Genomic DNA, 288,358 nt, shown 5'->3' with positions numbered 1-288,358 from the left:
TAAATATCTTTTTTTTTTTTTTTCATTTTCTACTAAAACAAAACTTCTTATTTTTGCTCACCCCGTCTCTTTCACTCTTACTTCATCATCTTTTCACTTCAAATGATTCCGTTCTTGCACAAATTTACAAGATTTACTGGCGAGTTATTTTCATGCATGCTTCTTCAATTTTTCCTTCTCTGTAAATTGTTTATCGTATAATATTTATCTAGGTTGTCCTTAGGTTAACGTAGGATGTCAACCGATTATTCAATTGTCTTGTTATAGACGTATATTCGAAATTTTTTTTAATTCTGCCTCATGTAAACTACGATTGTAATCTAATTACTTTGATTGGCTCCATCGCTGTCAACGCTGGCCCCCAACCGATCAATGCCGAACCCATCTAAATGCGTCGCTTGATCTTGAGTTGTCCAGTGGTGGTTTGGTTGGTGTCTCTGCGATTTTACGCTCGCAGCTTACATTTATACGCACTCGCAAGTCACAAACGTACTAAAATTAACACACGCGATAAAAATGAACGATTCTTGGAGACTAGGTTCCCGTCACAATATTTTTCACTCGTTCTCGCATCTATTTCTTAACCTTTTTATCTAAACTTTTTGTTGCGCACGCTTGGGTTCGCTGGGATTTAGTATGCTTCGATCGTCGATTCGTCACTTTTACGACTCTGGAGAGATTTTGTATCTGACCAGCCGCATCTTATCGCGGAGAACCATCGACGTACGATTTGCGTATTTCCCCAATCAACGAACGATTGTTTTGTATACCAGATTTGGACAAATACGCCTTTCATGCTTGCTTGCGATGCATTTGCCATCCATAACACTATTATTTAAAATACATCTTTAGTTTAGAAACCACTAAAATTAAGTAGTAAGCCAATCAGCACGGTTGGTAAAACTAACGATTCTCCGAGCAACAGCCGCCACCAACACAATGGCTTCACAGAGCACAAAACTTGGCGTCGTTAATCGACTATACTTTCAATTAGCCGGCTGTGGCTGTTTGCCGAACGCTCGCGCGCACGGCCCGGTGCATTAAATAAATGATTCGCGCAGTGACCGCCACAGTCGTTATGAACAGCAGCGGCTGTTGTTTACCCTTCTTCTCTCTCTCCCTCTCTCCCTCCCTCTCTCTCTCTCTCTCTCTCTCTCGCGCGCGCGCGCTCTTTCTCTGTTGTAATAACGGGCGCAGCAAATGTTGCGTTGCCTTAATTTAGAGTACATCTTGCAAGCGACTGTTTACAGGTACTTTTTTTTGCAAGGTAGTTGTGTAATAAATATTGTGTTATTGAGCTGTATTAAAAAGAAAATTAAATTTATACATTTTTTTCAAAGTTACATAATCAAACGTTTTCCTCGACAAATTTTGTACAATTTATATTAGTTGAATGAAAATACTCATGAGCGCAAAGCTTCTACGCTTCAGAAAGCAACAGAACACAGATTGTATAAATGAAACGACGAATAGTAAAATGAAAAAACTTCGATTGAATCTGCGTTTTAGTCGAATATCGAGAGCCTATTATACTAAATTGGATTGATTGGGCCGCGATTCGTTTCTGTTTCGAGGAATTTCAGTATTCAGAGCTAAAGCTGGTAATTCTACATATTGAGAAAAATCAATTTTAATTGAAATAATTTGCACGTAATAGAACTGTGTTTTATTAATACTCGTTTAATGGCAATACATTTGCAGTAAAGTGGTTGGAACGTATATTGAATTACCTTGACTATTAGTGGTAACGTAATTGCAAATATTCGTGTAACGCATTCCATTCGGATTTAATAGATACACTGTAGCTTTATTAATCTGAATAATCTAATGCGTAGGCGCAGTAAATTACAAGTTAATTTAATCTTTGCATTACAAGCGTTGTAACACATTTGTTAGCATGTACTTTGGTTCTCGAAATCTCGATCGACTTGGCGTGATCTTTCTTTTGTTTATCAAAAAAACTGGAAACAGACGATGCGAAAAGAAAAATAGATAGAAAAGAAAGCTGAAAGCTATGAGAACAAGAGATATGGATATGTAAAGCAACAGATTTCTTTTCTAGGATACGTGCGAATACGAAAGCACTTGACTTATAAGCTTTCAGGATTTTTCATAGCGGGCAGCGTTCGCCTGCGGGAAGATTAGCGCGTGGGACGTAGAGATTGATTTTCAACGATTTGTCTAGCTTTGAATACGCATTAAAAGAAAAAGTTTGAATTTATTTCGAAAAACCCCTAGTCCTCCTTATCATTAAACACATTCTCTTCTGGCTCGCTCGCCGTGGCTGGTATGAAGATAAATATTAGCCGGTGAGTCAGGATTTGATTTATCGTGTTGCCGCCAACGCCGCAACGCCGCAACGCCGCGCAACCCAATTTTCAGGTTGCTGGGTTATAGCACAAAAGAGAAAACATTTGGATAGCGTTACGAGAAAGATACGAGATTAATTAACGGCATTGAGGCAACACGCTTATACACTCGAGTGCTTGCACACGCATTAAACCAAGAGTTTTCGCGTGAATACAACGTACAACGTTGCAATGCACACGCAGATATGCCGCGGAGGCCGGTAGTGGCAAGCAAATTCGTAAACTCGGGGTAGAGAAATGTCTATTCTCTCTCGTGGTAGCAATGTTGCTTGGATTGCGCGCGCGCACGTGTGCGTACGTGCATGGAAAGTTGGGCTTTCGGAAACCAAATACAACTAGCATACTCAGTTGACTACGAGCAGGCATACCTTTGTTGTCAATTTCCACAGAGATTGGATTTGATTACTGGTATTGCTGTTTTTCTTTGCATCTCTCAATGCGATTGGAGCTCGACCAAACGCCTTACGCAACTACCTGTAAGCGCGCACACAGCAAAACAATAAAAGCAGTCGGAGTCATTGAAATCCGAAGAGAACGTCAGAGAGGTGAGGATACATCCTACAGGAGTAATGAACGCGATGTGGCTGCTACAAGGCCAGCAACCGAAAGCAGCAGTATTAAACGCTGCCACGAGCTGCTTGCTTATGCATGTGTAGCGCCGTTTACCTTCCTCTAGACAGACGTGCAAGCTTGTAATTCTGTTTTAAGCGGCGCGGCTCTCGCTTATTAGCTTATCAAGCTCACACTGGGCCTCTGCCTTTTTGCCTAAGCAGATCTTCATTTCGTCCACTGGAATCGAACACGGCGATTGACGAACGAAGAAAGAACTTGGAACTCGTTGATTATGCGAGCATTGTATTTCAATAAAAAGACTCGATTCGACAGAGACGATTAAGCTTCGGGTTCGGCTTCGGTTTCAGTTTCGGGAGACACGAATCGCTTAATCTGAAATGTCAATCTATTACGAAGGTGTGTCGACGCATACATTTTCTGGTTATACCTCCTGAACTCTAACGTGGCATTAATGGACAATTAGAATCTACGGTTACGACAATTTGCACCTTTCTCTTTAAATACGTCTGAAAGCGAAAAGCCTTCCTAATGGGATATCGATATATTCACAAGTAGAAGCCAGTTATCCCCGCTGTTTTATCATCTATAAATACGTCAGCTAACAAAATTCGCTACTATCGAGGAAAACGCTTACCTTCTCTCAACCTCTCGGGTAATCGAGAACGCTCGAGATCTCTTTTTTTCTCTTCTGGAATGGAAGGTGCAATCGATATACCTGGGTCACTCACGCGTAAGCTGCATTTATCTAACAAGAGACCACCAGACGACCGTGGTAGACCGATTAACATGAAATATTTCAAATGTAAGTATGAAAACAAGTACTTTTTAATTTTCTTAGCTTACATATGTTTTTGGAGACGTACGGGGGCCGAATATCCAATATATCTTTAGATCAAGCCCGCTTTTGATCGTAAGTAACTGTCTACCGCAATTCTAGAGGCAGTTCAGATCAAATTATTCTGTTTAAAAGAAATTTTGTCATTTTTAATCTTGTTGGCGAAATCCCACAGAAATAAATTTCTATGTCAGTAAATTGGCTTAACATTTGATGAAATTTTCTTTGAGCGTACTTTACTACTGAGCTTTGTGGTGCTTTCTTTTATTAACGTATTTAGCGGTAATTTAGGAGATGCTATCCATCATACAATCTAATAAAAGAAAATGGAATACGCTCATAATTCTTCTATACCAACCAACCATCGGCTAGTCATAAAAAATTTCTATCCAGATATGATCCTACCACCCTTAATTCTCATATATCTATGAAAAAGACCGTTTCAATCACATTAATGTTTTTTCCTCTCTACTCTTTCAAGTTTATTTGAATTACCTTGATTGATTCTTTCTTTACAAGATTTCGTTAAACGTTAAAGTAATGCGCTTGCAATATGATGTTAGTTGAAAACAGAAGCTTCATTCGCGAGTAGTTGGACGAAATATGGCTTTGTTTGACCTGGGAATTAAAGCGAAACAAACAATACGAAACGCAGTAGGGTAACTCCGGTGGTATTGAATCGAAACACCTGCTAGCTGTATTCTACAATCTCACCACAACAGTAAATACCCTAGCGTACAGTTTTTTCCAACCCTATTTTTTTTCTCTCGTTATAAATGACGAGTTGTCGTAAATTGCATTGATTTTTTTCACATACTCCGACACACCTGCTCAGCTAAAAAGCTAGCTTTCTTTTTCAATGGAATTTAGCTCGTTTAATGAAATCTCCAGATTCACGTGAACGATATTACGGAAAAAACATTTTTTCTGTTGATTAAAAAATGAAGCTACTCAACACAACGAGACGTATTGACCCGAGGAAAAAATATTTCAAATTCCAAGTAGCAGTCGGTTTTATTAGCTACGGCGGCTTGGGAAAGAAGGAAGATTTCCAGCATCGGCAATTCCCGCAAGAAATACACGAGAGACTCTTTTTCGAACAAGTTGTTCAGTAGCAATAGCAGATTCGTTCACGCGAATAGAGAAATTGCCTCGCAGGCATCTTTCTCCAAGTTAATCTTTTTCTCCACGGGTGCCAAATAATTGTAACTTGGAAAAAATAGAGGCAGATCACAAATATTAAACCCTCGAGGTAGAAAACATGTGCATCCATGAATGTCCTTAGTTCTGAATTATGGTGTCATTAAAAAATAAAGTTATGTGTATAAAATTCAATAAACAATAAAGTTCGTTTACAAGTTTGTTACTTGAGGAAAACGTTAAAATTGGCGAGGGATATAGTATATAAATCGACGCGGGAGTGAAAATTAATTGGTATCCTGTCGTCGGTAAGCTATGCAAGCTTGACTTTATGGTGGTGCAATAAACGCCAGCAGCCGATCTCCTGCAGCGTGTGGCTGATCGAGATTTACGAACTCTAGACGGCTAATATTGAACCTAACTTTGCAACGGTCGAAATAACCAAGTTATAGGTATGTATTAAGGTAGTATTCATTTCTCCAAAATTTCTTGTTCGTACAACGTTACAATTTTACTTTACTTAAAGAACTCATGTCCACTTCTCTAACGCACAGGCCGATTTCCAATACTTCTTTTCTTACTGAGGTGATAACATTAGCGGCGAGCGGACGAGAAGAAGAAAAATCGGGATTGTCAGAAAAAGGACGTGTATACACGTCCGCGTTAGCTCGGAACGGAAATTGATTAGGGTCGTTGGCTCTCGCTTGCCAGAGTGCGCTCAACTTCGTTCTTGGATTAAAGCTCACGCGTGACCGTATCGTGTTTTTAATGAAATAATGCATCAAGTTTCTTCTCTTGGGTAATCAAAGTCCACTGTGTCTTCAAACCGCTAACTTTTCACATTATTTTTCAGTAGTCACAACTAACTTGTATTAACTATACTAAAAACTCAGTTCTGCCTCTTCATCTAAATGTAAATGATTTGAGAACTTATACTCTAAAGTGGTTAGCTCCAATTCTGAATGTATTACCGTGGTGTGTTGCATTGGCTGATATATGCTGGCCAGATGATGAAGTGGTTCAATCAAAGTAACTCTCCAACAGTGTGATCTTGTAGCTATTTCTTAGTACATATCATCCCGGGCTGTACCCACTCCTCAAAATTTATGTAATAAATTTATGTATCTTTAATCCAATAAGACTTCTTTCATATACTTGTGGCTAAGATATAAAACCTTTAATTGCACGTCACTAAATTCACAATTTTAACAGATCAAAATAAACAGAGTAGACGTACAAGTGTCGAAATAGAATATAGCTAATAACCGAAAAATATGCATATGAATTCTACAATTGACTCAAACTAAATTACGACTTTGCGTATTTATACTAGCAGTAGCATTGAAAAATTGCTCGAATCAAATAACAGTGCGCTGCAAAATGTTGACAGAATCGGTGTACTTTATTGGCACGTGATTTTCAAATGCCCCCTACGTAGTTGTAGTTCAAACGTCAATCTGTCTGTCCCAGCTACGAGTTGTATACGAATAAAAGTCAAGCAGGAATGTGCTTTTTTTTCTAATTGATCGAGTTCACAAAATGCAGTAATACCTAGCTTATTGGATGAAATATACTTCAATAAGATTCCATGAACAGAGAGATAATTATGGATTATTTATAATTAGCTGCGGATCACTTTAATGAGGTACATTGAATTTCAACGACGTGACGTATCGAATACAAATAATAAATAGTTAATTACAGAATAACACATAAAGTTTAATTTGACAAGATTTTGTCCGTTTCATTAATATAAAATAATTAACTTGAAAACCATTATAGCTAACATTTGCCGTTGAAAATTCTTCAAAGCAAATGAAATATCAGGTACGAGGCAGCTAATGGCCAGGTATTATACATTTTTAAATCTGCTCATTTAGATACCTGATAATTCGCAATTACAGCTAAAAAGAGCAAGAGTGAATTTGAAATCCCTCAGAAACGCGCTCAACCACCACCACCACATACTTAAATCTCTGGTATTTACGAATTCTCTCAGCTAGACAAATTAATGATATAAGCATATACCCGAGATAGACAGAGAGAGAGAGAGAGAGAGAGAGAGAGAGAGAGAGAGAGAGAGAGAGAGAGAGAGAGAGAGAGAGAGAGAGACCGAATAATTTTCGGCTTAACTAGTTTAATGGCAACGAGCACTGGACAGCTTGCCAAATTAATACCCAGCTAATCGCAATCAATGTCCCACACGCACGCTTTCGAGATTTCTCTCGCTCTCAGTTTGGCGCTCATGCCAACATACTCGACTGTCCAACGTTTGCCGCATCGCCGATTTCGGGCTATCTCTCCCTCTCAATTTAGGGTATTAAAGCTTTTGGCCGATGATAAACGTGTTGCTGCTGTTACCGCGTCGCGCCAGCCAGTTTATTGCGGTTCAACTGCCTCCCATTATATTGTAGTACATACAACGCTACGTTATGTCCACGTTCGATTTTCTACGATGTGTATTGATTTGATATAATTTATGATTATCAAATTATGTTTTAGTCATTGCTGCTGATATCAATTTTCAGAATTATATGTCAAATTTACTAATGGTTTCTAAAATCTGAGTTAGAGTCGTTAGGATTGAATAGAAAAATAACAAAGGGCTAAATGTGGCAAAAATACTAAGCTCCATGTGGTGTTTCTCTTTTCTGTTCTCGCGGCCGGATGTAACAAATTGTCACTATGATGCTTTTTTTTCCTCTGCTGTTGGATTTTCTAGTATAATTTTCAACGAATATTAAAACTTTAAATAACACAATAGAAGTTTTAACGCAGTAAAAATCATCACATTCAAAATTTGCATATTAACTTACCTCGCGCATAGATTTTAGTGAAAAAATACAATTTTTGTTAGACAACAAGGCAAATATATTCATTTATAGAGAATGCTACTGTTTAGAATTAAAAAATTGAAAGTACTTTTTACTAAAATATAAAATGCATAAACCATAGACACCTGATGTATAATTCAACTGTTCCTTCACTGCATGTGCCATAAAATACCAGTAAAGAAAAAAATAACGAGTCTTTAGACAGAGTGAAGCTTGTGTTTTTATGATCATTTATTTATTTTTTTTTTAAAGGGAAAGAGTAACATACACACAGATAGCATTTGTAGTTTTTTTATAGCATCTGCTTTCAAACAAAAGATAAGCACTACCGCTTTTTGTCTTATATCTTTTTCTCTAAAATGAAACCTTAGCAGATTTTGAGGTTTAGATAAATATAAGAACACATAGCGGATTCAATTATTGATTGAATTTTATAGGCTTCGCGTGTTCAAGGACATAATAAGAAAATGAGACTGCAGGAAAATATTCTGTCAATGATGGAATTGAGTAAACGACTCATTTTTCTGTTATTAAGGAAAGCAAGACGTGATTACACAATTTACGCTGCAAATTCTGTTGCATTTATCCTAATCAGACGTCGACAGAGCACTCTTATATGTAAACATTAAGAATAAATTAAATAAAAATGCTCGTCATTTACTTTTTTTCCTCTGCAGTACCATTGATCTAAAAGAATACAGTGACAAAACATTCTGCTTTAATATTATTTATTTTAAAGCTTTCTAATGTTTAATGTAAGTTAACAACGTTCAAGGAAAACTTATAACGGAATCTTCAGTGGACTTTTTCTGTTTTATACGAGTACCTAGAATTTTCTAAAGCCGGTATATTCTCGTAAAATGTTTAGGTCATGTAAACAGGTAAGAGGAAGTACGATGAGCGATATTACTTAAACTTAATGGCAAGTTTACGTGTCACTTGATTTTTGGATTACTCTTTGAAACGTGTATTTATAACTTTGAAATCTTCCTTGCGGTAATTGGTCGAGTTCGCACGTTCATGAAAAAATAAATTCAATGTATCAAATAGCAATAAATTAATATAGTTAATTACGGTGTTAAACGCAAAACATAATCGAAATGACTATTCAATATTTTTATTTGAAAGATCGACTTCGGCGTTACTTGAAAAGATACTTTTTTCAATCGAATATACATGTTATTTTAAGTACCAAGAAATTATTCGAAAGCTACGTAAATTATATCATGTGACAACTTGCATTTCTTTTTCATTTTTACGTCGTTTTTTTTTGCGTTCTTTTATGTAGTGATTCGCTTAGTGAAGCAGGTGGCAAAGACTTTAATGTAAATACAGAACCTAGGATATTACACATTCTTTCCTATTTTTTCACTTGATTTCTTCGCGGCATATCTATTCTAGTACATAACAAAATCAAATATTCAATACGTCTAACGCCTTCCGCTTCTCTTATTTCATTATTCCGATTTCGTTCTTCCTTCGTTCTTACTTTGTTTGCTATTACCACCTGAAGCTGTAAACTGATATTACGTGTTTTATTGGACTTTATTTCTTGTAATCAAATTTGTTTTGATAATCTATCTGTTATCAACTATTATTGCAACCTACGTTTCAACCTATGTGTTATTGAAGAAAGGTAAGAGAAGTTTGACATCTATTGAATAAATATTGCAAGTATTGATACGTAAAGGTGTACTTGCAAACGTACAAAATATAAAACCACAAACTAGGATGTATTGTGTCATGGTGACAAGGCGTAAACTCCCTTAGTTGCTATGCAGCCCGCGCAGTAGCGTAGGGGAGTTAATCGATCGGATAGGAAACCGATCGCGCCGTCAACTGCAAACAAGCTTTGAAGAAGACGACGACGATGACGACGACAACGACGACCGTGGTGCGCAAGGAGGAGCACTTTGGAGAAACGCGCGCGCGCTTTCACTTAGAAAGGCAGTGGAGTGGACAAGCGATAAGGGTGCCTTTTCTCTCTTGATTCTCACCTCCGATATTTAGAGCGCAAAAGTATATCGCTGCGGGCACCCGCTGTGCTGACACTCAGTTTTTTTTTTGCTTTTGCATCGGAAGTCTTCGCTCGACCGGTTTTACTGTTCTCTCCAAGAAAAACTCAATTAAGCTTCTTTTGTCTCTGATTGACGAACTACTCGCGGTATCAAGTGCAACTCTCTCTCTCTCTCTCTCTCTCTCTCTCAACCTCGCAGCTTTAAGAAGTGACCTCTTATTGATCGTGAAACCTACTATGCGATAACGTTGAAATAATACCTTCCGAGTTTAATCAAGTAATTGTTCTCGAAATCTATTTCATCTTTCGACTTTGAAAAATTGTAAAAAGTAAATTTATAAGACTAACGTAGCAATTGTATGGCACATTCGAAATATAAAAATAAATTGTCATCGTTAACTAACTTTAGTAAAATATTTACTTTAGTAAAATATCGCTGTGTCGCAAATGCATACATACACCTAAATCAAAGCTATATCGATCAATTGTGTTTGATCTAGAAGTTATATAACCACAAGTTTTCGTCATTTTTTATCAACCATTTCCTCTAGCGATCGTTCGGATTGCAATGTAACACGCGCGTGGGTTTATATCTCGACTAATGCCTCCTGATTTTGAGTCGGAAGAGGGGGACGTATAAATCTGTGAGCGTGCATTCATCGTCAAAGAGGGAGAAGAACAAATCCGGAAATCCATCCAGAATGGAAAATGGAATTCAACGTCGAGAATAAAGAGAGAGAAGAGAAGAAGAGTCAACGGGCGCATTTAAAAGTTAAATCCAGCATTTATTAAATAAATAGTGAACTTCGACGTATTTTTTTATCTTTCTTTCTATGCGACGGAGTATCTTGTACTGCATTTACATGTTCTATGTTTCTATCAATATTTATCGTTAAATATTCCTGTTGAAGGAAATGTTATAGTAACTTGTAGATGTTGAACATAAAATATATGTTATTGATGTTTAAATAAAAATTTGAATACTACTGTCTTAAGAAATTTATTTTGAAAGGCGATTAGTTGTGCATTGAAAATGATCTTTTTATTACAGGATTTTCATCAAAAGTCATTTCGTTTGAAAAAGAATCTACTACTTTTCCTATGCTTTCCTTAATGGAATTTAATCCAGAACTTGTATTTTATATTTGTATTCCAACAAATCAAAAAGCTTCACTTGTTGCCTTATGAATCATTTATTTTTTATTTATAATTTCGTGCGTTCTTCTTATCGATAAAAACTATAAGAATTTTTTTTTTATATAAAGTGTTACAACGAAAATAATTGAAAAAATAATAATAACACTGTTCGAAAATTTTCGAAAAAACCGCTTTCATTAAGCACAGCGTGTGATATACCTACCGGACAATTGGTATACCTTGTGTAATTCCGCAAGCACTCTAGCTCTCTCTCTCTCTCTCTCTTGCTCAGTACTAAAGCTGCTGAGCAAAGTTGATCAAAGTACACGCGACGTGAAAGTTGCGGCTATTGCCGTTGCCCTCGAGCCAAGTTTCTCGCAACCGTTAGATAGACTAACTTTGATAAGATACCCCAACCTTCACTCTTGTTGCGATTGATTATCTTTCTTCGGGGCAAATGTGCCGTTGATCTCCTCTATATTTTTCGCTGCAGTATTTTTCATGTAAGTTTTAAATTTAGGATCTTGAAGTAAATTCCATCGTAAATTGTAAACTAAATTATTTTGTATCGTTTAAAAGAAATTAAAAAAGGATCTATATTAATTTATCTTTTAAAAAGTCTTGTCTATTAAGTTATTCTATGTTGAAGGTAATAGAAGACGTTCAATTAATTATTGAATGTCGAATGAGGTGCTAATTAGGTATCTTAGGGCAAGTTGCAAAGATAACACCAATACACGAGGTAAGAATAAAGAGAAAATATGTATTCTTATCATGTGTCTGCTCCACTGCCTTCCTGAATAAATACTCGAAAGCTTTTCCTTTTTAGTGTCCTTTTCCCGATAGAAAGCGTATACTATACAATGTATATTTTCTCGTTGGAATGAAGTTATGAAGAATCCCAGATTTATTTATCTCTGCTACAATGTATTTATCAGTTGTCAAAGGCTTTTTATGGATCCCACATTTAGTTACTTAAAATTATAAATTAATTTCCCTTATAATATATCGATGTTATTTTCTAGCTCTAAAAAGACTATTCAGAATTTCTTAACAATCCACATTCTACATAGGTGTTCGCACCTAATTGAGTAGCGCATATATAGAAAAAAATGCAATCATGGGTTACGTATACGCACATACGTCTAATGGTAACGTCGAAAGGCCGAGTCAAGTGGAATAAAGTGCTCGAAAATTTCACCAATATCACGTACTATATATTCTTTCCAGCGTAGAAAGACAGAGAGAGAGAGAGAGAGAGAGAGAGAGAGAGAGAGAGAGAGAGAGAGAGAGAGAAATATATACATGTATATCCGGGCTAATATCATTCAAATGGGCGAAATATATGGCAGCCGAGCCTCGGATATTGGAGAATCGATCACGCGAGCTAGGTGAGAGGAGCACTCGGATGCGCTCTAATTGCCGATGATCCGGTTTTCGTCATGAATACATGAGAAAATTAAATTTTTTTTTATTTCACTTTTTTGTTCTTCATTGAAAGTTAATTACTAAATTTCACTTCTATATCCATTTATTACGTGTTTTTGTTGATTATTAAGTTCTTTACTCTTCGAAAAAACTATCGTGTGCATGGATTTTTTCCAAAAAATTAAGAATCATGATTGTCAAAATGATCGGTTAATAATAGAACAGATAAATTGGTGATAGTTACGCGTGCCAATTTGTCAATGCCATTGCCTAATGCACCTTAATAGGATAGTAACGTCAAGCAGTTGATTAGCGAGAAGCTCAAAGGTCAAACAGGTACTATCACGCTCAGGAATGAAGACACGATTAATCCATGTCAATTAATTAAAGGGAATCGTTTGATTTGAGACACGTGACAAAGATTCAAGCAAATCTGTAAGTACTATACAATAGGAAAGATAGAATTTAAAATATGTCCCTTGAAATGGAAGAATTATTATTGTATCGTATGTATACCAATACACACGTAAAATTTAATCACTAATTGAAAAGTCTCGATGCTCACGGTTTTATATAAATATAAAGTAACGAATAGCAGCCGAACAAAGGCAAAATAAAAATGAAAAAAGCAAGGTTTTTTCACGGACAACGTGAAAAATCAAGAAAGTATCTTATTCTCCACGTCGTCGTAGAAAGCTTGTTCCTCGCGGAATTCGTAATACTGCTCCGGCAATATTAGGTTAACTTTGAGACTGTAGATGCACGAACACAGAATGTTTTCCTTACTTCGTAATATTGTGAAGCGAAACAATAAACTTAGCCTCTCTGTCTGCTTCCACGCACGTGTCAAATCGCAGCGTGAGACGTGTAATAGAATTGAAAAAAATACTTATATATCTATACGATGCGTACATGGTGTGATTAATGTGCAATGGCGTTTTCTTCATTTCGATAATCAACGTATTTGGTATATTCTATTAACCAAAAATACATACTAGTACGTAAGTTTACTTTAGTTTTTTGGAAGTCGATTACTAGTGAGAAGCACGTTTTTTTTCAGATGTACGTGAAATTTTGGCTTGGACTAATCAATGAAAACATGTATACAAATACAAACAGGTAAAATTTAGCGTCAAGTAAATTTTTCGGCCGCTTACACACAAACTGATTATTCTATAATCGCAATTAATTATGAAAAATTCACGGAAATCTATTGCATAGTATAGCATTACTAAAATGAGATTTTCGCGCAGGTTTCAGCGAGATAAAATACTGCAGTGAACTTCGTTGATAATAAAGTCATGCAAGTACAAAAAATAAAACGCCTTTCCGCATACGCTTTTTTTATCGTCTGTCTTGAGTACTTGACGACTCCCTTGAGAAGAATCCTTTTCTTGAACCACATCATAAATTTCCGTTAATAATGAAAAAAGTAGAAAATAATTAATTGATAGCTAAACCCTAGGCTTTATACGCTATGAAAAAAAAGTAAAATATGTGACTCTGTACCAGTATATTCTGGCAAATATGGTAGAAAATTTAATAAGAGAAAACCGTAAGTTAGACGAAAAGTCATTATCTGAGTCTTTCACATGAGTTTGATAAACTTGAACGATGGTTAAGAAAAAAAGCAGGGTATTTGGTATTTTTACGTGAAATCAACTAGGATTTTTTAATAAACTTTATCTTGAGAGAAACACATACGCGAAACTCATATCAGCTAGTAATTGTTAATAAACGCAGAGCGAAGATCGCGCCGTTTCCGAAACTATGGTAGGAGCCAAAAGCGCAGTTACACCGCAGGACAAGTGTCTTTCACCGGGCAAACATTGATACGTGTACATACACTTGGACACCGTTGGGGATAACGGGAGGGGTAGAAAGGCTTGTAAATACGCCAGACGTGGAGTGCAAACATTCCGTGAGCGCGCGGAGCTCTATTTGCCGTCGCGTAGACGCAACCTTTGCCCTCTTATTTCTTCGCATGACCAATGTGCTGTTCATGTATACGTAATTACTTTTTTCATGATGTTTTGCTCATTCCGCTCTTTCCGAACTTCCACGATTACTTTTTTTTTGGTTTCGATAGAATACCGGGTGTTTATTTTCATTGTCAAGTAAAAATCTATAGAATATTCATTATTCGTTGAATTAGCTCCGAACAATGGAAATTTTTCCCGGCTCGCGTTGTTCGCGCGTAATCAATAATGGAAATGTATTGTTTTTCGATTATGAGTTTCATACAGAGCAGCTTATTAAAAATTCACTTGATCAGCGTATAAATAAATTATAAAGGCAAAACATTGTGATATTTGTTGAAATCGGTCGCATATACCCCTTGCTAAAATCAACAATAGCACGGTATGATTAGGAAAGAATTAGTGATATTTGTATGGCGAGTACTAAAGGGAAAGCTCGCGTCGGGCTATAAACAAAGCGAGGAAGCGACGCAAAATACACTGCGACTTGCGAAATTATTCAAGCCAGCACTAAAGCGAGCTAATGCATTATCTATATTTATTAGTACCTCTGTGTGCTATGTGCAGGCAGCGGGAAAGAAAGGGGGCGCGCGCGCGCGCGCGCGAGAAAAGTTAAGATTAGCGCGTGAGAGAGCGAACACCACACCCTTTGCGGATCTTTTTTTAATGAAGCACTTTGACGCAAGAAGCTGCTGCCTTTCCTTGAATTCGCACACACTCTCTCCGCATTCTTTCTATATAGATCGAATGCATGTGCTTGTGTGCTCTTACGAGTTTCACTGGTTGATTGTTTTATTTAACACTGGATTTACGGTATTTGGCCTGCTTGAACGTTAACTGCGCCAAGTTTCTGGGGCCGGAATAGTTTGAATAAGCAAATAAATGTGTGCACTAAAGTGCACGATGCTCTATACTCGAGTTGATTTTACTTTATACAGGATGACGGTCGTTTATGTTGCTGCAGTTCAAATAGTGCAAAATTACGATAACATTGAAGTTATCATGAAAATTTCTCCAATTCCTTTACCACGGAAATAAGATAACTAAAACTGATTACACTTTAGCAGCAGTGCTCCTTCTCGCCAAGTTGGACGAGCAACTAAAGAAGCATTTAATGTTCAAGTACCTCGTGAAATTACTCTATTACACTAATTGCATCGTCAAACTACATCTGTTTCGACCAATTCAAATCACCCATAAACAGACATCGCAGTTCAAAGTTCCAACGTCCAAACGCAAGAGAAGCCTAAAGCGGCAAAAGCCGCAGAGCCAGAGAGAGAGAGAGAGAGAGAGAGAGAGAGAGAGAGAGAGAGAGAGAGAGAGAGAGATGGAGGCCGCGATAAGCCAGTAGGCTGTCGCATTTATCTGTTGTGCAATATGCACCCCCAGAGACTCTCTGTAGCAATGCGTCGGGGATCACCGCACGTTCGCTTGTTACCTAATTATTCGAATAACCATCTGTATGCGATGACGTTGCTATGCACGCAGTTTCGAGTGTTATCAGCTTCGACTGCACTTTCCGGCTTCTTTGGTTCGTAAACACTCATTTGTTCGTTCATTTATATCTCGCTTTGTGACGACTTTCATTAAACGTTAAAATGAACATTATTTCATTAACATTAAATGTTTTCTTGAAAATTGAAAATATTATTTTATAAGGAGAATTTTTATATAGAAAAAAAATATATATATAGAAAATTAAAAATATATGTATATACATTTTTCTACCTGCTGATTGGCGAGAGAATCAATTTTCAATTGCTGGAAAAAATCAATTTTCAATAGCATTTCATGATTATTTTTGTTACTATGTAAAAATACCGCTATAAATTATTTTGCAACGACATTTACTCGACAATCTTTCTGCGCTTATTATGTGAATCGAATGAAATAAATACCTTCTCGCACAGCCTTAGAAAATAGTGACAGTTACAAAAATATAATTAAAATAATTGCCGAGACACTTATGTTGATTCGTAATGTCTAGATTATAATAGTTATACGGTTGGAATTGCAGGATAAACGCAGAGTTGTTACGCAAACAAATAATTTCCAAACTTCGGTATCCTATTTCCACTTTACAGTAAAATAAAATCCTCGTACATTCATCGTTTAGGTGTAGCTTTCATCAGTTTTGTTATTGTAATACATAGCAGTTATTGTTTCAGTTATGGGGTCGTGATACATCTATCCATTGAAAACAATCTGTTTTGAAATCCACGCTCGCAGTTCATATGCAAATATCTACTATTTCGTATATATAATTCTAACTTTTCCATTTTATTGAAAATACTTGGTAGAAAAATGAAAAATCTTATAAGAAAACTATCCAACTACTCGACTTAATTATTAATTATCATCTATAATTGAGTTTAATTCAACAACTCAGAAATTGTCGTGGTGTCAACGAACTCTTCTCATTTCTCAATACTCGAAGAAAAAGTCCCGCGTTGAACTACAGAGCAGCAGCTGCGGGTCCAAAGCATATTAATTAATCCCCACTAATTATCAGAATAATCGTTGGCTTAATTGGCCTCTGCAGACTTCTGGCTTCGCCAGTCTTTTATATCGCTCTCGCACAGCTGCATTGAGTGCACGACGACGGCGGACGACGGTAGAAAAAGGAAAGAAAAACATGGATACGAGACAAAAGCAGCACTGAGAGTACGTAATTTATTTACGCAGTCATCGGAGTGGCAGTTGTCGTCGTGAGGGACAACGTCCAAAGAGGGAATGAAAAAGTACGCGAACACGCGGGCAGCCAGGCCTATTGCATTGTGCTTGTTCACTACCGCGACGCCGAATTATTCAGAAATGAAAAGGAAAAGAAACGTACTTTATTGTACTCTCTCGATGTGAGGGCTTTAATTGTGTACCGCTTTTGGGACTCTTTGGCGGCAGATTCGGCTCTACGAAATTTTGCAAAGTGAACTATTAGTAATTTTGTTCACCCTCTTCTGGCAATTCAATGCAGGTTCTATGCTTTGTAATAAGCACACATGCGTATATATATTATTATTATATATGAATTAGCTTGCAGTGCACTTGACTACTAGCTTTTTTACGCAGGTAAAACTAGATTTTTCTAGTTGAGCGACGCTCAATAGCATTTTTTAGTTTTTGCTAAAAGAGTCCGAAGAGAGACTCGAATGATCAAGAAATATAAAAGCGATAAACATGAATGCAAACAGTTACGTAATCCCTATTTGAGTATCTTGGCACATCTGGCTAATAGACCGCGGCAACATCCCGGTGCAGTTAAGTTTCTCGCCTCTTGCCTAGCTTGCACGTCGACATTTACATCTGGGATTAAATATTATTTAGAATCATGCCCCAAATTTTACATTGTGGTCATGTTAAATACGTTACAAGCTCGCCTGCGCACGCTTAAATCTGCACCAATTACGCGTGAAAAAAGAAAGAGGCAAGTGGCGTGCGACTTGCCGACAAACATGTATCTTGCGCGTGCAAAGAAGAAGAACCCAAGAAAGTTGCGCTCTGAATATTCAATCTACTCTAGATAAGCAAAAAGGAGAGGGAGAGAGAGAGAGAGGCCACCCTTCGTCTGAAGCGCACATTTTATGAATGATTGAGCGAGTCGCTGGCGCACTCAGCGGGTGTATTTTCTGCGCCTCGCATCGTTCACTAATAAAAGCATCTCTTGCACACACATACGTGCAACGGGCGCAGAGCGTATATAACTTACGAGTGTATAGTGCGCTGTGAAACCCTGCGCGCGCTTTAAGCTTCGTTTAGAGCAAATAAAAAAAAAGGGCGGCAGGAGAGATGAAGTGCATTGATAAAAAATTCAAGCTGCGTACAGTTTTAAAAATGAGTTTTGCAAGGATTTCACTATTATCCCATAAGTATTTAACTATACTCTAAGTTATGTTTTTTCGTTTCGGTACTCGGTCAGTGCCGTACGCTTTTCCAAAAATGTTCTGCACTTTCTTTGCTACAAGATACGTACAGTTGTTTTTGTGTTTTTTTTTTCTGAATATAAAGAAAATACAGTAGGAAGATGCCATAAATCAGAAAAGGGAGAAAGAAGCTTCTCTTTCTTCTCTGATGCGCCCGTCAAACTTGTGCGTGCTCGTGCTGCTGTAGCTGCTACTTCTGACGTCATTTTATTGTCTGCAAGTGAGAAACGCGCGAGCGGATACGATCGTGTTGGGAATAAAAGTTTTTTGTCTTCTTCGTGAAATTGTAAAGTGATTTTCGAACAAAAGTTGAGATTTCTCAGAATCAAATTTTCGACGTTCGTGTGAATCACTAATAGACTGTTATTACTCTTTCTTTTTCTGTAGGGAAAAAGATGATACTTCCTGCAAAAAATTACGTCTCATATTTCACAGCTCCTACTATAAAAGTGTAGCTTTCACGTTTTACGTTTCGCTTCAAGTACAATTTTATTGTGATGCACTGTTACTACCAACTCTCTCTTTCTCTCTCTCTCTCTCTCTCTCTCTCTCTCTCTGTTATAGCGCGAACGTGCATATTTACTTGTATTATTCTATTTATTTTTTACGCGCTTATAACCTATTGTCTTGGTGGCTAATGCTTTTTGACAAATGATCTTCCTCTTTGTATTTAAAGCGAACATGCACATGCATTCATTATTGGAATAATTGTTTAGAGAGTAAATGCGTCGTTGAGTAAATTTGATTGATACTTTAATTGGGGTTTACACAATATTAAGGCATAATACGACGTCACCGAATACAACGTATGTAGCAGCACATAATGGATAAGGTAGCTCGTAGACTGCGCACGATTCAGGAAATTCCGATTAAACCTGATTATAGTAACGCGTACAATAGAATTTCAATTAAAGAACTTTGAATGAAAAGGCGTTCCTTGAATAAACTGCTGTCTTTCGCGCAGACAACTATAAAAAATAAAAAATAAATAAAATGGTACGTTTAGCTTGATGGATCCTTTGAGTTACGCTAAATATCCATCAAAGTAAGTTCTTTATAAGACTGATGAAGAAGCACAACAAAGAGAGCATCGTTGAATATTTACTGTGCTAAAGACAAAGTGAGTTTCGCTAAAGGACGAAATAATAAGTTCACTCGTGAGCAGTTGCGTGATACTTAAAATTCTAGCTAATGAGAGCGCGTACTCAAACTCTTAGACGGCAATAATGCACCGAAGATAATTAGCCTGCAGTCTCTACCGCTGCAGGGTCGATGAACTTGTGTGAACTTGCGCCTAAAAATTTTTAAACCTTCTGATAGTGCCTTTCGCTGTGCTTTTTGACAAGCTTTTAACTTCATTTTCTTTTTCGTGTTAGTTTCTTTCCTCTCTGCATTTACTAAATATAGCAGTAGTAGCAAACCAGAGCTTTTCAATACTTTGTTCATTTTACTAAATATTGAATCACTCTGTTAAAAACGTTCTAGCAGCTCAATTGCACTCGTACCATTCAATCCACCTCGTATTTTCTCGCTAGATCTGAAAAGCTCTCGATCTTCCAATATATAGCCTCGGCGAAAGACGTGTTAACAGCTAATGCCTGCTCTGAATATCGTAATAACTCGCAAGATGCAGAGAAAAAAGCCCTTATCTCCTGTCTGCTCCACTGAATTTCCAAGTGAGAGCGCATGTTCTTCTGGAGGCTTGTGTGCAAGCGACGAGGTCCTGATCGATTAGTTCTGCGTGTCAAGTTTGTCGCTCATGGAAAATTATCGTCAACATTTTCAAAACTATTCGCTGGTATAAAGACTTATTTACACTGAAAACATTAATAATGCAATGTTCTTTCTTCGTTAAGTTATAACTTGACCGATCTTTGCTAATAAATTGATAATTTGCGTTAAAAATACTTAAATCATTGACGCGTACAATATAACTAATCTCTGCGATTGATATAACTCGAAGCATTCACGCTTTCCGCTATAAGTTCAAGTCGTGCTTGAGGCGCGTGGTTGTGAAGCTATAAAGCTATAAAGAGAGAAAGAGAGCCCTTTCAAAGAAAAGAGCAGCAAACGAACGCATTGGGTAGGAATCTGGTTTCAATATATATCAGGATAAATCTGTGACGCGAAATCGAGCTGGAAGATACGAGCGAATGCGTAATATCCAGGGCTTCACCGGGAATTCGCGTTCCTAAGCGCTAAAGTGGAGTAGGATTTGACGCTGCTGCCTCGAGAAAAGGTCTGTCTGCTACTGCTGCTGCAGTAGCACAGACATCGATCTCTGCTGTTGCTGCTCTCTCTCTCTCTCTCTCTCTCTCTCTCTCTCTCTCTCTCTCTCTCTCTCTCTCTCTCTCTCTCTCTTTCTCTTTCTCTTCCCTTTACTATTTTGTACTTTACCCAGAGAAAAGACGTGGCTACCGAGAGTGCCGGCAGCGTGTCAAAGATTATGAAATTCCGCAGGTTGCAAATCGAATTCGAGCGATCGCCTTTCTCCTGTATAGTCTCTGGTTTTCTTGTTTTGCGATTCTTTTCTCTTTTATCTTTTTCTTTTTAACTTCTTAGAGAATGGCAATCTCCAATTTCGATTGCTGTCCGAAGGCATTAGCGTGCGCTCACTTTGCCATTGTCTTTTCAGATTTGATTTATGCGCGTGAGCTTTCATTCCATTAATATTTATCTTTCACCAACAAAAGTTTCGAAAAAATAATATGTTGCGTCATGAGTAATTTTTTCCGATTCGACATTTCTTTTTGTTACTTCAGGCAATACGAAAGCTTATACAACAGTAAATCACAAAGCCAATTCCAATTCTTAAGGTCGCTTCACGAACAATACAGTTGCTGACTCGAAACAGTAAAAAGAAATAAAAAATCAAGACATCCATTCGCCTTCTTTCTTTATTTGGAGATCCGAAGTCATTGGCCAATCGGCGACTCTCAAGCGTATAGGTTGCTTTGTTATCTTGAGATAAAGAGAACAGAAGGCATGAATTTCACAATAAATAAATTGCTTAATAAATCAGATTTATTGAAAAGTTTTTAAGTTCTAAAAATAAATTCTTTTCCACAGTTGAATATCTATAACAGTAAGCACTACGTATAAAGCACACGCAGGATAAACTCTCGCCAGGCATCTATTTATTGGCGAATTCTTTATTCATAAAAATGCGGCCAAAGATTTTTCCCGCCCTCGCATAACATTAACAGCTGAAAATATTCCGCAAGCTAGCTCCCGACACAGCTGATCTGAATTATTCAATATTTTACGGTGCCAAGTGGATTTTTACGATCGAATTTTTTCTTTCCTTCAGTAGCCTGCTGCATTTTATCACTTTTCTATTATACTTATAAAATTTTGCTCAAAGCAAACGGAAAAGTTCATCTTTACTGTACAAAATCGCAATCACGTTAATATCAAGTAAATATTACTTCCACAACATATCGATAAAAGTCTCTTCAAAACGATTTCAATTTTCCAAACATCCGCTGACTCCATCCGATATATGACGATTAAAATCAATTATCAGGCAAAGCATCGCAGTTACGTGTATACGCACAAAGACAGATAAATTCGTTAAGCACCCCATTAATTCCTCAAGCTCAGATTTGATTCGCCAGCGAGCTTATTGGCACGCGCTCGCGCACTCACGTTCGTCTGTTCGTCTAATTGCGTGAGGCACTCTGTATTTAATTATCAGTTGCGCGCCGATGCAGCTTCACTTGACTTTGAAACCGCCACGGCTGACGTGCCCGGCAATAGAAACAAACATTTACCCTTGCATTCATGATGAAGCTTAGAATCAGCTAATTTTACTTTAGACGCCAACAATTAATTCAGCAAGTGAGTTAAGTGCAGTTGTTTGCTAAAAAATTGCTAATGCAGATTAACTGAACATTCCTAGAACTTATTTACAAAATGTTACTCTGAAAAGTCTGTGTGAAATTCACAGAGGTTCTTCGAATCACTTGCTAGTAGAAGCCACATAAGCCTGACTGTCGTACAACTTTAAGTATTAATGGATTTCTACGATTGCATTCACAAATGCAATGAGCTCTAACAAGAAGTTACTCTCGCGATCAATTTACTAGATATTATTTTAGCAGTATTGCAGAATTTTATTATATTCATCAGGTGATTTTACGTATGTTTACAAGGAGTCAATCCTATCTTAAAATAAAAGAATCGTTGCAGACATGCTGCGATGTGATTGGTTCATTAGAAAAAAGACCGCGAAATTTTGAATGTCGTATACTTTGAAATAATTGCATTATAAATCTAGAAGTATATGACTTATATTTCAGCAATAAATTCGCTTTATGAATAATCAAAATAGACAATAATCTGCAAAAATCTGGAAGTATTCCATTAATAAATTTTTTTAAGAAAATATAAGGTTATATTTTGAAATTGAAAATCATAAAGTTTGAAATTTGAAATCAATATAAATGAATTATTTTATAACAATTTGTGATATTAAAATTAATATTGTCTTAGAATTTGATTGAAAATAGACAAAATAAATAGAATCAAATGAAGTAAAATATATTTTTATCTTTTGTACACTGGAAATTTAGCAGATAGCGGACAACGGAAAATAATAATCAGAATATTGAACCCGTTAAAATTAAAAAATTCTCAATATGTTTTCAACGAGGTAACAAAGAAATACAGAATAATAAAGGTATTACTCATACTAATATAAGAATGAGACCGTAACACTACTGTTAAATATGTAAAGTTTAGGATATCGTATAATAGTATAATTATATAGTACATTTTATCAATTATAGGTTTAATTAATCATTTAAATAACTTTTCTGATACATCTTGAAAGGAGTAAAAGTTCATCGATTATTGTGAAAAAATTGGTGCCAATTTTATTTTTATTTTTATTCGTCAATGAATATTTATGGATATTATGTTTAAAACATCGTGACCTGTATAGTTAATTATTCAATTCCATCGGTAAAGGCTTGTGAAGCCTCAACTACAGCCTAATCAATAATCATTATACGTCCTGCGTAGTCCTCATTAATTCAAACGAATGAAACAGACTATTAATTCTCATGTTAACTCACCCAGTAGATAATTTATGACATATATGAAAGACTCAACATCACGTTCGATTAATTTTGATCGCCTCGAGATCACCCTTCGATCTACATAATTAGATTGAATAAATAGGTAAGAATTTTACTTCATAGGCATTGCATCGATGAAATTGCTGGCATTACTAGTATTGCTCGATTCTAGTTTTATTGATTTGATACTTTTCCTGGCTTATCTACTTCTGTTAATCGTCGGTTATGCTGTAACACTATGTATTTTTAATTATAATAAAGAACCATAGCTATAAAAAATAACTATAATATGCATCAAAGCTTTATTCAATCATAATATTTCATAATATCTCAGTTAACGCCAATAATACAGTCCTTAAATCCTAAGTACATAGCTAGCCAGCCGCGAAATTTGCCACACAATAGATGTCTGCCTCCCTCTCTGAGATCGCCAGGTTAGCACAGCTAATAATTTACAGGAGAGACAGCAGTAGCGTCGCGTCGAGGATCTTCGCGCGAGAAGGAAAGTCAGTGGAGCGTGCAATCGGTGACATATTATTCGGTGGTGGTGGTGGTGGTGGTGATGGTGCCATTCCTCGAGCGATATAGAGCTATTGGGAATTCACTTCAGCAACTTCGTCTCTCTCTCTCTCTCGTAGCCTGGAATTTACTGCCAAAAACGCGGTGTCACCATTAGAGAGATATGAGCGATGGATTTGGAAGCCGGTGGCTTTTGTTATGGGAAATGCGCGCCACTCTAAATTGAGGCTGAAAACAATCGCGGTGGTAAAGGTCATTGCCTGGTCATTTATCATCTATGGCGACTGAAATGTTGCGATCAAGTTTGTCTCGCAAATAAAGAAACTAAACTTGTAACTTTTGATGTGATAGCACTGTGATAAATTACAGGATCAGACGAGGATAAACTCAAGCGTGATTGGAATTCAGGCTTACGTATAATCAATCTGATCGATTTATCTCTCGTGCGTGCTTAAAATCGTGTCCATCTATTTTTTTCACGAAAACAAGTATAATATTCGAGATAGGGGAATTCAATTGCCGTATTATTTTCCAACTCTTTTCGATATTTTTCTTTATTATCAAGCATCAAACGATGCATTGGCCTGCACAGCTATCTGTATATATAGAAGCACTTTTCACCGAAGAACTTAAATGAAATAGGTTGGTGGTGAATATATCGATATCCCATTAGGAAGGTTTCGCCACCAAGGCTGCGCAAGCGATGTTTAAAGAGGAGCTGATGGAGAAAAGGGCAGAGAGAGGGTGAGTGCTTTTCGAGGCTGCCATTAATGCTGCGACAGGATTCAACCAAACCTTCTACCATCGTATAACCGCTAAATTTATGCGATGACATACTCGCGCCAGCGCACATCGAGAGAGGGAGGGAGTTCAGATTTACATTTCGAATTTATACTCATGAGTGGAGATTCTTAATTGCCGCGCGAGCTACGAAAGCGTCGATTGCGAAATCTTTGTGTAAATGGTGCATATTGGCGAACCGAATAGTTCGGTAATAATTATTAATTAAAAAAGATATTTGTTTTCATTGCCTCAATCATCCACAGTGTTTAATGTTGTTACAAAAACTCCCCCGTTATCTTGTTAGCTACAACTTGTCAGCTAAATTTGCTGCTTCTGTTCAGATTGTTTGAATGGTTTAACGAACCAAGTGGCACTTAATACAGACGGTTACCAATGTAACACGTTTAGAGTCGCTACGTCTCGCGTACAGTTCATTAGTACTATTGATAGGTCAACTCATTTTTGAAAATCGACTAGAAATAAAAATATGTTCACGTAGATTTACTATTTTAAGGAAAGACTATCAAGATTCTAAAATTAGAAAGAAATCATTGTACGCGTGTGTTAGATAAATTCTCAAAGATTGATAGACACGCTACTAACATACCGTTAACGAAATTTAAGTGACCTGGAAACTTTTCAGACGACTCAGTCTATGGCACATTAAGTTAAGCATCTCTTCTTTCCAATCGTATGCGCATAAAAAGAGGAAGTGAAACTGTTACACTCAAGTTCCTGAACATATAGAACTTCCGAAAGAAAAAATGAGGCCAGCGTCATGACCACTTTGGATAGGCTAATAGGCCGAAACGATAAACGCATATTTGTTAAGATTTTTGATATCCTTTTCTGTCTAAAGGTGATATAAATCGACTATTCTTGCAACAAATGATATTGGTAATACAAAATTAATTAACTTTGGAAAAAAGAAGGAAAATTTATAATCTTTCTGGTATTTGACGACATTTGAGAGGTTATATATAAAAGTAAAACTGAAGAGATGTGCGTGTTTCATTAAATTTAATTGAAAAGATCTTTATAAAAGAACGCCGGAATTTATCATTTTCCGAGTATTTTAAAACGTATTTCAATAAGATTCTTTGTTAATGATTTTTCAATGCAAATATTTAGACTTTCAAAACGTTTGCGATCAAGATTAAATGTTGAAAAAAAAACTTGTGAAATATCACTCTAAATTTAAATTTTCAGCAACATACAAAAAATATAGTCCAATAAAATAGAACAGTACCAGGAAAAGTGTAGTTTACGTTTAAGAATTCTCTGTCGGTGCTTGTTTTACAGCTTTCCGCGCGCGAGCGAGGCAGCCAAATAAAAATCGGAGGGAAAAAGTTCGAGAAACAAAAAGAAAAAAGAAGTGAGCTATGTAAGCGTACACCTATGCAAAAGTATGTGTGTGAGAGAGAGAAAGAGAGAAAGAGAGAGACAGGCGGTAAGGCGGTGAAGAGCTCGGGGCTATTTCCAAATCGGATCACGTCAGAGGTAGTAAAACGGCGAGTACTGTAGCCAAGAAAGACGAGGAGAGCTGCTGCTGCGTCGTCGGAAAAGTTCGCGCGCAAGATCCAGCATTAACCTAATCGAGTGACCGGTTTCGATGGAGATTTCTTTCTTTCCTTTTTTTCTTTCTTCGTATAGATCGGAGACGATTACCAATGCAAGCTTCGTGAACGAAAAGTAGCTATCGTTATCTCGCTTTTATAGTTCTATTCACGAACGTTTCAGGCTCGTGAATACTTTACGATCATTAAAAAACTCGAACTCACTTTTTTTACAATTTCTCCTTTTATTATTTTCTTATGTTCGTGTGTATTTGTGAGTTCAAATATTTTTAAATTTCTCTCCAGGAAAGACTTGAATGTAAGTAAACGTTCATACCGATCATGTTTTGGCATCTCTTGGGACAAAAAAATAACTAAATTACGCTGAATACGATTTTGCGGGCTAACCAAAAGTAATGATTTTTCAACAAACAGTACGAAGAAAACATATCTAGTTAAAAATATACGAGTTTTTGAAAATCAAGTAGCACTGTTCAACTGAAACCATGCGATAATCAGTAAAGAAAATGAGCGTTGCGGTAATAAATGTAATTGAAGTGAAATAGGTTCGAGTTCGAAAGATACAACTAAAAGGTGGTTTTTCGATTAATGGTAAGCGAGCTGCACTGTTCTTTCAGTTTCTCTTCGATCACGAGCGCATTTGACAAGCGTCAGGACAAATCAGACAAGAATGAGTTGATCGCTAAATTGTCTTTTTATTCACAATCGAAACACAACGAGAACTAATGTAGGGCTAAATTAAACAAATTTTAATCCTCGAACGTATCATCTAATCACATCTAGCTGTAAATATCACCACGTATGTAGACACACATTCACAGATGAAACCAATAGCAAATATACTCTGGTGGAAAGCCATGGGGAGTGATGTCGCAATGTCGCACTTATCTGCCATGTAGTCATGCACGCCTCGGCGACAGCTATCGTTATATCCGTTCGTTAGGCTCACTCGCCATTTGCTCTTTACTATCTGCTGCGAGCCTTCGGCATCGCCAGACCTGAGATATACTTGTAGCACTCGTGGGAATTGCGTACGATGTTTTGATTTTACACCGACTATTCGGAATATTTTTCATTTTCGTGCAGTGAATACATATTTTTTTCATAATAATTATAAATAATGAAAATAGCTATATAGTGAGTAGCACAGTTATTTATAACTGATATGTTGGTGGAAGTTTCATATTTTTTATATAATAGCAAGTTATATTTATTCTATTAAAATCAAATAAAATATTCGAAAAATGCGTGGATTTTTAAATATTTTAAAATTAAAAAAAAAAATCGGAATTGTTGGAAAAATAGCCTTTTAAGAGTGTCGCCCGCATCATGAACACACTGTTTTCGCAGCCAATAAATCTCTTCGTGTGGCTATCGACTAGCACGAAAAAAGTAACGGATAGCAGAATTCGCTATGTACATAGTAGTGGAATTTCGCTAACCACGTATATAAAAACTCAGAAACTGCTTTCCCCTTTTTTAAGTCCGCTGCATTCATACCATATCAGAGTTTGAAAAACGATGCGTCAAAAAAATCTGATGATGATATTTTTTTTCCACGTCAAATCGCTTGTTGCACTTCATCTGTCTTCATATAGAGCGCATGTGCAGGTTTAATATTGTATTTCAATGAACTGAATCGTCAGATATCTATCTGAGTATATCACTAAGAGACACAATAGGTGTAAGCTGCGTCTGTCTGTCTCTGCAAGCTTTCCTTCGCCAATAAAGTTAACCTAGTTTTCTGTGACAATTGAATCAAAGAACTTTCTCTCTCGCTCTATCAGTTTTGTTGGACGCTTCGGATAGAGCAACTAATTTAACAGAGATGGATTATGCGAATTTTCAATTAGATCAGTCGGTTGCGTACTTCTAACCACTTTTTTTATCAACGTTTGCTTTAACTCTCAGACAGTCGTGTTTTTGAGCGTTGCATTTTACTTTTAACCCAATAGATCAGCAAAATAAAAGAAAACAAGAAGTATGACTACTAGAAAGAGTATGAAATATAGCATAGACAGGGTTAACTAAGAACTTCACTCAACTCATGTTAATTATTTAATAACATTTTTAACATACACGAGTCACAGTAAACTCTCTGATTGACAGTCATATTAGTACGTTATCTACTTCATATATACAACTTATTATTCCAACAGGTATTAATTTATTATTTAGTAATATATTTTTTTATTCCTATAATAGAATACAATATGCACACTATGTACATAGAATTATAACGATATAGCACTGAAAATGAAATTTTCGGGGAGTATTGGTATTTTGTTTTTATTGTATATTTCAACTCTTTGATTAGTTGTTTGTAGTAAAATACAAGTAAATATAAAGTATCACATCGTTTTGCCGAACAAGTAAGTGATGTAAAATATGTTGTACATTTCGAAACAGTTGTATTGATAAGAAACATCTTGAATGAAAATATGGAACAGGAACAGCCGACGAATTATTATATCTATTTACAAACATAAAGCTAGCAGTACGGCTGCAAAAACAACCAAGCAAATGCATTGACGATCCGCTTCGGAAGCAAACAGTCCAAGCCAGTCCTGAGCGAGCCTCTGGTTATTTGCAGCAAGACCAACGCGTTTCTCAGTCTTGAACTCGGGCGCCGCGGGAACTCCAGGAATAATGGCTTTACATTGGACATCGAATTTGCCCATGGGAAAGAGATTGCGACTGATAAACAACTTGTGTGAGACACGCGTTGATACCAATGGTGTACCTTCGATCGGGTAGAGCTTCGAGATGCTTAAAGAGCGCGAAGGAACCTATAAGTGCATAAAAATCCGAAGATATTATAATGTATTGATCAACTTGGCGATGAGATAGCGTGCCGAAGAAGCGACTTACAAAGTGAATAAAATGTAAAACGACAGATTAAAAATTGAATGCGTACTTCCAAACAATTTCTCTGGCCAAAATGAAATCATTAAGCTCAGAGAGACTCGTACAAGTAAAATATCCATGAAGCTTTGCCGCGTCAGCTTTAAGCACGAATAGAGTAAGCGACACTGTGGCACGCGATAATTACGAATTTATCGACGCCCAGTTGCAGCGCAGTCTGCTCTGCCCCTTAAAACTCACGAGCGACTGACGGTCTCTGTCAATTTTGCCTGCTCACTCGGCCTCGTTGAAATTACATGGCGAGCGAACTGGCAGCAGCAGCCCTTGGATCACCACGGGACGCCGGCCGTCCATCGCTTTAATTGAATTTCCAACGCGTTAGAAAATTATTAGCCTCGCGTTATACGACGCGTTAACTTTGCACCGGCGGAGAGATAATTACACGGTAACGACTCGCTCGCTTTCGTTGTTATGTTAGCGTCGCCTATAGCTTTGAATGAAAATTAAATCTGTAAATAAGCGGCATTGACAGCGTCTGCTGACCGATTATACGAACGAGTAATGAAAGCGTACCTTAGCTCCGTTGAGTCTGAGACTGATCTCGGCCGCGGGCAAACTTGGCGCCGACATGCAGACAATTTCGACTTGATCACCAAGTAGCTGGTAGGGCGCAAGTCCCTCGAGTACAGGATTGCTTTTGGGTAGAATAGCCGAGCTGACATTAGCCACGGCGTAGTCCGCGTAGAAAGGACTTTCGAGCGACACCTCGCATGCGTACGTACCCTCGTAAGCCTTCATATCTGCAAGCATAATAATCCCCATTTGCAAGCTCGCGCGAATATCGATTCGGTCAACTTTGGCCCTATTAGTCGCGCGCAAAGACGTTTATCTTTGGGAACTTTGGAGAGTTTACCAAGAGATAAGCGGCGTAATTGAGCCATTTCTCTTGGACGACTCTCCAAATTTATTCGCTTATCCTAGCTAACGTCATACTTTGTCAAGAAACAAGAACAAAGCGTACTCTTGCGATAATCCTGCTGACTGACGAGTGTCAATTGTTGGCCGTTGCTTTTGGCGATGTCCACGGCAAAGTCGTCGGGATGCGAGGAAAAAGCCGTGCCTTTGGGCGTCAGACTGGGCATATACCTGAAGAGCATCTTGTCGTACTTGTACCAGTTGACCGAGTAGAGCTCGTTGCCACGCAAGTCGTAATCACAGCGCAGCACTAAAGTCTCGCTGCGGGGATCTACCACTGCTGGCGCCTCGAGCTTTCGCACTATTTTTTGCTGCTGCTGCTCTGACCTCTCCGTCGTTGCGTGCACTGAAACATAAATCAACTTATTTCTTTTTGTCCTTGAAATTAAATTCCATTTAGTTAGATCAATTCTAAAGAAAATACCTGTTGCCGAAGTTGACTCTCGCGGAACAGTCAAACGACATTATTTCTCAAGCAACGGCGCGCGCCGCTTCAGTAAGTTGAAACGCGCGAGTTTGCCGAAACTCAATTCAAGATCCAACAACACGACGCGACGGCAAGTGAGGTTCGACACTTGGGTGCAGCTTGTTATTGCTGCAAATAGCAGTGTACCAGCAAGGTAAACAGTAGCAGCAGCAGCAGCAGCAGCAGCAGCAGCGCCAGCAACAACGCGCCCGAAACTACTAGCTCATAATGTTGGCGCACGTGGTTAGCCTACCAGCAGCGAATCATTTATTCAGAGCCGTACGAATGTATGGGCTTTGCAAATTGCAATAGTCGCGCCGCCGTACTAATTGAAACTATTCGATCAACGGTCGCGCGCGCGGACGAGCTTCTACAGTGATTACCACTCGACCGTTGCGGTTTTCTTGCAGCATTTTCAATAGGTTCATTGCATACCACAAAGACTGCTGATTTTCAAGCTTCGACACTAATATGGTACCGTGAGCCTCAGTCATTTAACGATCACAAGACAGTTCCATCAAACCGGTGATTAGTCGTTAAAATAAATTATTGGCGTTTCAATGTAAAACTCCAGTTATTCATAGTGTGACCTTGTAAACTCGTTTATTTAACTTCCCTGCGAACATTATTCCTAGATGAATGGACTGTCGTCGCGAAATCTGTTTGCACCCTTGCTACCAAAAGAATCTTAATCAATTGGCTAATTATCCGTATAATTGCACCCTATAGACTAGTTTGTCTCTTCCATTTTTGACACTTATACTTAGTATTACAGTTGAAAGAAAGGCACCGCTGAGAGGACTTCGTTTATTCATATCGTACGGGATACGGTATACTCAAAAGGATAATGAAAAAATATGTGTTCACGAGGGGATTTCTCTGTATTCTATTGTTACGTTTTAAGCCTTTGCTTCTACAAATCATGCAGAAAGAAAAGCACTTTTCGTCATTTAGAATATCTGAGCATCCTGTGTTTGATGAACACATCGGATTTGATGAAACGTCTTTTAATGTCTCTGCAGAGATCGATATCCCCAAAGACACGAGGATAAACGCAGCATTCAATGAAATGCACGGGCTTCGGAATTTTCAAAGGTTACTGTGTGCGGAAGTCAGAGAGAGCGAGAAAATTTTGTTTCCCGGCTCGCTTCCTCCCCCCCGACCGTTAATGCATTGAAATACTAACGGAGGGAAATCCGATTGCTATTCAACGCTGATCGTTTTCATTGCGCGCGGCTTTGTGCTGTTTTAATGGGGCACGGTTATACACTCGTTCATTTTCTCTTTCTTTTATCTCTTCTGTCATGCGAATTGTTATCTGTTACAACTGTTTGATTGGTATTCCTGCACAAAATATAGCAACGTTCTTTCGTTAATTAATCTCTAATTTCCGTGATATTACAATATTTTAAATATATTTCTATGATGAATTTTATGATATAACAGTGCGGTACTTCATGTTTATTTCAATTTTAAACTTACGTGAAATATGAAAATAGAAAAAATTGATGTCACGAGGTAATCATTCGCATGCTCGAGCCGCAAAATCGAATCGCTACGACGAGGGTCGGCCATTCGGCCGGAAGGATGTATAACTCGCTTCTCCGGTCACGAAATTGAATTTGCATCCTCGCAAGCGTAACTGTCCTATCAAATTTTATGATACAGAGGTCACTCTCATGTTCATATTTCAATTTCATTCACATTTTCTTTAAAATGATTATAGTTAAAAAAAACTTTGCATAATTCATGAATTTTACAAAAATATATAAGTATTCATGTGTACTGAACTTTTTCCTTTAGATTAACTAGCTATTATGAAAATACTAAGAAAATCCTTTAAAAAATACATACTCAGCTAACATTATTAAACGAACAGAACATAACCTGAACTTTTGGAATAAATTAAAATTCAAAGTATTTATCAGAATACGTTTGGTCGTACACATACCATATCCTCGTACAGAAATCGAAACAAAAATCCTAAATTTATTTTAAAAAATGACTACAATATCATAAGAAATATATCAGAGTCTGTGTAATGGATTACTGATAAGATATTTTATCATATATCGTATACGTCATTGAGATTAAGTAAGATTATCCGATACTAATGAACAATCCTTATCTATCTTATTTCATTTATCAAGAATGATCCCATTCTGTCATCAGTATGGCGCATGTTGATCTCACCTACACGTGTAGAATTTCTACCAATTTAAATTTATATATGTTTATTATGAAAATATCTGGTCGTTGTAATTTGTTATGATAACAGTTTTAGTTTATTAGTATTTAGTCAAAAGTGTAAAATTAGATTTTGAATGTTTCCAGTAGTACGTAATAATTAACATGTCAAGTGAGTATGTTGTTTGCCTTTTTCGGACAATACATCTGTAATTATTAAAAATTCTTTGACTTTTGAAAAATCATGAAGCATTAACTATAAGTTGTTATAAAAATTCAAGCAGCTTGTATTGTGCAGCGATAGTTTTAAAACAAATACATATAGTGTTTTTTAACATGACAACATTTTGAGTATGTTCACTTTCGAGAACTTTCTCACGCAATAGATGAAAAAATGTAATCCAGAACTTAAGTAATTAGAAACATAGTATCATGAGTTAGGTTTATAAATGAAAAAAACAACAATCTACTTCATCAATTTCAATCAAAAAGTATTTGTTATTTAGATAAAGTTTATTGCATCAGCCAGCAAGCTTCTGACATATCAAAATTTATTTGTTTTATTAAAACATTGACTGCTAAATTTTTTATTTATGTATCGGAATATTTACTTTTGACAATTTAACAGGTACTGCAAGTCATTCTATCTATCAAAATATCGAGCTCCAACGAACTAATGGAATTCCAGAAGATATGCCACCATCTTATAGTGAAGCTATGGCTTCAGCACATAGTTGGAAGGTTCCTGTACAACAATCGCTGAAATCTATATCAGAAAATCCAAATAACGCAATACATATATCAGTGATTGAGACACCTCCGTCTCTTTTAACTATAGTAACACCATCACCAATGCAAGTCAATTCTGATCATTCCTACGACAATGTCAATTTTTCGAATGATCCATCAGAAACGATCACGAATCAATCGAGTATTTCAACGAATGATTTAGATGCAAAAAGATATGCCGATGAACGAGTTAATAGCCTAGAACAGAATAATACCAATAGTAATAATAATAATGACGACTGTTGCAAAAACCCACAAGACTTATTTCTGGGTTGTTTATGCTGTATAGACTTTTGCAGATGTCTTTTGATTTGTTTCGAGTGTGCAATGATTTCACAATGCTAAGAAGTTTCATAACAAGATTGATATAAAGTAATATATTTTTTAGATATTTGTACTTCGAAATTACATGTTACTGAGAATAGTTTATAAAAAAAATTGTCGCTCATAAAAAGTATGCATTTCTCTTTTTTTATAATAATATTTATCTATCGCGTGATAATAAGCAAAGAAAATGCTATCTATAAGCTAGTATAACAACAACTATTTTCAGAACAACTACTACGAATTGTTTGCTCTTTTTTATATGAGCGGACAATTAAGCATCTGATTCATCGATATTTGTGTGTATCATAAAAATGTTAAATGATCAATTGTTAAGCTTACTTTTACTCGTCACATCTTGTAGTTAAAATGTATAGATAATGAAAATGAGAATTATGAAAGTGTCGAGCTCTAACAAACTTAGCACAGAGGCTTTTCTACCTCAGTTCAATAAGCCATGACCTCAGCACATGGACTGAAAATTTTTTTTATACCTGCCACAATCACCGGATTCTAAATTAGAAAACCTATGTATCGCACCACGCATGTCAGTTATTGAAACAGATGTGTCTTTTTAACAGTAGTATTACCGCACAACATATCAATACCAATAGTTATAATAATAAATGCTACAGTCAAGAAGCTTCTGTTTTGAATTTTTTGGTCTATATATACGTTTATCATTGTCTTCCGCTTTGAACGTTATGTGTGAAAAGGGCACCATGCTTCCGAGCTCGATAAGATGATAAAGAAATTCATTGCTACTTTTATTTTTCAATAATATTTTAATTGAAGCTACTTTTAATTTGCATTTAATGGCAATACAATTTAGACATCGAAACATCGATTGCGCGGTAATAAGGTCTTAAAATTTTAATTTGTTACAAATATACGAATAATTAAGATATTGAGTAATTTAAAATACACATAAATTGTTTCGTTATTTTTTTGAAAAAACATTCTAACCGCACAAGCTAATGCCAATTTACAGCCTTCTAATAGACTATAATTGAAAACGTTTCCCCTAAATCCGTCGGCATAAATTTTTAGCATTGTTATCTTTTCAAATGGTGCCACCTCTTATCGAGCATCTAAAAAACTTTTGAAAGCAATCGTAAATCGTCAGTTTCCTTCAATCTGAATATATTTTTGGCGACTGTTAACTTTTAACTCGGACCTGTGCCTAGTATTCCCAGTAGATCAGAAATATCCAACGTCCGACACTAGCAGTAGCAGCAGTTCGATAAAGAATGTCATCAGGAACGGCGCACTGCTGACACAAACACACACACACAAACACACACACACGCCGCCGCGCACGCACGCTAAAGCATCTAGGAAAGTATCCGAGAGTTGCACTCTTTTTCTTTCTCGAGCAGAAGTAGAAAGTCTTTGCAAGCGGCCAGGAGGGTAAAAAAACTAGGTTGCAGTAAGAACAAAGCGAGAATTACCTGTCGTCAGCTCGGTGGCAAGGAGAAGAGAAAGAAGTAGTAAGAGTCGCAGTATGCTCGGCCACCTGTCGAGGAGGCACGTTTCCCCCTCGTAGCGCCCTTTCATCGTCGTCGGCGACTTTTCAACTCTCCTCCCTCCCTTTTACAATAATCGTCGTGTTCTCACTTTCACCTCGTCTTTTTTGCCGTCCTCGACTTTTTCAAGCGCCGAGCACTGTACACTCAACTCGACCCACGTCGTCATTCTTCGGATCCCGTTGTGGAAACTCGATTCGAACGCGTTTTTACGAGTCTGTGAGATCAGTCGTAGACTGGTGAGTGGTAGCTCGACAACGCGAGAAGAGACCAGCCGGCGAGGTACTGTCCGTTTACCAGCCCTGTGAAGTTGTGATTCGAGCGAGTGCACGAGGCCAGACCGGCGCTTGCGCATTTTCAGCCACGTGCCTCACGTATACGGACACCCCTCCCCCTTCCTATAGCTGGAATAGTGTAACGTAAGATTTTTGCCCCCCCCCCCCCTCACTCCATCTCTCTCTTTCTACCGTGTAAAACTATTTCGCGCACGTGACAGATACAAGATTTAATTTCACTAACCCGAGATTGCAGCGTGCGGGAGTATATAGCTTTTCAGGATTATAAGGATTTTCCGGGACAACGAGTTCAATGAGAACAATGAAAATATGCTGCTGCTGTTGTGGGTAATGAATACGCAAGAGTGAGGGTGAAAAAACGAGGTAGAAAAGCCATTGCACACGGAGTGAGCGCAAACTTCGAGCGAATTTTTCCTGACCGTGCTCTCTCTCTCTCTCTCTCTCTATTTTGTTGAAAAAAGAGGGACAGCAGCTAGCTCTCGAAAGTTTTTCCTCTCTCTAATTATACGCAAGCTCTTGTTAGAAACTTTACAAGGCAAACTAGCGATGTAGCTAAAGCCGAACCAAAATGAAAAATCTATTGGATGCAACCGAGCGAGCCTCTCGTCCTGGCTACGCACTAGGCTATTGTCCAGTTTTTCCGACGGTTGCGCACGTGTGCGCTCGGACGTTAAGTCAATTAATTCAGCCGCCGCCCGGAGGGGCTCTGTGGTTCTAACTTTTCTTACGCGTAATTATTATACTTGGCTGAATTTTGTTAATGGCTCGCTCACGCGCAGCGCTACTGTTTTCTTACTTTCTTTGTTTCTCCTTCGCTCTAGATATTCTCTTTGCGCGAGCCGCCGAGGTACTTGATATTCGGGTTAAGTTGTTTTCCGCGGGTCGCTAATTATTATTATTATGCCTCGGAGGCAAAACCTACGCGTAGGATATGTTTGAATGCACTGCAGATAAAACATTAAAAGCCAAAATTCACCGAGCTAATTTTGCTTTATAAAGTGCACTCTCTTAATTATCGTAACGGTAGATAAGAAGATAAAAACTTTTCTTGAGTAGGCAAGGCTGAACAGCGTCAAGGAATAATGCGATCAAATATTTCCTTTATAATTTTAATTATTTATCATAAAAACCCGGAAGAAATTTCAGTATCAAGTTTCCAATGATCTATATTAACACGTCGAGTCAAGATAAGATAAGACTTCATGCAAAGTCAACTCTTCCTTAAGCATATTTTCTATCATTCTCAGCTAATTTGCATATTCTCACGTAGCTTCCTCTTCATAAGCTTTATCTACAATCTATTCTTTGCATTCCTTCATGCGGCTTACGAGAGCTCGTACACCTGAATTCGATGCGTGCAGAGAGCGACAAGCTGCAAGCTTTGCAGTGGAACCTTGTCGTTATTAATTAATGGACTGGTATTAGCTCACCCGAGACTCAATACTATTTCTTTTTCGCTTGTTGTGGTCGTCGTTATATTTCGCTGGAAAATTATTTCACTCATTAGGTATAATAGTTTTACGTAAAAACTATTTTATTTGTGATAGCTTTATCCACGATTATTATGTAGAGCGAATTAGTAATATTAGTGATATAAAATTTCATCAACGAAATAAACGTATTTTCGCGTACATACAGGGAACTTGGAAATCTGTTAATGCGTGCAGTACGGACAAAGAAGTGAATTCGGAACGTGTACGACAATTTGTTACGGATAATATATTCAGAAAGCTGCAGCTGCCTACTCGTAAAGAATACGAGCACGTTTGATTTGCACGAAGCCTTTTCGCAATACGACATCCATCGTGTATCTGCAACCTAATCGTTGAACTGTTACAAATGTTCTCTAATTGACAGTGATATAGCTTCGAAAATTGCACCAAGTTTCCGGGAAAGTCGTCGACTATAAAGACCATTTAATCAATTGACAATAGCGCATGCAGAGAGTTAACAAAGCCATTTCACGCATGTATAGACGTAAATACGCATCCACACGTAGCTAGGCGCTCAACCTGCAACCTGCGGAGTGTGTATATGGTAGTTAGCCGTCATCGTAGATTATTGAATTACAGATTAAGCTGGCTAATTAACGAACAGTACAGACAGTGAGCACAGTTGAGCTACATATATTCGGATTAGCAACCGCTTGACGAATAACCGCGGATTGTATTGATCCGTATACATATATTTTGTAGGTTAATAATGTGACTCTAGACAGTGGTCGAGCAGGAGTATATTATTCGCCATTTAATGAGATATCCTAGAGCGGCATTTAATAAGCGCTTGTCATTAATAACCTTAGTGTTACGCTTAATGTTGTATAACGCTCAAAGGCCGAGCGTTGGCTTTGCGTTAAATGGATCAGTGTGTATATAATTATTGTCGCAATGGGCTTTCCAGCTTTACATGGATTATTATGAATAGCAATTAACCTTGCGATATTTCATTCGTAACTTTGTTCATGCGTGAAAGCCATCGCAAATTCAAATAAATTCACAAACTTAACTCACCTGATTAATTTCAATATAGAAGGCAGTAGTCCAAAACACAATCACTAAATTTTCATTCAAGCGCGTGCACAAAACTTAGCTTTGGTAAAGCTCGACATAATTCAACATCAAAATCCAAGTTAAACGCCTGGCGCTAAAGTTTATTCATGCGGATTTGCAACACAAACTTGGAAAACCAAATAAACACTACATCATACGTTTACTTCGCACAATAAGTGTGAGTTTGCCCCCCCCCCTCTCTCTCACACACACGCATGTTCTCCATTTCCTTCCAGCCCACTTATACCCATTTTTTCCTGACTCTTTTTCCTTTCTCGTAGTCTCAGCTCCCAGGGGAAATTTAAAAACGCCCAGCCGCATACTGATCGGCGCTGACACTCACTTTAGGCTTGGGCTCGCGATCGCCAAGCAGTAGTAAAGAGAAGAGAAAAAAAGAAGGAACCAAGTGCCCGCTGGTATCAAAATGCAAAAGGGATCGCTTTATCCGCGGTCTGAATAAAATATCCGGCTGTCGCTCAAGCCGAACGTTTTCTGAAACATTAATCGTTCGCCTCGTGCGCCAGTACTCCACCCGTAAATTGTAACGAACGCCAGCGCCGCTGCTTGCATTAAAATTAATGATTGCGAATTTCATCGGTAAGCTATCCGGCAGATAGACCGGCAACAATAATGCAGAATCGTAGCTCGCTTCCCTTGTTAGGAAATTCCGTCGTTTGGTACGGGCTGAACTTTGACGTGGCACTTGAACGATCGAAAGCTCTTTGGATTCATCGTCGCTTATTAACGCTAATTGGCTGCGACACTAGGCCTCTAATACGCGGATCGTGCTTCTTTTAACGAACCAATAAAAAATCAGCTGTTCATTAATTGCGGTCAATGCCAATATCCTGCAATTATTCAAGTCAGCACTTGTTTCTGAACGTCCGGCTCAGAAGCAGTAGTAGTGCGACTCTAATCAAGCGCCCAACAATGCCAAGCGTGTGCGCGACCGCAAACAAGGAGCCACGCGCGAACAATATATATCCCTTGCTCGGCCATATGTGGTGAAAATTAAACAGACACCGCTGTATGTTGAACTGTAGCTGTGTGTTTGTAGAAACAGTAAGCTCAAACGGCTACGATAAGAAATCAAACGAGCAGTTAGGCCGCATTAAAAATGCACATGTAATCCCCCTCTCTGACGAGAGACTGGCTGAGATCGTGCTTGAAAAATTAATGTGGAGCCGCAGTTTGCAATTGGAAATTCTCGTCGGCGTAAAATTTGACGAAACTCAAAGTTATACCGGGCGAGGATAGTGTTTTTTAATTGACTCCCGTGCTCGTGCTACCGAAGTAGCTCGGCCTCTCTCAGAGTGCATTGTTATCAACAGCTTACCAAAACTTGGCGACATGGCGAGGGCGGCGATGTAAGAGGAAACGTCAAGCGACAAGATGTAGTACTGAATATTTAATCGCTGAGCTGCTACGAGGATCCTTGTTTGCTCACACCTTCTCTCGGGCGTCTTATGAATGACTGAGCGTTCGCGAGCGTGCGAGTACTCGGCTTACCGCTAATAAAAGCTGATGTGCGATCTCGTGCGCTATCGACTTTGTCTCGAGAGCATTTCAGGCAAGAAATTGACAAGAAACAGCAACGGACACGTGAACAAATGCGCGCAGATCAATGCGAAAATACGTTTGTCCGATGGTAACAGGCCGAATGTTTAGCCGTTTGCTATCAAATTTATATGTAGATGGTCCGCCTATCGGTTATACGTGTCATCATGACAGAATATATTTCTTGTTCATCTCGTCCGAACAAATTACAGGAGCAATTTCATTAGACTTGTATATAGCTGTTTTCACGTCCGTCCCTCGGTCCGCTTTCTATCTTTCTGGCAGCGAACCAACTTACCAAACGCGTCACTTTCTCTAATTGCGAGGCTCATCTTTATTTTCCCTCTGGCTTTTTATTCCAGACTGCAAGCTCAATATTTCACGATTTATCTTTGCAAGGCCTTTCGCGTAAGCTACGCGCGTGCGCGAAAAATAAGACGACATAAATCAGGAGACAGCGAAAGGAAGCTTCTCACCCTCGTGCACGCACCAAGCGCTGAACACTTGCTCATCTTCAGCTGGAAAGTTCGCGTGCGTGATGCGCGATGTTGCCTAACGCTTTTCATTGTCAGCAATGCGCGCAACACGACTGTGAAGAAGCAAGCGATGCGTCCATCGCGAGAATCCGCAACAAGGACTTTAACGTCTTTTACTTTCTCAGAGAGTCAATCGGAACCTGCATAGTAATTAGTTTAAAAGCGTTCCATATTTTCTGCAATGAATATTTGAAAATAGATTTGAGTGTTTTTGCAACGGAAGATAGAGCAGGAATTGAAAAAGTACGGATTACGTAGGAGAAGCACTGGTAGACCAAACAGCAAACAGCAATGAAAAAATATTGCACTACTGGACATCAACTGGCTTAAAATTTTACGTTATAACGTTTGCATAGCCCCTAAATTTTGAGCATGAAATTTAATCTTGTAACATCGCAAAAACCAATGAATCAATCATCAGCTCGATCTACATTGCGTAATTTATGACTTCGTTTAACACTTGTCGTTTTTAATACGAAATACAAAGCTTTACAATCCACGGCTTTCCAATCCTTCCGAGTTACTGTATTTTAGCCTTGCAACTAATCTGTAAACACACAAAGCTCGGTCTTAACTAAGCCCTTGCGCGCGAACAAGAAAGCAAGGTGAGTGATTGAATAGTACTACGCTTGGGCATCTTCACGTCGCGTGTTTGGAATCCGTAAAGTCAGAGCGAGAGAAAGCCTGCTTCCCCTGCTAGATTTCTACGCTGTATCGCTATACATTTGGGAGGGAACCATTTCAGGCGAGCATTTGTGCAAGTCAAGTTAGCTTCGGAGAAACTCAAGTGTCTTGTTAACCATCGACGATCTTGCGATGAATTACAAGCTATATATTATCGAAAAGTAATATTTCCTATGTGAATCCTATATTGTATTTTTCGTTTGCACTCTCGGGGTAAATTCGAGTTGACTGCATCGCGTGATAAAAAAAAAGAAAGCAGTTTCGAAAACTTCGAAGCAAATGATAAAAACTTTGATGAAAAGAACTGTTATGACGCAGTTCGACTTCTAAACTCGCTAATTTTCTGAGAAGGGAGTGTACCGAAGTTGCTATTTGGCAAATAGAGGCGAGCAAAGCACTCTTCTGCACTTTTTTCTTCATTTAGCAAAGGCAGCAGCTGATGGTCTCGCACGAGCGGCCGTTTAGCTAAGTGGTTTGCGTGAGAAAGTGGCTACGTACGTCGTAAACATTCAGCAGACACGCGACTCTCGCTTCTAATGCACCTCTAAGACTTTTTCATTCTTCTCGCTATATAGCTTTAGCTTCTGAAACGAAGGGCAACAAGACTCTTCTCTACCACTGTCTCAAAGTACGTTCCTATGATGAACCCAGCTAATTTTTACTGCTTCGGTATGAGCTTTCCTAGTAGCTCAACTTTTGTGTGGTACAAGTTCTCTGCAACGTGATTCTCATGTAGTACTTTGGAACATAGTTCCTTTCTGGGAAAATATTTTTTAGTAACACTGCTAAAAATTTCATTTCAAATTGCATGATCATTCAATTTTAAATAGCATTATTATTTTCTATGGAAAAGTAATATGATAGAAATTTAGTAAAATGCTCTTACCGACAACGAAAATGACTGCGAGATACCTATGAAAAAAAATTGTCAGTCGCATCTCTACGCGTGAGAGCTACCAAGCAACGGGTCGAGCAACTATCAAATGAATTAAGGACAAGTTAGCTTTTAATTTAGCAAGCAGCATATTTTGCTTACCAAGAGTAAACTCACTTGTAAGATTCTTTTTCCAAGTCGAGAAAGGTTTCGCGTCGGCGAACAGAGCAGAGAGCGGACTGACCCAGAAGATAAACTTGACCGGCGCCCACTCAAGAGGGGGCACTTTTCTTCGGAGCCTGTAATTTCCGGGCAACTCTCGGATCTTCTTTATTTCCCGTCACGTTCGCTAGACCCTCCTCATTCATAGATGGTGAATCGATGGCTTTCAGCAATTGAACGCATTACTGATAGCTATCCAGAGACAGATCCATCCTAGCTTTCTTCGCTGTCGGCAAACCGCATTGTATATTTAAAGACCCCATGGTATTTATCACCGAGAATAGGAAGAAAGCAAATTCGATAGCGAACAGATCTATAGAAGCAAATTTAAACTGGATTACGCTGTAATTTGGAAATCGACACGAAATATTTGAACGGCTTCAGATCTCCTGAAAATCTAGATGTTTTGGTAGCTCAGCACAAATAGTCAGATGCCACGGACAATTGGAAATCCTTATTAAGTCAGAGAGTTAAACTTGACCAAAGTGCGCAAGCCACGGACGTGAAAGTTACGACTACTGCTCCGGTAAGAGAGGCAAGTTTCCGTTCACCATGAAATAGACTAACTTTGATAAGATATCCGTTTACTTTCACGACGCTCGATTATCTTTCTTCGCGACAAATGCACTAGCTTTCATCAAACTACATCGCTCTCTCGGTTCGTTAGTGTTATCATCGCACACGTCATCATAAAAGTTAATCTGCATAAAGGGCGAAAAAACACAGCACACCCTAAGATTGCTGGTACACGGTATACAGAGACGATAAGCTCAAGACCGTTCGACCGTAAACTTTAGGAGAGTAGGAGAGGGCAAGGCTTGGCTTGATTGATAATCAGCAACCTCGAGCATAATATGCGCGCACCGTAAAGCATCAGCCGAAGGGGGCTCCGATGAGTTTGCGATTAAACGCGATTATAATTAAGGATAATGGAGTTTCGGGGCAACCGCCGCTTGGGTTTCGGAATGGTCTTTGCATGAAAGGAAATGTGCAGCGTATACGCGTGTGCATGCGCTACTGTAGAGTCAATGTTACGGGCAAGACATTGGATTCGCCGCCAAGAATCTTCAAGTTTCCCTAGCACTCCCACTGAAGCGGAAACTCAGCCCCGCGAAGACCTCGACGATGTTTGCGCTTGGTGCAATCTTCGTGCCTTCAATTATCATCTGATGTCGAAGAGTGAGTTGGATTGTTGATGAGTCCTTGAAGTCATTGTTAACAGATTAACCGATTATCTAACAAGCATTTGCGAAGTAACGATTGGCCTCGATCAATTATTATATATATACAATACGTGCATCGAAAATTAATGCACGCAAAAAGTTTTATCGATTCCTTTCTAATTGCCTTCATAGCCAAGCATAGCGCTGCGCCAAATGCCGCGGCGCAGTAAAGCGCAAGAGATTTCCAGCTTACGATAAAAAGCTCAGCGTTCGGCTTTCATGCCTCGTGTTTATTTTATCCACGGCCCATTTAACTTTCAAATGTCCCTCTATCTCTTCTCTCTGCTTCTCGTGATTCGTCTCTTCGCCTGCTGCACGTCGACTCGCAATTTTCTCTTCTATTTTCTATTCTGCAAACCACTTGGATGGATTTTCGGAATCGTTTTCCGTTTCCTTTACCCGCGATAAATGCAGCCTCACGGCTTTCCCCGGGCGAATCAGATGGCATTAGCCATGAATCATCAATTCGCGCGCTCGCTTGAAATTTTCTTTTTCCAACTCAACTTTGCAATGCGACGCTTCACTCGTAGGGCTAACACTGGAGATCGCTAACAAATGAAAAGCCGAGCGAAAGTTTATCCAAGTATGAGAAGAAAATTGGCTTTTTTCTTATAACGCCGCATAATTAATTGCGTTTAATGAAAAAAGGCATGCAAGTCTTTTTATTAGTCAAAGACGCTCGCCGACTCACAATACGCATCAAATCCAAAGCTATGACTTTACTCGGGCATAGTAGTGAAAGCCGTAAGAAAGAAGGAAAGGAGAGGAGCATTCCGTCGAATGAGATCACGTAATAAAACTTAGTATTGGAATTATTGAACTACAACATGAGAACGCGTGCGAAGAGCTATTACAGTTAAGAATCCAAACCAGGACGACGATCTTTAAGGCACTATTTCATTCTCATCAAGCGCGTGCTCTCTTGCGCACCATCGTGCGTGCGACGTATATATGTTCGCAATCAAGTAATAAGAGGGAAGGGAAAGCTCGCAATAACCCTAAATAATAGCGATAAAAGGGATAATACGTTGCTTGCGGCTGTGTGTTGCGGTGGAAGAAAGTGTCGCCTGAGAGTGAAGCGACGATGACTCTTTTATTGACGTGACACGCTGCCAACCAACTATGCTAGCTACACCAGCTATCTGTACACATCCTCCCTTGGGAGGCATTTTGTTTCTCTCTCTCTCCCTTGAGCTCTTACCAAACTCTCATTGTTCGACGACGACGATAGCAAGAGTCGACAAATCTTGATGTTAATTTTCTACTGAGTCAATCGTGGGGTGACCGATGACAGAATGTCAGAGGTCTCTTTGTAAGAGATGCAGCAGTCGTGTAACTGGAAAGTTTTTGTAAGCAGGAAAATAAAGGCATGTAGGTATAGCTACATTGACTTTCACCCCCATAAATATTGGTTTTAAAGGCACGGCGCTTAGATTCGATAGAGAATGTCCTAAGAAGCGCATCCTTATCTTCTGTACGCTTCGATGCTCCTTTCGCCAGAGGAACACGAGGAATGGCTGCTTTTGTTCATTTCGTCGTGTTGCTTTAATTTTCAGTCATCCCTTCGGCTACTAAATTATATCGAACCTCGTATTTGTACCACTTGAGAGCTCTAAATGCCTTCGTTACATAATTCATGAAAGTAGTCCTATTACGAGAACGAAGAGGAAAACTAACATGAGACTACTTTAGTGTATTATAGCTGGTACACAGAGATGTGAGAGGTAATTTTCGTCGAAAACAAACACATCATAGTAAAAATCGTTGAAGCTTATAGCTTGAAAATTCATCTTGCAGCTGAAAAGTTATCCCGTAAATTCGATGCTCGCGCCCAGGCCACTTGCGCGCAGCTATAAAGCGAAGAAAAGAGCTACGGGGGTAGGAAGACGAGCCGAAGGCGCTCGATTTATCGAAAATCCGGTTTCGATATATAAAGGATATATCCCGGCGAAATCGAGCGGAAAGATATGCGCGAATACGTAAGGCTCGAGGCCACGCGCTGCGCTTTGCGAAGAAGAGCTTTTGTCTCCCGATATGCAACTGCACTCTAATGTCTCAGAGAAAATCGTGGTTAGATGTTAAAGTATTGTTGATTATAAGCATAAGTTGATTATGCCTCTTACAAATAAAATTTTACAGCGATCAAATACATGAACGTGAGAAAAGAGATTTCATATAGTCGCTCTTACTACTCAGAAATTATTATTCTTATTATATTTTAGATTAGCCTTTCTGCGTAATTTTTATCTCGTGTTAAACATTCAGATAAATACCCAACCATGTACTCGTACAATGAATCTTGTGTTTTATGTCTTGTATAAAGAAATTTTAGAATTCATCATCTTCTAAGCTTGCAACAAACTGTCCTCTTTGATTGCTGCGCGATTAGCTATTTCCAGCTTGTAACAGATGTATCGATCAAATATACTTATATATTAAAATATAGACAAAAAATGTGGCACTTCCTACTTAGTTTTCGTAGACGCTTTGTCATCGCAACACAAAAAAACAATTTCCTCCTGCTGCTGCCGCGTTGACTTTATTTTTTCTCGTCACGTGCACGATACAATAAACGCCCATTTTTGACATTCCCTCCATGAGCTTAAGAGTTGCTTTTATAGTAAATTTACTGGTTTCATATACGTGTGACCTTTGTGCCGTTGCTTGAGGAGTGATTCACCGTTACAGTTAATAAAACGCATGTAGCCGATATTGTGGCACAAACAAAACATGCTTGGACTACGAAATATAATAATAATGCAGTATAATCTTCAGACGACTTAAAACTTGATTTTATTGAACAGGATGAGGGATTTCAGATGGGAATTAACGAAAATCATTCCCTGCAATATCTTTATTAACAAAAAAAATTATCCAAGATAACAGCTCCCACTTCGGTTCAACATTTCAACTAATATAGAAAACTCGTACTCTCGATGTACTCTCGACATAAAATTTGATACTCAGCGACAAAATTCGTTGTCGCACGAGGAGAAGAATAAAAGCCTCGGTCGCGCTCTAATATAGATATATACCTTGACTCATTGTTGAAACGGTTCCCGGGAGGACAATTTCTCGGACTACCACAGCATCATTGGAGTCGTTTCTTACACGCGCGGATAAGAGAAAAGGGAAAAAACTTCGTCGTCCTATGCTATGTGTGTGTGTGTGTGTGGGGGGGGGGGGGGGGGGGGGGGCACCTAACCGTTGCTCAAGCGACAACGCCCGTCGCAGCGTTACGGCTGAGTGTATTCGGAAAGGGCCGTACGCGGGGTGTGGATGCCGATAACGCCCGAAAAATGTCCACCGGCGTTTGCGCGCGCCGAAAGTGTGAATTTTGCGGGTGCTGATCGCTAGACACTTTTACGACGAAGAAAGACTGCAATTTCTCGCCTCGTTTAATCTTTATGATGGTAGTCTTTTTCTAAGAAAATTTTAAATTCGTATACCTTTTTATATAGTTCATCGAAACATTTTTATTAGATAATGAGCTCCATACAGAGTGACTTGAATAAAAATTTACAATTAGTGGATTTTTGATTTCAACTTTCATTTCTTTATTACTATTAAGCAAAAAAGTTACAAAGAGTGCTTAGCGTATAAACTAAATTATTCTCCGTAAGCATTTAGCTCGTTGGAATATTTTGTTACATCTCTCTCTCTCTCTCTCTCTCTCTATCTTTCTCTTCTACTCAGTCCAACTGCACTAGGCTTTACTGATTTAATTATCAGCTCTACGTCGATGCGCCCTGCGACTGCACTTCCAACACGTAAATTTAAGCTTTGTAAATGCAAATGTCATATTCGTTGTCCCGTGAATCTTTTGTAAATAAATATTTCAGGACATTTCTTATAGTTCGAAATGAGGGATCGTATGAATGATAAATCGAGGTGTATAGTTATCGAAATTTCCTATTTATTTGTAAAGTTATGAAACTCTGAACATTAAACGCAATTACTAAATACCTAACACGCACGCTAAACGCGACACAAAACTGTAGATTTAAGCCCAATAGTACAAGGGTCGATTGGGAGACTATAGAGTTTTAGGCACGCGTACGACCGGAAAGACGCAACTTATCCGATTCGACAGCCCGGAACGTTCTGCCGAACACGTCGCACGAACCGATCTGTCCGTCCTCTTCTCTCGCTTTCCATATCCCCTCTTCCTGGGCCCAAGGGCCGGGGGCGTGGCTTTTCGTGATTTGCCGTTAACAGCGTAGGATCGTTCTCTCGTTTCAATCTACAATTCGTCAGTTGTCCTCGGTAACGCTGAGAAACACCCCATGCAGAAAATGTAACCCTTTTTGAAAACTTTGTTTTCATATTAATTCGAACACGCAAATTTCAGTAGTGATCTCGCTCTTTATTAGACTTCAGATGCAGCTCCTGTGACCTTCGATGGCGAGCAATTTTATCTGTGCTGATCGAGGGATACTCCTTCTCGATTTGATAAAAGTTACGCCCGAGGAATTTTCCTTCTCAACGTGCACTATCAGAATAGTGATTGGACTAATCGGACTCCGCGCATATGCTTCTAGTTGAACGCTCGCAAATATATCATAACAAGTTTTATCCGCTGAATTGCTCTCTTTTCGGCCATTCCGGTCACACAACTAGTGACACGGTCTTTCACTTTCACGATTTATCGCTCTTCTGTTAACGGTCGTTCACTCATATTACAGTTTTCTTACACGTTATATTTACGCTCTCGTTCACTGCATATGGCGAGTAATCGCTCGTTTTGCTCGCGATCATTCGTGGAACATAAGTGCGTGGCTAATTCTTGTTGAACGATACTAATGTGCCTAACAATAAAGTGAGTCTTCACTATTTATTGCCGTCGCACACTTGGTCAGGCGCTTGGATTATGTTTGAACCTTTTCTTTTTTGAGTATAAAACGACGAATTTGAGAGCGCCAAGCAATCATCTCCAGATGTGCAACGTTTAATTTCATGTTTTTCCAATTCTCTTGCGCGACGTGCCATTGCCTATTGTAAGCCAACACGATCATTTGAGAAGAAACGTTGCTCCTTAACATTCTCGAATGCAAGGATTAGATATTTTAACAATATCACATTAAGTTTCTAGTTGATCATGGATGAAAAAAAGTCTCTTTTGTGGCTTTAAATCATGTAATTTTTCAATGTTGCATGTTATCATGCTTTAGTAATTCAAATGAGTATGGCAAATAGATGTGACGCGAAGTAGCGTTCCAGTGAACTTGATTTTGTAATTTCTTCGTTTTGTTGAATGAACAAAACATTGATCTTTAAAAAAAGGAGTTTAAAATTATTATAACAGCGTCTTCTGTTTAAGAGAGGCAAATAAACACTTTAGTAGCAATTAAATTTCTTTTATTCTAGGGGAATGTAAGAAAAAATATAATATCCGTTGTATTTTAATGAGACGTAGTAATGTGGACGTCTGAATGAAGCATAATAAAGCTCAAGAATAAGTTTTTTGTTTTTATTCTGTTCTACGTAAACCTTTGTTGATGGTAACATTCTGGTTAGTAACTTTTTTTTAGGTTCACTGAATGATGCATTTTACAGTAACTTATAATGTAAATTTTCATATTCATGAGTACAAAAGTAGAGAACTAATGTAAATCCTGATAAAATAAAAAGCTTTGTGGAAAAATCATATTATCTCGAATATGTCGATTATTTGATGTAAACAATATCGCAAAGTAATTTTTTTTTATAATCCATATTTTTATAAATAATTAATGATCCTACAATTACCGGTATCGTTACCTATGATAATGTGGTTACTTCTATCTTCTGTCATTTACATTCAGCAAGCAAATCGTTATATTGTCCAAGACTGAACACGTTAGAGTTTTCAAAAGTAAAGGGTAGGAAGATTGCGCGCCGTATATATAGCAGCTCGCTAACGAGTGCTAATAGGTTTCCGTTATTTTAGAAGTAGCGCAAAAATCCTAGACTCTGCAATGCAAAAAGCCTTCGCGCTGCCGCGAGTTTTAACTCCATCAAACGAGAAGCAAAACGACGTCGCTCTGAATGCTATATACATCGCTGAAAGAGAGGGCTTGGCAAGGCAATTTTACGAGGAAACTTTTGGATGGCTATTTATTGCGTTTGAGAAAGTTATTTTATTTGGTTTTGAAAACCGCACGAAGAGGAAACTACGGTGAGCTATTGCAATCAAAATTGCAATTATTACGCGACCCTTCCCGACACGGGCTAAAAATTACTCGTATTCTTCGTTCTGTTAGAGTTGGATTGGCATTAATACATCAAGCGACAGAGAATAATAGCTTATTTTCGAGACTACACGAGCAATCGAAAACTGTGAATGATGAACATTGGAACTAGAGAAGTGGTGGATGCACTATATAGATAGGTCCTGGTGAAATCATTCTCATAATTGGCTTCGGAGGGTTGCTGAATAGCGTACGTCCCCCTTGCTGTCCCACTCTCTTTCTCTCTCTTCCCCGATATCCAAGCGGGTGTTTCGAGCCCCCTCCGACATTCGTCAATTTGCGTGAGCAATGTTTTTCTTGTACAGCGCTCCTCGAAACTAATGCGATAATTATACTGTCTACGCTTGCGTTTAATCCAAGTGGACGAGACTCGTACGTATGTCTTCGGTGGACGTAGTTCTATACAGCAGAAAATTGCATAAAACACTGTTGGAACCTGAATTGGCGAGATTCGTTTCGTTAATCCTTGAGCCGTGCGCGTTTGCACGAGCGGTGGATAGCTCGCTAATTAGCCAACTCGTGCGAAAGACGCTCCCTTCGTGCGCCAAGTCAATCCATAATGATTATACAGTGGGTGCCTCGCTAATGCGTGCTCTCGCTCGCTGGCTCGCCCACGCGTGTCAAATATCAGTCAATAGGTGCTGACGATGCCCCGCGAGAAATCGCGTTTGCACGCTGGATCAATCGCAGCGGTCGCGTGCGCGCGCACGAAAATAGTTTCACTGTACCATTGTGTATCCGTCGCGCGAAAGGTAGTTATATTCAGTATTTAATCACGGAGAAACCATCGCGTTGGAACGCGCGTGCACGAAGAGAAGGTAAAATTAGCACGGCAGGCTAGGTTAGCGATAGCATTCTGTAGGGCTTGCTGTGCAAGGAGCATCTCAATCGTATAAAAGCAGCGCTAGCCGAGAGACACGAGTGCGAGCGCAGACAGTGTGGATTGCAAGGCGTGCGCGGAGATGGAAAGCCGAAACAATACGCGAGCCTCAAGCGGGAGAAATCTACTTGGCGAATGCTTCGTGCCTCGTGCCTCGCACCTCGCGCCTCACCAACGGCGCTCTCTTGTTCTCGTGCAACTGTTTACACTTGTCTGGGCTTTGCTTACCTCGAGCAGCTTACCTGATCGCATTGCATTTGTCTTGATTTGACACGCAGCGTTTGATACGAAAGTTTGTTGCATTTAGGTTGATCTGCTGCAGTGTCACGCGTAAAACAGAGGCTTAATTCAATAAGGTGGCAGCCAAGGAAGGATGTGTGTTTTCGCTTGCTCGCGCGTCGCTCTCTCAAACGGAAATTGATTAGGGTCGCGCGCGAGCTCGAGTAACGGAGTACTTTGGTGCCTTAACTTCTTTTTCAGGATTAAGGCTCGCGCGTCACTGTGTTGTTTTCAATTAAGCATCTCGCGCGTTTCTCTTCAAACTGCGCGCTGAGAAAAAGTCAAGTCTAATTTTGATTCAAGCGATGTATCTCACTGCTCCTGGACGAACAAGGCAATTCAATGTTCAATCGGTCTCTTTCGAACTAATTAAAAAATTAGATGGACTTTCGAATGACAAAGAAGGATTTGCAAGCAAGAGAATAATTTTCCAGAGTCCTAGTGAGTCATTTGATAATTTGGAATTTTGGCAGCTATCGACTGCCTCACTTAACTTTCGTAAATTTCGATCAGAGTGCTAGGTTAAAGATCGGCTTCCCTGTTGTTTATAGCTCCGATCGTAAAGTTGCGCTGCCTCCCAATCCTATTAATTTCAATTTTACGTACAATTTTCACATCAGCATTTTACTATGCGATACTGAAGTGATTGGATATTCAAGTTAAAGCTTCAAAACGGAATGACATTCGATACGCAAATATTCCACTGAACAATCAATTAAAAATTCATTTAAAAATTATCAACAATACTCTGTGCGTAAAACTGCACTGTTTATGATGTATTGTATATTATATAAAAATATAATAATATTTTTTAACTGTGAAAATTGGAAACATTTATCAGGCAAACAATCATTATGTCAGATTAGAATTTGCACATTTTTCACATTGCATCTAACTTTGTAGTCTCGGAATGCATTTGAAAGTTGCAATCTGACGAAATGCTTTACTATGATTTTTTATTGTTTCGTACCATTTATAGAGATTTTTTTAGTGGGTAGAGTATTCGTACGAAATCCAATTGAAAAAAGATAAGCTTTCGGTGAAATAAAAAGAATACAATAAAATTTCATGGATGAATCTGTTCAAGATGAGAGATCCAGAGACAGTAAAATATCATTTTCATTTCTTAAAGGATATTGTAACACTCCATTCTCTTTCAGTCAGAACAAAGGCTGATAAATGAAAGTACCATAAAACGTAAAATATACGTCCATATAGCGTTCAAGGTTTTCATGAAGCTCATTGAAATATTTCAAGCAGTGCGGATTCAAGAGCACGCCAGGGTTATAAATATCGATTCTCTCGTCTGCCGCAAGCGTCGAATTTTCGGGCAAGTTGTCGATACATCGCAATGTTATTTTTATAATTCATAGATCCACTACCATTCATTACCATAGAATCAATTCACATGATTGCCGCGAGATTAGGCTGTTTATTCCAAAAAAAGTATAAAGCGAATGTATAAATCCAATTGCGAGCCCAATTGCGAACCCAATTGACTCGGTGCTACTTATAAATTTAACAACGATCTCTGATCCTGGATTTTTTGAAATTCATTTTCCATTAACTTTGACAGAAGGAGATATTGAAAAGCTCGAGAATTGTTGCATCGTCAGTTATCCGACGCGGCGCGCACTATCCTGCCAGCAGCGATCGCGCGCGACTGCTCGGATCGCGGCGCCACTTTATGCATCATACCTTGAGCGCGGGCGGGGGAATAAGGCGATTCGCACCCAGGCTAGCGTGAAATCGACTTGATCGATTTCTCCCTCACACACACGTATATACGTGCGTTTAGGCTTACGTTCCTTGAAAATTGGACGCCTCGAATATACATATACGTTAAGTGGCACTTCCTCTGTCGAATTCGCTGCCAAGTTGCTTTCGCGTACGTCATGCTCGGCAGTGATAGATCAGTCGGGCGGCGAATGACTTTTGAACGTTCGCGAAGGTTTCAGATTGGGAGAGAGAAACCTTTTCGATGCCATCTGAAATACGATAATGCAAAAGTATTTTTTCCTCCTGATCAAATGTTGAAATATAAGTCTTGTAAATAGGCTTCTTAGAAAAATGACAAGATACTGTAATTAAGCTATGATTTCTGCAAGGAAGCCCACTAAAGGAATCCTAGTGCTAGACGATTTCGATTGCGAAGAAAAGATTCCCTAGGGCTATTACTTTTTCTGGGAGGTAATTTACAGGAAATAATGAAGTGGCTTGGCAGAGGAGTAGTACCTAGGGCTTCTTCGTTCGTTCAAAAGTCCCATAAATTTAACGCGCGCGCGCGAGTAAGTGCGCTGCAGTGGCAGCGGCAGAGAGAGAGAGAGAGAGAGAGAGAGAGAGAGAGCAAAGTAGCTACCCCAAAAAGTCAAAGAGAAGGGGAGGATTTTCAACCGCCGAGTGAATATCATCCGCTACACAGCACGTTTTCTGTATGGGTGTGTGCACGTGTGCACGTGTATGATACATTTGTCTGCCAAGCATTCGATCGCCATCAGAGGTCAACGTTCTCACGCTTTATACATATGAAACTAGCAACTGAATGCAAGAGCACTCGTGCATTAATTACACAGGTAAACCGCCAAGTGCACTCTCCGATGAATCAGTAAACGAAACAGCGAAACGGTACACGCAGGCCATGCATGCGCCTCACACGTACTGTATATGCACGCGTGAGCTCCCCTTAGTTTTGGGAGCCTTGACTCTCGCGACAGAGAGCGCGATATACACAGTGAATAAGTACAAGTCGCTGAGGCGAGAACGAAGTTGGTGCGCCTCCAAAGCGGATTTGTCACGGCAGGTGAGAGTTTGCGTGCGGCTGTCCCGTGTTTACTCGCACATACGCGCGAACCAACAGTCTGTGTATATGCGCGCGTACCATTGCGCGAAGAGCTAGGTTAATTAACGCTTGACGACACTGTGCAAATCAGCTCTCGGAGATGTCTTAATACTGCCGTTATACTGCATAGTCGAACGTTTAATTGTTCAGTCGCGTGATTTTACAGTTTGACTGCGCTCTCGGATCCAATTACGGCTGCGCGGCTTTTGTTGAATTGGCCTTTGTCGCTCGAGCGGCCAACTGATGTTGCAGCCTTTCACCGAAAGATCAGCCATCCGGAAGAGAAGAAAAATGGCGCCATTAAAATGAACATAGACGCAACCGAGCAGAGCAAAAAAGCGAATAAACATAGGCGTTAGGCTAGATTTCTTGACGCATCGCCCCCGTGCATCACGCTCGCTCATGCTCATCTCCCCCCATGAAACTCCATCGCAGCTGTTTAAGTATAACACGTGGCCGCGCTGTGATAAACGAAGCGCGTCGTAAATCAGAGAGGATACATTCGGATTTCATCAGCCGTTATCGTGCGCCCAAGTCCAAGTGACTGCTTCTCTCTCTCTCTCTCTCACTCTCTCTCTATTCCGCACTCTCAGACGATACGACGCCCAGAGACGTGTAAATACGCCAAAGCAAACAGTAATGCACCAGTTGGCATTTGGCCGTTGCCGATCTACGAGTGTGTGTTTGCGTGCAAGACACATCGACCCTAAATGAAGCTAAGGGCTGCGCTTTTTTCTGTCTCCCTTAATTCCGTTTACGTATGTGTTTAGGATTGGCGATCTACGATGTTTGGGATACGATTGATTGCAAAGTGCGTTGAACTTGCGCCTAGGACGAATTGGATTTGGCAACGGATCACAGAGGGGAAGCATATCAAAATGCGATCAAACTCTTGAAATTCCATGTTTTATTGAAAACATATTGCTTTTTCGATCGAATGAACACAAGCTGGACTTGATTATTATAGCGAAGCGCTTTAACAAAATTCGTAATTATTTCAGTCTATTTCGGCGACAAGAGTCCATTAATTATCACGCAGCCATCAAATTGATTACCCAACGCCAAAATTACCATTAAATAGCTTTGGTATTCTCTGCCTGTCTATCGCTCTGTGTATGCTCTGTTCATTCGTCCAGGCGAAATTTCGAATGAGAGAGAGCCATGAACAGCTGGCTAAATCAATCCAATTTAGCGTAGTTGGCCTCAAATTCCATCGGTGCTCTCGAATGAAATTAAACTTTTATCTTGCTTCGCTCGACTTTTCATTTATACTATTCTCTTCTTCTTCCTTCAATTCCCATTCAATTGATCACGTTGCCCAATGCAATTTGTCAAAAAAAAAAAAAAAAACGAGAAGAAGTCGGAACGAGATTGATATAGTATAATCTATTCGTTCGTTTTTTGTGCTTTGATGAATGCCGATACTGTATAGAAATGCAATAACCAAAAAATTAGCTTAAAACATCACATGTCAAAGTCTATATCCTTAGTGCACGTGCAAGCTCAATCCAGCATGTCAATCAAATCCTCCGCGAAAGAGACGATCAATCGCGACGTTCCGCGTTTATCTCGGGAGGTATATGTGGTACGGCACTCGCACGCCATCAGGCTAATCCACGCCTGTTTCCCTCCTTTATCTACATACGCAAATTTTATAGTATTCTAATTATAATTGAAATAACAGAATTGCTTGTACTTATAGAAAATAATGATTGCAATGAACGTTAATTAATTCCATTGAAATCGATAATAATAATAATAACCTTTTGAAACAAAATTGAAATCAACCGTAAGGTTATTATGTATTTGTAAAGTTATTGAAATCACAATAATGTAGTGTAAATTAGTTAATAATGAATATACAAAGAAAATGAAATAATGCGATACACGGAATGAATAAGCAATTAAACGAAAAATTAGAATAATTACAGGTTCATTTGCCGAACCATTAAATTTAAAAGTGATCAATCAAGCAAACGTCATTATCGTGAAAAGAAGCAGTAATGTCAAACTCGTATACATATGCCCAATTCAAATATCAAATAACACTTCAACTCGCATGCCTCGATCACCTGTTACACCTCCACTTCCTCCTTCTCGTTCGCAGCATCAATGCATAACGATCGTCGTCGCAATGAATACAAGTAGCAATACAACACCTCTTGTACGCGATTAGTCCGCAATGGATTACCTTCAGCAACCGTAGCGATGACACTGCTGCGCGACAACCAGTGGTACGCTCGCGTATATTATCGATTTCGTATCAGTTTCGACGACGACGTCTCTCACGGGAGAGATGCCGGTAAAAGCTTCTCTTCCGCCGTTCAATGTTTCATGCCGCGTAGCGGGGTCTCCGAGAAATACTATTGACAGCCACCCAGGCGTGATTAAAGAAATTCTATGCGAGCCAGAGCCGCGTGAACAGTCTGATGTCGTGGTTACAGCCATGTGCTACGGATCTTCAAGATCATGTGAAATGTGTCGCGCGCGTTATTCTGTTTTTTTTTTTATGATGTGTGCCTACAAGAGATGGACAATGTCAAAATAATGGACTATATACATATATTTTTTTTTTCAAGTGTATTTCGCTTGGAAATTATATATGTTCATTAAGCAAAACATCGTCGTCATACAGGTCAAGCGAATTTCCGCTGCATTTCGTTAGCGTAGTACGCCTTTGAAATGACCGAGCCGCATAAAACCTATACCTACGCAATCGTCTATACTCTCGTACGAAAGCCGTGTGCAGTGCACTACTTGCAAAGGTATTAAAAAGTATGGGGCAAACACGCAACGATAAGGTATTCATCGTCAATTGAATGCAAGCTCTCCTGAAACTCACTTTCCACTATCCAATTTCCCGTAGCCCGCACTTGTCCAAATTATACGGCGGCACTCAAATCGCGCCCTCACACACGCCATGCAGCCAGCAATCCATCGCTCTAATTGAATCTCTTTCGCTTAGAAATTATTTCCACCCCGCTCTCCCCCACACACAACGTAAATCTCACGAGGCTGAAATTACATAGGTAATGAACCTACGACAATACGAACGTACGGAAAATTTATATGATTGAAGAGTGTTATTTAACCAAAAAAGAGAGTTCGTTTTACAATGCAAGTGAATGGGATTTTTTTTAATTTGCAGAATAAATACTTTACAATTTTCATTTTCATGTAGTGCTCTAGATCAACTTTAGTATTTAAAAAGAAACATGGGTGTCAATTTTTGTAATTTTTACTTCATAATAAAATATAAAACCATAACCTGTCAACTTGCGAAAATACAATCGGAATTGATCAGAAGTAATAAATTGTTATTAAAATATTTTCATTCTGTTAAAAACACTTTTATTTGTAAATTTTTAAACTACAATGAAATTAAAAGCCTGAGCGCGCAAAAAATATTTTGGAAGACAATAAACTAGTGATCAAACTATAGAAAAGAACAGCAGTAATTGAATTAACGATAGAAAACAAAAACCCTAGTCATATTTTGCAAGCACGTGCACAATTGAAAAGTCGGCCAATGTAAATGATCGCAGTTCATAAGGGCACCACGTGTTCGCGGCGCATCGTTTATTCAGCAGTGCCGCTGTGAGTTCTGCAAACAGTTATGGCTTGTTAATTCGCGAGGATTCGTTTAATATTCTTAGTCTCAGTAATTGCCAGCTGCTGCTACGTACCATAGCAGCGTGCGTTTTCGGAAGTTCGATTCAATTGAGCATTCGACGAATTAATAACTAGGGACTGCCGATCTACCAGTTGTTCTCGGGAACGTTTGTGATAGAAAAATATGACACGAGGCCTGATGAACGGCAATGATTTCGCTGTTTGGTTCGTAACGGAAATGAATGATTAATGACGACAAGTCGAGAGAGCACTTGCATATTGAACTACAATGGGAAGCAGAATAAAGAATAAAATTAATCGTTCTAAAGTTAAATCCGAAAGGAAAAGAAGGTAGTGCGAGAGAAAGAAAGATTTCTCCTCGGGTCGTCATTTTTAATCCTTATAAAGCGCGCACGATGTTTCTCGGACGCTTTTATAAGACAGCTGTTAACGAGGAAAGTTGGCAACGGGAGGAGGCATTAGCTCTGTGCCTTAATTCAGAAAGACGCCTTCATAAAAGCCAATTAAGCCAATTGTCCTGCATCTCTCTTGCTTAGTCGCGCGCTACTGCATCTATATAAATGGAATGCGTATATAGCCCGTCACGCCAAGAGAATGCTGAATATTGTGCGCTCGCGCCATATATACGGGATTCCGCGCGCGCGAACGACGCACCAAGATAAACGAGCCACTTGTTAAACGAGCAGATGCGCTCTCTCGTCAATCCATCCCGCCCTTGTTTTCGCATCTTTTGCCAGACATTTCAGAATTTCGGAGAATTTTCAGGAAGTCAATTGCCATTTTTAATTTATTCGTCAATTTTCTACAACGAGCACGTATGACAGCTTTACATAATTTTTGTGTTTACGCTTTCATCACTTCGATCCAAAATCCTTCTCCTATTTTAAGATCATATTTAATAAGAAAAACCATATTGTCGAACTTTATTTTACTTCTATTCTAGATAAGTACGAGAACGACTAATAATTGAGAAATCACTTCAAGAGATCAGAGTAACTGTAACAACATTTTAATCTTCACAAGGATTTTATAGCGTTCAAAATCAGTATTCAAGTGATGTAGGGTACGTACATAATGTAAAGTGTAAATAAAGCGGATATCAATTACTAATTTGTACGCTGTACCTATAATACCTATTTTATCTCAACTACAATTCAATTATACAATTTTAATCGATTCACCCATACTCAGTAATAATATAATTAGTAATTCTTCAAACTTTTATGTTTTTTATTTTATATGAATTCACCAATTTTTTTTGCTAGATAGTGAAATTACAGAGGCACACGTATACGTATATACCTCTGTAAGTTTTACTTACAGGCAAGATGGTGGTACATAACAAATAAAAACGAAAAGAGAAAAAAACTAAAGCACATAAGTTGTTGTTGCACAATCGCAATTTATTTCATCAATCTATCTTTATGTAAAATGCTTATTTCCAATAGTTTAGTTATATTGCCTTATACTCAGTTTTTTATCAAGTTTCTTTGCCTTTTTTTTGTTCATGTTTAGATTTTTTATAGCATTGTTGAATTTTTTATATATTTTAGAAGCGGCATATCTGTGACTTATTAAAGTAAAAGTTTTGTTTACGCTTAGCATAATGATTCTGTGTCGGTCATGCTTTTGAATTTCTTATACTTCGTAACTAGGCTGTTATTGTTGTTTATTAGCGCTTCTAGTATGAAGTGCTTTTTAGTAGATAGTGGTAGATATGAGCGTTTTGATTTTCTGAGTAAACTTTTTATTAATTTTTTTTCTAAGAAATACTATATATCCTATATAAAAAAGTAATAAAAAAGTGATAGCCTGTCGAGTCAAGTCATCTTACTCGTGATCTCATTGGCTGAATATGTTCATGTGGGTCACTGACGATTCTATTTATTTGAAAAAGAAAATATAAACTATAATATAAGCTTAATGTGTTGCATTTTATTTATATTGCTAAATATTCAAAAATTTGTGACGTTATTAAATTGAAAATTTATTGTTAAATCGGTAAATATCAACGTAATTGATTTATATAAACCAATTAATATTAACGTAGTGTTTCGAAGTATACAATTGTTTTATGTTTGTAGTGCATTTAAAAATTTTTTTTTTCGCTTGTAATAATTTTGATTCGATTCAAACATGAATGCTTGATGACACTAGTAATACCATAGATGGCAATGCTATGAAACAGCTCATAGTGAATTGTTGTTGGAGATGGATTGTTTTTCACTGTTATTACATTTTACTTAGTTACCTTGCCATAAGTGAGTGAGTTGTTAAGAAATTCGTATTTGGCACCACTTAACTCGTTTTATTAAGTATTTCTCTCAGTAGGCTATTCTTTTTTTGTACTTCAACATTTAATTATCTAAGTAAGTACATTTCTGTTTTCATCTCAGTAAAATCATTCTTTTCGTCACCAATGGTTGTTAAATATAGCCTTTTTATCTTATTATTTGCTACATTCTGAACTATACTCGTACTATTAAGTATTTCTTGTTTTGCTTTCTCGTTTTCAAATAACTTGTTTTAGCTTTTTTGTTTAAAATATTTGAATCGTATGTAATTTAAATTAATATCATTATGATTTGAACATATTGTCGAAGCTTCACTCAATAATATTATAGACTTTAATTTCTTGAAGTCAGATTTATGATATACTTTTTCACATATTACCTTGACTGCCAGAAATAGACTGCAAATCACTTGTACCTTTTACTTTCACTGCCATTACATCAAAGCCATGTTTTTGAATAAACTTTTTTTATATATTTGTTGAAAGAATTGGTTACAAATAAAAGAAAACTATAAGACTTTAAAGTAACATGACATGACGTTTACTTAATTCTAACATAATGCGAGGTAAACTTTACAGTAATGACATGATGTCGAAAATAAATAAAATCTCCATGACTTATTAAAAAACGTTCGGATATTTTTAAATAATCAATAACTCATCTCTAAGAATGAACGAGAAAGGAACTTTGAGTATTCCGTCAATTATTCTGCGAACTGCAAATTCCAAAGATGGATAGAAAATCTGATCACCGATTTAAGTATATATTGAGGCATTTGTTGTTGGAAAAAATTTACAATATAGAATGTGATGTAAAGCATGTGGAAACATCGTAACAAAAAAGAAAAACTAAAACTATAACCAAAACGTTGTTTTTTTTCGTATCAATCTAGCTTGAGCACTCATCCATAGTAATCTGAAAATAAAAATCCCTGTTATTCTTGTCAATTGGCCAAAGTATAAAGCATCGACGACACACAAGTAAAAGAAAAGAGGAATATAAAAAGACAGAAGAGGACGTGGCACACATCTCGAATGTAATCATTCGCATATTTCAGCCGTAAAATCGAATCGACATCTAAGTTCGAAAAAGATCCGTCGTTTGGCTTGAAAAATATATACATACTAGTCTGTCTACACGTAATCTTCAACGGAATCGAGTTTCATCCTCGCGTATGAAATTTCACGATGCCGTTTGGGATAAATTTAAAAAATACTAATCTCGTTGTAACGAGTCATTTAACGAATGAATAAGACATCGGTATTGAATCGTGCTCGGGAAATAACCATAAACGTGTGTACGATCAAAAGCTCCGAAAACGTTAAGATAAGTGTACGCCTCGTCGTCGTCATATAGTTTACATTCGCTATCGACTCTCGACACTCCACTCGCTCGACGCGAGACCCTCCTCGCAAATGAAATTCCAATATCATATATAACGTAGCAAAGCCTCGAGGTGCATATTTGCTTCCGAACAATCAACCTTTGGAAGGTGCCTAAGTCGGCGCCGCTCGCGCGGATATTGACTTTGCGATAATTGCTCAGACGCAGCCACATTTGTGGCTTAAGATAACCACCCCAGAAAGATGAATCGTTCACACATTTTAATTCTCGCTTCAATTAAGAAAATGTAGAGACTGTCAATAAAAAAAAAAAAAAAAAAAAAAAAACAAAAAAAAACAAAAAAAAAAAAAATTAATAGCCAATGACTGTCGCAGTTACAGAACACATCGAAATAAAGTAGATATCGTGTAAGAGCCACGAAGCTGTCCAATTAATAATTTTGAAAGAAACATCCGCGGACAATCGTGTATGTAAGGTGCAGGTTTTCATTTGCCATTGTTCGCGGCCTCGTAAAATCGCTCTTCTCGCCCTCTCTCTTTCTCTCTCACTCTCGCTGCCCCTCCTTTGAGCAAGCGCTGCACAATCTTGATAAGCCCGCGAGCACTTATTTTTACGTCCGCCCTCTTATCCCTCTCAAGTGCTATTGTTTCTCCTGCCTGAGAGATGCACGTATACGCTGTTTACCATTTAATTGGCCCTTTCGCGTTCTCCTTTTTTCTCTTCTGCTTCATCCTCTTGCTTTTACGAACCGTGAGCACAGTTAGTGTTTGGATGCACCCTTCGATTTCCAAGCGATTTATGCCTATAGCCGATTTCGATTTCTTCCTTTGTTTGATATAGCTCAACGATAGACATTTGATTTTCTTGGGAAAAGCCCTTTTTGCAACTGCTTATAAATAAAGCAAGGTAAAATACGAGCTTGTAATTAATAGATCGGAAGATGAATTTCAAGCTTTGCTCGTTTGCAATAATTAGAATAAATGAGAATTGCCTGGAAAAGTGTCAGGTGGCGCAACTTTTTTTTTCTCCCACTTGCCGTCTGCTGTATCATGAGATTGGAGCACAGCTTACAAATAACAAATACGAGGAAAAACTGAAATACAGTCCATACTTTTATTTTCTTTTCTGTTTTAAAATCAAAGTGTCTAACTCCAAAATATATCTTTACAAAAGAATTGGCAAAATAGCTGCGGGAAATGCAGTGCCGCTTAAGGATTAATCGACAGGTTGACAAAGAAAAGAAAAATAGAGACCACTTGTCAAGGTCGATGTCGCGAATACAATACCGTCTAGACCCCTTCAATACACAGAGGCTTTATGTTATGAATTTTGGGTTCCGTATATATGCCCGTGCGCGGGAATTCTAAAGCTCAATCAAAACACGACATTCAAAGGACATCGAGTGCACGCCTCGTCGTTAACAATGCCTTTATTGCGCTGCAACGCAATATGTCGATTGTTAAGTTGAATCGTATATTATTGTTTTTAATTCTGGACCTATAATAACCTGACGAAAATATTGCACAATTATTAGAAAAATGAAAGATATGATTTTAACAGTGAGTGCAGATAACGCAATCAAAGTTCTATTCAATCAAGTTCTATATACGCCGTTGAATGCGCAGTACTCGAATGAATTTGTTAGGCTGGACAGTGTGCGCAGTAACGGTACGCGATCGACAGCTGAAACTGGCTCGACAGCTCTATGCACGTTGAAGGAGAGGGGGAGGGGATATATGTACCAGAACTCGAACGAGAAAACAAACTCACTTGAGCGTATAAGCATGTATGCCGATACTCAAAGAGACAAGTGTACGCCATACGCAAGTACACGCTCGTTTATTTACGTCTATTGTTTTTCAACATTCGCAATCCATTATAATTCCACCGTACTTTTTGCAAACTTTACTTAGGAAAAAAGAGAGAGTAGTTTTCAATCATCATAGCTGTTACTTAGCAACTGTAAATACGTTAGCTTAGAAATAATTGATTATTTTAAACATTGCTATTTTTTGAAAATCAGCGTTCTCGGCACAGGTAACCATTGGATTATAGTAGCCCTCTGCAACAGAAAAAGTCTCGGGACCGTAGTCGTTCTCTTAGTAAAAGTCATGTTTTAAAAGCGCAGCGTTAGAAACGATCGGCCAGTGCTATTATTCTTTTCTTGGCCGTCAAAGCTAACGGACGTCCTAGTCTTTAAAGATTATTATTTTATATATATAAAAGAAGCTGTAAATTTTTATTTTCTAGTTTTCAGCAAATTTCGTTGAATATTCATTCAGCTAAAATTTATGATACGAGTTGGTTGTTTTTTTCTGGACCAATTTATATGAGGTTGACGGAAGAGAAACGAAAAAGCAAAAAAATATAGGCGCCCTTATAATGACGCAGCCAAAGAGAGAAGATTGACGAGCAAAAACTTCGTAATAAAAGCTTTAGCATCAAAGCTCTGGCAAGAGAGTCGTTGCGCATGAGCCATATGAATGTCAGACTGACGGAGTACGAGATAATTGTGGATTTTTATGTACGAGCGAAAGAAAAACAAAACGTTGGAGCGGCCAGTTCGCGACGAGTCAGAACCGAAATTTATTGTACCACCTGTATCCACACTGAATTTTTTTTGTCTGCACTGTACACTTATCGGACGAGATAATCGCTTGGCTTGCAAAAGAGGATTAGACGAATGGCAAAGCAGGATAATTGAAGATTGAATATAAAAAAATCAACTGTAAGCAATGCAATGTGGCTATCAATGATACGATATAGTGATAAATTATGGAAAGGAAGGATTTTGAAAAAATTCTAACTAATGACTTTTGACAGAAGATAAATAGTCAAATATAATGCCATAGTGCATGTCTATATTTTTTCTCTGTTTGCATTTAAAATTATTCAACATTATTTTGAATTAATATTATATTTTGTATAGCATCTTTATGATTTATCTTTTTCATAATCCACGAAATGGTATAGAGCTGCACTCAAGACACATATATATTTTACAGTAATAGTCAGATATTGATGCGTTTTCGTCTTTTAAAATCTTTATGAATAGTTCCTCGCTTTTCGGATTGCTTCGATTTTTTCATTATTTTTGGTTAAAAATGGAGCAACTTGGATTATATTTGCAAATGGCGCACGGTTATGCATTTTGGAAATCTAGATGATTTTTGTTCGAACATCACTATGTTTAAAATTATGTTTTTTAAATAGATTCGTGCGTAAAAAGCACATCGTATTGGAAATAAAATACTCGCAGATATTTATAAAAGATATGAAGATGAGCATTCGAAGCGGAATAAAACCCCATCAAGTGGCATGAAAATCTCTTGTTTGATATTCCCAACAATAAGCAACCGTTAAGTTTTTTGCTGCATTGGAAGCTGTTGTGCATTAATGCTCGGCTTATTCTTTTCAATTACGCGGCGATTTTAGAAAGCTTCCATCTAGTGAAAAACCGCAGTCTACCAGATGATAAAATTCTGTAAAGAATTTTCGCAGTCGCACAACTCGCGACAAACGCAGCTGACTATTTAATAATTGTCAAATATCCTTTTTTTTCCAGCGCATAAAACTCTTCGTTCTTGAAAATGAAATTGATAAGTAAAATATAATTTCGAAGCGTATGTGCACAATTGGGAGAAATCGAATGTATGTGACACACAGTAGCGCGAAATGCGATGCATAGTATTAAAAAGACACGGGACGCGATATTCGAACACGTAAGCCCTTTGCAAGCCGAAATATAGGCAGGTATAGAGCCTCTCTCGCCTAGCAGCAGCTACCCCCACAGCCAAATGGATGGAAAAGCGCTGTACTTGAATTGAATTGGCCACGCGCCGTTTGCATAATCCGCGACCTATTCGAACGTGAGCCGCGAGCCCGTTTTTCTTTGTGTCCCGTTCTCTACTCGCACTCTTCTTCTTTCGTCGTTTTGGCTTTTCGTTTATCCTTTACCAGCCTCGTTTTTCGGAATATATTTATTATTTTTTTGTTTTTGTTCGCGTGCCTTGCACTCCGTATACTATTGTAGTTCTCTTTAGTCTTAGCAAGGAGCCTTCGAACATGTGCGTAACACATGTTGGAAGGAAACACCAGCTTCTCTCAATCTCAATCCCTTTCTTTCTATCGGTATGCCGTCATTGTAAATGCCCAATCTTGTTGACTTCGTGCCGAATGTGAAACCGAACTAGTCGCCGGATCAGGTAGGTCAATACGTATGTTGGGAAAGCCAGCGGTCGATCGCCGGCTCGTCTCGCTGCATCGCTTAAAGAAAAACAACTGAGCTAGTGCACTGGATGAGTAGTCAGTCTCTCTCTGGGCGCCAATTCACACGTGTGACCTTTTATTCCGTGCTTTTATTCTGTTTATATGTAACCGTATTGACTCCTCTTTTTGGGAGTACACAGGAAAAAAGGGCTAGTGTCGGATTTGCCTGCTGCATTAGTCGAGGACCCATCGTCTCCTCGAAGGTTTTACATCGTTACATGAGTCACAGTTGTCACCGGCACTATTTTCCCTCTCAATTACTATTATGCGAGCGTCGCCCGCAAAGATTCGAGGTATGAGAGCTCTTCGCAAGCGCGTCGAATTGGCTATTCGGTTCCCGTTATTGTACAGGCAGTGCGAGCCTACCTAGTTTTCTTTTATTAGTTAATTATAAGTTTCCAATGTTTGTCAACTTTATCGCCTTTTCTCCCTCCCCCTAAAGGCTTAGTTCTCATCCGTTAGAAATAAGTTAATCATTTTGTCTTTTGTTTTATGGATTAATAATTATTTATACGCCCACGTACTCTCCTAATCACCTCACAATTCGTAAGTTCAAATCATATGATTTGGTTATAGCGATTAATCTTTAACAACTAACAAATAAAACAGTTTTTTTTCGTCATTACGTGTCATTTACTACAACTACACTCTTGCTGTGGATATGGTTAATGCTTGTTTTCTTCGAATTTCATCATTCATCATTTGGACTAGACCAACAGCTCTTACACGATGGAAAATCCTATAAAGTACATTGGATACGGTACAACATGATTGTAGAATGGAAACAAACAGGAAAAGGCAATAAATATAAGTATAGGATTTTAAAATAATTTTCCGAATAAAAAAGTGATAAATGTGAACTTATAAGTCAGGAATATAACGAATCGAGTTCTTCCATCCCTTCAATCATTTCTATATATCTCAGAAGAATGACAATAACAGGTGTAATTAATTTTCTACGCGCTCTTGGTAAAGTCTATAAATTAGGCTTTTTTGTTGTCTTGAAAACTTCGCCGAGTGACTATAAATCAATTAATTTGGGTTTGAGCGTGGTTGACAAACTTTGCCTGAAAGTTCTTTCAGATTAATTATGACACTTGACTTGGTCCTGATTCCCTCAGTCTATGATTTACCTTTTCTACTTGTTTACAAGTTCCAATTAAGATAATCGCAAGAGATAATTTTATTAAATGTTTCTTCCGTGAAAAGTTACATTCGCGCAAAGATTTACAGGTGTTTGATACACAAATGTTCCGTGCAAGCTTGCTGATTTTTATCATAATCTTTTATTCTTGGACCGCAAACAGAAGATCGCACTTTTTATTGCAGAAAGAATTATCCCTTTGACTTGGCAGTTTGATGTAGAGGCAAACTGAAAAGTGCCGTACAGTTGCTGATGAACTGCCGTACGTGGAGTAGGTCATGTGTTTTTCAGTTGACGCTTTGCAACGTAAAACTTTCCAAACATCATTCATTAATTTTCTCTCGTCTGGCTAATTTATTTAATAATCGACAGCTTCAGGATCACAATGTTCATTTAAGCTCATTATATAATTTCAGTCTGACCAGCAAAACTAGAAGACAATTAGCACTGTCGAGTGATACGGCATTTTAGTACCCGAATCATCGTTTTCAGTCAATCAATGTTCAATCGCTCGATGTCCAGGTGGCATTGGGCAATTAATCGCGAAACCACATTAGATAGCATAGCTGACGGATAACTGGATTCAGCAGCAGCAGCGGCGGCAGCAGCTGGTAGACGGCTTTTTTGTAGGTTAATAACGCTGCCGCGAGTGTCCCATTATTCTGTGCCGAGTCTCTCCTAATGGGAGTCCCTTTATTTTGTAATCGTCGTTGCTGCGTTAAGTTATCGCTCCATTCGCCGCTACCACAGCAGAGCTCTAATAATGTTGGCGAGCTACTATATGCCAGGCCTGCTGCCGCCTCTTACTTTACCTATTACACTTTTCGTACGTTATTAACCCTATTGTCTTCGTTTATCTCCGAATCTATGCTCCATCGAACAATACTCCGAAAACCTTACAATATCATTTGTCCGCGGCCTCGTGAACCTACAGAATTTCAAAGATATTGTTCCGCTAACCAAATACATTCTTCGGATTTCTTCTTGACACTAGATCCTTCGCTCGTGTTATCCTCGAGCTTTTTCCTCAAGGGGAATTCCAAAAAGCCGCCGTGGCGTTAAGCAGTCTTCCGGCCAGCGCTGAATAATCCGAAGAAGAAAGAATTTAACAACATGCAAATAGAATTCATTTTATTCGAACGTAGCATAAATAAAAAATTCTCGATCGCTCGACGCCGTTCGTTCCTGCAAATTACGTACGCCAAGCCGTTACGCGGTATTAAAATTAATGACTGCTGCTGGTCGCTATCTTGCAGCTTACCTTACGCCGAGACAACAGGTCTGCTGCAGAGATAAGAGAGAGGACGACGAGAGATGCTACGAACAATAATGCAAACAGACACGCGATAATCCGCGAGGATCCCTCGTTAGCAGCTTTTGCTCTGTATCTGACTGCGACCTCGTTTGTGTTTCAATCCTTCTCTCTTAGTTTCACTGAAACTCTTGCCTGTAAGTATTTGCGTGCAACCGCATCAGTAGTATTGGGATACGTACTACGTTTAAAAATTTAAGGTATGCGCCTACCTTTCTTCGACGGTACGTCCCGGAAATGTAGCATTTTCACTACTAACCCAGAAAAAGAGTTGCGAATTTCATGTTCAATACAGATATCAGCTGATACACCCACATCCTTCGATGAAATTTGCTTTTTTCCAGCGCAAGCTTTATGAAGCGGCATCATCCACGTGACTCTCTCGTCGGGTAAAAATGGCGTATATCTATGTAGAGCCTCAAGCTAAGAGGAAAGTCGCTCAGCAAGCTCCTCGTTCTGAATATTTAATCTACGTAAGAAGGCTGAAAAGCGGATCCACCTCCTCTACATTCCCCTTAAAACGCGCGTTTTATGAATGATTGAACGTAGTCGCGCGCACTCAGCGTACATCACATTCCTCGTTTATAAAAGCTAAGAAATAATTTACCCACTCTACCTCCCAAGAGAGATGCTCAGCTATTAGAAATGCCGAGTTGGCCAATGCCAATCACGTGGAAGGTAGCACCTCCAATACACGACCCGCATAGCAATTTCTCGCCCCCCCCCCCTCCTCTCTATCTCTCTCCTGGAGAAGAGGACGCCCTTAAAGCTTCTTGCACGATCGTTTGTCAACCTCCCTCATGACGACTTGTTACATTGACATGCTTTGGAGAGGTATCACGGCGATACTGTCGTGCTATTCGATACAATCTAGTGGTAAACACTACTGAATTACAATGATCCTGATTGTACATGCCATGTTGTCTTCAACAGTTCTTGTGCGCGATTAACGGATCTTTTACATTTTGACTCTTTTTGTCGCAATGAGCGCGTCATCGCAAAATCAATATACTATAATTCATCCCAAGTCCTGTTTTTTGTCATACATCAAAGGAGACAATATACATCGAAATGAGAGGTCTTTGTTCACCTTTACTCGTTGAATTCTTCAAATGTATCTGTGAGTGCAAGATTTTTTATTGTCTGCAGGTTACGTATGCGCGAGCTGCTGGTAATGTACATGCTATCTACGTGAGAAGACTCGTAAGAAGACACTTTATTCCTTGTTTATCGCGGAGAAAAAGTTTTCTCCTTTTCATTCGCGATGAAATATCGAATGTTGTCGTCTGATCAATCACAGATATTTCTGCTGCTTCATATTCTTTCTTTGCGTATATCCTTCAGCAAATACCCTACAACTTTGACGCTCAAGCAAACATACAACAGCAGCGGCAGCAGCAAAGCCTAACTAGAAGCGCTTCCTGAGGTAACGAGTGATTGAATCGTATTACAAGGAAGGAATATCCTCTTCGCGTGCCTCGAATCCATAACGTGGCAGCGGCTGCTAGTCGACTATTACTTCGAAACCCTCTGCTATACTCTCGCGCGTACGTACTTACATAGAGCCGTCGTGATTGCGGGGTATGCATTTGACGAGGGCCACTTTCCGTACTGTTACGCTAATACGTCCAAATTCTCGTAGGGTGCTAGGTAGTGCATGATCACTCTGGGTGTGGTTTGTCTAGACGATATTGACAGCTGAAATGTTTTATGGGTTTTTGATGAGGGCATTCGCGAGGTTGACCATTTATTAGAAGAGTCATTTTAAAGTGATTATTTTTTGTTTTATCTACGCGTGCAAAAATGCTTTCTATTTTTTGCAATATAAGCCAATAAAAGCCAATTTGCAGCATTCTTTTTAAAGGCTTATATAATCATTCTCCAAATGCTCGTAAACTAAAGCTCACCGCCATAAAGGCCAATGACTTTTAAAACTCAACCACCAAGATGCTCGTCGAGAACAATTCACTTCAATTCCCATCTCATTCTCGCTCTGTACATTAGAACTAGTCGTGGAAACAAGACAAGACAGCCACAACAGCTCTTATTCCGTAGATCGAGCTATACATTGCGCGCGGTAGCATATTTTCTTCCTTTTTTCTTCTTCTTTGTCGGCAGCTGATGGCTTCAAAGCGAGTCGTTTAGCTAAGTGCTTGCGTGAAAGAGTAGCTACTTACGTCGTAAACATTCGGCAACCACGCGACTCGTTTCTAATACGTTGCTACCACCTGCCTCGTGTCTATATATATACACACCATATAGAAGCATTATAGGCTGAATTTTCCTTTTTTTCAAGTATTCGCCTGTGTATTTAGAAATCTTAATTTGACAATGAAAGCTCAGCACGCGCAAAAACTTTAGCTTCAATGATTCGTTTGATAGCTTATTTTTCTTTGAAAAAACGTCTGTAACGCTAAGCACAAGGAATCGAAAATTCAAAGAGTGCGCGAAACCTTCTACTAAAGAATTTAAAGAGAGAAGGAGGGATCTTTTCTTCCTCGATTTCTCAAGTGTAAATCGGATATCTCCTGTCCAATTTTGCGCCAGCGACTCTACGCGATTCTACGATTCGTTCGCTGTATGCCGACTCGACTTTTTTTCTTGTCCGAGTTGAAAATTTTATCGGCAAGCGCGGCAACGCATCGTTCTCTCATATACCTAGAATTTATATACTTTCAGAAAATATTTCCCATGGCGATAAACTAGGTTTATACCTTGGCCCGTGTGTGCAATGCCAATTACTATCGGTAAAATTTACTAAGTCTGCTTGCACGCCCAGACTCTTCCGTGATAAATTGCCGCGCACTGCCCACTAGAGTAATTTCTCGTGCCTTTGACCAGTCCTGCGATGAATACTATTTTCTACTGTTAGTAACTCAGCTAACTACTTTTATAGATACAGTTAAAACTTTTGGGCGTAATAAGTTTCTTCATTTCTTTCTGTTAGCTTTTTAATGGAAAGATTATGTCTGACTTATCGCATACCTCATCTACTGACAAATAAAATTAATTTCCTGTGCGTATATTTTTATTGAAAAATGACTTATAAGAATATCTTGTAGTAAATCCAACAATACCATCACCTTCTTATATATTCCATTAGGCAACTGTATCTTTCGGTCGTCGGGACACATAAAATGAGTCGACAAAGTTTCGCTTTCTCACCAGCGGAAGAACAGAGCAGTAGCAGGCAGTGTCGACGAAAGGAAAAGACTATAACTCGCGCATGGGGAGACGGGATGCACTTTTCTTCAGAGCCTGTAATTTCCGGTCAACTCGCGGATCCTTCTCATTTCCTATTTCACTGTACATGCTATATATTTTTTTCTCGGTTGACCTGCATTTGAACTCGAATGCGTAACGGATTATTTCGTTAGAGCGAAAATTCACCATGAGGTTATGCTTAGCTGAATATTGAGTTAAAAATCCATTAAAAAATAAGTTCGTCGTGTAATAAACCATATTGATTCTCAATAAAAGCCTCAGCGAGTAGCTGCCAGCAATTCCATTCTAAATAATTTGGTTCTTATTCGTCGGTTAGGAAAAGGAATTCATAGGTCGTTATACGTTCTCGAGAGAGCCTCTTATCGGACACTACTATCTCGGACAATATGTATCCTGGACAATCGCAAAATCTCTCTTGTGTACAAACGTAGTTTCTGATCGGCCAACTTTGGTGAGCTAAAAGTGCACGCGACGACGACGACGCCGAAATTGCAAAGTTTCTTATACCCCAGTCCCCGACGACGCCGAAAGATGGTCTAACTTTGATAAGATACCCGTTTACTTTTGTCGCGATTGATTATCTTTCTTCGTTGCCGCGACTCTCTATTTATATGCGTGCCCCCCTCCCCCTCTACCTCTCTATTTTTCTTTCTCGCGATTCTTTAAAAATGGCTGTTCTGATTGGATCTGTCGTTCTGTTCTTATTCGCTTTGGTTCTATTTTTAAAACGTTTTCTCACGAATAATTGATTGCATGTGTAAACTTGAACAAAGGCACTGTTAATCCCCTCCAAATTTCTACTTTACGATCACTTGAAATCCATTTTCAAACGGAAAGTCATTAAATTTTTGTAAATTTCAGCAATGAACTCGATAGATACCTAAAAATGATTACGTTATCCCCGAAAATCAGAGCACGCATATTGGGTCGAGAACTCTCTTGTTTATGCGACGAGTAAACGTGATTACGATCAAGGATAATAGGGTTGCTGCTTGGAAAGTTACAGTGGAAAGCGCAGCCGAGGGTAGACAGAATCCGACCAAAGGTGAAAACTGCGTAGCCCTATCCACATATATACGCAATCAGATAGGGCATATATAGTTCCCGTAAGTTGCTGCACGGAAACGTAATTTACCATAGTTTTTACAAAGCTAATTCGATTTGTAAAATATTTGTACAGATTTAGTGAAATTTTAGGTTCTTTTCATTTTGAGTAAAAAATATAGTACCATCGAATTTCCAGTGAATTTTGAAATTCTTGATATGTCGTTGTTAAATTTCACTCGGCTAGAAAATATACTCATAATGATGCACAATGTTTACCATTCGCCGCAATCAATTGAAATTTGTTTTTCCGCTATTTTTTCCATGTGTAAATACTCTATGTGCCGCACCTATACATATGTACCCCAATTGAACGACGTTCTGGTTTTGTAACAAATAAATCCAGGTAGAATTCCCAAATAAATGAATGTGCTGCAGTTATCTTTTCATTTTCCAGTCAAATGCAAGGTCAAACACGGTTTTACTAAACACACTTTCAAAATGCCAAGTTCCCGATTCATGATTTTCTGACTAGCAAATAAATCGAACGCATAAAGAAACTAAAACTCATATGTGATAAAATGAAGAGTCGCTGGCTTGAGAGGTAGCCAAATTTTTGCCGTCTACTTTCGAAGAGTCTGGTGCGGCAGCCTTCTTAAGTTCCGAATATCTTGAGTTCATTTTAAATGCATAAGCCACGATACTGTCATGCATATAAATGAAAAATTTTATGAAGTAACAAGACAGGATTTTTCGCGTAGGGGAGGATCTTCGAAATCGTCGAAACATTTCACTTGTATCTACGTATTTTCATGCTACTACTTTTTTCACTGATAAATCAAGACTGTCTCCATGAAAATGTAAAATTAGAGTAGATGAGTGTTTTTAAAGGATACTACGGAGATTTGCCGTTAGAAATTAATTCTTATAATATAATATTCTTATTACTTTAAAACGTTGATCAATTAAAATAAATTTTCTACAACTAATTTTTCAAGTTTGCAAACTAAGTATAAAATAATTAATAATTAAAAAAAAACTCATATTCACGCACAAAGCTCTCTAACAAAGTCACTTATAAATAAAGTTGAGCTTCATAGAAGCATTGGCATAAAAAACTAGTTACATCGACACAACTTGCTGAAAGACGCGAAATAATAACTTGCTGGTAACTCGCACGCGAAAAATAAATGTCCACAAACAAACGAAATCGATGCCCTTGCGTACTCAAGCCCGTCGACGCGATCATGCACTCGTTATAATTATCACGAGTGTCTGCGAGAGAACACTGAGGGTTGCTTCGGTTAACGAACTCGTATAAGCAGCAGCCCTCTTTTATAACCTCGCTAAGAATGTCAACAATGCCACCAATGCCATCATTTCCGTAACGGAAAAACTCCTATATCTTCGTCACCTTCTTTCCACCCCACACCACCAATCTATATTGTAGTAATAAGAGGGAAAACCGCAATAATCGTAAATAACGGTGATAAAAAACGACCAACCACTCGACAGACATGCAGTGTAGAGGGAAGAATACGTCATTGCGATAGACCGTACGATGATGCTTATTTTATTGACGTCGTGCCTTCGCTATTTCTTGTCTGTCTTGAAGACATTAGTTTTATTCTTGATAAGTTATACTTATCCAATAGTAAAAGCCGAAATAATATTTAAAGTCGCTAAATAGTTCAAGAAGTAACGGATTCACTGTTGAAAATATTCAGTGCAAAAGATCAACACAAATCAATATACTGTCGAAATATCAAAGTTCCTGCCGGAGAAAGTAAACTTTCTCGACTCTCTGATCGTTGCAATTGAATTTTCCTCGCGAACTTTATGAAATACAAATTCTAACTTTCGAAAATATGAATAGATCACTTTTTTCCGCATTGATAAGTTATTCAACTTCAACTTCAAAAGTAAAGAAATATTTACAGTTTGGCTGAAAAAAGAATTCGTTCAAATATTTGACCTTAATTTTCAATCGGCGAAGCTCACGGTGAAAAGAGTTTCTGACCACAGCTCGATGTTTCTACTTAACATTGGTCTTTGATGATAACTTCAATGTAACCTCAGAAATAAATGTTCGTGAATTCAGGATGGATGTAATATTGATAGCTCGTAAAGTCGATACAAAAATTGATATAGACAAAGTCCCAAGCAAACTTTTTCAAAGCACACTCGGATCGTCTGAAATTGGTAAGCAGATAAGGACCGTAAAAGCGTAATATAGCAGATGAGCATAGTAGACCCGCAGCCAGGTAATTTCGCGCTTAAAATATTGGAATAAATTGCTCGCACATCAGGATGAAAAAGAGCGCATCGAGGCGAGAATGGAGAGAACGGAAAAAAAAGCTTACGCGCCCTTATCGCGTGTCCGCTTGACTGCTCTTCCAACTCTTCGCGCTTGTTTGCAGTCTGCGCTTGATCGATTAGCTGTAAACTAACCTTCTCTCCTTCTTACGGACTTTAACTTTACGCGTAACCTCTTCCATTCTCGCTCTATTTTTAAACGACGATGGTGTATTTAACTTCCGCGATGGCACAGAAGAGAAAAAGGAGGAAGGCGATCGACTGTAAAAATTAACTAAACGTCATCGGGTTAGTATCCTCGCTCTTTGGCTGTCGACACATCATCGTCCGAAATTACGCTCTACGAAAAGAGCTTGGCAAATGCAGAGTAAGAGGACAAGAGAGAGATAGGCGAAAGTTCGAAACTGCTTAGTAAGAGAGAAACTTAGTGCGGCGGCCCGACAGCAGCTATTCCTGCATAAATTAATGCCAAAACTTGCCGTCAACGTTTCGTCGTGTCCCGCCTGTGGCAGCGATATCTGATCGATGGCGTTTGCTCTACTTACGAACCATCAAAAACTTTCATCTTTAATTTAATTCCGTGCTTGCTTCTCCTTCTTTAAACATACATGCATACAATATACGAAGTGCCATCGTCTCTGTGACTTTTAGCATGCAGGTGAGGAGACATCGATCCTTTTCTTGTTCGTACCCACACGCACACACGCACGCACGCACACACATACCAGATGGAAAGGTTTTATGTTTCGGAAGAAGCCTCCGGCGTGTCAAGGATAATAAAATTCTTGCTGAGTACGCGACGGAGCTACTCCGTCTTCACGAGCACAGCTTCTGTATACATCGCCGCTGGCGTTACATTTCTTGCTTCTTGCGATCTCTACATACGATTGTGATTTGCATTTGAGACAATCAATCCTTGCGAATGTGTATGTTTTGTGCTTTAGCTTGCCTAGGTTCATTATTTTATTTTTTGCATTAAGAGAGCGGCTTGATTTTTAATTACCGCCGACGCCTTTGATTGCTGCGTTGAGAGCTCAGTCATATTGTTTTTTTTTGTTTTAACGAGTAAGCGGGCAAAAGTCAATCTTGTAATGAGATTCATTCCATAAATTAGTGCTTTCAAGATTCAATAATTTAATAATCATTTGCGTAACACTACAAAATATCATATTACACTCGAGCTTTTGCGTTGAATTTAGACCAAGCATCGCAGACGTACTATATCCAGATACTCGCATTGTTTATTATCATTGAATTTTATGTTACCCTATATTTTTTCCAATCCAATATTTTAGAAGCTTGGTCCATTATCATTGCACGCTCAAATAACGAAGACGGTAAAGATGAAAGTTTGAAAATAACATAATTATGTTCATAAAAAAATCAAGCTTTCTTGATTATTCGCTCTTGATCAGATTTTTCAATATATCAGTAAAAGATTATTTGAACTTCATTCGAGCATATTTTCTTTGCCAATGAATAAAATATATTATTCAAATTATATTGAAAAATTAAATTGTTAGTGATATTTTTCAATGCTATATGTAAAATATTTCATATAATATAAAAATACATCATTGTATAAAAAATTCCATAATAAAGAAAATTATCCGATGCTAATTACCAATGACGCATGAAAGCTGCGTAAGTAGCTTGCTATTCTTCTTTTTTCTGTATAATAAATAGTGGTACATTAACGATAAATGTGAAAAGCAGTCAGCTAATGACTCTTAGATAAAACAATTGAATAAATACAAAAATTCACTTATAAAAAAAACTTGAATCCGTGCCACAAAAAACCACGTATACATCCCTATATCATACGTTCAACGTGAGTAAGTCGGAGAAAAAAACACTGACTTCGAACGTGAAAGATTATGAGAAAAAAGCAAACGGCTATCCTTCATTTGCGAGGAAATTAAAAGAGAAAAAAGATCGAAGAGAAAAAAGTTGACTGATATATCCACGCGTGCGTTTACATCATCGCTTTTCTTTAGGCAAAACCTACGAAGCACTCGAACAATTAGGTTAACATCGGCCACGCACGCACAACTGTAAATACATTCTTTGGTTCTATATACGCAGCAGTATATCGATGCTTCCCATATATATGTACACGGGCCATACGAGAGAGAGAGAGAGAGAGAGAGAGAATGATAATGGAACGGCATTAAAGTGGAAGGACAGTTCTCGCTTGCGAGCAATGCACGATTGCTCTCATGAGGACTATATGCCCGTCGAAAAATATATACTAGAAAGAGGGCGTGTGCGTGCGTATTGTGGCTTCGAGAGAATGCATCCGTAATGGGTTCTATACATTCGTATATGTATTATGTGAGGATTATCGTAAAGATAAATACCGCGAAAGGTGTTTCTCGTTCATTTTCACGATTTCAAATATAAAATTGAGACAACCGTTATATAATTTTGTAAAATTAATCGAGTAAATTTGTGATTTGTTCGTATGAGTAAGAGGAAAATTTAGTATATGTTCATCTCTCCATCTTTTTCCTCAAGAGAAGTCATTGACGAAACGGCTCTCAAGAGCGCTATTATCCCTGAAACTCACACACATACACACATATGGTCTATAGCGTCATTGTCGTCTTTTCTCATTCGCGCGAGCGACCGTGGATATGTGGATACGAGGGAAGGTTCGCAACTATCGTTCACGTAACGCGCGAATGCCACATAACAAATAGAAGCTGTCGGATCTCGAAGAAAATATCTATGGAAAAGCATTAGCTCTCCTTTTTTCGGGAATGCTGATGGAAAAGTAGAGTGAAATAATATAAGAATAATGTGATTTGAGAAACAAATTTATTCTAGTTGTAGAGAACAAAATGTTAAGTACACGGAGAGTATACTGAAACTTCGTTAGCTAGAGAATTTGATTCGGTACAAGAGCTGCTACATCAAGCTTTGAACATTTAATCATCAGCAGGACGTTCTCTGAAGCTAACTTCAAACGTCCTCGACTCCGAGAGAGAGAGAGAGAGAGAGAGAGAGAGAGAGAGAGAGAGAGAGAGAGAGAGAGAGAGAAGAAAGAGAGCTCGAAGCTTTACTCAATGGAAAGGAACATTTTTGCGTGCATTTGTAATGTGCTACCTCACAGTCCAAGCAAGTCATTTCAACTTATTTCTCATGCTTTTTGTGATTTTTCGGCTAGCGATGTGCGTTAAACGAATGAAAAAGTAACGTTTACGTTATTTCTATTCTCACACAGAGTTCAACTTCGCTGAGTGAAAATTTTTAGAAATGAGCTAGATAATTTGATTACATTAAAAATAACGTGTTAACACAGATAAAATTATCAGCAATAACATTAGCGAGCGTACCAACAACTTTATTATGCAATTTCAAAAGCAAGCCACGCAAGACAATTAAACTTTATACTGCAGATTTCATTTTGAAAAAAAATAGCCGTGCAATGGAGGTCAGAATGTTCCAGTTCATTCATCACCTGCGTGCCGTTGGATTTATTTTGTCTTTCGCGCCATTTATAATCCGTTTTGCAAACTTCCTCTTCTGCTACAGCCTATTCAGTACCGTTGATTTACACGTCTTCAATACGGAAAGAAAGAGGTGGTATTTCCCCAGCAAGTATAACTTGAATGGCGTTAAGTACCTTTTTAATTTACCGATGCAGCTGCGCTGCGCGAGGCAGATGAATGCACATCACTGCGCTCTTTTTTGATCCTTTTTACTTGATAAACACGATTTTTCCAGTTACATCGCACTGCCGCAGCAACTTCGTTCTTTAAAGAACTTTTGTAAAACACTTCTAGTCTTTCGTTGAATAGCCTACCGAAGTTAATTTTAAATTATCGGCCACTTTTCTGCCTGAAAGATTCTAAATAAAAGCCTGCTTGAGCCTTCAATATGTACGCCTTGTACGCTGTGTAAACGAATTTTGTTCGAATAAAAAGCGTGAAAGATATTGCTCTCGTTTCCGAAATATTGACAAAGCATCCATACGGTGATGGCGTCAACACACTGTTGAATGCGAGCTCTACCTGCAGTGAAACTTAAGCATCTCAATCAAACGAGAGAACAGCTTGAGATCGCATGAATTTCACAGGCGCACCGAGAAGCACCGAGAGAGCATTGTCGCGATTTAGAGGCTGAATCAGAGAAGCATGCTCACGCATGCGATCTACCACTCTGCCTATCCTCTCTGTCATTTCATCCTTAGTTCTGTTTACGTGGGAATTTTAGTGCGTGCTTCAGCGTTTCATCAAACTCATATGCGTACGTCCACGTAGCCATTGGCATTTATGTCTCAACTTTAATATAATGCCGTTCAAATCATAAAACTAGATATCATTCAAATTGACGCTGAAAGTTTTGGAATTACTTGAAATTTGTATGAATTCTTTGCTGAACTATTCAATTGTAAACGATTTCAAACCCTCGAATAGTTTTATATTACAACTAAGCTACTACTGTTTCAATAGTCGAATGGCATTCGCTATTATTGCATCTTGTTCATATTATTTCAAACGACTGTCTACCAATTCACTGACCTGTCTGCATTCATTGTTTCTCCTTTATCCCTGGTCTAATGGCATCAAAGTATAGGTGACTCGCAATAGGCAGCAGTATCTAGATTTAGTGCTTTGCCTGTATATCGAAATGCCATTTAGGGCAGAGCCTTTCAAGGTCACGTGTTTAATAAAGAGAGGGCCGAGAATGGATCCGAAAACATTACTAGCAAAATACTTTCTAAGGATGCAACTCGGTGTCTAGTACAGCGAAAGGCATTGTCAATTTCGACTGTGATTTTAAACTACTTGAAAATACGGGTTAATCTTCTTCTTGTAGCACAACTTTTATAACAAGCAAGTTTCATTTGTTTGCTCACTAACGAATTTTAATGTTTCTTATTTCGAGATTGAATTAAAAGATGCATTAGAACGTTTGCAAGATTGACTGTTTTTTTTTTAGATACCGTTTTCTGATATTGCAGAGTAGCACTCAAGTGCTTCTGAGTTTTCTTTTCTCCTTCAAAGGAAAAAGTCTGACCTATCGACAAGCCAACTATCGGGAGCTCGATTAGCTCGCTAAACGAACTTCGGTTATCGATTGAAGAGAGTAGTCACGCAAACTTTTATGGCTCCAAAGAAAATCTTGTAGGAGGATTTTAAAGAGTTGCTTGAGCACGTAGCAGCCATTCTACCAGGAGGACTCTTGTTATCTTGCCTTTTTCTAATACGATCTGAAGATTCTTATGATATTAAAACAAGCAATTTTTTAATAAATAAATAATAACTACAGCAGCTAATAAGTATTTAATGCTTATAAAAATAATATAAACCAATTGATTATAATCTGAAAATAGAACTGGATATGAATGGGTGAAAAGTCAAACACAAAAAAATATATTTTGATTTATTTATTCATTACCTGTAACACCTTGATAATAACGCAGGTCATCGTTGATTCTCGTTTATTTTGTTTTTTTATTTTTGCTTTATATTCATTACAAACATTCTTCTACATATAAACACAAGCGTACAACGTCAACCATAATTAGCATCTCATGACTAAAGATTTAGTCCATTTGGTCAAATGTATTATGTACATTATTTACAAAAAGTTACAAGATTCACGGAGCAAGTCGTGTGCTTTTATACAAATGAAAATAAATGAGATTGACAAAACCTTTTCGAGGTATTAGTATGACTGGCAGCGCTATTTTATTTTTATGTAATTAATGAAAAAATCGAAACCTTAGAATGTGTCATGAATTTCAATCTGAATGTTAAATTATGCCATGAATAAAAAAATACAAAATGTATCTCAATTATACATGAATTGAATAAAAATAAAATTGTGCGTCAGTGAAAAATCAAGTCTTGAGATTATATTTCTCTTATACAATTATTTCAAATTTCTTCACCATTCCACTCACAATCCATAGGCAATAATCTCAATTAACAAAACAACCATACTAACTTTCAATTGGCCGGAACTATTGAAAAACAATCTGTCTTGTGCCAACCTCTGATTACTTGCGGCGAGTGTAGCACGTTGTTCGGTCTTATACTCGGGTGCCGCGTAAATACCGGGTAACGTGGCTTTACAAGTAACAGTAAGAGTACCATCAGGGAAGTGTTTGCGATCAAGACTCATCGATAAAGAGGCCTGCGATGGTGCAACTGCTGACTCGCCGATTGGATATAATTTTTTGTTATACGTTACGTGTATTGATTCAACCTGGAATGCACACGTTAAAACAACATTTACAGGGAGATTGAAATTATTGAAATTATTTCAAAAAATCTTGAGAATAATTAAAAAATTGCAGAATAAAATTCTATTTGTCACACGTAACACATGCGAAAAGTATGAGCTGCTGCGTACTTACCTTGTGCCTGTTTAGATAAAAAGTTATTTCAGCAGGTGGAAGACTCGGAGCGGTGGTGCAAACAGCGTTGAGATATTCTCCTACGTGATAGTGAGAGTTGAGTCCCTCGAGCACAGGATCGCTCTGCGGCAGAATAGCCGAGCTCACATTAGCCACGGCGAAAGCCGCGTGGAAAGTTTGCTCCATTGCCACCTCGCATGTGTACGTACCCTCGTATGCTTTCATATCTGACAAGAGAGAAAGTAATTCAGGTCAAATTGATAAACCAACCAATTCGGAAATATTTTAAGCTTCAATCCATCGTATGGGCGTTTAAAATTTTTTGAGATGGAACACGTAAAAACGTACTTTTGCGAATGTCTTTATGACCACGAAGGGTTAGTCTCTTGCTGTAGCTATCGTCGATGTCGACGGACACGTCATCGGGATCTTGTTGAAAGGCGGTACCCTTGGGTTTCATGCTGGGCATATACCTGAATAACGTCTTATCGTATTTGTACCAGTTGACCGAATAGAGCTCCTTGCCACGCAAGTCGTATTCGCAGCTTAGCACGAGCTTTTCGCTGCGTGGATCTATGATTGCCGGTGCCACGAGTTTTTTTACAATTTGCTGCTGCTGCTGCTGCTGCTGCTGCTGCTGCTGCTGCTGCTGCTGCTGCTGCTGCTGCTGCTGGTGTTGATCATTTTGTAGCTTATCCGATCTTGCGTTTACTGTAACATGAAAATATTTCAAGATTTTATTTTTAAAATCGTTCTTTATAAGTTTTCTGGAAATATTCCATCTATTCTTTCTCGCTATTGATTTTTTTCTCGCTTTCTTTTTACAAGTGACCCTCTTTCTACAACAACTATTGCAGTTTTCACTTTGGAAGCTATCCCGTTAATGTACGCATCTGCTTTTTCAGGGTTTCGCTACGCAAACAGTAAACACAGCGATTGAAAAATGGAATGGATTACCTGAAATTACATATCTATGCTTGCTGTCGATATGAAAGTTGTACAAATATCCACTCGTAAAGCAAAAACGCATATCAATGTATAACCGTACGTAAACGATTGCCACGTGCAAACTCATCCATCAAATATTATTCCTGCGGGCGATTGTCGTGCAAGTCCCGGAAACTCGCTGCGCTGCATGCCTATATATGTATACGTAACGCAACGTGTTATTACAGCGGAAGCAAACAACCGGCTGCTGCTGTAACGACGCGACGCTGCACGTGCTACACGCTACTACCGCGTTGCGAATCATTTATTTAGCGTGTAGCAGGCTGAGCGCGCGCGTGGAACGGCAAACAACGCGCCGTGGCCGGCTAATTGAGAGTATACCCATTCGATTAACGACCAACCCCCTTACCTCCACTTGGCCTGCGTCGTGGCAATTATCAGCTCGCCGCATGTGTGTATATGGCTGTGGACTGAATTTTCAAAGCTTCTGTTTGACTTTTTCGTGGCAAGGCGGTTTTTTTGTTTTTTTCTCATTGTCACGGTGATTGTGTTGTAAATCAGTCTATGAATGATCTAGTAAAAGAATTTGTCTCGATTGTTCATCGAAGTATTTTTCAATCATTTCACAACATTAAAAATCATAAAAAAGCTCAATGATGCTTAATTATGGCTCTTTCTAAGATACGCCTTTTCCAAAAAATTACTATTATTGTATACTTTTTATCAGCATCTTCAATTCTGAGAATTAGTAAACCACTAACAGAATTTAAAGCCAAAAAAACGACGTCAAGCGTCTTTAATGGTGACAAGGCGCCATCCTGACATCCAATTGAAGTTAATTGTACGAAATATTCGTCTCTTCTTTGCTTAGCGAATATATAGACACAACGAAACGCATATTGCTGTAGCGTCGCCGTTGCTCAGACAATTATGACAGTTGAGCAAAAGCAACAGCAGCAACGCCGAATGCCGCGTGAAAGTGTGAGGCTGCATACGCTCGTGACAAACGAGCCACTTGTTCGATGTGCGCGCAGCTGTCAATTTGGTACTGCATTGTATTTCAGTGTGCCATGAAGTATGTAAGAGCTTGCTCAGAAAGCGCTTTGATATAATGTATCAATCGATATAAAGTGAGCCCGCTGTTATATAGAAATGTAGTGAATTGTTTATTTTCGATCAGGAAGGCTCCAAGTGCTAAAGCCATTTTTTACGATAATTGGTGGGCACAATTCCACTGAGTCATCGCGAGCGTACAGTAAGACAAATGCGTCCTGGACAGGAACGTTACTTCAGCTTAAGAGCTTAAAAAATTGCTTCCGGTTTAATTGCGCGCTGCCAGCATGGATTTCTCGAGAAAAGCCATTAAACTGAGCTTAGCACCTATGCTATAAGTACGACTTAATAGTAAGCTTCTCGTTTGCATTACGCGTCTATAAGATTGGTATTGATTGTTCAATTATTGAAGCGATAGAGTCGAAACTGATTAAAAACGTCTTTTTGCCTTTATATAACTAGATGTAGTCAATCAATCAGTCATTATGAGAATGAAAAGAGCGAGAGGAGGGGGGGGGTGACTCCAATGCGGACCTGCCTCGTCAGTCGTTGGAGAAAACAAATTTATTTGGCCAGTCTTTTCCAAACATACAATTGTCATATAAGGCATATTCGCATCCACTTTACTTTCATTAACGCGTCATAAATAAAACTCTCCATTTTACATGCCATCTTGATAAGCACAAAGATACTTATTATTTACGTCCGCTTTTTTACTCTCTCCTTTGCGTCATTCGCTCACACTTCCCGTTGTTTCTCTCTGGCTGTATTGACCTATTATTTAATTTTCCTTTATATTCCTTTTTTACGAGCGGAATGATACTTGTCATATGTATTATAGCTCAACAGACCAGTGTACTATTAAATTGATTCCGTTTTTCTTGTCTAACGTTGTAAGAGTTTAACTAGCATGTTTCTAATTTTCGATTCAGTTGTACTTTACATACTATATCTGTGTTTGATGAAGCACACACTGTAGCTACCTAATAATTATAAGGAAAAAAGTTATAGAAAAATACGGCAGATTTACAACACTTAATTGCATCTCCCATAAACGATTCATGTTCCCCACAATGATTATAACCACACGGTATAATGAAAGTATCCGATTTGTAGCTTATATACGCATATGACACGTTTCTATTTATCAACCGAAACTAAAATTTTAGTATATATCTTATTAATTGAGGCGCATGGTTACAGACTTAGCCCACAGGCACTTACTAGACCGTTGCTGCTTTGATTGACAGCTGTAACGCAAGGATCATTCATGCGACTGAAGAGCTCTCTGAATGCGCAGATTGTACGTGCAAGGACAAGTGGTTGCGCGCGACTAAAGGTATGTTTGTACATACTCAAAAGAACAAGTGCACGGCCTACACTTGAGTGCTTTGAGTTGCGAAATGCGGCTTTCTTTCTTGTTCGTTAATCAATAAACAATCCAAAGCTTGTCTTTCTATTCGATGTGAAAGGAAAAAAAAATTGAAGCTTTATTTGATATCTTTAGTTTTATGTAAAACACCAGGAAGAAATACGGGATGATTGTGAATTACAAAGGATATCGAAAGGAGAAAAGAAGAAAGATATCAAAACAGCTTAGCAGATGAGGAAACCGAAATTTATCGAGCTGTCCGATTTGCATATTCAACTTCCCTGCGACTTCTTCCGTTATCCTTGCACAGACAGCACTTGGCAAAGAGGATTAATTGTATTTCAAATGGAGCCACAGATAAAACGAAATTGGAAAATAAATCGACGAAAAAGTGTCATTGCTGGAGCGAAACAAGCAATGTATTAGTGTAACGTATATTGTCGATGGATTTAAAGTGAGATTCATCCGCTGACCTTGCAGCCAAGGGTATCACTACTTGTTTTTAATATGTCGTTATGGCAACCAAGATTGATATGGTTTTTTCAAATTTTACGGATTTCTCTATAACCTGAATCTACATTTTCATACCATGTGATACATCATATGAGTTCACTTCAAAGTTATAAGAGCTATCATTGAAATTGTTGAAGATTAACGAATAACCAATCTACTCGTATAAAATAATAAAGTGTCTATTTGCTAGCAAAAAAGAGAAAAAAAATAATAATAATAACAGAGAAGAAAACACAGTGGTGCATGAAACTCATACTCGTGAAATTTATTTTGGAATCCTAAAAAACAGAAAAATATACTGGAACAATAAACATCCGCACAAGTCCTCGTAGCGAATGAAATTCCCTCGAGCATCACTCGGCGCACGAAAATTTTTGCCGGCTCAGTTTTATTTTCTTCCAGCAACATATACCTATAAGCAGCGACTTTGTTGCGTTGAGCAGCGGAAACTTGCAGTCGTATCAACGCTCAAATGAATATTTTCCATTTGTCGTGATACCGTGACGAGCGTACAATGAATTTTCACAAATAGTTTAGAATGTAAACGCATACAACCGTGTAACGTTTATGCCGATTGACGTTACTAAATGAACTTTTGACGAAAAAACAACATTCTTCACGAAGAACATGCAACACGGCAACACTACGAATTTTCACCTCGAAAAATAAAAGTTTTGGTTTGGTACGCGACAAGTGTGCGATACAACATACGGCACTTATTTATCTGCGCGCATCGCTGTCGGCGAGGATAACAAACAAAAAGGCAATTTTTATTCCGTATATGCCTAGCGAGCCCAAGCGCAAACTATCGAGTGTGATGAAACTGCAAACACTGTCAACGTATATGCTTTCTAACAGATGGATGTATGGACCTTGACTCTTATCTCTGTTAGTTATAATTCACTGTATCTGCAAGCTACTGTATACTGTTTCATCGATCTCTTGTTGCGCCAATTGTAAAAACTGACATTGGTTTCCGACAATCACAACAGAAATGATAAATTTCATTTGATAAAAATGGAATTTGAGCTGGTACTACTGTCTGGTTGCTTACGATCGAATTAACGAAGCTCGGAAAAAAATAAAAAGGAAATGTTAAAGTCCCGCGAACGCGAATGCGAAACTCTAATGGATCGGCTGTGTATAAGCGCGAGAGAGAAGGCGAAGGGCCGGGGAGGCTGCGCTCTTGCATTTAGTCCACTGGGCAAAAGAGCGGGTTATTTGCGGTGCACTTGAATCGAATTGGCCACCATTTGCATAATTCACGGCCTACCTGTGCGTGTACGTCTGTTTGACTATACCATCTCACTCCTTTATATCTCTCGCAGTACGGACTCTCTTTTATCCATCGTTCCTCGCTCTTTCTTTCATCTTTTTTTCTTCTGCCTGCAATTATCCTTTTGTTCTCTACTACCGACATCTATGCGTTATTCATACATTTTGCCCGCGAGTTGTGCTTTGTTCGTTAAAGTACCTCTCGTTTGGCTGCCTAACTTCGACATTTGGCTGATTGAAGTTTCGGCACAGGACTTTCAAATGGGATAACTTTCGTTTCACGCGTTCAAATGAGAAATTTCTTTCAAGACGATCAACTCGTGATATTTACTCGAACGCATAAAACTTGAGTATAATGTGGTTAATAGGAGAATAAAAAGCGGTCTAATAAATATTTAATTCTTCGCGCGCGCTTTCGCCAGTTTTTCAAGTAAATGTTCATCGGCATTTTACAGATATGTATAAGCTTCCATTGGTACAGTGCGCTTTATAAAAAAAGCCTCTTACTGGCGATAAGGGCAACAGTTTGACGAGTAACATTTTATAAATGAAAATGTCGCTCACGCTATGCTACCTACAACTTATTCAGCATGAAATGCTTTACTTTTTGATCGATTTCCAGCTTTCTCATAGAGGAATTATTACTCGACCTCCTCGATAAAGTAGGTTTATTTTATACTTCATTAAATTCACAAAAAAATTTAAGTAAAAATCTGTTATTTAATATTATTGAGATGTTATTACATTGATTCATTCCTTTTATAGTTAAAAAGTAATTTTACATATAGTCAATTGAAATAACAATAGTTTTAATTGAAAACGAAATGTCATTAAAGCATAAAGTTACAATAACAGATCATAAAGATGTTTAAAATTTGATCCACTGAATATAACTTTTTTATAAAGTGAACTCGATTAAAGAATAAAGAACATAGAAAAAGGTTCACCTGTCGTCAGCGCAGCGACGAGTAGTAAGAGTCGCATTACGGTCGGCCAGCTGTCCGCTGGAAAAACTTCACTTCTACTCGTTTTTAAATTCTCCATCATTCTCAACAATACTTCTTAGTATATTTCTTTCTGTCACTCAATATTTTGTTCGCGAGATTGTCATTTTCAAAAGTTGGGTTCCCATTGATGATGGGCACAGATCACGCTTACTTTTTAGCACCACATTTCGAGATTAATTTTCATCCAAAGTCAGAACTTCGATGCAATATAACGATGTAAGATGTAACCAATAGTGCGTTCGACTCGCACGCTGCCGCGAGACTGACCGCTGAGTAACTTTGACGGCGTCCTTGCCACTCCTACTCGCGCATGCTCTGACGAATCTTTATTCCACGTGCTATGCTTTCTGATCTATAACGTCTACTGTTTACGTTCGATCTGTATAAAAGAATTTATTAGAGTCATGTGCAATTTATTGAAATACTTAATACTGCGTTATAGGAAAAAACTTACTTTCGTACGCTTTTTTATTGCCAACTGTTTTTTCTTGTTCTCAGACAAATGTTTGTTAAAATTGTTATAAAAGACCAAATAATAAATTCATCGTAAAATTTGTAATGTTGTAATTTAACAAGCTTCAGTTCATGGAAATTTATACCACGTCGAGAAAAAAATATGAATCACATTAGCGAATATTCATATCTTACACGATTGTATATGTAGCCGGACTTTGGGCTCAAGGCCATAAACCAATTAATCCAGTCCAGTTTGCTAACTTTGCCGCACATTCTCGCATCCGTGATTATCATACTTGTTAGGGTCTCGTTAATACCATGTCGATAAAAGAGAGGATCGCGTCTTATCCATTTCTACCTTAAGTTTTCTTGGAAGTCACTTAATTATCGGATGAGCATTGTCTTTAATAATTTGAAGTTGAATTTTGGATGATATTCGCTTGAATGTAACGTAAGCGTTATAAGGATAGAATTAGTTGAATAGAGAATTGCATGTAGCAGCTGAGTATCGATTAATAAATAAAATACTCACACTTATTATCGTAATTAAACAAGAAAATCTCATTAAAAGTTCTCTTACCAAGTGCGCCTGCATTATTGCAAGCTTCTCTCTATTGTTTAGCTATCTCTATCTGCGCGTGCTTTTGTATTTCACTTTATCTTGCTTTGCACGCGTACAACTACAATATTGAATCTTTCGAAGTAATCCAACAGTTACATTTTTTAATTTTTGTAAAATCACTGAACTTTGTACAGCAAATTTTTACCAAATTAGCCCATTATTTTTATATATAGCAACTGAAACAGAGGAAGATAAAAAAATGTTGTAAAGTTCATCTGCGTAAAGTGTAACTTCAGATAAATGACATGACATCACTTTATCATTACCGTCAGTATGCTGCTCGATAATTTGAAAATTGACACAAAATGAATCACGCAAGAAAGGCTTCAACGATGCTGACACTGTCGTATAGTTATATATATTTGCGGAAAGGACCGCTATGCTGGCGTCTGCCGCGATAAGGCTGCGATTTAAACGCGATTATAATTGCGGCTTGATGAAGTTTTGGTTAAGGTAGTTGTCGCGAAGCGTCTTTGCCAACGACAGACAAGCCGCAATCCAAGCCGAAAGCTACTTCCAGGCACACACGTGGGCGCGCGCGCGCGCGTGTGCATGTGTGTACGTTTGTGGGAGACAAGTTCTTGTGTACTTTGATTCAATTTTCGAACGCACATGTGAAAGTTTCGATATTTCAATGAAAGTGTATAGGCATAAAGTAGAGTTAGTGACTCGATTAAGGTTTATTAAAGCATATTGGAACAGTTTTTAGAATATTAAGAATATTTGAGTTGCACTGACTGGAAGCAAGAATGAGGTAAATTAAAAGCATTAAGAGCAGCATGATAAAGTGACTAAAATAACAATTCTTTATTATTATAATAATAAAATAAAAACAGCTAATAAAGTCATCATTACTACTTTTAGAAGGTTTATTAAATAATACATTTAGGTATTTTACATTGAGCATGAGCTTGATAAAAGTTTACACATTAATTTATAGTACATGAGCATACTGTGGCATCTATACACAAGTCATAGAGTCGAAATTCTAATTGCAGAACTCACTAGAAAATACTCATTATAATAATCAGTTTGCACATCACTTAATTATTATTATACATCTACTTTTAAACTTTTAAGTAAAGTTACTTTTCCATAATTCAAGTTTCAGAACAGTGCAAACAATTTTATAAATCCAACATTGAAATAACTAAGAAAAATTCTACTTATTTGTTTTAAACTTCTATACAATTACATATAGCATCTGCTATGAATTGTTTACTTATATTAATATAAATATAGCTTGGAAAATTAAAATAGAAAACATATTTTATAGTATTTTTGAAGTATAATAGAGTCATCTGTGAAACGATAGCCAAAAGAGTACATAAATGCATCCTAACTATGCTATGCAAAATATAGCACGGTCAGGATTATATTTATTAATTCTCAGGCTCTCTGATTAAGTTTAAGTCTGGAGGAGATTGTATCAGAAGTTGAAGGCCTTATTGAAATAAAAAGTCCCTAGGATGGTCAAAAATAACAACTTCACAATGAAACAAATGAAATTTATTTTGAAATAGCTACATCAAGAGAATTGGTTTACAAATGCAAGCATAAATTTTATAGACAGGTGCAGCTAGCCGTGGCAATTATGAATTTAAAAGTGTCATTTTGTAGTTTATATTTCAGTCAATGATACAACATGCGTAACAGAAGTTTTACTAGATGAAAAATTCATATAGAGTATATTGTCACATCTCCACTCTTTGTGATTTAAAATACTGTTACCTCATTTCGTAGCATAGCATAAAAATACTAGTACACATATACACTGACAATTTGTATTCTTTTCATTACATTTATTTCAACTTTTATAGTTTTTATGTAGCATGATTCTTTTTTTTATTCAATTATTGAACTGTGACATTGACATTTAATGTAACGTCTTATCATAGATACTAAAAGTGGATATTTTTGCAGACTAAACTTTTAATCTTTGAATAATCCGTTTTACGTGTAATCGTGTTGCAGCACTATCAGCTGTTTCATGACTTTCATCATATATCAATCTTCTATTTAAAAAAAGGTGGTCTAATGAATTTTATTTCAACTATTGAAAATCCTTCAAATTAAAAATCCTTTGTCGACCGTGAAATTGTCTCTGTTAGGAACTGTTGTGTTAGTAAACATTTTATGTGAATAATAAACAAGAGAACTGGAAAATGGAGCGTGAGCTTTCTATGACGAGCACCAACTAACTATAAAACAAATTCTGTTCTATCAAAAGCCTCGCGTTGCATAGCAATTATAGCATGCTCACTCAATTGAAACATCTTTTTTTCTTTTTAACTCTATATCTGATTAATTGAAAATTTATTAATCTAAAGTATGACCATCACAAGCAGAACTATTATAAGAAATAAACCCAAAGGGGCACCAGATGCAGATCATTATTTTATTAGTGTTCAATTCCTTATAATAAGAGTAAGTGCAAATCTTGTATTCTAAGCAACTTAATCTTTCGATTTTAACTTCAGTACAATCAAAACCTCCAACTCTACTGTTGTACTTTTCAAAGCACTTAGGCACGTTGTACAAGATCGTTTTCTTTGTCGACCATCTAAATCTTTATTTGCATGGAAAAACATTGGTTCTTTCTTCCAAGCACTCTCATTTTTTCCAACTTGAATTTTACATTCTCAACTTCCATTTAATTAAAACTTTGAAGTGTACGAGTGAAATGAAAAAACTTGTTTGATTGCAATAATTTTTTACTAACGTTCCACTGTAACTGACACGGAGATGTAACGAATAGCTCGTTGCTTTCAAATTCCATTTGCTGTACATAATTATAAAAATGGTAACTAACAATCAAACCAACACTTCTGTTTATTCCGATTTTAAGCTCTTCCAATTTGGGTCAAAGAATCTCTATGGATTTACTAACAATGACTCTACTGCAATCATCTCAATACGGCAAATACCTTTTTTCTATTTTCTCACTCCTTCAAACTATCATAAGAAAATAAAAAGATAATTGAAAATTATAATTATGAAAATGTTGAACAAGAAGGACAATTTCATTTCGTAGGATGAAGTTAGAAGTCTGTATTTTCTAAAATTCAGTTAAATCTACAACTAGGAAAAATTGTAAGTCTTTTGATATTTATCATTAAAGCGATGCGTTTCATCAATTATTAGATATTTTTAGGGTTTTCTAAAAGCTTAACAACTTGAAAATTCAAATTTATTTGGAATTTTTTTATCTTTCTTTGATCCTTTTACAATTCGTTTTACAAGAAACCTAATATTATTTCTATTACTTAATTGGAATAAAAATTGATAGATAAAGGGGTATTTACAACAACGTAACATTGAAAACGTCAAGAATCTAAATCTCACATATCACAAAAGAGCATGAGATAGATAGGTAGGTAGGTAGAGAGAGAGAGAGAGAGAGAGAGAGAGAGAGAGAGAGAGAGAGAGAGAGAGAGAGAGAGAGCAGCCGATCTCTCACTGAAAGGCGAAGAAGACAAAAGGTTTCTCTCTGGTGCTCTTTTGAGAACTCTCAATTGAATTCCTTTTTTTCTCTCTCACTCTCGAGCTCAGCGATGGCGCTGCTTCTGACTTTGCTAGATGTAGGAAAGAATATAAAAGAGTAGGCGTCAGCAGCGGGAGCCCGCAGCTAATTTTCGCTCTAAATATCGGAATAAATTGCGAGGAGGTGGGTGGAAGACGGAAGAAAATCTTTCTCGGCAGTTAAAAAAAGAAGAAAAAACGAGCCCTGGTGCCCTTATCATCCCTATTCGCTCCACTGGTCTTCCAAGTAAAAGCGATTCTACATACTAGTCATCACGGCTTGTTTGCATTCGACGCGCGGATGCGATCGCTTATAGTCGCGCTTGCGTGTTTGATCGATTTTCAGCCTTTATACCGAATATCACCGTGAGTATAAAGCAGTAATGAGCGCTGGATAAAAGAATTTATTTACTTGTCTTTGTTGACATTCAGATGCGTTTTTAGAGTTATTAGCGAAATGAAAAAATGTTTATAATACTGCAAAAGCAATATTTTAAAAGTTGCATGAACTTTATTTCCCCATCTTCTTGACTACTAGGTACAGTAGCAGCACTCATCTCGTAAATCGAGTGTACGTTTAGCTCGCGCACAAGAAAGAAAAGCCTTGATGTATCGAGAGAGAAAGAAAATGCAGTCTCGCTCACTGGTTACGTGTAAGAATATACCGGTAGGTAAATCGAGCGAAAAGAGACGAGCGAATGTGTAATATACGTGCGCCCGATGAAGGAAAAAATGAAGGAACAATCGACGAGCACATGGGAGGTGAGAGAAACTTTTGTTCGACGCGACAGCAAAGAAAAGCAAAGATCACCCTCAGACGTCTTTAGAGCAGTGTCTCGCCGACTGCTTTTTTTTCTTCTCCGAGTAGATACGCTACTTTTCCTCTGTCAAACACTTTGAAAAATCTAGCTTAATGCTACTGATGCTTTTTACAGCAATTTTTTCTTTTATATCTCCGATGCTATTTCCCGTTGTTACTAAATTGTTCAGCGTTTTATACATTGTTACATTTTCTGTGACCAAAATAAAAATCACAGAACAAATATCGAAAACACGAAACTATTTCATCGACTGTCAAAAAACATTTCAAGCGGAAATATTTCATATCGAGAGCTCGTATTAATATTGCCGTAGCTACACTCGAAATCCTTTGTTGAGCTATGCATTGAAGCTCTATCGCCTAATAGAAACGTATCCCAGTGTACGTACGAGCGACAGAGATAGAGCTACTTGCCATATCGCACAGAGTATCGAGCATTTGCATCGATTTTTTTTTATCAAAGTCTCTCTACCTCTCGCTGACTTTTCCGAGCGAACGATATAACCATTCCACAGGAGAATGTTTGTCCCCTGGGATAAGGTGAACCTCACAGCACTGTTCCCATACACGCACATACACTCCCACCTCCCTCTTTTTTATATGTAAAAATAGGTTACGGGAATTCTGTGGAAAGGAAGCTTTTTCATACTGAAAGCTTTCCGAAAAAGTTGTTTCACATCAAAACTCGTGCGCGCGTTGCATGGTTTTTCTAAAAATTGTTTGATTGATTGAATTTCACCTGCCCTGCGAGTGTGTGTTAAACCATCGAGTCAATTATTGCATTCGCATGTAAAAGTTTTTTTTACAACAAACAGGATTAAATCAAATCTTCAGATAAATCAATTCGACTTCTGAGGCAACAACAAGATTGAATAGAGGAAAATAAGAGAGCGAACAAAAGTATACAGATTGGAATAAAAAGACAAATCGATTTTCTAGTAGGTTCAGTCAACCAATTTTACTAGTAGTCACCGAAGTTAATTGAAACTCACCAAGGAGAGAGCAGCGTTCACGCGTCGATTCATCATCGCTTGTACACTCCCTTGACAATTCTCTCCGATCAACTTTGCCTTTTCCGCGCGCGCGCGCGAGAAAATTATTCGTCTCTCTCTCTCTCTCTCTCTCTCTCTCTCTCTCTCTCTCTCTCTCTCTCTCTCTCTCTCTCTCACTGTTAATTTCTTTTCTCATTTTAATTGGAATGCAGATACGAACTCCAAGAGTCGTGTTTAAAATTACACCCGCCATGTACTCCTTTAAACTTTGCGTTTGTTTGAAGCTTGGATTAGTGACCGTAGCTGGACATCTAGTGACCCTCTGTAAGAGATGTTAATTTGTTTCCGCAAAAATTACTTTTACTAGACGACTTTGCTTGTATACCACGTATCTACTTGAAACTCTCCGATTTGCCTTTAATTTAGATGATGTATGCGGTTTTTTAACCGCGATAATTAGGTATTTCTGAGCGAACTAAATAAATGAGGAAACATCAATACAACAAATATAGAGAAATGCTAATATTTTTCTACATCAAATAAATAAATTCGATGATACACATATTTATATGAAAAGATTCGCATATACGAGAGGAAAACATAGGCTAAGAAGACGTCGCATGAGGTCGAATTAATATAGCTATTGGGTGAAAGGTCGAGTGGGAAATAATGGAAAATATAGCGTGAAATATTGGCACGGGCGTACTATTTCATTTCAACGAGCTTGCGCCGCGTTCATTTGCGCCGACTAATATCTTTTGACGTCGGCAAGCATTCCTCTCTCTCTCGCTCGCTTCTCGTCTATTGGCAAATCGATCACGTGAATTAGGGACTCCTTTCGCGTACGCTCTAATTACCTGTGATCCGATTTTACTGGCTTGTGTCTATGTGTACGTCTGTGCGCGGGCGCGGATGTGTATGCGTGCGCAAGAAATTGACCTTTCTCTTCTTTTTTTCATCCGTGTCTCTTTTTCGGCTTCTCAAGTTTACCTCGTTTCCGGAGGTACTCCAGTCTCAACGAGCTCTACAAATTGTATTTTTTCTTCGAGTATTCAGCTTATAAAGGCATTTTGGAGTTTCTTTTTTATTCATTTGTAGAATCGAAACGTGCTTGTACTGGATATACAAATTCAAGCAGAAAGCGAATAAGCACGAATTAAAGTACGGCAGAGTAAAATTTAATTGACTGATTAGATTATAAATTTGATCGGATAAGTTGAGGAGAAACATGCAGAGGGGCTATTGAATTTGCCAAGGCGATCGATTAATACGCCTTTAGGGCTTGGCATCGTTGCGGAACTTTGAACAGATAAATTTAGCACAACTCGGTAATAATTATCCAAAGTTAACTTACCACATTTTGCTAATAAAATAACAACGCATACTTTTTAGAATGTTTCGCATCTGCGAGTGGGAGATCGGTATCATACTTTTTCTCTATAAAACTCTATAAAAGAGTGACGAGGTAATTTTATTTCCAATTTTAACGGGCAATAAAAAAGGCTACGCGAATTAATTGAAAGCTTAACACGGATGGGTTATTCCATTAATAATTATCACTTCTCAAAGATGACTAAATGCATGGGAAATATAGAACTTTCAATTTATCCGTCACAATGAATACAATTTAATTCAGTGAAAACTGCTTTCTTTGAAACTCGGATGAAAGTTATAGCAAGAACGTCTTTGTCGCATCACAGTGTACATTAACCGGGACTTCGAAGACTTATAGTCCATTTTATATTGAAATTGAAGCGTAATTTTCGTCTTATTAATAGTATTATAATAAATATTAATAGAAAAATCAAGAAATTATGGAGTAATTCGGCAAATGTTTTTCTTTTCCAGCGAGGAAATTAAAATAAAAAATGAAACATGTTGATCTAAATGAAAATATCTCAAAACGTTTTATATTATTTCAATTGTACGAAAATTTAGTATGTTTTTAAAATAATCAAGCGATTGAAATAATTACTATTTTCAAATAAATATTATCGTAAATAATCATGGCAAGTTGGCAATCGTGCACATAATTATTATGCATATAAACTGTTGTGCACTGTAATATTTGTGAAAATTGATATATACTATTGATATATATATATATATACTGTGCCATATTTCCGTTGCACTATAGTTCATGTGCATAATAATTATGTACATGATTGTCAGCTTGCCACAACTATCAACTATATTTGTTATAAACAATTAAGATATGACGGAAGAACGAAAATAATTCAAAATAAATAATAAATCTCTTACAACTGAGTTATCTCTGTTTTATGGACTACATCTCATACAACAATCATATCTTTCTTATACGAGACGGGGGTCCTGCATACATTTTATCGGAAATTGAGTTTATTGTTATTACAAGCATGACAAAAGCATACCCACTGCACAATCACAACAATCACGAATAATTCTCGGTCTCGTTTTAAAACGAAAAAATGCCGAAATATTTTCGTAATGACGTCAATTGTCTTTTTTAACTACTCCAGTTAAAATAAACACACTCACACATGCGCTTACACGTACGTGAGAATTTGATGAAGCAGATTTCTCTTTCGAACATTTCAAGCGCTCAACTACATAAAGTAAAAAGAGCTGTTGAGAAAAAAAGTGAGTGAGTGAGAGGAGAGAAAATCAAGCAGTTCATATGTCGCGTGTAAATAGAAGAGAAAACTTTATATCCCGTGCGCACACCTCATCATATCCCGACTCTTTGAAAAAATAAAAAATCTCACTCGCTCCCGGCAATTGGGTTTATATATCCAGCATCGTGCGTACGTGCGGGTTGATAGGGTGATATTAAAGTGGAAAGACAGCTCTGCACAAAAGATACACACACTCACACGCGCGCGCTCACATATAAGTACTTTCACGAAATAAACCAAGTCTTGTATTTTCTAGAAAAATAGTTTTGTTTGAATAAAAAAGAGGAAGCTTCTGTTTCTTAAGATTGAACGAATACTACTGATATAAGATTGGATGAAAATGGAAGAAACATATTTCATGGGTTTTTCAATGCGCCGTTTCGTTTCACACTATTGTAAATTTCCGTCTAATTAATTCTAATTTGAAAAGTGATTTATAAAAATACTGCGTGATTTTTACATTTATATTTTTTCCGCAAACTCCGCGCAAAGCGATGACTTTGCGCATGCGTGATGAGCCTTACATGGCGCATCGCACGTACACGACGCACTTTACTTTAAGACAGTCAATGCGGTTCTATGTCGCTTACTGGGGGCGTAACATCAAATGCACTATTACTAACTAATTCTTACTAACCTATATTGATAAATCAAAACTTCACCGTGAAATTTTCATTAAATATTCAAATTTATTTTCCAATAGTTGAACGAATCTTATGACTATATACACTTATTCTGAATACCCTCATTTTTATTTTATAGAAATCAAACTTTCAATCCGCGATTAACTCTGGGCTCGACACGCGTTTTAATATTGCACGAAAGGGATTGACGCTTGACTGCAATATACATATATTCTCACTTTTTCGCTGCAAACTCGTCTTTGAAATAAAAGTGTACTGCATCTTTGTCAGCGTCTTGACATACAACAGACTATGTGATCCTACGAGAAAAATCGACTGATTATAGAGAAAACGTGTATCTTCTATTTTTTTATTGATTACATGTATATATTTTTTTTTCGACAGTCTAAAAATTCTTCCAGAGTGAAAAACTATTGCGACAATAATTTCGTAAAATTGCATTAATTATGTAGTATTTGATTTGAAAATGAAGTAGTAAGCATTTACTTTAAACTATTGTCTGATTATTTATTTATAAATTATAGATAATTACAGAAAAATATTTCAAACAAATACGTTTATTTTATTTAATTATATTATAAAGTAATTATTATATTTTTTTCAATGAAGGTATCCAGAATCTACGATAACACTTTAGGTTTATCGTAAAAGAAAGCTAGAGGCCAGTCGTGATCAACGTCATCAATCATTCCAGAAGGACGAATAAGGACTCTGCAGTACTAGTTGACATTCTAAATGTTGGACTGGATACTTCGCCTTTTCAATCAGTTTTTCGTCTTTTATATTTACTTCCATATTTTATTATATAGATACTGCATGTAGCAGCTGAAAAGACAAATGCATATATTGCATCAGAGCTGCTTCGTACATTCAATGATAAGGATATAATTATATTTATCTTGCGCAAATGTTTTTCATACGTCTTACTTTTTTCGTTTATTTTAGTTTCGTCCACTTCTACTTTATCGAGAACTTGATTAGGGTTTGCCAAATACACAAGGGAGCTGTGATCTTAGAAAATTACTGAACGTTCCGCGAGATTCATATTGGCTCATAGCCAAAGCTATAAATTTATGCAAAAATACGCAATTCCGAAAATTCTCTTTGTCAAAGATAGAGATTCTTGGAAAGAATGGTTTGACCTTATACGTATATACGAAGCACCACCTTTTCTTTCGAGTCATCGACAGAACGACTCTCCGGAGTGCTATTCCCGAACCGCCACCATAATTGCCGTCTTTTCTCATTCGTCGGATAAGAGAAAAGACTCGTAAGCTTGATTTGCCGAAGAAATTTCTATTGAGATGTATCTTACTCATAAAAATAGCGTTAAAGTTTATCATCGTTTAATAGATTTTGCGAAATCATCGTGTGTAGCTTTCAAAACGTATTCAAGCATATCGTGCAGTCTTTATTTTCAGAGATCGCTAAGTATCTCATCGTGCGTAAAGAGTTTTCAGCGCAAAAACAGCACCAACAACGTTAGTCTAGTACCCGCACCGACAAAAGCTCTCCCTCCTCTCTTGTCTGTTCAGACACCAAACCACGTCATTAGACAGCAACGAAAAGGCAACAGCAGCAGCGTTCATTCCCATGATAAAAGAAACGTCGCGCTCAAAGGCTAGGCGAGTCCTATGTGTGTCAAATGTCTCTTGCCTCAGGCAGCAGCAGCAGCAGCAACAGCACTAGCGTATCACACAGAAAAAAATGGAACCAAGTGCGCGCACGCGAGAGAGATAGAGAGAGAGGCATGTACGAACACCTCGTTAGTTCTTCTCGCATATATACGTAGGATTTGATTCGGTCCGACACTAACATCGCAAGCTCACTCTCTCACTCCCTCGAAATTTCATCAGCTCGACGACTCTAATGCAAAGCTCAACTCGCGAGCGCGCTTTGAAAGCTCGATGGAAATCAACGTTTGTGTGTGAATTTGTAATGCAGAGTTCGACGAAACTACCAGTGCTGCTATTTATTAAGGATGCTCTTTGCGCGAATGACATGTGGTTGCGACACGCTGAAACTATAAGTATATACGCTCACGCATAGTATGACTGCTAGTACGAGGAGATATATGTATGCATTTGTAAAATATACGTAGCTCTGGTGTGTTTTTGAATCTAGGTCGACAGTTGATTGCATCACGCCGATTCGTTAACTCTATAGAGTTCTTTTTTGTTTTTGGAAGCTGACAAAATCGATAGCCCCTTCGACGAAAAAAATATCGATTCGTGGGTTCCTGCATTAGTATTGAAATTTGTGAAACCAATTACTGTTTGCACTAAACCTAAAATAAGTTATCAATAAAGTACGCGAGGAGGAGGATTCCCCATTCTCTTCTGACGCCAAGAGTATTGCCAGAGAGTGAAAAGGAGTGTGGACATCAAAGAAAACCGTAACAGGGCAACGAAAGAGCACGAGGTGCACGAGATGACGATTCGTTACGCAGTTACCGTCGTGCGCATCAAGAAACTGGAGACGCCCGAAGGCAAACAACACTTTTCCGCAATCATTCGTCCCTTTGTATATAAAAATCTGTCTCGATATAAAATCTGCTACTTCAGTGTGCTTTCGTTATCATTTTTTCCATACAAGTTCAAAACCTATTTTAAATAGTAATCAAGTGATTAGTTTACGTGTTTGCAGCTTCAATTTTCATTTTCTATTAGTAAACATCGATTATTATTATGCCAAAGCAACTCTTCACGGCGGAATTTTGCTTCTGAAGCACTCATAGGATTTTTTAACGGAGTAACTCGAAAGTTCTCTGCTAGTATCGCGGTTTAATGAAATGGCTTTACTATTTTCACGGCTAACTTAAAACTGAGACTTTCCATTTTTACATAATCGTGATGAATTAATCACTTCTTCCTGACGAATATTCCACTTACAAGAAATGTTGGTAAATAATAAATTTGATTTCAAGCAAATTATTTATTTGAAAAAAATTGTTTCAAATAATTAACAAAGAATACGGGTATTTAAGTTTATATAACGTTTACGTCGTAATGCTTATGCGTTAACGCGTTTTGTCGTATTTACAAACACATCGGACAAATACGACACGCTTCTCGCCAAAAAGCTGCGTTATGTAATGTTATAATGAAAGCAGAATATCAATGGCATACGAAATACATGCGGATAATTGCAAGTTTGCATTAACGTATAATAATAATGCGTTGGTCTCTGGAAAATGGAAGAGTCAATATGTTACGAAGCTCGATGAACTAGGATTTTCGATAGAAATGAGATAATTATAGAAATCTAAAGAACGACAAAGATTTGATAGACTTTAGTTTTCTTTATTAATCTCAGTTCTCTCTGTTAAACAAAAATGTGCTTAATACTTTGTTGGTTTTTTTTTTATTATTTATTATTATTTAATTTTTTGTTATTCTTAACTAAGTTATTATGAAAAAATTTGTCGAAGCAAATTACACAAACCTTACAGTAAAAAAGAACCTGTCCAAATGTGTCTAACTATACAGTCCTTCATCTTCAGTTAAGCAGAACCTCTTTCAAAAACAAACTGAAAAGTTCTCTCTCTCTCTCTTTGTTTCTCTGGGCATTAAACGCTTGAAAGAATGGAAATCAATTACGCAACTTGGCGCGCTCTTATTAGTGCACGCGTATTATGTTTTTCTCCCTCCTCCCTTTTTCAGCAGATAACTCGGGATAGCGACAGCAGCGATAATATTACAAAAGATAGGAAAGTTGGCCTGCGGGCGAGTTGCTAACAAGTACTAGCAGGAGCCTCTCATAATTCTTGACCGTAAAGCCTCCGTTGTTAACGGCAGTAGTAGCGCAACTCTTAATTCTATTAGCCGTACGATGCTGTCCCCAAGAGAAAGAGAGAGAGAGAGAGAGAGAGAGAGAGAGAGAGAGAGAGAGAGGACATCGAAACTCCGACAACGTGAAATGCTAAATCGAGAACGTAATCTAAGCCTTGTTATATTCGCGAATGCTGTCGCAGAGGGAAAAAGCTTCTTTTCTAACAAGTGTTTATTCGATTTGACTTTTGTCTCGAAAATTATTCTAAGTACTCAAAATTGTTTGAAAAGTGTAAGAAGTTGTTTTTTTTGTTATATCATACTCTCATTCCACTAGGTTTGATGATTGATTGAGCACAACAATTCGTCGTTTACTATCCAACATGACAAACGAGATGACTAAAACTTTAACAACGCAGCTCTGCAAAATAAAAGCAAGCAGCTACGGAGCGCTCCCGATCAATTTCAATATCCCTTTTAAAAGCATCAAAAAAAGAGAAAGAGAATCGCGAGAACTTTTTATCGGTCGTTCGGATTGCGGAACAGGCGAATGGAAAAAGCACATGCCAATAATGAACGCGGGAAATCTGTCGATCACGCGCGAGAGCCGCGTTTCGTCGTTATTTGAACTTGACACGCATTGGTTTTTTTCAATTCCGTAGCTAGCGCATCGTTTACGTTCTTTTATTTGCGCGTGTCTGATGAAGTCACGTGTGCGCGTTTATTTGTAGAAGCGGAATGTAACTAATTCCGCGATGGAATATGAAACTGGTTAAACGCAACACGTTCGCCGTTTGTGCGTGATTTACGAAATGTAATGCACGGTGTTCGTCTGTAATTCACCGAAGACACTGTGCGAATCTATGCTTTGACAATGAACAAAAGAACGAGCTGGCCAGATGAGGATTTCAAGTCCAGTGCGATGAGCATATCAACCGAAAGCACTGGAATAGAGTCGTAGCGAGAGATCTAGAAGGGCGCATCGTAATTCATTCAGGACAATTGCACGCGAAGATCCTCGAAGCCACGTGTACAGTGTGTACAGTCAAGGTGAACGCGCGCCAGCTATTATTTGAGCTATCCTTCAAGTGCAATGAAGCCGTTGACTTAAAAGAGGGAGAGCCAAGGCGACTTTGTCACCTCCACTGCTAGGCTCGCACAAATTGATCGTTACTGCTTGCGACTTGTGGCAATTTATCAAAAGCCTGACGAATTATTATTTTCATATAAACTCGGCTGAGTTTGGCTAACGTTTTAATAATGGAGAATGGCAGCGCCTGTACTGCTGTAAACTTGGCCGCTTTGAAATTTAGCCCTAGACTTTGTTCGATATTAGCGAGTGTAGTTCGTAAATCTCGATCAGCGCCGCCGTTGGAGACTAGCCGCGCGCCAGAGAGCATTTATTGCACGACCTTAAACTCGTACGCGCCTTGCGGCTAGAGAGAGACCCCTATCAGTTTCAATTTCGTATATTCTCTGCGCCTTAACTTTATGTTGTTACAAAGTCCAGTTCCCTCCTTCGCTACTCTACTTCCGATTAAAGAATTACCTCTAAGACTTTCGCCAACAAAGTTTACTCAACTTCCAATTTTTTGGTTATTATATTTTTTTCGGAAATTCGTACTATAGTTATTAGATCGTCAAAGCGCAAAAGCAGAACATATAATTTCTGTATTGCTTCGCCTTTCTCTTATTGTTTTTTTTTTCAGTTAAGTAACTGACTATTCGCACGAAAGTTACAAAAGCTTAAAGGTTTTTTTAGCTTTTTACGAATTATTAAAAGTCGATATTCTCACCTTATTATTGCCGCTACAATTAGTCTAATCGAATCTCAAAATTGCTACAGTCCTCTGAAATTACAAAGACATAGCATCTTCTGCTCTTCATTGATGAATTGAAATGTTGAAAGAATAACGAAGAATAAACAACGACAAAAACTTTGAGATTCAGATAATCTTTGCAAGATTCTAGTTTTTAAGAATAGTTTCGTTCGTATGTCCCTTTTTACCGAATTCGTTGTTTATTTTCAACTTGAATATTATATATATAGAGTTATTTTTTCAGCATTTGTATTATCGAGCAACTTTACTAAGATTGTGAGTAAACTCGTTAATTATATTGGTGCTCGATATTATAAAAAATATGATAAAGACAAAAAGAAAATTAACTATATAAAGATTGAGAACAATGGTATCATTGAATAGTTTCACTAAATTTTAAATAAGATTTTAAATTTCTGATATGAATAATAGAATTTAGATCACTTTCCAGTTTTTACTAAAGACGTATGTTACTGCATAAATTAGTTATAAGTCAAAAAGGAATCGTAACATTATTGAAAATGATCAGAAGACTTTGTATTGCAAATTAAAAAATGATAAATTTGTGTATAAAGTGTTTGAAGATGCCAAGTTCACTGAAATATTTACGGTAAAAGGCGAAATTGTAGGTTTTTTATTCAAGAACCCGTAAGTTTCTTGTCATTTCAGTCGACATCAATTTTGAAAGGCTATGAAATTACGAATTCACTTTTAAACTAATCAAGATTAGCAGTAGCGTGCACTCTGGAACACAAGAAGAAATGCCTCGAAGCTCTGAACCATAAAACATAAATATAGCTACGCAAGATTTCATGAAGCTCGTTTAGGATATTTCAAGGACATGAATTTGGAGAGAAGCAAACGACTTTCGATATAAGTATCGAAAGTCGGTTTTTCACCCCCTTCTTCATCGCTGATATCGAATTGAATATTTCAGCCGAAACTATCAATATATAGCTACGATTTTGGATAATACCCGTGCGCATAAATATGAACAGCGAATTCGAAGTCTTAGATATTAGCTACAGGAATATGCGAAGAAATTCAGTCGATATTATAAATATTTGAACTTTATTAAAAAAACTGCACATGTTAGATTAACATGGATTTGTTTTAAGTCATTACTCGAGATAAATACCTAATCGCAATCTATACGAATAAGGAAAAAGCAAGCAGCATCTGGCAACAAGGCAGTTTCGAAATCAACACCTTTGCAGTATATGTGATCTCTCTCGTGAATCTACTATATACGAATGAAAGCGCGACGCAAGTCAGAAAAAAGAAGATCGAAAGAAATCCCAGACGTGTGCTACTCCGTAGAAATTGCTGATGCCTGGAAATAGCCCACAGTTCTCTCGTAAAACGTAATTTTATCGGTATCTAGTTATTGCCTATCGTTCGCGAGATCCTTTCTTTGCTCTTCATTCGGTACATGTTTAAAAAGCAAGTGAGTTATGATTTGTTTCATACAACGTATCTCAACGCTCGAGTAGCTCGGGCAGCTTGAAATTTCAAATCAACAATTATTATCGCTCTTCCATTATTTGATGATACATCAAGAACGACGACAAAAGCTTGTCTCGGCGATTCTTGCTCCCTCATTTTTCTTTTGTACTGAAATTTGTTCATGTGGAAGTGTAAATGCTTCTTGGAGGTATCTCATTTTCCATTTTGTCGAGACTAAACAAATAAAAAAGTATGTGAAGCGTGTTAAACGGACTGTAAATCGATTCTTTATAACCATCCTACGACCTCACTTACGAGTACCTACTAGTTTGAGAAAAGGTAACTTTAACTTGACTAGTTTTTCAGTGATTGACATGCCGTGAAATAGTTTAGTGTATATAACCGAGTGCCAAAATATTCTTGTCATAGACGAACGAACAAAGTAATACTTTTATTGAAAATTCACAACTGAATAAACCATGCCATGAAAATAGAAAAAGGACTTTTAAAAGATGAAAAATGTATTGAAACTGATAGAAAATCAACAAAAAACAATTATGAAACGTAATGGGACCATGATAAAATCAGTGCACAGCTGCGCTTCATTCAATTAACGACGCTTCGTCATTTTAGCCCAAAATGAGCACATACACGAGTTTGTATTTTTTTATTACAGTTGCTGCCGCCACGCGTAAACAGGCAAAATCTCTGCATAACATTTTCGATTCGATAGCATGGTAGCGCGAAATACGCGTTATTTGTTTTGCTTTCATTTGCCGTTCGCTGTATGCTGTTGCTAAAGACCCGACTGTGTTCGAAAGAATAAATGAATGGAAAGAAAGGGAGAAAAACAACGAACACTTGCATTGTTTGTTTTGCTTTTGGATTTGATCAAGCTGCCTTTATTGGGTGGAATTTAATTGCGTGTGCGAGCTGTTGTTTCGTGGCTTTGTAGTTATATATATAAATAGTAGAATATATACGAAATACGTGACATTTCAAAAGTTAGAACAAATGTACATTCATATTTATGATCGATATAATACCTTTTTGCATCGATTCGAAGCTTTTCTTATAATAATGAATAGTATTTTTATTTGCATTATTATCAACTCAAAAAAATTAATATTAAAAACGAAACAACGTATGAATGTGGACATTATCTACGAAACAACTTTGATATTGTCATATAAACTCCAAAGGGAATTTAATAAAAGAGACTCGTAAATTCTTTGGAAAAGGAAAGGACCTTCTCCCGTTTGCCTTGGCTAAGCTTTAAAAACTTTATTTAAAAACGTTCTAATGCTATTAATTCTTACCGTTGTAATAACAGTTAGCAAAACGTGACCTATCACTTTGTTTGGATAAATATAAAAATAATCTTTGCTTTGACATAATAAAAAAATTTTAATGTTCAAAATATTTTTTTCTAAAATTCATACTCCAGCAATATATTAAAATCGCGTGAATCTATCTAGGAAAACTATCGAATTTTCTTATAATCATTCTCCTTTCGTTCTTTCATTATCTTGAATGTAAATTACATCAGCAGTCTTTCCGGAAGGTTTTCTCAAACAAGTGAATTTTTCCTCTTATAATTAGAATGAAAGAGAGAGAGAGAGAGAGAGAGAGAGAGAGAGAGCGAGAGAGAGAGAGAATGAGAGACTGTCAAATCGAGAGGGGAAGGGTACAAGTTAATTAAACGTTCCTCTCTTTTTCGTTCACCGTGTGGCTTGACGCTGTGTCGTTAAACTGCTTGTAAAGCACTTCGCTTTTCGACACAGAGCCAGTGACGAAACTTTTCAAGATAACCTGCTCACGTCCCAATTATTCGAGTGCTAACGAACAGAAAAGTCTTCAAAAAGTTTGGATCCTCTCGATGCACCCCTTTTTATTTGTTCTCCCCTCCTTTTTTAAAATAAGAATAGTAGGCTGTGTAATCTCGAGCTTGCGCCTTGTGTAGCCAAACTGATTAAGGTTTGTTTGCAAAGAATAATAATTTGCGTATAAATCAGCAACAAAAAGTAAGACATTTATGGAGCGTGTCAAACAAAAGTGAAGGCTTATTTAATTCGGAAATATATCGGAGGATGCGAAACGAAAGCCGTCGAGTTTAACATGCATATACCTATGCAGCAGTGGAAAAAAGGTTCGAAGCAATTTCCAAATCGGATCGCGTCAGCGCACATAGCTACCAAGAAAAGATACAAGAGATACGACAGTGCTTGTCGACGTCAAGACCTGTTTACGACAGAAACGTTTCGTTCCTTCGCGTTCGAAAAAACATGTCGCGAGGAAAACAAGCGCTAACTAAACCCACGATTTACAATCGCCTGAACCGATAGAATATACGATGCAGCGTCGCCTCTCCAGTTATCAACACGTGGTGCACGGTAGCAGCAGCATCGTATAAAAATTCTTTTCTCTTGAGCGTCAAGCGCGGGGTGCACCCGTCATCTCCGAACCGCACCGATTGTTAACGTGAGTGATTGGGTGTGTACGCCGTGACAGTGCCGTGCAAGCGACCTGGACTGAGCCCTGTGCGGCTATAGGGGATGTAGTGCATTTAGATGTTGATATTTACAATGGCTCGATCAAGGTGCCGAGGTCGACTTCTGTGCGCTCTTTCACGCCCGCAACGGCAACAGCGTGCCAGCAAGTAAGAGAACTGCTTGCGTGCGATCGTTTTACGTATATCTGACCATTCTTGTGGTCACTACAGCGAATATATTGTCAATGTCGATATAATTAATCACTGTACATAGGCTCAGAGCGCTAGAATTGAGCGATACAATAATAAATAACCAAAAAAATACAGTTAATAAATACATCTTCATCCCTGTTTTATCGCGAACTCTTATTGAGATTTACTTGATTTCCAAGTGAGAACAAAAACGAGCGGGACGAATAGATACACCTGAGCACTAATTGTACATCAACGTAGTAACGCCGATATACGAAAGCCGATTACAGTGTAAAGTCGTCACGTCCCTTACACAGAGGACTCTTATATTGCAGTGTCCTTTGTGAATGGCCAATGAGAATTCATTCATCGACTCTCTGTGTGTGTCGACTTACCGGAATTGCCCGACTCTTTGAGAAGCTCACTGATGCATAATTCTAATTCCGGCACAGCGAAGCTGCCTTCGCTCTCTGCATAGTCAAATTTTATGCGTGCATTTCCTTAAGGGACTAAATTTAGAAAAATGGTAATTTCAGAAAAAAAAGTTTCAAGTACAGATGCCAAAAGTAGAAAGAAAAAACAAGGCCAAAGTGGTTATGGATGATTAATCTTAGCTTGTTACTACTATTGATTGTTTCACTCGATTAGTTCTCTAAATGATTTTTCAAGATTGCCGATGAAAAAAAAAAGAGCCATTTTGTAAATTTTTACAACCGGCCGTATGTGCATGCCAAGCTTGTCATTCACGAAAAAAAGAAGAAACTTTTTTGTTATCTCGACCGACTGGGTATTAAAAAAAGATGAGAACGCCGATAAAAGTATCGTTAAAAAGGAAATGAAGTGTAAAACTGTCGAGAGGGAGGCTGTGCTTGCTGAGATAAAGCCTTCTGCCAAAGTAGTTTTTCAATTAGCCCACAGCTGCATTGTTCTTTCACGTTTCTTCTTTGATTCAGCTAACGAGTATCTAGCAAGTTTCCTTTCAAACCGCTACTCACCACCGCGGGATTTGTTTGATCGCCAAATTGCCTTTTCTTCTTTTCTAAGGTCAAGCCACTTGCGAAAAGATCCGACAGTAGCACGAAAATTAAACTTTCTGCAGCCTTTGGTTTCTTTTTTCCTTCTTTCTCAATGCAATATAGAGTGATCTCTGAAGATTGCTAATCGCCATTCCTATTCATTACTTTTCTTTGCGGATCGAACGGGAAGTGAAAAACAGTGGTTATATTGGAAAATATGTGTTTTTTATAAAGTTTATTGGTTTGATACTTTTTTGCATTATAAAAAATTACGTATACGTCATGTTTCTAAAAGTTTGATCGTTGTCACGTACATATAAAAAAAAAGAGAGAGAGAGATAGAGTAGAAATCACAAACTTACGTCAACGTCATTAACGAATCACAGACATAAATACATCGCTTATGAAATGCTAAAATAAAACGCGTCTAAATGCATACGTTGCTTACAAATATCTATGTATAATTAAAAAATACTTATATGTGACGGAATCGCTGCAATAAAAAGTGCGTTCTAATAATAAGTTAGTTTAAAAAAAAAACATTTGTTCTTTGGCTCGTAATTCGAATGTGGCTTTTGCACTATTAAGACCAGTTAGGTGATGTTGGTTTACTGATTGCTGGCACTTGACTTGTTGGCGACTGACCACTATTGATAAAAAATAAAATAATTTTCTTAATCACTGCACAAAATATAATAAAAAAGTACTGCAACATTCTGCATATCTACCTCCAAGCAATTAATGGTGCCAATCGTTCAGTAAATCGTTGATAATTTCGCTCCAATTCTCTCTGGTAATCTCGTTGATCAGAACCAATCAAATTTTTGTTCTTACGAAGCGCATCTAGGCATTTTTTGGAAAAATCTTTGAAGCAAAGGCGTAGCTTATGCTGTAGTTTGTTAGGCTGAATATTTTGTTCTCTCAGTCCAGCTAAGAATACATTTGCAACTTCTGTCGGACCTTGATTCACAGTAGTACCTATACAACCTTGTAGCACCATTTGTAGCATTTTTGCGTCGGGTGGCTCTTGATTTGTCGCCGCTGCTAATTCAGCAGTTTTCTTTTGTATATCTTCAATAGCTACCTCGATAGGACTCAATAAAATTTGTTTCCTATTGACCACTCGAATTCTTGTTTTCAAGTAAGGAAAATGCGTTGCCACGGTCAATATAGTTTTTCGCTTGCATTGCTCGCGTAATTCTCCATGAGCTTTACCTCCAGGCGTGAACGGCGTTGCGTATAAAAACCGTCCTATGAAAAATAAAAAAAAAAGGAAAACGAAAAATATCAATATACTTATCAGACAACGTTTAAAATAAAAAATAACATTTTAACTCACGAATGTTGAAGTTTCTGTGAAATACTGTCGGTCGATGTCTTAATTCATGAGCCTCAAAATAAGGTTCTACATAAGTTATCTGGACGTATGCTTTGTCTGCTTCCAGTTTGCCTGCATCGACTGGATTAGAATCTTTAATAATAACTATACTATCGCTGCCAAATCTTTCAGCATAGAAATTTTCAAGTCTTGAAAAAATTTCTGGCAATTTCGTCAGAGTAGGCTCCTTATAAATAAATTCCTCACCATTCAAATCGCCAAATCTTACACCATAGAACCCTACTCTAAAGTAAGTACCAAATACGCGTTTTCCAGAGAGCTGCTCAATTCTAGTATAAGCTTCATGTAATTTTCTGAAAGTAAAAAATAATTTGAAATTACATGATTTACGTCAAGAATACTTGTATTATTTATAAAGTTTTACTTGCCCATGAATATTAGCCAGCTTCTTGTAATCATGGGCTGTTTCAGCAATTGGTAGTAGAACTCTGTATACCTCGGGTATAGCTTCATACATACCTGCAGCAAGAAATGAACTTGCCGCATGTTCAAGCAAACCAGCTAATCCGCTCTCTGAAAAATCGGGACCCAAACAAAGACCCTCTTCTCTTCTCGCTAGAACATCATCGCCGACAGCACTCTCTTCTAAAGCATTCGGCGTTACTGGACTCAAAGCTACAGCACCGATCGGCCGGCCACCACCGCCAGGTTCTAGCAAGTATAAGTACTCAGCAACAAGAGCTGCACTGTGTATCAAACACATTGCTGCTTCCGTGTGATTTTTGCGCTCCATGTGTTGTTGAGCCATGTTTGCTAACCACGTTAACCTGAGATCTGGCGAGCCTTGATAACCTTTCGCAATTCTGTAAATAAAATTAAATATTAACATTGAGATGCCGATACAAAATAAAATGTAGTATGAAAAAATCAAGTATTTTTACCTGTACATCAAATCCAACAACATTTCAGGGTCTTCCTGAAATTCTTTCATTTTCACTGTGTCCGAGAGTATCATGTGCAAATTAAATAACAAATCTTTAACTTGTTCTGGAAAACTAGTATCAGCCATCTCTGTATCCTTTTCAGCGTACACTAAAACAGTCTTGAGAGCTCGACGAAGTGCACCCTCGTTTGGTGCTCTTCCTCGACCAACTAACGCTGACAGCGAAGTGGTTACTTGCATTTTTACCCTCGCAAAATTCTACAAATAAAATAATCATTCATATAATTCCTCATTAAACTCAATCAGTTTTTCCGTGTAAAGCTCACTCACATTGCCGATTTCAAAGTTCTGTCGCATTAATAAATAAAGACTAGCAGCAGCATGACTCCGAACAGCACTAAGTGGCGAGCTACACCTGGTTAATAAAGTCAAGCACAAATCACCGCATCTTTCGCTTTCTTCCTCATCAAATAACGCACTGTGATACTTCAAGACTAGAGCTCTTTGTGTATTGAACATGTGCTGTAGAACTAGAGTACTTTGGTTTCTTGCTAATGCTCTTAATAATACTTTCAATACTCCACCTACTACGATGCCTAAAGAAAAAATATGAAAATATGTAACCAACCAAAAATTTAGATCGTTCGATCAATTTTAACAAAGTGCAAACCTCCTCCACCCTCAGCTTGAACAGTAGTCTCCAATGTGTCCAAAACAATAAGTGAAGCTTCCGCTGCTAAAGCACCTTCAATATGAGCATCTTGCTCAACAGCTCTACCCTCAGGCTGCTCGCTAAGCCTTCAACCACACAAAAATAGCTCCGTAAGCATTATTTCACTCACACAAACTTAACACCAAACAACGTACCTATAAGCCATTTGATCCTTCCGCCATCGAAGTTTATCTCCGCTTGCTCTCTCCTTTCTCCGCAACATCATCTCACTTCTGGCACTACCTTGACCTAAGATAACGTCCTCCAGTCTGGACCTGATATCACCAGTGGCCGTCACCTGCGATGGCAGCCTCTTCAATGCCTTTTTGCCCTTATACTCGAACGCAGCTGTACTTATATTTAAGACCTGCAGGATGCTTAGGACTCTCCTCGAGCTGAGTTCTGATATCCACTGTGCTAATGCTGATTTTTCTAGCGACTTCATGACCCACAAAGCGCACATAAGTAAGTGTCTGGTTGCCTCAGAGCTCAGAGAAACTCGGCAGTGTGAGCCAGCCGCTTCGACAGATGCACCACCAGCTATCGCCAACGCAACCGTGTGAGTAATAGAGCCAGTCTCATCGGTGTACACACTTTTATCCTTAGAATCCCAATGATACAACTGCGGCAACGCATCCATGAGTATATTCAACAACGGCAGGTACAATGCAGCAACCCGAGCTTTTGCCGTGGGATCAGCGTAGCGAGGATCAGCGTCGTGCAAGGACATGAGGTAACGAATCGTACCGATGGCCTTGTTCTGTAGCATTGGATTTGGTATCTCTAATGTGTTTGATAAATCGAGAAGTACCAGACCCACAAGGAAATGTTGCTGACGAAACTCTTGACTGAGCTCGGAAAACCTTGCACGTTCGCCAGGTACAAGAGTTGAGATGAGACTGCCTGAGCTACCGGTTGATGGACTTGGTGATACTGGTGCTGAACCTGAGGTGTAGCCTGTGCCAAATGGTAGATTCAATGCGACGTAGTGCTCATTTGAACAAACTGTGCGAATCAAGTCGAGTTTCAAAGCGAACAGTGCTGCTGAGTCGGGGACCTGTGTTGTTTTTATAAGAGGGATCGTATGAGTATGAGCTACAACAGATTTGTGGTTTGGTGAAATCTTACAAGCTACGGTGAGGGCTTGACTTTCTAATCAAAAATTTAGGGAATCAGTACTGTTCGAGAAGACGATTCTTTACAGTGCTGTTTCGAGCTTGAACAATTGAATTGCATCAGTAAATTACGTGCATTTTAAAGAAGTTATGAAATAAATAATCACCTACCTGCATCGACGCATCAGAAAGTGAACAGCAACTAGTTCTAAGCTGCGATAAAACGAAACCTCTATCCATAATCGCCAATAAATCTGACATAAAATTACCGAGACTTGACGTTAGATTCGAAGCGATTTGTCGATCCTTGCCGCTACGATTAATAATTTCATTGGTAAGAGCAGTTATTAGAGTTGATAAATCATCGCAGAATTGAGGTGAAAAGCGTGATTTGCGTGGCGAATCAAGCAGATTAAACTCGGCCAAAGTGATGACCATCGAACGAACGATTAGTTCCAAATAGAACCAGGAATGGCACATTGCTAATTCACGAGCTTGACCTGTTGAAACTACCCAGTGTAAAGCTAATTCTTCATGAAGTAATCTGCGGGTTGATGGAATGCTAAAAATATATTTATAATTTAAACGCGCAAGCAAAAAAAAAAAGAAAACAAATAAATAGAATGCCTGCTCATCTTACTATTGATTATTAACATGAACTGACTCCGTTCTCATCGAAGCAGTACGATCGAGGCCTCTGGTGACGATTTCCATCTCCAAGTCCTCAATTGGAAGATCAGGATTACTTTGAGTTCTCATCATACCCGGACACTGATTCATTCTCGGCAAAGAACACTGATAAGCTGAATAAGTAGTGAGCAATGGGTGTCTCCCGTGAGCATCAACTTGTCCATCCTGCAGATAAGTTATATTTCTCACAAGTAAACCAATTGCTTCGAACACCGTAGCTGCAATATTCAAAGGTTGCGAGGGAAGAGTCGGTGGTCGAATTAGCAGCGAAATTAATTGATCGAATATCTGCGGCAGCGAGCGTATCAACGCAGCCTGTGAGGTACGTGCGAGTTCGAGCAAAGCAGATTTCATCTCGGACTCCATTCCAGCTTCGCCAATACGGGGTGGTACTTGGCTTAATTCCAGTGCACTGCATAGAGTTAAGAACCGGTCAATATACTTGTCCTGAGGATGTACACTTGACATGGGCTCAAGAATCACTGTAAACACTCCTTTGTGTGCATCGACCCATCGTGTGCCTGGGAGTAACACGTCCGGAGCAATATAGGAGTAGTTTGCTGGTGGAGGATCTAACATCGCTGGTAAACAGAATTCGCCTGATTGTAGATGCCCATCTCTTAGTAATGGAAGCCACTATAATAACGTTTATCATTACGTCTTCTAATTTTTAGATTCTGTGTATAAATAATTTAATTAAAAGTGAAACATACCGTGTAAGCTACTGGTGTTTCAACATTCGGTTGCTCAACCTTCTTTTGACAACTAATATGATAGAAAGTAAAGAGTAAGTGGTGCCTGGCACTCAAATCTGCTGGTAATCTGACTTTAACCTCGTCGTAAAAGTTTGGATTTTTGTTGTGATATGATACTGACGTAAAGTACTCGTGCGTCATCTCTGGACACGAAGATCTACCAAAAATTGCAGTTAATGCTTCATCTTCTTGTTCACCACCCATCAACTGAATGCGCACTGCAATGTTACGTGCTGAACCGGTTCTAGAGTTAAAATTCACTTCCTAAGATAAATAATAAATAGAAAAATCATTATTCATTGTGTAAGCAATATCATTTTTTTAAAGGTTAAAATAAATAATACGTGATGTCATTACTTTTGGATAAATGTATAGGTGATTGCGATAAGTTAAATCAGGAGAAATGATATCACTAGGAAATTCTAAAAGCTCTTTGACAGGTCGACCTAACTCATCGGGATACGGTGTCAATCTTCGCAAGTCAGGGTCTAAACATCGTAGTAATTCTTCGGGGCGTGGGCTTAAATCTAATTTCAAAATTCCAGGTATGCATTTTAGTCTTTTGAGATTCGACCCCGGTCGTCTTAATTCCACTAAAAGTTTATACAAATCTTCATCGCGAAGCCTTTCACTTTCTTGTTTGAAAAAGCTCGACACAGTCAGCGTTATCGGTCTAAAAAAATGTACGATATTTGTAGAAACAATTATTAAAATACATTTTGATGTTTATATTTGATAAATTACCTAAAGCTATCCAAGCAATTGGCAAAGTCATCCGGTGACCAACTTCGTCTTTTATCAGAGGTACGTCGTTCTAAAGATCCTCTTCGACTTGGAGGATCAACTTTTTTTCGCCATTGTTCCAAACCAGACGATTTTCTATCCAAGGAACCAGCATTTCCACCACTATCAGTATCTCCATTTCCTCCAATAACTCCTGATAGATGAATTGCAGTCCACGCGAGAGGCATACGATAACGGCCGAGTCGTTCGCAAGCTGCAGTGGCTGCTGCTCTTACCTGAAAAAGTTGTTAGTAAAGTACTGACAGGCAATGCTACATAAAATTTTAATTTAGATTTAACGTTTTACATACTTTATCTTTATTTTTGTCATCTCTCAAATATGGCTCTGCACACTCGGAAATATCCCCTTGCAATACTTTTTCTAATCGAACAACAAGGAACAGATCGGGACTTGGCTTGCTTATGCTTACAACGCAACTTCTTGACAGAGTGCTTGGATCACTATAAGCTATATGCCCGACAAGCATTCTTTTTAATGCCTCTGAATTCATATCCACATAGAAATTTTCCGAAACCTAAATGAATAATTATATTTAATATTGCTCTGCTTAGGATACTATGCAGATCTTTATAAAACCAACCTTCTTTTTTTCTTTTGCATCATATAGAGCCATACAAGCAAATATAGGTTCCACTTCCAACTCTAATTTCAATTGTAAACATTTTATATGAATTTTATGAGAAAATGGCTCTGATGGTTCTGATGCTAACATAATCTCTTGCCACTCATCGTCAGAGGGTGTCGGCAAGGAATACAACGGAAATAATGCTTCCTTAAAGATTTAAATATATTGTAATATTGCAGCGTTTAATACTTTCGTTTAATTAATTAAAAACAATAACTTACTTGTCGATCCTCTGAACGTTTCTGTTCATTTACTTGATCTATGGTTTCAGGGCAAACTCTATCTAAAAGATTAGGAAGCAAAGGATCATGTTGGGAATGTCGAAGATCTAAACTTGCCCAAGAACCTCGAGGAGTTTCTTGCTGGGAATTGGACTGAGATAAATCTGTTTCATCTTCATTTGGAGAATGACAACCATTTACTTGTTCTTGATCCACCTATGGAGATGTTTATAAATTATAAGCCATTGTACATGTGTGTTTAGTAAAACAAACCTCAAAATCCTGCCTAGGAGTTTCTTGTACCAATTGATCTCGGGCCATAGGTAAGGCTCTACTTCTGTGTTTTCTATGAATCATCACCCAATCAGATGTAAAACTTTCAATACATCTCTTAACATATGGTGAAACTAAATCACTAAAACAATAATATCCATGATTATTTATAAATTAATAAATTATAATTATAAAAATAATTGTATATGTAAAGCTGTATTAACAGTGACTCTGCTGGAACTACAGGCTCTTCTGTACGGATCTTTCTTTTTATAACACGTAACTCAACATCATTCGGAGGATAATCTAATATTGCTTTCAAGGGATCTCTGTCTAAAACTGCTTGATGTTGTGCTAAAAATTCCTCATAGTCCAGAGGTTCCACAACTTCACAAAGTGACATCTAAATTAATAGAAAGGATTGATTGAGTCAAAGAGAAATCAGTTAAAACTAGTTACATTCTATACTTACAATAGTATTTTTACACTTACCGTTGATGAGAAAGCAGAAAAATTGCTACCACTTTTTGACAGCTCCCTTGAATATGATGCTGATGTAGCTATTTGGCGACGAACATCGGCTGCATGTTGCTTGCTCAATTTATGAGCAAAAGCACGCTGTACCGAAGACATTTTTGTTGCTTCGGTCACAGCTTACATAAATTATTATACATGGACCTAAAATATCAATAAGTTACTTATTAAAATAAATACACAAGTTTAGGTATTATAACCTTTAAAAAATCACTTTTCTAAAATGAAAGTAATGATATATATTTCGTAATTTATACACTTTTTACGAGAAATATCATTGTTGTAAACTTTTATCCGAGAGCTTAAAAAAATACAACTCGAAATTGAAATTCTCCAATCCACGAAATTATAAATTCAATTTTAACGAAAAGAGAAATTGTATAACACTTTTCATTTTCAGTTACTAGTACTAGTATCACGTATTAGTAGTTTAATATTTTTATTTATCACTTACTAAACTTAACAAGAAACGAAACATCTATTTAATACTGTGATTAAAATGTAAATAGAATTAGGTTTAAAAATAAACTGTAATCATTAATTCACTGGCAGCGTACACATTGCACCCTTCTACAGCAGCATACTATATTCTGTTATGAGTAAGCGTGAGTAGGAGGAGTCAGGACACTGAGATGTCGCGGGATTTTGGAGCGTGTGTAACATGCGGCATAGACGTTTTACGCTTAGGTAGTAAACACACTCATATTCCAAGTTTGAAAAAAATTAAAATCATTAGATATCGGTTTTCTATAGTCAACTTATAATAAATGAAGTATGAATTAATTGAAATACGTCAGGCTACAAAGATTTTTTATAAGTTTATTTTTACAAAACATATTTACATTGATTATCTTTCAATCAATCTTATTAATATTATGTTTATCTAATTTTTTTTTGTTTATTGTTTGTCTTTTTATTATCATGCAGATATTCATAATAATAAATAAGGTATGAGTAGCTAACTCCAAGTGCACAGTAAATAGATGTTAATGCTAATGGTAAAAATGGTAATTTATCACCGAAAATTATCTTATGAATTACAATGTCATACAATGTAATCAGAGGAAGAGCTGCTATATAAGATAATTCATAGTCAGGTAAAATTGTTGATTTAAATTGTTCTTGCAGTAGAGATGCAAGCATAATCAAATACGTGAACCACAAAACAAATTTTAATCCTGATAGTTCTATTGGATACAATAGAGGAAAAAGTGATGTATGGCCTGCTGAGCTTAGTAGAGTAAATACCCTACTATCTTTTGCATCAGTTGCAGCAAGAATACTGTCAATCAATTATATAAAATTATTGTTTATTTATTCTATACAACACTTTCTGTTGACAATTGAATTAATTTCTTACCATAATGGTATGATAGCAGTAAGAATAGCTTTTTCATGTACATGCCAACCAAACAGAAATGAACTCAGTCCACACAAAACAATACATCTTACGAATTTTTTTGACAAATACTTATTTTTAGAAAAAATTAAATTCCATAAAGCTGGCTGTAAATAAAATATTTCATTAAAATAAGAACAGCAAGAATTTTAATGAGAAAAATAAGGTAATTTCTTACAATCATGGATATAAACGTGATGAGAAACGTGGTGAATGGTGTTGGTGTTGGGAGAATTGTGAAAGAATCCTCTTGCACCAAACCACCAGTCATTGAACCTATTTTAATGTTATCTAACCATCCTAATTTTTTCCATATCACAATCAATAATTTGTCAACACCTGCATATAGACTCCATGCATTAGCAGCCCAATATGAATGCAGCAATCCCCTTTTGAAAGGAAATAATCTAGACAAAACCTATTGATGTTAAACTTATTGTGTCATATTTAGTTATTTCTATATAAAGACCATGGTAAAAATTATGTTGAAATATACCTGTGGTAATTGACTCATAAATGGCCCAAAAGACAGGAATGTTATGAAAATCACAATTATACTTAATTTTACTAGTCTAAACACAAAATATCTATTTTTGAAACAATAGCTTTTTAAGAGCCAAACACCAAATGCTGGTGCAACATACAAATAGAGATGTTTCAAATTCAACAATATTGTAAAAAATATAGCTCCAAGTAAAACTTCATTCTGTAAAATATTGTTGTAATAATATAATGATAGACTTTATATATAGCAATTAAAAACAAATTACCTCTGTGTTTATTTTAGCTGCTTTTGCTATCGATATAAGTAATATGCCGAGAAGAAACCCATTGTACTGAAAGTGTATGTGATCAATAACAAGCAATCCTATATTACACAGAGAAAACAATGCCAGCATTAAAAAGCTTTGATTAGTTTTACAAAAAGTGTAACCTGCTCTAAAATAAACAGTTTGTAAGATTTACATAAATTAAAATTTATATTAATTTTAGGTGTTGTGTTCTTACTCTCTTACACCGAAAACATAAACTATATCCATAAAAATGACAGTTGAACGTTGAAATAACTTTGTTTTGTGAGAGGCATAGTTAAAATTGTCAATTTTCAACATGTTTGGATCAACATAATAAGCTACTGTGCTCAACGCATACTCGAACCAAGCAAAGAATGGTGGGTAGTCTAATGTCCATTGTGATTTATTATTTGTATACCATTCGGTTACCGCTAAACTGTGAGTGATTGCTAGCCAATTTCTATGAACTTCAAAATCTGTAGAATGGCTAAAATTGAATAAAGAATGCAATTTTTATAAAATACGAGGAACTAAAATTATTAACGTTGTACCTACTATGTTGGGATTAAAAGAGCTTTGATGCACGTGATTAGAATGAAAATCATAATTAAAACTTTATCACAATATATTTTATCTATTCCTACAGGTGTAGTTTTATGAATATCACATTTCTTTAATAGATTTGGCATTTTGAACATTAAAAAAAAATATTTTTTAGGTTAGAAAACTGGTTAGTTTAACTACGCGGTCATAAAATGCTGCTTCATCCACCAGACCACCACACGATAATACCAGATAATAAGTTCTGTGTGTATAACATTAATTCACGATCGCGGCGACAGAGCCGGCACTTAGCACTGCAAACGCGTTAGAAGATTAACATGTAATTAGTATTCAACTTCGATAAATATTACTGCATATAATTAAAAAGTTTTCTGAACCTATATTTATTTATTTATCAAAGTTTATAAAAAGTAAATGCTAAAATTGGAATTGTTAAATATATCTTACTCACATATAATACATAAATATCGGTATAAAAATATTTCAGGCACTTTCAGATGTACATATATACTGTCATTCAATAAATTCAAAAATTGGCATGTACACTCCATTTTAAGAAAACGACTTTTATATAAAATTATTCCTTAAATAAATGGTTTACTTTATAAACCATGGCACTTTCTGTAACAATAATACATTTCAATATCTTATAAGCTTTAAAATACGACTAAGGTACACAAATATATTTAAATAAAAAATTATTATTTGTTAAATGTCATACACACATAAATAACGGCATGTATTATAATTGTCAGAAGTATAATTTAGAAAAAATTTCTTTTTTACACATATTTTGCACCGAAATTATACAAGACGGCTACTATACTATAACGTTACAAAACAGTACAAAATATTTTTTACATTTATAGCACTCCACTTGTTTTATATATGTACAACAATACTATATACCTAGACCAGCAGAGCTCTGATAACTCAATAAATACGATCAGTTTTAGCACATCCATATGAATTTGTAATGGACGATTTGTCTTTATCATAACCTAGGCATAAGTCTTAATTTTTTTTAAATATACACAGACGCTATTTTTCGAAATGAATACAAATCCAAACAGTTAAAAAAATCTTATCGATAGGTATCCTTTGTTAATTAACTAGTCGTCGATATTCTTATTCCTTCGAGCACTTTCACGCGTTCCTCCAGCTCTTTTATTTTTTTCGCTCGGTTCCTACAGAGGTCTTTCATCATAATCTTTTCTTTTTCCAATTTTTGAAGCTTCAAGTGGTCCTGAAGATTTAAAGTTATGATTAATAATAATTATAAATCGCTACAAATATAATTTTTACACTATTTAAACGTACTTCGACCATTCCGCTACCGACTCCAGTCAAAGAAAATTTATGCTCTGGATTAGCTTGAACAGATTGGTCCCTCTTGTTTAGTTTTTTATGTCTACATACGTGGCATTCACGAGAACTGTCTTGCATTAAAGCCCTTTGTAATTTTTTATTTTCTAGCTTCAATTCAGCATACTAAAATAATGAAAAAAATACATATGATTAACTGAATCCCCTACGGTGATTGAAGCTACTCAATATTTTGACTTACTTTGGAGTTGGCAGCTAGAAGATTTTCTTTCAATTCATTGCATTTCATTTGGTAAGGAAAGTTTTCAGCTTGCAGTTGAAGTTCGAGCTGAGTTATTTTACTGTTACGTGACACCAGATCAATTGACATCTCTCGAATGCGATTCCTTAAATCACTACAAGTTTTGCATTCCTCGATTATTGTTGTTATATTCGGTGGAGTTGGCGTAGAGGAAGGTGATTCGATGTCAGTAATATCTCTCTCATTATCGAGGTCGAGATTTCTGTTTTGATTGTAAACGTCACTTCTTCTGCGGCGCCTTCTACCCCTTTGAGTATTCGGACTATTGCTCTTTGAACTGTTACGGCTTGAGTTTTTGGCTTCAAGTTCTCCGATAACACTATTAAGATCTTCGATTCTGCATATTAGTTTTTCTTTTTCTAAATTCAATCGAACAACTTCATTTTGCAATTTCGTATAATTAAGTTCTGTTACTCTTAGATCGATTTTCAATTTTTCGTTTTCATCTTCTAGTATTATCACTTTTTCAATACTTCCACTAGAAGATCCTGTTATCAACCGATCTCGGAGCTCTGCAATCTCATTTTCTTGTTTTTGAATGAGGTCTGACATTTCTTCTGCTTCCTCATCAAGTTCCTTGTTTTTATTTTCAAGCTGTCAAAAATATTAATATTATCAATTTAATTTTCTTATAAATTACATTTTCATAAAAATAAAAAAATTTACCTGTAATTGTTCCTTCTGACACTTTTCAAGTTCTAGTAGTAACCTATCTCTTTCAAGCACTAACGCTTTGTATGCCTCGTCTTTTTGAACAGCTATGTTGCGTTTGATATACTCACACTCGTCCACAAGAATTGAAATCCTTTGTTCAAGTATAACTTTCTCCCTTTTAATAGTTTCCAGCTCAATATTAAGCGTAGTTTTTTCCTTTCTGTAATTGGTTAAATCGATGTTATATTCTGTTAACTTTTGATCTTTGTCAGCAAGCAACATATTCTTTTCTTGAATATCGTGCTTGAGACTATTGATCTCGCGTAAAAGCAATTCATATTTTTCACGAAGTTCTTGCAAGTGCTCATTGTTGTACTTTTCTCTTAAAGAATCCAAAGACATTCGAGTGGTATTGAGTTCTTGCTCAAGTAGTCCAATTTGTGCTTGCGCCTCTGTTAACTCCAGTTGAACTTGAGACTTTGATTCTTGCAGTTCTTTAATGCGATTATAAGAACCTTCAAGATGGTTTTTGAGTGATCTATTTTCATCTTGAAGTTCTTGCATTTCGTTTTCTACTCGAACTTTACTTGTGCTGTTCCTTACCTATTAACAAGATAAATTGAGCATATAATTGTTGAAAATTGAATGAAAATAGTTCAATTACCTTCCGTTGAAGATTAGCATTATTTCTCTCAAGTTCAGCACAGCGATCCTTGAATTCCTCGATGGTTGTGCATAAGGCTGTATTCTTGTTTTTCAATTCTGCAAGCTGCTTACTCAGTCCAGCCGACTTGATCTCTTCGTCAGATAATTTGTCTTGCAACATATCCAGTTGTTTCTTATTTTCTAATTTCATATTATGAATATCCTCCTTGTATTTTTCTATGGCGGCTTTACGATCAGCTATCTGAGTATGCAAACTTTCGAATTCCGGCTTCATTGTTTCAACTTTGGTTTTATACTCCGTTAACAAGTCGCATTTAATTTTCATGAGGTTTGTTATTTCTTCAATATTTTTATTTTTTTCTAAAACTTCAGCTTGAACGATCTGGTTTGCTTCTTCCATGTTTTGTATTGTTTGCTCTAACTTCATAATTTTTCTCATTGTTTCTGACACTTCCTGATTTTTTATATTGATAGTATTCTTGAAATGTTCAATTTCAAGATCCTGACCTTCTACAGTACTTCGAAGATCTTCGTTTACAGATTTGTAAGACTCGAGTTGGATAATGTGTTCTTTTACAGCACGTTCATATTTTTCTTTTTCGTGTCTCAATCTATCTTCCAATTCTTGTTCTTTAGTTCTTGCCAATTTTTCTTTCTCTAGAGCAGCAGTGATAACGTTATCTCGATCGCTATTAGATTTGGATTTTTTATCCAACTCAATCTGCAGGGAATTAATTTCAGACTCTAAACTGATAATATTATTATGCAACTGTTGATTCTCGTACTGTGCTTCCTTTAAATTCTCTTCTAATCGACGTACTTCATCTTCGAAACGCCTATTCTTACGTTCTTGTTCCGTCAAATCTACCTGAAGTTTTTCGAGATCAGTTTCCAATGTTTTAGCCCAATTATTGGCTTTGTTAGCAGCATCATCACTTTGTTGATATTCTTCTTTTAATTTTTTAACATTTTTTTCGTGATCTTCATATAATTTTTTAACAATCTCTCCTTCTTTGGTCATAATAGTAGTCAAAAATATAAGGAACATGTCAGTAACTGATTTATTTGACAATTCTTTTAATTCATCAAAAGACAAATTAACCAAGCTCTTCATTTCTTTAAGCATTCGTACTTTTGCCGTATCTATTTCTTCCTTAAGCTTCTCTTCCAAATAATTGTTGCTATTCTTCTTTATTTGTTGTATCGAGTCTTCAAGTTTTTGTAACTCATTTTTTAACTCAATATTTTCTTTTTTATAAGCGTTTGCACGTGCATTACATTCTTCCAGTTCCCCTTTGAATCTTTCTTCGGCTTTGCTGAGGATACTTTCAAGCTCTGATTTCTCTTTCAACAGACTTTCTAACTGAACTTCAATCTCTAATTTATAAGCTTGAAACTCTTTTTCCGATGCACTCGCAGTTTCGACTTTTTTGTATAAAATTGACAAATCTTCTTCCAGAAGCTTCACCTTCTCTTCGTACTGTATCGAATTTCCCTTTAGAGTTTCGTTTTCTTTCTTCAATTCTTCGTTTAACAACTTAAGCGATTCTATTTCTTCTTCAAATTTAACGTGTTCTTGTCTTACTTTGTTGACTATGTCATCAGTATTAGCATTGGATTTTTTAAGTTCTCGCAAATCTTTGGTAACATCGTCCAATTTATTATGCAATGCTTGAACTCTTGAAATTTTACGAGACGGTGTATTTAATTTTGAGCGTCTAGTATCTGATTTCTCACAGAGTAATGAATTACTGTCCAATTGCAAATTTTCCAACTCTTTACATTTCTCTTTGTATTGATTCGACAATTCGTTATGGTTTTCTTTAACTTCCTCAAGTTCATTTTGTAAGTTTTTAACTTTACCTTCTAAAACAGTAACATTCATTCCATCGTAAATACTACTGTTATGTGTCGAATCCAAGTAATTCATGCTCGCCTCAAAGTCTTCTTTAGCTTTGGCTTTCAATACTTCCACATCAGCACTCTTCTGCTCGAATTTTTTCTGGACATCAATAAGCTTTGTGCTAAGTTCTTTTACTTGAAGTTTCAACTCTCTTCGACTTTCATTAAGTTCTTTCAAATGAATGCATTGAGAGCAAGCAGTCAATTTCAGTTCACCAAGTTTCTTATTAAGAGAGGTTAAATGATCTACTTGTTCCTGAAGTAATTTGACTTTTTTATTGAGATTATCCACGTTTAGAATATTGCTATTTGCTTCAGAAGAGGATAAATCTAGCGGCGCTAAGGGTACGTTCGTAGTTTTATCGTGAGATGAGCTTGTAGATTGATTTAGCTCATTGCTAATATCTAACATGAGATTTGATGACAAATTAGCATTTTCTCGGACTAATTGAGCTTGTTTAGATTTCACCTCAATTAACTCATTTATCAATCGCATGTTTTCTTGTTTCAAAAATTCAAAATCACTATTATTAGAATACTCGCTTGACTGTTGAACTTTGTAAAATTCTAATTGTTGGTTCAAAATTTCTACAGTTTCTTTCAATTTATCACATTCCTCGATATGATCTGTTAAATCACTGGATAAGTCAATATTTTCTTTTTCTAAAGACTGTAATTTTTCGATTAATTCGTCACACTTGTCTTTGTATATGCACTCATGATCATAGAGTTGTACTTTACTTTCTTTTACTTTTTCAAGCTCTTCAATTTTATCCATTAAATTAGTTGACAAAGCAATGTTTTCTTCGTTTAATTTTCTGATTTCTTCTTGGTACTCTCCGATCTTCTGTTTCATTACATCATCACTAATGACAGGCGAAATGGCTCGAACATTATCAAACTGTTCAGTGAGCAATGCCAACTCACTTTTCAGTGATGTCTTTTCTTCTGACACCGAGCTGAGGCGTGTTGACAATGCATCAATTTCTCTTTGGAAATTGCTGACAACTTGATTACGACTTTCTCTTTCTTCGGATAATTGCTTTGACATGTCCATGTTTTCATTGGTCAATATATCGATTGTTTGTTGTAGTTGTCCAAGAGTTTGCTTAAAATCGCTTAAAACTCTTTGAATTTCCTCAGTTTCGTGAATCTTTTTCTGAAGATCTAAGCGTAATCTTGCATTATCTTTTTCTAAAACAACTTTGAATTTATTGAGCTCCTCCAAAGTGAGCGACTCATTATCAAGTTTGTACAACGAAACCGAAGTAGCAGATATAGATAAATCTTCACATTTACTCATGTTTTTATTGCATTCTGACATTACTGAAATATTGGACGCTTTCTCAGATATAGATATATGATTTGTCTAAAATGAAATTCATAATTATTCAGAATATTATTTCCACAAAAAGCAATAAATAATTTCAATATAAAGAAAAAAGTAATCGTATTCTTACCATAGTAGCGTCTATATTAGTAGATATATTAGAGACATCTTTGCTTTCGTCAAATCCAATACCTGTAAAATTTTGAGCAAAAGACTGTCCAACTTCCATGTTATCAAAATAGGTCTGATTAGCAAATATACTACTTGATTCTAATTCATTTTTATTAATTTGTGCTTTAGCAAAATCATTTACTTTTGAGCTGTCGCGAACTAATTCTGTTTCTTCTACGGTAACACAAGATGGTTTGACAAAGTTATCTGCATCCAACAAATTAGCTTCAACTTCTTTTGTTGTATCTGTTTTACTCATGTTAGATTTTATATTTGGACTTGTTGTAGAATCTGCTACACTCATATTACACTTACTAAGAGTTCCGGAAACGTTCAATGCATTTATTGACGAATTAATTTTTCTATTGGCTTCAAATAATTTTGCAAGATGTTTTAATTCTTCATTTTCAGATTTTAATTTCTCAACAAGATTCTTCAAATTGGCTGTATTTTCTTCGAAATCATGTTTTAAAGTCTTAGCTAAACCAGCATCAACCTTTTCTTTTAATTCGTTTCGTTCTAGTAAAACCGTTTCAAGTTTTTGTTCAAGTTCCGATACTTTACTGTTAAATGATTGTTGCATATCTACCATTTCTTCTGTTTTTCTATCTATGCATTTTTGTAACTCAGAATTCAAAGACTCCAGTTCTCGCAGGTCTGTGATCTTTGAATTCAATTCTTTCTCAAAGAACGAAATTGTTTCTTCTGACTTTGAGTTTGTATTTGCAACAAAACTTGTCAAATCATTAATCTGTTGCTTCAATATCTCAATTTCATCTTGATAATTCTTTATTTTGTTATTGGACATTTCTAACTCTTCAGCTATTTTCTCGTTATCATAATAAAGATCTTTTTCAGTTTGAATTTCTTGATTTTCTGTTTGCTTTGGTGCATTGATAGAATAACGACATTGTCGTAATTTTTTCAATTCTTTCTCTAACTCTTCTTGAACTTGTTGCCGTTTCGTTATTTCAAATGTTTTTTCATAGACTATTGCTAATAACTTTGAAACTTCATCATCTTTATCTTCATCTACATGCATCATTTGGTCATCAGCAATTTCAAAATTTTGTGTCGAATGAGGTTTAGCTAAAATCATTTGAGCACTCGTTGCTCTCAGTCGCTCAATCTCCGTCTCCAACTCTTGCTCAATTTGTTTGCAATGACTGATTTCGTGATCTTTCTCTTCTATCAGTGTTGAAAGCCTTGAAATTTCATCAGCTTGATTTGAAAAAATATCGAAGAATTCATTAAACTGACTATCTGTTTGACTTTCTGTAGAAGATTGCTCGATTTCTTTTGTATTTAAACTTTGCATTAATTTTTCAATTTTCTCTTTCATATGTTGTTCAAGTTGTTTGTATTGCTTAATTTCAATTGTTTTATGATGAATCAAATCCTGTTGATTTAATATTTTCTTATCTTTTTCTTCTAGTAATTTTATTTCTTTATCATACACGCTTTCTGTTTGGAACTCTATGAATGCTGGCTTTATTTGTATAATTTTATCTAAATGATCTTGCAATTGTTGAATTTCTTTTTCGGATTTTTCCTGTTCATGTTTGTATTTTTCAATATCTGTATTTTGTGATTGAACAATTTCAGTCATCTCAAGAACTCTATTGTCAATAATTTCATTCATAATAATTTCTGTCATATTCTCAGATGATTGAGTTTTTTTTAGTTGTTCTTTCAATTGTTCTATTTCTATTAGCAGTTCTTCTTCAGATTGCTTGTAATTTTCAATTTCAGAAGACTTTAGTTGAATGATTTCTAACAATTTTGATATTTCACTATCTTTATTTTTATGTAAATCGAATGGATCATTAGCAGTCTGAATATTTTCATTTTTGTTCTTTTCTTGTTCATCACTATCTTTCAAACAATGTTGTAATTTTTCTATTAGCATATTTGCTTTTACTTCAGATTGTTTGCAACATGTAATTTCAAGAGACTGCTCTTTAATTATATCTTCTAATCTACAAATTTGACTACCTTTGTCAGAATCAATCTTGATGTTATTATCTTCTTGGTCCAAGTTGAAATGGAATGTTTGAGTTGAATATTGTTGATCAGTTTTTGCATCTAGTACTGCAATTTCTAATTGTTTTATTTCTTTCCTCAACTGTTCATGAACCTGCTTGCAATTTATAATTTCAACGTCTTTCTCCTTAACCAACTTTGATAGTTTCAGAATGTCAGAATGTTCATTTTGATTAACTACAATATTGTTACTATTTTCAGGTTGCAATTCTTCCACTGTTTGACATTCTTGAGATGTTTTATCAATCTTTGTGAAAGCATCCAAACATTTTTGCAGGTCTTCAATTTTATGTTTCATTTCCATTTCTATCTGTTGATGATGAGTTATACAAAGAGTTTTTTCTTGAATTATTGCATCCAGTTGAGACATTTGATTTTCTACTTGACTATCAGACTCAGGAAATTTTTCAGTTTGGCATTCTGTAGATTGTAAATCAATATTAACTACTTTATTTAGAGACTCTTGTAAACATTCATTTTCTATTTTTATTTCTTTTTCAAATTTACGTAGTTTTGTAATTTCGTTCGTTTTCTCTTCAATCATTTCATTTAACCGTGCTATTTCAGCATCTCTATCAAAATGAGCATCAGTAGTTATATTTAGTTTGAAAGAAACATCAGTTCCTTTTTCTGTTACTATTTCAAGTGCACTTTCATTTGTAGATTTGTTCATTTCATCCACTACTCTTTCTAACTTAACCATCTTTTCTTTCAAATTAGCTAGCTCTGTATCTTTCTGTAACAAGTTTGCCATAAGACAATCAGTATCATTAGCGAGATTTTTAATACGCATATTAGCTTCCTTCAACTTATTTGATTCATCAGCTAACTTATTTTGTAATTCATTATTTTCAGTAGCTAATAATTCATTTTGTGACTTAATTTGTTCTAATTCTTGAAGACATTCATTGTATTCAAAGCTTAATTTCTTTTCTAAAGATGTTAACTGTTGTTCATTTTTCAGAGAGGTAAGCAAATTTAAAAGATATTTAAGTTCACTGAGAATATCAATTTCACCTTTTTCTTCACTAAATATCTTCGGTTTCCATAATTCTAGAATATTTGGAACTTTGGTACTTAGATGGTAGATACAACTTAGTGACAATGTTGCCTGTTCTTCTAGCTCTGTCTGGTATATACTATATTTTTCAAGCCTTTTATGGAGTGTCTCAATTTGATTTTCCAAAAATATTTTTTCTGCTGGTGATTCAAAATTTGACTCTTCAGCAAATGCTTGTTTTTCTAAAATACAAAACTCACGAAGAGCTTCATATTCCGCCATAGTATAACTAAGTTTTTCTCTTAATACAGATTTTGGAGTACCAGGAGATGATTCTAGTTTTGTATCAGCTGAAACATGATAAATGTTTACAACTTAATTAATGAAAAATATTTGAAATGTATTGATTAATATAGCAGTACCTTGATTGAACTTTCCATCTGTTATTGACATATCACTCCAATAACTTCCACTGCTGAGTCTATGAATTTCAACATCATCTTGAAATTTCACTCGATTTCCTAATCTTTGTGCAATTTTGTTAACATTATTTACAGAATCTGTGATACTGTTAGTTTCTTCCTCGCGTTCTTTGGCAACTTTTATTAATTCCAGTTCAAAATCAGTAAATTCTGTTTCAAATGACTCTTCATTAAAGTTGACTGTTTGAATAATACTTTTTCTTTTATTGTAATTGTTGGCTTTTTCTATAGACTTTGATTTAGATTCAGGACTGACAGTAACAACTTCTTCAATAGTAGGCAAACTTTTTGGTAACAAACTAAATCGAGAACTTAGTCCTCTGTCTCCAGCCCATGTACGTCTTCGCTTTGACTTAGGAATTTTTGAAACAACATCATCTTTTGTAGCACTATTTGCAGAAATGAGACCATTTTTCAGTAACTCGATTCGTTCTTCTAATAACTGATTTAATCTATCTTTTTCTTGAAGTTTGGATTCCATTTCTTGCACTTCTGCTACAAAATTTCCAGTTTTTATTTTATCAAGTTCCTCTGTTAATTTAGCAAGTTGTTTTTTATATCGTTTCAAAAGTGCTGCATCTGACATGACTTCATTTAATTGTGGTTTGTTCTTTACACTTTTGGCTCTCGAAGCAAACCACAAAGTGCATTGAGTTTCCTCAAAAGCTGCTGGTGTTACAGCACAAATAATTGTTGTCATAGCATTACCTCCTAAAGATGCTTGTAATAATCTTGTCAGCTTACTGTCTCTAAAATTTACATACTTTGTATATTCCGCTGATTCACTGAGTTGTTTTATAACAAGGCCTAAGGTAGAGAGTGACATGTTAATATGAGTTCCTTCTTTAAATCTTTCTCCTGTCGCATTTGTTTGACTTATTCGCTCTGAACCTGCAAGGTCTACTAAATTCAACTGTGAAACTTGAATGGCTCCATCAGAATCACTACTCATATCTCTACTTTCAATTGTTATTCTATAAATATGTAAGTACAAAATTAAAATATATAATTGGCAACAGCAAGTGACCTATTTCAAGAAGACAAATAATGTAAATTACCTGAATATTGTATGACTCCTACTACTTCTCTCGTTCATATCAGTTTCACCAATTCTACGGTTCTTGTCACCTTTTTTCATAACTGCCATAATAGCATCTGGACTACTGGCAATTTCCTCCTTACACTTGAGCACTTGTACAAGACCATTGTTATCTTCTCGAAGCTTAAGATCTACTGTGTTTGTATCCAGCAGGTCATTAACTTTTTCATTATATATTTCTAAGTAAGATACTCTTAAAAGGAACTCTCTGCCACACGTTTCAGCAATGGAATCAAACATGTGTTCTACAGCCATAGGAATCACTCCAGGTTCAGTTTCAGTACCTAACATTGTGTAAGTCTTTCCAGAACTTGTTTGACCATATGCAAATACAGTACCATTGAAACCTTTGACTGCAGCATCAACAATTGGCTTAACAACAGTTTCAAATACATCGTTATTTGTTTTGTCAGGGTCAAATATGTGATCTAAACATGAAAAAAAAACATTAAGACGTCACTGAATGATCAGGTGAAATGTGATGACTTTGAAACCACAGTAACAATTTTAATATTAAACAATTAAGGCTTACCAAACTGAAACCCCTTTTCACCGCGCTTTTTCTCGGGATCTGTAGGAACCAATACGTTATCAACTACGGTCCATTGGATTTGAAGATTTTCGTCCTTTTCCCTTTTGATCAAAGGTCGAACCTTTATCGCCACTTGGATACTATCCGACATATTGGCAACGTTTACACTCGATAATCACAATTTGCAGGGACAATCACATAATTTTAACGCGAAAAATATTGATTAAACCTAACCGTTAAACAAAGGATATCGGGATATTCTGTGTCGTAGTGCCAGACGTACGCCGGATTTTTCAACCCTCGAGTACTTTTCCGTTATGATTTGAATTCTCATAGGGGATTGGTCAATTTGCTGACGTTGCATTTGTTTGAATTGTGACAGCGTTGGTAATTTTTCAGTTTGCTTAAGTACTGTTTAAGCCAAGCAATCACATGAAAGACATTTACAATAGCTGAAATATCTTTTTTCTTGTGTAAGTTAATTAAGGATCGCTAAATATTTATTAGTAATTACTGACATTACTTTCTGCATTTTGATAACATTTAACTTTCGTTCCTGCTATATATACTATAGCGTGACAGTGGCGACAGCTATTTATTGCTACCGCCTAAATTTGAAAATTTAATATTTTCTGTACGTAACAGTTTCGTAGAAATACTTTTACTTAACTTTTTAAATATTAAAATTTTTGTATTTGTTTTACTTTGTTTTAATATATATTTTTTTAAATAAACATATACGATCCAGAGTACGTACATAGTAAATAATTTAGTTAATATTAAATAATAAATCAGCAGACGTTAAATTTGACTTAAGACTTATTGAGTAAATCAAAATTAAATTGGTTGAATAATTTATTTTTTCTTAGACTTATTACTTGCTACAGGTTGTTCAGCTGATTTGGGACTAACTTTATTCCTATGTTTCTTACTCTCCATATGTTGACCAAATGTTATTTCAGAGTTCAAAGACATGTTGCAAGGTGCACAATAATACTGTCCTGTAACAAAAATTTTAAAAAATAAAAATGAAGATTAATTCTTTTACTGGTCGAGAACAACTTTTTTAACCAATTTAAACGACACCAGACATATATACACTTATTGCATAAATATATGCATAATAAAATAGGAGTGTTATTAAAAGTTAAAGAATTAATACTTATTCTAGGTTATATTTATAAAAGAAATAACGCGAAAAATATGTTTGAAGTAAATATATCGATCATAGGCACACAAATGAAAAATTTTGTGATTGTAATGAATATATCCTTATAACTTATAGATTCGCTAGAAGATTATTATATTATTTGAGAATGCACTAACGTACCTGATGGTGTTCTATAAATGGAATAATCTATATTATTTGAAGAGGCTAATCCTGTTTCTGGTATTGCAAACAACAATTAGAAAATTTTTATTATAATTTATTGATTAATGTTTTTCATTTAACCGTAAAAATTTGTTTACCTTCATCTGTAAGTGGTAAACCAAGTTGTTTCATCATTTTTATATGTTTTGCTCCTCGTTTGTGAGTATCTAATTGATCCTGACGATTGGCAGAAATTCCACAAATTTCACAGCGAAGGGGGGTTGGAATGGGGATTGGAACTTGACAATACTGAGGAACAGGTGGAATGACTATCGGTACTGGCAAAGGTTCAGATACTACTGGCAGAACTTCAGATTGAGGTTGAAATGCTGTACCTATTCCAAAACGACCAGTTGGATCCTCTGGAATTTTTGACTGAACTTTCTTTGCTGCTATTCTGAAAATAAATGAAATTAGCTTTTAAATTACAAATTTCTTTAATATTACATTAATTGTGATGATAAATTAATATAAATATTGTTTAAAACTTTTAATACTATGAGGACATAAAAATTCTCTTAATTAAGAACTATATATTAATCACTAATATTGAATGTATACTTTGTAACACTAAATAGAATGATTGAAAATACTTTTTAATTGTTTATTGTAAATAAATATGCTTCCATATTTATTAAATTAAATAACTTCCTTTTAATACATACTTTTGGTCAAGTGCTCCAAAAGCAGCTTTCAAATGCTTTTTACCAGAATAATGCTGACTTGCATCTGTTTGAGAAGTAAACCAAATCTTGCAAATCTAAAATTAAAACAATCATTATAAGTTTTAAGAAAACTTTTGTTCCATAAAAGCAATTAATTTAAAATTTTGTTAAATTACTTCACAATAGGTGGTCCAGTCATTAGACGCTGTTGTACTTGATACTTGAGTTTCTTCAAGTTTCATTTTCTTTGCACTTTGATTAAGATACATAGAGACTTTTTTCTGGTGTGGTTTACCTTGATAATGTAGTCTTGCTTGTACTGTTGAATTCATCTAAAAATAATAAAAGTATGTAAATAATGAAGGAAGTAGAGTTATCTATAGGATAAAAATATAAACTCACTACTGCATTGCATAAATCACATTTTAATGGTTTCATTAATGCGGACAATTCTTTTTGAGCATTAGCAACTTTTTCTAAATCAATCGTTAAATTTCAAAATTTAATAATTAAAAATGTAAAAGCAATGTCAAAAATAATATATAGATATTTTACCTGCATCAACTTTAGCATCGATAACTTCAACTTTTCTCTTAAAATATTTAACTTTTGGTTTACCGACTGGATCTTTCTCTTGAGCAGCTTGCAATGCTGCTTTATATGCAGATTCATACCACTGTGTATAGACTTCAGTATTATCAGCTTCCGCTGGTATCCACCATGGTTGATTAGTATTAAATGGGGATGGTATTGTTTGATTAGCCTGAGAATCTTTTTTTCGATTAGATTGATGGCTCTCTTTTGAGATACTTTCTGATGGATTAACAGAAATTCTTGGAGGTGGAGGTGGTAGTATTTGTTCTAAGCCTGTATAAAAAGTAAAATATTGCTTTTATTGACCTTGATATTCAAATACAGAAATCTTGTTTATTATAATTTTATTCACCAGGTATATCAGGATTTTTTATTTTATCTAATACTTTAGATTGATGTTTTTTCATTTTCTTATTGACCGTCTGTATATCAATTAAACAAAATTACGATTTTTTTATAATAGTATAATTTTTTTAAAAATAGTAGCAAAAAATTGCTGATAGATATATTTTTATCTCGACTGCTCGTTGTGTTTATGTTCTATCAATTCAAGGCTCGTAACTGTGACTGCAAAACAAAAATGTTACCGATATATATATATATCTTCAACATTTAAACGGAATGATTTCAAACTGAATTATTGAATTACTTAAATGTTAATTTTAAAAAACTTATATTTAATTATTATTACTTCAGTTAAGTTACACCAGAAGTACACTATGTGTAATGTGTTACAAGAGGTTATTCGAATGCACGGATCCAAGTTATATATAGCTATATATGTTAGCTACTGAATATAGATATTAGTGACATATCAAAGATTAAAATTAGTTATGCAGACGGCAAACTAGCTGTATAATACTTAATACCGTAACTGCACACTAATTTCACATTTCCCGGTTCCAACATAACTTTCGTTAAAATTGGTATACTTTCTTTTTTGTAATACAAAATACAAATATCATTATTACGGGCTAACAAGCCAGATCTTAATTTTTCAAAATTGATTTACAGCACTTCGTTTATTGATGGTAAATTATTGCTACCTATGGTAGTCGCGCTATATAAAATTAATTAATAATTGTAGCTACAAATAATCTAATACTAAGATGAATATGATTAAATTATCATTTATGGATTTACTACATAATTTAAAATCATACGTTTTCCGATTAAATGAAGTATTAAATGTTTTTGTCGATAGAAACGTGATAATATTCTGTCAGAAGAAGAAATTAGTTTTACCTATTAGTTTTTAAATTAGTTTTTATGTTATTATAAATATTTATTTATTCATTAATTAATTGCTGCAACCTCATACTGGCAACTAATTTATTAAGTTCATGTTATTTTAAAAAATAATTTAAAAAATGTTATCATATATACAGTAATACAGTACAGTAATACTAGCATATTCGTTTCATATATTTGGTAAGCTTAATATTTGGTGTACCGCCATGGGCAAGAGCGATATAGGCGAGAATTGACACTGCTTACTGCTGTGTGAGTGATTTCCTAAAAAGAAACACGACTTGCGGCGCCCCCATCCCCCTTCGCGCAGTGCTGCTGCCATGCGTGTCTCTCTCTCTTTCTCTCTCTCTCTCTCGCCCTCTCTCTCTCTCTCTCTCTCTCTCTCGCATACACATCTTTAGGTATACGGTGTATGTGCATATATGTGCTCCGACGGTGTAGACGACCTTTTCGGGCCGTGTCTCTCGAAATAGGAAAAATAAAAAGGAAAGACGACGGCGGCGGCGACAGCGGAAGGAAGCGAGGAAAATAGAGAAGTAGTGTGCAGTCACGGTAAGTTTCTTCACTTGGATGTAACAACGTCGTATATATTGTATTTCTAAAAGGCGAAGAAGTAGAGAGTCAGAGGAAAAATTCATAGGCGTATGTGTAGTGTGATAGATTATGTTATTGACTCGTAGCAGCATGAGTAGCAATCTGCATCATTGAAGTGTGTAATTTTTGTTCGTGTTCGCGCGCCTCCTTATTTCGTCGATTAAACGTCACAGGCCTTTTAATTGAGTCAACACCCGCTCTGTTGCTAGCTAGCACATACGCTTACTTCCGTTCTGAACGACCATCAATTATGGCTTTGTAATTGACAATGTTAATTCTTTTTTGAGGGATTATGGGTATTCCTTTTTCCTTTCCTATCCTATAAGTGTTGGAGCAACAATAAGTGATTATTGTCTTGTTTTATTAAAGTGTACTCAAAGTTTATTTATTTCAGATATTCTTTTATGATTCAAAATTTAAAGTAAATTGATTTTACATAGACTCTCAAAAGATTTAAATGAGGTTTAAAAGTCTTTTTGCTGTCGTTGTAACATAACCAAGTGTATTAATTTCCAGAAACAGCACCATGAGTTCAGGTAGACCAATAAAATGTGTCGTTGTTGGAGATGGCACAGTTGGAAAAACCTGTATGCTGATCTCATATACAACTGACAGTTTTCCAGGAGAATACGTACCTACAGTGTGAGTACTTTTTATAAATGCTTACAAATTTACTTGCTAAAATCATAAATGTCAAATCATGATAAATGTCTATTAATAGTTTTGTAAAGTAGGCCATTTAAATACTCACAGGAAGCAATTAATTCAACTCTTTTTGCTTATCTTTCTACCTTTATAAATAAGCTAGAAAAGTCTCATAAATCTTTCATAATGGCTTTAGTACCTTTCATATAATTAATGCTACTTTGAAGTTTATTTACTGAATTAAATATGTAGCAGAGTACTTGTTTGTATATTTTATCTGTCATGTTATATTTGTAGGATTTAGTTATGAAAGCTTTTAATTCTTATCACATTTATAAGATATATTCTTTATTCTAGTTTTGATAATTATTCAGCACCAATGGTAGTAGATGGAATTCCAGTAAGTCTAGGACTGTGGGATACAGCAGGTCAAGAAGATTATGATAGACTCAGACCACTTTCATATCCACAAACAGATGTATTTCTCATTTGTTTTTCTGTGACAAGTCCATCATCATTTGAAAATGTCACCAGCAAATGGTACCCTGAAATCAAACATCATTGTCCAGATGCACCAATGATACTTGTGGGGACAAAAATTGATTTACGAGATGATCGTGAAACACTGACTGCATTGGCCGAACAAGGACTTAGTGCCATCAAACGAGAACAAGGCCAGAAGTTAGCTAATAAGGTTATTTTGCAATATTTTCAAATATATAGTTTTATACTTTATATCAGTTTCGTAATTAGAATTCACTTATTTATGCAGATAAGGGCAGTAAAATATATGGAATGTTCTGCATTGACACAACGTGGCTTGAAGCAGGTCTTCGATGAAGCTGTTCGCGCAGTACTTCGACCTGAACCACAGAAACGCCGACAACGAAGGTGCGATTTGTTGTAAACTCAATGATTTAAGGCTGATAAACAGGTTAGGAAAAAGAACTATCAAAAAGCCAGATAATTTTAACGAACATTTACAAACTTTAAGTTAACTACAGAGGAGGGCACTAACTTTTGAAAACTAATAACTTTCTATTAATTTTACTGTTAAAATAATAATTTACAATTAAATCTTTACTACTTTAATTATTAGAAATTTTTTAGTAATAGGATATCGCTAATGGTACCAAACACATCAAATTTGTCTATGGCAATCGATCCACTATACAATATTTTAATGCTTTCAAATTTTTTTACAATTATTAATAATTTATTATAGTAAACTCTTTAAATATGTCAATATTACAATTTTCGTGCTCTGCGAAAAGTTCTCAGTTTTCACATTAAAAAATAAGGATTTGTTCTTATTTTTCTATTTATGAAACACAAGGTAGAAATAATAAATTTTATTTGAAAATCATGATTGGTCAGTGCTCTGACTATTACGCTTACTAAGGAATTTTCTTATATTGCAACCAATACTGCCATATATGTTCATACGTAATAAAATCTTAAAAAATATGCCATAAACAAAACTTAAATAAAAAGCTAACTTCTAGTTCTTCTGTATTCTAATTTTTGGAAATCGAAGGTTTAATGTTTTATCGATGAAACAAACCTAGATAATATTTTATCAGATAAATCTCTTAACACTATTTTAAATGTTTTAAGCACTGACGCATTACTAATTAAAAAATAATCCAAGTATTACATTAAAAAGAGATGTTGAAAATTATTTTTTGTATGAAGACAAAAGCATTAAGTATGATAAAATGTGAAAGTAAAAAAATAAACAAATTCGTTATTTGAATACATTGTCAATTGACAATTGATGGACGATGTCACATGGGTGTTAGTGTACAGTCCTTTACCTCATTACATTAAAAATCACTTATAATCAAAAGGAAGATGCAAAAAATATATGTATATGATCTATTGTTACTGTTACAATAAACAAATAAGACATCAAATTCAGTCTTAAAATTAAATTAAAATCTGGCAAATTTGAATATTCATAACTGTACTACTTATTTTCTAAATGAGAAAAAAAGTAATTATTTCCAAAATATATAAATGAATGTTAAGCTTAAATTACTTACTAATGTCTAAAAAACACTAAAAATACAGAATAATTTTAAGAATGAATTGTCCATGTCATAAATCAAGTAGTCCAATACAAATTTTTAATATAAAGCAGGGAATGACTAACCCATAAAACCTTCAAAATAAATTTAATACTGTATCAAAAATTAAAAAAATCAATCAGTAATATATTTAACCGCGTAATATTAAAGATAATTAAAACCTAATAAAAATGGAAAAGATTGAATAGTATAATTTTTTGGAAATGACTAGGATGATGCTGAACGAATATTCCTCAATTTTGTATTAAGGAGGTTTATGAAAGAAAAAAGAATTGGGTGAAAAGTGTGCCATACGCTTTCCAATCACGAATAATTACAAAAAATGAAATAACCATTAGCGTGCTATTAGCATTACATGTGCTAGTGCTACGTTAATTTGAGTGTATAATTACGAATAGGTTGTGGAAAAGCATAGAATTTCAAGCAGACAAACAAGAGGAAAATTTGCGTCAAATAAAATAATGTCTTGATAACGATAAATAGAGTAACTAACGCTAGTTAGATGTATATAATGTAGTATAGAAACCAAAAAGCAGAGAAACCCTTTATATATTTGACATCAAAAATACCTATTCATTTATATTTTCATTTATATCTGTGCGGCATTTAACAAAGCTGTTTAGCTTTGCATTAACTATATAATTAAAGAATAGCACAACTTATATAAAGCGACTGATTTTTCTTGAAACTTTTTGATACCTTTTACCCGAGAAAAGAAAAAAACTTTTTTAACAATGATGAAAAAAATTGTAAAGCGAGCAGCTACTTAGTTTGTAAGCATAGTTCTTAAGTATTCAGCCATTGGCTCCAATTAAATTGATTATCATTATAGGTTTAATTTTTGCGACATATCTGTAACAGTTTGAAGTAATTACAGCAATTGTCGATCAGCCTTTGTAATTGAAAAAGTAATTATTGGCACAGTATGTGAAAATGCTAGAGTTAACTGAAAAAAAATCACTTGTGCAAGAAATTTGGATTCCTCATAATTATTGTTATAAACGAGTAAAAATATCCATAAATAGCTAAGAAATCTCGAAAAATAACCCTAATTATCATCATGTATTTAATCGTTTATGATAGAGCAAAAAAATTACTTAATATGGAGTTGCTGTAAACCAAAGTTCTTTTATAATCTTTATTACGTTTATTTTATCCTTTGTATAATGCGCTGCCACAGATTATTCCATGTATAAAACTGTCGATTGTAAGATAATCTAGTCACCAAAAAAATCTATTTCTGATCATTTTTTACACGTACTGGTTTTTGCGCAAACAAGACGATTATGTAAAAGAGAACGTCGGTGATATTCTAGAAAAGGTTGATGAAGATAAATTGATATTCAAATTTCAGTTTTAACGGCTATAAACTCATGTTTGTTATAAAAAAGAGAACGTACATTTTTTAATGTGTCACAAAGTAACTCAAATAACAATCAGAGAATACTCTAATTTATCGACGTTTTCTGTAAATAAAAGAAAATGAATCGAAAAATTAATTACTTTTAAGTATAATATCTGTAAATTTCTAAGTCTATTTATTAAGACTAATGAAAAATTTTAAATTCAACGAAACTAATCGTAAGTTTACTTCGTCATTGGCGGCCTATATTATGACTTATTGTGTGCAAACTAAATTTTTAATAAAAAAAAGTTTTTTTTCGGCTAATTTTGAGTATGTATTATATGTCTTTATATTTTTAAGCGATTGTCAATATCTGACTATTTTTTTATGACTTTAATTGAGGCATATAACTCTGAATTGATATTTCCATTGTTTTTGGTAAAATGAAGTGAATAAGTTAATAATTTGTTCAACTATTTAATGCATGTAAATTCGAACAATATTTATACTTATAACAAATGTATGTATATTGCTTTGTATGATTTTTGATACAATGTAAACAATTCATTTCTATGTCTATTCACAAAAACAGAAAAAATGTTTTACTTAAAAAAGATTAATTTTTTACGATGAAACGACAGTGCGATTAATCGTGTTTGTGAAGTACATGTTTATTACATAAAACTTAAGAAGCATTTATTTTTTATTTCAAGTGTACTTTCGAAGAAATTTCATTTAAATAAACACTGAACGGATATAACTGTACACAAAAAATGTTTGATTCTTATTATCCCTACTCTTGGCATGTTCTTCCATTTTAAAAATCTTATCTTTTTATTGAGATTAAATTTTGTTCTTATAAGTGAATATTAAATAATAGAGAACAAATAACGTAGGATATTTCATATTTTTCTTCGACATCGGTTGATATGCCAATCAAATTTATACCTATACCTTCATGTCTATTTCTTTTGGTTACCGTTTGTGCTTCCGGCGCGCCTGAGCCCCCACCATTATTATTTCATCTAGGCATTTCGAAAATTCGGAACACGTTTCTTTCTTACCAACGTCGTGGTAGTCACTTCCAACATTTATATTAGGGTGCAGTTCTCTAAAATCTACTAGCAGATATCGTCGACGGATTTATTCAGATCAAGCATTTACATCTAACATCATAAGATGTAAGTACATTTTCATTAAAAATTGAGAATTTAAATTTTCTGAAAAGAAGTAGAAAGAGAGGAAAAGTGAAAGTCGCGCTATATGATGCCGGTTTTCGTTTCCTCTGTTTTTGCCGCGCACACTCGCCGCTGACCTCCGCATAAGCTTCTCTCTCGTAGTTTAAAGCAAAAAAACAACACACAGCACCCATATATATATATACATATATGTGGCCGATACGAATAAAAATTGCACGTAGGTTGAAAGAAAAAGTGCAGTTATCGAGAGGAAGTCTTGGAAGGAGGAAACTTAATAATAATTCACCGGGACTTGTGCGCAGCCTCTATATCAACGGCGGCGCTGTCCGTGATAAGTGGTGGCAGAAGCAATGGCCGCCTGAACCGTGAGGAGCAGAGCTGTCGCAGTAGTTGCTGACTATCCGTAGACAGTGTGCGATAGTGAGAGGAAGTCGCTTTTAAAGCTTTCGTCTTTTTTAAAACCGTCAAGGAGTCGCCCCTGGAGAGAACGAAACGTTGGCCAGGTAAATTATTGAATATCATAAGTATTATTCTATCCATATCCACTTGTTATCGTTGGATATTCTAATCTTTCGTGGGTGGTTGATGAGAATGGATTTTTTATGTGTGGGACAAGACAAGAGGAATAGAGACGAGAGTGAGAAAGCGCGCGCGAAAGGGGGTAATAACCTCTGTGCCACGTGCACGAGGTTAGGTGCTTTGTTCATCCGTTTGGCTAACACGTCTGCGGAATCCGTTATTTTTTTCATTGGCGTTCCCTTGTTTCTCTCGCTCGACTTTTTCGCGTGCGTCACGAGTCAATTTGCGAGGTTGCCGTTTTTCGCACATACGCGAAAGTGAGGAGTGAGAGAGATAGAGCGCGCACTCCACGGCGGAAAGTGAAACGACGTCGGCGCGCAATCGACGACACATATATGTATCGTATCTTGCTCTACTACGAGTACTTGTTTGGCTAATAAGGTCGCACGTGCTGCTACTACTGCTGCTGTTGCTGCTGCTGCTGCTGCTGCTGCTGCTGCTGCTGCTGCTGCTGCTACTGCTGCTGCTGCTGCTGCTGGGCTTTCTACGCGATCGAGAACATCGACCACCACTGCAGTGTGTGCTCATGCTCACCTCTACGTTGCCCCGCGTGAGGATTTGGTTTCTTTGCTGTGGGCATTGTTGCTGACAGCTGACACGCTAGATGTACGGTGAATGGATTTTTCCTCTGTCGTATGTTTTTCTTTGCTTGGATTCTTGTTCAATGAACAAGAAGTTCTCGAATGTGACAGGGTGAATCAAGTGACTTGGTTTAATTGATTCATGTGAATAGCGCATTTAGCATATTCTATTTCAATGCCATTCATTCTTAATTGCACAGTCAGTGTTCAAGTATGAATGTCTATTGATTGAAACTATACATGAATAATCTAAAATAAAGGGTATTTTTATAACAGGACCAGGCCAAGTCTGAATGGACAGCCAAGACAATTCTTTAGAAGTGGGAGGTGTTTCTATGATCTCTGACTTTTCTGAACCTGCAGAGATTCTTGAAGTCACTGAATCCACTGGTCTCAGCCCTCTGACCTCTTCCCTTGATCATAATCTCACCTTCCATGAAGATAGCCCTTCTTCCAACGAGAGCAAAATGGGCATTGAAAACACATGGTATGTACTATTATGCAGGCAAATATACTGGTTCAAATGACAATAGAACTTATTATTAGTATAATAACTTATTTGTTATATTATAGGACTGAAGCAAATACTTCTGCCTCAGATTATGCTGTACCATTGCAAGCTTCATTTCCAGAATTAGTTTCAGATCCATTAAACGATAATAGGAATGGTGTTGAACATGGGCCTTTCCTTCCCTCGAGTGAAGCTGAACTAAATGATTTTTTTTCTGATACTGGAGATCCTCCTGATGATTCAGTAATTGGTAAGTATTTCATTCTCACAAAGTATCACAGATTAATCGTACAAACCTACATTAATTGACTAATTTGTTTTAGAAGTAAATGCACCAGCTGGTGTGTGTGGTCTACGGAACTTAGGTAATACTTGCTTCATGGCAGCTGGACTACAATGCCTGACTGCTACACCACCAGTGCTGTGTCATTTTCTTGAATTGCAACAACGCAGCGAGAAAGTACCGCCACCTGGCTCATTAATGGCAAATTTCAGTGCATTATTGAGCAAAATGTGGTCAGGCAAGTATAATGTACTACAGCCCACTGAATTTAAAGAGACTCTTGGAGTATATCACTCACAATTTAAAGATTATCGACAGGTAATTTATTAGAAAATCAAACTAATTTTTATTTGAAGTTTTCGTAAAATTAATGTTTTACTTCGACTTTGAAGCACGATTGTCAAGAATTTTTGGCATTGCTGCTAGACTCCTTACATGAACAAATGAATTTATCAAAGACAAATAAGCCATGCCATATACCTACCGCTACAGCGACAACTGCCAGTGCTACAAATTCAAATCAAAATGGAGACAAAGAACCTTGTTTGGGGGCTACATTTAATACTGCCACTTGTGATCCTGATTTCATGGACTTTTTTGATGAGCATATTTCACTAGACAACCCGAATAGTCCTAATGTTACCATGGCTGGTTCACCTAGAGGTAATTATTTTAAACGCGCACAGCATATACACAATATTATTATTAACTGATTATAATTATAATTAATGCTTAAATGTTATAATATTTTAATTCTAGAATCCTGTTTGGATGATCTGGATAGTACGGCAAATTCTCCTCACAATTCTCCATTGAACGAAGACGAGGAGACTCTGGACTCGGACGAGATTGTCGATCCAAAGTCTAGTTTCAACCACAATGATATGAAAGAACTCCGTCAACTACGGCTAAACAAATTCAACGACATCGCAAAGGATGCCAAAACAAGTAATGCCAACTTCTTAGTATCGCCGCAAGAGTGTAATAATGAAATACATTACGACTCGCAAAAGTTCCCTAAGGAAAATAGCCGAAGAATTACCCTTGAGAACGCCAATCTTACGGAGAGTCACGATTTTGACAATAAAAACGTCAGCGGCAAGCGGTTAAAAGAAGTCAATTGCCAGCGGACCAAATGCAGTCCAGAATGTGTTTCAAGCGGATCTGAAACGGAGTATGACAGCGGATTGGAAAAGTGTAATGTTAAGCGAATGCGATTAGAGGACCAAGAGAAGAATCATAAGAAAGATGTGCTTGATGCTGATGCATTGCAATGTGCGAGGCTTCTGCAAAATCATGAAAACGGTGCTGTAGCGACGCAAGACGATGTCGAGGCTGAAAAACACTGGTCTAAGCATTTACGAGCAAACCGAAGCGTTATTGTCGATACCTTTCAAGGCCAGTTCAAGAGCACGGTGAGTCGATAAAAAAGTAAAAATTTTGATTCAATATGTAAATCTTCTATACTTATGGAGACATACGTCGGTATGTAGCTGTTAAGATCGGTCTACATCGTAAACAGTCTCCGAGAGAAAGTACAATTATTTTCCTGTCTATTTTTATTATATTAAAAATAGATTTCAATCAATTGTTACATACGTTATAAAAAACATACTCGGTATTTTATGATTTTTCAAATTTGACAAATTTTAATAAATTTATTTGTATTCCAGGTGGTATGCTCACATTGTAAGCATGTATCGGTAACATACGAGCCATTTATGTACCTGTCTGTACCGCTACCTTATGCGATGGAAAGGCAGTTGACCGTTACTTACATTCCCGCCAACGGCGAATCACCTATCAGATGCGTTGTCTCGCTCAATAAACAGTCTAGGGTTAGTAAGCTTAAGGAGGAATTACTGAAGACTCTCGAAAAAAATGACGTATCTACGTCCAGTATTGCTGTGGCTGAGGTTTTGGAAAATCATATCGCAAAAATATTGGTAATTAAGTTTGTGTATTATATTTCAAATTTTTATAACGAATGGAGGGTTAAGAAGGTAGCATGCTGGTTAGGACTAAGCTGCTGTCGATACTGTCCTCCAATATTAATATGCTTTGGTAGAACATTTTAGTGACATCGAGTATGGTCACTAAGCTACATTCTGAAGTACAATCATTGCTAAAAATATTTTGAGCTATTGATAAATGTAACGAATAAACAGAGCATAACGTTTCTATAAATTTCACAGGAAGACAACCTAATGCTGAAGTTCGTGAATGACTCGACACGATTAATCTATGCATTCGAGCTGAAAGATCCTCCCGAGCCATGGGTCGAGTCCGACACTGCTATCCCAAGTACAAGCAGTAGTAGTGGTTGTAGCAGTAGTAATAGTACTGACCAGCCAATCGAGAATAGTCCAAGTAGTACGAGCTTGTCTGTGGGTTCGGCTCCAGATGAACCTTGCACAATCTGCCTAGAGGAGAACGATGGTGATCTTAAGAGACACAGTGAGAACAATTGTAAGCTTCTCATGTGCGATCCTTGCATCGAGGTATGATTTAAATTTTTTTACTTTGAATGGAGCTTATTCACTTGTTTACTATGTAAATACAAGTTCAACGCTTTTAACTCGAAACGCACACGCTTTGTAGACTAGAAGTTATCACGTAGCTTTGTTTTTCTTTTGATCTATACATGGGACAGGAGTTAATAAATTATGAATTAAAAGAAAAACAAGTCAATTCTCAATGATGAATTCGGCAGTGTCAATCTTGCAGAAGGGGTGTACCACGACAGGCGACTTTTGTTTGTCGGTCAATTTTATTCACCTCGGGAAGGTCTGAGAAAAGGTCATTGAACGCTCTAGCCGGGCGATGTCGTAATGGCATGTACGAGAACCAGAAACAGCCCGAGCCTGCCCAATTGCCTGGGACGCTTGTTTATCCTCTTTTTTTGTTCTTACCAAAAAGAGGCGAGCTGAGGTGGTACTCGGCTTGGGATGGAAACTCGTATGACCCGCTCTTTAAGTACAATCTGCGAGCCGCATCAATCCTTTGATCGGAACTCAATTCAGACTAGTCTGATGCTGCCGTTACAACTGAGAGATTAATTATGACTGTTTTCTAAAATGAATATTCTTTCTTCGTTAAGCATTTTCAATGTTTTTGTAAATAATCTTGAATTCAAAATGTATCAGCAATTGCTTATCCGTGTTACGCTTTTCATTAAAATTTGTTAAATTTTGTTTTAATTTCCTTACATGGGTAAAGAAATAATTGTAAAAATTTAAACTAAATTACGAGGCCTAAAGAAACTACCTGTTTAACTTTCCTTTAATCTACTTACGCATCATTATTAACGCAGCAAACGCCTATTGGAGGGTAACAGTGTTAAGTTTAATTTCATTCATAGTTTATTTCACAAATTGTTATGTACTTCCTCTCTTAATTATTCGTTCACCTTTCTCGTTTACGAAGTAAAAGCGTCGATCAGTTGTTTATTAAATTATATATTAATTTATATCATACATGATTTTCTTGAAAAGAAATAGACAAGTAGTATGCTATTGTGCGTACTAAAAGTATCACAGGTAATACAAAAGCTTAGAAAAAGCCAAGAAAAAAATTCCGTACTCGTTTGTGAAATAAGCTAAAGCGCGAAAACTGAGCGAGCAGTGCGTATTACCCAACAGAACTACTTCAAGAGCGACAAGAGACCGAACAAGTGTCCAGTGTGCTCAGCTGAGATGACCTCTAGCTCCTTCGTCAGAATCGACCAGTCCCAACGTGCTCGTCCCGCTATCCGAATACTCAATGTGCCGTTGGTAATGCGACACGACACCGTCGAGGCAACCAACAATCGTAAAAGTACCAAGCTTTTTGGACATCCACGGCTATTCAAACTACCCTCGAGGATCGATGCCAAAGATCTATGGACACTTGCTAAAACGGTTGTGCCAGAAGATGATACTTTTACACTTCATCTCGTAGATGGGCAGGTTAGTAAAACGTCTGATGTATAAATTTTGTTATTATTGAACCATAATCAAAATTTTTTTGTGAATATTGGTAGGGTCGTCACTGCTCCCGATGTATATTTGGATCGCATTGTACTGGTTGCAAGGTTGTTGAGAGTGGTATGGTTAATTTACAAAACATCGATACTCTGGCCATACGGTACACCGAAAACGTTCCTACAACCCAACAGGTCATAGATCACGTAAGTGTCAGTCAACTAAGGAAGCACCATCAGCTTTCTCTTTACGACTGTTTACAAGCATTTAGCCAAAGGTAATTCGTACTTTTATTAATGTCCGACAAACGTGCGTATTTTAAGGAATTTTTTCCATATTAATTATTTATTTTTTCTACAGCGAAATCCTAGATGAACACAATCCATGGTATTGTCCTAAATGTCGAAATAATCAATGTGCTACTAAAACGTTAACCGTTCATCGGTACCCCAAGTTCCTTATTGTCTATCTTAAAAGGTAATGAACTTAATTAATTTTTTATTTCTAATGAAAATCGCCGAAAATTTTACATTGTTTACTAAGTTGCATATTGTTGTAGGTTCGTTTTCTATGAGTGCGTGAGTACGAAACTGGACGATAAAGTGACCTTTCCCTTGGTAGGGTTAAGTTGCGGAAAGCACCTATACGACTTATATGCGTGCGTTTGTCATTTTGGTGGTAAGAGATTTGTATATTTAGCACATCCATTCTAAGGGTTATTTTTTCTCTATCCCGCTTAAAGTTCTTATGTATAATTAAATTTTGTTCTTGTAACAGGAGTATCTGCTGGACACTACACGGCCTACGCGAAAAATCCACAAACAGATGTTTGGCATTACTACAACGATGACATCACGAGTAAACAAAAACCGCATGAGGAAGACTTTAGTAATGCTTACATTTTGTTTTACAGTCGGCAAGGGTCCAACGTGAAACAGTGCAATATTTAAGGTCTTATAACTAAGGATACTAAGAAAAGTCGTACATGACTGAAAATCATTATCGCAAAAGACTTTTAAAGATCTCAAATGAGGTCTGTAATTACGTAAAAGACAAAACATAACTGAAAATATCTTTCAAATTCGTTGGCTGTGTATGTGATGTAGCGAAATTCGGACGATGATTCGCTCAATGATACTTGCTTTTTTTTCTTCATTTTAAAGTCTTCGTTCATAATACTTGCGTTGGTAAGAGATAAACTTATTAAAGCTTTCCGTAATAAGTGCTCAGAAAGAACGATCATAAGAAATGGCACTTACAGTTCCGGATAAAATGTAGAGATAAACATGTACTAAAAATTATTAGATCATTTGAATGGCGAAGTAAACGAGTGTTCCAGGAATATGTGTAAACATTTTTTATGTAATACAAATAGCGGAACATTGCGCATTGTTCCTCTCTCGGCAATTTTAATTTATTTAATTACTTTTCATTCAATTAATTAACCGATGATGGGATATTTTTGAAACCTGTGCGTTTAACAAAAGAAGAAATTGTATTTTATACAAAAGACTGCTTAATTTGATATAAAACTACTAATTGGTAGTACGTGATTGCGATGCTGCTGATCATTTACAGTATCATATATATATATATATATACGCAGTATGAGTATCCTGGAAGTGGTTAATTGAAATTTACCGGTACATAAAATATTTTAATCGTAAAAAGCAAAAGAATTAGGTAAAATCTTTAGAAAATTTTTTTAATGAAATTGATGAAATATTTCATACGCGTTCCTCGAATAAATATTGTTAATTTGTCTGATTTATTATTTTTTTTTAATTAGTCGAATAATTTTTTGATAATTTTTATTAAGACCGAGGAATAGTGTAATGGAAACAAAAGAAAAGCCGTTTTGACGTGAAAATGTTTAAACGGATTTGTACAATAGACAAAAATTTTGGTCATTTCTAATGGACGTAATTTATTAGAAAAATATAAATAAAAAGATCATCGTTGAACTCTGCGTTTTACATTACGTTCATATCTAAGCCTTCACTCCCTTCCTTCCCAATTTTAATTTAAATACTTTTGATGAAACAAAATCTACTCACTGATAAGATTATAGTTGAATTACCTTGAGACATTGATATGAAGTTAATTATTTCTCTTCATCAGCGTCCTATCTGGGTTTAAGTCTAGATGATTTTTTCAGGAACAGAAGTCTAATGATTTATTTATAGAAATGTTTACATTAATTTATGTCGGTAAATGTGAGTTTGAATAAATAATTCATTTTATCATTATGAGTATTTATTTACATTTTGGTGGTACTATAATATTAGAGTAACAACTTACACAAATGAATAAGGAATACACAAATACTGATAAAAACTTATTGTTCTTCGCACAAGTGATCCTTTCATTCTCAAACACTGACTTAGAGGACCATGAGAAGTAACAAAATCAATAAAACGTGACTAGATAAATTTCAATTTTTTCACAGACAAAGCTACAAATCCCACTGATGTAGATTGTAATTTCTCCTTTGTTAAGCAAACTTTTCGTGAATTCATCGTATTTCTACGTGGTTTACAATTATGCGTATAAGACTTTCTTTTATAAATATATAACTTTAATATCTGTCTCAAGCTATAGTTATACAATATCAATCATGACAGCAATGTGATTTATTTTATCTAAATCAGCGAAGTCTTCTTTCCTATAGAGACGAAACCAATCATGTCGCTCTATTTGAACACTTTTTTTGTCTACTTAAATCTTTAAAATAAAAAATTCAAAGGTCGTGAATGAAATTCCTTCGCTAGTTTTATAAACCGATGGAAAATCTCTAATAATAGGATTCGTACTCTCGATTATTATTATTATTCGAGCGAGACTCCACTTGTTCAGCCTTGTTTTTTTTTTATTATTTTTGTTATTATTTTGTCCTCTTTAAAAAATTTTACAAGTAATCGATTATTACATATCCCGATATGGACTGTAACGTTAACAAAATAACTCTTCGCTTCTGTACACTCTGCTAATGCTAGCTGGTTTTTAAGTTTTTTTTTTAATCTCTCTTCGCTTTGTATTATCAAATCATTATCGGTGCTTATACTAAGACATTCTTTTTTTATGCTATCGTCTCTTGCGACTTGATCTGCGAGATTCAGAGACTTTGACTTCAATGCGGTTTTTTGTTGAGAATTAGGGTATGACATACCAACATTTATTTTTATTTTAGTTTATTGTACAGTAAACTTTATTCAAAAATATTCATTCTAGCAAAGAAAATCTTTTTAGGCAATTTCGAAAAATTTTAAACAATCTTTAGTTTTAAGAGTGAGAAAAATCACTTGAAGTATGTTGGTATGTAATGCCCTTGCCTTCATTCTTCTCCATCTCTCTCGTTATACTTTTTTCTTTCGCCATATTATTAACAATGCTTTAATAAATTTTTTTTTCTAAAAGCGAATACAAAACTTACGTATGTCTATGTCTATTTGCAAGGAAACATGCAGTAGCACGTATTATAAATAATTTGTTTATTATGTTCAACTTTCTTCTTTACAACCAATCTTAAAAATATAACTACATTTGTTTTGAACAATTTTGGAAAGAGTGAAAGCGAGAGAGTCAGAGGGTGAAAAATAGAGAGAGACGAAGTAAAATCTATAATGTTTAAAATTACATTGTTTTTCGTCATATTTTAAACAGGCAATTTTTCATAAAAATGCTTTTACTTAACATTTTCATAGATCTATAAATGTACTCGTAATAATACTACGTTATCACTAATTATTGTGTATGATGGATTTTATCGAGTATTCTTTATGAAAAATGATATCTTGAAGTCATGTGAATTTAGGTGTGCAAATTTTCTTTTGTTTTTTCTAATTTTGTTTATATTTATTATATTTGTTGTCGATACGTCCATGTGTTTCTTCGCACAAACATAGAAGCGCAGAAGCATTTGTTTTTATACAGACAAAAATGATAAATATTTCCTTATGATTAATCTGTTTTTCAATGAAATATATCAAAAATTGTAATTGTGTTCTTAACAATTTAATTACTCTTATACAATATAAATGTCTTTGGTCAGGTTGTTTCGTGATACCCATGGTCATCAACTTAATCCGGAATTAATATTACGAGTTAATTATATTTTGTATAAATACTTGGGATATTCACATTTCGACGTATAGGTTTAAAAATAATTCTTACACTGATCAACATTGTAAATGGTTATTGGCATACAACGAAAGAAAAATGTATTCGTTAGTGCGCGCGCGCGCGTGTGTGTGTGTGTGTGTGTGTGTGCGTGTGTGTGAGTGTGTGCGTGCGTGCGTGCGGCGTGTCTGTGTGTAAACTGTAATTAATCGTGAAAAAAAAATTTAAACACTACTAATTATAGTATGTATGTCTATAAAGGCGTATATAAATCATTCTTCTAACCTACGATAATTTTCATCTTTGAACTTTAAATTGTTTGGGTGGAGTATCGGTTACACTTAAGCGATTGGGCGGCTTTTCAATAACGACAAGCACAACTCTGAAAGTCTAAAAATGTTTCATTTTAAAAACACTTATCCTTTTTTATACATTATTCAGAATCAACGGAGTGCCGTTTATTTGATCGATGATGGAAAATCAATGATATTGTCAAGAAACCAATATCGAGAAAAGGAAAAGGAAGCATTGAAAATGTTAAACTTTCAGAGAAGCATCATCGTTGATTGACCAATCAATACATTTAATGCGTAGAAACGCTGAACCACACGATCATACTAGGATGTACAAGTCCACCGATTTCACAGTTGACTGTCCGGGTCTCGCCATTGAGTACGAACAGCGCTTCGCTCGATGGGCTCACCATGTACCGTCCGAATACGCCACTTTGAACGATCGGCCTATTTGGCTTGCCCCACTTAGCTACGCTCAATGGCATCGCTTTACCTACTCCTGTTATCATCTCCACTTTGCCTGTATCCCAATCATCAATTATTCATCAATCGATCAAAAATTCGTGCTATATTACAGAGTTTAAATCAATTATTTTCACCTGATGATAAATTGAGGAAAAGTATATCCTCTTTATTGTCCATAGATGACGCGTAAAGATCGTAGCCGTGTGTAGTTTGGGATGGATAGAAGGTAATATCGCTAACATTCAATGTCGTTTTCACATCGAAAATGAAATTCAAGCCAGTAGCTGTAACATTTTAATTATAATTAAAATGTTGATAAAGAAAAATGAAATTTGGAGAAAAATGGAAAACTTACGTAGTATTTCTTCGACGATGAGAACGACGCCGTTCTGACGGCGGTCGAGGGTGACGAGATGTCGTGAGTCAGGCGATACTGATGGCTTGCCGAGAAGCTCGGGCTTATGAGACAGCACCGTATCTGTCACGTAGTCTAACAGCAATTGGCCCGTCGGTTTACCTGTTATTGGCTCCTCACATTGTAATATCACGAAACCGTCTGTAAATATTTTAATCAACGTAAATTAATTGATGATAATTAAGTTTTGCAATTGAATAGTAATATTAATAACTGGAATTACTTCGACCTACATCTAACAGGTTTAAGGTGCTACTTATTTGGAACTTTACGGATTTCCCTTGAACATTTTCAAGTTACACTTCATTTTATGCAAGGCTTCAAAATAGTTCAGCACTTTCAAAAGGTTTTTGAAAAGCTTCCGAAATCATACAAGGCTTTTTCGAAGCTTTTACGAATCTTCAGTTTGAACGAGGTTTCGCTAACTTTAAAGATTTTTATCCGCCTTTTCGATATCAAATGAGATTTTTAAAGGAAAGTTTGTAATCAGACATGACTATTCGATTGTAATTATACAGGTAAAACAATTTATTTGATGTGCACGATATAACACTGGCAGTTACTTTTTTTAAGTTAATAAGTTGTTTCCTTGTTTGTTGTTTTTCAAAATAAAAAATAAGAAAAGAAATGGTACGGTTACTCTTCCTAAGTTTCATTATTCATTAGCAATTGGCAACAAAAAATTGTTGAAATGTTAGTTTTTTTGAAAATTGCATCTCGCTCACTTATCGTAATAATAACTCGATCGGATTGATAAAAAAAGCATAAAATTAACTGTAAGGCAGTTCTCATATTGGCATTAAATTTTAAATGATTGTTTGAAAATTTGTTGAAAAAGAAACTGTCGGCGAAATTCCAAACTCGTATACAGCAATTTCGCCGTAGTCCGTAACACATGAAAACTCGGTTACACATCTGCAGCAACAGCACCGGCGGCACGGCGGCAAAGTTGTAACTTGCTTGGACTCTTGTCTCGTGCCTCTTCCTTTTGTGCACAAGGGAGAGTCTATGCACGCGCGTGATTGCTCTTGCATACCCGCATACATATATCTATAGAATTTCCTTCTTGGCAAATCTCCGACACTCGACTATATGCATCGCATGCGAGGGATTTATAATACAAGCAAAATGGAAAATGTTGTTGAAATATTTCCAGACCAAACAATTGCTCCACGATGAGGTTACATATCTCAATGAGTCTAAACAGCACAGTAAAAAGCTTACAAAGAGCCGGATAGACAATGTGCGCTGGTACGCAGTTGTAAGGTGCGAGGTCGGCGCTCCTTGTGTACCTCATGTTCGCCAGGTCAAGCTTGTACATGCCGCGCTGATTCGTATGCGTCACGTAGCCATATTTGAACGCGTGGCCGATGTCCTGCAGACAGAGAACACAAAGAAGAGAGTATTGGCTGACGGACTCAATTGGATCACGCCAATCGCGCAATTAATTCGATGCTTTCCGCGATATCGCCGTAACCATTTCTTCTTTTTACAATAAAGCGAGCAGAACGTTGAGAACGCAAACGACATGAAAACACGCAAGAGCACGCGTATTCTGTCGCGTATCAGCCGTCGCGAGCAAGCAGCACAAGTCCAATCGATTTGTCAATAGTGCAAAAAATGGCTCGTAGCGTTTTATCACTGACACGAGCGGCCACGTCGAGCGTTTTTTTTATTTGCGCATATACAATAATACCTGACGCTCCGGGATGTAGAGCCCGCGTACAAGATCGAATTGGCCGTCAATCGGCTCCGGATGGACGGTTCTGTGCTTCTTCTTTTGCGCCGCGTCGCGGATCACTTGTATCGTTTTGACCCCCATGTCGCTCTCACTACGCCAGTTCAGTAGCCATACTTGATCCAACGCTGGCACGTATTGTAATTCCACCGGGTATTTGTCGGTCGTTACCACCTTTGGGATAACAGAACAAACTAGGTTGCTTTTTGATTCCGAAAGAAAAACGTAGCAAGAGAGTGTTTCTGCGGGCACTCACGTCAACCACGACCATCTGGACTTTGCTGATGATGAGAATGCGATCCTTCTCGGGCTGCGAGACGTAGACGTAGCGATTGGCCACGTTTATCGCGCGACCCCACGTACAAGCCACTCCTTTCTCAGCGCACACGTATTCCTGCGATCATTAGAAATCGGAAAATGCCTCGCGCGGAGACGAACAGAAAAACAGTTGCTAGAAGCTCGAAATTGCATAATGCTGCGACAGAGACAGGCAACATAACCGAAAGCTAGATTGCTAAGATGCAGAGCTAGCACCGTACCTGAGTGCCGGGTATAATGTCCGTGGACTTAATTTGATGATACAGTCGGCAAGCTGACGGCTCGTACACTGATATGCCCCACTCGTGAAAAGAGAAGAATCGACGCTCTTCGCTCGGTGCAGCTGTGGGTTGGTGATAAACGCTTTACAATTATTAACAATCTCCTTGTCTTTTTTGCACTCGCCGACTTTTCACGCGTAGCAAAGATTAAACGACCGGCCAAGCTTTTCTTTCCTTTTCTTAATCCATGTCGCGTGAGTCGTCTCGATTAGCGTTAATGTACCCTCGTAAATTTCCTTGTCGTGCTTGGACAAACTTACTTTCGCGCCATTTTTCAAGTTCCACTTTTTTCTCACAATTATTACCGTCGCCTTTTTTCCGCATATCATCGCGTCGAGCGCGCCAAGGTTTTTCACAAAACATTATGAACCTGGCCTTTGCGGTATACCTCGGCATATCGACAATAATGGGGACTAAAAGTTTAAAAAAAAGCATAGGACGGAAACAAAAAAAAAAGGGGAAAAAAGCCAGCGGAAGGGCGACCCGAGCGAATCCGATTCAACGCCGGCCAGATGAAATTAATCAATTAAAATGCGAAGCAGTGCACTCAATGACCAGGCGAGATATATATCAACAGAAAAAGAAAGGGAGGATAATAGCAGTCGATATATATTTGCGGCTCGGCCGGCTTTTGTTTTTAATTGCATTCGCTCCGCCTCGATCTGACAGTGTGATAAGCAAGTTTATTATATATTGATATCGCTTGGCAACTCGCGCGGATTCAAAAACATTCCAATCGATTTTTGCTATAATTGCATTGAATAAAGATACTTACTCGGCGTCGGTTGCTCCTGAACGACAAGGCTACTAATATCCCTAGTGACACCGCCAACGCTCGTAGCTTGACACATGTACGCCCCAGTGTCGGCGTAATTGATACCTCTCACTGCCAACCTCGTGCCATTGCCAACAACCTCGTACTTCTCCGCAGCTTCGCGCAATGCCTCGTCGTTCTTCAACCACTCCACTCGTGGCAATGGCTCGCCTACAACGTGGCAGCGCATTGTCGTTTCTTCCCCTGGGCGTTTGGATTGTAGACGCGGTGTTACGCGTACTTCGGGGGTCGCTGCATAAATCATAAGATTATTTTTTAATTGCATTTTTCAACGAATGGTTGGCTTGCCGAATTGCGATTAACAAAATTCTTCCTATAATTCTTAATTGTCGCTGCATTTTCATTGTGCCTTATCGGGAATAACGATTAATCGTGTATTTTTAAATTTCGAACCAAAACGTAATTAAAAAAAAGAGTAGAAGTCAGTAGGGAGGCAATGCAAATGATAAAGAGGGGAGAGCCAAAGATTAAAGAAAGACGATTAAACGAATAGCTATATACTGACTGTGTACGGTGAGAACATGAGTTTGAACGACGTCCTTGTTGCTAAGTGCATGGCAAGTGTAATTACCAGCATGTGCGAGCTGTACTCTCGTTAGATAGAGGCTACCATCGTTGAAAATTCGTATCTGCAAGGAAAAAGAATGTTTTTGCGTCGATCGCCACGTAGTGAGCGAGCTAACACAAGTGAATTAGACGGATGGCAAGATAAATAGTTTCGTACCTCAGGTTCAGATAGTGACTCCAAGTCGGCGTTATAACGTCGCCAGACTAACGGTGGCGGCGGGGTGCCAGTCACGTCGCACTTTATCTCCACGTTGTCGCCCACGCGTGCTGGTATGTGATTGATCTCCAAGTTCTTGTCCAGCGATACTACCGACACACCTGCACATATACACGCACAGCCTTTATTGCCTATCATAATAAAATCACATTTGCTTCGTAACCTCGCTTTTCATTTTGCTTTCAATTATTGGGGCCCATTGCCTACTCGTCGTGACATTTTGCATCGCTGCTAATTGAAATACTTTTCATCAAGACAGGCTCAGATGCTACGTAATTCCCGTTTTATTTGCTAAGAAGACATCTTGATTCGATAGTAAGCTTTCGGCTGCTTCCAAGGAAAAAGTTCGATTTTAAACCGTACGGAATAAATAGGAAGTCTACGTTCTGTGCCGCTCTTGAAAGGACGAACTCGTCGTAGAAATGCGATCCAAAAGCTTCCAGCGATTGAAGTGTACCAAACAAACTCTTCAAAGGGAGAGGCACACAAGCCAACGAACGATTCGCCAGTGAACGTCAAAGGCGCAAGAGCGCGAGGATGAAAATGCGCTAAAGTCATGTCACTGAGCAGCAGAATTGCGTACTGTACAGCGCATTGCTTTTTCAAAAACTTTTCTTTTCTTTTTTTTTTTCATTCAAATTAAATTCACACAAAGTTTCTTTCCTTCGAAGTTAGTTGAACGAACTATTATCGTTGCAGGCATACATCGAAGTTGCATACAAAATGGAAATCAAGCGAAAGCGAACGAGTCATCTACAGAACTTTCATAATTGAAAGTCATTAAGCAAGGACTTTCGCTAGTTCAGTTTGTAGAGTGGTGAACTCTAGTGGACCGGCATTGTCGAGAATTCAGAAATCTATCTAAGTCATCAGTTCAAATTCAGCTCTAAGGATTTTTTCTCTTTTACCTCTATATATACATATATGCATATTACTTTTCTAATCTTTCTCATTAAAAAAGTATACAATCTGACAGTGTATTTAAAAGAAAAAAAAAGAAGAAATTTATTGATACAAGCAGCCAGGCACACAATAAGCTTTGAAATAACATTACTATATAGTTTGCTGAACGCCATGTAGAATTCATTGATGTTGAGTTTGCCATCGTGGTCAGCATCGTCGTAACCAATCAAGTGCCCAAGACTGCATCCTTTGCTAAGTTGTTCAAGTTCTTCGTGTTCGGCAACTTGTTCCAATTCTTCTTTCTCAAGATCGCCATTGCCGTTCTGATCATAATGTGAGAACATTATACTAACCAAATACTCTTTGCTGTGGTTGTCTTGAGCCATGAGACGTGCGTGATTATACAGCAATAAATTATCCTGAACGAAAAGAAATCCATGTCAATCGTAAAGTATATCGATGAAAGACGAAGATTAACACACGCCTACCTTCATGATTTCGTACTCCTGCGCGGAGCAATCTTCCGAAGTGTAATTCTCCTCTACGAGATTTTCCTTACTGTCGTGAATGCTGATGTCGTGATCGGTTCGCTGTGGCGTTGTGCTACCAAGTGGCAGGACTTTCGGTGTTTTCTGATTCTCATCTGAAATGGAATAAGAAGCATCTCGACAATCAATGCGTCATACGGCATTAAAGCAGAAAATATAATCGTTTACTCATGTTAATGCATACGCATTGCGACAACACTCTAAAACTATCCGGAATGTAATGCACAGAGGCAATACAGCAGCAGAGGGACATATAGGTGTATGTAGACATTAATTCGGATGCCTCGCCTCACGCTTCGACTTGCTAATTATCCGCTACAATGGTGTGTAATTAACGGGAGGCTTGAGACCGAGGGACATACGTATTTTGCCATCGAAAGACAAACATGTGACACCGTCATCGAGATTCGATCTCGCTTCAACAAAGACGTTGTAGCTTTGTGGACTGACACGAATAGCTGCTTGCCAATGCTTTGTTATGCGCGATATGTTGAGAAAATTTTTGCTCTTTAATCTGATTAACAGTATAATTGGATCACAGCCGACTCAGTGAAAATAAGATTAGAATGTTGTTTTGTTAGAATGAAAAGTTTGGCGAAATCAACGTATTTTGGTGCGAAATTATTATCCCAAAATTATTCACTCGCTAGCTTGGATAAGCAAGAACCTTCGATAGCTTGGTTATTAAAGCGCTCGAGCTGTGGATGGTCATTGGAAGGCGTTAATTGAAATTGAATTGACCACGCGGTAATCGCGAGGATCCATAGGTCGCTGGTTCGAATTCGGCTCGAAGGACTACTTTTTGCTTACCCTTCCTTATGAATATTTGATATGTGTGTCACAAGCTCAATAATACGCGGCTATTTTCGGAACAATTCCCGACGTAAATCAAACGGTGAATTTGCATTTCGTAACACGTGGAATACTATTTTCCAGCAGAAGTTTTTTTTATTTGAGCAATTTAAACCCAAAAGGAGAGTTATTTTGCTAAGAAAAAAATCATACATATAAGTAAGAATACAAATAATTCACAGTGGTCTGAACTATATGTATATGTAGATTACAATAATCGAGAAACTTACATTAGCAATACTGACTGAAAAATGGAAGGAACGTGTTCAGGAATTTAGGATTTAAAATAAATTTAGATTTGATATGCATGTCGCAAGCTCGATATTCTTTCTGCTGGAAAATAGTTTTTCTTTGCTCATCAAACTTGGGGCATTGCCATAAAATGCGGCCAAGATCTTGTATCACGTAATTACAATGACAAACAGTGTCTTTACATACACCGATTTTGAAGAGAGAGCACTTGAGATTGTAATGATCAGACATTGCAAGGGAGTTTAAATTTCGTGACTATTGCGAACATCACTTCTGCAAAATGATTTTGAAAACAGTAAAAGGTAATCATAGCTTAGTATCAGGAGCAAGAGCGATCGCAGATTTAGCTTTGTAATTTCCGGAAATTTCGGAGTGCGCTGGAATCTAGAGAAGTGCAATGCTATTGTTATTCGAAGCAAAATTCTGAAAGTAGTGAAAGTTCTGTCTAATTCAAGAATAAAACAATTGGTTTTATACTAAAAGCAATGTTTGAAGGGACAACCCGACAACAGCGCACTCAAAGAATCAGTGAAAACAATTGCATTTCGATTAGTATATTTAGTTGCTAGCTTTACTGCTTTGATAATCGCAATGAAACTGAAATTTTACCGGAAGTTTTGCTGCCATCCGTCAAATTCGCATAAGCATTATTAGTGATAAGACGGTTGTGGATTCAAGTAATGGGATAGGCTGTTTTATTCAGCGTGCGACCGAATTCTGTGTCAATATTCATTCTATTGAGATACTAAAAGAGTCTTGAGATCATACTCGTAAATACCATATTTGCTACTGGTATACACTAGATGGTTAATAAAATTAGAGTTTTTTATGCATTTAATAAGCAAAGCCCTGCCAACAAGAAATAATGCATCAGCTTGTTGAGCTTTTTTCGAGTGTTACACAAACGAAGTCAATTGTCGAACGAAAAAAAACGGCTACTCGAACGAATAAAAAAAAGCTCTCGAGTGTAAAAGCCCGTGAGATAGGTGTTAATGGAGGTGCAATGCAATTAAAACTTGGCCATTAGCGTGTCAAAGCAGCCGATAATTGACGCGAAACGCGCATATCGAATTAACGCGTGCTGCTCGCTGCAAATCGCGTTAATTAGCCCCTCTTTGCGTGTCAGAGCTTATATTTTCGGGCTAGGCTGCACTTAGGCACGCAAAACTACGATAAGGCACGTCTTTAAACCTGATGCGTTGCAAAGGCTCTCTATGCGCAAACTGGATTAGATACATTCGCCTGAGTAGTGATAGTCATATGTCTATAAGTTCTAGCAATTTCTTGATTTGCTCCACGTGTAATCTATTTAAAATATTGCTGATGTATGTTGGAACATTAACGACATTTCATTCGCACAAGATATTTTTTCAACGATCTACGTGAGTAAATTTCGATCGTCATATTTACCTTTCATGTATACTATGAAATTAATTATCGAACCAATAGATGAATTGCATGGACGAAAATCACATTGTGATATTTGCGTAATCTATTTCATTGGTTCAATTTATATAGATATTCGAATTTTGAATACCAACTTCTCCGTAAGATTGACTAAAAACAAGTATATTCACGTGAGATGAAAAAATATTGGCTTAACAACAGTTTCCCATAAAATCCTCTCGAGAAAATCCTCGCCGTCCATTCATTTATAACCTGTCGATCTGAGGAGCGAAAACGAAACTCTATCGGTATCAGAAAAGCATTAAAACTCAGGAGGGTGAAGCGCATTACGCATTTCAGCGATGCACTCTTCATTGAGCTGTGCGCGCGCAAGAGAGATAAAAGTAGTCTGCCAGAGAAAAACTTTCGGAATAACACCGCGCGCATCCCTCTTTCCATTTACCATTCGTGACAGACGGCGAATTGATATGTACTCTCTTTCGCTCTTCTATACCTTGCTGGCAAAACTTTTTCATCTATACTTATTGATACTACGCCGCGCGACACACACACATACACACACACACACACACACACACACACGCGCGCGCGCGCGCGCGCGCGCACGCATACCTACTCGCTCTTTATTATTATTTCTTCTACATTGTTTCTCTCTTTATTGAATGGTTGTCCTGATGCGTTGAGAGTGAAAATTTTAAGTTGCGGCTATCCATCTTTCGAATGAAATCGAGATTTGACCTTTCCGACGTGAAAATTTCGCTTCGACAATGCCGGTAGCTTGACATTCAGGTGTACTATTACTGGAATCACCTAGTTTCCGTTTGTTACATGTTCGGAGGAAATCTCAAGCAAGTATTTTAACAAGCTCTTTACCGGCAATACAAGTACATCAGATTGACTCAACGTGGTAGAAATTAAGTATCGACGCAGCTACGTCTATAGATTTCATGTAGCCATGATAATCACAGATCGCGTATTGGACGGAAAATATTTTACTTGAGATATCAATGCTTGTTCATTATACGTTTTATTTAAGTATATATTTGCCAAAAATTATCATTTTTTAACTGATTTTCTTATCGCGAATGAGAATTATTATCACTCAATTCTCATGTTTATTTCAATGTGATAATAAAAAGTAATACAGTTGGCTTTCAAACGTGAGAATGTACGTGCTACAAACCTTCCTCTTTACTTTTAAAATTACTTTAAAACTATTAGAAACCTTCGATAGCTCAGTTGGTAGAGCGGTGGACTGTAGTTGGTTGATAAGTGAAAACGGAAATCCATAGGTCGCTGGTTCAAATCCGGCTCGAAGGAATTTTTTTGCAGAACCTTATTCCACAAACAACAATACTATTTTTTGTATTTATAATACAAAAATACTTTATAAGTCATACTTAATAGATTCCCTTTAATTTTTAATTATTTTGTTTCTGTAAATGGTTCCGTTTCCAATGTCAAGTATTTTTCCAGTGGTAAACAATCAAATTTTTCATGCTAGATACTGGTGTGTTTGAAGTAAAAAAATGCGGAATTACTTCTTTTTAAAGTAAACTTTTGATAATTATGTAGTTAAAAATATTCCATGTAATCGAATATGTAAGTAAATAATAAAAAAAAATTCCTTCGAGCCGGATTTGAACCAGCGACCTATGGATTTCTGATTATCAACAATGCCAACTACAGTCCACCGCTCTACCAACTGAGCTATCGAAGGAGACGACCGTCAAAGCTCACGTGGTCTTACTTACGTGATACGCACTTACTTATGCTTGCACCTATAACTAGGCAACCAGTCAAGTTTCCCGTGAGATGCTGTGTGAGAGCAAGTTATCGGACATGCCCGAATGGTCGCGTTTTTCTTCACTTTTTTCAGCGATTTTGCATTTTATCGCTTACAAAGTTTCGTAATGCAATAGTTATTTTCGGTATAGACAGAGGTTGATAACTGCAGTTTTGTTAACGTTCTAGTCACAGATATACCTCGTGATTTATTTATTTATTTTGATATATTTACTTTGTTATTATTAATAAAATCTTTGATATTTATAAATTACTTTTACATCGTAAATAGATGAAAGAATTATGATTGCAATATACCAATTTACATTTTAGTTTAAAAACTGTTATCCAATATAAGTATATCCTACATAATGCGTATAATAACTACATCAGAAACTTTGAGCTACTGCAGTTAATGACCTACATTTTGAAGACGATACGTATCAACTAAATTCGTGGTCCAAACTTATTTGTTTAACAGCCTTCGATAGCTCAGTTGGTAGAGCGGTGGACTGTAGTTGGTCTTGAAAAATCAGAAATCCATAGGTCGCTGGTTCAAATCCGGCTCGAAGGATTTTTTTAGTTTTGTTTTGCTTTCAGTTTCAATCAATTGACTATTTGTTTTAGTTATTCTTTTTATTTTCATTTTTTGCATGAGCAATTGTTACATTTTTATAATTTGTCTACTATGGAACTGTAACTGGCCTATCTCCAGCTGTGTTTATTTTTTTGCACACATTGAAAGAAGAGAGTTATTGACTTGAATGACCGTCAAGTATATTAAGTAACGAATTCATAACTTTAAACATTCATAATTCGTTCAATCAAACGTCATTTTTCAATAGCCTTCGATAGCTCAGTATGTAAAGCGGTGGAATGTAGTTGATTTAAAAAAATCAGAAACCCATAGGTCGCTAGATCAAATCCGACAGGAAGGAAATTTTTGCTTTTCGTTCAAACGAATTGGCAGCGAAATTAATTTTTGTAATTCTAAAATATGAACAGTGAACATTGCATTTGCGATATCATATCAAAAACTCATAAGAAGAATCAAAATAAAGACTGAAAATGTTCTTTTACTTTCATTGCATGCATTTTAATCCTTCATCGCAGTAGATATTAAAAAATTGTGTAGCAGGTAAAGCTAGGTTGGTTGTTTTTACCTGCATATAAAAATGATAACAAAATTATATATCAAATGCTAATATAAAGTTTCGATATCATTATTATCAGGATTCCAATAACACGTGTACTTCCAAAAATAATCATTACCTTTGTTTTTAAGATATTAGAGATTCTCATTACCAACCGAACGACTTTCAAGATGCACAAGAATTCGACCAATAAGTTGAGCCAAATAAAAAACATTTTTCAATCAACTGCCTTCGATAGCTCAGTTGGTAGAGCGGTGGACTGTAGTCGGTCTTGAAAAATCAGAAATCCATAGGTCGCTGGTTCAAATCCGGCTCGAAGGAATATCTTTTGCATTTTGAATTGTAAGAGAATGTTATTCATTTAGCTTATTTGCATTTTGCCATATACCACCAGATCATTCTTTCTCCAGACCATACCAATATCTCAAAACAATTTCGCAATTAACATTTATTTCGACGATTCCTAATTGAAGTTACCTATAGTTCGCATAACAACATCGTACTCACATAAACAATAGCAATGAAAAAAGAAATACAAATATGAAAGAACGCTCTAACAATGCTCACCTCGATGAAGACATCTCATGAGCCGACTAGCGGTGAGCGGGCTGCCTAAGTTACAGGCGGCACGATGAAGTTCGCAGTGATTTGCGTATACCTTGCCATCACTCCCGCAAACGGGACGATGACGACGAGCGCAGCGACGTGCACAAACGCACACACCCTGGCTGCCGTCGTCCGACACCTGACATTCGCGTCCAGCACCGCAATATTTGCCTATGCATGGGTCTGAAAAATAATTTGCGTTCGGTCATTTGTGGGTTTTAAAAATAATTTGCGTTCGGTCATTTGTGGGTTTTAAAAAATAATTTTAGGTGTAAAAAGTAGATCCATTCGATGAATCCAACTGATTGTTTTTAATTCAATCTTTATCAAATCCATAAGCAAATGAACTTATCATAACGATTGGATTCATCACCCCTTTGACTCGTTCAAAGCGATAAAATAAATTGCCATTCCAACCTCAATCAGTGCGCGCAAAAAGAGTCACGCGAAAGTAAAAGATTCTGTGGTTCTTTAAACGCGCGCGCTTTTGTGGTTAATTGCACGACGAGCAAAAACTACATGGACGTTTGACGAGAAAAACGTGTGGAAAGGGAAAAAATGAATAAGAAATAAAAGAAAAAGAATCGAGAGGGAGAGTATAGCGCATCGCTCGCGACCGCCTGTTCTCTCTGCGTCACCATCATTCGCGATGGCGCAACCACTTGTTGCACGCCTCCGCATAGCGTTAGAAAAGGAATGCGCTGTCGCGAGCTCACTCATTATTGTTTGACTTTCGTCTGCGCGTGTATCCATCATTTTTCGGTTTTCAAACGTGAGCTTACTTAAAAATCTGTACGAGTTTATATTTTGATGGGTAGTTATACTGCTTCAGAACAGATTGAGGCTGAGAACTCATGGAAATAACACCACTTCTTTATTACTATATTGTTTATTTTCTCTGACGACGTATGTCTTGATGCATGCATTATTTTTCTATTCATTCAATTATCCATCCCATTGTCGGTCACATATTTAAATACTCTCGTTATTTTCCCCTCATATTAACATTAAAAAAATCAATCTAAAGTCTTCAGTCAAGATATTGACACTGATAACTACTTCAATTTTATCTCAAAAACGTACTTCTTGGAATTCTTGAACGTTCAACCAAAATAGATACGTCGAAAAATTTTCGATTAAACCACTGGAACAACCATAGCCAGTCACTCAGGTGGCTTTTCAAGAGCCAAAGGAGAAAAAAGACGCGTGATATTATCACAGATGCTCTGAAAACTTTAAAATGCATCTGCGTCGCAAATAGAAAAATTGATTATCAGAGTTTATGAGCACGAAAACTCGCGTTCGAGGAAATGGTAGTTGAAGGCAGAAGTACTCGAGTTCGATCTCTATGCTAATTCAGCAACTAAGTTAGACATTGAATTCGCATTTGTATAGGAATGAACGCCTTTATATGTGCTATATATAGGGGCGGGGGGGGGGGGGGGTATCCTACATCGCTTTGCTCACCAACCTCCATATTGCAACCTTAAGCATTGTTATTGCAACACATGTAACAATTATTCATTTATATTCACACTTTCAGTGAAATTCAGTGCTTAATTGAAATCTTCATGAAGTTTATCCTTCCTAAAACAATTAATTTTAACATAACACTCTGTCGTTTGCTAAAAACTTAACAATTATATGCACAATAATTTTTCATTGATGTCACATATTTATCTTTCATTTAATAAATAAAATAAAATCAAATCACTTATATATAGATAACATATTTGTCTAACATTTCGAAAGAAACTGTTTATTATTCTTTTATTCTTATAGTATATTAACAGGCTTTAAGTTAGAGGCAAAAAGGGCAAAAAATAGACATCAAAAGATCATAAGAAATAAATGAAAACTAATCTAAAGTGTGAAAAAAGGGGTTTAAGTTAGTTTTCATTTATTTCTTATGATCTTTTGATGTCTATTTTCTGCCCTTTTTGCCTGTAACTTAAAGCAGAGAGGGAGCTGTTATCGATGGCAAAAACTATCTGTGTTATATTGTTAATTGAATTGCGTTAAGGGCCTCCGAGGAGATATTTAAGTTGCGTAGTTAAAGTTTTATTGGCAAGTTCATCGACTGTGAATATTTTGTTAGGCGTTTCGTGCTAAACTATTATTTGCCGTCCAATGTGAATTTATGACATGCATATTCACATATTGTATCTCGTGTATCAACGCGAAATGATCACATTTGGCAGTAGGTGAGTTTGGAATTGTAACTGTGGGAAATGTACTGAAAATTGAAAACTTACTTCGGCCAAAATAATCATCCTCGATGCTTATGGGAGTTGGTGGAACTGCAGCAGCATCCTGGCTGTTTTGCGGCAAGTTAGTCGTATCCGGTGTACTCGGACTCAGGTATCGGTGTGCCGTTATGTAATGATGACGCTTATGCTGGAAAAAAAGAAAAATTTTTCATTATTCTATTACTCGAAACATTTTTTTTTGCGAGCTGTATAAGGCCAGGGTATTAGGGATTGCAATGAATAAATATGAAACAGAATAAATCAATAACCAAAATTATTATTCCTAACTAATACACTTGGAAGTAAAACCCTAACGCTTAGACAAAGAACTCGGTAAAGCATGTGCCGTGTCGTCTGTTGTCACACAGCCGGGTTTCCACTCGGACTGACGCTGAGGACCGTTGGAGGCCCTTTCTCGTTTTTCGGGAATACATCCCCTTTCGCACTCTCAGACGCTTTACACTACCTCGCTCGTTAGTTTTCCGCCTAACGCTCTTTCACTCAAGAACGACTCGACTCTCTCGTACTCTTTACTTAATCGCACACACATACATACAACAACAATCCTACAATTTTATTCTGTGATCATAAAATGAAAATCTGTATAGCTCTTATCAAAATTGTCACACTTTATCAAGTTTTTGTGGCATCTTGCATAATTTTCTTGGCTCGAGCTATTAGGTCGTTAGAGCGCCGTAGTTACGATGAAAGTTTCGTAAGCAATTGAGCCATTTCAGTTCGAAAACTCCGCTTCAAACGCAGTTAATGAAAACCCTTAAGGATTTTATGTGGTGATTAATCTGAGTTTTCTACTCAAATTGAAGGACTAACGTGGACAGCAAACAGATGGAATATCCTGAAAAAACTATTGAAAAATAGCTCGGCATAGATGATTCATCGTTACAATCCACATTCTCCCGCTACGGTATAAATAAACGTGTCTCTTTATTGGTTTTTCGCTCATTATTACTTAGCTCTGGTAAAAGTTAATAAAGCCTTCCTCTTGCTCGTATAACCACCAGGGCGAGTTTTCCAGTAAGGGTTTTGGTAGAGGAGCTTTCATTTTCCGTTAGCGCGTGGGTTTAGTAAAAAAAATTCGCGCCGGCGCAAATACACGCGAGCGTGAACTGTCAACGGTAGAGGAAGAAGGATCAAGCGAAATCCTCCCATCCGCTTTTCATACTGCGCTAAGGATATAAAATAGCTAGTTTAAAAGAAAGTATGCAAACAAAGCTCGTTAAATATGACTTGCTATGGGCGCTGCATTCAAATCAGATTCCAGTACAGATGCACACGATGCCGAAGTAGTACGCTTGTTAATTTTTGACGAAATAGTTTTTTCTGTTCTAGTCGCTCGTTAACTACGGCTTCAATCGGTTCAAGTTCAAATCAGAGCAATGCAAAGATCATCGTCAATTATAAACTCTAAGCTCTCGAAAAGCTCGTTATTCTTCTGCACTTCTCTATATAAGTATAGTTATGGTCAGTTTATTGTGCCGAATCAAAAGGGACACTGCGCCACAAGCACCATAGTAATTGGACCGTTTATGTCCTGCGTTAAGCTTCAGTTATCTTCTTGATGTTATCTTCCTGCACTGCATTATCAAGTTTCAATAGCCTCGCACGGAATTGCAATCTTAATTTTTAACGAGGACGTGGTCGTTTGAAATTTGTTTTTCGAAGGCACATTCAAGTTAACAATTCTTTGCTGTTTCTTTGAATTCATTTATCGTGGAAGGAAAGGAGTGAAAAAAGAAGAGATAAGAGAAACTACGGAAGAAAAAATAAGTTCTCGAGTAAATTTTCCTGGCAGAGTCTCTTGGAATTTCTTCAAGGGGGGATGACCCGAGAGAGACAGAGAGAGAGAGAGAGAGAGAGAGAGAGAGAGAGAGAGAGAGAGAGAGAGAGAGACTCGAGTCACCGAGAGGCTGAGGCGCTAATTATCGACTGGAGAGGAGGCTAACTTTCACGCGCACACAAGGCTTTCAGAAAGTCTCTTTTCTAGCCTCTGCAAAACTCCGCCGAGGATACAGTCTTTGAAGCTTTAGTTTGCGATTTGCACGCTGCAACTCTCGTTTTTCCTATTTTCCAAAGCTTACGGGCTACTTGATTAAGGCAAAGTTTTTCAATGTTCGTCAAAGGCTTGAGTTAATCAATAAACTATTCGCTACTAGGCGATTTCAACGATTGGTTATCGGAAGAAGTTCGACTTACCAAGCGAGTCTCGGTGGAGTCTTTTCCAGAGAGCAAATCGAAAAATCCAAACTGTTTTTTTGTGGCAATCGATATTTAGCCGACAAACACCAAGTCCATTCCATATTTGGCGCATGAACTCGAAGCACAAAAGCCCAACAGCACATTCTGGTTAAGCAGCGTGGTAGACTTCTTCACGGAGCTCGCCTTCCAATAAATCTCCCTTCTCTCCGATAAAGGTATAAATAGGCTGTAGCAGCAGCCTCTCACAACAAATTCAAGGTACGAATTAATGGCCGACGCCACGCCTGATCGGATCACTAAGGGAAAATGTGTGGAGAGAGCGAGAAGCAGGAAATTGGCCTGAGATACGGACACATAATGTAGCCGTAGGTGTGCGAGCCGCTACTCTACGTATATACGTATGTGTGGCCGGCCGATCAATTTGCGAAACTCCATTCACTGTGGCGTGCGCTTCTCTGTTCTTTCTTGTTGCTGCTGTGCGAATAGCTTGGTATCCACGATAGATGGGCTATACGCTCGCTTCACTCGCCTGCACGCGTTAAGGCGCAAATGTGTTCGATGCTATGTAGTCGAGTGAATTGCTATTTGCCAGTGAATATCTCACTCTGGCGCGCAGTTCAAATACAACGATCCGTGGGAAACAAGTGATTGCAGTTATCATTTTTCACTCGAACGTTCGACGTGCTTCGTCGTGCTACTCATCGAATGCGTAGCACAATGCGCTGACCGCGCTGTCTGCGCATAGAATGAAACGCTGCTTCACCGAAATGAAGCGCAAGCCAAAGACGAACACATGGATGACTAACATGGCGCTTCATTTCCGGCCGAATGGCTTTTGGCCAACGCGCGCGGATATTTGGGTCGACTGCTATCATGGGCTCTTTATTAAGAGAAGAGCGAGTGCTGGAGGCTGGAGGTTGTCTACTATTGCTTGCTTAATTTATGTCCTGGGATATGTAACTCGGCAACGACGGCGCCACTCCCACGGCAACTACAGTTTAAAATCAAGTAGCTGTTCATAGTTGTCGTGTCGCGCTCAACTTCAATACAATCAGATAGAGATGGATTTTAATGCGAAATATGTGGTGCTTGTACTAACCGCAAGATCTCGGTTGCGGCGAAGATGCGAAAACACGAGAAAAACTTAACGTGACCTCGAGTTCACAGATAAGAGTCCGGATCATTGGTAGCGGAGCAGGCGCACTGATAATAGGGCGTTTCTCGCCTTGGCCGCCCTAACCGCACCCGCGCGCTCCCATCTCCTCGCTAAGCCCTGCCTACATCTTTAATGGTTCTCTTTTCTCTTTTCACGATTGCAACGATTCATCGGTCTTTTCCTCTCAAACGTTCATTTTCTCAAAGACTACTAATCACTAGCGCGCTGCGCTCGCTAAACACTTATCAATTTCTATAAACTTTATAAATCATTCTCGCGCCAAATTCATCATTACCTCGTATGAACAAACCAATTATATGCCATAAACTCGATCTTCAATACAGGATTTACTTCTCATCGTTCTCCTTTTTAGTAAAGAACTTTAGCCAAATCAACCAAAGGACCAAAGCTCGACAACGGAATTTTCTTAGAAACCTCAACTTTATCTTCGAAAGTTTGATTCTTGTATAAATAGTCGTCATCGCCAACACGAAACATCGCAAAGTCCGCCTGCAGAAATTTACGCTGCATCAGACCAACCGGGTGTAATAATCCCCGAGCTTATTGCGAAGAATGGAGTGTGCCTTTAGAGAAAATCTTCATTTTTGTCGAAGTAAAATTACGCCGTTCTTCTTTTCCCAAAGCTCGAAACTGTAGATGCTTGTGCTTCTTGGGAAATTGTGCGCGTTTTCCCCTTGGGCTCTCGCTTTTATTTCAGTCGGACGAACGAGAAAAAAATCGCCACGCCGCTGGGAGAATTCGTTAAAGCGAAAGAGAGACCAGGTGCTGTTCGCGAAAACTACGTTAACCTCGAATATCAAGTTAGCTTCTATCCGGTATAACTACATTCGGAATGCAATTTAATTGTTAGAAGGTATAAAAACCATTTTTTTTTCATGTGGATTTCATTATTTTATACCGAAAAAAATGAATGTTACAGTAAGACAGATGTAAGTTTGTTAGTAACACGCAGAGAGCAACGTCAGCTATGCGCCGCTATGACCATCAAAAAAAGTGAGAAAGAAATGAACAAAAGATGTTGCAGTAAGGATCACGTATAGATATAACGACGTGCAGCGCGCTGTTCCAGAGCGCGCACGAGGACTTTATATCTTATTCGCCGGCAAGACTTATCGTGACTCTTTAGCTCCGTTTTATTTTATTTATTCCCTTTCTTTTTTCTTGCTCTTTCGCAATTCTTTGCCTCTGAGTTTTCTACTATTTCTTTATCTTTCTAACAGCGTTTCTGGCCAAGATTTTTTTATCAAAATTTTTTCAGAGCATAAACGCTTTTTTTTAGATTAACATGCTAAAATATAATATTTTGTCACGGGACTTATATAAAATATAAAATTGTACATGCTTATAAATAAAATTTTCTCAATTTCGGCGAAAGAGAAAATTCAGAATTTTACTCTTACTTCATGCTTTATAGATAGCAGAATTTCTATATAGAACATTCACTGCAGCAGAAGCTCAGTGGAATGCTCAACTTCGAAAAACTTGGTTAATTTTGAAGTCGAAGGAAGTCAGTTTTGACTCAAAATGTAACTTTTTATAGGCCAGTTATATAACTTTCAGAGGAAACGTCTCAGTGGCATGTTCTTCTCAAGGGCCGTCTTGTTATTTTTCTTATTTTTAATCGTTCAATTTTCAAGTTAAATTATACTCTAGAGTGTACAAAATTAATTATAAAGGAACTTTCTAAATAAATAGATTAAATTACACAAATTCATATCGATCAAAATAAATAAATTAAATTAAAAAAAAGCACGGGTAAATGAACTACAGAAATGCATGTGACGAGCGGAGATTTGTATGATTATAATTCCGATGTAGAGTCTTCGGTTGCGCAGCCATCACACGAAAGAAACATAGATTGAAATAAACGTTCAAACTGTCAATGCAAAACACTGTTGACACAATGAATGGTTTTAGGTTTTGTACATCCATCATTTGATTTTTAGCTGATTGCGTGACTATTTTTCAGCCAAACAGATCACAAATAAACTGGTAGGTTCTCTTTTCTATAAGGAATTAATTATTATTTTTATTATTATAAAAGGATCAAGACAAGATTCCATGACTGTACAGATGACAATGCAAAATTTTATTTTACAGCTAATAATTCGTTGTGCTTATCGTTAACGCATAATATTATTTCATTTGCTGATTGTCATTTTCTAGTCGTTTACGTTGTCTATAATTTTTTCATTGCTTGTTGTCTTATTTTGATTTTACATGTTATCTGTTTTTGCTTGAGTTTTATAGCAATTGATGATTGATGATAAAAAAACGATTGATGCACTGCTCGATATTCTGACTATTGTTAATTACAGGTTGAATCACTGAATCGTCCGAAATATCTTTGATATGTAGGTTTTACTGGATAATCGGTCATTTCTATATATTGATTTATTTTATTTTTTAACACCACTCAATGTTCACTGTCAATTGTATATGTTCTTGAAACGATTTATTAACGGCATATTTCCATTCTTGCAGATTATTGTCCGTATTCATAAATTAAATTTACTGCTGAAATGTAAATCTCACACTCCTAGATATACAAAACAAATGTTTCAAAGTATACGAAAATTTGAATTTTCACGCTCTTTTCTTCAATGTAAACACTAAAACACTGCCCGCCGCAGCCCCGTGCACACATATACATCTCGTTAGGTAAGTAAGGTACATTATCGATTGTAAGTATAATCAATCACTGCAATACTGAGATATCCATGGATTTCTTCAACTTCTTTGGCATGTAAATGATCTAACTGAGGTTTGTTCATTTCCCTAACGTGCTATTCCTGAATGTATAAGACTGTGAAGAAAAAGAGATAATTGCGGATAGAGAATTTGCATTCTTTCAACTTTTTTCATGCAGCTGTGCAACGCCTACTAAGGAATAACGTCATAGATTCATATTATTTTCTTGATGAATACAGCAACTAATCTTTTAATTTTATCATCAATCGATACTTACATTTATGCTGGTACTCAAAGCTCTCGTACGAGAAAGAGCTGAAAGCTTGCCGTACCAGCAGCTGCAGAAATCGACGAGGGAAAAGCATCTCTGGGCCAATGCTATTGCCTCTTTTTATTTTTTTGTTTTTTTTTTGCTTTCTTAGTCGTCGTGAATTCTCGGGTGACATGATTAAAAAAGGCTCCAGCGCACTGCGACCTCGGCTTATATTGCTTCCAAGTGTTTTGCAGATGCGCAGCTCTTTCCATTGTGTCGTTTCGTTTCTCAGCAGGAAATAAAAAAACAAAAGGAAGCACACTGGAATCAAAGCTTTTGCAAACCGCTCAGGTTAATTTTACTCTTGTCGCGTGGAATTAATACTTATTAAAAAGGGCGTACTAACGTAATTAATTGATGATAAATCAATTTTGCAAGAAGATGAAAGTCAAGACATGTTAATTTATGGATCTTTCGTAGTTTGAAGAGTAATATTACAAGAACGATTAGTACAGTATAAATTATCTCAAGATAAAAGACACCTATTCTTTGCATGAAAAAGAAAAAACCTTACTCTTCTTTTATTTGGACTTTTGTGTAACAATGAAAGAGATCAAAGCAACATTTATTTTGAAAATGAAGAAGAGAAAACAATGTTGGTAGTCCAAATTACTCCTCAACGAATTTATAGAAATTCTATGTCGTCGCGCCAGTTTAGCGACGCACAAAAAAGGAACAATGAATATCAAGCTAAAATATTTGCCCGTTTTTCACTTCCATTCACGTGGATTAAAAAAAATTTTCTCGGGATAAAAGGCATCGCTTCAACGCTGATACTCACGCCGTAGCACGGCGAGCACGTTACGAAAGATTGAACAGGATGTCGCTACCCGCCTAAAAGGATTTCCTTGTAAAATGGGATTTTTCGAAAGCGACCTTTTTGATCGAGCGATTTCTCGAAAAAAGAAATGCAACGCGAAAATGGGAAAAACACCTGAACACACTCGATTTTCATTCGAGACGCTCAGGATGAGAAAAAAAAAAAACATATTGTAATACTATAGCAATATAGGCGAAAGTGAGCCTTCACGCTTCTCGTAGATTTCTGTGCTGTTAATTACCAAAATTAAATTCGCTGAGCTGCCGGAAAGAAAATATACGGGAAGGACTGAGTGCGTCTCTCTCGGTTAATACCTTCGCCTGGGTGCGCTGCTCTATCTTTCAGCTGCAGCTTCGTGATAAACCTTACACTTTATATTTATTCTCTGACTGTTCCAAGAGATTCGTGAGCTGACCTACTCACTGATAATTCACAAGCATGATGCACATATCCACTGATAGACTAATTGCCAATTAGCGTGATAATTCATGAAAAGAGCAATTGAAGCAAAAAGCTTACTGAGCATAAAACAATAATTGCGACGTATAGGCTTTTCGTCAGGTAAAAGAAACAATGGAGACACGCAAGTGCTACCAAATGTCGCTTTTGTCAAAGTATCGCGTTGACAGACAAACACGATGAAAAGAGGGAGCCTCCGTATATACTTGCATCAACGCAATCAAAAGAATTATTGTTTTATTTTCCGCGAGACTAGCGAAGCGGCAATTACGTGTAATCAACTGATCGGGTTCATCGTTTTTTTATCTGCGTAGCCAATCGATGCGCTTATTACCGGCAAAGGGCAAAACGAGAGAGGTTTTTTAAAGCGACGACACGAATTTACAGGCTGAATACTTGTCGACGAATTCGTTTATGCCAACTTTAATTTCATCGAGTGCTCGAATCGATAATTGCAGAAGAGACTGATGGAACGAATGTTATCTTCTTGATTGGTGAGTTTTTTTATTTATTTATTTCTTATTTGTAGGTTTTGCTGAGTGATTGAAAATTTATTCGAGGTATCGCCTACTTGAAACGAAGCTTCCGCGGTTAAAAAGAACCGAATATTTCTTAGCATTTTTTGAAATGAAAATATATCCCTCGATAGATGGCTAATTCTGCTTATTTAAATTGCATGTCCACTCTCACGTTGCTTCATCTAATCCACGGTATTGCGTGAATTCAATCGGTCGACGGTACCGCTAGCATCAATTAGAGCAAATTCTCGATATATTCTCCTTTTTACGAAAAGTGTCTCTTGAAAAGGCTGACAATAAAGCACGATTCTAACTGCAGAATTATTTTGATTATTTTGGCTGGCGGTGTCGTGCATATTCGAGATAATCTAGACAGGATATTCAATGGCAAAAGAGACATTGAATAATAATTTTAGTGAGGCTTTTTGCACAAACGCAAACCGCAGCGTATATGTAGCAATTGTGCCTGATTGGCGCGAGGATGGCCGTTGAGTTTCTTGATACTGTGGGCGGTGGCTATAAAGAGAGCTGTTCTTCCTCCTAGTAAACCGTGACGATTGAAGCGGCCTTGAGGCCCCATGTGGTCGGCACATTTCTCTGTTCGAGAACGACTCGGGCCGCGCCACTTTGTCAAACTGCTCGATTCTTTACAGGCCAGTGGCGTATACTATAACGTCTTTATGGCGCAAGGGGATGCCTCTGCGGGGCGCGTAGTGTCGCTGCTCACCAGTTTTTCGTTGGAAAGAATTTTCTAGGAATTATAATTGTGACGAATAGACTTTGGCCGGTGAAAAAGTCGAGGTTGAAGAATAAAAATTAAAATAAAAGCGCGCAACACAAGGCAGGCATTATGCGCGGGAGTTGAAGAGAAGGAGAGGCGAGGAGTGTGTCTTTCCACCAGTGAGAGTGTACGCTACTGCGCGATGCTCCTGTGGGACGCGCCAACAGAGAGCTCCAGTCAGATTTATCAAAGCTTCTTTCTCAGTCGTCTAGCTGCTCTTGTGCCGCGCAGACATCGGACCAAAAATCCAATAGCTGCGCCAGTGCGCGTACGCTGTCGCTGTGCTGCCCAAAACATCCCCGACTCGTTTTTGGCTGTGCTTATTTTTTCGCTCGCCAATGGCCAATGTCAGTAGAGGAATATTGTGAATATTGTGAATATTGTGCATATTGTGAGAATTGTTCGTTAGTGGAAAGACCTTTTCTAGTGCGAATTTTGATACGAAATCTGTGCGTATGATTTTTCATTGCTTAAATACAGCCTAGGATTCTCAAGAAAGATGTACTTCCGCCTACTTCTCGTCTCCGCGTTGCTGCTGGTAGCTGGTACGCGAGCAGGCCCAACAATGACGACCTCATCGGGCACTGCAGAATTGTCAACAGTGTTTCCAGCCACCGATGTGAATCTGTGCCCATGCAACGCCAATAATACCCAGCAATTGCCGCAACAGCAGCAACCACTAAACAAGATGCCTAATACGCTGATTCACGGCATGACATGCCTGTGCCACGCTGGTCCAGCTCACGGAAGTGTCGCGCGCGACGACTACAAGTACAGTCCGGGGATAGGGGCACACAAGCTGCACACCCGAGCCGCGAGCTGGAACGAGGCCAGAAAAATGTGTAACGAAGAGGGTGGACACTTAGCAATTGTCAATTCTCTCAGTGAATCACACGTCAGTTCATAATACAGACAATCAATAACGACTTTGTTTTTTCCCAATTACATTTCAAATTGCGATGAACAAGGCATGATCTATTTTTTATATAGACAAGAATATGCTTGCCCAATAATAATTACTAATAATTTCGTATTGGCGTGACAAGTGAAGCGTGTTAATTATAATGCTTTCATTATTGCCAATCGGTGTATGCGTATACACTCACATTTTTCACCTAATTAGTTATATTTTATCCACGAGAATTTCAATCCAATAACGGATCACTGATTTATAAATGATAACCTGAATAATTATCGATATTCATCGTGAAAATTGTTTTCGTTTCGTTACTCCGAAAGAACATGCCTGACTACAGGCGTATAATTAAATTTACGTACGTTTGATCGAGTTCAAAAACTAATGTTTTCATCGTTCACAGGTATTGATGGATCTTTTCGCAAAAGCAGGCCCTACTAAAGGTGCCTCGTATGATGGACTCGCTTTCATTGGTATCCACGATCTTTACAAGGAAGGCGAATGGGTGACAATTCTTGGAGAGTCGCTTTACAAGACCGGCTACACTCAATGGTCGGACAAGTGGGGTGGTCAACCTGATAACGGTGCTGGAGTGCAAAATTGCGGGGTGTTTTTGCGAGAGGGTGGACTCGATGATGTCAATTGCGATGTGTCTTTCCCGTTTTTCTGCGAATTGCCTATGACTTATATCATTCATTGATCAACATGATTTTTCATAACATACTCTTTAGCTGTCTACTCGGTCGTTTGTTTTAATAACCAGTTCTATACAAATACATTTCATTTCCGATGTACAATAAAATTCAATGTAAAAATCTGTTTAAATAAATAATTATTTTTTCTTGAATCGTAAATAAATTCCATCGCGTCTAATCGTATAATAATTTGGTATAGAAGCTTGTGCCGATGTAGATGTAAATAAAAAAGTGCAAGTGCTTGCGCTTAGCATAGAGCTTTTAATATCGTATATGCTCATGTTTAAACATTTAATGGGTACTTTTTAAGCACAACGTACTTATTATTATAAATAGGTGTAGTCTTTTGAGAGAAATTTCTTTGAAAAATTCACTGTGCTTCATAGTACACAAATGCAACTGCCTCAGACATACAATTTTTTAATCGAAAGCATACACCGTAGATACAGAAAACATTACGAATAATGATTGATCGATAGGACAGTGACGTCAGCAAAATCTCCGAGAAAACGAACGAGGTGCACCCGGAACAGTGTGCTGCTGCAGCTCTCTCAACCTCACTAGTGGTGGGGACCGGGACCTTTCTGGACCTCTCCAAAATTGTTTTTGGCACCTTTCCAACGCCCTCTCTCCAGAGTAATGGGTCACCGTCCTCGCACATGTCCCAAAGACAGGAGCTTCCTCCTCCACCCACTTGTGCATATTCCCCTACCCTACACGCACACGAGTGCACCCGTGTGTTGCGGTAGTTTCTTGCCGTCGCGTAATGCTCATGATGCGCTCGTACAATTCGGCCCTATATTTCTTTCACTCATCGTCGAACGCATATTTTGATCCCGAGGTCGGAGAGGCTTCTTTGTGTCTTTTACGCATGCGCGCGTCTACCGGTTTTCCCATGCGCACTTTCCCCGATTTTACTTATTTTTTGTCACTCCGTGCACAAAGTGCGACATTTCCGCATGCTTGGCCAAAAGCGTACACTCAAAATTGAACCTCACAATACATTCTGGCAAAGGGTTTCTCGTATTGTGAATTCTCGACTCTGGCTCTGCTCGCACGTAAACGCCACACGAGACAACATATTGTATTGTACCATATTGTAACTTCCGCACTTGGGAATGCACAGCTTATCCGAACACAGTGAATTTATAGGATTTCCTTATTTGCTTACGCACATCTGTTAGGGACTCCAAATCTGACAATCATACTCGTATAAGCCGACATTACAGCTGAAATCTTACAATTGGAGTGCAATACATGGACTCCGCGTATGTGCATTTCTGGTTAGATGCACATGGTTGGAGTTCATTATTATTTAAGTTTTCTGTTCAAATCTATGTTTAAGGTGATTTTGCTCGCTTTGCGCAATTGGTTTACGATGTTTCGTTTTCATAAACAACCTGCGATTGAACTACCAATCTGAGGTTACGCGTCATCATTTCATGTCATCTTCACATTTAAATAAACTTATATTATAGTTTATAATCTGAGTTCTATTTTCAATTAACATAACAAACCAAATAGAAAAGTAGTTCCAGTAAAATGAAGGAGCAATAATTAGCGAACTATAAGTTTATACACCTTCGCTTCGTAATTACACATTCGTACTTAATCATTTGGAAATATTTCAGATACTTAAATTGTTCGATAATAATAATAATAATACGCATGGAAAGCAAAATACCAGCAGTTCAAGTTTTAGCTACTACTACTGGTGAAGAGATGATGTGCCAGTGTCACCTTACTTCTGTCTCCTATCCAAATTTCAAAGATCATACATTTTCCTCAGACAAATAAATTGTATCAATTTATAAATTGAATAACTATTAATCACAAGATATCGATGCGAATGGCAGAGACTAAAAAAATTGTAAAGACTAAAACAAATCAAATGACTTGAAAAGCTATTCGATATAAGTGTTGTGGGATATCAAATTTATAAATATTTTTTCCCTTGATTTTATCAAAGAAAATTTCATATGATAATTCTTCTATAAACAGATGTTTATTTACCCGTGAAAATAATAATCACGTGAATGATTCTTATAAAGAAATAACATAAAGAAACCTACCATACTTCGGAGAGACTGATGTCGATGAACTGTTCGGATACTTAATATTTGCTATTAAAAATAAAAATATTACGGTTCTAAGATTGGCTTTGGTCCGATTTCTAACCTATGCAGTAATAATGACGTAGGTAAATATCACTTCATATTTTTTTATAATCTTTCTTTTTCGATAAATAGAACAACACTTTCCTCATCGCGTCCCGATCTTCGACTTGGATTCATTGAAAAAATGAATTTCAATCTTTTAGTATAAAGCTACAGGATATTCCCCAGAGTAGTCAGCTATATTGTAAGTGGAGGTTGGAGAAACGCAATATAAGCAAAACGACATTGTCCTTCGCAGCTTGAGACGACCGATCGAAGTGCTACTACCTACTACCTCAAGCAAACCGGTATTGGAGGCTAGTGTACCTCGAAACTTGAAACAAGAATATCCTCTCTCGTGTTACTGTGTGAATTTTTTTTGTATTTCAAATTTGTGTGAAGAGTTGAAACTAGAGTTGGTGATAAGAGTCGTTTAGTACGTTGAAAAAACATTACAATATGTGTATAAAATTATAATACGATTTTCGAGTTTCTGCTGAGTGTTTTCTATTTCTGTGTACTTTACTTTTCTTTGCTCTGTATTTTTTGGACGATCTGGTGCTATCTAAATTAATATTGGCTGCAAATTAAAGTATAAAACTCAATAGATAATGGTTGGTGTCGAGGATTCAAATAACGCGCCATAAAAGCTATGATAAACTTTTCTGGTTTTAATTTCGATATAAATACGAAACATTGAAAAATGTTTTGCCAAAAAACTCCTGCTCAACAGTAAAATCAATAGCTGTCTAAAGTATTAGTCATTCCAAAAGTTTATAGCTTACGAATGTTATTCTAATTCTTAAGTAAACAAATCACTCTTTCCTCATCGATCGTCCAATAACTGAATCACTGATACAGTAAATTTCGGCGTAATTTATGTATCTGCCAAATTATCTTTTCAGTGCTAATCATCCGGCTTATTATGTATCTCCTAATCTTCATTGTATCGAGTACGATATCTACACTAGAAATAACTGCGGCGACTATATCACCAGCCAATGCACTCACTATTAATCTATGCAGTGCGAATCAAACAATAGTGACTCATGTATTCGCTGAGAACAGAGGCGAGTCGGGTACCAGTTGTACCTGCCAAGCGGTACCATCTCGTGAACCGGTTGTTCGCGAGGACTACGTGCACACTCCTGGAATTGGCTCGCACAAGATACATACTGATGCCAAAAATTGGAACGATGCCAGGAAGATTTGCAACGATGAGAATGCCCATCTGGCTATTATCAATTCTGCGGCTGAGGAGGCTGTGAGTATACTTCACATTTTTTGCATTTTTATCTCAAAATAATCGTTATTGCTCGTTCACTTGTTTGGTAACGTTATATTTTGCTCATGAATCAATTCTTTTCATTTCAGATCCTCGTCGACATGTTAAAAAAAGCTGAGAAAAAAATCAAATTAGGTTTAAACGTGGAACAAGCACTGCTTGGCATTCACGATTTGTACAAAGAAGGCGAATGGGTAACTTTGTTCGGGGAATCGCTTCTATCCACTGGATTTTCAAAGTGGAATCCAACTTACTGGGGTGGACAGCCGGATAACTTTGAAAATCGTCAGAATTGCGGCGCGATCATTAACATAGGTGGCATGGATGACGTCGACTGCCGTGATAAGTTTGCCTTTTTCTGCGAGATGCCTTTCCTGTGCTAGCTGCAACCATTTACTCATTTTACTTTATTTACTCATTTTACTATATTCCTATAAGTTGTAGTTGTCAAACAAAGTCAGATTTTGCAAAACAACACGTATCTATTATTTTTTTTTATCCTACAGATATACAAATGATTAATCTCAAGATGACATTATCCTATTGGCGGTGAATTCCGAAAAGAAAAGATGAGATGCTTACAGCCTTGCCATAGATATGCCACAAATACTTATTGCAGAAACCATTATTGTGTACGACTTGGTCTTGCTACTCAGAAGCAATTATCGCTCGAAGTTATCTCACTCACTCTCTCTCTCTCTCTCTCGCCCTCGTCTCACACTCGAGTCGCAACCGTAAAGCTTCGTATTTCTCGTGTCGTTCGAAGCATCATAGTTCACACGTATACGTGCTCTGCTCTCTTGCTGCCACTGATTAGATTAATGTCTCGAGCGTAGCGTGGAGGAGTTGGTGCAAACTCGATACATCCCGCGAGCGGTTATCAATATCGAGGCAAGCTGACCATCACGGATAACAAATCTCCTCGTTGCAGTGTCATCCGCTGTGGTCGACGACGACATGTCTTCGTACGTCTTCATAGCTTCACTCCTCTTGGCCAACATCCTCCGTGGTATCACGGCTGAAAATCAAATTACCATCGAAATGGGTGACGATGCAACGACGGATTTGCAGTCGTACCTCAGTGATTTACACGTTGCCGTGTCGTCGGTGCAATACACTGCCAATATGAGCGCGAAGATGTTGATTGATTTGACGGACAAGCTGAAACGCGACCAGGTGAAGTGTCGATGCGATAGGGAGGAGAAGCCAAGAAGTGTTGGTGGTAGCAGCTCGTCGATTTGGAGACTGGATTACAGGCGCACTTCGGCCGCTGCCGCGCACAAGCTGCACACTCGGCCGCTCAAGTGGAACGACGCAAGAAAGTCGTGCAAACGCGAGAATGCTGAACTTGCTACTGCCGAGAGCACAGACGAGGCAGAGGTATGTGTATACGAGTACAAACGAAAGGACGTTTGCAGACCGAGTTCAACTCTATTGTAGGCGGTTATAGCAACGATTCACAGTAAATTGCTCAGTCGACACATTATATTCTAGATACTGGCGAAAGTATTGGACGAAGCAAGAAGCTGGAGTCAGGAAGTCAATATGACGAAGTCAGCATTCACGGGCGTGCACAGTCAGTTTGAAGCGAACGACTGGGTGAGCGTGACCGGTAAACCAGTGCCAGCCTCGTGGTCAGTTCTATCGAACGGTTCACTCCACAGATGCGCTGTATTGACTGTTCATTCCAATTTAAACGCGACTGACTGCAATCAGCCTCGACCTTATTTGTGCGAAATACGATTGCTTCCGTAATTTATTGCGACATTTGTTCATAGATTGCCGAAGCAAGACGCATCGTACATTGAAATCAATTTGCGGAGTGATTGGCAGTGGAAGAATTACCACGTCCTGTTTTTACGAATGTAAAGTAGAATATTGTAAGGAGAAATAAAAAAATAATAGATTCGCGGAGCATTCTATCTGCGAAAAGAACTTGATACAATCCGAAAATACATTTGAAATGCTTATAACATCGATATGGAAATGCCGCAAGGAAAGGGAAAAGAAGAAGTTGCTCTCGCAATCCACTCGTAATAATATTCGACCCTCTAAATCGTCAAACGTCATGCTCAAGCCTGTCAGCCGAGCGAAATTCCATTTGGACACGATCACCCTCTTACGTACAGGCGAGAAATATTCAAGCGCGTTGCGAACGCTTTCGCGCAAAGTGTGCGACAGTCTCGACTACTGCTCTCGCGACCCCTCGTGTGCCGAATACTCGTACAGACATGTGCGCGTTATGCCAAGAGGGACTATGCAAATTTCAGCAAAAACCTCGACATTGGACAAGGGTGGAGGAAGACCAATTTAAATGCATCAGTATTCATCCGACGACGCGCGATGGCCTGTGCTGCCACTACTGCCGGACCTGTCAATACCATCTGTAATATTTGTCCGTCCGTCCGTCCGCGCGCAGGCTTCCTCGGCCAAATTGGAATATTTATGCTACGATTTCATGCGCAATGCGGAGAACAAGGAGCGACAAGTGCAAGACTGCCTCATGCGGAATTAGGCTTTGACTCGCTTTTTGCTTTCTCGTTTCCGTAAAACAGGATCGAGGCTCAACGTGTTCATATTTGAAAAAGACTGTTGATTTTTTTTTCACGTACTAAGACCATTAGTTTAAAAGACGAAATCGAAAAATACCGACTACAAGTCTTCCATAAAGCTGAAATCTCTTGCAATACCAAATACATGTTATTCAGTACCTATTCGTAGAACTGTTACGTTACTTTCGACACTTTTATCGCGTCATTTCAGAAATTTTTATTCATAAATTTTAAGTTTTTCCAAGCTTTTTTCGAACTTGTAATTGAAAGGAAGAATAACCATTTGTTCGTTCTTTCATAAATTAATAAATCGTGCATTCGTTCAAACTCACTTTATTTTTATTAAGCTGTATTTCGTTTATAGTCAGAAAAAAAAATTTTTTTAAGCAATACGCATTTATAAAATAAATTCGACTCTTATTTCGTTTATTAGAAAAATTATGAAAAAAATAATGATGATTAATTCACGATCTACATAATTTTAAACTAAAATAAACGCAAAGCTAATTTTATGGCACCATTAAAGATCTTGATGGCAGTAGAGCAGGCAGGATTCGCGACAGCGCAAACAAAGAACGAGATTGTTTTATGTGTAGCCGATAAGCCGAGCGCAATATACTTTCTCCGACTTACTCCGTCTCGGCGTGACCGAGCAACAGTCAGCATGCGTGCTACGATTTCAAACTGCATAATTATTTTTAGTTCTGATCTTTCAAGCAATAATAATGATAGTCTTATCCTTTTAATGACTAGTTGATTCACCAGAAACATTTATTTCAAGTCGCTATCTACGAATATAGGATTTTCCCGGATATTATCAGTTTTTATTACGAAGGGGCAGTGGCATTTTACTATAGACGTAGGGCAATATTATTCTTTAGGGCTTTCAAACGATCAGTCGGGTCGTTACGACGAGCAAACGACAGGATTCTCCTATTAAAGCATGGATTTTTTTCGGAATTGGAATTTTAGTCAGATACGAATCTGATCAATACATTGAGTTAGATGCTCGTCGTAAAAAATGTTTGGTAAGCAGACGAGTTGCTGGAATTTAAGATTTTTTATTAAAAGCGGTTTTTATAGTACTTAACTGAATAATTTTCACGTCATCAGCGCGTTAAAGCACAAGAAAGTCCGTTGTATAAATCTGCTGAAGTATTTTTCGCAATACACCGTGTATCTAATTTTCATTATTATATGACTGTGATGTTTGCGCTGGAAATGACTTCAGCGAAACCAGCAGCCAACGCACTCACCTTTCATCTATGCAATGGAAACCAAACAATCGACACGCAGATACTATTGATGGAAAGCAATGAATCAGGCAGCAGCTGTACGTGTCAAGTGGCACCAAAATGCGATCAGATGCTTCGCGATGACTACGTGCACACTCCTGGAATTGGCTTACACAAGACACATACTGATGCCAAAAAATGGAACGATGCCAGGAAGTTTTGCAACGATAAGAATGCGCATCTGACTATTATCAATTCCATAGCTGAGGAGGCTGTCAATTAATTAATTTTGCCTTTTTTTTTAATTTTACAATTAATTTTTATATATATCAATTATTTTTCAGATTTTCTTTGAAATGCTAAAGCAAGCCGAGAAGAAAATAAAACATGCCTTGATCACTGAAGAAGTTTATCTAGGTATTCGTAACTTGTTCATGGAAGACGAATGAATTACTTTGGACGGTGAATCACTCTACACGACATGATATTTCAACTCTAATACAACATATTAGGATGGGCAGCCAGATAATTTCAATCGGAATCGAAATTGTGGTGCAGTAATTAGAATGGGCAGCATTGATCATATCGATCACATGCTAGTTGCATTAACATTTCGTCTACATCATTGCCCTTCTATGTAAGTTACACTTATTAAGCAAATTTTCCAAAAGTCAATTTTGGAATTAAAATAAACCACGAAAATTAAAAAGTAAACTAATTATATTCGGGAAAGGAGAAATAAAATTCGAAATAGATTCACTCGACAAAGTTTTCCACTATTAAATTCAATGTTTAAAAGTCAAAAAATAAACTAGAAGAACAAAGTGTGAACGAGGAAAACGTAGCTGCGGCTGAAAAAATGTTGACAGAACAGAAGAAAAAGGAAATAAGGAAAAAAAAAGGGACGCAGACGTATAAGCTCTGGTGGCAGAGTCTATGTGATTTACTACAGCCAGATTGGTCTGGGAGAGTAAAATTGAAATTATGAATATTTAAGAAGCTCATTGTTCCCAGAGAAGAGCACTGACGGCGAAAAAAATACGCGGTACAGTTTGGAGATCTCGTGAACTTTTCTGTGAAATGAGTTGCGAGAGAAAAAAAAGATTGTATTTTCGCCTGAAAATTTTTGTAGGAGCTTGTTTGAGTTGTCAACCATTACCTTTTACAGCAGCGATTGAAATTTGCATTTTCCATTTTTGTGAATAATAAATCTGCCTGGACACAGATGCTAATATAAAAAAAGAAAGTGACGGAATAATTTACGTTCGTGGAAAGGGAGGCTTGAAATTATTCAATCGATCAGTCGCCAGATTAAACTCGCACGCGAGATACGAGCAGCCACAGTACAAATCGCATTATAATCCAGTGAATAATTTCAACAATTTAACATTGAAATAGCAGACGCCAGACGAGAAGCGAACAGCAAAGGTGTAATTGCTCGTGGTGAACTTTTGTCCACGCTCACGTGCGCAATATGAAAAGTTGGATAGTCACTCGTAAGTTTTCCTTTTCTCCCTCATGAATATCTCTCTGTTTTGTCTGAATTTACATTTTAAATTCTGCCGAGATATCAAAACGTCGCCCGAGCTTAGTTCGCTTGTAATTTGGAATTTGGGATCCAGCGCCACCTCAACGCTCTGAATTTTAAACTTGTACCCAGGCCAAGCGATTAGTGCGATTCGAGGTTTCTTTCTCTCTCTCTCTCTCTCTCTCTCTCTCTCTCTCTCTCTCTCTCTCTCTCTCTCTCTCTCTCTCTGTCAGATTAACGTCATTAAAGACATGCAATATACTCTCTCTCTTTCTCTGTAGCGATGAAATGCAGCGTTTGATACATACAAATTTCATAGATTACGTTTTCTTTACTGGATAAGAAATAAAAATTTCAAAATTAAATTCAGCTTTCATTTAAATGAAAATTTTCTAATTAAAGTCATATAAAAAAAATGCAAAACTAAAACCACTACCTATTTCAATTCTGCCCTTCACGACTTTTATCTTTACGTCCTCCTATTACAGTCTACAATCGTAACACAACAAGTCAATAAATTCGATATAGCATAGTTTCACTGGCCTAACCAGCCAATGAAACTGTGAATTGGATCATCTCTCTCTCTCTCTCTCTCTCTCTCTCTCTCTCTACATGCCATCATCATTGTTAGACGTGCAGGTAGAGCTTAGTATACGTTTCGCTCGTTCAGGCAATATCAGCATCGACATGCAATTTCACCGATGATGAAGACGCTTGACACGACTGTAACAAATGTGCTTTGATTACACTGCATGGGCAATTGTGTGTATCAACGACATCTATTAACTGATGACTCTTGGTCTCATACAAAGTTTACGGTGTATAGGATTATAGTCGAGGGATATACATCTTTTAGAAATTCAAAATTTGTTATGTGATCGAAACATTATTGATTATTACGTAGGAAGTCGTTGTCGATATTCATAGTTGAGTTTGAGTTACTAAAGTGATGTTGATTTTGACGCAAGGCAAAAGATGCTATAATTGATATAAAGTAAAAAAAGTGTGATAAATATGCTGTGCAGAGCTCAATTTTTGCAATATAATATCTACAAAAAACCAAAGCATGCAAGGTCTCGCGTCATTCACCAGCCGACAGAAGAAATCATATGCAACAACGGCATCCCACCTTTCTCGCTACTACACATATATATTCAAATCTGATATAGAAACGGTGGCATTGTATCAAAACGATTTTCCCGGCGGCAACTCGCTTAAAATGCAAATGCTAGCGCGGCGGCAAGAGGAGCGAAAGCGCTCCTTGCTGCTACAGTAGCGCGCGCGAAAAATCAAATGGACTTTGATCGCGCTTGCGCCATTCTCAAGAGAACCATTGAATTTTACCTGGATCCCGTACGAAAATCTTCGTCTGTAATCCTTCATATTATTTTCGATCTAATATTGGCACGTACGATTTTGATTTTGCAAGAGATAACTTGAAATAATGGACTGACTAAAACTACTCTTATTATTGATTTACTCTTGGCTAAGTTCTCTGCGAGTAAGAGAAAAGCCGAAAACTTTAGGAATTCCGTTAACGTTTGTGTGGGCAATTCAGCGCTCTGCAATTGAGAAGGGTCCGCGGCGCGACTACTACTTTTGCGGACACGAGGCGTCTTGGGAACGTCTCGCGCGTTTGCGCTTCGTGGATCTTTATTCGATTTCTCCTAAAAGTGGCCGAGCCCAGCGTTTGATGAGGATTTAACGCAGAGGTCATTTCGTTTGTCTTGCTTTGAAGCCAACTCACGCGGGAGAAACGATTTGATGATCACACGTTATACTCGTATTGTGGCTGAAACTAGAGAATAAAGTTTTTTTCATATATTTTCTTGTCAGAAATCCTAGGTTACGTGGCGATTTCCGAAAGTTTCATTCGTAAAACCACGATTTTAAGGAATACTAACTTTAATATTTATAAAACATCCTTCGTTCTCTTCCAATTAAATATTCGATAAGTACATGAGCTTTCAATGTCGTCTCGTTAGCTTCTTATAACTGCATTATTTTTTCCAAAATAATGAGGTTTCAGTCAACTACAAGTTCTCGCGAGTTGCGCTGCAATCTCCTGCACACGACGCTAAAATCTAATCATCCAGCGTGCTAATTAATATCCGAGCTCGATCGAGCGCGAGATACCGCAATTTCCTCGTCGACGTTTCGCAAGAGAGGATAAGCTGTCACTCATACCACTGTACCGCTAATCGAAAAGAAAACGCCAAGATGTTTAGTCGCAGATTAGTATCTAAATATTGAACTCGCTGTGTGGCGAATCTAAATGAAACGTCGATGCAGTCTAATTTTTCGACTCCCCCGTGTATCTTTCCCATGGTAGGTCCGAATTTTTTTTGAATTTTTTTTCTTTCGAACAAAGGGAGGATGGTCACGATCAAAGTTGAGTGGAGCTCGTTATAGTCGTCCAATGGGAATAATTAAAGTAATTGTGTGCTGACTCTGCCTTTATCGCAACTCCTGCGAAATTGAACGGACGCACTTTCTGCAATGTGTAAGACATCGAATTTTCAACGAGAGAAAAGTAAATATAGGAGAGGGAGAGAGGGGAGAAGTCAAATTCTTAAAATTCAATTGGCAATATGGAATTGAAAAGTAAATTTGAAAGACTAATACCCCTGTCAGACGCTACAAGCTTGACGTCGCAAAGAACGTTCGCTTCTCTTTTCATTTTTCTTCTCTGTACCTAAGATTTTTTTCGTTACACTAACTTTGAAGAAAAAAATTCATCCTTAGGTATCTTGAAACACTGGAATTACGAAATTCAACGAGCGAAGTACTTTTTTTCTCATTGAAAAGGCCAGACCACAAAAAAGCAATTTAATAGCATTTGAAATTGAAATTGAATGATCCAATGTTTGTTCGCATCGGCAAGTCCGAAAATAAAAGATGACTGACTGAAAAAATTTAATTAAAGTATTGAACTGCTTTTCATTCTTCTTTTGCGACCTAGATGTTTAATTATATTAAGCGATCAGGCGAATGCAACTCTCATTTCAAACGAATAAACCGCTGAAAGTTTTTTTCAAACTCGAGATAATCAACTCCGGGGTGAACAGGAGGGACCGAAGTCAAGCGAACAGAGGGAGTAACTGATGCATTAAACGCTCGATTGAGCATTTAATGCATCGCTAATGAGCAGCGCGTCTAGACTGCAATTGGAGTAAAGGTTTGCCAATGTCAAAAGCACGAACCAAATTGTCGAAAGTTTTTCGGTGTATCTAGGTCAGTTGGCTTATTCAGAGAATCGACGACCGTTTTTTCAATGGCACTTTAATGTATTCGTGTGAGGGCAGCAAAGAATCAAGTTAAATCGTCGGAGTCTTAATTACATTTTATCGAAAGTTTGGTGGAGCTCAAGAGTTTGCTCAACTAACTTTCTCGCCATTTCGCGCGCCATCCAAGAAAGCTTTATTGCATATTGCACTCGACGTTATTGAATTTAATAAAAGAATGGCTTTTGGCCAGTGATTTCGTAATTGCTGGATGATTTATGGTTACTTCGAAGTTCAAGTAATTTCCTATTGCTGTGTACCTGAGAAATTTGATAAAAATTGAGAAAAGCAAGTCAAAAATGGAATAAAACTTTGGTATTTCCCGGTAAGCATAAAACTTCCATTTTCGTACCTAAACCAAACCAAGTTTTTTCAAACAAACTGAAGATTGGATTACAAAACGATCGTTTAAACTGATTTTTACATATTTATGCCCTGTATAATCTGAAAATCGAACAGATCGTCGTAATTTTCAGTAAAATACAAACGAACAATATATCTCAGACTCTAATTAAGCGATTAATCACCATTTACTCCGACACTTCCAGCATTAATTCTTCATTAATCTTCGTCAACTGCTCATCGTCGTCGCTGTAGTTCGGCAATCTTTTTTCAAACTGTTAATTGCGTCACAGAAATTACTCACCTTGTAACGAGGGGAGGAGAAATCACCAGTTGCTACGCAGCTCGCCACTAGTAACGCCAAGACGACGATTACGCTCCGGACGGTGACACCGCTAGACGACATCTGCAAACAAATTTCGAGGCTGGTTAAAACTTTCATGCATTTTAGTGCAGCAACTAATGTGCCTAGTAAAATTTTCAATTTTTAAGGATTTTCTTGTGGATGCGGGAAGATCGAGAGTCGAGGAAGAAGTATTATCAAATGATATTTTCAGAAACAAAAGATTGTAAACGATGGAGTTTTATTAAAACTCGTTCATTTTCCAACTACTTCAAACTATTTTTATCAGGAAGTAATCAATGATCTTATTATTTTACTTGTTGTCGATTCATTTACAATATCCGAATAACTTATAACTATTAGTGTTATGAATTATTTGAATCACATATAAACTAAACTAAAAATGAATTAAAACAACTTGCATACTTGAATAATGAAGAGATAATCAAATCTACATGTAATACAAAAAAATTGGGTAATTTAATATTAGGAAATTTAACCTTACTGCTCGGACTCACTCACTGCAAATTGAATTCAATTAGTCTTTCAACGATTCTTTCCACAAGTTCAAGAATGATCCCATTGTAAAAGAAAACTTATGTGTACAGACGATACGACCAGATTAAATATTAATTAGCGATTTCCAAGCTCGTCGGCGGCCTAAATATTCCAACAGAACGTGTCAGCAGTCGCGGCGCACGCACGCCGAGACATATTTCGAATTCCAGGTAGCGCTATATTCCTACGACTGCACTCCCGCGCGGAATGTAAAATCAGTCGCGTGCGTGCACACACACACACAGATACTGCTCCTGCCGCTAATTTTCAAATTCCACATTAACATTCCCTAAGTTGAGAATTACGTAGGGACTCGTGCTAGCGCGCAAGTTTTGCCGAAGTAATTCAATAACCCTCGTAGGCGAGCTATTACTTTAGCTCCTTGCTCGCTGCTGTTGCCTGCTAGGGGTCTAGTACGATTTGGTTTTTACCTCGTGGGTTCGTATATAAGCCAACGTATTTTCGAGGTCGTTTTGTCGTTCGAGTTAATTTTCACGGCTGTCTGAGCGAATCGCACGTGAAATATAACTTTAGTGCTTCTATTTGTTGACTACCTCGAGGTTCACGTTTATTTGCAAGAAGCTTTGAAGAAACGATTAATCTTCGTGTTTAGATTTCGAGCTTTGTTCTTTCAATTTCCGACAATAGCGATTATAAACTGCAGTAGCGAAACCATTGTATTTACATGGGAAATTGTTAGCATCTCAAGACATGGAAAACAATGAGATTGAGCGAAAATCATAGTCGTCGATATTATATTCACCAATAGGTTCTCATTTCCGCCTACTATTGGTCTTCTGTGAAACGTCAACGTAGCTACGTTCAAATCCTCTAATCCGCATAATCGAGCGCGTTCGATCTCACCGTCGCTGTCGCATGGTGCTTCGTTGCCGAATTAATTCGCCGCATAAGCGCTCGAGCGACTCCGATAAGCCTTGATAATATCAAGTAAATGCTGCACTGGTTAAATACCAAATGGCAAATTTGCTCGTTATTTTGCGTAATTTTTCACACAAGCGCCGCAATATTCTTAAATTACCGCACCGGATTTGCGCGTACGCTACAATTTATCGAGGACAATAAACAGAATTAATGCATTGTAATAGGACGCAAAGAGAAGAAGAACGCAAGATAACTGGCTACGCGTAGAAAAAACTTCATCCGTTTATCCTCCACGAAAAAGCTTATGTCGACAAGAAAAGAAAAGAAAACATTACGTACATCTTAAATAGCACTTAATACTGGTCGAAAGATTAGGTAGGAAGACAAAAGACAAGTCCAGCGAGAGTCGAATCGTATTAAGAATCCAATCGGTGAAAAGTCTAGCTACACCTATACTTAGCCAAGCAGTCTTTCGGGACTGACGTTCTTCATCTTCTCGCCAATTATATGTAGAAATTCCGTTGGAGATTATTGTTGACTCACAGTCGCGCTCAAACATTCCATCAAGAAAAACCAATATAAGCACTTTCACCTCATTCGTATCCTTGATAAATTGTCCAAGCACATGAATAGAAACTCAATCGATCGAAGCTAACATTATTTTGAAAAATAACCTACAATGCCCGGACGGCTCGTCAATTTCTATGGATTTTCAGCGCTAAAAATCGATTTTTTTTTTCACTTTTATATCCATTCTCATCAGGTAAACACAGGTAAATGATTGTTGAATATTGTCACTTGATAAGGTCCCACTTCATGATTTATTCATTGCAGGAAGGACTTGTCTCAAGAACTTATAAAAGCATATTCAATCGAAGAGGTTATCGGGCAATCGTGACATACGAGACACGGTGCACAATATAAAAAAAATTATGTGCAGCGTAAAGAGATTAGTGTTGAGCTATTCACTTTCACTCTTTCTTTTCGTTGGTTCATATTTTTTCTTCGTATCTTTTTATAATATTTCTTGGTCACTATGGATTACATAATTACGCCATTGGCCGTAAGACTATCTTTACACTGACTAATCACAAATAAAAACTTGCTTGAAAATAATTTTCATAGCTCACATTTTTTCAGACTTGCATCTGATTAACCAATAAACGCGCTTCTGAAGCCGTGTAATTTAGCAGCGCGTACAATTTAGTGGGAGCTGCGACAAGTCATCTCTAAGCGGCATCTCTAAGGGGCGTTTCTGACTCTTCCGCTCTCGGAATTCTCGCAACACCGCTTGCGAGCCTCGAACTTTTTGCGTGTATACAGTGTGCCTGTATGTAGTACGCCTCGTTCTTGTGAAAAGTATTTCCAACGGTTTATGGCTTAAGGCTCTTATTATATTGAAATTGTTGTGTATTGTTGGACTAGCATGTTTATTGGACGCGTATGCATGTGTATTTTCGTTTATTTGTTTTTTCTTTACCTCCGAGGAAAAATATCGAGCTCTCGCAAGCAGATGTAATTGAGTGCAGTATGCGAGAGAGTACGTCACGTTTGAAAATTTGATTTTTCACGTCGTCTGTCGAGATGACGTGTTAGCGAGGTATAGGCAAATACAGAGCGCCCTTTTCAAGAAACGTCGAAACGAAGATGAAAACTTGGAATCGGGTTTCGCTTTTGATTTATTGATAATTGAATAAAGTTGTCGGCACAAGTGAAATTCTATTCATTATTGTCTTGCAGTTGTTAATAAGTAACAGTAAGCCGTGATAGGTAGCCCCTGTTAGTAGCAATATCGGTAGGCTCGCTGAGATATGCATGAGCAAACCACGTGCTCAGGTTCTTCTTTCATCCATATGATATAATAAATTGAGTCGCCAACAGCGTTCACATTCTATCAAGTAGTCTCCTTAATCCGTGGCTTTTTCAGTGCACCAATTGCCTCTGGAAGATAAACAAGGAAATATTCAAGGCCCTGCGTGCAGCTTCGATAGTACACTGGAAACACGATAGAGGCAGCGCTCTTACGCTGTCGGTAAATCTTGAACTCGATCTTGAAGCAGCGCTGTGCCGCAGACAGTTTGCTCGTCTTGTATTTACAATGGTTTATCCTCGACGCCACTGTTGCCTTTGCCATTCTGATTTGCTTCACGTCCGAATAAAGATTTCGGCTATCGCTATAGACAGATATTCTTAGCGTTTGTTTACCAAAGTGACTTCGAAGCCTACAAGAGAGAGCGAATGTGCTTTTCCAAGTTTGTCCAGTCTGAACATTTCATTGTTTAATATATAGTTTAATGCTATCTTGCTGCTGGCTGCTATGCGAATATAAATTTGCTAATATCATGAAAACTTTTAATGGCCAACAATGAACTTTGAATGGATCAATGATGACGTTATTTCATAAACATGTTCTGATAAACGCACACAAAGCGAACGAGCTTTTCGTCCAAGAATTCATCTAGAATGCAGATTCGATGATTGCTCTCTTTTATTATTCAATTCATTACGCATGCACGTACGCACGTATGTGTGTCTGCCTATCTTATTAGTTAGTCGAAGCTGGTTAGTCGAAGTCGATCGGTGGAGGCAGTGCGAAAAGAAAATAACTTTTGACATTTCGTTAACCAATTTGTTAACGAATCGGTTAACGGAGCGTCAAAAATTATTTTCTTTGCGCAATCGCTTCCACTGATCCAACACAGCTTCAACTAAGATAAAACTATGAGAGACGTGAACAGTGATCAAAGATATTTTAATAACGTCAGACTTGTTTTAATTACGCCAGTCGACTGGATCAAAATCTGCACTTACGTGAAGAAGGAAATTTTTATCGCGTGCAAACATTTTCAATTTCATCAGCATCCCAGCTAAATGCAATAAAAAATTCATATTCGCTATGGGTGATAACAAGCTACTCTCGGGGAGGGTATGAAAAAAAGTTAGGTTGTTTTTCTCATCTAAAAATGTATGCACAGGTTACGTTCGTATACGCGTAGGTTGTCGATGACCTCGTTGTCGTTGAGTATCAAGTCTCTGCGTGTGGGTATGTGCGTGTGTGTATTACTGTAGCACTTGTTCTTCCTCGCAAAATTTGGAGTTTGTGGGTTTAATACTCCGAAGCAGATCATAAACTTTCCAAACATATATAATATAATACACGGGCCGTGCAATTCCAGCCATGAAAATCACATAATAGGTCGTTGCGCTTACATCGTCACGTATAAAAATTGGATTGCTCGCACTGTACTAGTATTCCAAAATAAAAGCCAAACGAGTGTAGTACGTGAAGTTTTTTTGTTCCACGGGAAGTTAGTGTTTTTCCTCTCCGGACGTGCAGCAGCTAGTTAAGTACACGGCCGATGGCTTTTCGAACGTTAATAAAGAGAAAGACAGTTTATTTGGATAATACTACGCGCTAGTTTGAATTGACCTTACTGAGTATGTTTAAAAGCGTTTCATTGGTAAAGAATCGACGTGGTTGCTTATCTTTATCTTTTTCTCTGCCCAATTTGTTAATATTTGAATATGACCTAGCTGAGTATGAGAAAAAAAGAATTTGAGCAAAGATGCATCTGTTACCGAGACTGTCTGCGCAACTGTTTGTAATGAAAGCACAGGCATACTCTTCCATCAACACACGAGAAGCACGTGCTGTTGAAGTCGAGCTTGGCGTTTCTCTGGTTTCATTTGCATCCCGTGAACACGACTTCTTGCCAGACGTATGTGTATATATAGGGCAAGAAAATTGGTAGTAACATGTTGTGCATGGACCTATAAGTACAATACAATTAGAAACTGTAAAGGATCTTTTTGAGAAAGGCATAAGCGATTAATTGAAAATAGTAAAGTTGTTATGAAACTTCTCTTAGAGAGAGAGAGAGAGAGAGAGAGAGAGAGAGAGAGAGAGAGAGAGAGAGAGAGAGAGAGAGAGAGAGAGAGAGAGAGAGAGAGAGAGAGATACAAAAAGTTTTCGTATTTATACACGAATTGATGAACGACTCGACAAAAATTCAACAGAACCTCTATCGAACTGCTTTAGTTCTTTCTGTCCAGTTCTGAGAATATGAAAGTAGCTCGACAAGAAGATAATGACAAAAAGTAATTGGTCAAATCAAATGTAGGTTCGAAAGGCACACACAAGTTAACAAGCGAGAGCTAACAGGGAAGGAGAGAGAGCTCAGTGGAAATGCAATTAGAGACGCACTGAATTATTCCGGGGAGGTACCACCATTCCGTGCCATTCTAAGATTCTCTCTTCGCTTCAGGGGCCCGCTTGCTCGTAAATCGCGCAACTTTCAGCAGCACAGAGGGCGGACAGCTGGCCACGTAAGTCATTTCTCGTTCGCTCGATTCTCCACATGCGCTATACGTATATATGTACGGCCTTACATAGTCGAATGGACCAAAATCTTTTATACAAAGGACAAAGTTTGCGAGCAAAGGACAATGTATTCTGTCCAAAGAAGCAAAAAATAATGTAACAAGAAACAAAAAACAAAGGAAAAAGAGGAAACAACACAAGATCAGCAGGAGAAAAAGTCGTGGCGGGAGGATAAGAACACGCGGTCGACTTTCTCGTCACGTTTATACGGAGGCTGGGTCCACGTAAGTAGCGAGGTCTAAGACTAGTCAGCCTCTGTGCGCTACGCTACGTTCTGCTAGCGCACATTTTATACGGACATAGAGAGAATCTACCCGCCCTACTCAAAGTTCATCCAAGCGGATTAGGCTAAACTGTTCGGATTAGAGGCAGTCGACCAAGTTCCTTTACTTCTCTTATGTGGCCGTAGAGTCAGAACTTGAAGAGAGCAGGTGTCGCTGCATAAAGTGTTGTGCTTCTCGATCAAAGTCAACGTACGTACAGCTATTAAAAACCATTTATGTAAACACTTACGTGAGAGCTGTGATGTATCGTATTGTTTAGCCTCATACATCATAAAACGCTTTTCGAGCTTGTTACGATGTGGCAATAATTTTTTCTCTTTTGCGATCGACTTTATGGGGCTTGCACGCGAGAGATTTTTCTCTTTCAATGCATACTCTCCCCCCCCCCCCCCCAACTTTCATCTCAGACTTTATCACTGTGTGCGCGTGTGTCGAGTTGTTTATTGATTCGTGTCTACATGTTTCACTTCTATACTTACTTTTTGGCGAGTGCAAACGAATGTCTCTCCAGCTTGTTTTATGTGCTTGTTTACGATCAATCGCTGCAGTTCTTGCATACATGCAGTTTAAGATAAACAACGTAAAGAATCAAGGGTATTTGTGCATACAATCACGACTTTACTATCTTATTCATGCACGATATGTGCCATCAAGTTCCAGAGTAAATAAATGTTTGTTCCATATTCTGTCATGAGAAAAGATCACGAAGGTAACATCGACGGAATCATTCAATTTCGTAAGGATGCGCTCTCGAAAACAATCTGAGTCGAATGAGATCTCGGCGTCTCTCGGTGAGTAAGAAAGAAATATAGAGAGAGACAAACAGACAGAGAGAGAACATTTTTACGAGAGTCCGAGCGCGAGTAAACGAATGAAAACGGGCAGCATACGATTTACAAGCTCTTAAAGCGTATTGGCCCGTGAATCAGCCTTATCGCTGTCTCTCTCTCTCTCTCTCGCACTTCCAAGCAAACACTATACGTATGAGAAGTATACGTCTGTATAGTCCGACCAAAAATTGTTAAAAAAAGCTTGCGACTTTAGCTGGAGAAACGAATTAAGAAAAAGGAAGTGAGTTTTCAGTTTGTCCATAAGTACTGTATATATGGATAAAAGGTATTGCGAGGAAAGAAGTTGGCGAAATGAGTGTCTTTTACAATGGCCGTAGATATTTTGGGCTATTTAGTTAACAGCAGGATATATACCAGCTGCGAGCGAAGTACAACGCGCAGCCAAGTAAAAAAGAGAACCGGTACTGCCCCCATTTCTTTTATCCTTTCTAAGGAGAGCGAAACTGCCCTCTTGCCGGCCGTATTCACTAGCTGCTGCTTGAAGCCTTCCGAACTTTAAAGCGCACTTCCAGAGGCTTTTATTTCACTTCGAATCAAGTCTTGGATCATCTCTCTTTCTTTCTCTCGTGGCTTCTTACTACCGATATCTATACGAGCGTCTTCCAAGTTAATTGGCTCAACTGCCGTTTTACGATTGTCGTCTTTTGCTTCCTTGAAGATACGGTTTTGTTCTGGTTTTCAAGTGATTCCAGTTACAATACATCGTTTTGTCGCTGGATGTGCCATTTGGTTTTTAATTATTTTGGAGGATGTGTATATAAGTCCAAATATAATTGTAAGAGGAAACATTGAGAAAGTTTGTTCCTTGACGAGGCACGCTTATGATTAGCGGAGAGGAAAAAATATGACAAACTTGATGCAATCATAAAAGTCAGGCACGCAGTAAGCCAAAGTTTGGTGGTCATATTCCCAGAAACAAACAAATAAAACGTAAGCTAGGTAAAGCCCAATCAAGCAGCGGCGCGACTTCTAGAAAAACAAAGAAAGACTAAAGTAAGATCGTAAACCTGAGAAGCGACAAAAAAGTACATGGCATCTGGAAGTGTACTATCAAGCAAAGTGAGTCACACACTGTCAAGTGTATACACGAAGGATAGGAAAGTGAACTGGGTCACCAAAGGCTATGCATAGGTAAATAGCATGAAATTGTCTACACCAGTCCAGCAGCTACTATCTCCAAAAGACGATATACGTTCGCCGGTAGCTTCATGCGATATGTCATGCGTACCTCTATAACATAGATGGGGAGAGGTACATTTTGACAGCTTTTGCCTCTCACCGATCCTCTTAGGAATTCACGCCACGTACGCTTTTATGAGACGCGCCGATGGAAATCCGCACGGCGTGAAATGAAAAAGTGCCGTGGGACCACGGCACAGAGGGAGAGAGAGAGAGAGAGATCTTGATTTTAAATCGGCTTTTACCGTAAAAAAGCACCCTTTCCGGTCCTTTCTAACGATCGTTTTACAAGCAGACAAGGGTGCAAATGTCTTCTTTTTTTGGAATTGACTTGTTTTTTACGACTTTGTTTGATAGACGCTCTTTTTCCATTACGAATAACAAAACCCTCTAGTCGTTTTTAAAATCGAAGTCGTTCCTGAAATCCTCGCAAAAACTTAAATATAACAGTGCTAAAATTGAAAGTGACAAATCTGTATTATCAAATATAGAAACGTCGGCAGTCTGAATATATGATTCTTTTCCGCGAAAGTTAGCGTTAAACTTATTAGCTTGGCATACTTCGATCCAACTTGGGAACTAGGTTGAAAAAGTATAATCAATGTTTCATGCAGAATATATTTAACGTCGACTGTTATTTTAACACGTGCTACTGTGGTGCGCTAAAATAGTTTTTTTCATTTGACAGACAAGAAGACAGTTCTGGACGAATCACTCGAATCGTTTATAATATGAATCCATGTTTTAATGGTAAATTGTCTTTATGAAAGAAAACTCACTTGACTTCGCCGAAGCATGTATTGATTTATTAATCATAAAAGATATACGGTGAGCAAGATATAAATGATAAATGAAATTTCTTGCAGAATCAAGGCACGAAAATAAATTTCAATTAACATTAGTCTGATTATAGAATTTCCATGACGTGATTAATACTCTCCAACGAACCGCGACGTATCAATTAATCAATCGAACCTCTCCCATTTTTTTTATAATATCGAGCGCGCAAACTATTCCAAGCGGAATGCGCACTGATTTTTCATTAGCGTTCAGGCAGGAGTTGAATGGCTTGGAAGCAGCCAAAACCATAATGTACGCGAGAGATTCCTAATAGCGGCGAGAGCGGCGAGAGAACCGAGTAATAACTGATAACACATTAATGCCTCAAAGCTAGTGGTCTTGAAATGGCTTGCTCGAGAACTAGAGCATACTGCTTGCTTCTTCGCCTGTGTATGCTACGTGATCATATACCACGGTCGATCCTATGAGCCGTAACTTGCTTGCTTGATTTCATGGCGACCTATGTCGCTTGGATATGCATTGTATCAAATTATACTAACCGCTCAAAAAATGCCGTATCCAATTTAATGATCGCTGGATGGTTTGTTCTACTCGTGTCGCTGACACGAGAATACGCGGGCTACTTTGAACGTTTACTCGTACATAATTGATGTGTTTGGTCACTAGTCAGGCCACCTTTTGTCTGTCGCTCGTTTGCGAAAATCGCCAACGATGACGTATCAATATCATTAGAGCACTTCGATCAATTTGTACGCGAGCCCAATCTCGATTATTCGTTTGTTTGTGAAACAGGACACAGCTAGCGTACGGGTTTGATTTATGTCATTTCGCATAAACGAACAGCAGCGTGTTGCCATTAATTGGATTATTTTTGCGATTCTTAATCAGATGCGCGTCAACGCGTCGACCAGCCAGTCAACAATTTAACCGGGTGCTTCATTGTATTTTTTTCGCTTTCGAAAGAAATGGCTGACTAAACATTACGAAGGATTTCGCGATCTCTGATTGACGTTATTATTTTAGTCTTTTAAGTGCTGCCAAAATGTATAACTTGTCATGAGAACTGTCTAAGCTGATTTAATCACACGTAATCGTCAGAAGTTAGTGAGTGAACTCCGCACATAGACCTTCCACGTGCTTGACCAATCTCCGAGACCGTACCTGTCCGTGATATAAGGTGAAATACCGAATTTCCGAGGGAAAATTCAAGGTAACTAATTTCTCAGTTGCACAACCAGTGCCATGTTGGGAGATCATAAGTTCTCGAAAACTGTAGTACAATTATTGAGAGATTGAGCTTCGAAAATTTGGGAATTTCCGAAAGCCGTAATAGGTGAGTTCGAAACTCAGCGACTCTGGTGCAGTCCTAAGAGCCACGGGGCTGCGAGGTCAAGACGATAACACATACGTCGTACAGACACTAATCAACATTTAGAAGTAAGAACTGATCGATCCGAGTCTTTAAAAAGGCATGTTAGTCTTCAAGTCCAAAGGGTGACGTGTTTTTAACATTGTCCTTTTCATTTAATTATCATTTACACTTAGCAGTACAATAACAACAAACTCAAATTCTTATATTTTTCATTATTATCGTATTCTCATCGATTACCAGTGAATCATACTCGTATCTTAAATAAATCATTTTTTACCTATTCATATTGATTACTTGTTAAGTATTATTTATAACCATTTCGAATTTGGACAATTTCCAATAGTCAATGCTAAGAATGCATAAATCTAATGAAGTTTTGTGCGAAAAGAACGGCAAAAAACCAACGCAACAATAAGAATGTATGTGGCCCATATCGCTGGCGAGGTCGCGCGCGTGATTTCACATATGGTGCAATCATTGGTGCAACCTTTTTGTAGGCACGCGCATATGTGCCATCGCGCATTGTTTTCACTTCATTGACAGTCACAGGAGCGTCATAAATATATTGCGCTCGCAACGCAATTTTTCGCATGTAACTTTTGAAATTTTCCGCTTAATGCCTTGATTGTTCTTTTCCTCTCATTTTTTACTCCTATCGCGAAAAGGCTTATGATTTTTTAGAATGGAAACATTGGTTTGGCGTTCAACTGTTTTTGTTGTTTATCAGAATAGTGATTGATAGCAATTATTCAATACGACTGGATAATTGGCGATGACGTAACACACCTACTGCTGAACAAATTATTGCTCCTAATTCTTAGCTGTAATCAAACAGTGAAATGCATATGATCAATCGGTATTTGATAACTATAAGAAAGAAAAGGCAACACTTTGGAAAATATTTCGCGTATTCGCACTGCAAATTCATTAATAAGTATTTTCAACTCAGGAAAGCGTAAGCCAACGTTCACCCCTTTGCAAATTTTTCCATACTTGCAAATATCGCAAAAAAATACCCCAATAAAAAAAGGAATTCGATAGCGACAAGCTGTGACAGCTTCGTCCGCGGGGATGAACTGCTAGCAAGGCAACTCGAGCGTGGCCTAAAAGTAATTAAACTCAGAGGCAGACAGAGAGAGAGAGAGAGAGAGAGAGAGAGAGAGGGGGCGTACGAGATCAAGCAATTTTACAAAGCGGAGAATTTCCGTGGGATTGAACTACGTAACGAATATGCGCGCCTAACTGCCTACCGTACGCATTGAATAGTTTTTGCAGATTTCTCCAAGCCCCTGAACGCCAATATTTCCAATAATTATCTGTGACAGTTTGAGTTTCCTTGGTATGCTGTATGTATCAACTTGGGAAAATCATAATCCCCGGTGACCTACACTTATAGTCGACTAAGTTAGGACTTAACAGGTACTAGACAGTTGTGCACTTGTTTAATATTTTTACTCGAGATATGTGCTGTAGTGTACTCAATTGATAAAAAATCGGAAAGATGTTTTGTTTGCTAAAAGGTGTTGTAAAAAAGCGGGCATACGGAAATACTGTGAGGACTGTTAGTAGTCTCGGATAAACAAAAGCCCAAAAAATTTAATAAGAACGCGTCGAAGAAAGAAATGATGAAATCAAGTTGCAGCAGGCATGTTTATACTCGGGGGAACATCTATTCGCATTTATATTGCCACGCAGCTGAAATCTGCATAAAACGTCTAAGAATTTTTTTCTAAAGCTTTCGTTCGCGCAAGCGCATCCCTTTCGTCCGATCTTTATTATTTTCGAATTTGCATAGTGTTGTTCCACTGCCTGCGCGCGAGCTTTTAATTGTCAAATATAAGCTAATTTATTCGTGCCCCTTGTGTGACGCAACTGTAATCCCATTTTCTCCCGGGCTCCCTCTTGCTTTTTTTCGACTTAACGTTTTTTTGTTTTAATCAGATTTAGATTAGTGGCCCTGTTATTGGTTTTTGTTTAGTCTGCCTGTTACTGACGACGTTGCAGCGTCGGCTTTTTCGGAAACTAGAACAGTCTTGCGTAAATCTGGGTGTGTGTATGTGTGATAAATTTCTATTTTATTGGAACTTTTATAGTTAGCGATATGCGAAGCTTAAAAATGTACTTGAGCAAATGACCAGCAATATGAAATGCGAGGATCATTGTCAGTAAAGACTTTTGGCGCTTACCGTGAGAAGCAAATTTCCGTATCATTGAAGCTTGACTGTAGCAGGAAGTAAGAGGAAAGGAAGCTCATCTATCACCTTCTTAAAAAGAGATGGAGAGGGAGAGAACAAGACGCACTCGTGACGCGTGAAAGGAGCTTCCCCCTTGTTAATCGAATGAAGCTCGATCGGCTGCTCTGATTGGCCTCTCTCTCTCTCTCTCTCTCTCTCTCTCGCGCGCGCGCGCGCGCGTCTGCACAAGCTGAAGCTTGTCTGCCTGTTCTACTGCCTGGCAGTGATTGGCTCCTAGTAACTCCCACCGACGCACCACCGACGTGCCAAGGGTTACCCAAAGACGTGACGGTCCGACGGTTCTCGGTATATAATTAGCTGCCAGAGAAGCTTGCCTACTTGGTTATGGGATTGGCTCAGATTTTTTAACCAGCTTGTCGAAGATGATGCTACTGTCAGCCGATTTTCACCCCTACACTAGCACTTTCCGATGGTTCTTCTTTTTTACGACCAAGTCAGGATTCAAAGGATTTCTAACTTTTATTGGAGAATTAACTACCAAAAGTATTATACTCGTACAACATTGTAAAAGAAGTCAACGGCAAGTAATTCAAATAAATATTAAAATTACCCCGTAGATCACTTTTTTAGGAAACAATTGACATTGTCATGGAAATCTGTAGGGTGAAAGTAAGCGAATATCTACACCTTCAATATTTCTTAAGTTTTCAAATAGCATCATTCTCAGGAAAAAACTTGAAGTAGCTTTTTTAACGACACATTTTCCCGAATTTTTTTGTATTTATTAAACTCACTGTCAGCTCGAAAATAAAAATTATAGCACCTGTAGTTATACAAAATTATTAAAAGACTCGATGAATTTATCAGATTTTCTTTTCAATGTACCTTGAGGTCTCTTCAAAAGAATAGATATCTAAATCATGGATAAGTGACGGACTTACTATCTTTATCCGTCAATCTTGACTTTTGGCTAATAAATTTGAGGGTTTTCGAGAAGCATTATGTGGCTGGACAAACCGAAACTGATATTATGTGGGTAATGAGGTTGGTGTTTATCCATATAAAAAAAAAGTCTGGCCAAAGTCTGGCCATACTCTGTCACAGAAGTTTGGCAAAAAGTCTAGGTTTGGCCATTATGCCAGACTTTTTTTTCAATTTTAAAAAGTCTGGGAAATTTTTCTAAAACTTTTTGTTAGACTTTTTTTGATCCTCCCAAAAAAAAGTCTAGGAACAGCAAGCCAGACTTTTTGCCATATCATTTGAAACTATTACTATTCAAAGTATCTTCAATTTCTCATGTAAAACTTTGACAGCCTTTATCAATAAATAGTTTAATAATTTAAAAAAATAATCTGTGTAGATAATCGTTCAGTAAAATTACTTACATTAATTTCCTTAAACAATTTTTATTAAATATAACAGTCTGGCAAAAAGTTGTGCGAAAAATTTCTAGGCTTATTAAAATTGACAAAAATGTCTAGCCAAATAGTGGCCAAAGTCTGACTTTTGCCAGACTTTTTTTTACACTGCGAATAACAAATAGGTTGTAACAGACCGAAAAATGTTTATCACCTTTTTGAACAAAGTTTACTATTTTTTTGGAAATCGCGTATTATATAAAGCTTAACAAACGATTGACAAGTAAGAAAAATCGAACTTATTGATCGATTCAGCATGCTGCCAATCTCAAAGAAAGTAAAGCAAAAGAAAAAAAAATCACTGAAATTGAAGTGTATCCTCATATCCACTTTACTCGAAAATCCTTTCTCCGAGAATACCATGTGCCATCTGCGGGTTTGTCTACGTTGCATTTTGCCGTCGTCGACAAACGTTCGTAGACAAGAATATAAGACTCGAAGAAAGAGCGATTGGAGAGCAAGAACATTTCCATTGAAACAAAATCAGAGAGTAAAGAGATTACGCTGAAATTACAGTGACGCATCCGTATATCTTTCAATCTTTTATTCCAACGCGCATCAGTGTTGCGGCTGACGTATACCGATTACGTTATCACTGCACTCCAGGCTTGGCGACATCGTTGCGCCACCTAGAAATCCGTACAATCGATCCTTCTTTTTTCACGAATTGCCTGCGTTGATTCAATCGAGCGGAAAGAAAAAAGAAAGAAAGAAAGAAAGTCGATAGGTACGTGTTGCGGAAATGTCACTTATAATGTGATATGCGAATGTAAAAGAAAAAAATTATATTGTTCATTAAGAATCGTTTTTATTTTGCAAGTGAAGATCGCCGAGCATGAAATTTGGAGGTTTGCTGTGACCAATGTGATTTCCAAGGATTGGAATTTGAAGAACGGGCCCAGTAGAATTGTAAAGAAATTTATTCGCAGACGGGTGGACGAGCAGCGGTCGTGGCCCTTCACTTTTATTAAATTTATTCTTTTATCAGCTTGACCAGCACAGGTCTAACGATACGTAATGTTAGGCTGGGTTCTGGAATGCTAGTAGAGCTTGAAAGAACTTGAAAACTTAGAGCGAAGAAAAGAAAACTAATAACGATAATGAGCCTTAACGGCGACTACTTTCAGGAGAATATTTGTCAATGGAAATAAAAAAATTCGGTCGCAAGTATGAAAACTTGAGTTCCAATCAATCGACAGCGAAAGTGAGCAGCAGGAGCAAGAGCAGGAGTAGTAGCACAGCGATTCTGGCTAAGGAAGGAAGCCTGAGCGGTAATTACCATAAGCAATCGCTTAGCCAAAGCCATTTACTTGCAGATGACCAGGCACGCGCGGATGGCGATTCCATTGCAGACATTAGTTATCGAGGAGTTCCGGCAAATCGTGCGAGTGGAAGCGAGAGAACCAACTTATGAAGCTGCAGCGTTGCTCAACTACATACGCCGAAGAACTTCCGCTGGTACTGTCGGGAATATTACACTGCTAAATTCACGTAAATTCTGCTGGAGCTTGGCTGCGACTTATCAAACGAAAGGGTTTAGGTATAAACGGCCTTGATTGCATTAGCTTCGACTACTTTCAGTCTTTGCGATGTCAATATTCCAAGTTTCCTTTGTTTTCGCGCGGGGACAGTCGCTCATTAGAAAAGAAATTTGACTTTTTTCGATAGCAAAACTTGCTCTGAAATTTTCCGAAAATCAGCCACGAGAAGGACCAACGGTAAGCTCCGGAGCTTTGATAAATTACACGCGAGTAATCCAATTATTCGAGCACTCAGTCTACAGGGCAGTGGCAGAGAGTATCGCGCTTGCGACTGTCTTTCGTTGGCGAATTAGGATCGCATTCGCTTTTCCTTACTCGAGCTACTCAGCCGCGCGCGCGTACGAAGATAAATTGGTGCAGCGCGTTCATACCTCCCGCGGCTACTTCTCACAGAGAGCGCGTATAGCCAGCAGTGCGGATCGATGAAATAATAATTTTCGCGTGGTTCGCTAGTAGACGATGCGCGCTTCGATGCTATCTGCATAATTAGACGCGCTTAATTTGAGTTAATTGGAAATGGCTCACTGGCTTAACCTAATTTTGATTAATATCGATTACTACCTACCACTTCCGTTGTTGTGAGCACGCTGTATTTGTGCGGTGCCTTTGGTGCCTTATTTCCTCTACTGCATTTGCTTTCGTTCGACATTATCGCTTTAACCTACGGCGGGTTGATGATACGCGTTTCCATTATTGATACTTTAGCACCGCACCAATGCTTGTGAAATACAATGCTGAGATATATCGATGAATGTGGACTCGTTATGACAAATTGGTGTGTTTGTTCCGACGGTTGATTTGATAACTGGAATGATTGCGCTTTACAAGCTCAATGCGAAATTTGATTGTGAGCTTCGGTTAGCTTATCAACAGCTGCGCGTGCTACGAGCAAAGAAAAGCATTTCACAGAAACTCGGCGAACGTTTCGTTCCGATCCCGATTCCAACTATGTGAAATTCAAACAGCACAGAAGCCAAAAATTGTCGAACGCGCGAGCGACAAACTAGTCGTGCGAACAATCGTAGCTCACACAATGTCAAAGTAGCCGGCTCGGAAATTCCGTTTAAAGCGCTCCATAACCAATTCACCGAACTGCACACCCTTTCACGCAGACGACGACGCGGGGACATGCTCCCTTATTCCCCGCCACAGACTGGAGAAGCCCTTGAGACTATGCATCCGCTAAAGCCTTCACGAGCAATTCGCATTCGCCACGCTTTGGTTTCGAATTTAACTATTGGATAATCGCTTTGAGAAGCGAGTTTTCCGTCATTTACCAGAGAAATTCGAATAAGTAACTTTGCATTACGCGCGACAATGAGAAACAACAGCTCGTTCATCTTGGATGAATTCGATTACAATGGACCCGGAATAATTTCGATGGAACATTAATCTAATGAAACACGCGTTCACTGCCAACTAATCGAATTCACATTTGTTGTCGCGCCAACAAATAACAGCTTTAGTCGCTTCACTCGCCACGTGATTAAGACGTTTCAGTTGAACTCCACGTCTGCCAACTAATCGACGTGGTGCGGTGGTCGAACGAACAAGCTGGCAGGCAAATAATCGAGAAGAAGAGTAAAAAGATTGGCGAGGGACGATGGAAAATGGATGAATCGCAACCGAGGGAGGAGGACTATTCCGCGGAGTCTTCTTAGAACTGCTGCATCGTCACGTCAGCGCTTAATCCTACGGAAAATCAATTTCTTTCACTTACTCTTATTTTATACTTATTTATTTCCCTCGGTTACTATTAATATCGGTTACTATAATTAATCGGTTACTATTAATATCAACATAAGTTTTAACGAATAGTGCAATAAGCCATTAATCTTAATAAATGATTTAACTGATCACCTTTTCGTTAAACACATTATTGCTATTACTAACTAGACTAAGAACAGACAGCAACTGCGTTCATTATGATAATCACGAGATTTTCGATTTTGTCAATATACCGAAAAATCTACGCGTCAGCAGAGCGGGTTATCAAAGTATCAGCAGCAGACCGCAAAGAAACACAAAGCCCGCCGGTGCTGACGATGACTCAGCGAAAAGCATCGGAAGCTTCTACCTATTCGACGCAATCGGCGAAAAACGCTGTTGTTCGGTCAAAAAATAGTCAAAAAATACTAATTTCACTGTTAAACGTTTTTTATGCGAGCTTTCTTTCCTACTAAAACCCAACATAGAAAGAAGAATCAGCTACATTTGATTTCAGTATATATCATACAATAAATAAATCAGCCATTAATTTTCGACTGCAATAATTCAGTTTTTTGCGTATTTTTACGTTTCCATATATGGAAATACATGCATGTAGATTAATATGGTTATCATAAAGGAAGTTTGCTATGAATTATTTCCACAAAGATGAATTGTTGATTGTAGCGTACGCAAAAACTACCCTAGCACGTAAAAGTAAATGTACAAAACATGAAAATTCCCTCGATTCATATTTTTCATTTAAAAAAAAATAATAACAAACGTAAATTATTAAGAGTGAATCTATTGAAACACATTGCTCGGCCCCGTAATTCTGGAATTATTTGTTCTGCGGTAATTACCGGATATCTAGCGAATGCATAGCTGCATAGCTTGACAGCGGCAGGTTTCACTCTGGTAATTAAATAAACACAGTTTAGTGCTTCGCGAGCGCTAATCACGCAATTAAATATAAACCCTCTATATGCATTAAAACACACACACATAGAACGATATTCCGGCTGGCAGTACGTTAGGTAGTCGAGGTAGGTAGATCGCTATGACGCCTATTAGGCAGGCAGTCACTTGTTCGCGAGAGCTTGCGGTCCAGACCACTTGCCGAGCTATTTCGACGTCTTGTCGTCGTCGTCGTCAACGCAGGGCTTTAAGAGGGTCGACGATATTGACTGGCGCCTGAGAGGCGATCCAACTCTTCCTAGAGGCCATTCTCTTGATCAATTGAGCTCTATCCTTGGATATATACATCTTTGATCATCAAATTTTTCAAAAAAGAATCAAAGCAACATTGACATTTATAAAATGTAACAAATAACCATGAAAAGAATGAACCAAGTGAATGTAGAATTTCCATGACCACTCTCAAATCAAGCAGCATATTATTTAGCGAAAAGTCTCGAAGCGTTAGAGAATGGGAGAGAACTCAATGAAAGAAGAGTCATCGCTCGTGCCAGCATAAGACACAAAGGAGAAGGGTACTCATAACGAGAGATCGACGATGAGTGTATAAGTAAGTGGAAAAAGTTGCAACACGCGCGCCAACTGCGAAAGAAGAGCGCAGAGGACGACTAAGTTGACGTTAATGAGAATATAATGTCGCTCGTAAATTGCCATGCGGCCCTATAAGAAAGACACAAGAGATAGGGCACTCGAGTTTCACTGTGCTGCAGTTTTATATTTGGTCTATCTTGCGCTCCCTACTTTAAGTTGTTGAGAGGAAGAGAGAGAGAGAGAGAGAGAGAGAGAGAGAGAGAGAGAGATAGAGCGGAAACATGAGTTTCGTAGAATTTCCGGTTGTAAAGATCAGAGCTTTTACTCGCTATGCAAGATAAAATAGACATTGTAAGTCGCTCTGTGCTGCGTTTTATACTTTTTCTCTGCCGCACATTGACCAAGTCACAAAAAAGGTCAACAAAGTACTGCATAGTTTACGCTTTATAAGACCACGCTAACTCTGTGCATGAGATTGGCAGAGTCTCTGATCCAGCCGCATGTGGATTTACTACATGATGGTGTCTTTGGATGCATCTCAGAAACTGCAGATTCGACCGCACAGACTTAGTAACTCATGCATTCTCTCTCTCGCTCTGTCTGCTAAACGAACGATAAAATAAAATGTCAATACTCTCGAGGATTTTTTTCGTTCAGTTTATTTGATTTTATTTTTGTCTCGATTTCTATGCCGATATTTTGTTCAAATTTCCAAGCTACTTAAAAGTGTGTGTAAGTATAGAGTGCGTTTTGCTTTCAACTTCACTGTTGTTGTTTCGGATGCAACATGTCAATGTTCAAATACAACTTTTAGGCCAATTACATCAAAATTATTAGTGAAAATTCGACAGAAAAAATAAGATAACAACTTTAAAAAAAATTGTAAAAGTGCAAAAATCAAGAATAACAAAATCGAAAAATGTCTGCATTCATCATCGCTCACGATTCGCACTTAATGATGCTAGAAGTTGGCGTCGATAAGGTTAAAACTCACATGTTAATAACCATTCAAATTTAATTTACATTTTAATCCGTATTATAGATAAGCAAGTCATTCTATAATACCAAGCTTTTTCAAGTTCATAAACAATTGTAAGTCACATTAACGTTAGTTTGAATCTTAATGACTTCTCTGATTTACTAAATGGATGAAGCAATCATCGACACAATTATGCCTTTGGCGCATTTCGGCATAATTTATGTCAGAAAACAATAGTCAGGCTATAAATATCAACAAAACAGTTTTCATCTGTAAATTAAAATTATTGTTCTGATTATTATTAGCTATTTGTACCAAATGCAACTCGATTCGATGACGTCGTCCTGAGTAAATCTATCGTGAGCTTTCGTTTCCTCGACAATGATTGGATAGATATAATGCCAAATAGACTAGACTACAGGTTAGCATAGTCAAAAATATTTTATTAAAAATATCGTCAATAAAATCCTGCTTCATAGAAAGTATCGTGGATCAGCTGGTGCGGAACAACGTTTTTACGGCGGTAAATCCGTAGTATTCTCAGTGAGTTCCGCATTACTAACCGAGGAATCCCCGGAAGAATCTTCCGGAGAATCCAGCGAGGAATTTTCCGTGGACAAGTGTCTGGAGATCGCTGTTCGGCGCAAGATCTCTCCTTATTTTAAGATCGACAAACACGTCTGCGAATTCGGTCGCGTATTGATCAATATGTGCGAATTATTCAATGCGATAGTCGAAGAGCTGAAAATCCGTCGCGAACTCGATGGATATCTCAGTCTAGCTCACGAGAGAGATCCAATCTCAAGGTGATTAATAACTTTTTTCCTTCCTCTTCTTCTCCAACTTCCGAAAAGATTTTCCAGTGATTGCACTGTCGAATGATTGATGAGGCTACATAAAATATAATTCGCTGCAGGTCGACGAAAGGCCACTATAATGTTGAGAATCTGGAGACTTGTGAACCGACGGGATGTCACCTGGATATTTTCGTGCGACTTAGCTACTTGGGCAGTAGCGTCATAACGGAGATTGACCGACCATTGCCAAGTGATCCATCCGCGCCGTTCTACGCGCAAGAAGAAATGAATCTTGCACCGCCTTATGAATGTATCGAGTTGGACGCATCGAGTGTATCGCCAATTTGCAAAGTACCAGTACTCACTACGGCGAGATGCCACGATCTCGAGTGTGCCTGTACCGACGAGCAGAAGTATCGACTGATGCTCGCGGAGAACATGAAAAATGCGGTGACTTGTCCAATGTCGACTGACGGAGACGACGAAGACGTCAAGACCAAGACAAGCAGGAAGAAGAAGAAGAACGGAGATAATAAGGATCAGTATACCTGCACAGGAGCTGACGTAGACGACAAATCTTGTGCTACGGATACTGTTTGTGATACCGGCGTAATTGGTCCCGATGGCAAATGTAAGTTTATCTTTCTGGTCTTGTCTCTGATCGGAAATCGAGATGCCATTACAGTGTTCCGATTGTAGGTGAGCCTAAGAAGAAACGAAGAAGCAAATTGACCGCCGAAGACCTCGCGAATCTCTTGGCAGCCAACAGACGCGGAGCTTCGATTTCCGTCGGAATCGTCGACAAAGCTAAACCATGTGAACCATGTGAGCCATGCGTGCCGTGTATAATCGAAGCACCATGCGCCGAGCTATGCCCACGATCAATTTGCCCATCAAGCTATGCATGTCCACTGCCAGTGTATTGTAACGATTGACAGTAAAAATGTAAAAAGAGATATTTTTGAGCGATGAAACTCGTCAGCGTTAGATTTTACGCTGCTGCGTCGTCAAATTTCAGGCAATAAGGGCCATTGACATTGGGCCGTCGCGGCGGGCGGCGCCTTTCTCTCGCTTAACGCCAGACGGAAAATCTGGCAGCTTGCCTGCTTGCCTGCTATGCCGAAGCCCGAGGCAGCACGCCTCGGAGCGTGTCCGAAGTGATTGCGGCCAAAGAGGGACGGCAGTTTTAATTTTTGATGTACAAGGAGGCTTCCTGATATTACTCTTTGAAATTCAGTTTAATTTTCCGTTCGGAATGTCGGTTTAGGATACAGTTTTTTTGGATATTCGAAAATTTTTCATAAAAACGCGACATCGGCCAGATAAAACATATTCAGCATCGCCAAGATTTTTCACTTCTTTCCGGGATGTGAGAGTAAAAGAGAGAAGGGAGAGTGATTCCCGTGCGCTCGTCTCTTTCTCCAGGTGCATTGCACATAGACGGGTGCTGCTCTGCACCCAGTCTCGAGTAAGACGAAGTGCGTGCTACGAGCCGAGAGAGCGAATGGCTTTTTTCCGTATTTCGCGGATCAAACGCTACCTTCTCCCCAAGCGTTATTGCGCGCCGCCTCTCTCCCTCTCTCCCTCTCTCCCTCTCTCTTTCTGCTTCTCTTTGTCTCGGGCTCTTTTTTACCGTCTGTCTAGTTAGGGTGGCGGCCACGACTGACTATTGAAAGACTACTTTCAATAGTGCGCCTGAGAGCGACACGTAGCATTGCAGCCAGCCACCCTTCGATTGCAATTTGTTCAAGTAGTCGATATACTGCGTTTCTTTTGCATTCCGACTTGACGGATAGTTTTTTTTTTTTTCAATTAGATGGCAAGTATGTGATGCGAATGCTACCAAGGCAAGTGTATGGTACGTATGTACAATCGACAAGATCGTCTCACTATTTCATTGTACGCAATCGAATTCACCCTTTTCACATTCGCCACCATTTCATTATACAACACCGCAGCGTATCTAATTTTGTGGATGGATAAGAGTGAATATGAGTTGGCTGAAAGAATGCGATAAGTTTTGAGAAAGGAAAAAAAAAAGAAAACCCCTAAAGTGAAATCCATTTACTGCGGAATCTCAAATAGCATCTACGATATCCTGCGAAGCGAAGAAAAGTCCAATTTTGAAAATACTCTCTTCTAAAGTCAGCAGCAGCGGAGGAGGAGGTGGCAAAAGAAAGAACGGAAAAAGGCAAGCCGAGTTCACTCTCTTACGCGCGCGATTGGGCTCGGCAATTAGAAAAGCCGAGAGAGATAACGTAGAGAAGGTAGTGCATCGGCGGCCCATCCTTGAGAGAGTCGATATCGCCAAGTGCGAGCTAATGGTCTATAAAGCGGCGCGCGGCCATTAAAGCTCGATGCTGAAATATCGACTGGCCCCGCACGATCGCGTGCGAAACTGAAGCTATATCCTGCACTTGGACGCTGCGAGCTACACAAGAGAGACAGCTAGATTTCCCTTTATAGTGGGATTTCAGTTTGGTCATGCATTTTCTTGCTCCGGAAGCTTTTCCTTTTTTGCCAAGCGAAGTGGTCATTTGCACCACACAAATCTTATTCTCACATGTGCTCCCTTCGTAGATAATTTGCTTTTGAGACACGGTCAACAAATTTATTACGGCTTATGAAAATCCAGAAAATAACTGTGAAAAACAACTTACTAGCGCGCTTATTGAGAAGGTTTCAGCTACATTCAGCTGAGCACGGAAAAACTTGAAATGCAAAGTTAAAGGACACTGCAATGCCACTGTGAAAAACATCTACACGAGAGAGCGCAGAGCACAAGCCGGAGAGAGGGAGAAATTGCAAAAAAGAGAACGCTAGGGTAGAGACTGAGGACGGTACAGACGCAGAAAGCTCTCGGGCGCGCGAGTCGTCGCTTACGGCAAAGAGCAGCCTCATCCTCTGTCTCTTAGTCTCTCCGTGCCACCCTTTCCACTCTCTCGATCCTAACGGCTATGGTACGCGCAGCGCGTTCGCGGTGGATGACTAGTGGCACTGCAATGCGGATCAGACCTCGATGGGGTTTTACTTTACGAGGAATGCCAGTCGTCGTGATTGCGATCGTTAGTCTCTCGTGATCCCAGTGCAAAATTTGTGCTTTGTGCTTGCCACTGCGGAAATTGTTGTATTATTATACATTTTTTAGCACCTGTTCAAACGTTTTTACATAACAAATAGCGAGCGTCAACTAATTACGAGAGAGTTATGAATGGCAACATATACGATGAAGAGTGTGTAAACCAAAATGCTTAAACTTTTGAGAAATGGCAACGAGTCAGCCTGAGAAAATTGCAACATCTTCTGCGCCTGACAGCTTTCTTTACAACTTCTTTGCTTTCTGTCACTGTGTCGCAACAGAGATATATACACGTTACGCGCACGAGAGTTTGTCACTTTTTTAAGACTTTGCTTTGTTCGTTTGTGATATTTAGTTGAGAGTTTTTTTGGGTATCGTTGTTCGTTCGATCCGTTCAGTGAAACCAACCAATTATTCAGTACAAATTTTAAAACAACTCTCCAATGTTTTCATCTGAATAAATTTCACGTTTCAGTCTTTACTTATTTCACAATTACTGATTGCACCATATCTGTTTTTAGTGTATCTAATTATCTTTAGGAGAGTATTACAAGGTTGACTAAGACTTATGCTAAATAGATAAATGCAACAACTTTCCAAAAGATTTCTAAAACTTTACAAAGTAGGTAAGTCGGCTTCCGTTTCCTGTCTCGGCACATCGACGCGTACAGCCATTAAAATAGTTGAACAAACTGAGCATTCACTAAGAATGAGCGCGTAGTCAAGCAGAAGAAGACGAAAAAATGTTAATCTAAAAGTTTATCTGGATGAGCGCGAGCGAGAGAACGAGCCCTTGCAAATAGAATTTGCGAAATAAACCTTTTCAGTTTGATTACATTCAAACTGGTAGTCCAGTTCTCCCTCCCCAAGTTTCTCTCTCTCTCTCTCTCTTATTTGCAACAACTTTCAACTTGCTGCAGCAAATAAAGTTGGCTTAATTTAAGTTGAAAATCCGAGTAGGTAAAACTTGGCGGGCATAACAATCGACATCGTCACAATAACAAGAAAGGATACAGTTTGAACGTAGTACTCTCATCACTTTTGGCAACAAGTATTACACGTACGGTTCTGGTTCGAATAGAGAGACTGGGACTATAAGGACGGTGGGGCCGAGTATATAATCGAATTAGCGGACACAAAGGAAGACACATCCCGTCGCCTTTTGTGTGTAGCTAGACGCCGCGCACACCATTGCCGCGAGGCGAGGATTTAATTTACTTGACAGCTCCCTCTACTCTGCTACTGATCAAGTGAGAGGCCTGATGACAATATACCTTATAGGATTTGCGTGTGTTTAACGATGGCTCTAACAGGAGACTAGAACGGGGAAGGGAATGGAGAGCTCGTCTGCAAATGAGACAGCAACTCATGTGTGAAATACCAGGCTTTGTACTACCGATAATGGTAATGCTCATTTTGAACATAATGCAAAACGCTGTTGATCCGCTAATCGATTATATTACAACTGCTGTTAATATAGTTGTTTCCATCAGCTCTTACTTGATCGGCAGAAATTATGTAATAGCAAGCGTCTAAATAGAAAGCCGCAACTTATGTATTTCCATTATTGTAATAAATAATCGTGCAATTTATACGGAAAAACTTCTTAGCGCTAGTCGCAGCCACCTAGCCCTTCGCCTCTGTTCCGGGCAAACTAAGTCTTCATAAACAACAAACAAATTGAATCTCTTACACCGAGCCGAAATCATGCAACCATTGCACTTATGCAAAGGCTCAATTTACCTTTATTCTCTCTTTCTCTCTCGGTATAACGCGAGCAGCATCTTGCGCATACACGAAGTGAGAGCGCGCGATTACAATAACGAAGACGGCGTTAATTGAGCTTATAAATTTGGCGAAGAGGATGAAACGCGTGAGCTCGCATTGGTGCGCCAGCTGCAGCTGTGGTTCTAGTAAAGGGACACTCGCACCTTCTCTCTCTCTCTCGCTCTCTCTCTCTCTCTCCCTCTCCTGCCTTGTTGCATACGCGCTATATCTTATCCAGTAGTTTTGCGGACTAAAAGCGAGAAGGCATTTAAAGGGAGGACTGTTAGTTGTTCTACAAAGTCGACATTGTTAAAGAACATGTGCAGTTTAACCGGATGTGCGTGATTTGAATTAGACACGTACATTAATGATTTGCGAAAAGCTGAGCGAATATTACTGTTAGGGCTTGGTTAAATAATTTATAGGAGTAATGGAATTTTTGCTTCGTGACTTGAATCCCTGTTGGACTGTATGCTCTGTGACGATTTATCAAGGGTGAAGCGTGTGATAAGGTGTGATTGTTTATGTTGGCAGTTTTTTTCGAATTAATCTACAATCTGAGATTTCTAAATGGACTCTATTAAAGTTTTCTAAAAAGTCAATTCGAAAGCACTACAGAGCTAGCCACTGCATAGTGTTTAAATAAAACCCATCATCATAGACTGTAAAAAAGAACGAGTTCAGTTTGAATTTCTCTCGTGCAGCTAGCACAAAAAAATAATTGATGCATTTTCCAAGCTGCGATAGACGTGCACAGGGACATTGCACGGCAACTGCGGCACCGGATCCATCGGCAAGATCCCATCGATGATCTATCACTTTCCCTTCCGGCTTCCCTCTCTGTCTGTCTCTCTCTCTCTCTCTCTCTCTCTCTCTCTCTCTCTCTCCAACGCCTTTTTCCTGTCCGACTTTGTTTTCTGTGTTCTCCTTTTTCATCTTTCTCAACCTGGAACCATCGATCAACGACACGAAAATGGCTATCTTCGTACAGTTGCTGGCTTATTCAACAATGTAGATGCTGCAGTGTGATAATAAGACTCGAATTTCTTTTAAGCCTTGCGAGAATGCTTTTTGCACGTGTTCACGATAGAAAATGATTTTAGGAAATAGGTCATTGATTGCCCGCATTATTTATTATTGCAGGACATTTCGTTCTATTCGGTCTATTATACATGCGAATCGATCAGGTTGTGTATATTAAACTGCAGGTAATTCGAAGAAAATGTTATTGAAGTGCGCTTGCATAAAACAAGATAATTGCAGTTCGAAATGAATGTGGTACATTCGATAAATTTAAATCAACTGATTAAATGTCCACGCGAGTGATTAATGTTATCTGGAAGCTCATTATTGATTCAATGCACACCCTATAAATGCAGTATTATTCGAGGCCGGCATATAGTGAAATATAGGGTTTTTATTTTAATGTGCCGCTTAATTTGAAATGCACATTTAAGGTGATTTATATTGCAATGAAACATGGAAGCTGAATGCACGTGTGCGGCTTGTTTTTTTAGCCATATCAATGTTTGGCTGTATGTTAATATATTAAATTTTCATCAGCAAAACGAAAACTGTTGGTTTCTTAGTGAAGCCGCGTAGCATCATCCATAATGAAAAATTCAACGGTGAAATTCAATTTCGTTCTCGAAGAAGATTTTCCGAAATCAAACTTACTCCTAGTAGGCGAAAAGGAATTTTGTCGATTGAAGTTTTAAAACTTGATGTGATTTCATGTGAAGATTTTGGCCCATTTTCCGGCATTGTCTGAAAAATGCGCTATAAAAAGGAGAAAGAGCGTGCCTGCTTGGTAAACGTAAGATTAGCTTTTCCAAGGAGAGGATGCATTTTACATAGCAGAAGTTTGGTAATAGCATTCGCATTACATAAAACGATATGCATTATTCAACTACGCTGGACTCGACTTTGCTTTTTCTATCTTTATTGCAAAGTCGAGCTGACACAACACATCGTATGAGGAACGAGCTATTCGCGGAGTTTCATGCGAAATCGCTCACGAATTCAATTTCTCGCGCATGGTTATCTATCTTCGAAGCAGCTAAGATAACTAGCTCGCAAAACAACTAATTACGTTTCTCGGAAGAAACTTGGCCAGTGAGGGCCCAAGTAAGTGTCTCGTGCGTCTAGCATTGTATCGCATCGGATAATGGACAAACTCGCAGCAGCAGCAGCAGCAGCAGCAGCAGCAGCAGTAGCAGCAGCAGCAGCAACAGCAACAACAGCAACAACAGCAACAGCGAGCTGCTTTCTTGTTCTTTGTAGCGCCAATCGGAAATCTCATGAATCTCGTGGGCGGCTCATCCATCCTCGGGCTCGAGACAAACGCGCAAGTTGTCAGCGCTCCTGTGGTGCGCTGCTCGGAAGGCACTTCTCCCTCGAACGCACGACAAGGAGAAACATCAAGTCAGGAATCCAAAAAAATCGACTTCACTCTATGAAGACTAGTCGTTTCCAATTCCCTGTTTACCTGAGTGTGCAGGGCATGACATTTTACACATCTCACTGTCGAGAACTAAGTTTCGGCATATTTTTATCTTGGAAAGTTCGGAGGCAAACCTTCTGATAATGCTATTATAAAACAGTATACCGTGAGCTCATAAATATAATGCATATGAAAATTTCCGGCACAGACAAAAAATAGCGCACTTGACACAAAGTTTGACCTACGGTGTCATTAACATGATAAAACTTTAGCTAGCGACTTTTTTTTATCAAAAACAAAATATTAACTTGTATCATTGAACTCGCAATAGTATAACATTCTGGGTTAAATAAATAGACTAATAACACAGAACCAAGCTATTCCTTCAAATGTCTTGCTCACATCAATGTCTGACCAGACACGACTTATACCACTGACATACAAGATGAAATCGTACATGTGAAAAGTCTTTTTGAGCATGATCCTCCAAAGAAAATCAACACACAAAAGTAAACCATGAAAAACATCACAACGCCAAGGAAAAAAGGAGAAGAGAGATGAAGTCCATAAACAGAGAAAGTAGTAGTACACGATATTCGTGGCCAAATATCCACTCATCTCCATCTCCTCTCCTGGCGGCGCGGCGCAACAACAAGACGTCGGGCGCCAGCGGGAGTTCAACGACTCCCATCTCTCTTGCACGCGCGTGCATAATGCGTTGACCCGCTGCCGCTGCGCTCCTCACTGCAACAGCCGTGAAAAGCCGAGTATAGAGTCCACGGCTATATACGAGTTATGTACTCCATGACGCGCAAACGTGCTCGTCTGAATAATAAGGGCTGAGGGTTGTGCGTTAGCTGTATCGATTCGTAGTTCTCTCTGCGTGAGATGTATTTTTAGATCCGCCGCTATGCTTACCAACACTTGCCACTTTTTGTACATCTCTATGCTTGCGTTCATTCTTTTTTTGGCTTCCTTAGCTAGTCACTGCTGGTCGCCGTAAATACGATGCTGCTGCAACCGATGATTTGATTTTACTCAGAATCACTATTCTGTCAGTTTGGGATTCGATTTTTTAAATTTATCTGGAGTGCACAAGATAAATAAGAAGAAAATATTATTTGGATGAAGAAAACAATCTCAATAGAAGTATCTTAGCAGTTACAACAAAAAGAATAGGTTTGGAACAAGCCTTGAGGAAAAAAAAGGCCAGGCAAAAATTTAATTTGGTCGTAGCAACAATGGCGATCACGTTCATTCTCCCAGGCGGCACATAGAACTGCTGTCAGACGATAGAGAGCGAGAGAGAGAGAGAGAGAGAGAGAGAGAGAGAGAGAGAGAGAGAGAGAGAGAGCCAGCAGACTGACTTTATCGACATACGTGACCCTCGCGGCGCACACGTTTTACTGCAAGCATTTCGCCTCATATTCGCCTCGTCATTCCCTCTCTTCTCTTCTAGAGATTTCCTTAACGGGGTATGGTGATAATATTGAGTTGTGTGTGTCAATTCGACCAACTATACATGCAAGCTTTGTCATCTGTATCTGACTTAGAGATGGAGTTTTGACGTGGATAGATTATTTTCTTGGCGGACACTCTGTTTTTTCAGAACCAATTCAGTTTATTTTAGTCAATTTTATTTTGGATAGTGGCAATATGATGCCGGACTAGATGAGTTCCTTTATCAAAGCAAGCTTTAAAAAGCAATCGTATAGAAAAATTGACTGTTGACTGCATGAGAGCTCTTATAAAAATGATAACAATACATATCTTACATGTTCATTTCTCTCCGTTGTATTATTATTCATGTACAAGGAAATACAAGAGCAGTGTATGAACACGTAACATAAAGAATAGCCGACAGTCGTGCTAGAACAAAAGAAAAAGAGCGATGCAGACGTTGAAACTAGGACGAACCCGTGGCATCCTTGACTTGGAAACAAAATTTAGTTATTCTACTCCTTCAGACTTAACTTTTTTCCTCTGTCCACTTGACACTAGTCGAGATTTAAGGCGATCTCTTTCACTAACTCTCTCTCTCTCTCTCTCTTTCTCCCCATCACCTTCTCGGCGGTAAACTTACAAGGCTTTACTCTCGCTTCCGTCCGCATGGTACACTCGTGTACTTCTCATTTCGCGAAATTGACCGTTCGGTAAAGATAAACTCCCAGGTCCTGTGCGAACGTTTACTCCCTGAAGACGTGCGTGTGTATTTGATATGGCTTTGGGCGAACTCTAGGGGCTACTTTGATCGCGAAGCTGCTACTACTACTGCCGTTGCGGCATCTAGTTGCTCGCGTAATAACATAATGCTTCTGCGGAAGAAGATCAAACTGAGATTGCTGATCTTACAAGTTTGAGCGTATTAGTAAATTTGAAGTTTCATTTAATTCTGACTTATAGCAAATTTTGACTATTTAATAACAAATAAAAGTCAGAATCGTTGCGGACTAGTAATGCAAGCGACCAACTTAACAATAGTAGCGATTTCTAAGATGTAAACGTGACTTGTGGCGTTTACTAGCATGCTTAAAAAGGTGGTGCTAATACAAAGAACGAATACTAACGGTGAAAATGTAATGCAAACAAGCTTATCAAATCAAATTATGCCTCTTGCCATGAAGCGAATCCCAACATATTAAACAAACTAGTAGAATTAATTAACCACGCAGAAACTGCTATCCCTATCTCAAGTATTATATCAGCTCGAACCGACACTAGGCGAACACCTACCAACGAAAAATCGTCGCCACAATCCCATGTAAACAGTGGCGTCAGCCGCGCAACGTTGGTTTAGGATTGATGCGTGTATATACGCGCCCACGCGACCAGAAGGCAAACACACACATGCTCTTGGCAAACCAGCTTTAATAGACTGCGAGATTCGCAATTTGTGATTATTGTCGAGGATGCGCGCGCATAGAGAGCAGAGAGGAAATTGCGGCATGAAGATACATAATCGAATAGTCAAGCAGATAAGTAAAAAGCTTGTTTGTTCTTTTAACAGGGCTAAGAGGAGGAGCGAGTATAAAGCAAGAAAAAGGAAACGTGTGATTGACTTGCAAATTTTGTCAGCGTCCCGTAGAGATCAGCAGACAACATTTACCTTTCATTCGACGAAATTGAGAGTCAATATTCGTTATGATGGAAAAGAAGGGCGTTCGCGCACCTCAGGATATCTGAAAGCTTTTTCATCGTGGGAGTGAAAATTGAGACGTTGAACATTTTGTATATTCAGCCACGGCGAATCTCATTACATCATATTTTACATCTTTTCATTTCATAGTTTCATATGCATTTGCATGTGATTGATTATCTTTTTTTATTAATGTCTACATTACTATTCTCCAGTTGCATTTTCATCACGGTATCTTAAAATTTTCATTTTATCATTTTCCAGTGGACTATAAATTGAAAGAAAATAAAAAATCTCCTCAACTTTAATCATTTTCTTGGGTATTTCACTTACACGTCCATCACAAATTTTAAAACATCTACACAGTATTGAACAGTAAATTCCGATTAAAATTTCATTTAGCCCTGTATAATTCCTTTATAACTCACTTTACCATTGAATATCGAAAAATTTGCTTTCAAATCATTAAGAAAGATAGCTAAATGGAATCAGTCGTGAAATTCGAAGACGATAAAAATCGTGGTCATTTATATCTTCTACATATCTCAAATAAAAGAAATATAGTCTTGGTGAACGAATAAAGATTTTGCGACGTTTTCATCAAGAATAGTCGTAAATCCAAAGGGGGCGCGCGCCGCAACAAAATCAGACTGAGTGAGAATTGAGAGGGATGAGAGAGTCGGATGATTAAGCTGCGTACTTGGCCCAAGTGGATTAGCACTCGTCACTCCACATTAAGAAATCCCCGTGTTATTTATATATACTCGCTTGTGGACTGCCGCAATTTCCTGCAATTGAAATTATCGGAAATTGCTTCAGAAATTATTGAGAAAAAAAATTATTAAAAAATATTTTAATATTATTAAAATGTTATTTTTTTGAAACTTCATTGTTGTCGAAAAAATTGCGTTGAACTAAATAAAGTAACTAGAAATTTTCAAGTAGCAATGAAAATTAATAATTTATTTAGCCAAGTGAAGTCGAAAATTATATAATACATTAGTAAGCTTTTATTGCTTTCATTCGTGAAAGTGTTGAAAAATAGTATTTATCAGAATCGTTCGCTCGAGAGCAAAACTCTCGAGAAAAAGAAAACCTTACCCAACTAATTTATCATCTTAACAATGACCTCGCGGATTGCTTTTCATTACAAGCTTTCCTCTATCGGATTGATTATCGGTATGACGGATTTTCTTGCTCAGCAATGAGAACTTAGAATTAGACGAGACTAAGCTAATCAGAACTGACACGGGAATTATAACGGAGAAACAGATCAGTGAACAGAGAGATTAAACACGATCTCCAGAGATAACTCTTAGCTTCCAATATTTCAGATATAAAAGCCGCATGAAGAAAGCGACCGACGAACTTTTTATTTATTTATCCAGGAATAAAATCAACTGATACTTACAAGCTAAAATCCCATAATCTACACTAGGTAATCTATCAGCATGAAACAGCTACGTACAATCCATAAGCGATCGTGCCGAACCAAGAACGCCATAAAAAGTCGAAACCCCGTGGATTCTGAAAGAAAGGCCAAGCGCGCTATCCAGCAAGACAAAGCCCACGCGTCGAAGAAGTGGAAGAAAAAGGCAAAGGCTGACTTCCAACCCTGTGGCCTGATAAACTGTCCATAAAGCAGCTGGCGCGCTTCTTTTACGGCACTTCTCCACGTCCTCTGCGTAGAGGTCGTTAACGCTTGACTTCTCTTGCGCGTATTGTCGATCGATCGCCCTAGCGTTACAGGCTAACCCTCGTGGGCACCTTTCGAAGGTTTGCCGAGAAGACTAAGAGTTGATTGATGTAATAATAAGGAATACTAAGGAATATGTGGTTGTTACTTGTAATGTAAAAAACATTATGAAAGTCATGATGCGAATACAATTCATTCGCATGAGTAAAAAAGTCTGCATAGAAATCTAATCTATTGGCCAAAGTAATTAAAGAATAGTACTTAAAAAGCGCACTTGGTCAGAGCGAAAGAGCCTTATACGGGCGGCATTTGAAAAAAGGAAAAAGAAAGAAACGAGCAGAAGTAGCAGCAACAGCAACAGCAGCAGCAGCAGCAGCAGCAGCAGCAGCAGCAGCAGCAGTAGCAGCAAGTGAATGAGGATGCGACACCTCTTACGAGCACAAAAGCAAAAGCACTAGCAGCATCACCTTACACTGCGCAGAAGCTTTGCGTTAGGTAGCTCGTAAAAAAAGTGGCGTGAAAGGCCCCCGTGCACCAAGAGAGCGTTAATTCCGACTGCGGGATATTATACAACACGCACCGCCGCCTCTTCTACTATTGTCTTGTTATATGTTCCGCGCACGCTACTCGTAATTTTTACAGTGTGTGGGATGTTTTTGTGCAGCTGCGACCATCATATTTCTTGGTCCCAGGCGACAGGAGTATTTTCTCTTTCTCGAAATGTCGAATGTTAGGGAAAAGCGTAGATAACTATTTTGGTCAAGTTTACGGACAGATCCGATCGAACATAATTTAAATGATTAAGTTATTGTTAGTTGTAGTCAATTTTAAAATTGAGATGGCATATTTGAAAATTCGTTGCAGTGGAAGCTGTCACATTCACAGTTTAATTAATTATCTATTTCCGTCTTATATCGGCAAACGTTGAAAATTCAAGCATACAGAGGACGGCTATGGACGCGTGCTATTTTAATAATAAAAACACTCGCGATGTAACCGACTGTCTGTAGCTCCGCGATCATTTTAATGTACAATGCATTTTCGCATTAATAAAGCTTCATGCATGCATACGACAAGAGATAAATGCAATGTGTTCATCTTTCACGGTTTCATTTATTGATTTTAACGCCACTTCTTCGCGCAACTAATGAGATGACTCGCGGCTCAATGGACACTGTATAATTTTATTGCATTAAAGCCACCTATTGGAGAAGTGTCCTTTGTATCCTACAGAGCTTTTTATGCAGAGTTATTGAAGATCCGAAAATAGCGTGACAGGCGCTTTTAAGATCATTACTTTAGTTCAAGATGGACAATTTAGTAATTCCATTAGGAAATATTCCGTCAGAATAGTTTTACCCCGACATAAGTCTCAATGTCGTTATATGTGCGAGGAGAAGAACATCTAGCTCTTTAGTCGTCTGGAGGTCAGTTTAATTACAAAGAGCTTGCAGGCAATGCTGCAAGTGAGTGCAAGGGCCGCGCGCGCGGCTATGCTATTATCATCAACGCGCTCAGTACCTAATGAAGGTGCGCGCTAATGAACAGTAACCGACCTGCCTCTCTGCCTCCAGATGCTTTCAAGCTATTTAAAAGCGTGCTCATTCTTGGATTCATTTTGTGAACGCTTTTTTTGATTGGTTCAATGCTAAAATTGAGATACAAGCGCTCAAGAGCTGATCGATTCCGAGCTTGCATTGCTTAAGTTAACGAACCCCTTCGCTCGTCCATCCGTTGCATTTATAACTCTCTCGCCAAAACTCGATCCATCATACGTACACGAAACATCAAAAGGTAATAATCACATTGTAGGGTACATAATTGAAATCTTGCGTTACTGGCTACGTTACAAATTACGATGCATTCTCTTGGGGCCATAGCTACCATGCACCACCGTCACTTTATGTATAACATCGTGTGCAATTGGTAACGCTACGCGGAGCTCTATCATTTTTTCTGCGCGAGAGGGAAGGCAGATATCATTTCTCTATTGGGGATTCATCGACACCAGTACGTTTTGTAATTGCAACGACGGCTGAGTGTCGAGGCCCTTTGAATTTCAATGGCTGATTTGCGAGAGAGAGAGAGAGAGAGAGAGAGAGAGAGAGAGAGAGAGAGAGAGAGAGAGAGAGGATACCTATGGTAATTCTGTGGATGGACACGCGTTGAGAATAGTTGCTAACTAGAATGATGTAGTTATCGTTGACGCTACACAAGGATTATGTAAATTGCAATGTCGTAAACGTGACTATGAGCTTTGTTCCATTCAGTGCTATTGCTTACTCTCAACTACGATGATTTCTCAATTTAACAATCTAACATCTACCATATTTGTATTAATAATTGTAATTTCATCCGAGACGAGATGTATAATTGAGATTTGTTCATCGTCACTCGAACTGTATGAAATTATAAAATACAACAAACTAAACCTTTTCATAATTGGAGCAATACAAGATTATTTCTAATAATCAATCACATTCCAATGCATACTCTTTTCCCGAAAAAATATTGAAATCCTAATAAAAAAAATTTCTTACATATATATATATATATATATATATATATATATATATATATACCCTCCACCCTTATTTGAGTAATCACGGGTACATACTTAGCCCGTTGCGCGTTTGTAACTCGAGTTCGAGATAGAGAAAACCAGGTCACTCAAAGCAATACACGAATATGCTGGCCAACATGAAAAATTCAAAAAGTACCGTACGCGCATCATTATGAGGCTTGCTTGCGCCTTTGAGGTGTCCTATGAAAAAAAAAGATATCCGTTGCCCTCTTTTGTCCCTGACGAGTATATTTCCCAAAGAGATCTTTAGAAACATAAGGATAAATAAAAAGAAATACCGGGACGCGTACACTCGTAGCTTTTTCCTTGCCGCATATAACGACTCTCCAGCCAATTCTATCCTCATGCTTTGAAACATCAGCCGTGAATTTGCCTCTCTGTCGTCTTTTTTCAACGCCGTTTGCACCTCGAGTATTTTTTCCCTTTTTTGCTCCGATAAGAGGGCAATAAGAGAGAGAGAGAGAGAGAGAGAGAGAGAGAGAGAGAGAGAGAGAGAGAGAGAGAGAGAGAGAGAGAGAGAGAGAGAGAGAGAGAGAGAGAGAGAGAGAGAGAGAGAGAGAAGAGATACACCAAATCAAATATGCGATTGCTACTTTGATGTGACAATTCCATACAATGAAGAAAAGAAAATAGGTGAATAGATTGATTTTCATTGAAATTATTTAATTAAGCTCAATATATTTTTTTCTGCAACAGGTATTTTGTTACAAGCAGCCAAAGAGTCAAAAATAAAGATAGTAAGCGTCGTCATTATCGTTCTCCTGTCGTCAATATTTAAAAACCCTGCTTTGTGACGCTTGAAACATAGAATATTAAGAAACTCATGAAAGCGCGTCTCAGCAAGGCAAGGCGCTGTATAGATAAAATAAGGAAGCTTTGCTTGCTGCAAAACTCTTAAAGATGCCGATGAGGATAAGGATAAGGCGAAAAAATCTTTTATTATTTTCTTCTTGTCGTGCTGGTGCCACCTCACTCTTTCTCTTTTGTTTTTTCCGGGAGCTAAAACGCGAATGAAAAGGAAAATCTATTTTTCTTCTTCTCCCCGCTAAGGAGTCTGAGCTTTCTATAGAGGGTTTTGTCTCCTTGAAGCTCTATTCATAGATTTTAGCGGTTTTAGCGGTAACTCTTCTTCTTTTTGTTCGGCCATTGTAAAATACTGCAATTCATTGTAGAATAAAATGTTATCAGTAATCAGATTATTTGACAGAATTAAAGAAAGCAAACTGTTATGTGATTGTAATCGCGAGTGACATTCTATCTAAAAGCTTAATGTAACATTCTATCAACGGAAAAAGCGATGGATAATTTTGAAAAACCCCTCGCGAGAGGCTGCCGATAAATTCAAAGCTTCATCCAGCGACACAACAGCTTCCATGTTTGCTCTATGCCCACATCACGGAGCTACTATGCTACGGGAGTTTGCGGGCAAAGCCGAAAATCCGACGGAGCAGCAGCAATGTCGTCGAGATTTCTCCGAAATTCGTGTGTAAGATTGATCACCCGGCACAGGCGCGAATATCGCGAATATCGACGACACAACGGACGTGTCAAAAGGCGAGAGCAGACTTTTACTCGTGCTCGAGTAAAGGGCCAAGACAAAGTTGCATAGGTAAGTTGTAGTCGTCGCTGTATTTACTCTTCGCGCTTGCAAGTAAGATTGATATTTTTTCATGGTACATTTTGCGTTTTGGGAGCAGCTTTGTTTGCCTCCGCAAACTATGGAGTCGAGAAAACGCTTATTCTATTTCAGCTTATATTCGATTCTTTCCGTAAAGCAAAAAATTTCTAAAAATTAAAAATAAATACTAGGATCAATAACAATTAGATCATCAATGTGCAAGTGAGAGCAGTTTTACCAACGCATATATTGCTCTAATTATACATCAAAGAGAAACGATTTTTATTCATTTTTCACTTTGAAAAAGAAAATTCCAGCATTAAATGCTCGCGCAGCTGAACGAACTAGGTTCAAATAAAGTCTCGCACTGTCGTGGAAAAAAGAGATTTTTTGCAACTGTCGCTCTTGCGTCGCATATCGTATCTCATGCCATACGGTATAATGCGTACTTTTTTAAAAAGCATAACGCCTACTGCATAAAGGCGAACGGATGTGAATGTGGCCACATATGCAGAGATGAGGAAAGAGAGAAAAAAGGTGCGCTGTAAGTTCATGGAGCGAGCGGTTAGAGTGCTCTGTGTCGCGGTTAGCTGCTTTTTGTTAAATCTTTTTATGTTCTCATTTAACGGAGCTTTGCGCATCGGTTACAAATTGATAATTCCATTGGCTCCATCCGTCGCGCGGTGTGGCATCACACTGCGCTATCAGCCACCACGTATTGCCGTAGCTTGATGCCTCAGCGTAAACAGATTAACCCTCATATCCCTATCTCTCTCTCTTCCCCACGGTACATAAGCGACACACGTGTAAACTTCGACGCTTATATCTGTGCTACTGTGTCAACATGCAAACGAGGTATTATTAACGTTATAGGCTTCCGTCTGCGTATGTAACTCAGGCGGAGCGCACCTTAACGATTTCTTATTTCGTCGTTGCTGCAACACGTGCAAGTGCAATTTTTTTTCTCTACAGCCCGTGGGTAATAACGCAGCAGCTAACCGTGACAAATGGACGGTAAACGCGACGGAATTTCGGATTAAAATTTGCTTCTTTCTTTTTGCTCGAGACTGGAATTTATAGCGTGTGGTTGCCGTAATTTAATGTTCGATGGAGAATTTTTTTTTATAGAGTGTGTGTTCTCGAAAGTTTGACTTTGACAATGTAGTAGCTTACAAATTTGCCCATAAATTTGGTTTTACGTTGTCGGTTGAATAACTTGTGACGGTCTTTGGAAGAATTCATAGTCTTGTCGTGAAATTTATCAACTTTCTGAGTTGTCGCTCCAAGGATGTTGATGTTGATGTCAGTGTGTATTATGTCACTATATATTTACATTCATGTTCACGAGATGAATTTCAATTCAAATTACGCGATCAATGAAGATGTTATTTATAAAAATTATAGAAAAGTACTGTGAACAAGTTTTCAACATTACAAGAATCTAGATCAAAAATAATTTTGACATTATGGTGATCCACTGTTAAGTTTATAATCTTGTACCTCGATAACTCCAAATAAATCAGTTGTAATGTACTAAAGCTTATTTCAGCGATATTTTATAGTCATCAATGGACTATAATGCCAGCTCTCCCGTCAAAAACGATGATCGAACAATAAACCCTGCCAAATAGTTCAATAACCTATTCTATCTCTCTCCCTCTCTTTTCCCCTTTCTAATCTGCATGGCTCCCTTATCTCTTCTGATTCCTGCGTTATACCCGCCTAGCTCTCCTACATTCGAAAGCGATTCTGGCCAGCGTCCAACTCTATATATATATATAGAATTCTCTCGCTTAACGAGCATTGAAGATACGAGATACATAAAAAAGCAACCGCTCACGATCTCTCTTTTCGTGTCAGCGATGCTCTCGTGCTTTTGACGAGAAATCGCGGCAAGCACAAAGACTCTTTTTTATATTTTTCCAGTTGGCGGCTCTTTTTTGTTTCCACTAAGTTTCATCGGTTCGAGAATACTTGTCGGCTGAAGTTTACATAGCCACGTTTTTCAGCATTTTTTCAAAGATATAAGTTTGCGGTTTGGTTATTATTGTTGGTGTGAAAGTATAAGCAAACAGGTACAGTGAAAACATTTTTTTGTTAAAAGTTTGAATACTAATTAGTCGGCTAGTGAAATTTGTCATGCGTTTTCATGTTTGCCAACAAAATCAGCTACTCGAAAACTTGCTCCTTGCGAACTAGCGAAATTTCGTAGCGTCATGTGACACACGAATCTCCTTAGCATCGTGAATGTTGCAAACTTGGCGAAGACCAAGAAAAAGCTTGTCGGAAAGGTTCAAGAGAGTGGGTACATTGCAACTCTAGAGAAAATGAGAAAACCCTATTGCTTTGACCTTTCCAAGTTGCCTGGCTACGTTAAAAGCTCTCTACTGCTATTTATCTCAAAAGGTCGCGTCGAAAGGCTACTTCTCACTTCTCGTGAATTACTGATTTCTTTAATCTAAATTTTATGCAACGATGACTCCTCGAACCGAAATTTAAATCACTAGGTAAATATTTTGGTTTTGAAGCTGACAGTTAGACGTGTGAAATGGAAATTGATTGAATCTAATGTCAGAGACGGACAAATAGAAAGTTACGTAATTAATCAATGTTCCTTAATTTCGGTAGTGATGGAAAGTTATATATTGTTGCTATTTGTCAATAAATAAATCATGTGAATAAATTATCGTCAGCAAATCAAAGAATAGTAACAATGTTTTCTGACGAAAACGTAAAAGCCAAATCTGGAAAAAGGACAGTAAGGAATAGCTGTTGTAGATAAAACTAGACAAAACAGTAGTTGGCATCATTTTCTTATTGCTTACTACTAATGCACTAGGATAACTTTGCGAAAAATACAACTTCTTAACTTCTTGAAATGTTGGCACTCTCATTCGCAGGCTATGTATAAGTAGCTCGTTTATCATACTTAAGCACCGACAAATCACGTTAAATGTGATTTTGATCTGTCGCAAGCTTTATATACAGTAGCGTATATCGAATACACACGACTATCAAATACTTTTCTAAAACTTATGGCTTTTTGAAATATAGGTTGGCTTATCATTGATACGGTTAAAGGAAAACTCGGTAGAGGAGACTTACCGATATCTTGGATCCGGATATAGGATTACAAAAGACACCCATCTGAAACAATAATAAATTAATCGAGTAAATAATCGTGTTCTTACTCTTGTGAACTGCCAATTATTAACGAGGGAGTTTGAGAAAGCAGGAATTTTGTCAGCGAAAAAACTGCAGCAAAGTCCGGCACACTTCAAGCGGAGGGAAATGTTAAAGATGAATTTCCTTCTCAGCAAGCAGGAGGATGCAATTAACCGCTTGCTAGAGACTGAGGGAGAGAAGGGGCAAGCGAGTTAAGTGCAAAAATTTTACTTAATTTGAATTAATTCTAAGAGCAGGCGATCCCTCACGCACACTCCTACGAGATTTGCCACAGACGAAATCCGATTAAATTTAAGAGCTACTGCAAGCAAAAAACTAAATAGTAATGTCATAGCTGAATGGTAAATAACAATAATTTAACAATCGATACGATCGTGTACGTCATTTGATTTTTGCAGGTATTTATAGGGCGCTTTCCCCCAATTAAATTGCCAGTGCAACGGCGATGGCGCCTCATTACGCGAGCAATCAACGATATACCCTTTTCGCAGGGATATCGTCCGCCGTAATTGTTAGGAGTTCGTCCGATTAATTCCCGTGCACGCTCGTTCGCTGCGAGAACCGCTTTCCTTGTTATTGCCTATGTCCCAGATTTCTTGACGATGGGGCTCTCTCTCTCTCTCTCTCTCTCTCTCTCTCTCTCTCTCTACTCTGACTTTCTTGATGGAGTCGCTGATTCGGGTGATTGTGGAATCTCGAGAGAAGGAGAAGCTTTTAAACGGAGACTTTTCGCTGCGTTTATTGGATGATTTTCTTGCATTTTTCTCAATTTCACTTAATATAGTAGAAATCTAGAGCGGAATCGAAATTTTTTTTTTTACTTCAAATTACACGATTAAACTCTTTCAACGTATTTATCAGCGTTGAACAGCGGTAAATTCAAAGTAGCATAAATACATTGATTTAAAATTTTCATTAGTCAAAATTTAGAAATCATATTAGACTACTTTTTAATTAAAATGTGAAATTTTGTTTCGACATAGTATTATTATAAAGAAGAGTTCACACTTAACAATAAGCTATTATTAATTTTTTTTTATTAAATTTTTTTTTCCTCAATTAATTTACATCGTTGAGAGAAATAATAGTTTTTTATAGACGGACGTAAATTGCAGTTGCGAAATTCAGTTCTAACTACACCAACAGAGGGTTTTTGTACATTACGAATACAGAATTTAATCATAAATTAAGCCATTGTTGAAATAAATATAAATGGTCTAATTCTTACTTATAATCAATCTGCAGAAGCTTTCCAACACAACTTAAAACAACATTTTTGTAGGAATAATCATATTGAATTACAACAAGAGAGAGAGAGAGAGAGAGAGAGAGATGAGGGGAGGGGGTAGAGAAGCCTACAATGTAAGACTTAATTAATTGCAGTCAACTTCATTCAAGACGCTGCTTTAATAAACGCCAAACTTCATTAATTAGCAAATAATTTTGAAAGTTCAAGAGTCACGACGGCAGCAAAGCATCAGTAGCAGATTACAACGAACGTACGAGCAAAGAAAATGATTAACAAGTTACAAATGGCACAGACTTGCAGACATCGAAATAAAGAAATGAAGTGGAAAGGGACGAAAAGTTTTCTGCGCTTGCTCCGCTACAAGTGTCATTTCTCAAACAGTGCAGAGCCGCGCGAGAGTTTCATTTGTTGCGCCGTGAAATGGAAAGTAGTAGAAGACTGCAATGTTGCAAACTTTTTCGACCTATGATTTCTTGCTCTTGTTCGCGTCTCTTATTGCGGACTTTTGTGAATAGGCATTGTGCCTCGGCTCCTTTTTTCCGTATTATGCAAAATCGTGTTATGCTTTTTTTTGTGGCTACATATATTGCTACGAATCCTTTCAAATAGTCGCGTAATGTGCTGCTGCTGTGATAAGCTCCTTTATGAAAAGAACTGTTTAGTACGTAATTAAACAATTGATGTTAAATAAACATTTCAAGAACTCTAAAATATAGCATCAAGAAATGTGTATCGAGTTAAAAGTCATCGTCTTTAGAATTCACAGTTTAGTAGCAAATGAAAATTAAAAAAAGCCAAGGTGTACGATAGAGATTCAAGACTGCATGCGCACCACAGGCACGAATGGCTACTGTCGATAAGTAATCACAAACTCATTTTCTGGACGCACAAGAGAAGCAGAGAAAGAAAGAAAGAGATATGTTAGAAAAAGGCCGAGTCTGGTTAAAGGGGCCACCTTCCTTTCTGCCTATATAGCCGCATACATGGATTCAATGTCAAAAGCCGAACGGATGGCAGGAGAAATTTGATTACGCAATGCAAGAATTTATAGTAGCAGACTTAATGAAGTATTTGATTAAAGCAAAAAATACGAGTATGTGTGCGTATGACGGAAGATGGTCTCGTTACAAAAGAATCGTTTCAAATCGTTCGTGTGTGTGCTATATTTGATTTTAACTTATTTGAGGAGCCGCGCGCTCGTTTTGGAATGTACGCTTGTAAAAATGTGAATCGGAAAAATAAAAAACTATGTCTTCGAAAGCTTTTAGAAATCGTTTAGGTGGGTGTTGCAGCCACTGCTGCTGGACACACTCCAAAAGGGAGGTAGCTCTCGAGAATGAGAGCAGACGATGACCATCAGCAACACTGCTATCAACACTGTGCGCAAGAGAGCAATTAAACAGGCGTCAGTATAATTTCTTATCGGACAAGCTTACGCAAGAATGCGAAATACACTGTGCATTTAGGGTGCATTTGTATGACTGCTGTTTACTGATCGACCTAGAAAACCTTTTCCGACATGTGAATTCTTTTTATTCCTTAAAGTGTAACGGGTAACTTAAAATTTTTTCTAGAAGACATAATATTTAATAATATTTGGCTTATTAGACAATAAAACTCGACTTGTTTGTAACGGCAATTCTTCACAAATGCCTAATCGAATAATCTTTAATATTTAATTTTGAGCAAATACTCGCTACAGAAATGAAACCAAATGATCTGACAGAAAGAAATGGAACAGAAAGAGCAAAGTCTAGTATTCTTTCTCTGTTCTTTCTCTTCGTGCTATTAATTTACCTGCATTCCCAATGCGAGTAAGTGCTCGTGAGTCGTTAGCGGCGTCACCGAGTATTCCGCCAAATTTATAACCAACCTTTATTACTCGGGAATTTCAATTTGCATTTTAGCCGCAGATCTCATTCGTTTTTCGTCCTCGCTGTGTGCTCTTTTTTCTTTATCTTTTTGCAGCTCACGAGGATTTCTCCTTATGAAGTAGCGCGCCACCGTGGCCACAAATATGTTTTTCCACCTACTCTTTTTTCCAAGCTTCAGAATTTTTTCTATGAGAATGCTATGCATTAGATTTTGCAGGATTATGAGCTGGATTTTACGAGGGAGCAACGTTGCTGAATAGAAGATACCTTAGGCAACTGCACGCAGTTATTATTATTTGCTATGATTTATGTTGAATACACTAGAAATATAGGATAATTAAGTTTAGAGCAGACTATAATGACAAAAGCTGAAAGCATACCAGATACTCTAACATGATTACTCGAAAATTCAAGGCTTTTAGAATTGGGCAAGCAACTTTAAAGGCACTAATTACAGGAAAACGGAGTTTATGCTCTTGGCGCAGAAGCTTTGATTCAAGTTACAATGAGAGATAGCGATGGAAGCGGTAGAGGGGGCTGAGCTGAGAACCAATGTGAAACATTTCAAACTGCATACAATGCCACTCATCGCTCTGTAAGCGGTCAAAAATATGCTCTCTCGTGCACTGGTCAAATACAGCAAGTACTTTGCTCGACTCTCGCCGTTGCACGTTTACTATTTGTCCGCAAATTTCAATACTCTCCCGATGTGTTTGCCAGAGGAGTTAGCATGTTTGTCTCGGAAGAGTTCTCACATCTATGTCTGTGCCGATATTTTTTGAAATACCTGGAAATAGTGTATCTATGCTCTATTGGTACACATTTGCTGTCGTTTGGTGTACGATTCAAAATAAACATCGAGTGCAAGCAACTCTGAACGTCTTTTCTAGCAAAAATTTTGTCGAGATAGCGAAGTCACGTACGTATGTAATTCCATCGAAACGAACAAAATGCCGGCAACTGGCCTTCGGTTTGTTTATATATTTGGCTTACCACTGCACAGAGCAGGCAGTTAAAATGGATATCGACGGCAGAGGATCCCCCATCGAAGTTTGCGTCGACGGACGGTTGTAACGCAAGATCTCAGTTGGCTCTCCACAGGGTGCCAAAATCCAATATTAAACGCTTTGTCGAGACTTTTATCGTTGGCAAAACAACTCAACTTTAAAGAAAAATGCTAGCGCCTAGGCGGCAAAGGCTTCCGCATCGTTGCCACGGCGACGACGACAGTCGATTGTGCAAACTGTGCGTATATAGTAGCTCTGCAGCAGCCGTGTATGTAAAGCCTCGTTTTGACTGCAGACGCCGACGACGGCGTCGACGGCGTCGGCGTCGGCGTCGGCGTCGGCGTCGGCGTCGGCGTCGAAGTTGCGTGAGCGCACGGGAAGTTACAAGTGGATGCTCGAATGCTTAGGATCAAAGGACGAAATGTTACGGTTAAAGGATGCGCTACGTACGTGTATGTGTGTTTCTCACGATACGTATTTGCATTTCATTGTCAGTAAAGTTTGAGTTGGCGGAAGAAGGCAAAAGAACGACGAGTTTGCCAGACAGAGTTATTTGAGTTATTTGAGTTGCGAACAGCCGGAAAATGTATTCGACACTGCCTAATAAGTTTAAATGAAAAGCAGTTTATTAAAAGCATATTAAAAGCATACTTTTGGAGCAAGCACATTACATGTTTTCGCAGCGTCAGCGTACGGTTTTCGCTGACAGTAACACTTTTGAGAAGAGATAAAAGGAAAACGAGGAAATCGAGCTCGTAGAACGAGTGCAGCGGGTCAAAGGATTAGCTACACATACGTGTGTACGTGTGCACGCAAACAATTCCGAAGGCTACATCGCGACATATAGACGACGACGAGTTGAGCCCTCTGTACATGTGGAGTGTCCGATATCCGAGTTTAACCCGTGCTACGCCACCTTGTGCGCGCTCTCCGGTTTACGATGATAAGGCGCGTGACGACAGAGGTGTGGCCTCTTGCGATTGCACGGTGTCGCGTTTTATCATGGCTTCTAGACATTGCGTCGAAACACTTGTCGAATTTTTTGTTTTGCTGGTCGTTCATTCATGTTCTTCCAACGACGATTCATGCCAATTATGTATTAGAGCTTTAAATACTGGCCAATCAGTCGTTGTATTTCATGATTTTTTGAGAATTGAAATGAGAATTGAAAGCCATTTTCGTCAAGAGAAATGACAAACAACAGATCTATTTGTCTGGTATTTTATCACGATTCCACTTGTACTAACAAGTTTCCTGTAAAAAAGGAACTTGAGCAGCTTTTCAAAACACATCCATAAATCAGGGATTCTCACAAGTAGCGCGTCTAAAACATTGCCGTCTACACTCCGTTCCATGTGGCAGCAGCAAAAAAGTGACTGCAGCCACGCCGATTCCCACAGGAGTCGAAAGTTAGATGCAACTACTCGAGCAGTAGCGCCGCTTACGCCACTGCAAACTGGCTCGAGCCGACCGCAAACTCTGGCACGATTTTCGGTCGGGAGACAGAGTGAGCGTTAAAACGTTAAAACGCGCGCCTGCAATGAGGATCGGTGTCGGCGAGTTTGCCACCGACAAGAATCTACTGAATTTTGCTATGCACGCGCGCGCACACACACACACACACACACACGCACACACTCTTTTGAAAATGTTTTCAGGCGGTGAACATTTCGACAAGTTAGTGTGCTACAGCTAAATTGTTTCCGTGGTATGTGAGTACAAGCTGTTGCAATGTATACCTAAATTGATCGATTGGATTTCTCTTTTTCCACTCTGAAGGTTTATTTCATTTCAACTCCTGTCGCTATTTCCTCGATGATAATCGGCACAAAGAACGCGTTTTTCCGGAGAACGAGCAAAAACAGCTCCAAAGGCATAGATGGATGTGCATTATGTGAACTACAAATGTTTTTTTCTTTTACGTATACGCACAGGAAGAAAGACTTTTAGTCGTGCGAATCTCCGAGGAAATTTTGTCGCTTCGTTGCTCGCTCACTCGCTCGGGCCTCCATTAAAATTACACATTCATGAAAACTCAAGATGGAAAGTACTCGGTGAAAGGGAAAAAACTGTTATGCTTGACTTTGTGCTTTTTCTCAAATGATACTTTTACTCATTCGCAAGCACGAGCTTTCGTCATTTCGGCTGACAAGTTTACTGTTTTTCTTTTCAAAAATCAAATCATGCTACAATCAAATTTCTAAAGAGAAATATTATAGCATTTAATTTACAAATGATTTTACAAGTATATAATAGAGCAACGATATTAAATGAATAAGTTTTTCGAAATCCGGATTCATTCGATTCTGATAACACCGGCAGAAGTCGAATAAGGGTATTAATAGCCACACTGTAATTATGATTTGTATGATTTATTTCTCACTTGTATTTGATTCTTTTTGATGTTTCAGATTTACCGCAAGATTAATGATCAAATATTATTGGCTAGTAGAAGATTAATAAATTATAATAGTTGAAATGTATAAAAACAAAAGATTATAATGAAGAATCGTCCGTGGTATGATCATTTCCACACTTATAACAATAACGTGATACTTGTCATAAAATAAAGAATTTCGAGAATTTTAGTAGAAATACACCGATGCGGTCAGCCACACAATACGTATCAAATGTGTTTTCAAATATGAACAAGCGGTACACTATATAAATCAGGCATAACAAGCAAACCAACTCCATCGAAACATTAATCCAAGCAACTATTCAATAGCTAACGATCTCCCAAGAGTAATCTAATAAGCCGTCACTCATCCACACATGGTGCGTCTTCTATAAATCACAATGTGAACGACCCAACAGGTGTAACGATCGCTTATAATAAGGTTCGAGCAAGGGAGAAGACTATTGTACGCGAGGGCTTCAGGACATTGTTAATCAATCGCTCGATGTCGTCGCGCGCTACTAACGACTTATACCACCAGCACGCTACGACGTTCCATTGTCTTTTGTCGATTGATTACCTGAGCGCTAATGAGATATCGATAGCTTTTTGTCGTCGTACTGCCGCCACGGTTTTTATATTTTGCTTTCTTGTACGGATACTGAATTTATCGATGACTCAACTTTCAGGCTACACCAAGTGAAATAGTCATCATGACTAAATTCTCCGCTGAAAATATGGCTCGCGGTTATTTATGTACGAGTATGAATGAATTAATATCATATTGGAGTTTCGGATTTTCAGCAACACTTCGTATACCATCAATTTTCCTTTAAGAATTCAGATGTTGGTGAGTAAATTCCGTCGAATATTGAACATTTGCAATGCCCCACCCTACATAAGAAGTATACACCGAGAGAAAACAAAGACGGATGTAAACGGAAGTATGTGAAAGAAATACTCGCCGTAGAAGTGAGCTAACGTTATTGTGAAAAACTTCTGGGTACGTTATAAATGCAACGAAGATCACTTTAAATAACGTCGCAAATCTTGTTTCTGAAACATTCCGCGAAACGATTGCAGTATTATTGTGAATGACTTTTTTTCAAATGATTTTTTGAAAGAAACGCTCGGCACAAACTCGACAAGCAATTGTAAATCGGGCGAAAAACAAAAGATTTGGAAATGTAAGATTAATACTCTCGAAAATGTTCGGAGCTTGGAAAAAAAGTGAAAAAGAATTATCGTGCTTAGGCGGGGGGGATTTAGTAAATCCTCAAAAAGACGAGCAGTCCGTTTCGAGCTGCCCTGCCTGCAGCGCAAAAAGAAAACGACGATAGTCAGTTTATGAGCATTGATTCCTCGAACACTTCATATCGATATTTCTCTCTCTCTCTCTCTCTCTCTCTTTCCTATAAAATCGTTACTCTTCCCTTCTCACCAAATATCATTTTCTACTGGTATATATGGATATTAAATTAAAATTTTTCAAAATATCAATATCATACTCACGCACGTATTTATAAAAGAATCACACAATATTCATTGTACTGCACAAAGCTTATTAAAAAGTCCATCTCCAAAATCTATTTTATCAAACTCTTGCTTTGCATCGCCAGTGATATATACCTCCAAAGCTCATATCCATAATCTTTGAATCCATAATAAATGCGAGTGATATCTTCGATGACAAAAAAAAAGTGAAAAACGGAGGTATGAAAAGATTTATCTTTTCAATAAATCCTATCTAGTTTCTCTTGCATGCAAAAAAAATAATATTGCTAATATAGGTTAATCTATTGGCAACTAAAATAATACATCCACTCAGTTACCCGTTGACGATGAACTACAACTCGGAGCAATTATACTAGGCTAAGAGCGTAAGAAGAACTTTAGAGTATAAAGTCGTAGCTGCGTTGGGGGACGAGATGAGATGAGGGCGTTAAGCCGGTGATACAGGACCGCCATTACTCTGCAGCTGAGCCGTAGATGCTGCATCATCCACGTCGTATATACATAATACGATCCCACCCACCATGTATACTACATACGTATGTGCGCACGCGCGCGCGCGCGTGTGTGTGTAGGTGTGCGTGTGGACCAGCGCACGAGCGCGCCAATCGGATTAACCAGCGTTTGCTTGAATTCGTCGCTTTGAAGATGCATATGCAAGCAAGCATCTTAGGGGATGAGAGCTATGGATTTGACTATAACGACGACACCGACTCGAAGCGTTGCATTTGACACAGTCGATTGAGACAAATATGTCATTCGATCGACGCGGATTAATTTGATTATCAAAAGAGCAAGCTTCAAATAATTTGTGCAACCGATTTGGAACATCAAATAAAATTCTTTCATTGATTATACAGGATAAAAATAGTTGACCACTCGGTGAACATCATTCAATCTGCTAATGCAGCCTCATTATTCGCGAGTGTTAAAATAATCAGAGCAATGGACGTTAACAACACTCGAGAGTTAAACATAGACACAGCTTGATATTCATTTGAACTTTGTGGTTTTTTTAGTATATAGTACGCGCGCTCGCACCCCCGGCTAATTAACATTTCTTCAGTTGAACACTCATGAATTACAAAGCTGACTAATCGGCTAATGGAACATCTAGTAGGCGAACTTACCGTAAGGTTACAAGCCATTGGAGATGAGAAAGCCCGCGTGCGTATTCGACTTGCAGCGCCCACTTAACTATGTTTTGTAGGCGTTGCGCCACGTCGTATCAGAAGAATATCAGTCTTGTAGAGCGAATCAATAATAATCGACTTATATTATGTTGAAAAGCCTTAACGTATGAAATTTCACATTTATCAAATAATAATGATAAATTTTCAATCAGCACCAATGGCAGGCAAAGTATAAACTTTCATGAGGGAATATTAACAATAACAAAGACCAGGAGCCTACATTTGTCGAATAACCAAGCAATCAAACAAAATTTTGCCTGATATTATCATCCAATTGGCAAGGCAATCAAGCTACTGTCGCAGCCATAGCACCAAAATTACATTCGTTGCAATAATACTGTCGCTCGAAAATTCCACTTGCTGCCCCTAATCCAACCGCGGGCTGATTACTCCACGTCGCCGCGCCAACCGGACAATTTATTGGTCCCCGAGTACGAAATGTCCTCTCGCGCCCAACCCTCGCAGCATCGTTTAATAATTTTCGTTGCTTTATACACACATACACATAGAGAGTGAGGGTCCCGCGGGAAAAGGGCGGCCATAGTTACGATGGGGATAACGTGAATCTATTGTCGCGATAATGCCCTCCGGCCGAAGGTAAACTCTCGCTCGCGCACACCCTAGATCAACAAAATGAGTGAGAGTTTTGTTACTACAGAACTGCTTGTCCGAGCTTGATCTTTCGTTCGTTTGCGTTCGCTCTGTGAGCTCGTCTTTTTTATACGAAAAATAATGAAAAGTGTATGACTCGTTCGATGAATCATATATTTTTCCTTTTCGTCGTGCTCGTTGTGATGAACCTACTTGATATTGTTACAGAAGGATCTTTTTCATTCGTGTGTAGCCCAAAGTTTTACGATTTTATCGGAGTTTTAGAACGAAATTCAAACTCACTTTCTAAAATTCAATATTTGTCGAGGTCGGTCTACCAGTATACCAAAGTTACACTGGTCAAAGCAAAGAAAGACAAGCAAGTGATCGCTATAATTGTCTTAGTGCTATCTTTCTCGCTATTCACGATGAAGGGAGGAGAGGATACAGTGCTGTCGGGTCTGTGGGTGGTTTTTCGAGGCCATCATTAGATAATCGCTTGGGGATACTGGAAAAAAGGAAAAAAGGAAAGCGAAGCCGATACCAACTAGAGCCTGCAAACTACCTGATTGAATTTCCGATGGTTACGATTCATTTGCAATTTGCGAACTATTTCTATGAGTGAAAAAGTATCCGTTTAATTACTCGTCATTAGACTTGCTGATCGAGCGTAAATTAACTTTGCATGCCATAATAAGTCATCCATTGAGCATAGGCAATTTCTCAATGGCGCTGCTGTAACCGCCGTAAAAAAGTTATTAACGGGGAATGTAATGGTCTTCAGGACAACTACTGTCTTACTTAATCTTGTGCAACTTCGCATGTGCATGTCCATTCGAAAGCTAAATATTCGCTGAACTTCAACATTTATCAATTTTTATTCTCTTTGCTTGGCAGTTGACAACTGTGCGCAGGTTTTCAAATAATAGCGCGATTCGTTCGAGACAAAAGAATGGTACCGCGGCAAACTTGTAACGAGCCATTGAAAGGGAATCCGGCAGGAAAAGTGGAAAAGTATAAGCCTCGCTGCTGTATTTCGTAAAGGAAGCGACTCGACAACAGTGAGAAAAAAGAAAAAAAAAATGAAAATGATAGACAAACCAATGAGAATCGGCGAGGTGCGCGTTAGTCATTGCGTTGTCCTGCTCAGAAGAGCAAAGTGGTAAAGGAAATAATAAGGCGACGGGTGCTGGCGCTGTATTGTTTGCTCGAAGCAACGACCGCCTTAACAAACGATCACTAGTAAAAGCCAAGCCTTCTCGAGCAGCAGCACAGTCCAGGAATTCGCTCAGATCGATCGGTCCGCGTGGAAGCCGCAGCCTTCCAACCGATCATCTCGCTCCAGCGGCTATCCATAAAGCAACTCGCTCGATGAAGATCGAGCCTAGCCGATGGATTTAATGGCACGTAAATTCCTATGCACACAGCACGCTTCGCTTTTTTCCTTGGTTTCACGAGCCTGCGTCGCGGTAATCAGCTTCGCATCGTAAAGCGATGTGTCGAAAACGCGATTAGAGAGATGCGCGTAGAGGCAACGACGGTGAACGACAGCGGTGCTCGCGGAAAACAGTAAAAGTCACACATCCGGATACAAACAAGTCGCATCAGATGCTCTCGTAGTCGCAGGAGAGCATGGTGCCGCACGGCTCATTAACAAGCGCTAGACGACTTCTTGAGTAACGGGCGCGCACATTTCGCACGCTCGTTTGTCGCGCTTTCGCGGCGACACCTGCGAAATCGACGACAAACTTTTACCGAGAGACCACATTTTCCTTTCTTACATGCACGGAAATACGTAGTCTTTGGCCTTTCACGCCTCATCACTAGTCGACACATCACTTTGCTCTCTGCTAAGCAAACCGAACAGCTGCCACGATTCTCTTTTTTCGGATTTCTTTTCCACTTGCTATACTATCCAAAAACACTTAGACCGCATTAGGACCACAAGATCGTCGCTGCTGCTCGAAATTACTCAGTCAACTTGCTTCACCTTTGCGATCAACTTAGCAGTCATTGCTGATTTTCACAACTCAAACTTTAATCGATCGACAGCGCTCAATCAATCGTTATTCAATTGTAGCAGACGCACAATATATAGATTTTATGACGTTAATAATGCACGAGTGGAGCCACGCGTCACGGAATGTAAGAAACGCCGAGAGTAAGACCCTCAAAGTGTACTCGAGGTGTGTAGGCGACAAATTTTGGGAAACGCAATAAAATTTGACCAGCGCGTGAAGGTTGTAAGGGGCGAGAGTTCGAGCGATCCCAGTAGCGATAACGAAAATGAACGCTGGGCCTTCTCATTAAAAAAGACAAGTGCGAGCCACGTGTGACACAGACGTGTCCCATCACATTTTTCTCTGGTTTCGAAGCCCTGCGCCGTAAGCCGTTCTCGAGTTCGTGCGCGGTTGTTGAAATTAAGTAATCGTGATACTTGGATGCACGTGCCTCGTCTTTTTGCCGCTCCTTGTCTTGCTCATGGACGTGCGCGAGCGCTTTGAAAGCGTACTCGTGGCCGTGATGCCCCCATCAGCTCTGAGGAGTTACCTCCTGGAGACTGTAGATTTGAGCAGAATCAGCGTTAGGTGAGTTGTATAAATACGGGAAGGGTAATCACATGTTACCTTAGACCGGCAGGCAAGCAGACAAGGGAGCGGATAAGCGAGAGTGAGGGCAAAAAACCGAATGGAGGGGGCAGACGAAGAAACTCGCGTCCGGACTGCGGGTAGTAGGCGTAGGTTTTCGCGGTTTTGTTTTTCGAAAATCTTTCGTTCGGCAAGCGTGCTGCGACCCAAGTGACAACCATATGCGCGACACATGTCTGACAGGGTATTAGAGCAAAATTTAGTGTAGTAAATAATGTAAAAGATTGAGCGACGTGTGTGACTGCTGGCAGATCTTATCATCTGTTAGTTTCCCCGACTTTGCCTGCAGAAGCCCTGTAGCGCCTCTAACGGAAGGATTCCGCCGTGCGGGGCAGAGAATGACAGTTTCTCCACTGTTGGTTCAGCCAGCAAGCGCACAAGTCGTGCATTCTTGCTCTCGTAGGTCAACACTTGTAAACCGAAGAAATAAAGAAAAGTAAGAAAATATATACCATTATTTCCTGCTCACCTCACCCCTTTCACAGGAATTACTTATTCTCGCGCACTAGGCCAGCTAATCATGAAACGTCAGCCCCCGTCAAAAAGTACGCCAGTAAAAGTCGACGTGAGCAACGTTAGCCGCATAGCCTGTCACACACAGCAGTTGGACAGGTAAGCTCTCGTCGTGAAACCACAGAAAATCCCTGTTTTTCGTGCTAAAAAAGTCAATGTGTTCAACAAAGTCACGTGTACAACGCGAACGACATTCGTCTATAACGCAAAACTAGCTCATTTGAATTTCGCATACACCCGTTCCGCTTCGTTTGCCCTATCTCATTCGAGTCATCGTGTATTTTGTATGAATTCCCTCGTAGTCGTGATATCAAGCCTGCCAAACCAACGACGAAAACTCGACATTTGCTATTGTGGTAGTTTATTCGTTGTACTTGATGCTCGCAGCATGGTACATTATGCGTCAACAGTTTACAGGCTCACGTGACGGCAGACAAAACCTTACAAGTATATGTTAAAATATAGGCATGTTGTCTCACCTTGCTCCTGTATATCTGTTCAGCTGTCGACGGCTGCTTAGCTTATGTCTTTCATCGTTTTACAAATGTTTGCGAATTAGCTTGCAATTTATTCTTAGTTCTGCCACTCAAAGTCTACCAAAATATACAAGTCAACTAAAATGCATGTGTACATCTCATTCTGCATTTCTTTGATTATTCAAGTTCCATTTTTCATTTACTGGAAGCTACCTATGTAATGACACTTTCGTGTGAACATGACGAAAAATCTGTTTATTCAAAATTCACATTGCAAAGAAAGTTATGGCTGACGATACTTGAAAATATTCAGTCTGATCTACGTGGTACAACGAACTGGAGAAGAAATATTTTATCTACAGTATAAAGCGAATATTTAATAATAAAATGAGTATGCATTTGGTAGCAGCGGCTTCGTTCAAAATCTATAGAATGTTGAAGACTGAACAAAGCGTAGTAAGTGTCTATCGGTATCCATGACAGCAAGAAATTATATTTTGTTCAATCAGTCGTACGAGCAAAGCTGAGTATGCTTTAGTCTCGTTCTCAAGTACACGCTAAAAGTGAATAATTGCCGTGGTTTTTAAGAATAATTACACTTTATAGCCAGTGATTTGCGTTACTGTAGGTTTGTCATGCTTCAAAACTCAGAGACACTTTTGTGAAATAAATTACTACCATTAATACGAATTTTAAGAGAGATCGTTACGAAAAATTACCTTATATCGAACGATCGAATGAACGATTTCGCACAAAAGGTTACGCAAATATTGTCAATCTTAATCAATTACGATTACCGAGGAAGTTTGTGAAAAGCATTATCGAAAGTCGAAAAGTCGAGTGCTGCACTAAAAGTCGAAGAAAGTTATGAGATGAAGGCTATACGTGCCATCGCCAACTTGTAAATGTAAATTTCAACGGCATTGCTATTTGAGAACTATCTGGAAAGATCATGTAGAACGAGCGCATTCTTCATTATTTATTTAGCTACATCAATATCATCGTAACTTACTTACTTACTTTCTCTATTTGTTCTTATTGAACATTGTGTAAAATATAATTGCTCACATGATTATTATCAACCTATATCTATAATATTACAAAGATAATTAAATTGTAGCATGGCATTTTTTAATATACTCTTGTAAATATTCATTTTGTAACGCCATTCAGTTGTCAATTAAAACAATTACCAATTGAAAGCTGCATCCTGAATTATTTATGCAAGAATAATTATGACAGGCTCTTCTATACGTGCAACTGATCCGGGTAGCTGGAAAAAATGTCGAAGACACATATATACGGTGAGTGTTAGTTTCACCTGGGAAGGGGAGGCCACACAGAGTCTATATATTAGCCGGGCGCCGCTGACGAGTGAAAATCTCGAGTGAGCTGCTGCGGATTTTCGCGAGATTTGGACTGACTCTGTGTGACGAAACTTTGTTTTGTACATTGTGTGTTTGTGGTAATCATCATTAAGTACCCGACAAGTTTTCGACAAACAGGTAAATGATCTTCATCATACTTATTATTGCACTTTAATGCCGAACTGTTTTTTATGAGGCTTCGTTCATCCGATGTGTTATTCGTGCAAAGTGGAAATTTAGTTTATAGATTGTCGCTATTCTAAAGATTTTCTCGATGTGTTTTATTGCAGAGCCTTTGTGTCCAAGCTAATGTTTGAAATAGGTTTTAAAGAAAATAATAGTTGACAAATCCAAGCTTTATAAAAATAATAGAAGCTTTTAAAATGGTGATCGATGCGTTAACCAAAGATTTCAGTATTTTTTCTTTGTTCTGTCTAACTTTCAAAGAATAAAGTATGAGCAATATTTTTCCAAGAACAAATTATACATTCGCAAATGTTATTCGAGCTAAGAATTTCGTAGGCATAATAGTCGTCTTGCAACACAAGAACATAAAGAAAACATCGACGTATACACTACAATTATCAACAGCTTTCAAAGAAAAATGTTCTCAGCGAAAAAGTATCAGAACGCATATCCCGAAAGTGAACTAACAAAATGAAAATCGAAATACGACCACAAAAGAAATTGGCACATTGCAAAAAAGCATCGTAAACGTGCTTGAGTAACATCCATTTTCCGTTATTCGCAAACACACAAGCGGAGCCTTTACGACGAAGAACACAGTGAAAGTAAGTTCCTTTCGTTAACACGCTCGGCTCATCTCGATTTCGCGGTCAGACGTGCGACATTTTTACGGTCTTGGGCTTGTACGATGTGTGTGCGTGCGTGCATTTTCTCAGGAGATCATTATTTCAAATTGCAAAGTGCAAGTGTGGGCGTCTGTTAATTCAGATAATGATATGCAGCAGATTGGTTCAGCATCTGCACCTGCGATGAGTTCAAGGCAGTTTCGGCCTGTGTGTGTGTGTTCGAATTGACGCTGCGTTATCCATTTATTTTGTGAAAGTATGTTGGTATTATAAATACATGCGAATACAGAGAGAGTAATGAAAATTATCTGTAGTTTTGTTGTGAAGTACGCAAGAGAAATAAAAAAAATTCTTTGTAATAAATCATAAAAATATGTAGCGAAATGGCACATAAGAAAAACGGCATCCAATAAAAGTATGCAATATTGTAACAGAAGCTCATTACCGACGAATGGGTTGTTGCCTTTCTCGGTCGATTAAGCGAATGGTGGCCTCGCTTTGTTACCTTAACGTCCACGTTATTTCACGCGGGGTAGCAACGAAGCCCGAAGCTAGGTCTTGTTGCTTTGTACTGCTTTGCCAAATTACTCGCGGCCAACTCCGAACTAATTGCTTCTTTCGGCTTCTTTCTCTCTCGTCGTTCTGCCCGCTGCTGTATTATATGCAGAGCACCAAAAGTGCCATTCATGGAGGCGAGAGCTGGGCTTTTGTTTCCTAATCTTTCCGAGTCACTGGCTCCGAGTGATTTAGTTTGCAGATTTTACTACTTTCTGTGAAAACACTGTTATCGCTGCTGTCTTGTTGTATTTATTTTCGCAGTTCAATGTTCATTCTTTTCTAGAGCTTACTAAATGACTAGTATTGATGTTCTTTGCCAGAGACGACTCAATGATTTAGCCGCATTTGGAATCGCAAATCTCGTTAAGACTGAAGCAGAGCAACTTTGAAATTCTCATTATCATCATCCCTGCTTCTGCCGCACGGAAGCGATAGAGCAGCAAGCACGCAATATCAATCGGAAAACACGGCCGCAAGCGTTGCAATTTCGTGAGCGTACGATGGCAAGCAGTTGCAATCAGCCGGTATAATATTCAACCACCCACCGCCACTGCGCACAGAGCATCCATCCTTGTAATTTTGGGACGTGGGATTCGGCTTATCGGGCGAACATCGATCTACTAACCGATCGCTTCTTGCTCTAATCTGTACCAGCGCCCTATTTTTACAAATAATAATGTGACCTCGATAGCAGCCAAAGTGTGATGATCGTTGTACTAAATTATACATATACTCTCATCACATTGGAACAATTCTTTAGTACCTTATGTAAAACTGGTTATTAACCACAAAACCCAATGGACAATATAGCGTTGAGCAAAAACAACCAAGATTCAATAGTAACGGCATATGAGAGGACTAGCTGCTATTGTTTAAACAGAGAGTTTTGCATATAACTCTCCAGCTCCCGGTGACTAGGCAAAACTGAAGCTTTTTACTCGGTGCTAAGCGCTCGAGCTTTTAGCCCTCTCTCGCCGTTATATTCTAGTTGCGTTCTTACTTCTGCTGTTGCTGTTACTACGTGGCCGTAGATCGATGCGGATCGTATGTATTGAGTGAACGTCCTTATATATACAATAGATGTCCGTCGTGTGGTATAGATAGCTTAAATATGGTAAAGTATCATGTAGTTCGTAAGACTTTTTAATTACCAAATAGCTTCCTAGGAATTGTTAGAATACGATATAGTATGCAAAAGAATTTGAGACTAGAATTCATGAAACAAACTTTCTCCCTAGCGTAGAAATATAGAAGCAAATATATTGTTAACGTTGCTGTGTTAGATATAGCAGCCCTAACAGTAGCCACTGTCATATCTATGACTCAAACTGATTGATTTGGAGCATCAGTTTGTGGGTGCAACGCTCCTTGAACCATCAACTAACGGCTATCAATCACTGCTGCACGTTACGTTAATAGAGAAATAAAGCGCAAATCGTCAAGTCAATGATCTGTGTGTTCGTTGTTACTTGATGCCTCAAGGTCGTTAGCGTGAGTCTGAGCGAAATTGGAAAAGTTTTGAGATTTTGGGAAGCTATGCCTCGAGAGATTCGTGGTTGAGCTATTGCTGCGGTAAATTAACGCCTAATATTTCGAGTAGGCTTGTCGTCGTAAGTTTAGATAAATGCGTTCCAACGTTTTTTATGCCGCAAACCTTTCATATTTTCAGATGCTTGGAATATTTAATTAGTGAAACGAGTATAATAGACTGCAAGCTATCTTGCTAAAGAAGCTAAAACTTCCAACTTGTTCGTGAAAGAAAAAGTTTAATAGTTTCCACGGAGAATTAATCTTCATTAGATCAAATCGAATGAAACTCCTTCACTTCTCAAGTTAGCACTGAATTTTAATGACTTGATAGAATACATAATATAAGCAGAAATGGTTTATTTAATGATACTTATTACATGAAGTGATATCAGCTAATAACTAGAAATTTAAATGCGGCGAAATATCTATATCTATAATAATGATCCGAAAAACCTAGGTATAAATTTTTGTAAGTTTTACATAGTTAAGACTCACTGCTATTTAGGCATAAAGCATCTACTCATTTACTATCCTATTGTTTTCCAACTGCTATACCACATTTTATGCAACGATTTTGTAATGTATGATCGATATTTTCATCTGTGCTTCCATGTGCAAATATGATTTATTTACATTTCCTAAGAAGCATATTCATTCGTCGCCTCTATTGAAAATTTCAATTCAAATCAAGTATTTCCAAAATGAAATTGCTGAAAATCTGATTTTCAACGAATAAAAGTTCTAGTAGTACTGTTAGTAACTTACTACGAAACGCTCCACATTCTTCAACAACTTACGTTGGCTTTACGCGAAACGATGCGCGCAAAGAATAGAAATAACCGGAAAATTGTAGTTCTACTATAGATATTAAAAGTCTCGTCATTCACATCTAAAAATTGTTGGGACGTTTACAAAAGAGATATTAAATTTGACCGATACGAATTTGATAGAAGCGCATTGTAACAAAATTAGTAACGCTAAATCAGATTCCCAAGCAGATGTAATAAAATGCCAAAATGTAATGAGACTTAGTGTGTGCAAGTCACAAAAGCAAATATTTTATGATTCACGTATGATTGGCGGTACAATTGTAAATCACAATTACGCCACTTTCTGCAGAGACTCTAAGTGCTCTGCTCTGGCCGAATACAATGTACACGTGGCAATATACGTAAGAAAGAGTATACTCGTCTACGCATAACTATGCAGACTTGATTTATGTGCGAGAGAGAGAGAGAGAGAGAGAGAGAGAGAGAGAGTCGCAACAGCGAATGATATTGAAGACACTTTGACTGTTTCTTACGAGTGTGTACAATCTATCTCTACAATCTATCATTGTGAAATTACAATTGAATTGACAAAGTCTACTCTGGGAAATATTTGTTTGTCTGTTGTCGAGGTAGATTTTTCGACTGCTGTTGGTAAAATTAAGGCTAGCCGTGGAGCTTCTGTCTTAAAGTATAGAAGAAAACAAGGTGTATCATACGAACATAATTTCATGTAAATGTTATAATTTCATAATAAAAGCGTCAAAGAACCACAGAGTAATAATTAAGTGTGAACGTTTCTTGGTTTTTACTTTTCTCCCTCGTTGAATTATCGTTTGCTAAATTCCCAAAATTACGACAATGTAGAGGATTGCTTTACTCGCGCTTTCTAATAATTACTACTTGTCATGCCGGACGCTCTCGTGTATATTTCTTTCCGATCGCGACGTTATAATCTGCATGCAATGAACAATTTCATTGCTGCCAGGACAGAGAATTGGATAATGGCAAGGCAGCTATTATCCCAAAAACGAAAGTGTTAACATTGTTAGTTGGACATAGGATTTTTTTTATCTCAAACCCTGTAATGTATTTGACACGATTTGCGCTTGGAAAGCTATCAGGGAAATTGAACGTTGATCGTTGTTGATTTCCGTTTACACGGCGAAAGACTATGGGAAAACGATGTGAATTTGTTGGGAATTAGAGTGCTATAATGAAGCTTAATATTGCAGTTGCAATACTCGGTTGAGAGCGAGTTTCAGAAAGTCCAGTATCGCCGCGAAACGGTCAAGAAGAACTGGGGACCAAAGTCGAGAAAAAAGCAACGAGTGAAATGTATCGAGTTGAGTTACGTTACTGTACACTCGACACTCGACACTCGACACTCAACTTAGTCCACGACAAGCCCATCAAATTGGAACTTGAAATCCTGAAAAAGCCTGAAAAAGCCTGAAAAAGCCTGAAAAAGCCTAGGCGCACACGTCTAGTCTAGAGAAATAGCTTGACGCTAGATGATGAAGCATAAAACTTAATCAATTGGAATTTATAAAGTTGCATCTTGCACATGTGTACGTCTTGTACTTTTGGAAGATGAAGTGTGGATGCGATATGGAATTTTCGGCTCGCATGATAAAAGCCATTTGAATTTCTTACTGTTTTTCGGGCCGCCGCGCGTATACTTATCTCTCGTATTTTGCAATTCATCGCGGAGAAAATGCTGCACTTTTCTCGTGCTCGCTCGCTTGCGATCGTAAACGTTCTATTCTTTATCGCTCTCTTTCTCTGCGGCCTACTTTTACGCACGGCGAATACGCTCGCTCAGGCTTTACTATAGACTTATACGATTCGCTTGTTATTCCAATGCTTACTTCTATCTGGTATTTCTCTTTTTAGTTTGGAGTAGCTTACTCTCCCGTTCTAGCGCAAGTTGTGAAGCTAATCAAGGCTCCATTATCCAGCGTGCAAAGGAGAAGATGGCCTAAATAAAATGAGTAGCGCGATTGCGAATTGCCTTCTCGCTAAAACTCATCACGATCGCGAAATCCATCCTCGCTAGTCTCAACTAACGAAACGATCAAGGTTTGTTCGACAAGCACGGCAGCATCGTATCGCACAGCGTTATTCATCTCGCGTCAATTTTCTCGCTATTCCTTGTGCTATGGCGGGTCAGCCCTACCGATTTATGGCTTGGAATATATAAATATGTTTTCCGACAGCGTACGGGAGCAAGAGAAGCGCATTGCCACGTGGCTTTGGTTTCGCGGCTGCAGTGCACGTTACGTATGCCATATGGTAAGTGGTACAGCGATCGTAAATTAAGCGGCCGGGATTTGTTAATGCGCGATGATTTACAAGATGCTTCCGACAACGGCGTTATTGGCTTTTCTTAGATGGAGTTTTAGTGCAGCTTTCGCTCTTAGATATTGGCTATTTGCCTTGTATGCGACATGCCCTCGAGGCAATCGAATCGTCGCTACGGCGCGAGCAGTTTATTCAGTTTATTTCGATTGACGACTAATGACCGTAGTTCATTACACGTACGTAAACGATAGCAAAGCTAGCAACTACGAGTACTTACTCGCGACTTGCCATGGCGCCAAAGCAGCTACGTACCTTATGAGTTACGTCAGTTTCTCGGCAGCTCAGCGCAACTATGCTTGTAATTAAAAGCCATATAGCTCGGCACGTGACGATCTTGTAAGGCAAGCTCGTCTCTGCCCTGCATATAAGCTTGCGAGTATCTCAAGCGTGCCAACGCGCACGAGCCGCATTTAATTGTGAAATTCACGCGTGTCTCGAATTATAGGGATGGCTTCGATATGAAAGCTGCTTTTATGGGAATCTCCTCCTCGGGGAGCTACTCGCTCACGCGGCGTTTGGGTTAGCTTTACCCTCAAGCGATGCTTCGAATAGACGTCGAATAGCGCCGATGAAAAATTTATCTATCCACATTTTTCATTGAAGCCCTGATCGACTCACTGGTTGCCCCGCTCGCAATAATAATAATCAACGATTTTTTAATTTTTTTCATTCGTTTGCTGCAGAGACCAGAATGTATAGTTCAACGATAACGCAAGTGGAGCAAGCGAGCGACAATGATTTTGAGGAAGATGACATGCCGTCTGCTTTACCGTGTCACGAGGACGGAGAACAGCCCTTCATTTGGAGGAACATTTTAGGACTAGCAGTTTTACATGTCCTTGCCGTCTCCAACTTCATTCTCTATTACGATCAAGGAAAGCTCAACACTTGGATCTTTAGTGAGTAGCTCTTCCAGCCTGTTGCACACACCGCCTGCGATTCCAAAATCGAACAATCCTTAGAAATGCCTAACGATTCAAGGTATTATTAACGAACCAACTTATTTTCCACGTCGATCGGAAGCAATAAAACACAATCTAACTAAAAATAATAAAAAGCGTTCGAGTGTTGACGACATGCTTCGCAATCGATTCCGTTCATTAGCCGCACTCCCGAATCAACGTGGCGTGTGCTCTCAAAAATAATCAACGAACAAAGTTATATCGACGTGATCTGCCGATAATCTCAACTCGTCAACGCTATTATTCGGCCTTTTTCTCCAGCGAGATCGAATAACAAAACAAAAAAGGTCTCAAGCAAGCAAGCGGTCTGCGTTTTGATTGGCGACGAGTGGCATTCGAGTTTCAAATGATTATCGGAAATCGATTCCATTGCAACCGTCGGACCGAGGGATGCCTCTTTAATTACCACGAGAAGTACATATTCATGTCACGTAGCCGGGCACTGGCACGGCTCCAGGCCGCCGCCGCCGCCGCCGCCGCCGCCGCCGCCGCCGATGTTGCTGTCCGTAAAGGGACTACTGGACCAACGCCACAAGACAACGACGGCGACGCTGGTCAACGTAAACAAGAAGAAGCAAGAAAATGAGCGCGAAGGAGCAAAAAAGGTGCTGCAGACGCACGAGAAATCTTTTCAGGCGCGCAACAACGCTCACACCAAGGAACGTGCCTCTCGCTATGCTACATGCGAGATCAGTACTTTTCTCTCTCCATTCGTCTCTTGCTTTCTCTGTCTCTGTCTGTGCCACATAACTGTGACAAATAGAATGAATGGCGCTTTTTCCTTTCTCCCCAACACCGAATATCCAATACCCAATTCTAGCTTATCAAATTAATGGATGCCCTTCACTTAATTGCGAAGCTTATAAGAAGCTTGTAAGAACCGATCGGTCTGTTTTCACGGCTGAATGACCCTTACTTTTCTACAGATAAACAGACAAGTTACAGTTGTCCTTGTCGGTTCGTCTTTATACAGGATGGGTGAGCCCAGTATAGCGCATCTCGTCACGCACGCTATTCAGTCAAGTAGATATCGAGAGCGTCTCTCTGCCTCTCCTGCTATGTAAACTCGTCTCCTTCCATCGTGGATCGCTTCGACATGTAACACCAGTAGAGTACAGCTTGCACAAGAGCACCTGCTCGTTCGATGTAGTGACCAACGACGACAAGTCAACCATACGCATGCACGATGTTCTGGATCTTTGTCTTACGTCTTGAACATTCCATTTCCTGAAAAAGCACAACTCTCGTGACGAGCTTCTCTTTTGTCTGTGATCGTTTTAACATGCATGGCACAGTACAGTAAACCAGAGCCACAGAGCTGCGCAGTCAATCGTCATTTCACCTAAATGATAGCAGTCTTTTTGATAAATCAAGACTTATAAATGCTGACCTATACCTTTCGGCCTGCTGAAGAGCCACTCGTCAGTTCATCGCGTTGAAAACGAAGCTAAAAGTTTCTGCCTATTTTTACCTTGCCGAGTGAACCCTCGATAGGCGTCGAGAGGGCATTGGGTAAACTTTAATAAAGAAGCTGTAAGAGTCGAGAGGTTTTGATGAGTCGCTAGAAGAAAAGAAAAAGAAAAAACCCTAGTATAAAGAGGTGGTACGAGCTACACTTGCTTGCGTGGAAATAATTTGCTGATTATGAGTTTTTCATGGCGGTGGGAAAACACCACGATAATTAAGGAGACAAGACTCTTACCTAGTTATCAAGCAGCTTTTTATTAAAACAAATAGTAACAACCAACTTACCGTGAACTCCAACTTACGAAGGAATAATACAAAGATTAGTTGTCGTTTTTCAATGTTCGCAGCTATTATTTGGGGACTAACTGCCGGGCTTGGCATTACGGCTGGAGCTCATCGTTTATGGGCACATCGCAGTTACGCGGCCAAACTACCGCTTCGAATATTCTTGGCTGTTTTGTTCTGTATGGCCGGCATGGTAAGAAGAGTTTCATTATTTTCACGTTAAAGGATATTCACGGAAGAGAGCCTGGAAAAAGCGAGATTTTTATGAACGATTCTTCAATCAACGGCATTATTTCGAGCGTACTTTGTTAGTGCTGAACTTGGAAGGTCTTTCGCGGAAGAGGCAAGGTGTAGTTGTCGAGTTATGTGCCCTGATAGCGAATGCAATGATTTTCCGTGTATAATTGTTTGTCCATTAACGGTTGACGAGCCCTCTTGTTCCGAGGAATGAAAGATCCGTGTTTGGCCGTGTTTCGCGGTAAAAGGCTCAAAATAGTCCATTAGCCCAGTTGCCCGTGAACCGAGTAGAGCGCTGTAGGCGAGCGCGCCTAACGAGCCTAAGCTCTGCGACACTCGCAAGCAAGCCAGCTCTTTTCCGTTCCCGTTGCTTCGTTTTGCGGGCGATTCGCCGACGTCGGCCCCTTTGTCCCAGCACGACCTGCGACCGCGTTTTTCCCCGTCGGTTATTTATCGAACGCTTGATTCCATCGGGGCTGCGGTAACAAACGGCTGTTTGGCATTAGACAAGGCTGCTTTTTCGCTGCTCCCCGAAAGAGGCTCCGATAAATCCGACGTGCTCAAAGGGTTGAAAGTTCGCCTGCAATCAACGATTTGCTTACATAATAATCGCAGGGAATAGGTTCCAAGCGGCAGTTCCCACCTATGGCGGCAATATACAAACGGCATTAACGATATAAGCCTCGATTAATCGTCAACGACAGCGCGCGCTCTTCGGTCTCTCTCTCGTCTCTTTGTTCTGTCAAATTTGCTTTGTATTATACTGCTCCGGGCGACAATTCTTTAGCTCTCTTCTCTCCCAACGGACACGCCATTTAATTCGTTCTCGCGCCTATCGAGACCATTATCGTAGGTTATCTGAGCGGCCGAGACAAGGGTTCGCAGTAGCAGTAGTACTTGAACCAATTTCACAAGAACATCACCAACAAGTTACAGTTATAATTTATGCGCGAGAAAACTTTTAATCGACTCACGACTGAATAATCTCTGTTGTGAGGCGCACTTTCGGTTAAACCCCCGGTGCATGCTCACTAGCATGTAATCCAAGCCATCAAGTTTTAATTAGAAAACTGTTTTAGCTTGCTGCTATCTATCTGCATCATTCGTTCAGCGACTTTGCCGCGTGCATGTTTCCGCGATCGAAACAACTTGCATTGTTTATCGCTAAACAACAATATGCACTTTTATCCTTCTCATCCATTTGCATTTTTTTCAACTTTCCTTTGGATATCGCACCCCATTAAATTCCACTCCTGCAGTTGCACGAACTACTATGTTGGCGCACAACTTCCTACTGCTGCTGCTGCTGCTGCTGCTGCTGCTGTTGCTGCTGTTGCTGCTATCCGCGCCTTATTCCACTTTCCGTTTCGCTCGAGCTTGTTTATTTTTTTTATCCCTCCTTATTTACTAGCCTGCGCACTACACTCGTTCTAGAAGCGAGTAGGTCTTTTCTTCGAGAAACGAAACGAACAAATAGGATCAGTTTGACATTTTCCTTTCGAGAGCTTCTTTCGTTTCTACGGATACGTCAAGTATCATTTTACTGAAATTCATATTTTACTGCGACAAATAAAAATTACAGGCACTTTTGCTGCACGAGAATGATCAAACTGCAAAAGCTCCATGTGCAATTTCAGTCGCAACAAACGAATTTTCCATCCTCACATCCGAAGCACACATCAACACAATTGCCTGTCTTTGAGATATACCCTCGCATCTACCTCTTCAGTTTCACCCGGCGAACGTGCAAACAGCAACAGCAACTCTAGAAAAACGATGGATGCAGCAGGCAGCATCCGCAATAAAGGCGTGCGTTGTGTTGCTTAACGATCGTCGAATCTTAACGAAGCCTCTTTCTGCGGTTTCCGCTCTCCACAGCTCTTCATCTCTTTCTTCCTCTCACCTTGTTTTATCCTCTAGAGGGGCATTCAAAACAAGATATTTTCTCTTTTTACGCTGCGGCCACGATTTAGGTTCTCAAGCTTTCGTGCCTTGTTTTTATTTTTACGGTGTGCCTTACGTGTTATTGCTGCTCGATACTCGAGTATCAATACTTTTGGCTTGCATTTCGATACCTTTACTTTGATTAAAATAACTGATATATTTGTCGAACATTTCCAAGACGAAGACTTAAACATCATTGAAGATATCAAATTGCCACCAACGAACATCCATCAATATGAACCTCACGACCTACATAAAAGATAAAAAGAGCGAGTAGGAGATCGCAAGCTCTGGCGAATTACAAGTTTGTACAAAAATAGAAACGTAAAAGACTATACTGTCTCAGTGAACAAATTTATTTGAAAAGCTACAATGTTTCGACAAATATTTGGTATCAACGAGGGTTTTTTTGAAAACAAATAAACTTATCACTTACACTATAAAATACTTGTACAAATAAGTAGATACTATTTTATTACGGTCAGTACAAAATACAGAGTATATAGGCTCTTTTAGTTGATAGAAAATCTTAACGTAGTTACAAAATATTGCATCATATCGAACGCTTGTATGTAGTTTCTGCTGACACGTATACAAACTATTACTTTAAAACATATGAGTTTACATACATGTAACACGCTACCCAAACTCATCAACACATGCCATCCATCACTACATATTCCAATGGAATTTTTTAAATGTACCATTTAAAACCTGTGTATCTTCTATATGATTCAACGTATTTTTATGTGAATAAATATGGATTTTTCCATATTTATTCCATGCTGTTTGCTCTCGAAAAACACTCGTATTTTCAGTCCTTGAAATTGGAAAATGAATTATTCCGAAATGTTGAAAATTTTCAAACAAATATGTTCATTGAGATTGTTACAGCTACTTACTTTTCTACCTTTACTAACGTGAAGGCTTTCGCCTTATCAACAATTTTTACGTTAATCTATATTTTGTTGTAAAAAATCCCTGACTAAAACATAATTGTTTTCGATTACAGTCAATAAAAGTGGAAAGCACCTCCTCACTGCGACGCGCAATGCAGATCCTTACATCATTACAGCTTCTCACCCGCCATAAATACGCAGGTCATTTATTTCTGGAGAGAAGGGGAAAAAGGTTGCGTCTCTGCAATCCAATATCACGATATGGCTATCTAAAACTATACTGCTCCGTGGTGGCGGGGAAACTAGAGAGTGCAGACGACCAACAAATTTCTCCTCGGGAAAAATCCAAGGCGTCGAGTGCAATCGTTTGGTCGGGCCAGAAAGCAGACGAGTAGAGCAGAGTTTATTATTGATTGCGATACTTGAGCTTGAAGATTCTTTCGTTTCAGTTGCTGCAATCTTTCTCGATATTGTTGTTGGCGAGAGATGTTGTTCCGAGAGTTTTTCGGATGGCCATCCATCAATATTGGCTTATTTCTCTCTTCATAAAACGTATAATCATAACATTGGCGAATAGTCGACGACATTGTAATTGATTTGAATTTCAACAACGTAATCGAAAATCCTTGTTATTTTTACAAAATGCAAATCAGTTAAATTATTCATTCAATCAATTTTGAAAATAAGCGGGAAAGCATGCACACAGCACGTGCAATTCGCAAATCAAAGAATACATTTTTTGATACGGCTTCGATGACTCTACAAGCTGGAATTCATCGATATGCATGAACAAGGTCGCATGTCAAAGTCCCGTGGCAGAGAATACATTTATCGACGTGTGCATCTATATCGACAGGTGAACGCCTCTAAAAATTGAATTTCGAAAGCATATAAGCCATCAATACACTACGTTCTTCGGCAAACCGTTATGTGGAAAAAGCATCTATACACATGACGAATGAAAGAAAATAAAAAAAGCATAAAGTAGATCGTGCCGCCAAATAGAAATACGAGAGTGGTGAACATCGCTGATATATATGGGCAATACATGTATAGAGACGAATAACAGTGGGAGCGTGAAAATGTAGAACGAGATAGAAAAATGAGAGAAAAGAAGAAAATAAGACGAATCAAATGTTATCGTATCGGAAATAGGTAGTCGAGTGCCGGACTATACAGAGCTGAAAATCGAGAATCTCTCTCTCTCTCTCTCTCTCTCTCTCTCTCTCTCTCTCTCTCTCGTGGAATTTCGTTTTCTAAGCTTCGGCGGTGAGAAAACCTTCGTGGAAACAAATATCTCACGTGTGCCGAGGGAGAACTGAAATTCGAGCAAGGACTTGTGTATCGTCGAGCTTGATAGCTCTGTAATTGCCGTGAGATCGAGCGTGGAGAATATATATGGCTCTAGATTCCGCTTGTACAGCCCGACTCTTTCGTCCCGAGTTCGAGAAAAGAGCTCTCACACCTTTTACTAATTGTGCCATTTTTTACTGGGATAACAGAGCTGCTTTTTTCAGGTATTCATCGAAGGGAAATCGATATTGCTCTTTTTCCTTTCTTTGCATGTTTTTTTACTAGCTGATATCTTTGTAAAGGTACCAAATCTATGGGTCACATTGTCGGATAAAAGATATCAATAATATTGATATCAATCGCATGCGCAGTCAAGGCTCACCTTACAGTTCACAAAGATATTATTATTACTATTGTCGGAATGCGAACAATCGGATGAAAGTACGGACGCATATACGATCTTTATCCTTGGCAACACACTAACAATGCATGGCGATCAAATGGAATGTCCAGAATCGAAGCCCAGACTTTTTGTTCACAGACACACTTCCACAAGTGGATAAGGGATCACAGGACGCACCACAAGTACACGGAAACCTCAGCCGATCCACACAACGCTAATCGCGGCTTCTTTTTCTCGCACGTCGGTTGGCTCATGATGAAACGGCACCCGGCGGTCAAGATGTACGGCAGTAAAATCGATATGAGCGACATCGAGGCTGATCCTGTTATACGATTTTTCGATAAGTGAGTTTTGACTTGTACTTTCGTTTCCATCGCATGCCTTTCCTGTTGAAACTGGAACGATTTATTGATATAAAAATGAATTTACCGGCGAAATATTGAAAATTACGAATCGCCAATGATTAGCGGTCAAACATTTAATTTCGGGCTTTCGAGAGTATCGCTTATGAAAGATCGAAAAATCATGCCTTTTGAAAGATTGAAAGTGCACGTAAAACGAATGGATGCTGTTATCTGTCGACACGCACATAGGTACTACGAGCTGATCATGTGCTCGCTGACGTTCGTCATGCCAACGTTGATCCCAGTGTACGGATGGAACGAGACTTGGTACGTAGCCATCCATGCGGTCATCATACGCTACGTCTGGCTGCTCAACGCAACCTTCCTCGTCAATAGTTTCGCTCACATGTGGGGCAATCGACCTTACAACAGGTATCGCAATATCGAATACATGCGTATCTTTTGCTCGAACAAGCCTGTTGTGTACTTTTGCTATTGTATCTCCCGCTGTGACGCTATTTCCGGAGAATAAATCGCAGCTTATTTCCTCTCTAGAAACATAAAGCCGACGGAGAACGGCACTGTGTCGTTCTTCACTTTGGGCGAGGGTTGGCACAACTACCACCACTCCTTTCCCTGGGACTACAAAGCGGCCGAGTTGCCGGGCTACGGCTTAAATCCCAGCACTGCATTCATCGAGACAATGGCTTTCTTGGGCCTCGCCTACGACCTCAAGACTCCAAGTCGAGAGCTCGTCGAGAAAGTCAGCATCAACAAAGGCGACGGTTCCGCGAGCAACTGGGGCTTAGATCATCATCAACCTAACAAAAAACAATGAGCATTTTTTCCGTGTAGCGATCAGTGGACGGATGGATGTCATGCAAAATAAAAGTAACGAAAATCGCCGGTCGTTTGTTCGTTTGTCCTGGTTTCTTCGCGTATGTACACGCTTTCCGTTCGAACGAGCGTAAACATCCAGTCCCTTTTGTCTGTGTATATGTATGTCGGGGAAAAAGCCGCTCGCGAATACTTTGCGACTCGTCATAGCGTAAATCTCGTTTTATCTGTTTCGCCGGCAAACAACAAACGAGAGAAAAATCAACTCAAATAAAAGCGACATTACGTGTCGACCAATGCGATGACGCTGATCCACTTTTGGATTTTTTTTCAAGCAATTTCTCGCCCCCGCTATATGCTTTTTAGCTGCTACTTTATATTGGGTGTCATTGAATTAATTGAACTAACCAATGAATGCTCTCTAAAGCTTTTCGACTAACGTACATCAAATTTTTCGGTTTTATGCACATTTCGATTGAACTCGAGTCCAAAAGTCAAATTGAATATACCACTTCTGTTTTAAAATATTTTATTTTATCATATATTCATAAAAAAGCATTGTAGCAGTTTTGAATATCATTTAATGACGTTGGCCTTCACTTTGAATCTTCTTCAATTTCAAGCTCCCGACAAATATTGAATTTTCTCTAAGCTTTTCCCGTTAAAAGCGTAGTATCAAAACTTTGCATTCGGAAAAAGTCAAGACGTTATTGCAAAATCTCTTTCATCCAGTTTTCAGAACTCTATCAAAAATTAATACCCTAGCGTAGCCATACACAAGTAAAGTCCCTCTGAAGCTTTTCTGTTTAGGATATAATCCCTTGCCAAAACTTATAAGATATAAACAAACACGTCAATGCACCAAAGTAAATGTCAAGGAGAAAACTATATCCAAGTTCTGAACATTGTCGTTTCGTTTTTTTTTTTGGTCTAAGTCGACTTTTCGGCTACTCAAATGAAAAAGTCAAACGTTAATTACGTGGGCAGCGGTCAACAGACCAAACTTTTAATAAGAAACGAGAGATGGCGCTTTATAGAGCCAGCATTAACTTCCTCGGTAAGAGAGAGGGAGAGTGCGGAAACTTCTACTGAATTTTTGCCCTCGAGGCTCTCGTGGATTGAATACGACGCGGATTAGGGAGCCTGACATCAGTGGCTCTCGATGTAATAGTTGAATGTTTCCGTAAATATGTCGGAGATGCAAGCACACGATAGCCAACCGAAAATCGTAAATTGATTCGTCCATTGAGATATGAAAGCTTATTAGAATTGATAGCGATGACTACTATATTTTTGTGGTATTTACATATCGCCGCAATTCGATCGTTGGCTCAGCTGCGAGAGTATAAAGCTAAAATTAACTTTGTTATTCCCGAGACGAAAGAGAGAAAATTTCCGAAATTTCCATGTACGATTTAAATCATTCACATGCAGGAGCATAAATGTCCGGTACTACTTGCAAGATTTATCGCGTGGCATTGCTCAACTGCCTCGTTTTAATTACGCGGACCACTTGCTTTTCTCTCTCGCTGTATGTACACGCACTCTTTGAACGTGCACGTCGACTAATAATAAATTGCACGTGAAGAATCTAGAAAAAGCCTTTTTTCAGTCTCTCTCTCTCTCTCTCTCTCTCTCTCTCTCTCTCTCTCTCTCTCCCTTTCTTTTCCTGTACGCTTGGGCGCTTTGTTCATAATAATAGTGTTGGGAAACTACCTGCAATGCCGACTCCAAGTAAAAATCAGTTATCATAAATTTTTCGAAAAATGACATATGTAGCGTGAGCAGCCGATTCATAAAAATCTTATTCTGATCAGAAAAAAATGATATAGTTAAAGTCGTATTATTTCATTTGAACTTGAAAATATTAATTACAGTCATATTACTAAAATGTATTTAACGAATGTTTGAATTATAAATTTGAAAATTTGTTAAGTGGCCATCAGGGAAATACTATTTCCGACTGAATTATAATTTCAATAATTAATTTAAATTGTTAAATATTGCAGTGCATTTCACATTTAGTCATCAGAATCAATGAAATATTCTGACAAACAATTTCCATTCAACCATAGTTTATCGAGGTATGTGTAAACCAAAGCAATTATAAAATTATAAAATGCCTGTTTGAAGAAAAGTAGTATCCATTTAACAATATTTTCATCATAAAGTAAACGGCCAAGTGATTAATTCTATTGATGAAAAAATGGAAGCCATTGTAAAAAGAAATGAATTAAAAAGAAAAGAAATGATCTGCAATCCTATTTTAAAAGACAATTCCAATCTCATCTTTATTTCGATCTGCTACGGCCGCGCGCGCAATCAAAAATTCAGCGCCGATAAATAAAACGCCACTCAAAATACAGCAGGTTCGCACAACGACAAGAAACAACGCGCGCCGTGGCCCTGATAAGAAAGGAAAACTCGGTTGAATGCTAAAAAGAGAGAGAGAGAGAGAGGATGATCAGTTTGCTACGGCATATACTTGCTCACGGCATCCGGGGAAAAAGATAAATAACCCGAGGGAGGTTTAACGAATATCTCGGTCGCTCGCGCGTGTATGTCCTGCGGGCAAAACATTATCAGCTCTCTCTTTATTTTTTCGCTTCTACGAGTCGCAACGTGGTGACGGCCAAGCCAGCCACAAGCAGCAACAAGAATTTTTGGCCGGAAACAATGCGCTTAGTGTCTTTTTTGGATTATCGTTAGACGTCTGCTCGAAGCACATTTAAATGAAAACGAATTTTCCATCGCTTCCTTCTGCTGTACTATTTAATAAGACGTTATTTATTCGAATCGATTGGTATCGTTTTATCGAGCGTTCATAATCAATTGGCTGACAAACTGATCGATCCAATAATCTGATGGTTAAACGTTAAAGAGAGAACAAACCAGACAGCATGTCAATATCATTACTAAACCAAACTGTCAATACAATTCGAATGTAAATCCGTCGACGAGTGTGGTGTCTATCTATAGGTCTGCTTGAAATTCGTTGGGGGATGTGCCAATCAAATTTTGTGTACACAAAAATTTTTAAAGTTCGACTACAGTCGAACGATTTGACGAACAACGACACGCTCGATTCTCGTCCGGCTAAAAGCTTTACACGCCATTTCATTTGCTTCTGCTGTTGCTGCTACTGCTCCGCAACGAGCACTTCAACGCTTTGCTGCGCTATTTTACACCAAATATGCGACGAGAGAAAAAGTGCGCGCGAATCCCCCCCCCCCCCCAAAAAAAAGAAAAAGAAAAAAAATCAAAAATATTTTTTTTCCTCCGGATTCATTGTTTGCGTGAAAATAAAGCAAGGTTGTTTCACCTAAAAGCGAGTTTGTGCGATGAATGCACTTAACGTTATCGCCGTTCCTACTGTGTGCCCTTACAAGGTGTTAAAAAACAATGTTGTCTCCAAATCAGCTTTTCGATAAAAGTATGAAAAGTGAAAGGGGTGGGATATGTAGTCTTTCCGAGTCATGGGTGGCAGTAGCCAGGTGCGAAATGCCTGCGGAGAGCAAGCCATAGAGATAGAACGAATCCCGTTTTATTTAGCAATAACGATTGTGAGCAAGATGAAAGAAAAAACGGAAGCATCCAAGACGACTGCGGACTGCGCGCACAAATCAAATTTGTAACTTGCGTTAAGGCTTGTCATTGGCTGGCGTGTGCGCAGCAGCTTACCGCCAGGGGTATAAAAGTCTAAATATGACGATTCGCTCCAAATCGTTGCGCTACTTTTTGCAATGGGCACTCGGGGAACAACGTGATGGCTTTCAAGGAACACACTTTCAAAGAACAAACTAGAATCTTTCATTGCAACCGCGCTATGCCGCCACTGGCAGCCATGGCAAAAACGAATGCCTTGATCAAGTTTGCCTTTTGCTCTTGCCTTTGTTCCGCACAGGCCTTCGAGATATATCACCGAGACGTCGCAACGTTATTGCGACAGAGATGCAAAGCTTATGGCTTTGCTATTTTTTTTACACTTCCTGGTGCGATAAGCTTTTCGTACTACTGCAGTTCTTATCCGCATCTAAAAGTTTGTAATTGCAGATGAATAGCATATTTAATAAAAGCTGTACTTATGAATAGACATTGTCAGATCCGAGTGAAGCGGCCTTCACTCCTGGAGTATTTCTGTTCAAATAATTGATACTGATAGTGTTCTGAGATGTACATACAGCCTAAATTTGAAAATATGAATCACAACATAGTCAAAATTCACGTTCCCACACAGACTACTGAATTCTTCAAAATTTCATAAGCTTTCGATAAAACAAAAAAGCTGTCTTCTTAGAATGAAAGAACAAGGCACAATTATGATTTATAAAAAACAAATCGCTAAGCTGCTATTACTCGATATAGTAATGAAACAAACCCGAGCGGATTATCCTTGGTTGAAATGGCCAATCACGCGCTGATAAGAAAAAGAAGAAAGCTTTTTGATTCGCTAATCCATGAAATAAAAGATGCGAATAAAAGCTAAATCGCTTTTTTATCTCTCGTTCTTTTCCTATCATTTCACTATTTAACATTTCCCAAAAAAGAACAGTTATCTGGATGAAATCAACTGGATTGTCTTCCATCCAGCCCAACAAAGGTTTAATAAACTTATTCTGTTTTGCGTGTATGGGATACTTATCAGGCTGCGATACAAACACGATTCCACGTAACTGACGCTCTAATGCGATTAGCCGACCAGGTAGAGGGACTCGCACGTAGTCTATGTATGCAAGTCTTAGCTCACCGGTGCCTTGGCAGAACTATGCGATATATATATATTCCTTGGTATATATAACCTACAGTTTAAGCCGGACGGAAAGCGCTGCTATATGATCCGAGTGCCTTGGTCAAGTTAGCGCCAACGAACGACTCAACGCTGGCTTGGCAGCTTTGTGTGACTACTTATAGTTGTTGAATGCAAACTGAGTATTATACTCATAGTTGTGTGCGCTGTGGCGATAGATGGCAGAGATTATGGATATGCATCAGTGAATTGATAGGTAGTTTTAAAGTATTTCATGTTGAACGCTAAATTGAAACGAGAAAAGCCCGTTCGAGTAGAGAAAGTCAACGCTATGGTCAGACACGTTTCATCGACAAGATTCAATCCTCTCCTATGCACGTCGATCAACGACTATTGAACAGTGGCGATAAACTATAGCTGTGCATATATAGTTGCGCGCACATGTGCTGTGCTGACGACGCTTAGAAAATACAGGCAGCCAACGCTAAATCTATCGCAGAGCAAGGAGGGGGAGGGCACTTCACTGCGCGCTATACGCTCTTGAAATATAACCTAATATAACGTTGGCGGAGGCTATAGCGTTCTCGCGAGCACACGTCGAGATTTAAGGTTATGGCCATAGCAACGACGAGGACGAAGAGCAAGAAAGAGAAAGAAGGAGGAGGAATGAGCCTCGTGCGCGAGCTTTACTCTGATTTTCATTTTCCGAGCCGACGATCTTGTCGCGCATGCGTGGCTATCTCTCAACAGACACACATGAGCCTCAATAGATTTTATTAGATTGAGCGACTATGCATGAGCTGATTAAAAGCTTCAGTTGCCGATGTTTCAATGTGCGTAATGATATTGAATCTATCTGTATGATTCAAAGTTAAATAGAATAACGAAATTGAGTGCTGCAGGCACGAAAGGAAATTGTTCTACAATAAGCCATTGAAAATAATAAATTGTATCATTCCATCGAAGACTTACCATAGAAGAAGATCCCTCTGCTGTGGCTGTAACAGAAAACGGGAAAGCGTTTAGTTCAACGAAAACAAATTTATAATAATAACAGCAGAGAGAAAGAAAAATAAATATCTTAACAAATTAGCTGGCCGTTTAATTAGAAACCTGGAACTTCTTGCTATGTCCCGACTACTGTAAGCTTTTTTAACGGATCTCTCTCTCTCTCTCTCTCTCTCTCTCTCTCTCGCTCTCTCTACTATTCTTGAACAAGAAACAGGAGATGGCCATTATCGTTCAGAGAAATAAAAGACCAGTTTGTTGGTCGCGAAGAGAGGACTTATTTAAAATACTTGAAGAAAGCTTTTCTTAATTGAAGTCGTTATTGCTGTTGCTTTCGTTCCATTGATTCGCCCTTAAGACATTTTTGTCAAGCTGTTTCGACAAGTTGTACAGGAGTATTTGGCATACACACCGAACAATTTGAAGTATCCAAAATAACTATACGGCTAGAACTCGATCACACGCTACAGCGATTTTTCATCATCGGCTTTGATTTTTCGCTCGAGGTGTGTCTCTGGAAAGCAGACTTTCTCTCAGCAGCTTATCAACGCTCACTTTACAAGCTAAGCTGTCCTCTCACACATAGATTGCCTGCTGTCGCAGAAGAGCAATTTTTACGCGCGTATATAAATTGGCAAAGAGCCGTGACACTGAAAATTGATACTTGCACGAGCTGGGCTAGTTTTGTTTATGCACGAGTTTGGCCGCAGCGCTAGCTGGCTAGTCGGCGAGCGGAACGCCCATAATAATGCATGCGTCGTGCTTGTGTTTATGCATGGTATGCAGCAGCTCTGTTTAGCTAAGTGAGCGTGCCTGCTGCTACAGTTGTGCGCGTCCAGAGTTGTCAGAGTTGAACAAAGCTGCAGCCGTAAAAGTTTACTTTGGGATCTTTTCAAAAGGAAAGCTGAAAGGTGTATTAATCGAGTGTACCTAGGCTGCATTTGTATTGCGCTCTAGTCAGACACGAGAAAAGTAAGCGTCCCGCGTGGCGCGCAATCAGCAAGGCATAACTTCCCCGAATGCCCCTCTCGTGGATCGGCAACGCGGCTGCCGGTAACTGCGGCGCAACGTTGTATCTCGTCGGAGTGAGATCACGCCGGAAACGAGCAACGATAGGCGACGGACGACGGACGGCGGGCGACGGGCGACGGGCGACGGGCGACGGGCGACGGGCGACGGGCGCACTGCTGCGTAGGCAACCGATAAACGTCTGAGGCGCGCGCGACAGTGCCGTGTGTAGCGTCAGCGTACGCGCTACAAGCTCAAACCATTGCATCGCCTAGCTAATTGCCCGCATCCATCACGCCTCACTTTCTCTCTTTCAGCTCTTCCTACGCTCTCTTTCTTTCTGATTTTTCTTTTTCGCGATCCAATTTGGTTTTCGCAGATAGCGCTGTGTTTTGCTCTTGCCGTTATTCCGTACAAAGCCCGATGAATTAGTCGAAATTCAATTTGACGAATTTATCACGCCAAAATTAGCTCACGTCTATTCACACATAAATGCGCGACAGAAGCTGCGACGAAATTATTCTTAATCTTAGTTGCACTCTTTCTCAGCTCACATAACTCACGTCTATTAATATTTTAATGAATATATGTATACGTATTCGAACTCTCAATATATGAGATTTTCAGTTTGATTTTTGGCGCGAGAATACGAGGAAAAAAGTCGGACGAAGGCGCTACTCGGTCAGGGATTACGCCGTAGCCGCCTGCGCATCCATATTTCACTAAAATTCTTTTTTACATCTACAGCCACGCAGCCATGCCAGCCGGCTCTACATAAAAAGTGTCGTCACGCGGAATCGCGTCAAGCCTGTAAAGGTGTTATTTTCATATGAAAACTGCCGTCGAGCCGGGCTGGCAATTTAAATGGATGAAAAATATCTTTCGCGATATAAAATCTGTCTTTTCTCTATTTAGCCCGTTAGGTATCTAACGAGCGTGCTTTTCAAATGCCATTTTCACGGATTGATAGCATGCTTGTTGACTGATGAATCGTAATATCTATTCGATCGAAATAATAGAAGCAATATTACTGCACAACGTTTAAACGATCTTGTGAATCCTACGTTTCACACCACTGCCCTAGTGGTTTCAGTCGTTAGTATCGCGGTTGGATTACAGCGTGCATTTCTCAAACCAATCCACTTTACAAAATTCAACAACGCGCCGGTGGTATGACCTCCTATTTAATCAACACCCGCGAGCAACCTCAACGACTCCGATAATTGTTAATTAAACAAATACTTTCAGACTTTTTATCAAATACAATTAACGCTCGTTTTTCATTCTCGCGCACAATACCAACCAGCCGCTCTCCCGGGATTACGAATTTGAGCCACCAAGATTATCAACAATCTTGTTCGATCCTGCTAGATTTTCGCCATTCAAAGGTTTTCGTTATCAAATGTAACGGCCGTTATTAGATAGGAATGTGTGTTGTGCCAAACATACTAGCGCAAAAAACGAGCTCTAAGCTGCGAATATTGCCGGCCTCTCGAGACTAGCGCGCGTCAGATCATATATAATCTGGCACCTTGCAAACAGCATTTCATTCCGCGCACTCACCGTCAAATGAAAAATAAGCCTTTCTCGCGTTCTATGCGAGATTGCGAGATGAGAGCTTCTTTTTCTTCTTTTTCTGGTCGTCGATTTTTCTAGCATTTGCTGTCGCAGCAAACTCATGAAAGATTTATGGACAGAATGCAAATTAACTCAAAATTCGCCCGCAAAGAGGATCCCGCACCAATGTTCTTTTGCTACCGGCGAAGAAGAGGACTGAAGAGAAGGCACAACCGCAGGAGCTCTCCATTACGTCGAGTCCTGTTTCTCATTAGATTTCAAGGCGGCATGTAGTTCAATGATACTCTTTCAGTCACATCGGTAAATCTTCTATATATTATTTCAAGCATTGAATTTCCAATGGAATACCAACAGCAATGTTATTGAAATAGCATTTTGGCAAATGGGATACGATATTGTTCGCTTGTCGCATCGAATAACAACCAAGATTTTATATCATGAAAATTGCACAAATATCAAATTTATCATATCTCTAGTTATTTTTACGTTTTACCAATGACTGCGAACATTAGTTACGACCCTAGTAATATTATACTGCCAAACAATCGTATTTACCATGAACACTTGGACAGCATTATCTGACCAAATTTCTTTAAGGATTTTGATCACACCTAGCATCCGCCTAATTAATTAACTGATAGTGAATATAATCTTTTCGGAATTTCATAGTAAGTAGCGACTGGTATATCGTATAGCGACGCGTTGGTGGGCTGAATGAATTCATATTCGCTTCTCTCGCTCGCGCGCTCAAGTAATGGCTTGGCTCCAAATCAAATTCTTCATTCCGACGTATGCTGTCTGCTACCCTCGTTCACACGGAAAGACGCTATCTTTTTTTACTTTCCTCTCCGCTTCATTATTATAATGAAAATCCTCACTTTATTTGTGCTTCACTAGGTTCCACGTTCCACACAAGTGCCTACGCATATAGGTATACATACCATTGTCGCTAGTTTGCATTTCAAAAGAGAAATTTAATTCGTTAGTCGTGGATAAAGACACAGAGACCGTGAGAAGCTCGCTTGTATTTCAACTTTCAGGATTTATTTGCGAAACGATTTCATTTTCCAAGTTTTAACAATTCACCCGTTTTTTAGAGGATGTACTGCGGTCTAACGAATTGTTGAAAACTGAGTTTATAAATAAGTTGCGCGATCAAGTTTGCGAAATTATATTATTGATGCTTTAATGTATGCGCAGCGTGCGACCATATACGTGTATGCTTCAGGCGGATTTTCTTTCATTTATTCACGTCAAGCTAAATGAACGCTCTCCTGCCCATTAAACTTTCAAACTGGTTTCCATGTCTCGCGTAATGTCGGATGCGTCAATTCAATTCGCTCGCAGCTGTATGAGTTCATAATAATACTTGATATATCTGTATTAATCATATCGTCAAGTCAACGATCTTCGTGAAGATAATTAATGCTAATAATAAAATGACGACGAGAGCTGCTACAGTGAAACAAGATCAATACTCGCAAACGAATTAAATACTAAAATGAAAAAATATGTTCTGGAAGAAATCTTCTAATAAGATATTATTCTTGGCTCTGCGTCGTATTCAGCTGTGGGTTTCCTGACAATTCCAGCTCTCCCTCTTTCGCTCGTCCTTCTCACCCAGCGGCATCAACAATTCACCGGTCGCTCTGCTACTGCAGTTTCGAGCTATCGATCCGCTCTTTATTATCAATTATTAAACGTCATACCATCGCTTTCGTTCGCTGGCGGGTTCGTGACTCCGTTTATTTCCAGAGGCGATGTATAGATCACTGAACGAAACCCACTTTCAGCAAGATGTGCTGACTGATGACACTTTTTTCGAGATGAAGCTGATCTGCAGTCAAGGCAAGATAGAAAAAAAACTCCCACTGTCGTGTGTGACTCTTCTCAAAACTTAATTACAACTTAAATGAAAGATTGCGATATCAAGGCAATTTAAAAATGTTCAATATTCTCTTAAGCAATTGAATCTTAATCCAATTGAAAAAGTTGCCGTTCAAAATATTCTTTGTTTTTTGGTTGTTTTTTGCGCACACGAAGTGTAACAAACACCGTGAAAACTCGTAATTTATTCAAAGCCTCCGTGTAACTCCTAGCCGTGGTCTTTCATTATTTCTTCTTTTTTCTTTTATTCGTCGCAACTTTTAAACAAAAGTTCTGCGCGTAACTTTGCAGGAAAATCCGAGTATAGCCAGTTGACGAGCAAAATATCCGAGTTACTTATTAAGACGTTCGCCGAGAGAGCTTGACTTTGCTAGAATTTGAATCTTGTTGTAAGACGAATCCGGTTTGTATGTTTATCTCAAGAGTAAGCTCTGCGCAAATCTACCTACTCGAATAATTGCCAGACGCTCATTCAAATGACATATTCACAAGAAAGCTCTATATGTGTAGCATATGCGGAAATGAACCGCTTTTCGAAAGATCCTCTCTGTAAATATCGTAAGTACACGCGAAAAAGGGGACGCAATTACAGCTTAATTACTCTGTCGCGCAACGCAATTTTTTTTCTCGCAGCGTAACGAGCACCAGTATGCAGTAGCCTCTGACTCATCCTGTTTCGGTACAGACTATCAAGACGACTCTCCCTTCGTTAAAAATCTACAGACCCTTCCGTTTCTCTGCGCTTTCGAAAGGATCGATATGGATTTGTGTGCATGTGCGCGCGCGTGCGTGCGTACACAAAAAGAGAAGCCCCTCGAGACTCCTTCTCTCTCATCCCGTAGAGCTGCACACGTTTGGGGCTTTCGATGCAGATTATACGCAGGCTGTACCCTTTCACTTCCCCTGATTTTTTCTCTCGAGGTGTAAGGGTATTATGAATATTGACGCGGACCGAGCAGGGGAAAGGATTCTTGACAAATACATAATATTTGCAGAGTAGTTTGGCATTACCCTTTAAGCAAACGCAATGGTCGTTGGATTGTCTAATTTCGTTGACACGCACACACACACACACACACACACACACACACACACACACACACACACACACACACACACACACACACACACACACACACACACACACACACACACACACACACACACACACACACACACACACACATACATACACACACACGCGCGCGCGCGCAAACATATCCATCTGTACTGACAATTGTTCACATTACCAGTATCAAACAATCCTCCTTATAGTCATTATATCTAAAGTGTAGATAATTGTCAGTAATCATTACAATACATTTTAATATTTGTTCGACAAAGTAAGTAATTGCGTGGATTCTTGTATCACAATTACAATGCGTGTTTAACTTTGCTCACTCACCCAGTCTCAAATTTAGTATGCCTACAGCTTACTTGATAGTGTGCCTAATGCAACTCCAAGCTAATGTCTACGATAAAACATCGTAGCCAAAGTTTTACCAATTCATGAGACTCTCTCTTACTACCCCGTGTGTCATATTTTATGTACACGTTTTTTTCTCGGGTATGTATTGATTTATATGCGCTTACCGAGAAAATGACGAACAGTGCCATTCCAAGCGATTGCATTTTCGATTTATGTCGATGGCCTTTTCAAAACGTGAATCTTTGATTTTGAATCGTTTAATGTAAATACCATAAGATATCTCAGGTCGGTCTTTCCATAGAAAACATTAGACGGATAGCCGTTAATTCTACATGGACTATTGTATTGAAACATCACACTGCAAGATGGCTATCGAGTATATAATGCGTGAGCGAAGATTACAGAGCGAGTTAACCCCGCCGCGCGTATATACTTTTTGGGCGAGTGGTCTCTTCGGACAAAAAACTATCGTGCACTGCTCTGCGTGCGAGCATTTTATCGATTTGCATTCCGGGGAAAAAGCTCGAGGCTGCTGGGATTTATACGCCGCTATCGGAGAGTTTTCGAGGGATTCCTTTTTTTCGCGTCGCGCCGACTTTTTTTGCGTTGTTTCAAACTGCTTTTGCGAACTTTGATGTACGACTTTTCTCTCTCTCCGCTTTTGTTTCAGTTATGGTATTAATGCTCAGATTTAGAATTTTTCGTACTTTTGCTGAAATAATTGAAATTTTTTTACTTTTATAGAGTATGTGGAATTGTAGGAGAAGTTGCGTTATGGTTTCTATTGAAAGTTGCGCAAAGTTGGATCGATAAATAACGTCGATTGCAGCAATGAAACCACGTATAAGTACAATTATACTCGCACAAAAGAAGTATTTTACAGAGCAGAAAGTTTGCGCTTAAACTGACTAATCTCCATAATGTAGCATCTTTTCCTCAAATGCGCACGTAGAACCCTTTAATAAAACGAACATAAGCGATGCTTTACCTCCATGACTAGTCTTCGTCAAATTGCTACGTTATTCAATAAAGTGCTTCCGTCTCAATTTACTCCAAACTAAGCTCTTCTCTCTCCTCGTCAGTAGCTCATCTCCGCGAAAATTTATCCTTAGATGTACTAAGAAGCCACGGTTGTCAGAGGGAGAGAGACGCGGTAGCATTTTTATTGAGGAAGGACCTTGGACCGGTTAGCAGACAAGACAATCTCATTAAGATCAGTGGAAAGCTGCGCGGTGTAAGCGAAAGGCAAAGGACAGAGTTGTAGCAGTCGATTCCTATTAAGCTTCCGTAAACAGCCTCAAGGTATTTGGCGCTCTGGCTTCCACTTTCTCTATTCCCCACCTTCCTAGATAAAGTCTGGCACTTTGACCGCCGCCGACGGTTTTTTAATTGAAAAAAAATACAACTTTTTTTTGCAGCTGCCGCCGCCACCACCGATAAAATGTATACGCTTGGTGGTGGTTCACGCGCGTGAAAAGACTTTTTTATCTGTTTCGGTGAATCTACTTTCTCATTCCCCATTCGAATTCGACGCTCATTCGCTGCTTTTATAACGTTAGCGACGATGGCTTATTCTTCTTCCTTCTCGAGCTCACGTGAGGCGAGTTCAAAAAAACCACAAGGGATATCTACATGACGACAATATGACGTATTTCCTTCTGCCTTTGCGGAATTTTCATATTATAAGGAGTTTCTATTCGTACGAAACTTGATTTTTTAATAAAAGCCGATGCGGTGGCATGCAGCTTTATTTCTTATCAATCATGAATTATTTATGCGACTTGAGCAACGTAATATAGAACATCATAAAATGAGTGATTCAGTTTTCGTATCATGTCATCGCGATTCCATATAGAGCAAAACCATAGTAAATCTCGCAATTACCATAAAGGAAAAGTCGAGTATGTATATTGTAGTCCGAACAAAGGCTGACAATCATTTATTCCGCAGGTCGTCATCCTTTTAGAAGTAACGACTGGGCAACCATCGAGCTCCAGCTCACAAGCGAAGAAAACGATCGGCATGCATTATGCAAGATTATTTCAAGTGAGCGCGCAGTTGGAAAAAGAAGAAATAACAACGGTGAGGGCTGAGTTTTGCTTCGTTATTTCGATGATCTGAGGGTATTTCGCGTGAAAAAGTTGCGCTGCAGGTGCGAATAGCACCTCGAGAGATCATTGGAGAAGGGCTCTTTAATTCTTGGTCGTTACGGCGTATTTTTCAAGTTTCAACCAACTTACTTTAAAATGTGAATCTGTACGAGCATAGATCGGGGACTAAGCGTGTACAGAGTAATTTTGAGTTGCACAGTGAGTTTCGACGATTAAAAAGTGACAGAAAGCTAATGTCTTATGTCTTATGTGGTATAAGGTAACGCATAATACTCACGATGAATTTCATTTATCAACGGTTCTCAAATTCATCAATCAACTAGTCAACTGATATTCACGATTAAATAATATACCTTACGTCACTGCGTTCATTAATAATCCGAAACCTAATCTCAATTTCGGGATACATGCGATACAAAAGAAATAACCTTACCCCTGCAAGTTCAGCAGGCAACATCCCTCGGTCAAAGCGGCCATGTCAAATTCATTAGCGTAAGAGAAAATGCTCCTTCTCGGTATCTTTCAGCAAGAAACCACGCAATTAAGTTACCACACCATGCTATCGGGGATTCCAAGATTCAATTGCACGGTAATAGACGTAGGGCGAAGAAGAAGAGAAGTAACGAGTCACAGGAAGGGAGAACGATTGCATAAAATATGAGATACGCGGCACACGATAATGTCATAGCGGATGGTTGCAACTCTACATATATAATCCCACGAGAGCACGAGGCGGAGAGAGAAACTATATCACGCGATATTTAATGGTACTTTCATGTTTTTCTTTCTTATTTGGCTGGCTAAAATCTCCCCTCTCGTGGATATAATCTTTTTCTCCGTAAGATATTTTCAAGATTGTCATGATGGGCTGAGTTAACTATAAGCGAAGCTCCGCGAATTCGATATCAATGTTACATTTGCCCTTGTGTCTACTATCCGTTTGGCTTACAACTCATTGATGGACCACAGAATTTTTAAGATATCATTCAAAAGACTGCTCTTAACATTCATTTAAGAGCGAATCATCATAGGAATATTGAGTGTGTTTTGGTAGGTCGATAGGAATTTTGTTGCGTATCGTTGGATAAATGAAAAAAATAAATACATTGTCTATACTTTTATCGTTTCAAATTTTTATGGGTCCGATTTTTCGATAACAATTTGTTTTCGACAAAAATTGCTATTGTACACTCGAAAAATAAAAAAATTCGTTTTTCCTTTGGTCGAAACTCACAGTGGTATTGACAGCTAGCAAGTACACAGAAATATCGTATTTTTTCTAAGCGTAATGCTTAAATCCTCAAAGCAAAAAACACTACATAGATCTATATGCGACTTGGTGGTGAAAAAAGCGATACAAATAAAACTCGGGACAAATCAAGTTTTCGTGCGATACGTCAACGTCGCAACGCGCCACTTTTGCACTTCCGGCGAAACGAGCTTTTGTGCTATATACGCGCTCTCGAGGCTCGTACATCTATTTGTGTCCGACGATATACCTTTCTCTTTTATTTGGGAGGGTTATTTAAAAAAAGGAAACGGTGCTACACCGATTGTCTGACGCCGAAGCCCGAAGCCTTTTATCTTCGGGTTGAAGTCTCTCTCTTTCTGTTTTTTTTCTTTTTGTTTAGGACGGTGGTGGCTGTTTTTGGGAGGGTTCAGGACTCGACGTGTAAGTATTGGATTCGGTTGAAAAACAGAGAGAAGTTTGTAGTCTTATGGTTGGAAATTGTTTTCCGCTGACCAGACATCATAAGTTACTCATTCGATGATGGGCAGTATTTTTTAATGGATGGAATATTCTGACAGCTAAGACAACATTTACGCAGCTAAAAATGCAATTTCGTAAGACTTATCGAAAAGTCGGAGTGCGAAGCAATTAGCCAGCAAAATGGTGCTTATTTAGGAGATAATCTAAATGAGGAGGACAATGTTGATACTGTAAATCCAATGATTACGAGCTACGTGCCGAGAGCTAAACTTTTTGGAACTAGCCACCTGGATCGACAATCTATTTGTGCAGCTAGCCTTCAGCTACACTGAAATATTTCGTTAGAGAAGTTTGCTCCTTGGATTTTGCATTTTCTAATATCGAGTCGCTTTTCATTGCTATGGCAAAAGAACGAAGAGCTCTCAGGACGGATAAAACTAACGATTTGCCTTGGAAATTGGAGACAAGCACCGGCATTTATTCGACAAATGAAAAGCCCCCACGGGAAGTCCTCTCGCACCTGACGCGGCAGTGTTTTATCGAGCAATCGCACGTTCGCAACGAAAAAAGGCTCTATCGTCGAAATGCGAAAAGCGAGGCTGGCTGGCACGCGTGACAAAAGTCACGAACTCCTGAGGCTCTCCGAGAGGAAAGCCAAGCGAGCATGGCCTGAAAACAATTACGCAGTGGCGGCGTTTTAAGCTCCCGCCGGCGCAATCGTTCCCGAACGTGCAATAAAGCACTTGCTTCTTGGCTCGTTCTCTCTCGCTCTCCTGCTGCCACGTATGCCTGCTTCGCCACGTATTGCGCGTGCATTTACACACGTATATAGCTTTCCTCTGCTTATTCAATTCTTTTTTCTGTCTACGTGGTTCTCGCTCGCCGGGTGCATTATTTTTCGGCACTCCCGAAGAAGAACGTTTATCGAGGAAAGGAGCATAGGAAAACCCGAGAAAATTCAAATCTAATGCCAATGTTGGATTATTTTATCAAGGTTAGTCAATGGTTATGTCATTTGAAATTGCAGCAAAAACATCAGATGCCAATACGCGAAAAACATGCCTCTCAAAAAGAAAGCATCAGTGTGGCTTTGGTGACAGGGTCTTCGGGCCTTTTATATCTTGAACAAGGAATCAGCCATAGCGAGCGCATCCCTACGACAAGTCTCCCAAAACCTAAAGCAGACATGAGCCCTCGAAAAAATTCAGTCGTTCAAGCTGGCAGAGTCTCGAAATAGCCGCATCGTGGAAGGTGCTCGGTAATGAGAAAGCGTAACAAGCTCAAAGGAACGCGGCGCTCCATTTAGCAGATGCGTGTATATAAAGTTAGCCCATCTCTCTCTCTCTCTCTCTCTCTCTCTCTTTCTCTCTGCTTCTACACCTTTTTCGCATAAATAAAGCCATGTAGCTGAGTCTCGATAACTCGATTACGAGCAGCGAGTAAACTCAGGCTGCTGGAAAAGTTTTTGGCTGCAGGAACATATACGTGTACACATCGGCCCCCTATGACTACTCGAGAGTGATAATTTAATTAAAGCTCAGCGCACAGACGTACGAAAGGATATTCGGGGGACGTATGTTCGTAGCCGTATGTGCGGTCAGCTGAACTTATAGCTGATAGTTTTTCGTGCAATTACAGTTGTGCATAGGAGCTGGAAAGAAAGTTATTCCAGGCGAGAAAGAAGTGAAAGGAGTGCATAATTATACGATGTGAATTGACGCGCAGCCCGCAAAGTAGTGGAAGCTAGCTACTTAACTTTCGGCGTGATTTAAAAGGAAAAGGCTAGAATGGCTATAAGTAAGCGCTTATCAAATAATGAAACTGAGAGAGACGAAGTTATAAAATTATATGAGCGCGGCAGTGATGCGGATTTTCTCTTTGACGTTTTTCACTTGATACGCGCACTTTTACCTGCAGACCAGCTATTTTAATAATCTGATCGAAGAGTATTCACAATAAAGTTTTGATCGGCCACATAAAGTATTCAGAGCGTACGGGCAATTTAAAAAAGAGGAAAACCAAGTAGACCGAAAGTCAGCCAAGAAAAGGCAGTACTCTATTACAACGCAATCTCCAACAATTATGAACTTTCAAGTTCTCTGCAGCTTATAATCTCGCATAAGATCACAGAAAAAGCTTCATCGTTGTGACAATCTGAACTCTGGGTAGCAATAACTATTCGCACGCGATAGTGGGCATTTTTGAGCCACCGCTACAGAAAACTAACTTGGCTATTCGTATAAAAGGCTGGTAGCGCGCAGGGACTCGCCGTAAATTCGAGAATAGAAGAGTGAGCCGGGGTAGATAGCGAAAATAGAGCCGGAATGGAGCGTAACGGGGCCGGAAAATTGTAATTTAGATAAGGGAAATTATCGCGAGATAGCACCACGATAAAATTTAAATGGACCTCCCTCTTTCGAGCCCCAGGCAAATTTGTTCACGAGGATCGAGAGCGATTTCGTGTCGGCAAATTCGAGATGACGTTAGCTGGACAAGCCTTTTTATTGAAAAGTTTCGCACGAGAGGTTGGCTTTCTTGCGTACGCACTGGAAAACTTGGCGCCACCTCCTGCAATTCAAATACTTCTCATTTTACATTTTTATAACCATTGTTCGTTAGACATCATTGCCACATTTCACCACACGAACACTCTCAATCTGCCAATGGAAAGGACGGCTTGGCACTTGTTTGCAAAGCGAATACTTGCGCGAGTTCGCATAAATTGAAAATTAACATTTTCTCCCTTTGCAAGATCTCGCGTCAGTCTTATCTTCTAAAATATTCATGAGCAAGCAAGCTCATCAACAATAACGAATAAAGCAAATCAGGCTGAGCTAAAGTTTCGAAGCAGCTGTTACGAGGACGCGCGAACACACACACCTGCGCTTCACGCTACTCGCTCTTCATCCCAGGAGCGCGACCCAAACTCCGTGTGCGTGTATTGTGTGTGTCGTCTGATCCCTATACTACGATAGTTACGACACGCCACCTGATTTGAGAGTTACATTTGAATAACTTTACATATTAATCAGAAACCTTGTCTGTAGTTTTCTTCTCGCGCAACTTTCCTACATTTCAATTTCAGCCGCAAAAGAATCCAAGTTTCGTCCAATACAAGCAATCAGTGCGAATCGAAAAGCCTGGCAGGTTTACTTCTTGCGCGTAAACTCTGCCCTAAGATCGCTTTGATATTCCAAGTCGCGTTCGCGGTGCAGCAGGCTAGACAGAGTGGGGCGAGAGGGGGAGCAAACACGAGCGATTTCATTTCGCGCGAGAACCGTTTGCTCATCCGAAATCTCGACGTCGACGTCACGTGGCGCTGCATTCTAATTCAGGATTACCCGGTAAAATGCTCTTCGCCAGGAGAGACAGGATATACCTATGACACGTCTACTCCTACACCTCCAACTGTATATACACTCTTCGATACTCGGGGACACACGCCGCACGAGCTCTTAGCCGAGCGTGACGTCATCTCTACGATTTTAAAGCTTTGCGTCGGTGCTGCTGTGGATAGCTGGCCTACATATTCCATCATGTAGGAAAATACAACTCGTCGTTGTAACCGACAATCATGGTGTATGCTAACGATGAACAAGAGATTTTATTTACCTTCTATCGCAACACTGACTATTCATTTGTCATAGATCTTTTCTTACAATGAAGATAAATCTTCACTCGTCATCAAAGATCCTTGAATAAATAACACAGGTATAGATAAGTTACCTATCAATTCACTATGATTTTGACTGATTCAAATGTTTATCAGAAATTTATTTACAGACTTGAATCGCACGTCAGTTTTCTACAACGGTGAAAAAAATCGATCAAACAACACACGCACATTTTTCGATGAGACAGTCGTCGCGTCGCAGAGACTCGGCAATTATCTAAAATACATATAGCTAGAAAGGCAATACATATGGAGATCAGCGTCCACCCCTACAGCAAAATGCCATATATGTATGTGACGCATATACTGGATGCCGAAAAGAGACGGCGTAGCAAGGGGCTAGATTACAGGAAACCGGATACAAAAAAAGTTTGGGATCAATACGCAGCCATTAAAGTACATATAAAGTCGCCGGTTGCTGTATTGAAAATAAATGAAGCTGACAATTAAGAAACCGGGAGCTTGCTATGAATGGCATAATATACGTAAATTGTAACGAAGAGTCATATGACGACGATTGTTATTAAGGATTGTTAAAAAGTATGTAAGTGATGAGAGGAGGAGAGCTTCTAGCGTCAGGTGCACACCTACATATATGCGGAGACACAGGGAAACTGAGGCAAAATTACGAGTACTAACAACTCAGCAGTTTCCAAAGTCTCAAGAGACGGAAGAGAGAGAGAGAGAGAGAGAGAGAGAGAGAGAGAGAGAGAGAGAGAGAGAGAGAAGCACTTTTAACGATCGCCTCTCGTCTTTTCATCAGAGTTCTACATTCTCGTAAACAAACAATAGCACCTTCGCGCCGTGCTTCCGCTAATAGGATTTACGCTCGGCAGCGTTAATTATTCCCGCCAATTCCAATTTACCCACGTATTGTGTGCTCTTAATGCGCTTTTCGAAAGAAGAAAGGAAAAAGCCTTAGAAATGAGGGATGACTAACAATCCCGCCACAACAAAAAAAGACGCGAACAAGTGTTCAAAACTTTGTTTCCCCGCGGATCCATCTCTTGTGTGAGTCATCTGCTAAATTAATCGGATTTAAGTATTATATATTTGGGTCTCAATATTGCTTTTGGCGAAAAAACTACACGGGTGTACATCATCAGGACATCCTAATAGCCGAATTAATTAGCGTGTTAAATGTGCAAACGAGAGAGAGAGAGAGAGACCCGCGGTTTTCATCTAATTACGTATTTGACCAAAATGACAGAAAGAAGGAGAAATCTTGACTCGCTCATTCTGTCTGCTCCATTGTCTTCTCTCTTTTTCCGCTCTCTACACTAATGTAACGCGTGCAAGCTCACCTACAGGCATAGAATGTAGGCCAATGCTTCAGACATTGTCTTTCTCGCGTGTTTCTAATGAAATTTTAGGACAAAATGTTTTTCAATTTGAAATTGTTAAACCTTAACCAGTCTTTTATTTTCCCTTGCGACTTTTCTCACGCTTGGGATTGTGTGTCGATGGATTTGAAAAGATTTTTTCTAACCAAGACAAGTAAAGTTTTGTTCAATGGGAAACTTTGTATATCTAGAGTTTTTTCGAAGACGCTCACTAATTAACAATGAAAATGCAGAATGATAAACATTTTCTTTTTAAATGTGAAAATGTACTTCGGCGAAATATTTTGCAATATAATTCTTGGAATTGAAGTCCAATTAAAACTCGAATACCTGTCTTTAGAAAATAATATGAATTTAATGTATAAGACTCGATCTGTCACATTATTTATTCATCATAAAGTGAATATCTGGGCAAGTTTGATATGCATTATGAAATAATATTAACAAAGGCAGAGGAAAGATCTAATTGCAGTTGCCGACAAAACTAGAAACAGCGAGAAACGCGTTTCTCTGACGCACGCACACACACACACACACACACACACACACACACACACACACACACACACACACACACACACACACACACACACACACACACATGAACACTCGCAACTACTCTATCAAATACCCAGCCCTGCTTTTACTTTCAGCAAGCCAGGCAGCTTTGTATATATGTAAAACAAACTAAATAAGGGCTCGCCACTGATGCTACTGCCGCTTGACTGACTTCAAACGGAATGCAGGATATCGGACTTGAAACCACCATCCCGCGCCCTGTCGACGATTTTGCATTCAACGCTCCCGCAAACTTGCAGACGAATCAAACGTTCAGACATTTCATAAAATCTGTTGGTTATCCTACTGCCACGTGAGCCTTTTCTTAGACTTTCATTTTGTTGACAATTATTCGATAATTATTTGGTGCTTCATTTTAAAAGTGACCGGCAATAATTCATAAATAAATGTAGATCATTTATCACTTAGCTAACTCTTTATGTAATTTAATAACTGGCTGTTATCACAGAACGTTCTAATCATTGACCATGTGTAACTAAACGTCTCGGCTTTAAAATTTATGAACAAACGAGATTTGAAGTATATAAAAATTACATAATAGCAAAATAATTGAATGCATTTGTCAAAAATAGAGACCGGATCAAATATTTCTTTCAACGGGATATATACGATTTTATACTCTACAAAATAATAATCTTGTTTGATTTTCTTAATTGATTTAAGATTGTTTCACTGGATTTATTCTGATGATTCTCAATCTACTCTTTCAATTGATAATTCTGATGGAGTTGAGGAAAACTGAATTTTAAAAAGCTATGAGCGGACGTGGTAAATGGAATTTTGAATGAACCAATACATTATATTCCTTGCAAGCTTTCAACCCGGAGAGAAACTTATTCCGGGAAATAAAATTATCATGCATCACTTGATTCATGATATATATCCAAAACTTTATTTCCAATCGTTCTCTCAGTTTTAAATTGAGTTTCTGTAGACGTTCAACATGTCGAACATTAAGAATTTTGAAATTGTCATTTCGCAATTTCCAAATTAACAATTCAGAACATCTCGCCATTTCCATCCACATAATCAATGAACATAGCTAAACGACCAATTCAACAGTCGCCTTATTTAGCCGTATAGATCCCCCCCCCCCCGCCCGCCACCGCACATACTGTCATCCTTTCATACCGTAAAAAGCTGTAATCGTTTCTCTTTATCCGTCGTTAAAACTCGTCCCATTTTAACACTGTAAACTGATGAATCAGCTACTTTTCAAGTATCCGCAAAAGCCAAAAACCGCCACAAACATGCATTTCGTTATTGGCAAACCTGCCGCTGAATTGCAATTCATTCTCGTGCAATCACGTACATGCTCGCAAGTTCTCTCTTTTTTCGACAGAGTCAGAAATATTATTATGCAGCAGACGGAATAATTTATGCGAGCGCTCGCGCTTTGTTTTCTACGACGTGATGCTGAAAGTTCACTGCAGTGCAACAATTTTTCGGATGGAAACTCTTCACTCTTTCAATTATTGTTGATTACAATGAATTCCCTTGTTTGACTGGTCAGTCGTTAATTTGAATATTGAAAATCAACATCATTATTCGAGTTTATTTCAATTATAAACCGTGGAAAAATACTTTGAAGTGGTTTTCACTGGTAACTAATTATAATCGTAGCTTGGAAGTTTTATTGGAAAAAGTGACGTAATATTATAACAAGATCTAGTGGCCACTAAAGTTATTCCAGTGTAGCTGTGTAGAACGCTCGGCAAAGCAAGATTACATACACATAAGATTGTACACAAAGTGGTGCAGAAATTTCGAAATTTAGTTGTACCAAAATTGAATAAACAACTAGTATAACAAACTTGAAGATTCGAATGCTTACCAGAACCGCAGTATAAACGAGTTTTCACCCTTGCTCTAGTGTCCCGGTCTTTCTAAGTCTTCCGTGTCTCTCGATCTGCCAATGATTAACAACAATAACAACAATAACACACAAGAGATATTTGCTAAGGAAACAAAAGGGAAAAAAAAACTCTGACAGACTCTCAACACTTCACTGGAGTTCTTTTAAGTCATTTCCAGCATCAAGTTCACACAACAGTCCTCGACGTGCTTTTATTTTGTTTCTCTATTGCGCCAGTCAGCGTCAGCCATTGACGACCATGTCAGGGAGGATGTAAAAAAGCACGTTTTAACAATGTCAAATGTATGCGTGTATGTATATATTGAGACGAACGCCAATGAAACGAAGCGAAGTACCGTGCGCGAGGACTGTTCGGGTCGAACTGGCCAGCGCAGAAGCCACGGGGCACAACCTAACCTCACCCCTGCAACGAGTCGCACACACCTATACATCCCCAGCGCAAGCGCAAGCGCAAGGCCGCCTGAATTATTCCGCGACGCAAATCTTTAACAGCGACAGATTTCATTATGCAAGCCGGCGTGCTTGTTTTTTTCTGTAGGAGAAAGAAAGAGATCGATTGACCGTTCTCGACTCGGGATCGCCGTAAAAAGATCGTCTTTTTTCAATTAAAGCTCTTTTGATCGCCAATCGAACCTTTTGATCCCCTTTGTTCCATTCCAATATCGTTATTGCTGCATGGTAAAATGCTCTTTCACAACTAAGCAATTTTACATTTTTGGCTTTGTCCTGCACAATAATTACAATGCAACTAGCTCGTAAACAATTAACTAGATCTATCTATATTTTTTGCTACACTACAAACATGTACTCATTGATGATCATTCAATATTATTTTTTGTCTCTGATCATTCAATATTATTTTTTCCATTATGTACACCTGTGACGAAAGCAAGAAAAAATCTTAAAAGCTTTTCCGGTAAAATATATGGATTTTATTTTTACTCGTGCCAGAACGGCTGGACTAATTTGAACAAACATAGCAGCCCGAAGGCTGGCTTGTATTGCGGGGAGACGAGGTATAACTCGGTTTTTATCGGCAATTTGGAAATTGAGCCTGCGGCTCTGCGGGTTCTATTTACGTTGTGCCATCAGTAGAAAAAAATGTGACGAATATGTTAGCCGATGTGCAACGAGCAATTCCTTACTAATAATTAGCGAGCAATGTGTGCTTTAAAAAATCGAGTACACAGCTTTTTAATATTCTCGTAAAAATAATTAGATGATTTGTATTTGATGAATTTAAAAATTCGTTTATTTCTCCTTTAGCGTTTCCGATTCATAAAAATAATCGTATATTCGGGTTTTCTCGTATTATTAATTGTTTTAAAATTCAACTCGAAGCTTAACGATAATAATATGTTCGCGTGAAAATCCAAAATAGTACTCTGAAACATTTGTTTATCAAAAATATATGATTCATCGGAAATAAAGCTGACAAAAACCAGTGAAATGAAAACAATAGAAAGTCACATTCTGTCAACGCAGAAAGTTTAAAAATAAACACGCGCCCGCACACATGCACCATCCATCTACAGATCTCGAAGCATGACAAATAAACGCGTAAAAGCACATGTCGATATCAGACAGGTGCAACAACGATATCTGAGTTCTCGACGCTATAACGAACGTACAAATGTCCGACTAATGTTCGTCTCCACGTGGAATATTTGGCATTCAGCGCAGCATACGAAGCCTATTATCCCACGCTCGCACTGACGTCGAGTGGATCAGCAGTGCAGCGCAGTCGAGGCTTTGTTGTCGGAACAATCGAGCCATTCCGTATCGAGACTCACGCTACTGCGAGTCGAGGGCTTATGACCTACATAACAATACTGACATGAGCCGGCGAAGACTTTCTGTTCTCCTTTATCAATCGTTAATGATATTCCCGTTCGTTTACGACGAGATTGCCTGTGCTTGATGGACAGACTAAATGATCGACGACTAAACGACAGAGAGCACCGAGGCATTAATTCAGTTGGCGCGCTGGCGCGTTGGCGCGTTACGCTACGCGCAGACACGCCTACACACCTAAGCTTTCCATTTTTTGTGGCAGTGGTTAAGCGCGCGACCATCAATTACACCTCAAATTGCGTAGAAAAAATGTGCCGCTAACGTGGTATATAATGGGATAGAAAACCGGGCGTTCAAATCGATTTTCCCTTGCGCTGTGGGCACAGGCATCGTAATATAGTGCAGATAAGAAACGGGATGAAAAAGGGTGAGAGAGGCGTGGATCCCCGGATACGCTGACTAGCAAGAGGAAAATAACGAGCAGAAAGTACGTGGTTTGCGCGCGGGTATTGATCACTGCTGCTCCCGTTTGCCACCAAAATAATTGATGATCGCCCTCGACTGGATCAATGTCCACGCGAGGACTGCCTTTCATTGAGATTCATCTGCAACCACGATTATTTTGGCATATCACTTACAATTTCCCACGCAAACAGTCCATATGTCAGTCGATGCACCGAAAGAGCAATCAATCGCTCGTTTGCCATAGATCTCAACTGCGCTAGTCATGGTTCTCTTAAAAATGTAAAATTCAATAGCATGTAGAAGCAACGCACAGCGCATAAGCGTAGACAATTGGGGGACCTTACACGACACCCGATCCCTAGCCGTCAACGTCGACTGGCTCCTTGGTGCGTTGTTGTCTCCCCCCTAGTTTCCTTCGGCGTCCTATTAATTGCTGTTTCACGCCGCTGCTCCACTTCCGAGTTGTCTGCTCGTAGCTCGTATAACATTCTGCGGTGTTGTATATCGATCATTACTGCTTTGATATTGCAGCACCTGTCTTTGTGCGTTCGACATCTCGAATTCTAGCCTCAATAAAATTGAGCTTTAAAGGAAGAAAATAGCAATTTGTTGTAGCGTTCGAGAGTGCGCGCCGCTTTTTCGCTGAATTTTCTCAGGATTGCGCTCTGATCTTTATTGAGATTTATCACCTCGCAAGTTAACATCACACTTTTTTTTCTTTTAACGAGATTACCTTTGCTTTTTCTTCTCTGTTCTTTATACTTTTCTTTCCATCCAAGACTAATCATATTGTTTAACGATAATCTACTATTAAAACTTTAATTGAGTGGACAAAAGGACTCAAGACAAAGATTTTTCTATCGTACGATTTTTTTGTCGTGCTAGTATTTGTACTCGAGCTAATTAACTATATCTGCACGAAGAACGAGGACGAGGAGTGTCAGACCTATTTGACCCGTGGTTGATATGTACTGCTGCGTGTCGGTAAGCCAGGCCTCTCTGTTGCTCTGATCGGAGAAAGGGGAAATTGCTTCTCGGTGCCTACAATTTCTCTTGTACCCATCCAATCGATAAAATACGCAAACCATAACTTCGTCAACTTTCCTCAGAGATTCTACGTTTAATCTGTTGATGATATCTAAAAGCATTTTTCACAGCACAACAATTATTTTCGATGCGCCGTTATTTTCATTGATTCGCAAGCAATCCAAGTTGCATAGTGTTTCAATATATTCATTAGCGCGACCAATTGGACAGCTATTAAATTACCGATTTGTTCCAATTGTATATGAAAAGTATATCGTTACATGGACAATTTTAATTCGCAATGACACTTCGATCCTTCTTCAAGCTTCTGGATGATATTTATCTGAATAATATAGAGAAAGGCATATTGGCATATTCAGCTAGTTGATCGTTTCGTTAATTTAAATTTCGTTTAGTTAGTATCGTCAATCAACTCTTTTTTTATATTCAGTAATATTCAGTTTTATGCTTGAATGATATCAAAATTATTATAGGTGAAATAAAAAAAAATCTGAAATACAGTACATACATAAAAACAAGTCTGTGCTTAGAAAGGCTTAATATATACGTAGATATTAATTCGTAAATAAAAATTCAATTATATTGATATTCGGCGATTTAGCAATAATTTCAGATTTAATGACGTAACAGATTTTTATATGTTTAGCTATACATATAGATAATGAGCAGCACACCAAGTTAATTTTTCTTTTTTTCTTCTGCGAACGGATCGAATCATCAGCTGTGTCCGAAATTTTCATTTCCTTTATTCTCTATGGTATTGGTCTATCATTTCAGGCTTTTCGTAAGATGATAGATGATGTTTATTCAAAGCGAAACTTTATAATAAAGATATTTAATAAATTCCTAAAAATTTTTTTTATTTCCAATTATATTTGCAATCTATCTAACAACAATAAGTAAATAGTCTTACTAAAATCTTAATTACACGAGGGTACTTCACCAATGATTACACCAAAAAACTAGTATAAAGTGAAATAACTTTTACGTTACAGAATGGGCTTTATATTTGATTAAATGCTACTTCATATTTCTTGACTTATGATATTCTGGGAGTTGTATGCATTTTATTCTTTGCCAGTCAATATGAATATTCCGTTAGACGGTTGGTATACTTTTTGCGGGTATCTTCTATTTCTTCCTTTATAGTTGATATGTTAACGTCCTGATTATTTCATTTCTAATGAATCATGGTGCATTTGTAATAGATATTAAAGCCACATTCTAGAATATTTCGATGATATCAATGTTCGATATTGCGGCTGTACTCCAGAGTTGAATTCCATATGTCTCTACTGGTTTCATTATACATTTATATATTAGTCATTTATTATCGATCTATAATTTCGATTTTCTATTTAGTATATAGTATCTAGCTAGTAGAATTTTCTCAGTTGTAGACTAAATTATTTAGATTTAGACCAAATGTGATTGATCTCTCCATGTTAGTCGTTAATCTAAATGTATTCCTAGGTTTGTCTTCTGAAGGAATTAATTTATTGCTTTTATGTACTGAAGGACACGTTTCTTTATTTAAAGATTACGTTATCTGAATTGACTCTGTTTCGTTTATCATTATTCTCCATTGTTTCAACCACAATAGAGCTTTATCTAGATATTTCTGTGTATTATAAGAAGCTGTTTGATGGGTTCGAATGTGACGTTAAAATAGCGGTGTTGTCTGTGTAATCGGCGATATTAATATTTTCCATGGTTGAGAGTTGACGGGTGTAAATTAAACATAGCCTAGGATCAAGAACATTTCCTTCGGAAGTGTCGGCGGCTCTGTTGAGGATACAGTTTAGTGGTTTCACTATTTATTTTTTCTGAGAGTAGTTAGAGATTTTTTGGTAGGACTTAATTGTTATGTTTATGCAGTAAGCCTTTGTGCCAGACTTTATCGAATGATTGGGCTAAGTCGAGAAATATCGCATTACAATATCTGCTTTTTTAAAAGAAGTATTCCGAATTTTAATGGTTACTCTGTTCTTTATTCAATTGATTGAGTATAAATCGATGCAAAACATCTCCGTTTATTATTTAACGCAGATTCACTGATGACAGTGATCGACTTGGTTACATTTAGCCAATGAGAACCCAAATTAAATGACTTGACTCGGCAGGCCATAACTTTTTTATTCTGGATTCGTCAGGTTTCTTTTGAACTTTAGTATCGTCCGCAGCGAATCATCGAAAATGCGATAATAAATTAATAATAAGCGAGTAAGTATTAATAGCACGTCAACATTTCGTTTGACGTTTGATTAGAGGACCTGTGGTGGCAACAAGCTGTCGAACGTCGTCAGTGCAGCGAGCCACGGGGGATGAATAAACGGACGGCGTTGGCGTAAAACACCGACGTTCGCGCGCGGGAAGTACGCTGGCTTGAATACACACTTTGCGCTGCAGCGCCTCCGCAGGATGCAAATTATTTCAAGGCTGTCGAATGCTAATTGGAGTGTATCCGCGGAGATTCGTAAATACCCTAACTGGCCTTTTTTTCTATTTTTTATTGACGCTTGATGTGCAGTCTACGGTCTTTGTCATCGATCTCGTTTTCTTGAGGAATTTCTTTCGGCTGGAATATCGCAGAAGTTGCCAACGAGAAAAGAGGATTAGGTGCACAGCTATATATAGAGGATGCAAACTATACTTTGAGTTTTTGAAGCATCGACTATTTTGTACTCGTACTTCATGCGCTGACTGGGTTGAGCGAAAACTGCTTCGAAGTTTTCGCTTATGAGGCTGCTTAATGTCGGTTAAACTTGGAAAGAGTTTTAATTGACTCTTCTTTGCTTTGGCAAGAGTGCATTTGCTGATTAAATAAATGGAATAAATTATTTACTTACGTGTATGGGTTTCGTAAAGTATTATGACATGGAAAATTTACAGCTATGTTTATCATAAAGAATTCTCTGTAAATAACAACAAAATTTTTCTTTTTAAATGCTTATCTTGAATTTTTTGTGAAATACGATTCGACCTTCAGTTTCCATATTCATCCACTGACTTAAATGTTCAGCGTTACTTATGAAATAATGTCATCATTATAGCAACTTTACCCCCAAAGAGAAATGAAATTTAATTTCAATTTATATTTTGACTTTTCAGTGATTTATACGCCTTCGAAGCTCCGGTTATTCAGTTCGTTCTGCAATTCTAAGCAATGAATTCGATAAAATCGAAAAAGTTATTCCCATTTCTGAAGAAAATACCTTGTACCGAATTTTTGCACAATAACACAATTTGGCGCCTATCTGTGTTATGTTGTTTTGTACTTTCGCTTATTATAAAGTAAAATTTTTGTTACGTGCACCCGGTAACGTGAAAAATTAGACTCTGTCTTCAAGTATCCGAGTTTTGCATTATTCATTAATATTAGTTCCGAAAGAAAAGCATGCTTCGTGAGAAAAGCCTGTTACATGCTCGCAACGAGTAATTGTGCTCACAATCGCACTTCGTAAAAACAACATTAGCCATCTAGAATTTTCGTCTATAGTGTCTACAGCACGGAAAAATATCATGAAATACACATTGAACCGAATGAGGGCCAATTGAAAATTATTATTTAGTTAGCATGTCATTGGCTTATCAGTTCGATCGACGCTAATCCCTCGAAGAAATGAAAAAATGAAGAAAAAGGAAAAGTTTTCAACGGACAAATTAACACGCGCTCAAGCCAATAATACGGAAGATCTCCCCAGGAGATTTCTTCTAAAAGAAGCGGCTCGTCCGGCTGCGTTTTGTAAGATGCCGTTCCGGCGATGTGGTGCGTCCATTTAAGCAGCTCTAGCATCGCAGACACTTGGGTGCAGAGTATAGTAGGCACGCCACGGCCGCACCGCCACAACACAAAACTTTCAGTCAGTCTCGACGCGCTCACCTGAGCAGGTGCGTTTACAAGCCACGCGCTCTCTGCTCTCTCCCCTACTTTACTCTCTTTCGTGTGGTTCGCCAATTCTTTTCGCTTTTTATCATTTTTTTTTTGTTCGTTTCGCTATTGCCAGTTGTGTAGTGCCTTTGGACGAAAGTGGAGTTCTTCAGGAGGATTTCGTTTCTGCGATTGTCAATTTTTTCGGTGAGTCTTCTTATACTCTATACTTATTATTTATTTGAATGCCAATTATTTTTGTTGCAATGACTGCTGACGCGCATAACGATGATGTTTTATCACGAAAATTGGCAAATCTTTCAAAACGGTAGAAGCATACCAATTACATTCGACATTTACCAAATTGATCTTACAAAAGAGAAGATTGCTTAGGCCGTCTTGGTGCTCTACAAAGAGCCAAAACAAACCTAATTCTACCTAAGGACTAGAGTACTAGTTTGACCTGGCGTTAATCGACCCTATAAATTGACAGCCGAAGAAAACGAAACAAAAATGAGCCTGGCACATATCGTAATGCGCGCATATAGGCAAAGCGGCATTATAGCAAAGCTGAAAACTTTCAGCGTTATACTTTTTTCAGCTTCGTGTCCTCAAAGATGTTCCGTCCAGTTGGCTAACTGTCGCGCACGGAGAGTAAGCCTCGCGACGTGTATATACTTTCCATTTTTCACGAGGAAGCTTGTACATCCAACGACTTGCCAGCGTCCTGTAATTTGTAGAAAATGGGCGCAAGATTTCACGGTGTCGCTCTCGAGAGTGCAGTCTCTGGTCGTCTCGTCCATGCTTCGTAAAACATGCTTCGCTTCGAGCAAAACCAATGGTAGATTTTGCATATCAGTCACTATTAGAAACCTTGAAATCTTATCAAAGTCACGGCATACATACCCGCACGTGTGCTTGGCGAAAGTGCAACGAACTTTGCTGGTCGTTTTCTTACTAGTAAAAAAGCGATGTCAACGACAGAAAGGAGAAGCGAGTGAGCCTTCGGAGGACATTGCCCGAAGCGCGACTTGAAATGAAAATAAAAAAAGCTGACTGGAAAGTGTCCAAGCCATGAGACTTCCGGCGCGACGGGCGATCCCTGCTTGGAGCGCAGGTACACAAACATTATTTTGGCGCGAGCGAGCCAGTTTCGTGCGCACTCTCAGAGCGGCGCCGTACGTATGCGGGAAAGAAAGAGAGAGAGAGAGAGAGAGAGTAGGGGAGGCAACGACACGCAAGGCTGATTTCAATGGGGTGAGCGTATGCTTCCTCGCGCGCGAGCGCCCATACAAAAGGCCGACAGACCGCACGGGGCTATATCATTCGGATACACGCATGACAGGTGTGGGAAGTGACGTCAGCACGCGACGCCTCCTCTCAAGGATCTATAATTTTCCTAGATGGCACATGTAC

At 38.3% G+C, this 288,358-nt stretch overlaps 13 protein-coding genes and 4 non-coding genes across 27 annotated transcripts; 9 read left to right on the top strand and 8 right to left on the bottom strand.

The window, feature by feature from the left end:
* Positions 1 to 28,277: 28,277 nt before the first annotated feature.
* LOC131668471 (uncharacterized) lies at positions 28,278 to 39,605 on the bottom strand. The gene is made up of 4 exons (XM_058942671.1): positions 39,506 to 39,605; positions 30,079 to 30,378; positions 29,631 to 29,857; positions 28,278 to 28,981 (listed from the first exon to the last, which is right to left on the bottom strand). Exons 1-4 carry the CDS (start codon positions 39,519 to 39,521, stop codon positions 28,670 to 28,672), a joined length of 855 nt encoding a protein of 284 aa, XP_058798654.1. The 5' UTR covers positions 39,522 to 39,605; the 3' UTR covers positions 28,278 to 28,669.
* LOC131668472 (uncharacterized) lies at positions 32,682 to 34,493 on the top strand. Its single transcript, XM_058942672.1, has 2 exons — positions 32,682 to 32,857; positions 33,314 to 34,493. Exons 1-2 carry the CDS (start codon positions 32,851 to 32,853, stop codon positions 33,817 to 33,819), a joined length of 513 nt encoding a protein of 170 aa, XP_058798655.1. The 5' UTR covers positions 32,682 to 32,850; the 3' UTR covers positions 33,820 to 34,493.
* Positions 39,606 to 79,497: 39,892 nt separating the features above from the next.
* LOC131668482 (uncharacterized) lies at positions 79,498 to 86,862 on the bottom strand. Its single transcript, XM_058942691.1, has 4 exons — positions 86,553 to 86,862; positions 80,793 to 81,155; positions 80,445 to 80,671; positions 79,498 to 80,293 (listed from the first exon to the last, which is right to left on the bottom strand). The coding sequence occupies exons 1-4, from the start codon at positions 86,650 to 86,652 to the stop codon at positions 79,985 to 79,987; spliced, it is 999 nt and encodes a 332-aa protein (XP_058798674.1). The 5' UTR covers positions 86,653 to 86,862; the 3' UTR covers positions 79,498 to 79,984.
* Positions 86,863 to 107,307: 20,445 nt separating this feature from the next.
* LOC131668453 (dedicator of cytokinesis protein 7) lies at positions 107,308 to 115,624 on the bottom strand. The gene is made up of 20 exons (XM_058942635.1): positions 115,527 to 115,624; positions 115,031 to 115,216; positions 114,763 to 114,941; positions 114,539 to 114,680; positions 114,266 to 114,481; positions 114,000 to 114,191; positions 113,709 to 113,933; positions 113,359 to 113,633; positions 112,972 to 113,287; positions 112,573 to 112,878; positions 111,810 to 112,495; positions 111,341 to 111,731; positions 110,210 to 111,111; positions 110,013 to 110,140; positions 109,673 to 109,938; positions 109,341 to 109,600; positions 108,828 to 109,262; positions 108,400 to 108,752; positions 107,789 to 108,311; positions 107,308 to 107,707 (listed from the first exon to the last, which is right to left on the bottom strand). The coding sequence occupies exons 2-20, from the start codon at positions 115,169 to 115,171 to the stop codon at positions 107,644 to 107,646; spliced, it is 6,000 nt and encodes a 1,999-aa protein (XP_058798618.1). The 5' UTR covers positions 115,172 to 115,216; positions 115,527 to 115,624; the 3' UTR covers positions 107,308 to 107,643.
* A 307-nt stretch (positions 115,625 to 115,931) lies between these two features.
* On the bottom strand, positions 115,932 to 118,057 carry LOC131668452 (probable dolichyl pyrophosphate Glc1Man9GlcNAc2 alpha-1,3-glucosyltransferase). The gene is made up of 7 exons (XM_058942633.1): positions 117,821 to 118,057; positions 117,480 to 117,752; positions 117,242 to 117,410; positions 116,968 to 117,177; positions 116,650 to 116,889; positions 116,433 to 116,578; positions 115,932 to 116,354 (listed from the first exon to the last, which is right to left on the bottom strand). The coding sequence occupies exons 1-7, from the start codon at positions 117,961 to 117,963 to the stop codon at positions 115,952 to 115,954; spliced, it is 1,584 nt and encodes a 527-aa protein (XP_058798616.1). The 5' UTR covers positions 117,964 to 118,057; the 3' UTR covers positions 115,932 to 115,951.
* Positions 118,058 to 118,921: 864 nt separating this feature from the next.
* Positions 118,922 to 129,486, bottom strand: LOC131668451 (centromere-associated protein E-like). The gene is made up of 10 exons (XM_058942632.1): positions 129,336 to 129,486; positions 128,763 to 129,231; positions 127,645 to 128,678; positions 125,452 to 127,572; positions 124,139 to 125,400; positions 120,775 to 124,047; positions 120,123 to 120,713; positions 119,397 to 120,050; positions 119,150 to 119,320; positions 118,922 to 119,075 (listed from the first exon to the last, which is right to left on the bottom strand). The coding sequence occupies exons 1-10, from the start codon at positions 129,484 to 129,486 to the stop codon at positions 118,938 to 118,940; spliced, it is 9,864 nt and encodes a 3,287-aa protein (XP_058798615.1). The 3' UTR covers positions 118,922 to 118,937.
* Positions 129,487 to 130,048: 562 nt separating this feature from the next.
* LOC131668528 (zinc finger matrin-type protein 3-like) lies at positions 130,049 to 132,730 on the bottom strand. 2 transcript variants are annotated; one of them, XM_058942799.1, is made up of 9 exons: positions 132,658 to 132,730; positions 132,319 to 132,533; positions 131,928 to 132,239; positions 131,775 to 131,848; positions 131,549 to 131,704; positions 131,373 to 131,467; positions 130,806 to 131,104; positions 130,666 to 130,722; positions 130,049 to 130,336 (listed from the first exon to the last, which is right to left on the bottom strand). In XM_058942799.1, exons 2-9 carry the CDS (start codon positions 132,371 to 132,373, stop codon positions 130,191 to 130,193), a joined length of 1,194 nt encoding a protein of 397 aa, XP_058798782.1. In that variant the 5' UTR covers positions 132,374 to 132,533; positions 132,658 to 132,730; the 3' UTR covers positions 130,049 to 130,190. The 2 variants fall into 2 exon arrangements, with proteins under 2 accessions (XP_058798782.1, XP_058798783.1); XM_058942800.1 differs by having other exon boundaries at positions 132,616 to 132,689.
* A 900-nt stretch (positions 132,731 to 133,630) lies between these two features.
* LOC131668529 (ras-related C3 botulinum toxin substrate 1) lies at positions 133,631 to 138,646 on the top strand. Of its 5 annotated transcripts, none has more exons than XM_058942803.1 (4): positions 133,631 to 133,769; positions 134,328 to 134,453; positions 134,814 to 135,150; positions 135,229 to 138,646. In XM_058942803.1, the coding sequence occupies exons 2-4, from the start codon at positions 134,338 to 134,340 to the stop codon at positions 135,361 to 135,363; spliced, it is 588 nt and encodes a 195-aa protein (XP_058798786.1). In that variant the 5' UTR covers positions 133,631 to 133,769; positions 134,328 to 134,337; the 3' UTR covers positions 135,364 to 138,646. The 5 variants fall into 5 exon arrangements, with proteins under 5 accessions (XP_058798786.1, XP_058798787.1, XP_058798788.1 ...); XM_058942804.1 differs by lacking the exon at positions 133,631 to 133,769 and adding an exon at positions 133,770 to 133,859; XM_058942805.1 differs by lacking the exon at positions 133,631 to 133,769 and adding an exon at positions 133,845 to 133,926.
* A 313-nt stretch (positions 138,647 to 138,959) lies between these two features.
* LOC131668527 (ubiquitin carboxyl-terminal hydrolase 4-like) lies at positions 138,960 to 146,988 on the top strand. Of its 4 annotated transcripts, none has more exons than XR_009302291.1 (15): positions 138,960 to 139,072; positions 139,393 to 139,593; positions 140,051 to 140,275; positions 140,527 to 140,737; positions 140,824 to 141,011; positions 141,085 to 141,362; positions 141,437 to 141,707; positions 141,804 to 142,459; positions 142,718 to 142,990; positions 143,240 to 143,545; positions 144,686 to 144,991; positions 145,066 to 145,129; positions 145,201 to 145,283; positions 145,367 to 145,483; positions 145,566 to 145,585. XR_009302291.1 is itself a non-coding variant. In XM_058942798.1 (15 exons), the coding sequence occupies exons 4-15, from the start codon at positions 140,544 to 140,546 to the stop codon at positions 145,954 to 145,956; spliced, it is 3,087 nt and encodes a 1,028-aa protein (XP_058798781.1). In that variant the 5' UTR covers positions 138,960 to 139,072; positions 139,393 to 139,593; positions 140,051 to 140,275; positions 140,527 to 140,543; the 3' UTR covers positions 145,957 to 146,988. The 4 variants fall into 4 exon arrangements, 3 of the variants coding, with proteins under 3 accessions (XP_058798781.1, XP_058798779.1, XP_058798778.1); XM_058942798.1 differs by adding an exon at positions 145,784 to 146,988 and having other exon boundaries at positions 144,698 to 144,991; positions 145,066 to 145,283; positions 145,566 to 145,684; XM_058942796.1 differs by adding an exon at positions 145,784 to 146,987 and having other exon boundaries at positions 141,088 to 141,362; positions 145,066 to 145,283; positions 145,566 to 145,684.
* Positions 146,989 to 147,253: 265 nt separating this feature from the next.
* Positions 147,254 to 280,109, bottom strand: LOC131668473 (follistatin-related protein 5-like). 2 transcript variants are annotated; one of them, XM_058942673.1, is made up of 18 exons: positions 279,724 to 280,109; positions 262,535 to 262,560; positions 227,205 to 227,246; positions 187,284 to 187,385; positions 164,017 to 164,158; positions 161,723 to 161,944; positions 155,646 to 155,800; positions 155,309 to 155,576; positions 154,195 to 154,355; positions 153,976 to 154,099; positions 153,411 to 153,701; positions 152,576 to 152,697; positions 152,293 to 152,430; positions 151,995 to 152,210; positions 151,523 to 151,673; positions 150,239 to 150,439; positions 150,018 to 150,167; positions 147,254 to 149,938 (listed from the first exon to the last, which is right to left on the bottom strand). In XM_058942673.1, the coding sequence occupies exons 2-18, from the start codon at positions 262,535 to 262,537 to the stop codon at positions 149,709 to 149,711; spliced, it is 2,718 nt and encodes a 905-aa protein (XP_058798656.1). In that variant the 5' UTR covers positions 262,538 to 262,560; positions 279,724 to 280,109; the 3' UTR covers positions 147,254 to 149,708. The 2 variants fall into 2 exon arrangements, with proteins under 2 accessions (XP_058798656.1, XP_058798657.1); XM_058942674.1 differs by lacking the exons at positions 155,309 to 155,576; positions 155,646 to 155,800.
* LOC131668477 (hemolymph lipopolysaccharide-binding protein-like) lies at positions 157,692 to 178,500 on the top strand. The gene is made up of 3 exons (XM_058942679.1): positions 157,692 to 158,191; positions 177,659 to 178,017; positions 178,128 to 178,500. Exons 2-3 carry the CDS (start codon positions 177,679 to 177,681, stop codon positions 178,419 to 178,421), a joined length of 633 nt encoding a protein of 210 aa, XP_058798662.1. The 5' UTR covers positions 157,692 to 158,191; positions 177,659 to 177,678; the 3' UTR covers positions 178,422 to 178,500.
* On the top strand, positions 159,441 to 159,536 carry Trnay-gua (transfer RNA tyrosine (anticodon GUA)). The gene is made up of 2 exons: positions 159,441 to 159,477; positions 159,501 to 159,536. It is a non-coding gene; the product is annotated as a tRNA-Tyr (tRNA).
* Trnay-gua (transfer RNA tyrosine (anticodon GUA)) lies at positions 159,842 to 159,936 on the bottom strand. Its single transcript has 2 exons — positions 159,900 to 159,936; positions 159,842 to 159,877 (listed from the first exon to the last, which is right to left on the bottom strand). It is a non-coding gene; the product is annotated as a tRNA-Tyr (tRNA).
* Trnay-gua (transfer RNA tyrosine (anticodon GUA)) lies at positions 160,483 to 160,575 on the top strand. The gene is made up of 2 exons: positions 160,483 to 160,519; positions 160,540 to 160,575. It is a non-coding gene; the product is annotated as a tRNA-Tyr (tRNA).
* On the top strand, positions 161,384 to 161,476 carry Trnay-gua (transfer RNA tyrosine (anticodon GUA)). The gene is made up of 2 exons: positions 161,384 to 161,420; positions 161,441 to 161,476. It is a non-coding gene; the product is annotated as a tRNA-Tyr (tRNA).
* Positions 172,956 to 174,715, top strand: LOC131668475 (hemolymph lipopolysaccharide-binding protein-like). The gene is made up of 2 exons (XM_058942678.1): positions 172,956 to 173,881; positions 174,306 to 174,715. Exons 1-2 carry the CDS (start codon positions 173,486 to 173,488, stop codon positions 174,600 to 174,602), a joined length of 693 nt encoding a protein of 230 aa, XP_058798661.1. The 5' UTR covers positions 172,956 to 173,485; the 3' UTR covers positions 174,603 to 174,715.
* Positions 242,136 to 257,104, top strand: LOC131668474 (acyl-CoA Delta-9 desaturase-like). Of its 2 annotated transcripts, XM_058942675.1 has the most exons (8): positions 242,136 to 242,251; positions 247,677 to 247,862; positions 248,000 to 248,075; positions 248,828 to 249,043; positions 250,921 to 251,051; positions 255,773 to 255,978; positions 256,228 to 256,410; positions 256,534 to 257,104. In XM_058942675.1, exons 3-8 carry the CDS (start codon positions 248,066 to 248,068, stop codon positions 256,814 to 256,816), a joined length of 1,029 nt encoding a protein of 342 aa, XP_058798658.1. In that variant the 5' UTR covers positions 242,136 to 242,251; positions 247,677 to 247,862; positions 248,000 to 248,065; the 3' UTR covers positions 256,817 to 257,104. The 2 variants fall into 2 exon arrangements, with proteins under 2 accessions (XP_058798658.1, XP_058798659.1); XM_058942676.1 differs by lacking the exons at positions 247,677 to 247,862; positions 248,000 to 248,075 and having other exon boundaries at positions 242,143 to 242,251.
* Positions 280,110 to 288,358: the final 8,249 nt, after the last annotated feature.

The sequence above is a fragment of the Phymastichus coffea genome, unplaced genomic scaffold (assembly GCF_024137745.1).
Source record: "Phymastichus coffea isolate CEN01 unplaced genomic scaffold, Cenicafe_Pcof_1.1 PCOF00078, whole genome shotgun sequence".
NCBI lineage: Eukaryota > Metazoa > Arthropoda > Insecta > Hymenoptera > Eulophidae > Phymastichus > Phymastichus coffea.
This window is presented reverse-complemented; position numbering and strand designations above follow the sequence as displayed.

Excerpts from the sequence above, each read along its gene's own strand:
- LOC131668482 (XM_058942691.1), bottom strand. The coding sequence starts at position 86,652 with ATGATGGAGAATTTAAAAACGAGTAGAAGTGAAGTTTTTCCAGCGGAC. Across the intron at positions 81,156-86,552 it reads CGTCGCTGCGCTGACGACAG|TAAACGCAAGATCGGATAAG; the intron begins GTGAACCTTTTT and ends TTCATGTTACAG. Across the intron at positions 80,294-80,444 it reads TTTATCTAAACAGGCACAAG|GTTGAATCAATACACGTAAC; the intron begins GTAAGTACGCAG and ends TGTGCATTCCAG.
- LOC131668453 (XM_058942635.1), bottom strand. The coding sequence starts at position 115,171 with ATGTCTTCGGTACAGCGTGCTTTTGCTCATAAATTGAGCAAGCAACAT. Across the intron at positions 114,942-115,030 it reads TTTCTGCTTTCTCATCAACG|ATGTCACTTTGTGAAGTTGT; the intron begins GTAAGTGTAAAA and ends CTATTAATTTAG. Across the intron at positions 112,496-112,572 it reads AAACACCAGTAGCTTACACG|TGGCTTCCATTACTAAGAGA; the intron begins GTATGTTTCACT and ends ACGTTATTATAG.
- LOC131668471 (XM_058942671.1), bottom strand. Across the intron at positions 29,858-30,078 it reads TCAGCAGGATTATCGCAAGA|ATATGAAGGCTTACGAGGGT; the intron begins GTACGCTTTGTT and ends TTATGCTTGCAG. Across the intron at positions 28,982-29,630 it reads TCAGACTCAACGGAGCTAAG|GTTCCTTCGCGCTCTTTAAG; the intron begins GTACGCTTTCAT and ends ATGCACTTATAG.
- LOC131668473 (XM_058942673.1), bottom strand. Across the intron at positions 154,100-154,194 it reads AGTCACTATCTGAACCTGAG|ATACGAATTTTCAACGATGG; the intron begins GTACGAAACTAT and ends TTTTCCTTGCAG. Across the intron at positions 152,211-152,292 it reads TCCAGATGGTCGTGGTTGAC|GTGGTAACGACCGACAAATA; the intron begins GTGAGTGCCCGC and ends GTTATCCCAAAG.
- LOC131668529 (XM_058942801.1), top strand. Across the intron at positions 134,454-134,813 it reads GGAGAATACGTACCTACAGT|TTTTGATAATTATTCAGCAC; the intron begins GTGAGTACTTTT and ends TCTTTATTCTAG. Across the intron at positions 135,151-135,228 it reads GCCAGAAGTTAGCTAATAAG|ATAAGGGCAGTAAAATATAT; the intron begins GTTATTTTGCAA and ends TTATTTATGCAG.
- LOC131668477 (XM_058942679.1), top strand. The coding sequence starts at position 177,679 with ATGTATCTCCTAATCTTCATTGTATCGAGTACGATATCTACACTAGAA. Across the intron at positions 178,018-178,127 it reads ATTCTGCGGCTGAGGAGGCT|ATCCTCGTCGACATGTTAAA; the intron begins GTGAGTATACTT and ends TTTTCATTTCAG.
- LOC131668474 (XM_058942675.1), top strand. Across the intron at positions 251,052-255,772 it reads TGTTCTGTATGGCCGGCATG|ACACACTTCCACAAGTGGAT; the intron begins GTAAGAAGAGTT and ends TTTTGTTCACAG. Across the intron at positions 255,979-256,227 it reads GTTATACGATTTTTCGATAA|GTACTACGAGCTGATCATGT; the intron begins GTGAGTTTTGAC and ends ACACGCACATAG.
- LOC131668452 (XM_058942633.1), bottom strand. The coding sequence starts at position 117,963 with ATGTTCAAAATGCCAAATCTATTAAAGAAATGTGATATTCATAAAACT. Across the intron at positions 117,411-117,479 it reads TATGTTTTCGGTGTAAGAGA|AGCAGGTTACACTTTTTGTA; the intron begins GTAAGAACACAA and ends TGTTTATTTTAG. Across the intron at positions 117,178-117,241 it reads CAGCTAAAATAAACACAGAG|AATGAAGTTTTACTTGGAGC; the intron begins GTAATTTGTTTT and ends AATATTTTACAG.
- LOC131668527 (XM_058942795.1), top strand. The coding sequence starts at position 140,544 with ATGGACAGCCAAGACAATTCTTTAGAAGTGGGAGGTGTTTCTATGATC. Across the intron at positions 142,991-143,239 it reads ATCATATCGCAAAAATATTG|GAAGACAACCTAATGCTGAA; the intron begins GTAATTAAGTTT and ends TAAATTTCACAG. Across the intron at positions 145,685-145,783 it reads GTGCGTTTGTCATTTTGGTG|GAGTATCTGCTGGACACTAC; the intron begins GTAAGAGATTTG and ends TTCTTGTAACAG.
- LOC131668528 (XM_058942799.1), bottom strand. The coding sequence starts at position 132,373 with ATGAAAAAACATCAATCTAAAGTATTAGATAAAATAAAAAATCCTGAT. Across the intron at positions 131,849-131,927 it reads CGATGCTAAAGTTGATGCAG|AAAAAGTTGCTAATGCTCAA; the intron begins GTAAAATATCTA and ends CGATTGATTTAG. Across the intron at positions 130,337-130,665 it reads CATTTATAGAACACCATCAG|GACAGTATTATTGTGCACCT; the intron begins GTACGTTAGTGC and ends TTTTTGTTACAG.
- LOC131668451 (XM_058942632.1), bottom strand. The coding sequence starts at position 129,486 with ATGTCGGATAGTATCCAAGTGGCGATAAAGGTTCGACCTTTGATCAAA. Across the intron at positions 129,232-129,335 it reads TGAAAAGGGGTTTCAGTTTG|ATCACATATTTGACCCTGAC; the intron begins GTAAGCCTTAAT and ends TTTCATGTTTAG. Across the intron at positions 124,048-124,138 it reads CTAATATAGACGCTACTATG|ACAAATCATATATCTATATC; the intron begins GTAAGAATACGA and ends ATTTCATTTTAG.
- LOC131668475 (XM_058942678.1), top strand. The coding sequence starts at position 173,486 with ATGTACTTCCGCCTACTTCTCGTCTCCGCGTTGCTGCTGGTAGCTGGT. Across the intron at positions 173,882-174,305 it reads ATTCTCTCAGTGAATCACAC|GTATTGATGGATCTTTTCGC; the intron begins GTCAGTTCATAA and ends CATCGTTCACAG.